Source organism: Ursus maritimus, unplaced genomic scaffold, assembly GCF_017311325.1.
Source record: "Ursus maritimus isolate PB19 unplaced genomic scaffold, ASM1731132v1 scaffold_10, whole genome shotgun sequence".
In the NCBI taxonomy this organism is placed as follows: domain Eukaryota; kingdom Metazoa; phylum Chordata; class Mammalia; order Carnivora; family Ursidae; genus Ursus; species Ursus maritimus.
The window spans coordinates 36,098,128-36,386,485 of NW_024423344.1; the positions used below are offsets into that span (position 1 = coordinate 36,098,128).

Genomic DNA, 288,358 nt, shown 5'->3' on the forward strand with positions numbered 1-288,358 from the left:
AGACTTTTTTCTATGTCTAAAACAAATAAAATAAAATAAAATACAAGTCAGAAGAGCAAAAGCTTAGGTAATATGTAACTATGGCCAATGTTAAGGGTCAATCTCAGCTTTAGGATACAAAACTCTGTAGATGACAACAGAAAGTTTAAGCACCTAACATTCTTGATTCATCATCTCTTTGTACCAATAACTTTTCTCATAACCAAGAATCAGAAACAACCTAAATGTCCATCAATGGATGAATAGATAAAGACGATGTGGTATATATACACAATGGAATACTACTCAGCATTAAAAAAGAATGAAATCTTGCCATTTGTGACAACATGGATGGACCTTGAAGGTATTATGCTGAGTGAAATAATCAGGTGGAGAAAGGCAAATATCATATGATTTCACTCATATGTGGAATGCAAACAACAACAATAATAACAACAAATGAACAAACAAAATAAAACAAAAACAAATTCACAGATACAGAGAACAGATTTCTAGTTACTGGTGGGGTGAGGGAAAGGGGGATGGGAGGTGGGCAAAGTGGATGAAGGAAATTTATTTTATGGTGATGGATAGTTACTAGACTTTAAGTGGAGATCACCTTTTAGTGCATACAGGTGTCAAATTACAGTGTTGTACATTTGAAACTTATACAATGTTATATATCAGTTTTATCTCAATAATAAAAGAAGAATAGTTTTTTCTCAGTATCTTTAATCTAGAGTCAATTTGATTCACTGATCATACCATAAGCTTATCTAATTCTTATTTTCAGGTATCATCCTTTAATATATTGTGAACCATGCGTTAACTAAGTGTAGAGAATTGTAACATGAAGATAATAGGGTAGTTAATTTGAATACAAGTTAAGTTTTAACAGTCCTACAGTGTATACAAGTATTTCTCTGAATTATCTCTTATAGCTAGACTTCTCCCATTTAATTATAACATATTTAATCTACTTTTAAATGAGCTAAGAACACCAACTTTTTAAAGTTTGTTTCAAAACTTAGGTGAATTTGTTTGAAAAGTCAAAACAGTAAAATAGAAATGATTATATTAGTCGGTCCATATGAAATGTAACTCTCCATGTTTGTACCTTACAAATGTTAATTCTGTTGAACCAATGGATTATAATTTTACTTAGCAACACTCTCTCCTTTCCATTTTCAACTTCTAAGAGAAGATAAATTTAAGCAATCACTAGTAAATTGCTCTAAACTAAACACGATGTTTGGAACATTTATCACTTATATTCACAAAAACTCATGATAAAGAAAGTTATCACTAACTTGTGTCAAATAGGTTCTTAAACATGATCTGCAATCCATCTCTTGGGCTCAAGAACCAAACGGGGAAGAACAGTGGGGGAAGGAGGGAACAAAGGCACAGAACATCCCACGGAAATAAACTATCAGGATTATTTTATTTTTTTGTAGAACCATGTGATGGAACAAGAGTTCTGATTCCCCATGGACGGATTATTGTCCTGACATATGGCTATTGTGGGGATCAACTATTTTCTTTTTTTTTTTTTTTAAAGATTTTATTCATTTATTTGACAGAGATAGAGACAGCCAGCGAGAGAGGGAACACAAGCAGGGGGAGTGGGAGAGGACGAAGCAGGCTCCCAGCAGAGGAGCCCCATGTGGGGCTCGATCCCAGGTCTCTGGGATCACGCCCTGAGCCGAAGGCAGACACTTAATGACTGAACTACCCAGGCGCCCCGGGGATCAACTATTCTTGTACTGCAGGTCTGAATGGAAAGTCTACTTGCCCTCTGTAGATGATTGAGTTGCAGCTAAAGGATGAAATCACAAATTGGGCAAATCAGTGTGGCCATTCTTGTTGTTTAGAAAAATCCTAACAACTTCATCCTCACCCGCAAGGTGGGGGGAGGTACAGGCTTCTTTCTTACCCACAAGTTCCCTCGGTTGTCACCTTGGTCATCCTCTCTGCTCTGCCTCCGGGAACTTTCCATCCTGTATGGCCTCAGGGCTGACCCGTTAATTTCCCTTCTGCTCTCTTTCTCTGCTCAGTTCTATAGACCTGTTCAACTCACCTGGGCCTCAGACCTTGACAGACACCCAGTTTAGGTTAGTAAATATTTATTCCATGAAATTTAATTTTAATAATGAGTTTTCACTTCTAAGATAATTATTTAGTGTTTATAAATTTGTTATTGATATAATCAATTTTGTTGATTATTTCTTCCTGTTATAGTAATCTTGAATTTTGTGGGTAAACCTCTTGCTTTTAGCATAATTTTTTTTACTGTGTTGTATTATCTTTAGATTTTGCTATTATCCATATATGTGCTCTCTGATTTACAAAATTCAAAAAGTGGAAACTTAGCATTTGCATTAGTTTCCTATTGCTGTTGTGACAAGTCATCACAAATTTAGTGGCTTAAAACAACACAAATTTATTATCTTACAGTTCTGCTGGTGGAAAGTCTGAAATGAGTCTCATGGGGCTAACATCAGTGTATCAGCAGATTATATTCCTTTTGGAGGCTGAGGAGAGAATCTACTCCTTGACATTTCCAGCTTCTAGAAACCGCCTTTATTCTGGTTTATGGCTACATCATTTTTACTTCACTTTTGTCTTCTTCACATCTCCTTTGACCCTTCTGCCTTCCTCATATACGGACCCTTGTGATTACATTGGGTCCACCCAAGGAACTCAGGACAGTCTTTCATTTCGAGGTCCTTAGCTTAATCACATCTGCAGAATCCCTTCTGCTCTGTAATGTAATATATTCACAGATTCCAGGGATTAAGACATGGACATCTTTGGGGAGAACTTTATTCAGGCTACCACAAAATTCATTAGTTTTATACCAGACAAGGAAAGAAATACATAAAATTGAGACCAGATTCTAAAACATTAATTAAACTTTAATACCAAAAGATTGAAGTTGTATAGAAGTAAAAATTATTAAATTATTTAATAATGAGATTATGTGACGTCTAGAGTTAATCTAATAATTAATAAATTTCAGGTTTAAGAAAAACCGTGAACAGAGCTTGATCTGAAGCCAAGCTTTAACTAATCTAGTAACTACCCAGGGATAATGTGTTTGAGAATTTAGCTCTCGATGGTATCAAACTGGATATTCAAACATACTCTTCAAGCCCTGACCACGGTATTCTTTTTAGTCATTTCTTTTTGTAGATACATACAAGGTAAAAAAAAAAATATTTAGGAAATTCCCAAAGGGTATATAGTGAAGGGTAAGTCTCCTCTCGGTCTTCTTGTCACTCATGTTCTTTTCAGAGGCAACCAAGTCACTAGTTTTCAGTTTATTCTTCCGGGAATTGCTTGATCATTTTAGTTGCTTCTTCCTTGAATCAGCGAGGCTCGAGGAAGTCAAACCATGCCTACTGCCTGTTTATAAAACTGTCTCTATACCAGTTACACAGCCATTAGAAATAATTTCTACTAGTCATCGAGACTCCTGTTTTCACAGTTTCTGGTGTTTACTACCTAATAAAGTATGTACTGCTTGATACTCTACAGTACGTCCTTTGGTACTTAGGTCCTTAATCGCACTTTAATTTTCTTTACTCCCCAAAAGGAACAACTGTCATGTGGATGTCAAAGCATGGGCTCTCAAGGCAGCCCCTCAGCTTAAAGTTTGGCTATTCCAATTTCGAGTTGTTTGATTTTGTTAGTTGAATAACTAGTTGACTTCTTTTGTTTTGCTCTCCTCATGTGTGAACGGGGTGTAATAATAGTACTTACCTGTTAGAGTTATTATTAAAGTTAAGTTAGGGGGTGCCTGGGTGGCTCAGTCAGTTAAGTGTCTACCTTGGGCTCAGGTCATGATCCCTGGGGTTCTGGGATCGAGTCCCGCCTCAGGCTCCCCGCTCGGCGGGCGGTCTGTTCCTTCCTCTCACTCTGCTTCTCCTCCTACATGTGCTCTCTTTCTCCCTATCTCTCTCTCTCTCTGTCAAATAAAGAAATAAAATCTTAAAAAAAAATAAAGTTAAGTTCAATATTTCACAAAACACCTGCCATTCACCAAGTATTAATAAACAATTGGTCTTGTGAAGAACTCCAGTAAATGTGCAAGGATAATCTTCTTGCCTTTGCTCTACTTCTCTTAGTTGCTAGTGATTAGTATTATTGTACTCTTTACTCATTTGCCCAGTATGGAAGAAAGATTACTGACCTGTAATTCTCGAAGTTAGCATTGGGATCTTCCTTATGGATAGTAACCACTGATGTTCATTGAGGATTGTTTATTGTGTACTAGACTCTATGCTCTTGTTGCATTAACTTTTTTGAGCTTCTCAAAGACCTGTGAAGTAAGTGGCCTTATCGCCATCATCCTCACTACAAGGGTGGTTACCTAAGGATTAGAGACCTTGGATCACTTCCCTGGCTAGTTAAGGACAGAGCCAGAATTTGAACTCAGTCCCAGTCCTGTGGCCATTCACTTAATTATTGAGTTATACTGTCTCCTGACTACATTGCTTTACCGTGGCGTTTCGCTAATCTTCAAACCTTCACTCCCCCATTCTTTCTTTCTTTTTTATAGAAAAATAAGCATTTATTGAATGCCTAGTATGTGCCAGGTACTCTCACGGGCAATAGGTGTGCAAAGATGATCGTGTCACATGTGACTAGCCAGAGGCTCACAGTGGCTAACAGCAGCAAGCCCCAGGTTCTGAACTACCATAACCTAACTATTACTAACTTGAACTAGTACATAAAGTTGCCAATATTTGATATAGTACCAGCTATTTTGCTCTTTCAAAAGACAATATGGAAATGAGAAGTTCCCTCATTGTCTTTCTCTGACTGAAGCAAACAACTCCTTATTCTCTGTCTATTCTTCTCTGTACATGTTGTACACTGGTTATTAAGAGCCTATCAAGCAAGATGCCTACCTTTACATATTTTAAAAACTTATCCTTGATATTTTACATTAGTGTTTTAAAATTAAAATTTTTATTTTGAAATAGGTGCAGATTCACATACAGTTGTAAAAAATAATATACAGAGATCCCGTGCACCCTTTATCGAGTTTCCCCAATAGCAACATCTTGCAAAAACAATCGTACAATATCAAAAGGATATTTACATATTAACATTGACCAGTCCATTGACTTACTCAAATTTCCCATTGTGTGTGTGTATGTGTGTGTGTGTGTGTGTGTGTGTGCGCTTCTGTACATCATTGAGACATTAAGTCAAGGTTAGCTCTGGCTATTTTTTTCCTCACATAATTTTATTTTCACCTGATCTTCCCCTTGAGCAATCTTTACATTTTAAAAGAAATGCTCTATCCCTTTCTGTGATAGCATCTTTGACATTGCATTATTTTAGACATTGCAATCAACCATGAAGAATTTTTTTCTTCCAGAAATCTGGTCTTTTTAATTCATGCCACACATTTTCTTGAGCTTCCAGTGAGTTATTTTTAAATTATCTGCAGAGAGCCTGTGGCTTATTACCTTTAAATTAATCCATGAATTTTCCCCTAATAAATGCACTTATTTTATTACATTTGTAAAATGAAGTAAATGTGCTATAGTTTTTTGGGTTTTCCCCTGAGTTGAATCATGTTGTGATAGTTCATATAATAGCGGTACACTTTCAGATTTTCTATAGATAGAACTTCCTACTCTTACTTCCAAATCTAATATAATTTATCCTTTTCTCGGCATTAACATCACCCTTTAGAATAAATCTGAGTACTACATAGAAACTAATCCTCAAAATCTCATTCACATTAGGTATTGTCGACGTAAGTGGTTTATGGCACTCTGATCTTTCTGAGTTCTCTATATGTAGCTTGGCTTATATCCACTTGGTTTTTCTCTTTCTACCCAAGCTTTTGAGATGAAAATGAAAGCAAAATTATCACCTTCAATTCCAATTCAATGCAATATAATAATTATATTACTACAAATTCTAATCTCCCCATTTTGTTTTTAGAATCTATTATTTTAAGTTGGTAGGGTTATTTTCACTGTCTGATAGAAAGACATAGGAGCCCCAGATCTCTTGATTCCTCAAACAACAACTTACTGCCACACAGAGTCACAGGGACATCAAGATCACATAACATGTGGTACAATCCTGGCAGAGACGACAAATTGTTGGCCCATAAATCATATCCTGTTTGCAGCTATTATTTGCTTGACCTGCATGGTATCCACCAGCAATGTTGTTGTTTTGTAAGTTTCAATTAATTGACAAAACCTAATAATCAGTAGATAACACATACAAAGCCAGATTTCCAATTTCCCTTGAAATCTAGGATGCCTGATGGCAATCAGCTGGAGCAGAGGGGCAGTAGCTCACTTTGGACAGGGCAAGCATTCCAATTTACCACCACTTACTCCTCTCCCCTGACCTTGAAGGTGAGTGGCATTGATCATTTATCATGGCACTTATGCTGTTATTTTCCTTAGGCATGGCCTGCCTGGCTCAGTCATGTTACCTGCCTGATACCACAGGCACTGTGATATGCAAGTCTGATGCCTGGGCTTTGGACAAAACCTTTAACTGGCCATCTACCTGGGGCAGTAGTTGGACATGAGATCCATGAGAATTCCTTCAGATTATACCGGAGAGAGATTGGGGTTGTTCCTGGGTCTTCTTTGTTCGGCTTAAAACACTGACCTTAGCTCCCTGAAACAACACCTAGGAAGCCTGGCAGAGAAAAAACAGTGCCCTGTCTTTGAGGGCTGAAGAGGAGCTTTCCTGTCTTCTTTTCCTGGCGCCACCCAGCCATCCACTAGACCTTCCAAAGTCAAGGCATCCTCAGTAAGGACTCAGTTGGTAAACAGCCCTCTGTTAGCTCTGCAATATCCCAGTACTCCAAAGGGCTACACTGTTTAAACTGGGGTAGGGTGAGGTTCCCTTACAGGAGATACCCCCAGGCTCTACCTTGACACATTAGTCAGAGTGAGGGAAGAGAGTGAAGAAAGCCAGTCCAGTGGCATAGTAAGGAAGGATGATGGTCTCATTTAAATTCTATTGACTATATCTTTGCAATTTCCACTAAATTGTCCTTTTTTGATATCAAGACCTATATTGGGTATACTTGGGACTTCACTTTGCCCTTGACTCTTTTCACTAGTTGGAGTGAATGGAGTTAGGGAAGAGCTCTGGTTTCCCATAGAAGTTAGTAACACATTGGGCTATTAACATTTTTAAGTGTCAATTTTTAAGTGTTCTCCGTTTCACATTGCTTGTGTATGCATAGCTTCAAAACCTTAGGCTTTTGGCCCATTAAGTACTGCAAACTTTGAATTTTGAACTGTCCTCAGGGTTTTAAGAACCGTTTGTTAGTCTCACTATTTTGATACCCACCAGAGAAAATCTCCAACGTGCTATGGAACAGGATCATTAACTGAAGCGTCTACCAGGAGAAGGAAAGTGCATAATGTTATAAATGAAGTCACTGCCATGAAATAATACAGATGTATTCTTTTCAGTGAATTCTGTGCAAAAACACCCAGTCAAGCTGAGACTTCCCTGATTATGTACGGGGAATGTATTTCAGAATATCACCAGCTGGGTTTTTCAGTGGTTTAAAAGCTGCTGTGCTGTAGCATTCCAGAATAAAATAAGCAAATACCACCTACCAACCAGTCAAGTTTTTGATGCAACATCCCTTTACTTCAAAGCTTATAATGAAATTGATTTTTCGCTGCTTTTTCATTTCAACTTGCAAGCCCCATGAATAACTACTCTAAAATAATTTCAATTTAGGAATGTTCAGGAACTGGTGAGAAATTGATAGTGACTGTTTTATGCTTAGCCAAAAGATATTGAATAAAAATGTAAAGGAAGAACTTGCTGTGTTTAGATGAGAAGAACCATATGATAAGGAGGCAAAGAGCCAGAACATGATTTTCCATGATAACCAGAGTAATTTAAAACTTTCTTTAATTTTCAGTGGGATTCAACCCTCAAAGAAATGAGGTCTCATTGCCTGGGGAATTCACGGAGGCTGTAAATCAGATTTGATGTGGTTTTTTTTTCCTACAATGTCAGTCATTGATTATGACTCTCTGATGAGACAGTCATTTTGATGAGAGATTTTTTTTTAATTCAGCAAATCATCTAGATATTTGGAAACTCCTGGAGAATAGCCAAAATTTTTTACTCTGCATTCAAATAGATAAAATACTATTGGTATTTATTTTGAAGGCATGTGTGGATCCAGGTTTTGCGTGTTGTGAAGCTTATACAATTTGGAAGAGAGGGGTTTTTAAGAAAAAAAAAAGTATAATATAAATATAAAATCTGGAAAGCATTTAGAAAGTAGAAATCATGACAAATTACAAATCTCAAAAGCTTGAAATGTAACAAAGATCACAAAATGCAGAAAATCAACAAAATTCAATTGATGAACTTCCTGATACATGTCTCTAATAGTTTTTTCCCTACACCTTTCGGCTGCATACTCATTGTCTCTTTATATGACAATAATTTCAGAATATAATTTTTTACTCAGAGAATAGGTAATTCAGGCATTTCGTTAGCAAGGTTAATTTAAACTTGTTTATTCTCACTGTAAGTTTAGAAAATACTCAGCTTCATAACTCTTTGTTGATAAAGTCTATGTACAATTTTAATATTCCTGCTAGATTTGGGGAAACCTCTATCAAGTTTCTTTCATACATTAGCTACAGGACTTCAGGACAGTTTCAGCATCTCTTAGGCAGTGAGCGGTCTGATAGCACTCATTAACGAGTCATCACTAGTGTCCTTGTATCACAGTGCTGGGTGGGTCTGCACCGTGGGGTGTAGGAAGGTTCCTGAAAGTCATTCCTACCTTGACACAGCTAGTGATAACAACTATCTAGGAGCTCCATCAATATATGCCACCAAACCCAAACTAAATGTGTCCCCAACTCAGTTCCCACTAGGCAAATCCCTGAAATGCCTGCAGAGTACAAAGAGACACTGGTTTTAATGGATTGCTATAGAGGCCACTTGTAGGCAAACCAGCTTGAGCCACGAAATGTAGAAAAGGGCCATTGCGACCCCCTGGCTGAATATAGAATATAGACAGGACCATCAGGCTACCCACCTCAAAGTATCCATAGGCCCTAACTACCCAATGGGCTACTTATAACCTGGCACAGTTGCCAAAAAGGGAGAATTCCATCCATACCACCTCGCCATACCTCGTCATCTTCCCCCTTTAAAGAGCCCGCACCCACTGCCGCAGGACAGACACCTCTCCTCTGCTGTCCTGCCTGTGGCTCCTTTGTGGTCTGTTGGATAAACCTCGGTCTCCTTAGTTCTGCCTCAGGGGAATGCTTTCAGCGCTTGCGGCACCGACACCGGCTTCCACCAGATCAGCTGCCCCACATTTGGGAGCCCTCATCTGATAGGGAGAGACACCCCATTTAGATTTCACAATTGTGATTAAAATATCGCCCCCTCCCTTTTTTGCAAGTTTTACAAAACAGGCACAATAAGTCCACTTCTATCCCAAGGAGCAGGAACTTGAAGCCAGAGAAGCAGATGGAGCATTTTAGTTAATTTATCTGTTCCCTGAGAAATGCCCCCCCCCCCACCCCCGCCAGCACTGCATGAGTGTGGGTCGAGCCATCGCACAGCTGATTAAGAACAAATGTTCCCTGGATTTCTATCCCATGAAGTGCCTATTTTTTTCTTAAGATATAAATTTTTGTGCCTAATTTCTTTCCTTCTTGGCCTGCACAAATTCTCTGCCTTCCTCTGTTCAAACTATAGACTTTTTGAGACTACCAACCGAGTTCTGAGAGTTCAGGAAACAACCTGGGAATTTATCTGACCCTCATGTAGGACAAGACATTCCTTATGAATCTGAGAATGGAAAGATGAAATGTTACAGAAACATACAGTTGAAAAAAGAGAAAAGGAAAATGTAACATCTTTGTCCAGTGAAAGATCAAATGTATTATTTTAGGTTATAGATCATTGAATGTAAGAAACAGACACATTAATTTATGTTGGATGGCAATTTCCTGGTGTCAGTTGATACTTAATTATTTCATGTAAATAAACCTTTGTCATCATCAAAATCCTATTCTCTTTCAAGACATATTTCACTTATGACTTAAAAAGAAGTCACTGGGATTGTTGCAATAATTTGGCAAAGTGGGAGTTTCCAGTACAATTTTGATTTGAAGGACACCAAAAGGTCGGCTTGTTCCAAAATATTTCTATATGTGATGACAAAAGGGATATTTTACTGGAGCATGTCCTTCTCCTATTATGATAATATAAATTAATTATATGAGCTATTTGTCATCTTGATTTCTGTAGAGACAGGTCTGAGGGTCAATAAAATTGAATGGAACATCGTGAAGACAGGATCTTGATGGCAGCAGCATTTTTGATCATAGATGACAGGGCTGGGGCAATGTCACAGCAACAAGCTACTGTGGAAATCTCCATTTTTCAACTTACTTTAGTAAACATAAAATATGCACATGTCTGTTTTATGCATTAATTTTCTGGAGTTTGTAAAAAGGTAGCAGATAGGGAATAAAGTAATCAGGATTCAATCTTGCTTAAATGTGACTTGATTTTTTTGTGTGTGAAATGTTGGTATTACATTTAATTTAAAAAGCAGATTGTGGCTAAAGGAATCTAAGGGAATCTGAGGAAGCATAAATATTAAAAGATAAAACTTTTATTAATTTAGTGTAAATTTTTTCTCTTTAATTTTAAGTAAGCTAAGTACTTGAAATGGCCCTAAGAGGGGAAAAAAAAAAATCCAATCCAAACTGGCTAAAAAACCTACTGGCTCATGTAATCTACTTTCTTCAGGTTTAGCTTGATCCAGGCACTGAAATCAGTTTGCCTCTTTCAGCCATGCCCTGAAACTTCCAAACATGCCCTGGTTTGGCACATAATGACATCCACTTCCAAGTGTACTCCTGCCCTTCCCAATGGGAGACAACTCGGCATGTGGTCCCGTTACTGCATCACACTCTAAATTTAAGATAACTGGATGATGGATGTTTTCAAATAGGTCTGGCTATAATGCTCATGGTCTGAGAACCTATGGATAAATGCAAAACCTAATTACTTCTGATGTATTCCTAAGGCAACTACAGATTGAAATCAGCTAATTTTGATTTAGAACTCTTACAGAGACGAGGGCAGAATAGGAAATAACTGTGGTCACTGATTCCATATCATATCTTGTAGATAAGGAACAATATAGACTCTGTGCTTGGAAGTAAAGGAAACTCTTTGGTCAGTCTGGCTGCGTCTGGATCTCCCTAGATGACTTCGTCCACAGCTGATGAGCATCGGGAGGGAGTCCTCTCCTGGTGGGTGCACGCCTTCAGCAGCCCACTCCCTACTGTGACAAAGAAGGCAGCGGTGTGAGAACCAATTGTGTATTATCTCTTCCCAACTCTGTATTCAGTGACACGGCAGTGTGAAATGGCCACGGCGGGAGTAATTATACCACAGAAATCAGTGTCATCGTCGCCCTCCCTCTAGCCAGTGTTACCATTCATCAGAATGTCACGGAAAGTCCAAGCATTAAGGACTTTCGGGTTGGCAATCACCAACTTTTTTTTACTAAATTTGAGATTTCTCTAACAATTACAGTTTAAGAATTTAGTTGACTCTGAGTTTGCAATTCCACAGGTTAATCCCCAAATCTGTTTATCTTGTTAAATTAGAGTCTGAATTCAGAAGCTGGGCAGGGAATTTGTGAGTCTTAGCGACCACCTTCGGTGTCTCCATTTGCCCAGACCTCAGTGTCAAGGCCTTTCTCGTGGCCTTTGTCTCACAGCACACTGAACATATGGTCTGCAAGTGAAGAGGCAACAACGAAGCAGCTTTCAGCCCCCGAGCTGCAAGCCCACCGAATATTTGCAATTAGGATAATTAGTCCCTTTTGCAAGAAGAGAATTCATAACAACAAATCCAGGTAAGAATCTGAGCATTAGACATTTTTAAGTGCCAGTCTCATCTCATGCTAGGTTTCCCCACTCCTGCTTGGTTTGCATTTCTCTGGTTTGATGCAGAGGATTTTGTTTTTACGATATTGCAAACCTTCAGATCACTGGCCCCTCAGGCATTTTGGATTACAGGGCATTAGTGAAGAGAACTTCCCTGAGCATGGATGTATTTTTTTTTTATATATATATCTTTCAAATGGGTCAATTTCTAGGAAGTTTTTGTCTTTCTTGCAGAAGAAAAGTTGAGAGGATAGCATCTTGCAAGCCAAGTGAAGAATGTGTATCAGGGAGGAAGAAGGGCTCAGCTGTGCTTAGGGTCAAGGCTGATAGATTAACGTACTAAATGCCGATGCTAGATAGGTCAAAAAGAGTGAGGAGGAAAGAGTGAGCACTGGATTCGGCAATGTGAAGGTCTGTGATGACCTTGACGAGAGCAGTTTCAATGGCATCATGGGGCAAAATGGAGTGGATTTATTTATTTATTTATTTATTTATTGGTTCATTTTTTTTTAATCATGATATGTTAGTCACCATACAGTACATCGTTAGTTTTTGATGTAGTGTTCCATGATTCATTGTTTGCATATAACACCCAGTGTTCCATGTAATACGTGCCCTCCTTAATACCCATCACCGGACTAGCCCATCCCCCCACGCCCCTCCCCTCTAAAACCCTCAGTTTGTTTCCCAGAGTCCATAGTCTCTCATGGTTCATTTCCCCTTCTGTTCACCCCCCCTTCATCTTTCCCTTCCTTCTTTCACTGATCTCCCTGCTATTCCTTATGTTCCACAAATGAGTGAAACCATATGATAATTGTCTTTCTCTGCCTGACTTATTTTACTATGCATAATCTCCTCCAGTCCCATCCATGTTGCTACAAATGTTGGGTAACCGTTCTTTCTGATGGCTGAGTAATAGTCCATTGTATATATGGACCACATCTTTATCCATTCGTCTGTTGAAGGGCCTCTCGGCTCCTTCCACAGTTTGGCTATTGTGGACAATGCTGCTATGAACATTGGGGTGCATATGGCCCTTCTCTTCACTACGTCTGTATCTTTGGGATAAATACCCAGTAGTGCAATTGCTGGGTCATAGGGTAGCTCTATTTTTAACTTTTTGAGGGACCTCCACACTGTTTTCCAAAGTGGCTGTGCCAACTTGCATTCCCACCAACGGTGTAAGAGGGTTCCCCTTTCTAAAATGGAGTGGATTTAGGTAAGAATGGGAGGAGAATAATTGGAGAAAATGAGTCTTTGACGGAGTTCTGCTGCCAAGAAGAGCTTTAAAAATTATTTCCACCCCCATTAAATTTTTGCTTGCATGTCCCCGAATATATTTCCTTTAATAAAAAAGGTATTTCCCTATGGGTCCTTCACATTCCAGTAACTACTCTAGTGAGCCCTCACTAATGACCACCTGATGACACCTATGGATATTACAAGAATGAGTTAAAACAAAAACAAAAACAAAACCTTCAACTTTTTTCAGTTAGTCAATAGGGTAACAAGGTTATTAGCTAGGATTACTGGTTGAGAACTTGCCATAGCTTATATATCTACTGACTTGAATGGCTCAGAATTCCTGAGTTTTCCTTTTAACTCATTCACCATTCAAATGACCAAGAGACAGTTACCTAATTTCCCATATATATGTGCATGTGTATATATAAAGTTTTTTCATAACCAACATGAAAATTAAAAGAATATTTATACAATGCTGCAATAAGAAAAAAACTACCTGTAATAAATAATTTCAGGTGTAATGAAAAAAATTATATAGATTCAAGGCATTACTAATCTATTTACATTTTTATCCATTACATTTACTTCCACTTATTAATAGTTACTGGGAAATCTCATTTTACTTTGTTAAAGTCAAAATAATCAATTTTTAAGCTATCATCTGCTGGAAGGTCTAAATTTGAGAATGAATAAACTTACTTAGGCTTTTCCAAGAGGCTTGAATTTTAAAAGCCTTACAGTTTATATATAATAAGGATCAAAACTCCCCACTATTTGTAGATATAGTGTGCGTTTTAGGGTAATATCATTCTGGCTATTTGCTTGACATTTCTGAAAAGAGCTTAAGTATAAGAAGAAATGAAGAGCAGTGATAAAGGAGGGAGATGTTGAATGGTATTATTTAGCTCAGTTTTCACCTCTTACCTCGGGCATGCTGTTTTTAAGTAGTAGGAGCTGTCCTTGATGTTATTTTGCGCTTTCATGCAGAGAGGAGGAAATGATCTTCAGTCTTTAGATGACAAAGAGGAAGGGACAAAGTTGATTTTTTTTCCCCTCTATTTCGGAAACCCTCTCCAGTTGGCCTGAGAAGGACTTCTCTGCTCTCCAGAGACATTTCCACTTTGTTCAGCTCTGAGTTCAGGACTGTAGCTTCAAGCGGTTGGCTGCTCATTATTATTACTGTCCAGGACGATGAATAAGGTTAACTTATATCCAGGCAATTATCCAGATGAAATTCATCCTCAGAGTGAGGTTGATACTGAAAAATGCCAAATGTTTCAGACTTTTGGCCCGGTAGCAAGAACATGAGCAGATTCCATACCAAGTTCACTTGCCCTCCTGCACACTGAACGTGTCGCATCTTTGATTGTGGCCTCTGCTGCGTGATTATGCTTCATGGGAGCCTGTAGCTGCCCCTTTGGAAATACTGACTTTCACATCATTTAATAGGGCTAAGCATAACGCCAATGCTATTACATAAGAAAACATGATAGAAAACTATTCCTCTGTTGTTCCTACTTCTTTTCCATTAGTCACCATTTCTAAAGATACTAAATAGTGATGTATTTTGGATATTTCATAGATAATATTTTCCATAGTGGTAATACTGAATTCATTTTCATATTTAATTTTGACAAGTTAATTTAAATGCACTTCCATATTAACAGAGATTGTGGGGAGTGAATTTGTTATAAATCGATAACTGTTAGGATGACAGTTTTGGTGATTGTTTTGTGGTTTTGAGGATGTCCAGGAACAGGTGAAGCTATTGAGTCAAATGATATCTCCATGGATTCTTTTTATAGTAATCTCCATGGATTGCAGATGTACTGAATAACATTCATAAATGCATGAAGTTCTCTTAATCCAGAAAGGACAAATGGTATCATTACACTAATTTCAGCCTACTAGTCTGATCTAACCTAGAATAAACATTTCAAGTTAATCGGATGACGGCAAACACTTACTACATTCAGTAACCCATGTTTGTTGAGGACTTGCTGTGTAACAGGTAATTTTCCCCTCATTTGATCTTTTTTTTTTTTAAGATTTTATTTATTTATTTGACAGAAAGCGACAGCAAGAGAGGGAACACAAGAAGGGGGAGTGGGAGAGGGAGAAGCAGGCTCCCTGGTAAGCAGGGAGCCTGATGCGGGGCTCAAGCCCAGGACTCTGGGATCCGGCCCCGAGCTGAAGGCAGACGCTTAAGGACTGAGCCACTCAGGGGCCCCTCCCCTCATTTAATCTTCCAAGCAATCCTGTTAGGACCGTCCGTTCAGAGATTATGAGGTCAGAAGCTAAGTAGTTCTCCCTGGATCACACTGCTAATAACAGGTGGAGCTCAGATCTAACATGGGTGTCTAACTTCCAAGTCCCTACTGTTGCCCACCAAGCTTTGTGACCATGCTGGGGAGTAACAGGGTGAAATAATGGCCCCTGCCTTTAAGCACCTCACAGTGGAAAGGGAGACGTGGGTGTATAAATATATCATTGCTATCAATGTGGTACAGTGAGGACTGTAGAAAATGGATCTACAAAATGACTTGTGAGCCTACGGGCAGAGGAGGCAGCAGTGGTACCTGGGTCAATCAGGTGAGGGTTCCTAGAAGTGGAGTCTGCGGCACAAAGGAAGGGAGGGGTATTCGAGGCTAAGAGTGCAGTTAGTAAAGAGCCACCAAAGAGGAAAAGACATTATCATATTATGGAAATCATGCAAAGTTTGGTATTGGGGTAAAGGTGCTGGTGGCAGGAGTGTTAGAATTAAATACAGCAATGCTCTGAGTTTACTCTACTGAATAACTGAATATTAAAATAGTCTGTAGGGATCAGGGAGCGTAAGTTAGAGGTTAAGTGACTAAGACAGGACTTTTGACTTGCTAAGTTTTAAGCTAGGTCTATTTTTCTAGTTATTTTAATTACTTTGTCAGCATCCTTCAGAACACATCCTTTCTGTAGATTTTTTGTTTCAGGTCAACAACTCTGTGTGCATTTCAGCTAATGCCTCATTATTATGCTAACTGTATTTTCTTTGTTGAAACTCTACATTACAGCGTGTTACTATATATGGCAGGGTATGATTTGGCCTTACCGAACTTTGGGCCATTACCAGTGGCTTCAGATTGAACAGGGTTATTTTGAGGTCATACACTGATGCTACAAAGGATTGAATTATTTATGACTTTAATATTCACCAGTGTTTCTAGCTCAAGATCCAATATACCACTGAATATTATCTGTCAACAAAAAACTGCATCTGTTCCATTTGTTGATGACCGATGAAACAAAGCAGTTTGAATTGTTGCTTTGAACTCAATATGGGTGGAATTTCTGCCCCAAGTATTTCAATAATAATAATGATATTTATAATAAATATTTAAAATATTTATAATTGATAATAATAGTCTTTGTGTCTGATACTAATTAGCATCAATCATAATGAATGCATAAAATTAATCATATATATAAATATCTATGTGTATATATATAATTTTACTATATTACAATATTTACTATTTTTCTTTTTGCATAATAGAGACTGGGGGAAATAGGTATCCTCCTGAAACACTAGCTATAAGCTCCAGCTACATTTCTGTGAACAATTGGGGTCTGATCTAAAACATATATATTTTTTTTAAATTATGAGAGTGAACACGTCTATCTCATTTGACCACTTTTTTCTTATACTTCTTACCTTCAGCAAAGCTTAAGAAAAATGGATATTAGTTATTATAAGAGAAGAGGCAGAAGAAATATTTTATAATAGAAACAGAAATTCCTCTTTCTAAAAGACATCTGAAAAATAAATATATTGTATACTTTTGCAGAATTAAGCTTTAGAGATAGAAGGCATTGTGGAGTTCACTTTTAATCATTTAAAAAATTTATTTTTTTGAACTCGACATAAAAATATTTCTCTCTGAGCATCAACCCTGAAATGGCTTTTCATTACCTCACAGTAGTTTTTCCTTTGTACAAATCAGGCAGCACAGAGCATTTCTGGGAACAGCGCTAGAAAATGGAACATCTTAAAGTATTAATTATTTTTCCCAAGGGACAACGTTATATCTGGTAGTTGCATTACCGACCAAAAACTTGGAATAAAATGAATTACAGATATGTCCGATATCATAGCATAAAAGCAAACATTGGGTCATAGTACAGACTAAAGGGTATGGGATACAATTCAGGGACCTAGCCCAGTGCCAGGCACACAATAGGCAATTCATGCATGTGTTTCTCATATCCTGGGATCTGATTGCTGTGGCTGCCTAACAGATTATCCCCAATTTAATGGCTTAAAATAATAATAGTCACTTATTCTTTCTCATGGTCCCTGTGGGTCAGGGACTAGAAATCAGACAGGACATTGCAGGTTCAACTCTTCTCTGATCCGCAGTGTCTGAGGCCTCAGTGAGAAGAGCCAAAGGCTGAAGTCTGAATCATCTGAGAATTCATTTACTCACTTGTCTGTTCATTTACTCACTTGTCTGGCAGCTGCTGGTGATTATCTGTTGGGGCCTGATGAAGGCTGTTGACTGGAACATCTACACATGGCCTCTCTGTGTGGCCTGAGCTTCCCCACAATATGGTGCTTGGGCTCCAAGGGCAAGCATAAGCTAGATGCGGCAGGGGGTTGGGAGTGGGAGGGAGAGGCTACACCGAAGTGTTGGGGTTAATGGAGAGCATGAAATCAGCCATAATACCTGTCTTGCTAAAATGTTATCACCGAGGCTACTGAGGGAAGGTTTTGGAGAAGGGCGTAGGCCGTTGGAATGCCGCAGGGAGTTCCTTCCCAAAACTTTCCTCGCCCTAACAGTTGCCCTGTGATCTAAGAGACGTAGGCATTGTCCCTTAGGCTACGTTTAGCAGAACTCGTAGAACACGCAGATTGACATATCTTTCCCGTAAACAGATCCTCCCAGTTTCAGTAAGACCCCTCGTCACACATCATGTGCTTGGGGAACAGTGATAAGGATTTGTGATTATCCTGAAGGACCAATAAAGCGGGCGCAAAGAAGAGCAAAGGGTCTTCGCCTCTGAGCGTTGACCCCCTTGCCTTCTCCTCTCTTTCACAGCTAAGTTTGGAGTAATCTTTCATCCTTTGGTACAGGGATTGCTGGCCACTCCCGGCACTGAAGCTGTTTTGTCTTTTATGATCTAGCCTCCGAAATCTAGCCTTACTTCACCCATATTGGAATGGTCAGGGAAGTTGTAGAGACTGGAAAAGAGCAAATGATCAACTCCACCTGTCAGTAGAGGCATGTGAATGTCACAGAGCGTGTGGGTTGGGATACGTATTGGTGCAGCCATCTCTGAAAATACAACTTACCAACCTACCAATAATCGGAAATAATAAAATTATACTTGAAACCATGCAAATTTGGAGGGTCTAAAGGACTCTATAATCCAATTATTCAGAAATCCAACGCTTTGGAGAAAAAACTCTGGAGTCCCTGAGAAGTAAATGGTCTGAGTGAGGCCATTCAATGGGTTATTCTAGGGTCAGGAGTCAAACTCAGGTTTGCTGAATTTTGATTCTGTAATAAGTTATTGTACAAATATCCCATTAAATGTGTCTGAGTTTGTTCATTGATTAGAAAAAGGGCTTAATGTATTTAAAACCATCCACCTGTGTAAAAGAAATACAATGCTTACATAAGAGAAATCTGAATTATGGAAACTAATATTGGGGCAGGATGTTTCCCAGCTGGGGTTAAAAAGATATAGGTGTGTCTGATAAACAGGCCAGCTTGTGACTTCCCTGACGTCTGCTTGCATAAACTAGATGTAAGGGGTGGTTTTCAGCAAGAAAGAAGAGTGGAGAGGACAGTGTAGTGTCTGTATCTCAACCCTGTTCCACGCAGTTTCCTGTTTGAGCTTGAAGAAGTCCAAGAGCTGAAGCAAAACTTTTTCAAAGGAATCTGTAAGACTCAGAGTAAGGAGGGCTACTTTGGGTCCTGGGTGATGCAGTACAGCCAGGATTGGGAGAGGGGCAGTCCCCATTTTAAGTACGGGACACGATGGAAGGAACACATTGCTATTTGACATATTGAGGTTTTGTAGGTTTGGGGTAATAATAAACATCTCCTGGATAGAGAACCAGCATTTTCAGAGAGGTTGTGGGGCAATTACAATATTGAAGTACTTTCTCTAGTGGGTTGTGAGTCAGTGGACAGGAGTAACAGGCCAGGACAGACCACAGTGAAGGACAGTTGGTGCCCATGTGTTACACAGCGTCTGAGGAATCCTTGCAAAACTAGGATCAATTATTGCAGGGGCCAGAAAGGGGATGGTCAAAGTCAAGTAATGCTTACGTCTTGTAGTTGTGTTGTGAAGAGGGACAGTAAAATTGACGGATAAGAGCTAATGTAGCCTCATGTGAACCTGCAGGCAGAGAAGGTCTCTGAAAGTTTGGATCACACTAATAAACTATCTATAATTAACATTTAATTAGCAATGATTTTATTTGACTTCTCAGAATTTTGATGGGCATCTGGAGGAATGATTTTGGATAACTTATGTCTAAAAAAAAGGAACTGTTTACTTTCTCTCCTTTTCATTCTGAGTCAAGCAGAAGCATTATAAAATTACTCCATTTATCACCCTTTTCAAAAACATTGAGTGAAGTATTTGACTCTTTGAAAACATCATTATAGGGTTTTTGTTGAAATGTAGAGATCCACAGCCTCTTCCATTTTGTTTTTATCTATTTATTTATTGTTTTGTTCTTTGCTATTTCCAGAACCTGACCTTTCTTCTCTCACTTCTAAGTCTTCTCTCACCCAAAATCCAGGGTAGTTTTGGGAGTTTGCAAAAATCACAAAAATGCAGTTGGAATGGCTTGCACAAGTGGAATGGGATTGAGTAGGTAGGGGATGATGGATAACTTGTTATCAGAAGTTTAGGCTCAAACCCCAGCTTTGCCATTGACCGACTACGAATTCAGGCCTCAGTTACCTCACCTGCAAAGTGGGGATTTTACACACACACACACACACACACACACACACACACACACACACACACTATCTCTAGTAGCTTTGTTATTAAGTGAACTAGTACAGAGAAATGTATAAAGCACATTATAAGAACTCCCATTACCTAGCTCATATGAGAGTTATGAGTCAAGTTTTCTTTTTTTTAAAGCACTAACTAGATAGAACCAGTGTGCCCAGCAACTCCCTTAATCTCTGCTCACATGCTCTTCTTCTACAAGAGATCATCTGTGTCTAAAAATCTTTCTTGAGAAGTGGAACACAGATAATAGGATAGTTTCAAATGAGCAGAGGGGTAAAACAACCAAGCTCTGGAAAGCAATAACCAACCTTTTATTTATTACTGAGACATTTTAGGCATAAAAGTGAATGTGAACCAGCTTTATTTCCCCTGGGCTTAGAAAAGTCTCCTTCTAATCCTTTACAGCAAAAATTATCAGAGGTGACTCCTGGCTGGTAATTCAGAGCTCTCAGTATTTTTAGCCCTGGAAAGCCAGTGAAGGGATTGAGATTGTGAGAGCAGTGTCACAGGTCAGTTCAACTTTCTGGCCTACTAACATTCCATTCGAGTGCGGTATGCCAGCTAGTGCTCCTACAGCCGATGAGCGGAAGGAAGGGAGGAAGGGAGGAAGGAAGGAAGGGAGGAAGGAAGGAAGGAAGGAAGGAAGGAAGGAAGGAAGGAAGGGAGGGAGGAAGGGAGGGAGGGAGGAAGGAAGGGAGGGAGGAAGGAAGGGAGGAAGGAAGGAAGGGAGGAAGGAAGGACGGAAGGAAGGACGGAAGGAAGGAAGGGAGGAAGGAAGGGAGGAAGGGAGGGAGGAAGGAAGGAAGGAAGGAAGGGAGGGAGGAAGGGAGGAAGGAAATGAAGATAGAAAGAAAAGGAGAAAAAGAAAGAAAGAAAGAAAGAAAGAAAGAAAGAAAGAAAGAAAGAAAGAAAGAAAGGAAGAAGAGAGAAAGAAAAGAAAGGAAGGGAGAAAGAGAGAGAGAAAAGAGAAGAGAAGAAAAGAAAAGAAAGAGTCAAGACAAGACCTACCGTATAAATGGCAATCACTCGGAAAGCATTGCTTGCAACAGCGCTACAGAAAGAATGATGGAAATAAATGGTGGGGGGACGGAAATAACTAACTGATCCCTGGCATCAAGGTTATGATTAAGGATTTCACAGAAAGGGAAGAGATGTTTGACATAATGCAGTTTTTCCTAATTTTAGTCATTCCACAAGCTACCCTCCCAATTTTGTCACATCCACATACTTCCTATAGTATTATTTGCTTAATATATGTTTTTAAACAAAGCCACTTTTTAAAATCTTACATGCATTTAGATAGGAAACTTTATTCATCACTGTAAATGGAAAACCAGAATAATTTGCCACGAATAGCCATTTTTTAGCTATAAAAAATAAATACCGTGAAAACAGAGCAACATTACTAAATTCTGGTTCGATGTTGTCTACAGAAGATCCTGACCTTCAGGCAGCCCTGCTACCTTTTTTGTGAAAAATGGAAGTTGGCAAATGCTGGAGGGATGTTAGAAATACTTGCTCCAAACTGACACCACTTGTTTGAGACCATTAGACAAACTGAAAGAGAATTGGAAAAGGAAGCAACTTTCTCACCATGTTATTGATTCAATAAATATTTATTGGGTCAGTGTTATTTAAATCATGTCTACAAACATGATAGAAATGTTTAGGATAGAAATAATAGGAATTTCATGATAGAAATCTAGAAACGATCTCTATCTGCACTTGTCCCATATTTTGGGAATGGTGTATTGGTTAAGAAGGTGGTCTGAGTGTTGGATCCACACGGATCTAAATCCTAGCTTTGTCATGTAATGGCACAGCGACCTTGCAAAGGCCGGTTTACCACTATAATCCTGTTTCCTCATTTGCATTTAAGAAAATACTTAGCACTTTCAATCAATTTTGTTCTGATGATAATGATGATGATGATATGTGAATATCAATGTACAGGATGAGACTATATGTATTTTGCTATTGTTTTCTTAAGGTGTTGTCTGCAGCTTGTCAAGCAAATAGATTTTAACTGAATTCGGTTTATTTGGTTTAATCATCCATCCACACGATTTACCCTTGCTTCATCCCCCTTCTTCTGGCCATCTGAGTACAGCTCTGGTTATTTCTTTGCTCCTTCCCCTTCCTTTGGCTCTTTATTGTGGTTGCGCCTTAAGCTTCAACTTTGAGCCTCTCCTCATTGTTTCTGTCATTCCTCACAACCTGTTTACTTAGAAGCCTGAACAATCTCTTGTATGAAAATGACTCCAAAAATCAGCATCTCCAGATCTGCCCTTCATCTGTTTATAGCCCCAGTTTCAATATGATATTCGGCAGGTTTCCTCATTTTAGATTTAACACACATAAAATCAGCTCGTATGTTTCATCCTCCTCTTGTCAAGGCTCCCAGTGTTTACCAGTTTCTTAGGATACTGGAGCTAAGTGTGTGTGCTTTAGGGTCAGAATACTCTAGAATCTTAGCTCTACAATTTACAAATTTCACTGAAAATTACTTGTCAGTAAGAGCTCACTAAATAAACAGATACATATATTTGGATATATATATTTTTTTGTAAATTCATATGTGTGTATATTTGGTCAAAACTTCCCAATACTTCAAGAGAAACGGAGAGTGGAAGAAATATCCATAAAGAAATGTAGCTAACATTCATTTTACGTTGAATTTTATTACCTTGCTGACCACTCTAAAGGGAGGAGTTAACATCAGTGGAAAACAAGGGGAAGGATAAAGCCTATTTATGTGTTCTTTCATGTACTTTCTCGTGAAATGTAGTTCTAAAATTGATTCACATTAGTTTAGATAAGTCTCAGCGTGCTGAAAAGGGGCTTACGTACCAAAGAGCAGGGACGGACGAATGACTGTGATTGAACTCTGGAAAAGATCAGAAGAGGGAGATGCACGTTAGGTCAGGTGTTAGTGGCAAGCTTTTAAGAGAATAAGTGATTTGTAAAATATTTATAGGGTAATTCTGTCAAAGGTGAGAAAATATGAGAGGTAATCTGGGCAAAATTCATTAAGTGTGAATATTACAGCAAAAGTCTACAAAGATTTGGGGGACAATTTCCACTGCTCTTTGAAAACAGATCACCTTGTGCACTGTTTTAGCTCATGTGTGGACACCAAATACATATGGTCTCTGTCCTGAACAGCTTAAAAGGTAAGTTTAATGGCTTTAAGGAGTATGACAGAATGTAGTGCTTGAAGCATATTGAATAGAGTAACAAAAATATATGCAGCCTAACTTCGTGACATGAAGAAAGCAAAACGGGCCAATCCCTCTTGTACGTACATAGGAAACTTGTATATGTTGTAAAGTTGGTGCAAAATGACTGTCCATGATTTTTATTTAAGTAAAAACGATTACGGGAAAATTGCACTACATCCAGAAGATCCATTAAATAGTGCAGACCGATTTTATAAGTGGATGCAACTAGCATTCTTTTAAATTGTAGGTTCTTCAAATTTTGACTTATAAACATTTAGGAGGAATACAACTGCGGTAGATAGCTTTTGGGGTGTCTGCTCACATAAATACCTCAGTTCCCTGCTTCTCTGATGTGGTGGTCCTCTGGCAGGCTCTGTGTAAAGTGGGCTCCCATCCTCTGACCATACTGACCCCCATGCTGGGCTCTCTTCTCATGCTCTGCCAGGCCAGATGCCTTCCCTGAAATTTGCATTTGGGGTCAAGAGGGAGCAAGGGTCTGGTCTCTCTCGGGGGTGGAACTATACTAGGTAAACTCTGGAGATAAGCACATACACTGTCATTCAAATTAGGAAGTAAAGAGAAAGAAGGAAGATGCGCCGAGAGCCCTAGAGAGGTAGAGATGGAATTTCGCCTTGGAGTCTGGGGGCTGTCAGCTCTTTCTTCCTGTTCTTTCTGAGCTACTACTTTTGTGCTCCTGGGTTCTATAGGACCCCCTGTATCTTTATATACTCCATTTGAAAAAAAATTTTTTTTACTTGAGTTAGGTGTAATGGAAACTGAAGAGGCCTGAACCAACATCTCCTGTATCTACTGCACTTTCAGTGGAATATCAGAACTACTTAATGTAGATTTGGAAATGTTCAGTGAAATCTAAAACACATTGGAAGTACTCAGTTACTTATAAAAAATGATTAAGTGAAAAGGATATGTAGGATACCTACGGCAAGTAAAGTATTAAATGAGTAATAGTGTTTCAAATATATAAATAGAATTTATGTCATCCATAGCAAATAACAAAGAGAAATAATATAAACAGAAATATAAAATACATCTCATGAGAAATGTTGCAGTATATTAGATGATAAAATCCCTGACAAAGGTAGAAGAATCTTCAGATTGATACAACTACCAACCATACAGCACATAGATGTGGAACATTAAGATTTCAGAGAATGAAAGATGCCACATAAATTCACTCTGCCATATTCTTATTGGACCTGTATATGTTTTTATATGAGTAGTACGTGCTAATTTTGGAAAATACACATACCTTTAAAGGGCATAAAATCATACTTCTGTTATCACCAAGATATCTACATTAGTAATATTTATGTATATGTCCTCTCAATCTTTTCATCACTTTAGAACTCATTTTGCAGTATTTATGTCCAATTATGCTCATATTTTATTATATTTTGTAATAATTGACAAAAACCACAGTGATCATTTCTAATATTTAATGTATTAAATAAAACACATGGTATCTTCCCTAAACAATTAGAATAATTTCTTGGGTGTTCAGAATGATTTGATAATTACCTAGCTGTTTTCAAGGGATGAGGCAAGGTTAGGTTTCCCTACTCCTCCGCCATCTTAACTCCTTCCCCCTAAACAGTCAGAATGAAATCTCTATGAGGACAAGGACTCCATCGGTCTTACTGCTGCCTAACCGTGCCTAGCCCCTAAGTAAATACATGTTGTTAAAATGATATTTGAATAAATAATCTAATTCAAGGACACACATATACAAAACATGGAATCAAGTTTTGTTAATAGTCATTTTAATAATAAAAATACGGATTCATAGTGTCATACATAGGATTGCAGGTTTGGTTCGAACTTCATAGCACTTACTACAATTGTAATTAATTAACTTTGAATATATAACTTAATGTTTTTATCCTCAGATAGACTAAACTCCAAAGGCAGGGCCCATGACTGCTGATATTACCTGCAGCTCCTGGCGCAATGGTTGGCTTATAGTGTGGGTTTAATAAATCCCTGTTGAATGAATAACTGGTTTATTCATCTAGCCTCAGGGTTCTTATAACTTCCTTTTATTTGTTGAATCCTTCATTCAAATTAAATCTTTCATCAAAATGCAATGTGTAAAGCAAGTTAAAGTAGTGCTATTCAGCTTTGCGTGGCCTTGGAGGTCTAGATTCCACGTTCCTCACCCTTCTCCTTGCCCTCTACTATGGTTCTTGCGGCACCAAGTGGAGCCACTAGGCCTCCTTAGAAAATCCTTTGACAAACCACTGAACCGGTCTAACCACTTGGGTTCCTTTCTATGATGTGCAGTTGTAGAGGCTTAAGCACTTCCATCCCTGGGCAACTCACTCTGTTCTGAGCTTTCCTGTTTCCTTGCTGGCCTGCCTCTAGATTAAGATTATTATATTAAGATGAAATCTTCTCTTTAGTCCTTACAACTACTCTCTGGGGCTGACAACAAATCTAAATTTTCTTGTACATGTGTCTTTCAAATTTCTGAAAGTCACTATTACAGTTTTGGCGGGTTTTTTGCCCCCCTTTCCCTTTTTTCTTCCTTGTTTTTTCATATTGCTTATATTTTGATTATATTGACAATAGAACAATATTTTACCGAAAATAAAAGTAAATTACTAGCATAAAGTATGATGTAATACAACAGTGTTACAACTTGTGTTTTTGAGATATTTAAAATGTAACAAAAATTATAAATAATAATATAAAAACATCCATATTCTTACTACTCAAGGAAGAGTAATGTATTGTCATAATTGCTTCTATTCTTTTATTAAAGAAATAAACTTTACCGGGGCTTCTGCCTTTTTTTTTTTTTTTTTTTTAAACCTGGCATTACATTGTTGAGATCTACCCAAATTTACACAGAGAGAGCTCTAGTGTATTCCTTTAGACTGGCTAGAGCATTTCATTTTATGAATATACCACTTTTTTTTTTTAAACCCATTTACTCTCAATTGAATATTGGAGTTGTTCTCATTCTTCTATTTTAAAGCAATGTGTCAATGAATCTCTCTCCCTGGAATAAGTATCTAAAAATGGAAATGTTCAACCATAGTATATGCACATTTTCAGTTTTGCTAGATATTGCCAAAATACTCTCCAAAGTGGTTGTATGAACTTCGAATCTTTGAGCAGTGTATTAAAGAATCAATTTCCCCATATTCTTGTCAACATTTAACATTCTTTACTAGCTTTTGCCACTGGGTTAGATAAAAGTGGAATTTTAATTAATTCATTCATTTTTAAGATTTATTTATTTATTTTAGAGAGAGAGGGAAGGGGGGGGCAGAGGGAGAGAGAGAATCGTCAAGCAGGCTTTGTGCTCAGCCTGATGAGGGGTTCAATCCCACAACCCTGAGATCATGACCTGAGCTGAAATCAAGAGTTAGCCGCTTAACTGACTGAGCCACCCAGGCACTCCGAAAGTGGAATTTTATTGATAGCCCATTGTTTTAATCACTATGTTGTATACCTGAAACTAATATAATATTGTATGTCAACTACATTTCAATAAAATTTTTAAAAATTCATTTTTGTGGTTATTGATATGGTTAAACATATTTACATATTTATTGATTATTTAGATTTCATTTTTGTATATTGCCTATTCAGGTACTTTGCCCATTTTTCTCATAGGATTTTTACCTTTTTCTTAATGACTTGTAGTAATTCATCATGTTACAACTTGCTTCTATTCTTACTCCACATATGTATCTGACTAATATATCTTAGTACACAGTGATCTACTTCATTTTTTTGGTAATGTCTACATGGCACCCATTATAACTTATTTAAATAGTCCCTCATTGATGGACATTTTGGTTACCTTCAGGGTTTTGTTATTACAAATAATACTGGTACCTCATTGTTGTTACAAATAATCCTGGTACCACAGTCTTTAATCTTGCTCATTGAATATTTATGCCTCTCCACCTTCTGACGCCTGGTGATTGACTTCCTGTGTTGCCATATGTTCAGTCCTGGCAGAGCATTTATTTCCTGTGTGAGATTCTCCAGAGCTTTTTACCCTTACTGCTTCAATCAGCAATGTTACTGATGGTTAATGCTCTGTCAAGATTCTGAAATGAGGATAACCATTATGATCAGAGACCTTCCTCCCCACCCTCCAAACACCTACACTGGACATATAACATGAAAGAAAAATGAACATTTTTTCTTTAGAAAAATTAACTTTTTTTTTTTTTAATTAAAAGCCACTAGTATTTTGTGGTTGTTTATTGTCATGGAAATGACCTGGTCTGTCCTGATGGCCACACCCTACTGCTTGTATTCACTAGTTAAGAAACTTAAAATAATAAAATGAGGTTCATCTGGCATGATTTAGAATCATAGAATTCTGAAGTTAATCTTTAGAGGTTAGCTATTTCAGTTACTCTTCCTCCTAAAAATTTATCTCCTAAGTCATATGTTCTAGAATCATGATTAATGGGTTAACAGCAAATTCCCTTGTCTTTAGTTTGTGAAACTCCACTCCTTTTGTTTATCTATACATCAGTTGATGGACATTTGGATTGTTTCCACTTATTGGGTATAATGAATGATGCTGCTATGAACATCAAATACAAGTTTTTGTGTGGACATTAGTTTCCATTTCTCTTGGATATATATATCCAGGAGTAGAATTGCTGAGTCATATGGAAACTCTATTTTTAACTTTTTGAGAAACTGCCAAACTGTTTTCCAAAATGGTTGCACAATTTTACATTCCCACCAGCAATGTATGAAGATTCCAATTTCTTCACATCCTCAACGTTTGTTATTGTCCATCTTTTTAACTATACCCATTCTAGTGGGTGTGAAGCATCTCATTGTGATTTTGATTTGCAATTCTCTAATGATTACTGATGTTGGGCATCTTTTCATCATTTATTGTCCATTTGTATACCTTCTTTGAAGAAATGTCTGTTTAAATGCTTTGCTCATTTTTGAGTTGTCTTTTCACTATTCAGTCAGTAGAGTTCTTTACATATTCTTGCTTCAAACCCCTATTTTCTCCCTTTCTGTAGATTCTCTTTTCATTGTCTTGGTGGTGTCCTTTGAAGCACAACAGTTTTAAATTTGATGAAGTCCACTTTATCTAATTTTTCTTTTTTAGCTTATACTTTGGATGTCATATCTATTGCCTAACCCAAGGTCATGGAGAATTTGGTTCTACTTTTTCTAGAGTTTTATATTTTTAGCTCTTATATTTAAATATATGATTTAGTTTGGGTTAATTTTTGTGTAAAATGTAAGGAACTTACTTTTTTGCATGTGGATATCCAGTTGTTCCAGCATCATTTATTTTAAAGACTCTTTTCCTGTTCTTAAAACTGGAAATAATTTTGCTTGTTTCCAGGCTTCTACCACGTTTCCTGATGAGCTCAACAGTTGTCAGGGCTCCCTGGCATTGGCTCATCTAAGTCATTCACAGGTTATTTTAGTATTCTCTGGGATGTTAATGGCTTAAGATCAAAAGATTTAATGTGCTTTAGAGTGACTAGGTATTCTTAAAATCTCACCTTTAATTGTGGTTCCTATTCCTATTTTTCCACATTCTATCCTTTTTCACTCTGAACCACTTCCTTCACTGAAATAAGGACAAAACAGAAGTGAATGGATTGTCTCTCTCTTCTGTTAACTTACACCATTGACTCCAAATAAATTTATCTCCTCCTTTTTATTCTCTTGTACCTAGCAAAGCTCTCTTTCTCTTTTAAAAATATATTTGAGAGAGAGAATGAGAGAGAGCAAGGGGAGGGGAGGGGTGGCGGAAGGAGAGGGGAAGAGGGAGCCTGATGCTGGGATCAATCCCAGGACTCTGGGCTCATGACCTGGGCGGAAGATTAACACTTAACCAGATGAGTCACTCAGATGCCCTGCTTTGCAAAGCTCTGCTATCATCCTTAGGATTTCCCCCAAATTTACGCTAATTGCAGACTTTACATTTTCTGTAAATTGATGATTTATCTTATTAAAAATGAAAATAATAATAATAATTATTATTTTTGGTTTAGTCAGCTGCTACCATTTTCCACGGCACTAACTTATCTATACAGACCTTAATTCCAATTAAAAATTTTGGATGTGAAGGAAATTAGTATAATCTATACTTTTAACTTTTTACTTTGAAAAATTTCAAAGAGAAAAGTTACAATATAATGAGCACCTCCAATTAGATTCACCCATTTTAAACATTTTGCCACATTTACCTTGTCTCCCTCTTTAATACACATACACATATATGTGTATATATTAATTTCACATATATATATTATATATCTACATATACATTTTTTCTGAATCACTTGGAAATAAGTTGTAGACACCACAACTACTCAGCCTAAAGCCATAAAAGCTTTGGTATGAAATTTCCAAGATTAAGTATTATACCACAAAATATCTTTCTTTTTTTAAGATCCAAAATTCCAATTTGTTGTTACATCTTTTGAGTCTCTTTAATATGCAGATTTTTTTTTTTTTTTTAATTATATTGGCTCAATGAACAGTCCAGGCCAGGTTTCTTACAGAATATGCCACATTCTGGGTTTATCTGCCTGTTTCTTCCTGTTTGACTTGTTCCAATATCCTCTATATCCTTTAAGTTTTTGCTTATATCTAGACCAGGGCTGCTCAACCTTGGCACTATTGACATTTTGGGCCAGATAATTCTTGTGGGGAAGCTGTCCTGTCCATTGTATAATTTTAGCAGTATCCATTAGATGCAGTAACAACCCCACTCTCCCAGGTTATGACAACTGAAAATGTCTCCAGGCATTGTCAAATGTGCCCACTTGGGTAAGGGGTGGGGATCCAGCTCCTGTTGGGAACTACTGTATAGAAGCTTTATTAGATTCAGGTTAAACAATTTTGGCAAGTATATTTCCTAGATGATGTTGTGTATTTCTAATTGCACTGCATCAGTAAGCACATAATATCAGATTGCCCCATTAGTGATTCTAGCTTTAGTCATTTGTTTAAGGCAGTGATTTTCTTTTTTAAGGTAAAGGTACATTTTTTTTTCTTTTGTAGTAATTAAGTTATGGCTTGATACCTTGAGACTGTGTGAAGATCCTGAAGATCTTTCACCAGGGGCTTTTAGCAACCTTTGATGAACTTTGCCTGAATCAATTGTGAATGATTCAGAAAATGGTGGTTTTCTAATTCTATCAATTGGTCTACATTTGTTCTCTGGTATATCTCTGAAAGAAAAGCTTTCATCCTTTCTCCTTTATTTCTTTTTAAGATTTTATTTTTAAGTAATGTCTACACTCAGTGTGGGGCTTGAATTTACAACCCCAAGATCAAGAGTCACATGCTTTACCAACTGAGCCAGCCAAGGCACCACTTGTTTTTAGTGCCATTCTGAAAACACGCATTTTACCTATTTTTTTAATTTAATAAATTATCGTCATTGTTTTTGATGGTAATATTGTCCCAAATTTTTCCAGTGGGACTCCTCAACCCATTCTTTAAAACACTTCTTAAAGTAAGGGGATATAAGTGTTTCATGGAGCATTTTATTAAAGTTATTTAAGCGTTATGCAATGGTAAATTCTTACTACACTGCACCATGAGAACAAACATGTAAGGGATTCACATTTAACCACTGAAGAATTCTGATACTAGGACAGCATAGTTAACAACTTACACTAATTGCAAAATGTAAATAATTGCTAAGAGTAGATCCTATTTAACAACCAATAAAAATTATTAGCAATTTGAGTCATCTATTTACCTTCAGAATGGCGAATCTTTTCCTGACTCCTGGATAACTGGTACCATTAAATTGAAATTTACTTGTAGCATGTGTATGGTCTAAACACAGTATACTACTGCAAATTGCAGGGAATAGGATGGAATTTCTGATTCTAAGTACCTGAAAATACCTTTCATTAAAATAAGTACCTAAGCAATGTGCTTGAAAACATATTTCGATGGCATTAGAAGCATCGCGATTTTAAAACTATGACTTGGGAAGCCCAAAAGGAGTTTCCCGACTAAAAGGAGAAGAATTTGTATTGAGTTTTAGCTCCACCCATGGTAATTATTTCCTTCCTTCTGTAACTATCAATTTCCTCCCCAATTCCAGGAGCGGCTCTGTCCAGTTCCGCAGTCTCTGCTCTAAGTCTGTGTTTGTGATGATGGTTTCAGATAAGGCGGCGGCGGGTGATGGGGCTTAAGTTCTCGGTTTCTCCCCGTGACTTGACACTGGAGGCCGGAGCCACACAGAAGCGTCTTTATTCCGTGCAGCCGCAGAGGTGGAAAACCATGGAGGGCGGAGCAAACTTTTAGGGCGTGTCTCCCCGGCCAGCAACCTCTTCCACCTGCTCCTCTCCGATTGGCTGTCGTAAGTCTCAGCTGTCCAATCGTGCTGAAGCGTCCAACGCGGCGTTCGGCGGCGCCGCCGCGCAGGCTCACTCGGGGACCCGTCCCCGCGCTTCAGCGCTCCTGAAAGCCAGAGAAGGACACCGGCGAGGCTGTGGAGCTAGCTGGTCCGGGTTATGCCGATGCCAACGTCACAGGGCCGCGCTGGGACTTTGGACGGGTCCAGTGGCAGAGCGACAGAGAAAACAAGCACTGACACAACTGCGCAATTTACCCATGTCCCCTAAGTCTAGGTTTTCTTGCGTTGACCATTTTCATTGTGCTCTAACCTCTACAAACTGATTTGCCTGTGGGGACTTGACAAAATGCTACTTTATGCTTTCCTCTGCGTCAGGGCAGATCGAAAAGCAGAGTGAATGGAGCGAGTCTTTATTAAAAAAGTAAACTTTTCTCCTATGTAGAGTGGCTGGCAACACCTCTTTGAGTTTCACTGTCCCCAAACTGGATGCACTGCCCCCCAACCGACCCATCCGTCTCAACCCTGGCATATCTTGGCCTCTGGTGAAGTGATCGCCTGTCGGCGCTGGAAACGCGGACGTTAACTTTATGCTCTACAAAAAAAAAAAAAGTCCGCATTAGTTTCCAAGGTGTGCAACTCAGAAAAGTGACCCAAAACAAAAGATAACCAGCCTTCGGTGGAAAGCAAAGTCTCACAAACTGGTCTCACAAACTGACCCGCGATATCCACGCTCCTGGGCATCACGGCCTCCAACAGGCTGCAACCTCCAAGCCCCACGCCAAGCCTGCCCCTTCGGCCGCTCGGAAAACGCGGCGAGCGGAACCCGCACGCGGAAGCGCCGGCCGCACTGAGCATGCCCAGTTGCAGAGCCGACCAGAGGAGTTTTTTTTTTTTTCTTTTCTTTTCTTTCGGTTTTTTTTTCTTTCTTTCTTTCTTTTTTTTTTTTTTTTTTGGTCTCAAGTAGGAGGCCTACACCCCCACCCCCACCCCAGCCCCCCACCACCCCCGGCCTAAGCAGCTACCATGTCTGAGGTCCCCGGCGCGGTGTTGTCCCAGGCGGGTTGGTAAGTGGCGAGTCCCGCTGGCCGCCCGGCCGCGGGTGCGGGCAGGGGCCCGGAGGAGGGTTGGGGATAGGGGCGGTGGGGTGCGTGTCGGGGTAGGCGGAGGCGGCCGCCCGCCCCCGGCCTCTCCCCAGGCCCTCCGGGCCGGCTCCGCCCCCGGCGCCACGCGGAGCCGAGCGAGTCCCCCAGCTCCCCTCGGGGCGGCGGCGGCGGCGCGGCCTGGGCCCCGGGCGGCGAGCCGGGGAGAGGCCGGGGACCGCGGGCTGAGCAGGCAGGGTGGCCGGCGGCCCAGGCCCGAGCGGATCCGCCCGGGAGGACCTGCCACGCCGTCCGCGCCGCTCCGGGGCGTGTTGCTGAGGCGGGACGAGGGGAGGCGAGGGCTGGAGGACCGAGTGCGGCGGAGAGGGGCGAGCGCGGCCGGGTCCCGCGGCCCCGCAGGAAGTTGAGGGCCGACCAGGGCAAAGCCCGTGCTGCTGCCTGGGCCGCCTCTTCTTTCTCCTAATTTCAGAGTAGTGTGTACCGACCGGTGTGAAGCTGCCTTCCGTGGCACACACACAACTTCTCAAGCTAAGAATGACCTCATTGTCAACTCGTGTGGGTGCTCCGTAGAACTTTTCTTGAAGCGATGGCAGTGTTCTGATTTTTAAAGACGTTTCATGTCAAGATTTTAGAATCTGAAAGCAGTAAAAAAAAAAAAAAATTATGCGAAATTAAGCAGTTTCTGGAACTGAGGCCATTGCAGTTGTTAACTCCAGTTTAATTCAGTAACGCTTTTGCATGCCTGCATAGCGTCTGAGAGGAGGAGTGGGAAGGAGGATGAAAAAGACTTGCCCCAGCTCTCTGGAAGTTCAGTATTTTGGTGAAAAGAGGAGGGGGGGGGCATTACACGAGCAAACACAAAAACGGGAAACAGTGGCAAACTGTGCAGAAGGGCAGGCAAATGTGCTATGGAATTCGAGGGGAAGGAGAGTTCATTTCCTAGAGAAGTAGGTTTTGAAAGACGGTGAGGAAAAGACTTTCTAGACAGCCACAGGAGAGGCGACACAGAAGTAGGGAAGTGCTTATTAGTTTGCAGTACTGACACTAGATCCTTGTGGTTCGTGGAAGTAGGAGAGTGTCCAATGAGGATTAAGACCAGAAAGGTTGGGCCAGGTTATGGAGGCTACAAGTGCCTGAAAGATATGGATTTGATTTTGTGAATAAAGTTTTTGATTGGAGTGTTATAATAACACCTGTGTTTTGAAGAAGGGGCTCCTGGCTGTGCAGGCATTTCACTTTACAGGTGAGGAGACAGGCACAGAACTGTTAAGTAACTTTCCTGACCTAGCTAGGAAGTGGTGGAGTTGAAAGGTGAGCACAGGGGGCTTGTTCCAAATCTGGTGCTTTTATCTATTATGCCTTGTTGTTCCCATAGTTGAACACCATTACAGTAACAGACTGCGGTGTTATAAACTTACCTTACTCAGTTTTATTTTTGTTCTGGAATCTCTACCTTCAGTTTCTTTACCTCACAAGGACATTTCTAATAATCTTGGATCATTCTTTTATTTGGGTTTCTCTTCATTCCTCATTTGACTGAGCCTTGGTTCTTCAACCTAGTTATGCGATTTCGTTTAGAAACTTGGCCTTTAACTTCTTTCCAACATAACCCCACCTCCAAGGGCTAGTCTCATTTATTTTGGTTGCAAACACATACTAAATTGTTCTTTTTTGGACTACAAGCTCCTTAAGGATGGGGAACTGCAACTTATTTTTCTGTGTAGTTATAGTGCCAGGGAGCCAATACAGTGTAGATTCTCAGTAAAGTCTGATAAAATTGACCTTGGAATAACCCCTGCCAATCAGAATTCTATCGCCAGGGTCTCTTCCCAAGCTTACATAGCTCCTCCCTTTATTGTTATTTTGTTATAAGTCCCTAGCAACATTATATTGTAACATTTGTCACTTTATGTTGCAAATGATCTGTTTAACGTGTTTCTTCTTCCACCAGACTTGTTGCTTTTGTGTGTCAGTGACTCATAAAGGCAATAGTAGTCTGTGGGTCTAATAAGACTTTTTCCAGGCAAATCTAATGTTTGTGCCAAAGATTAGATTTGTGCCAAAGAAGAGAAGAGGATCTTCTAGGTGTTCAGGTAGCCTGTATAGATCTTATATTTAAGTAGAGACTTACTATGTTAAAATGCAGAATCTCAAAAGTTTAGGTAGAGAAGAGCACTGGAAGAATTTAGGACCATAGAGTAGCTTTGACCAACTAATTACAGTTCTGACATTCTGAGTTTCCTCTAACTCTTGGGATTCTGTTATTGTCACTGACAAAACCATTCTTTTCCTAGTACTTAGTCTATACACTTAATTACTTGTAGGACCTGAAAAGATGTAGATGTTAAAACACCTAAACTATTATTAAATCCTTTCTTTCACCTTCACCTAAAATAATAGGTTAGGGTAATATTTTTGTCTTTAAAAAAGCTTAGGTTTTTGATATATTATTCCAGTTTATGTTTGGGTTTTGTTTTGTTTTTTTGAGAACCCCTCCCCCCCCAGTCTCTAATCTTCATTAGAACCTCCACAAAATCAATACTTTAACATACACCTCCAACAATAGCCACCCTGGCAGACATTACAATATTTTTTTTTTCTTTAGTGATGAGTAGCATAGAAAGCATCAGGTTTTGCTGATTTGAACTTAAAAGTTTCAGGGACTTCTAAAGTATGGTGGTTATGTTTAAATAATACATTAAGTAGTACATTGGTCTTTTGTAGTGTTTAGTTATATGTGTGGAATAAACTTCACTATGAGAGGAGATTTGTCTCAATTTGTCTCAGTAACAGATTTACTTAATGCCTTTTTGTTTTTTCTCTTTGGGGAGTCCCCTTAAGGGGGAATTGCATATTTCTACTATCTGAATCTTTAGAATTTTTATAGAAATATCAAGCTTTTGAAACTTTAAAAAATAGAAACATGTTAGAACATAATTAGTTGTGATTGTGTTTTTGTAAAGGTATTTTCCATAGAATTAGTGATGGTACAGCTTAACACCCTTATGTGCAGATGAGGATATTGAAGCACAGAGAGAATCAAAGATTTGCTCAGTTATAAGTGGCAGATCCAAGAATACTGCCCGAATGTGTGGAATAAAGATTCAAAACTCATTTCCATCAAACCATGGTGACCACTTCTAATTTAAATTGTTGATCAAAAATAACACATTTTAAAATAGAAAATTGGATTAAAGCATTTTGTGGTGTGTAAATTTACTTTCTTCTTTGGGAAAGATAAGGTGCTTATGCTGAGGAGTGGTGATTTTGGAAACAAAGAAAGCTTTACCTTGCAGTGGCTCATCTAAGTGCTGACTAGAGTTATCTGAAAATGGTTAATCCTGTATTTTAGAGTCTAAGAGTATCTGAAAGGTAAGGCACTATATCGTATGTCTTTGCCTTACCTAGCAGTTTTGAGTTGTAGACACCATAAGGTAGCATTAGAAATAGTGTTTCCATTTTATTCCGAAGAAACATATTTTCTTAGAAATTCCAGGTTTCTAACATGCAAGGCTTAACCAGGTTGTGCTCTGGGGGTTTTGTTTTTGTGTTTTTGGTGAGGAGGGAGAGGTTAGAGGGAAAATAGAAGGATGAACACACAAGTCTTCTTACCTTGTTCCTCTTGAACTTCCCCTTCTCTTTATGTTCTATTTCTTTGATTACTGGTTCTACCACCATACTGACCATCCTCTGGCCCAAGTGTATACCGCCAAACTCCTTTCCCTTTCTTTCACCTTTGAACAACTAAGATAGACTACAGCTTATAAAAGTCTTTATCAAAATTTAGTACTAGAGAAGAACAACTGTGAGATAAATAAAATAGGAAGCACAATGGCAGTATGGAGTATAGAGGGAATGCTCTTTTGTCTTGAGGGGCCTGCCTTATTCCACACGTTGCCTTGAGATAGCTATACCAAAGTGGTACTTCAGGACAATTTGCTGGAATTTCTAATTTCTAACTTTTGACCCGTCCACAGATGAAGAGCTTCTTTTCACATGCCATCATGTAGAAGCTTCCTCCCAAACACATTAATGATCAAGACTAAGAAAGTCAGATTCCTGGTTCTGTAGCCCACTCACCCTGCACCTTTCTTGTATGGCTTCTGTTTTCTGAGAGACACACCTCTTCCCCAGGAGATTGCTGATGAACAATGTTTTCAAATGGGAAGCAACCTTTACAGCACCATCAACATAACTTTACTTTTACATGCTACACTGTTGGTAACAGTCACATGAGAAGAGTTTATACAAAGGGGATCTGAAGTTTTGCTCCCTCATATTCCAACATAACTCTTAGGCATAAGTACATTTGTAAAGAATATTGGTAGCTGTTTATAAGTTTTTATATTAAGTGCAAGAGATTTTATTATCTAGAACTTTAAAATATTTTATCATTACCACTTTGATATAAACATACTCTTGGTACACTGTTTTGGAAAGGATCAGAACCATTAAAACACTTTTTTAGCCAAAACAATAATAGATCATGTTGAAGAACACTAGAAGAAACCAATTGCTTTATATTTGGTTATCATGGGAGCTTAGCAGAGATGTCCTGTTTTGAAACATTTCCCATTTCTTTAATGAGCATTTGTAACTATCTCTTTGGTTTACGTTGTTTGTGAAATTATGGTTCAACAGTAATAAGCCTTGTTGACCTTCTGTCTTAAAATATGTTACATATTGCTGGGCAGCTTCTACTGATACTATAAACTGCTAAAAATGCCTGGATATTCTGTTAAACTGTGCAAGTTTTAAGGTTTCAAGGTGCTGTTTGCAGTGATTTTTTGGTGAATAACCTATAAATCTAGTTTCAACTGCCTGTAGACTTGACTGCCTCAAGCATAAAGGGGGTATAAAAAGAAACTTGCTACCTCAGCAAGTTGAAAATAATTTTCTCCTCTCACACAGCAGCATTTGCTAAATCAAGTAAAAATTACATAGTAACATTTCAAGAGCCATAAAAATATAACTATGTCAACTTTTTTGGCTTATGTTTTCTCCTTTTGACAAAAGAAGGATATTGGTAGTTTGACTTACCATGTTGCAGTTAAGTCCCATCTCTCTAGAAATTCTGACTTTTTGTAATGTATAGGATCTGGAAGTAGCTAAGGAAGACTTTACCTCCAGATGATTTTTAGAAGGATCAAACTGCACTCCCAGCAGTGCAAAACAATTTATTTAAAAATTGAGAAACTTGTGTGAAGCCATAGAATGAAAGCAAAAGCAGAGAAGAGGGGGCAAAAAATGTGTGGTGATAATGTAAAATATTAACAGGGGTGTCAAATCAAAGATACTGAGAGCAGAAAAGAAGCACCCTGGTGGTATAGAGAAAGGGCAAAGAACCACATCATGTTCCAGGGCTGGACAGATCCTACGTGTACCTTAGTACTGTAATCCGTACAGGTTTCACACCCCTACTCTGTGGGTATGAGTCTGTGTGCATGTGTGAGTGCTTCTTACACTTATTACAACTTTACAGCCTTTATAGTGGAGACAAATAGCTACCCTCATCTTAGGATAGTGCTGCTGAAGGTATGGTATCTTTATAACAGTAAGTCTCTGCAATAATGCAGAGAAATATGTAACCCTGTATAGTAATGTGTGTACTGAAATACATGTAGTAAATGTTTATGCCTCTTATGCACAAGGCACGGTTTGTTTTTGTGATGATATACAAGTCAGTCAGAATTTAAACATGTTATACAGTGGTATTTTACTTGGGAAGTCTGGAAGGCTTTCCAGAACTAATGATATGTGGGGAGGGTGTGTTGTATATGCCATCTCATATGGTGTCTAGTCCTTGTCTATGGAAAAAACAAGGCAGATTCATTGATGCATTCATTCAACAAATAATTATTAAACATCTTGCTGTAGCAGATACTTTCTTTAGTAGAATCAGATATAGTCTTATGGGGGAGAAAGCCACTAACTATATATTCGAACATTGCACCTGTAAATATACTAGAGATGAAAAGGGACATGGTTCTAGAAGAGCTTATAGAAGGGAAATTCAGTGTCTTTGTGGTGGTCACAGAATGTGTCCCTGAGATCTGGAGGATGAGTGGGAATCAAATAGGTTAAGTAAGGTTAAAGAAGCATATGCAAAGTGCATAGGGCAATAGGGAGCATGGTGAGTACAAAGGTCTGAAGGCCTGGGATGAATGGAGGACAAGATAGGGACAGTATAGGGAGATGGGACTGGAAGATACTGAGGGTCTAGATCATGTAAGTTGGACCTTGCTTTTATTCTGGAGGCAATAGAAATCAGTGAAAGTTTTATCTGGGATTGGAAGGGTTGAAGTAGGGATGACATCATAGTTAAATTTTGAGAAATGCTTGCATTAAAGAAAATGGCTCAGAGCTTGGCGTGAGTAGTTGGATAGAGTGGTGGTGATGTTTGAGATGGAGAGCAGAGACTGATTTGAGCAATATTTAGGAGGTAAAATGGACAGAACTTTTAGATGGATTGTATATGGGAAAGAGAGAGAAGGAGGTGTCAAGGGGTTGATTTCTAGGTTTCTGGTTTTTATACCAGATATATATATATATATATATCGATATATGTATATATCTTTGTCTTCTNNNNATATATATATATATATATATATCGATATCTATCTATATCGATATCGATTACAATACAGTTAGATAGGAAGTATTAGAAAAGGAACACATGTTTGAAGGGTGGATCATGAATTGAAGTTGAACATTATTTGAGTGTGAGGTCCCTTTGAGTCATCTAAAATAAGATGCTAGTTAGGCATTAGGAAATACTAATCTTGCACTAGGGAGAAGACTGGATTAGAGATATAAATTTGGAGTCATTCAAGTATAGCTGATGATTGAAGCAGTGCATCGATGAGATCATCTAAGGCTGCACTGTCCAGTATGGTAGACATTAGCCACATGCGGCTGCTGGGTACCTGATATACGTCTAACTCAAATTCAGATGTGCTGTAAATGGAAAATACAGAGTGGGTTTGGAAGACAGTACAAAAAAGGATGTAAATATCTCTCATTCATTTTTATATTATTTGCATATTGAAATAATGCTGTCAATATATTGTGTTAAAAGATATTATTAATTTCACGTTTCTTTTTACTATTATGTGTGTAGTTTGCATTATATTTCTATTAGCACTGATCTATGATCTAAAAAATCAAGCTTTAAGTAAGAAGAGGCTAGGTTCAGGCACTGAGAAATTTCGGCGCTTTAAAGGAGAATTAGCCTTTTAGGAGCTGCCAGAGAGGGGGAAAAGCATTGGAATATGAAATCATTGTCTTTTCTATAAGAGAAAATGGACATATCTTTAAGAGTTCTGTGACAAGGTTATTTGCTTAGGTCAGTATTGGATTACTGACTTGCTAACATTAGAGATTCAGAGCAGTTTTTAAAACATTTTTAATAAATTTAGGTATCTGAAGGTCCCTTTTAAAAAAATTCTACCCCCATCCCCTCAAAATTCCTTTAAATATAAAATGCAGATAGGGGGCGCCTGGGTGGCTGAGTTGGTTAAGTGTCTGTCTTTGGCTCAGGTCATGATCCCAGGGTCCTGGGATTGAGCCCTGCATTGGTTTCCCTGCTCAGCGAGGAGTCTGCTTCTTCCTCTGCGCCTCCCCCTGCTCATGCTTTCTCTCTCTCTTTCTCTCAAATAAATAAATGAATAAATAAATAAAATCTTTAAAAGTAAAATAAAATTCTTTCAGAATTTCTTCTTTTCAGAAGACAGTGTCATGGATATTAAATGAAGACGTTAAGAGAAAACATTTTTATTTTTATTTTACTAAATTTCTAAGCAAGACCTTGAGAAGTTTGAAAATTAATAAAGGTGGATTTTTAAAAACACATAATATGAAACTTTAAACATAAATGTTGTTGGGAAAACTTGCTAAAAAAATAAGCCAACATTTTATAATGGCTTTTGGAATTAATTCAGTTTAAGTTTTGTTTTGAAAGAGACATAGGGATGTATGCAACTTTAAGTGTCCAGAAAGTTGGTAGATGATCATGATAAAGTGAATGAAATAATTTTTCCTTTTTCCATAAATATATTCTGATATTAAATCCAAAGAAATAAGTGACTATTCCTTTTGCCTTAAAGATATTCTAATATTATTAGATCCAAAGAAATAAGTGACTATTCCTTTTGCCATAAATATATTCTAATATTATGAGATCCAGAGAAATAAGTTTTTCTAATTAGTTAAAATAGTTTGATTGGTGTTTTGTAAGATCCTGTAGGACAAGGATCAAGTCTTCTCATACTTCTATAGCATTCCTAGTGTTTATCTGGGCATGAGGTCCACAGTAGACACAGAAATGAATGTTGCGGAATGAATGTTAGTACCATTGTAATTAGTCTCAGGGTGTCTCATCATATTGTTTTTGTGGTCTCAAGAAACATGAAACTTATTCAAGCTTTGTATAGAGTAGAAAATTGTTACTTGTGAAATGAATGTGAAATTTTAAAAATCAGTTTTATGAAAAAATGTAGTTTTTACAGAATTGCAGGAAATAGCCTGTTCAAGCTTACTCTATTTATTGACATTTCTGACTGAACACAAACATATACATTTACAGATATGTTGATAACATTTCTTTGCATGGGACAACCAACTGTTTCTGTAGGGGTTTGAGATGTTCTCTCTCAAAGCAATGTTAGTAGAAATTATTTTCAGAAGTTTGTTTTTAGTAGAAGTTTGTCCTAGGTCCTAATTATTTCTTTACTCATTTTATATTTTATGAGATGCTACTAATTTTTACTTATCTTGTTGATATTTCGGAATTGCTTATTATCTTGGGGTCCCTGGTTAGAAAGGCATAAGGATGATGAGGTTGTGATTTATTCTGTGCCTTTGATGAGGCAAAGCAGTAGGCACTTGGACACTTTCCTGTTCAGTAAGCTGGCATAGGGTTCCAGTCCATTGGGTTTTTATATGCGGACCCTGCCAAGTACAGGTTGTTCTTTTGTTAACCTGCAATTATGAACACCAGAAAAGATCATGTATATGTTGCTAGTTAGGTCACAAAACGTGTAAAATAGGCTTCTTTTTAGTGGCCTTCCTCAGTTTACTTGGATGCCATACTCAGAATGACAGATACTATTGACGCTTTTTCTCCCAGAGCTGAGAGCCTAGGTTGAAATGCAGGGGCTTCTGCTCCTGGGGGTTTGCCATGATCTTTTGTCCAGGCTGCCTACTGAGTCTCTTGGTTTGTTTCACTCTAAATTGTGAGTGATAGTGAGATTTCTTCAGGATTGTGTTGATTTACTTCTTTTGTTAGTTGTGCTTTTTTGGGAGGGGCGGTACAGGGTTAGAACCCAGGCTCTATCAGACTCTTTTTCGGACATTTTGAAGTGTTATAGGATCAGGATGTACTTTTTCTTTATTTGGATTGCTGCTGATAAATTTTTTGACTGCTTTTTCTGGTTGTGGTTATTTGCTTTGTTTTTACTTTTTTTTCCTTTAATTAATTACACATTTATTAGAAGTCTTTATAAGCATATGTTAATTGGGTGTTTCTTTGATAATTAACCATTGGTAAAAATGAATGTATTTTATATACATATATTAAAAATATGGTTGCAATATCAATACCATGAAATTTCAGTACCCATTTTTGTGTCTGTGTTTACATCATTGCTGGTGCAAAGTAACCACCCAAAATAACTTTTAACTTTGTTGGTAAACACATCTAGCTGCTCTTTGCTACACAGACACCTGCCATTGTACTCATTAAATTTTGATTTGACATCATGAAAAAGATAGTGCAGTGTGGTGGTGTAGATGTTAATGGGTACAGAGATTATAATATTTAGATGATACATGACAGAAATCATAGTGTGCATTCTGGAGTCTGATTATCTTGAAAGGGCAATAAGGCTTTGAAGTTTTTACCAGTTTATACTTATGTGAATAAGCTTTTATATCGATATTATTTTAATTAAAATGCAAAACTGGCCTTCTAAAAACACCCTTCTAATATTTACAGAACTGCTGTATATTAGTTTGGTTGAATTCTAGGCTTATGTACAAAGACCCCACATTACAAAGTTCCAAAAATCATAGCCTTTTTTTTTTCCCTCATCACAAAACAACACACAGTGATGGGGAATCTGCTTTGTGCTGTCATTTAGGACTCAGGTTCCTTCCATCTTACTGTTTTGTTGTCCCCTAACACCTGCTATTCCAAATATGGTCCTAAGGCCAGCGTCATTAGCCTTACGTGGTAGCTTGTTAGCAGTGTAGAATCTCCATCTCTGCCACAGTGCTGCTAGGTCAGCATCTGTGTTTTAACAGGATTCTCCTAGTGACTTTTTTGTACCTTAAAGTTGGAGAAGCACCACTTAGGGCATCGTCATTGTTTTCATGCATATAGCAGAGTAGCTGCCACATCTAAATTTTAGCTCACGGGAAGGGAAAGGGCCCCTGAGAGCCATCGGGTCAGTTCGCCAATGGGAAAGGTGGACACATCACTTCCTTGGTTTCCAAGAACTTAGTCTCACCTACCAGAAAGGGATTCTGGGAAATGTGGTCTAGCTCAGTGATTCTCAAGCTGTTGCCAGTTTTTAAAGTTTCCAGTTTTTCACACATCAGTACTTTTGTAAAGTATAAAATCTTGTAGCAATGTCAAATTGCTCTAAGAGATTCTCAGTGCTCACTTCAGTTTCTGTACTTACCATCATGAAGCAGTAACAAAGAGTTTGAAGACTGGCACAGATCCATGGCCCGGACTTGAAGTAGTTCCCTTCTACCTGAACACATTTTGAATTTTTCACTTACTGATACTGTTCAAATTATGGTAAATTTGCATGAATTTTGTATGAATGAATGAGGCATTGTTGATTTTTTAAAAATTTTATACTTTTAATTTACTTGTTAATATTCTACTTAAAAATTTTTTTATTATTTTTAGTGATAATCGTATGTTTGTAGAGGACTTTTTAGTTTGCAAAGCCCTCTTCCCCTAATTATACGTCACTCCATAATAATAAGTAGTAAGTAGGTATGGCTTGTAAAAGGGGATTGCAAGCCTTCTTGGTTTAATCATGTGGTTGGTGTCTAGTATGATACATTAAAGAATGGTCATGTTTGTTATGAGGTAATACCTTTCCACTGTATTTTGTAACTTTCTTATATTTTAGTTATGAGTTAATACGAACTAATATTAGTTTACAATTGGTGTTATGAGACTTGTCTGTGCTGTTGTCGTATTGGCTAACATTGCTTGACATGGTTTGAATTACTCCTGCCTAAACATGTTTTCATGGAAAATAAAATTGAATCGGACTGTTGGTGGTCTTTTAAAATGGTTTACCTTATCTCAATAACTTTCATGTGTAAATTGAATTGTTTATCGTTACTGGTAATGCTGTACTGCCTTAAGCGAAAGTATATTTAAAAAATGTATGATTATAGATTTCTGTGTATCTAAGACATGTACTTTCAAAGTGGAAAAATAGGCTGTTTGACTGAATGTTTTTGTTATATTCAGCTTGCTTGTTGCTGTTATAGCTTGCCTCATAGTGCCCCGCAGCACCAGTTTTTTTTCTTTTTCGCCTAAGTACCCAGCGTACATGAACTAAGAGGTCAGCAAGTCAGCATTGTGGAAGAGGAACAGGCTTGCGAGCTGGAATTGATTTGTGTTTGGAACTGAGATTAGTAAATTACATGATTTTGAATAGTTACTTTATATATTAGAATTATTAGTTAATTAGAATTAATTAGAATTATATCACAAAACTGGGTTACCGTGAGCAGTTACTGAGAAAAAGAAAATAGTTGTGAAAACACCACATGTATCCTTGATTTTCAGTTAAATTTATACCTACTTATTATTTTTTTTAATTTTAAGGTTTAATTGGAGTATGGTTGACCACACAAATATACCTGCCTTTTGAGAAGCAATATGGTTCATGGTTAAAAGTACGGACTCTGAAGTCCAACTCTCTTGAGCCAGGGTCAGTCCTGGTTCTGCCACTGATTAACTATAACCTTGAGTACATTAATTAACTGCTTGCTGCCTCAGTTTGCTCATTTGTTAAGTGGTGCCAATTGTAGCACCTAACCCATAGTATATTTAAGAGGATAAATAAGTCGATACACACGAAGTGTTCGGAGCACTGCTTGTCGTATGCTGAGCACCCAGTGAATATTTGCATCCTTTCTATTGCATGTTAAGCCTGGACTCTCATAACTTACTGCTGCCAATAAATAAATTCATGTAATTTGCATGTATGTGGGTTTCTGATATTGTGTTATTTTAGAAAAAAGTTGTCCTTTTAGAATATCTTGTATAGTCTTTTAAAGATTTTCTTTATTTTACAGGGAGAAAGAGAGACAGCCAGCGAGAGAGGGAACACAGGCAGGGGGAGTGGGAGAGGAAGAAGCAGGCTCCCAGCAGAGGAGCCTGATGTGGGGCTCGATCCCAGGACTCTGGGATCACACCCTGAGCCGAAGGCAGACGCTTAACGGCTGAGCCACCCAGGCGCCCCAGAATATCTTATATAGTCTTTTAAAGGATTACCTTGATAAAGAGAAAATCCTTATATCTTACAGGTTTTGAATCTCATTATAAATATGTCTTACCATTTGGTAATCTTATAAATGTTGGTGCCTCAAATTAAAGATAAGTGATACAGATAGATAGGATATTTCATATAATATTATTTCACTTGTACAGGAAAAATAGACATTTGAGAGAGAAAACTGTCAATATTCATTCTTTTATTTTAGATGTGAATTTAGTAAGTCTAAGATGCTGAAGGCAGGTAATTTAATGTTCTTGTTGAAATGTTGCATTGTTATTAAGTATTTGCCTTTTAATTTTATAAATAAGGATTTCATTTAAGGAGTAATGGGATGTCCTACTTAAAAATTAAATGTTTGGAGCCAGTTATGTAATATGTAAATTTATGGAACAATATAATTTTTTAAAGATTAAATACATTTTTTAAGAGAGACATCTTTTGAATCTATTTTATATTTTTATTTTTTTAAAAGATTTTATTTATTTATGTGACAGAGAGACAGCCAGCAAAAGAGGGAACAGAGCAGGGGGAGTGGGAGAGGAAGAAGCAGGCTCCCAGCGGAGGAGCCCGATGTGGGACTCGATCCCGGAACGCCAGGATCACGCCCTGAGCCAAAGGCAGACGCTTAACGACTGTGCTACCCAGGTGCCCCTGAGTCTATTTTTTAAAGAAAAAAGATTATCTAGCTTTGTCCTAAGTAAGGAGTTGGCAAGCTAAGGCTCAGTGTGACCTCATGCTTCCTTTTGTTAATAAAGTTTTATTCATACACAGCTATGGGCAGAGTTGAGTAGTTGTGACACAGATCCTATGGTCTGCAGAAAATGTACAATTTTTACTATCTGCCCCTTTACAGAAAAAGTTTATTGGCCTCTGTCCTAGGTAATTAGTGAGGTAGATTTATTAGTTCATTATTGCTTAGAAGAGGTTGGAATAAGTACTACATGCTGCTTTTCCAGTATTTGTCAAAAATAACTTTGCAGAACAACCACAGTCCTTGTTTATATCCTTATTTGTAATGTCTGGTATGAATGGTGCTGCCTCACAGATTAGTAAATCCTAACGATTTGATAGGAATGTGCTGCTACTTGCAGTGGGACTTTCTATCAAATACAGAATTGTCAGGTGTTTTTGAAATGGTCTACTGATTTTAATAGAACTTTTCCATTATGTCCTAGGGCAGATAGAAATCCTTCATTGCTTTCAATTGAGAATTTCTATCACACCTGGACAACTTTTGGATTTTATAGAAAACCTAGACTACAGATAGTTTTTATCAAATCAGTACTGCTTAAGGGGAGGAAACAGTGCGTGTGAGGTTGAAAAACTTGTTAAAACATATCAATCCTGAGTAAAATATAGAAGTTTGTTTTTAAATAACAAAACCTATTTGGTAGCCAATCATACTTAAATTAACCTAATTTATTTGTAATAAGCTGTTTTATTTTTTTGTTGATTTATTTTTAAATATTTTATTTATTTATTTTAGAGGGAGAGAGAAAGAGAGCACAAGCAAGGGGAGAAGCAGGCTCCCCGCAGAGCAGGGAACCCAATGCGGGCGGGGGTGGGGGGGGTGGGGGGAGCTTGATCCTAAAACCCTGGGATCATAACCTGAGCTGAAGGCGGGCACTTACCCAACTGAGCCACCCAGGCGCCCCAGTAACAAGCTGTTTTAGATTAGAAATGGACCACTACATCTAAAACTAATGATGTACTGTATGGTGATTAACATATCGTAATAAAAAAATACAAAAAATAAAAAAGAAATTGAATTCATGTAAAAATTTCATGCCTTGATTTTACAAAAATTTTAGATGAGGTTTTTTTTTTTTTAAAGATTTTATTTATTTATTTGGCAGAGAGACAGCCAGTGAGAGAGGGAACACAAGCAAGGGGAGTGGGAGAGGAAGAAGCAGGCTCCCAGCGGAGGAGCCTGATGTGGGGCTCGATCCCAGATCACCGGGATCACGCCCTGAGCCGAAGGCAGACGCGTAACGACTGCGCTACCCAGGCGCCCCTAGATGAGGTTTTTTAACAGTGTTCAGGAGACTAGGCAAAAAGGTCTAATAAAATCCAGTTTTTCAGTATCGATTCTTATACTCATTCATATTTTTCCTTTATGGATATGAGTCTTCAAACTTGTAGAGTTGCCATTCCCACCGTATAGAGATTCATATTCACTGAGATTCTATTTCACAGGTTCCATTTTTGACATTATTCTCATTATAGAATGTTTCATCAGAACTTTTACATTTCACCTAACCACTGTGGTATACTGGGGTATAACTAATATAATGATAACAAGCAAGCATGCCATTTAACAAATGTAACCAATAATAAGCAAATGACATTACTGAGAAAACCAGGCCCTGAATTTTAGCTAAATTAAATAGACCACTGCAATCTTGATAGCTCACCCACGCACTTATAGAATATAATAGTTTTGAAGAGTGTATTAGTTTTTCTGTAAAAATCATGATTAATTTTACATATCAAATTGTAAGATATATGCAAATTGAATCGCTCTTTTCTCAAATGGCCGAACATACAAAGGATGACTTGATGGATTCCCCAAGTACCACCCAGGTCCAGAGATCCATTGAAAGTTTTAAATCAGGGCCATGAAAAGATCAGATTTGCTGAGTTTACAAAGATCACTCTGGCTTCTATTTCAAGGATGGGTTGAGAGATCAATATTCAGGCAGGGACAACTTAAAGAAAAACATTCTTCAAAGATAAACTTCATCAGTGAATTTTTTCTTAAGGGAAATTGAAGAAATGGAGAATTCTGGTTTGCTCTCAGTGCCCTTGACTTGTTTCTTTCCTCCCCCACAATTTAAAAATAAAATCAGTTAATACTATTTATTCTATTAGTGTTAGTGCTGGTGGTTTTTTAATATTTTTTCTTAAGAGTTCGTAAGGTTGTTGGAGGCCTCAAAACTAAAATACCTTTTGAGAATGTATTTTTAGAATAATATAATTTATATTTATATAAAATACTTTTAAAAATAAGGTATTTTGAAGTGTAAAGATTTTTAAAGGAAGTAAAGGAAGACCTCATAATGTAGTTCTTAGATCTAGATTTCTGAAGAGAATCAGGAATGTTATTTTTTTTTTAATTAATGAAGTTTTAAGAACATATTGATGAAAAAGCAGTGATTACTGCCAGGTGAGAATACTTGCTCTCACCTTCCTCATGACTGAGCTGATAGGATCAACTACTGATTCCCTTCTTACTTTAGTACCATTTCCAAGCCAGTATGTGAAGGAAGCTATGTTTAAAACATTCATTTAATAGGTAGATATTTATTAAGCAAGACATTTTTCTCCAAAATCTGAGTCTTCTTTTTAAGAAAATATTTTACAAAGGCCTTTTCTAGTATTCTTCCTTCATTTGAAAGTTGCTGCTTTAATGTTGAGCACATGGATGATTCTATCACATACATAGCACATACATAGAATTCAGTCACCAGTCTTTGCATTATTTTCTACTTTTTCACCTATGCCTACTGTTGCCTTTGCTGTTTGCTGCAGTCTGACTTGTGTTTCTTCCACACTACTGAAATGCTTTTGCTGAAGTTATCAATGACCCGTTGGTGAGGTACATTTCAGGCCTTTCCTTACTGACCTCTTTGCTGTATTGGAGGATACTGGTCAACCCGCTTCTTGAAATTCACTGTTCCTTGTCTCCCTGAACACTGCAGAATTCGTTCTCTTTATCCTTTTCTTTCATTTGCTGTCTTTTTTTTTTTTTTTTAAGATTTTATTTATTTATTCGACAGGATAGAGACAGCCAGCGAGAGAGGGAACACAAGCAGGGGGAGTGGGAGAGGAAGAAGCAGGCTCATAGCAGAGGAGCCTGATGTGGGGCTCGATCCCACAACGCCGGGATCACGCCCTGAGCCGAAGGCAGACGCTCAACCGCTGTGCCACCCAGGCGCCCCCATTTGCTGTCTTTATATAGTATTCTTATCCCACACTTTCCTGCCTTTTCTTACTTTCCCTGTTTGTACTACCAAAATTTTACTTTTGTTCTACCTTCTCATTCTTCTTACTTTAACTGATGAATCTCATTTGATGTCATGTTTAAACTGATGTCTACATGCTGATGATTCCTAAATCTGCCTAAGCCTGTATTTCAACACGTGTGCTTGTATATGAAATACTTGCTGTACAATTTGAACTAAGTATCACAGAGCCACCTCAAACTTCCATGCTTCTAACTGTGCTTCTCTTCCCCAGTCTCCCAAATTGTTCTCTTTATATTCTGGCTTAGTCGGTGGTGCATTTATTTCACCAGTCACCTAAGAATCAGTTTTGCCTCTTACCATTCTCTTATATTTAAATTTAGAGTCAGTTCTGCCAGTTTTACCTTCTAAATATTTTCCCATTTCAGGCCTTCATTCTTGGGAGGTCATTAGGAGCCTCCTGATTGGTCTTCTTCCTCTCTCAAATCCATCTTTTCTAGGGCTGTTAGAATAAGTTATCTAAAATGGTTGTTTAAACCTTTAGATTTCTTATCGCCTACAGGATGAAGTCTGGGTTCCTTACAAAGATTTGTATGTCCTCTTGTTTGCCTCTGGCTTCCTTTCTTGCTCCTTCCTCTCTGTAGTAGCCGCTCCAGCAACATTAGCCTGCTTACTGGTCTCTCATGTATGCGGTATATTGGATCTGATTATTGTATCATTTCTCATCTTGTTCTTTCTGTCTGTAATGTTTTTCTCCATTTAATTTACTCTTATTTTAAGATTTATTTATTTATTTTAGAGAGAGAGAGCTTGCAAGTGGGGGGAGGAGCAGAGGAAGAGGGAGAGATACAGAAGCAGACTCCCCGTTGAGTGGTGAGCCCCTGCCAACGCCTATGCCAAGGGTCTCAATCCTAGACCCAGAGATCATGACCTGACCTAAAATTAAGAGTCGGTCTCTTACCCAGCTGAGCCACCCAGGCGCCCTGCCTTTCATTTTAAAACAGCCATCATCTTATATAGGAAGTCTTCTCTAACAGGAAGAAGGTATCCTTCCTTCGAGTTCCTATAACATTTTATCTCTAGCTCATTGTCCTATAATTATTCATATGACTCTGCAAGTCAGCTAAGCTTCACTGGAACTGAACTTATTTGAAGTCAATGACCATGTTCTTTTTTATCTTTGAATTCCTAGGACTAGGGTCTCAAATGTTTACTGACTAAAGAAAGTGATGGGACTTTTCTTTTTTAATTGTATTGTAATTAACATAAATTAAAATGTGTAGGTCTTAAGTGTTTAGTGGAATAGGTTTTGATAGTTGTGTGCACTTAATGGAAAAAAAATACAAAATGTTTCTGTCACTCAAGAAAGTTTTCTCATGCTTTGTCCCTTCCACTGGCCTGTTCCCTCCAGGTCATCTTTTTCTGACATTTGTCATTATGAATTAATTTTCCTGTAATTGAACATCATAAAAATGGAGTTATTTTTTTCTGACTTCTTAAAAGCTTGACATGTTTTTGAGATTCATTCATGTTCTTGCCTGTATCAGTAGTTCATTCTTTTTTTATTGTTAAGTAATATTATGTGTTAACTATGCTATAATTTGTTTAGTCGTTTTCCTGTCGATGGCCATTTTGGGTTGTTTTTTGTGTCTGGTTATTAGGAATAAGACTGAACATCTTGGGCAAGTATTTTTGTGAGCCTGTGTTTTCATTTCTCTTGAATAAATATCGAGGAGTGGAATTGGTGGATCGTAGGGCAGATTTATGTTTCTCTTTATAAGAAATAGCCACTTTATTTCCACAGATGTAACATTTTACACTCTAACAATGTGTGGGACATCTGGATTCTCTGCTTTCTCCCCAAAATTCAATGTTTTCAGTCCTTTTAATTTTAGCCATTCATGCTGATATGAAATGGTACCTCATTCTGGTTTTAATGTGTATTTTCTTGATGACTATCTATTTTCTTGATGACTATCTATTTGAGTCTTCCGCCCACTTAAAAATTGGATTGTTTGACTTTTAAATATTGATTTGTAGGAATTATTTATATGTTCTAAGTCTTTTGACAATTACATATGCTGTGAATATATTTTTCCATCTTTTTTTTGGTTTATTTTATTAGTAGTATCTTTAGATATTAGAAATGTTTAATTTTTTTTTTTAAAGATTTTATTTATTTGACAGAGATAGAGACAGCCAGTGAGAGAGGGAACACAAGCAGGGGGAGTGGGAGAGGAAGAAGCAGGCTCATAGCGGAAGAGCCTGATGTGGGGCTCGATCCCACAACGCCGAGATCACGCCCTGCCTGAGCCGAAGGCAGACGCTTAACTGCTGTGCCACCCAGGCGCCCCTTAGAAATGTTTAATTTTGGTGAAGATCAATTTTGTCAGTTTTTTTCTCTTATGATTAGTGCATTTTATGTTCTGTCTAAAAATTGTTGCCTACCTCAACTTTGTGGAAATAGTCTTTTATCATTGCTTCCAGAAGCTTTAGGGTTATATTTAGATATATGTCCTAATTAATTCTGGTGTATGGAGTGGGAAAGAGGCTGGCTTATTTATTTTTTATGCAAATATTCAGTTATTTCAGTAATATTTGTTCAAAAGATTTTTTTTCCCAATTGGATTGACTTGGCATTTTGGTTGAAGACCTATTGACCATATTCTATGTATCTATATTTAGACAGTATTCTGTTTCCTTGTTCTAGTTCACTTTCCCCATGACCATATCATACTGTTTTGATTAATGAAACGTAATAGAAGAAATGATACCAATTAGTATAAACCCTCCTCTTTTCTTCAGTGTAATTTGACTGTCCTTGATCTTTTCATTTCCATTGAATTTTAGAATCAGCTTATCTATTTACAAAGTGCACTCAGACTTCTGATAGCTAGAAAATGGTAATAGTGTCATGAACAAGCTCCCCAAATCTTCTTAACCTGTATAAATAACTGCACACATATGAAAATTCTATGTAAAAAACACACTGTCAACATTATGTGAAGACAGAGAATGCTGAAACTATCAAATAGCTGAGGGTAAAAAGAAAACATTAACAAAAACCAACATCATGGTTCCACACAACTCCAACCCTATCCTACTGTGGGGCTTTGATTCAAGCCACACCTTATAAAACTACTGGAAAAGCAGAGTAGAGATGAAAATGCAATGGCTTGAAAGTGAATAGGGATGACTACCAGCAGGATGAAATCTACCCTAAATCTGAAAATACTAAGGTAACTTGGCATATCAGGAAAGTATTTTAAAGTATGCATCTCTTAAAGGGACAGGTTCCAGTTAAGGGCCCCAGGTGGGAGATTTAAAGAGACAGATGCTGTACAGTAAGCAGGCATACAACTTAAGAAGTATTAGATGCCATATAAAGGAAAAGGAATGTGATTTAAAGGGACATTCTGTTTAAAAGATTAAGACTAATTTCAAAGAATAGGAATTAAAAGGATGATCCTTCATCTGTATTGCTTCTGGGAGAGAAAAAAGGCAAAAAGGAAGGAAAAAAGATTCCTTTGGCCATTTGGGTTGTAAAGAAGAAAAAGGGAAAAATTAGATTCTTATAAGACACAGAACCACAAAATTGGAGGATTCACATTTCCCCTACCCCCACATATTAATTTTGTATCCTGCAACTTTCCTGAATTTATATATCAGTTCTAGTAGATTTTTGGTGGCGGCTTTACGGTTTTCTATGTTGTATCATGTCATCTGCAAATAGTGAAAGTTTTCTTCCTTACCAATATGGATGCTTTTTATTTCTTTTTGTTGTCTGATTGCTGTGGCCAGGAACTTACAGTACTCTGTTGAATAGAAGTGGTGAGAGTGGAGAGAGTCCTTATCTTGTTCTGATCTAAGGAAAAGCTCTATTTTTTCCCCATTGAGTTTGATGTTAGCTGTGGCTTTTTCATATATGGTCTTTATTGTGTAGCAATATGTTTCCTCTAACCCCACTTCTTTGAGAGTTTTTGTCATGAATGGATGTTATAATTCCATCAAATGCTTTTCTGCATTTATTGAGATGGTCATATGATTTCTATCCTTCATTTTCGTAATGTGATTTGCAAATCTTGAACTACAAAAAATTGACTTGCAAATATTGAACTACCCTTGCATCCCAGGAATAAATCCCACTTGATTGTGGTGAATAATCTTTTTAATGTGTTGTTGTATGCAATTCGCTAATATTTTGTTGAGGATTTTTGCATCTATAGTCATCAGAGGTATTGGCCTGTCGTTCTCTCTCTTCTTTTGGTATCTTTATCTGGTTTTGGTAGCAGGTAATGTTGACCTTATAGAATAAATAAATTGTAGAATAGATAAAGCCTTCCTTCCTCTTCTATTTTTTGGAATAGTTTGAGAAGAATAGGTATTAACTCTTCTTTAAATGTTTGGGAGAATTCACCTGTGAAGCCATCTGGTCTCTTTTTGGAAATTTTTTGATTACTGATTCAATTTCAGTGCTAGTAATTGGTCTGTTCAAATTTTTTGTTTCTTCCTGATTCAGTTTTGGAAGGTTATATATTTCTAAGAATTTATCTATTTCTTCTAGGTTGTCCAGTTTGCTGGCATATAATTTTTCATATTATTTTCTTATAATCTTTTATGTTTTTTTGGTGTTGCTGGTTTCTCCTTTTCCATTTCTGATTTTATTTATTTGAATCCTGTCTCTCTTTTTCTCTCTCTCTCTTTATGAGTCTGCTAAAGATTTATCAATTTTGTTTATCTTTTCACAGAACCAGCTTCTGGTTTCATTTATCTGTTTTATTGTTTTTTAAGTCTCTATTTCATTTATTTCTACTCTAATCTTTATTTTTTTCTTCTTTTTACTGGCTCTGGGCTTTGTTTGTTCTTCTTTTTCTAGCTCCTTTAGGTATAAGGTTAGGTTATTTATTTGAGATTTTTCTTGCTTCTTGAAGTAGGCCTGTATTGCTGTAAACTTCCCTCTTAGAACAGCTTTTGCTGCATACCAAAGTTTTGGACCATTGTGTTTTCATTTTCATTTGTCTCCATGTACTTTTTAATTTCCTCTTTGATTTCTTGGTTGACCCATTCATTGTTTAGTAGCATGTATTTAGCCTCCATGTATTTGTGTTCTTTCTAGATTTTTTTCTTGCGGTTGATTTCTAGTTTCATACCAGTGTGATCTGAAAAGATGAACAATATTATTTCAGTCTTTTTGAGTTTACTGAGACTTGCTTTGTGGCCTAACATGTGATCTCTTCTGGAGAATGTTCTATGTGCACTTGAAGATGTCTTTTAAATATTAAAGCCATATAAAATAGTTTCCAAGATGTCATAACTTAAGGAATCCTGTACTCCTCATGCCTCTTGAGAAATCTAGAAGATGAGTGTCATCCAACCAAATGATGTTTGGGAAACTTCACCAAAAGGTTTGATGGTGAACATTTTAAAACATATATAAATATATGTATAAGACTGGAAGATAGGGATGAGGATGGAAAAATAATGTAAAAATGTTATATATTGTGAAAACATTAGAAATGATGAAACTAGAAAGCAGGAGGAGAGGGAAGGAGGAAAATAGGTAATAGGTATTACAGAATGCCAGAAGCACCTGATAAGCCAGATGCTAAAAAGTTAAATGAGGAAACTGAACTCAAGGAAATTAAAAAAGGTAAAAGTACAAAGGCACTACTAAAACAAAAATACAGAACTTTGTAAAAACAAAAAATTTTTAACAAAATTAGCAAAGAATACACATCTAATGGACAAAGAAACATGCTAAAAATAACAAAATACGCAATTTATAAAATATTATGCTAAAATTGAGACCAAATGTATCAGTTATAACAATCAATGTAAATGGGCTTTAGTCACTTAATTTTTTTTGATTGTCTCATATAACAAAAACCAACTATATTCTATTTATAAGAGAGGTACTTTAAAATAAAATGATTCAGAATGGCTAAAAGTAAAAGGATGGACAAAAGTATCAGTTGGACAAAAGGACCAGACAAATGGAAACAATATGAGAACAGACACAGTGATCTTGATATCAGATATGGTAGAATTCGAGTCCGAAAAGCTTTAAATGTGACAAAAAAGGTTAGTGCTAAAACCCATCATTGACAATTAAGATACTACATTTATGAATATTTAATATTGAATAACACAGCAACTACCTTTCTGAAACAAAACTCACAGCAGATGTAGGAGCACATAGATAGAAGCATACAAATAATGGACTTCACTACACTTCTTTCATTACTAAGTAGCTCAAGTGAACAAATAAAGGAGATAGAAGATCTAGACAATTTAATCAATGAGGTTGATCTTATGGGTGCATATTAAATGCTACACCCTGATAATAGAAAGTACACATTTCTGTTGAGTGCCTATGGCACATTGACAAAATTGATTATGTATTAGGTTATAAAGAAAGCATTAGTAACATCTATAAAGCAGAAGTATTACAAGCAACATTCTGATTACATGGCAATAAAACTAGAATTTAGTAACATAAGTGAAATGTTCTCTTCCATCTGGAAATTTAAAAAATGATCAAATAGTTCTTTGGTAAAAGGGAGATATAATTACCATCATGGAGTTGAACATAACAACAGTGAAAACACTGCATATTATAATTTGTGATACATTTAAAACAGTGATCAGAGAAAAATTCCTTGCACTAACCATTATCATCAATAAAAATGAAAAAATAAAAACAAGTGAATTAAATTTCCAGTTTAAAAAATAAAAACTAGAGGAAGAACAACAAAGCAAGGCAAAAGAAAACACAAGGAAGAAAAATAATGAAGATAAAAGCAAAAATTGATGAGGGAGAATAGAAAAACAGTAACTCTAATAAATAAACCAGATTCCTGGTATGTTTTTCTCCCTGGCCATGCAGTAACTTTTTTAAAAACTGGCAGCTTTATTGATATCATAAAATTTACCCTTTTAAAGTGTACAGTTCAGTAACTTTTAGCATATTCACGAAGTTGTACCATCATCACCACAGTCTAATTCTACAACATTTTTATTACCCAAAAAGAAGGCTTGTACCCATTACCCATTCCCCCACCCCTTTTTCTTCAAGCCCCGGGCAACCTCTAATCTGCTTTCTGTCTCAGTGGGTTTGCCTATGGATATTTCATATAAACGGAATCATACAATACATGATATTAGATATTTGGTTTCTTTCATTTAGCATAACGTTCTTATGGTTTGCTCATGTTGTAGCATGTATCAGTACTTAATTTTATGGCTGAATAGTATTCCATTTATGGGACTAACCACATTTTGTTTATATCCATTCATCACTTGATCAATAGTACTGGTGTTTTTGAAAAGTTAACAAAACAGGCAAATCATTACCTAACTTATTCAGGGAAAAAAGAAAGGACAAATATATAAAATAAGAAATAACAAGGGGAAATAACAATTGAAACAATAAAATAAAAATATCATGAGGCCACTTTGCGAATACTTTTGAAAACCTATAGAAATAAGTAATTTTCTAGGGAAATACAAATTACTAAAGTCAACCCTATTACAGCAGACCAGAGAAGCAACGGAGAAAATTATCAAGGAATAACCCCCAAAAGCACTCGGGCTCAGGTGGTTTTCCAGGGGAATTCGACCAAACCTTCACATAACATATAATCCTAAATGTTTTGTAAATGACTCCAGAAGAAAAAGACAGAAAACTTCCTAATTCCTTTTATGAAGGATGTGTAACACTGAAACTTAAACCATATAAACAGCACAAAGGAGGAAAACTACAGACAAATGCAACTGATTAATATTGATGCAAGATTTCTAAACAAATAATAGCAAACAATTCAGTACCACATTAAGAAAGAAATATACACATTTGGTTAAATATTAAGAAATCTAGTATCATAGACCACATTAAGAAATCTAAGGGGAAAAATCACATTATCTCCATTGATGCTGATTTTGAAAACCTTTGAGAAAATTCAGCATCCACTCGTGATAAAAACATTCAAGAAAATAGGAATGAAAGAATACTTCTTTAACTTGATAAAATATTATATAACTTAGTCTTAAAGCCTCTATCTTAATGGAGTAATACACAAAATCATTAACAAGGCAAGGATGTCCACTACTTTTAACTATTCAACATTATACCAGAGATATTAGCCAGTATATTATACAAGATAAATTAGGGTAAAGAAGTTGTAAAACTGTCTCAATCTGCAGATGATGTAATATACCTGGAAACCCCAGAGAATCAATGATAAAACTAAATCCAACAATAAAATAATTTAGAGAAGTAGCAGGATATAAAATTAACATACGAAAATCAATTTCTTCATACACACCAATTATAAATAGGAAAAAATGATAGCACGTGTTTACCATAGAAACAAAGAGGTTTAAGTATTTGGAATAAATTTAACAAATGTGCAAAAGCTATATGAAGAAAAATTTAAAACACCCATTAAAGACACAAAAGTAAAATTGGAAAGACGTCCTAGTTCTTAGATGGAACAACTCAACATTATAAGGATGTCAGCTCTCCCTAAGTTAATTTATAAATTCAATAAAATCACAGTAAAAACTACAAGTTACTTTATAGAATTAGGCAAGTTGGTACTAAAATTTACATTTAAAAAGCATGTGAGAATATTCAGGAAAACACTAAAAAAAGAAAAAACTATACAGGAGTACAGGGAATAGTCCTATCAAACATTAAGTTAAGCCTCTATAATTATGGCAGTGTGGTACTGTTGCATGAATAGAAAAGCAAACTAGTAAATGGAACAGAAAGTCCTGAATTAGACTCAAGCACAAATGGAAACCTAGTATGTGGCAAAGGTAATGTATCAGCCTGGTTCCAATAAGGAGAGAGGAACCCACACAGTAATTTGAACAGAAAAAATTTAGTATAAAAATTATGAAGTATAACAGGACGTTGGAGTAATGAAGGCTTGGTAAAGAGAATTCCAGAGAGTCTAGGAATAGCAGATATAAAGAGCAGCTATTACCTCCCTTGGGAGGAACTTCCCCTATCCTTAGGGTTGAGATTCAGACCATGTTTCAGAGGACGGTGAATGGAAGTGGAGTTGCTGTGGTCCTGCACTGGCAGAACTTGCTGGAAATCACTTCAAGGAAAAGCTGTTCATAAGGGATGAATCTTCCTGGAGTCACTCCACCGTGCAGCCTCCTGAGGGATGGTGCAGGGTGATACTGCTGGTCACTCTGCACCGCAGGAGCCTGGTGTACCTGCACGCTTGAATCATGAAGCAAAACCCTTTGATCTTGCAGTCCCCAGTGCCCTCTACTGACAAAGCTTAACGTGGTGCCAGCTGGCAAAGAAAAAATATGTAAAGGCTCAGATTCTTTTTCACAGTTCAGGCAACAAAATGTGAATTTGGGGCTGAAAAACAGATTACTGGCATAGGCAACATCTCAAAGCAGTACAGTGAAGACTCACTTTTGAAAGCATGTTACTTGGACAACTTGATAGCCATTTGGGGAATGATAAAATTAAATCCATGTCTTTATACCACACACAGAATAAACTCCAATTGATTACAGTCTACTTGAAACCATACATGTAGTACAAAAAAATGTGGGAAGGGCAATTCACACACAAAAAAAGAGAAAAATGGTTCTTTTTTTTTTTTTAAAGATTTTATTTATTTATTTGACAGAGATAGAGACAGCCAGCGAAACAGGGAACACAAGCAAGGGGGAGTGGGAGAGGAAGAAGCAGGCTCATAGCGGAGGAGCCTGATGTGGGGCTCGATCCCAGAACGCTGGGATCACGCCCTGAGCTGAAGGCAGACGCTTAACCGCTGTGCCACTCAGGCGCCCCAGAGAAAAATGGTTCTTAAACATATGAAAAATTGTTCACATGCAAATTAAAGTGACACTGGGATATCCTAGAACACCCGTAGGGTGGCAAAAATTTTAAAATGTATGACACATTCTGTTGGCAAGGTCGTGATGAAACAGACACTCTCCTAAGTTGCTGTTGTGAGTGCGAATTGATATAACTATTGCAGAGGGCAGTCCGGCCCTGCTCCCTCTCCTCAACCTGCGTTGAAGGCTTGGAATGCCTTCCAATGCTTTCTCCTAGTTCTCCTGGGAGCCTTAAGCCTCTGGTCGCTGAACAACATGAGCATCTCAGGGGACTTCTCTCAATTCTTTTGCCCCACTTCCTGCTTTTAGTAGTTGAAAGTCTGGAGTTAATTCATTACTTTTATATAATTACTACTGTGGCTTATTTTAGTCTCCCATTTTATTATTTGTTTTCTCTTTATCCCAGTTGTTCTTTGTGCCTCCTTTTTCTACCTTCTTTCGGTACAGCATCTATTTTTTAGTATACTGCTTTGTCTCCTATGTTGACTTTCATTACACCTCTTAGTGTCATTTCAAAAATGGTTGCTCTTCTAGAGATTACAGTATGAATCTTTACATTGTCATAGTCTACCTTCAAATAATAGTTCATGAACAATGTAAGAATTTTACAGTAGTGTGATTTAATTTATCCCTGCCTGCCCATTGCCCTTCTGATTTTTCATAGTATTTTTATTATTTCACTTTAAACAATCTGTAGTCTTAAAGAAATTTGCATATATATGCAAAGGTAGGGTTTTTTTTAAAGATTTTATTTATTTGAGATAGAGTGAGAGTAAGAGGGAGAGAGAGCACAAACAGGGGGAGCAGCAGGCAGAGGGAGAAACAGGCTGTCCACTGAGCAGGGAGCCCGATGTGGGGCTCAAGCCCAGGACTCCAGAATCATGACCTGAGCTGAAGGCAGATGCTTAACCGACTGAGCCACTCAGGCGCCCCGCCAAGGTAGCTTAAAAGATTTTCTGTATTTACCTATGTATTTACCATTTCAGATGCTGTTAATTCTTTCCTGTGGTTTCATCTTGTATTATTTTGCTTATGACTAATAACTTCTGTTAGCATTTCTTGTGCTGTGTGTCTGCTAGTGATGAATTCTCTCAGCTTTTATCTAGGATTCTTTTTATTTCATTTTCCTTTTGAAGGATATTTTTTCAGGGTATAGATTTATAGGTTGACTCTTTCCTCTTTTTTTTTTTTTTGATGTGGCTTTATTTTCCTTTTTTAAAAATTTTTTTTTCACAGGCAGGGGTTGGGGGGAGAGAGAGAGAGAGAATCTCAACCAGGCTCCATGCCCAGCACAGAGCCTGACGTAGGGCTTGATCTCACAACCCTGAGATCATGACCTGAGCTGAAATCAAGAGTCAGACACTTAACTGACTGAGCCACCCTAAGATGTGGCTTTGTTTTCTTCTGGAATGAATTGTTTCTGAAGAAAAGTTAGTGGAAATTCTTATGTTTTTCCTCAGTGTGTAATGTGTCTTTCCTCTCACTGCTATTAAAATGTTTTTTACTATTTTTTCACTATCGTTTGAATGTGATGTGACTTGCTGTGGATTTCTTGTATTTAGTCACTGTGGGGTTCATTGAGCTATTGCATCTTTGGTTTGGTATCTTTGATCAATTTCGGAAATTATGTAGACGTTATCTTTTTATATGTCTTTTCCTGCCTCATTTTTTCTCATTTCTTTTTAGAACTTTACTGACACTCCATGTTAGACTTGGTTATCTTGGATTTTCCATTCTATTCATTTTTCACCTTTTTTTTTTTAACTTAGCTACTACCTTTTTACCTGTGTTCAAATTCACTAATCCTTTACTCTTTTGTGTCTGCTATAAATCCTATTTATTGAATTCTTTCTGATCCTTTATTTTTCATTTTTAGCATTTCTATTTTTTATAGTTTACATATCCTTTGAAATTCATTATCTCTTCCTGCTTATTGTTCAGTTCTTCCGTGTCCTTTTACTTATAGTGTAGCTAGTTTCAAGTGCCTACCAGTTTTTTGTTTTTTTTTTTAAAGATTTTATTTATTTATTTATTTGACAGAAATAGAGACAGCCAGCGAGAGAGGGAACACAAGCAGGGGGAGTGGGAGAGGAAGAAGCAGGCTCACAGCAGAGGAGCCTGATGTGGGGCTCGATCCCACAATGCCGGGATCACGCCCTGAGCCGAAGGCAGACGCTTAACCGCTGTGCCACCCAGGCGCCCCCAAGTGCCTACCAGTTTTGACATTTGACTTACCTCTGTTCTGTTTCTACTGTTTGTTTCTTTTGATTGTTATATCTACTTTTGCTTTATTGTGTGCCATGTAACTTTTTATTGCATTGTTTTTGTATAAAACAACGGTAGAGAATGAAATAAATAACACTCGTTTTAAATGCCCTTCTGGATCTGGAGTAGTAGGGTTGAAGAGGGATGAGTTAATCAGCTTGGTGGTTATTGTGACCTTTTTTTTTTTTTTTTCTTTTTTCAGTGTTAGTTTGCAGCAGATCACCAGTGATTCAGATGCTGTGAGGATAGGGTCACAAGTCTCTCTTTAATGGGACCTGGAATCCAAACACTGGCAAATTCCAGGGATCTACTCCTGCTTCATAGCTAAGCTGCCAGCTTTAAAACTGTGGGAGTACTGTTTCTCTGTGTTTTGCTGTCTAACTTGTCAGACTCATGATTCATATTCTGCTTTTTATGCCTCTTTCAGCCTTGTTGTGTCTTTCCTCTGTTAAAGCCTGGAGTGGCTTGGAATGGTTACTTTCATCCCCTGCCTTATTCCTAGAGTTGAAAACTTAAGAGTACCTGGAGATTCAAGAGTGGGAAAAGTGGGGGGAGATGAGAAGTTCTTTCTTCTCTCCTGCCCTGCCCATAGTCATTTGTAGCTGAAAGCCTGTTGTGTTCAGATGGTACCTCTCAAATTCCCTGCCCTGGAATCACTCTTCTGTAGCTAAAAGTCCAGAGTAGATCTGATGGACTTCTGTCTCTACCCTGCTCTCTTTCTCCGCCCCCCTCCCCATTGCACCTTTTGGATAACAATACCTGAGCACTTGGTGAAGACCAGTGTGAGATGGCATGTAGTTGCAGACTTGCTTGTGGCTGGAAATCCTTGGGATTCTAATCTGTGAGGCCAGACTATATGTGGCTATACAGTTTGTGAAAAGTCCGGCTGATTTCTCCTTACTCAAAGTGTGTTAAATCCTCTTTACCAGGGATGGAATCACTGTGGGTCTCTTCTCTCCTATGAAGGACTAATCATTTTCTAGAGTTTAATTCATAGAAGTTTATTTGTGGCCTTAGTTCTCTAATGGGTTTAAAAACCAATGAATTTGTAGTTTTTCCAGTTTGTTTTGGTTGAACGGTTGAGGGTAATGGTTTCTTGCTGCTTTGTGGAATGTTTCTCTTCTTGATATTTCTAATTTTATAGATCTTTCTCCTTTCATAGTGAGAAAAACATGAAATTAATAACCAATGAATCATTCTTCTCTTGATTTTTAAATTGTTCTTACAATTTCCTTCAATATTACAAGTTTCTTTTTATTTTTTAAAGATTTATTATTATTTGCAAAAAACATTATTTTAGAGAGAGAGCACGCACATGGGAGGAAGGGGCAGAGGAAGAGGGAGAGAAAGTCCCAAACAGACTCTGTGCTGAGTGCAGAGCCAGACGCGGGGCTAGATCTCACAACCCTGAGATTATGACCTGAGCCGAAACCAAGATTCCAGTGCTTAACCGACTTTGTCACCCAGGTGCCCCAATATTACAAGTTTTGTACACTTGAGGTGGTATATTGACTGTGTCTACTCTTAATTTGAAATAACAAAAGGTAGCTCATTACCCTAGAATATCACCAAGCAAAGAAAGGTTCTTTTCAATGTACCTTGATAATTGTGACATAGAGATGCTGAGTTGGAGACTATGTGGTCCAACCCTGTTATTTCACCCATGGGAAAATAATGGCTGTGTTCTAGCTGGCCATAATGAGGTTGAGGGTAATTCCTGGTTATTTGAAGCTATTGCACTTTCATTTGTCTTTAGTGAAATGTTTTTATTCTTTAGATTTCCACTTTGTAATTTTTAGTCTGCTCTGGCTATCTTATTTTTTCAGATGTTAATTTGAATTTTAAAATGTTTAGAAAGACAGATTATTTCTCTTGGGTGCTAATTATTTGTATTTGTTTCTCCTGTAACATAAATGGGATTATATATATAAATGGATTTAATGCGTGTTACATTGACATTAACTAAAACTGTTGATAATACTGTGTATGTAGTGGGTTATTTAATTAAAACATAGATTAGTAGTCATGAATAATGTTTTTCTTTGAGTTATTTTATGCAGCATAAAAATTGGACTTTGATATTAATTTTTGAGATATGGGATTCCAATACAAATAAGTTTAGTTTATTTTAATTACAAAAATGAAAAGCTAACCATTTCAGATATGTAACAAATAGTTAGCAAGGAATAGCTACTTGTTTAATCAGAGAAAGATAAAAATGTAAAGTGCAGTCTTCCAGGAATAGGTGCCAGCACAAGTTTTGTTTGTTTGATATTTTTATAAATGACTAGAGAATGAAAGAGAGCAGAAAAATTTTTAGGTTGCCAGAAGGTATTAATAAGCTTTTCTAACTGGTAAAATGCTAAATGCATGGAATTAAAGTACAGGAGGGTCTCTCAGTGAGTACATATTTGCCATTAAAAACTATATTTTATTAAATATATAAAATAAACTTTTTATGTGTTTTATTTTAACAAACTATAGACCCAGTAAGCCTTTTTTCTTCCTTTTTTTTCCTTAGGAAATGTTGACCCAGTTATAAGCGGCCTTAGATAACTAGAGTCTCTTGTACCTTTTACAAAAAACATTGAAGAACTCTGTGATTTTTTTTTCTTGTATCTGCCATAAATATAGTTATGGAGTTTTAAATTTCCTTTCAGTTTTCTTCTGCTTTCACTTACCTCTCTGTTTTATTTCCTTCTGTCTCAAATCCTTTATGTTATGAAGGTGGGGTATAGTTACTGAATCATAAATCAAGACTTACATTGTTCCTAAGGTAGGTTAATAGAATAGTGGTTAGTACTTCCTCCAGCCACTTTTTACTAAGTTTGCCATTTCTCTCAAATACCGTTCCACTGTTTACTAAATGTATAATTTCAGGTAGATTAATTAATCTGAATATTCTTATTTATAAAATGGAGATAAATAATATGGGGGGTTATTATGACAAATGACATATTATATATCAAATAATTAGCGTGATATCTGGTATTTAAGACACAGTATTTGTCATCATAATTGTTATCAACATCATCATCATCATCATCAATTTATCTTCGCCTCAGCTTTCCTTCTGCCTGTTCTGGCAACTACCATCATATTCTACACATTATTTCTTATTACTTTGCATTTAAACTTGTGTGATAGAATTTATTTGCACTTTGTAGGGGCACCTGGGTGGCTCAGTCGGTGGCTAAGCACCTGCCTTCGACTCAGGTCATGATCCCAGGGTCCTGGGATCGAGCTGCGCATCGGGCTCCCTGATCACTGAGGAGCCTGCATTCTCCCCTCCTCCCTGCTCATGCTCTCTCATGCTCTCTCTCGCTATCTGTCATTATCTTGGTCCCTCTCTCTTAAATAAATAAATAAATAAATAAAATCTTGAAAAAAATTTGTTTTACTCTTCAGACTAACATACCTAAGGCAGAACTTTTATTTATTTATTTTACTTTTTTTTTTTTTTAAGATTTTATTTCTTTATTTGAGAGAGAGAGAGAGAACACAAGCAGGGGAAGTGGCAGGCAGAGGGAGAGGGAGAGAGAGAAGCAGGCTCCCTACTGAGCAAGGAGCCTGACTTGGGGCTTGATCCCAGGACCCTTTAACCGATTGAACCACCCAGGTGCCCCAAGGGAGAACTTTTAATCAGGACACTGCCCAGTTCAAGATCTCTCCATTGCTCATATGGTCAAACCTGGCTTTTATTTAACTTATTTTCAGTCAATTAATTCAAAATTAAAGTAGGTTTTTATTAAATATTTGTTGAATAAATTGAATCAGTGTCTATATAACAATTATAAAATTAGATTATAGTGAAATTTCAGTAAATGAATGGCTGATGATACCGTTCTGTTTTTATTTATGTAAAAAAAATTTCTTGTAAAAGATACTAATTGATTTTTTTTTTAATTGCTTAAAATTTCTATCAAAGTGATACATGTTTATAGCTAAAAAAAAAAACACACAAAGAAGATACTGAAGGACTTACAATGAAAAACAGTAGTTCCTGGGATGTCTGGGTGGCTGGGTTGGTTTAAGTGTTTGACTTTGGCTCAGGTTGTGGTCTTGGGGTCCTGGGATGGAGCCCCATGTCAGGCTCCTCCCTTAGTAGGGAGTCTGCTTGTCTCTCTTCCTTTGCCTACCCCCCACCACTTGTGCTCTCTTCCCTCTCTTTCTCTCTCTCTTTCATGTGAATAAATAAAGTCTTTGAATAAAACAAAACAAAACAGTAGTTCCTGCTCATCCATCTCTCTTTTCTTCCCCATCCTACTTTAACTCTTAAATGTTTCTTTTTTTTTTAATTTTTAAATTTTATTTATTTATTTATTTATTTATTTATTTATTTATTTATTTATTTATTTATTTATTTATTTATTTATTTATTTATTTATTTATTTTAAAGATTTTATTTATTTATTTGACAGAGATAGAGACAGCCAGCAAGAGAGGGAATACAAGCAGGGGGAGTGGGAGAGGAAGAAGCAGGCTCATAGCGGAGGAGCCTGATGTGGGGCTCGATCCCATAATGCCGGGATCACGCCCTGAGCCGAAGGCAGACACTTAACTGCTGTACCACCCAGGCGCCCCTAACTCTTAAATGTTTCTGATGGTTATTTTCCTCTTTCAAAATCATATGCCTTTATCAAGCTGTCTTGACTTTATAAGTTTTAATTTATTATCTGTTGATTCATGGGCTGGATGAATATTTAGCCTGTCCAACTACTTACCTGCCCTCCCTAATAAATATATTACTATTTTTAGAAGCCCATTACTTCCCTCACTTCTTACTTTTTATTTTCTCAATGTCAAGATAGAGGATATGTACATTTTGTTATGTAACTATAATCAAGTCTTCCGTATCTCTCATATTAGCTGACACTGTAGCCACATTTAAATTTATAGTGTTTCTATTATGATGACTGTAAATTTTCTGTATAGAAAATCATGTAAATAGCTCTGGTTTTATTTTCTTTCTTATATAGCTTCTAGTACTTCCTGCAATTTCTAATTGCCATTTTTTTTTTTACATTGCTTGCTTTTATTTATTTTTTAGTTCTTTTAAGATAGTGGTTCTTAATTAATGGCATTTTCCCAACACCCTTGCCTGCCCCCAGGATAGTTGGTAATGTCTGGAGACATTTTTGGTTGTCACAAATTGGGGAGCACCACTGGCATCTAGTGTGGAGAGCCTAGGAACGCTGTTAAACATCCTACACTGCACAGAGCAGTCCCCTAAAATAAAAAATCATCCAACCCAAAATGTTAATATGTAAGATTGAGGGAAAAAAATTATCACATGTGTGGAATGCTTTCTTCTCCCCCCCCCCCCACCACTGGGCAGCTCCCTTCTAAAGTGTTCCCTTTTTTCTAATCTGAAGTGATTTTTTTTTTTTTAAGTTCTGCTGTGTATCTCTCTTTTGAGATTTCAATTTATCATTTTCTTGTGTTGGATTGATTTCCTTGTTCCATTTTCTTTTTTAGTTTATTCCATTTCCTTGTTAGTTCACATCCTTATGTAGTTTAATTTCCTGTGAATGGATGGATAAAAGTAAATTTTCTTAGGCGTTCCATGTCTGATACTATATTTATTTTGCCCTCACACCTGAGTGATGTTTTGGATAGTTGTAGAATTATAAGTTGAAAGCATTTTTTTTCATAATTTTGAGGGCATTTATCACAAAAATTCTGGTGCCAGCCTCATTCTTATTTCTTTTTCCTTTTTCCTTCTTCCTTCTTATTTGCTGTTTTTTAGAGTCCTCTTTTTATATCCCTGGTATCCTGAAAATTCACAGTTAAGTATCTGGGTATTTTTTCCTCCATTTATTGTATTGGGAACTTTTCCTTTTTACTGAGTTCTTTCAGTGTCACTATTTATATGTTTAGCTTTGGGAATTTCTGTTATATTTTTTCCTTGCTAATTTCTTCTATACTCTTTTCTTTTTAGAACCTTTATTAACTGGATGTAGGACCATCTGGATTATTTCCTAGGTTCTCTTACTTTTTGGCAGTATATAAAGCACAGAGGTCAATAAAATAAATACTAGTGTTGCATATACCCAGAATTGACTGTTATTAGTTGGTAAATTGACTTTTTTTTCCCTAATAAAAACCAGAAATTTCAGATAGAAATTCCCTTTGATCCACATCTTCAGTACTCTCTCCTTTTCTTTTTCAGAAGCAGCCCTACTATAATTTTTTCATGTATTCTCTAAGATCATTAAAGAACACATTTACCTATATATGTACATAAATAATATGTAGGATTGCTTAGTGAATAATTTAAGAATTTATATAGTTAATATTTCACAGCTTACTCTTTCTATCCTCTGTCTGTGCTGGTGTATGTAGATCTATTTGTAAGCTCCCTGGAGGCAGGGACTTTGTCTTGCTCATTGTGGAATCACCAGCACCTTGATCAGTATCTGACGTATAGCTAGCACTCAATATATATTTAAGTGAATTAGTATAGTTTATTTTTAACTGCTTTGTAGTAGTAACTGTGTGAATATCCTGCATATCACATTTTATATATTCATTCCCATACAGATTGACAATTTAGATCATTCCTAATTTCCGTGCTTCTTATTATAAACAGGGTTGTGAAGCATCCTTATATAGATCTCTTTGTACTTGTGTTTCAGATTTTTATCAAGATTGCTTACCTAGAGTTGGAATTGCTGGGTTGTAGGAAATAAATTTAAAAATTTTAACTTTTAAAATCATGATTTTAAAACAAGTTCTTTTGATAAATTTTTCCATTTTGTGTTCCTTCCTTTGAGTGCTTTGCATCCTGGACCTGTAGTTTTATCCTAGTCTTTCTTTGAAATTATCAGCTTTCAAAATGATAATCTACAGCCCCAGGATCCATTCATGCCTGACACTTGAAAGAGTTAACCTTTGATTTTAAGTTATATTAGCCAGGAAACTCTTCCCTCCCAATCCGGTTTTCTGTTGTACACAGCCAGCACATTCCTAGTTTATCCACATGATAGTTAAAGAAAAGGAAGAGGTCTGAGGAAAGGACTCTTTTTGTAAAAGCGAAGCTTCTCACAATGTTATCCTGACTGTTAAAATTCAAGTTTTATGGTGGCATGATGAGGTGTTTCAGGAAAATGGTTGAAGAAACAAAGGAAAAGGATCAGCAAGCCTGGAGAGGTGGACCTATAGTTGGAAGCTAGAAAATGCCTATTATGACTTCAGAAGTCTTTAATGACTCAGACCCAGATGGGACATTAGAGATATCTCTTCCAGTTCTCTTATTTTATATATGACTGACCTGAGACACAGCACAGCTCACACAGTGAGTTAGTGCTGAAGCCAGATTGTGGACTTTGAGTATTTTTTAACTCTGGATTTAAGTGTATTTAGTCAGAGCATAGATTGGGACCAGACTCCTGGGGTTAGCATGCTAAGCTCTGTCTTTTGTAAACTGTGTGTCCGTGAGCAAGTTTAATTAAGCTTTTCATATTTGAGATTCCTCATCTGTAAAATGTGTAATACCAGTATATACCTGGTATATACCTGGTGAGGACTAAATAAGTTAATATAAACTAAGCACTTAGAACAGTGTCTAGCACTTAGTAAACAGTGTTAGTTGCTCTTGTCATATATTAATGTAAGGCATCCTGAATTTAATTATGCATGTGGCCTAATTTATATACCATGTTACTTAATATTTTTATTTTACAATGTAAGGAAATAGCCATGGTGCTTACAATATATTCTTCATGTGTACAAGGATTACAGTTTACCTCTCATATTGGTGAAGGATATGGCCTGATTCCTTGTGAATACCACTGTAGAGTACTGAAGAGCTGCCCTAAGTTGGGGATATCTGGTGGTTAGCAGAATTCTGTGACTCATTCCTGTTAAGCAGCAACTCAGCAGATGGGCTTCAAATTTGTGATTTAGCAAAATTACACATTATTATGTTGAGACTTTTAGGGTTACTTACAAATAGTGTTAAATCCTCATACTAATATGTTAATATAAAATATGTTCTGAGGATATTAAATGGCAAAGTTAGGTTCCCTTGTCTAATTAAGTCTGTATTAAAAAAATAGAAAGAAATGGGACACCTGGGTGTCTCAGTCAGTTAAGGGTCTGCCTTTAGCTCAGGTCATGATCCTGGGATTCTGTGATTGAACCCTGCCTGCATCAGGCTCCTTGCTCAGCAGGGAGCCTGCTTCTCTCTCTCTCCCCCTCTTCTTGTTCACTCTTCCTCGCTATCTCTCTCTCTGTGTCAAATAAATAAAATTTAAAAAAATGGAAAAGAAAACAGGTTGTTGATTATAGGACTCTTCAGAGCATTTAATATTTAGCTTGTCTTGTGACTTTCTTAAAGGGCAATATGGTAAGTAGCCAGACTGATCCTGAGATTGGTTGTTTTGGCAAGTGGTGATCTACTGGATTTTGTAGAATAATAATCAGCTGCCTTAGAATTGTATTAACATGCCTCAGTTATAAATAAAGTCTTTTATTAAGGTGGATGATGTAAGAAATTTCATATTTGTAAAATAAGAAAACTGCGAATGAGAAAGGTATAAAATTAACAAACAATACCTTTTTTACTTATCAAAGACTTTCTGATGCTATATACTAGTTTAACCTTGCAGTTGTGGAATGTATTACTGATGCTACAGTTTGGCGCTACTTTTGACCATACAATTTGCCTGTTTCACAACTCTGAGCTTTTTGCACTCATGCAAGATTTATCATTCACAGAAATGAGTGACGGTTGTGTTGTTTCTAATCTCAGCCCATGATACCGCTTCCTCCTCAGAACTTACCCTGATCTTTCCATGCAGACTTAACTGCCCAATTCATCTTATTCATAACAGGGTACATTACAATATTTTTGTTTCTTTTCATTATAGCTTTTCGGTTTCATGTCTGCCAGTTCACTGGACCATAGACTTTTTGAAGATGGGTCTGAACTTTAACTTTGTAGTACTTGTAGTGCCAAGCAAGTCCCAAATAAAAATTTTGTGAGGGAAGAAAAAATAATTCATGAGACTAAATTAGCTTTAAGGAAACTTAAAAAAAAATTATTTGTTAATGTTTTTTTGGTCCTGTAAAAGGCCAAATTCTTGTAACCTAATTCCTGTAACCTAATTGATATATGAGTGCTGTTACACACACTAGAAACTACATTTATTTGACATACAGTCTAGAAACTGTATTTGTGTCTATATCCGTTGGCAGTGAAGTTTCAGATTTTTTGACAAATAAAATAACAAGGTCTGAGTTTTTATTTAACATTACCTGCAGGATGAATGTACTGTCAAAATATGTGTTTCGTATTTACTAAATTATGGAAGTTAAAAAAATAAATTCACAAAATACAGTTTTGTCAATGTACAGTTTTTATATAGGCATGTTTTTAAAATAATACTTCCCCAAATAACCTGACCTCTTGCCAGTCTGACTTTTATTCATTTTAGGATTATTATTAACATATGTTTCATAGAAATGCATATATTTAGTTATTTGTGACTGTTATTTGATTAAATATCATCTTTGTTGACATGTACATCTTTAAAGTGGGAAAATGTTTTTATTGGAAAATGGTGATGGCCTTGTGCTTATAAATGTTCAGATTTTACTAATCTGTAACAGTAGAGTTTTATATGCCAGATATTATTTTAAAAATGTGTTATTGCCCTTTTAAAATTGAAAGTCCTATCAAGGCTTCTTTCATGATGAGATTAATGAAAATATAACTATTACATGAGTGGTGCTGTTTCTGGACAATCCACACACATGAGAACGAATAAGTTGATGTATAAATATAAAATCATGAGTTTATCCTGAAACTACTATTTTTAGTCCAGCACCAGATGTTTATTTCTAGCCTTCTACCATCTATATTTGTATCTCCTTTCTCCAGCAGTGAGAACCCTGATTCCTAACATCATCATTAGATTTACTCATTTGCTCAGAGAAGTTTCAGAGTTGTTACGTCTAAACCACTGTGGAAAAAGAAACCTATTAGAGTTCAAGATTTGTTTAGAGTTTTTAATGTTTAATTTAAATGTTTAATTTAATGTTTACTGGATTAGTTTTTTATTTGAGTGTGGTTATGTTATTAATTTGACATATAGATCATTTATTTCTTTCTACTTGTATTTAATTTTAGGCTCATATCTTGTTGATTAGGTTTTATATTTTGAATGTATTCATCATCATTTTCAGTAAAAAAAGCTGTAAGGCAGCTCTGTACTAAGGATTCAAAGGCTTTTGTTTTGTCCATTGTTGCCACTTTCTATGTATCATTAGTAAATTAGCTAACTTCTCTGAAATTCTGATTCCTCTCTTCTGTTTCTCTCCTTTTTTATGTTTACTAGGGTATTGTTTACATGCAATTAAATTCGCCAATTTTAAAAGTACAGTTTGATGGATTTGGTAACATACTTAGTTGTGTAAATGGATTTCTCACCCTCCAACTCCTTTGTATTTGACAGCCTTCCTCACCCCAACCCAAGGCAAACTCTGATCTACTTTCTGTCAGATAGTTTTGTTTTTTCTAAAATTTTATCTAAATGGAATCACATGCTGTGTGTAGTCTTTTGTATGTCTGCCTTCTTTCACTTGGGATCATGGTTTTGAGATTCACTCACACCATTGTGTGTATTTTTATTTTTATTTATTTATTTATTTTTAAAGATTTTATTTATTTATTTGACAGAGACAGGCAGCAAGAGAGGGAACACAGGCAGGGGGAGTGGGAGAGGAAGAAGCAGGCTCCTAGTGGAGGAGCCTGATGTGGGGCTCGATCCCATAACGCCAGGATCACGCCCTGAGCTGAAGGCAGCCACATAACGACTGCGCCACCCAGCGCTTCTGTTTTGTTTCTTCTTATTGTGGTATAAATATATTACAATTTTAAGAGTCCGTTCACCAGTTGATGGGTGGGTTACTTACAGTTATTGCAGTTATAAATACTGATGCTTTGAACATTCATGTATACATTTTTGTGTAGACATATGCTATTGTTTCTCTTTTGCATTATTTTTATAGAGGTTTTCCTAGGATTTTATTATATAATATCTTTAATTTTTCATAGTGTATTTACTGTTAATAATGTACTACTTTATATAAAATATAGAAATGTTGCAACAACTATCTTATAATTCACTTACTCTTTCCACTATGTACATCCTGCTGTTAACTTCATTTTATTTCAGAAATAATTTTCCATTCTAGAATTTTCACTTGATTTTTTAAATGTTTCTGTCTCTCAGCTGAAACATCATCTCTCTGCTAAGATTTAATGTATTGAAGACATTTTTTCTTAATTATTAATAGTTACAACATTTATTTAAATATTCTTGTCTTTTAGTTCCAACATCTGGTTCAAATTTGATTGATTTTCTTTTTTCTAGAGAATGTGTTTCATTTTTCAGTTCTTTGTCTTTTGGGTAATTTTGGATTGTATTCTCGGTATTACCAATTGTTAAGTGGTGGAGATTTTGGTTCTGTTGCTTTTCACTGATGATATTGTTTCCTAAATTGTAGATGGCACCTTTTTTTGCTGGCATGAACTGCAGAGTCTTAATTTGTGCAGCAATTTCATTCTCCTTTCAAATCTTTTGTCTTTAGCTGGATTGCTGTGAGTGTTCTGCACGTGGGTCATTCTGAAATTGTCAGAGAGGTGGGTAGACAGAGTCTGCAGATCCCCTCTTTGAGTCTTTCCCTTACCAGATTACCCCCCACTCTTCAGTGCTCTTGGTTTCTTTACTTCCTTTTTCTGTTCCCCAGAGCATAAAGATTGTCAATATGTCCTTGTGCACACCTCCTTCTGGTCTGCCATTTGGACTGTACTCTGTCCTGGACTTAAAGCACCAGATATCACAAGTAACTTGTAGCTCCTGGTCTTCCACATCCAAGTGAGCATACATTCCCCGTCAATATTTTCTGCTCACTTTGCTGTAGCTGGAGTTGATTTTTGTATTTTTTTGAGCTTTTTGGGTATTTTCTGCAGGGGGCAGAAGGTGTCATCACACATCCAGTAGGTTCTTACTCCATTATACTCAGAACTGGCACTTTAAAGAACATATATTAATTCCTGTCTTTTTAACACACACACACACACACACACACACACACACACACACCCTAATAGGTGTGGGAATCCCAGGAGTCAAGTATATAAACTTTCACACACAAGACTCTGAGACAGGTTGGGGAGGGATCATATTGTTTACCAAAATTCTTATTCATTGAGAGTGCTTTGTTAATTTTAAAACTCTTTAGGGATATTTGTTCACCAAGTAAGATTTCTTAAAATTAGGAATTATTTACAAACATTTTTATTAAAACATTTAAATATTTCCAGAAGCATAAAATATTTCATAATTTCAAAGTTTAAAGTTCTTTTTCTCTGTTCTAATAAATATAATATCATACAGCAGCACCACTTTTAGAAATATCTCTTATAAAAATATTAATATTTGTCCTCTATTGTGTATCTACAAATATACTCAAGGAAGTATTGTTTATATAAAATTAGAAACAACCTGAATAGTTAAAATAAATTTTGGTATAGCGCCTACGTGGAAGGGAATACTTTACATCTGTTGAAAAGGATGAGATGGGGAAATCCATGTGCTTGAAATGAAAGTTGGCTATTACATATTCTTAAATGAAAAGATTTACTGTAAAACACTTTTATGTACAATGATTGTTTTTATAAGCAAATATTTTCTTTTAAATTCCACTCCAATTTATGTGTATGGATATATACACAAGGATATACAAGGTCTAATATTATTAATATTGTTTATTTTTTAGAAGGAGAATTGGGGAAAAACTTTCAGCTTTTTATTAAACCTCTCTACAGTTTGTATTTTGTTATTTATAGATTTAAAAAACAATCAAGTTCACCTAAGGAATTTATTCAAGAATAGTTAATGCATCAAGGCATTGAATTTGAATAGAAAATGTACTTCTCTGTAGATTCTAATCTAAAGGATTACTTTTCAAAAAATTATTCTTATTGAATTGAATCAGTACTTCCCAAATAATTACTTAAATTCATGGTAGGTATATTAGTTTGCTGTGGCTGCTACAACAAATTACCACGAACTGGGTGACTTAAAACAACAGAAATATGTGCTTTTGCATGTCTGCAAACCAGCTCAGTTACTTGACTCTCTCCCACTTCTGCGGGTTGTTGGCGATCCTTGCTTTGAGACCTCATCGCTCCATTCTGCTTCCATCTTCTCCTGGCCTTCTCTTCTTTGTTTCTCTTCCCTTCGTGTTTCTGTCTCAGAACTCCCCTGCTTCTCTCCTATAAAGATTCTTGTTCCCGGATTTAGGGCCTACTTGGATAATCATCTCAAGATGCTTAAGTATATCTCTTAGGACCATTTTTCTAAATAAATTAACATATTCACCAGTTCCAGAGATTATCACATTTGGGAATCCCCATTCAGCCCACTATGAAGAGATATGGGGATATATTTAAATGATGTCTTCTAAGGTAAAAATTAAAATGTCTTAATTTATTTGCAGCATTTCAATTTCAAAAATTTTATCAACACAAAACATTTTGTATATAAGATGCATTTTAAAGAAATGAAAATTTAGAATCCATATTTATTAACCAAGATATATATATCTTATGGGCTAAGATATTTACATATATATATGTATATATATCTTATACACACACACACACGAGGCATATATATATATATACACACACACACACACACACACACACATATATGTATAGGGGCTGTTTCATTGTTTTGACAAATAAGTCATTTATTTGTTTAATATTAATTTGGTAGCATATTTAAGTGACTGCTCTTTTTTATTTTAGGCCTTTTTCACTTTCATTTTAATTTATGGAAGATTATTATACTATCAGATGGTAAAATATATGATTATGTATACTACAACAAGTAGGTATTTGCCATATTGCTTATGATAATTGAAGTAGATTTTCATTTTTAAAGTTTTAAATAAATGGCATTAGTTTAAATAAATTATAAGTAAATTATAAAATGTCTAATTTTAAAATTAGTTATTACAACTGTAATTCTGTGCTAAAGAATTTTAAGCTTATTACTCACCAGCTATTTCTTATCATTAATTGTTTTAAATTTTGACGTAAATGCTAGATTGGGCAAAAATGATGGCAGTGTATTTTGCATTGGAGATTCTGCTTTGGGCAGAAATAGTTGCACAGTCTCATGGAATAACTTATTTTCTTATTGTTACAAAGCGTATACATTTATCTGTATGTAAAATTGGAAGATATCCACAAATTAAATAATGAAATTCCTTCCATCTTGCTGACACTTATCTTCTATTCTCAATGAACTCCTTGTCAGTAAGAATGTTAGAAATATGTAGTTCAGGCTTCCTATAAAGAAACATACACACACACACCTGTTAGTTGTAGCTTTGAGGAAAATTCCCTTTATTGTTTGGCAATTCTTATTGTTTTTCTTTCTTCTAAGAACCCAGAAGACATCTTTGAGTATCATGTTTTGAAAATATTTTCCAGAACAAACACCAAGGGTACAATGTTTAAGAAGGAAGAAAATGAGTATTTATTTAGCATATACTTTATACCAAGCATATGCTAGGTTTTTCATGCTGTCTCATTTATTCTTGAGAATAACTATGTAGATCAATATTTTCAGTATGATCTCCGTTTTTTTTTTTCTTTAGGAAAAGAAACAGAGGTGCAAAAAGGTTAAACTGCCTGGGATTCCACATGTATTCAAGGATGAGGCTGAGATGAGCTTCTAGTTCTGCCTTACTAAACAGTAAAAATCACATGACAGTCTCTCCAAGCTTTTCATAGAAATGGCTTCTCATTTTTGCTATGATATCTTATGTTTTTAAATAAGATTTCTTATACAACCTAAGTGAGTATGCAGTCTCCAGTGGTTAATCCTGGGAGGCCCTTGACATGGACGCTGCAGGTACTCATGCCCTGTTGTGGTAGTCAGTGCACAGGGCATTAGGCCTGAAGTGAGGCTTTCCACCTGACGTATAGTTTGAGAGCTATCATCACCTTTGTGCTGAGGAAAAGATGACAGAACTATCAAATACTCTTACATTTTAAGATATGAGTTTCTAAAACATAACCTCAGCTCTGCTTCTGAATTAAAGTATGAAAATGTTGAATTAGAGGAAGGATATAAATTGTAGCCTCCAATGGAGGTAAAAATATACAGTCTTCATTTTATACTTTTAAATTTATGTGAAGGCTTGGTTAGCAAAAATGAATAATAACATAGATGGGTTCCCATTGCCACTATTCTTTGTAATATAGCTATTATGGGATTTCACAAGAATCACTTAGAAAATTTTACTTGCTTCAGCTGTTCAAATTTTTTTATACCAAATAAGCATTCTGGGTTAATATCATCATAGGTTGGTTTATGTATAAGGAAAATATTTTAATATCCGAAAATGGGTTATAAAAAAAATAGAAGTTTGTAATTTATTGTTACCTGTCTTCTTATGGTTATTATCTTAAAATTGTCATGCTTATTTATTTTGATGTCAGAGAAAAGCAACTATTGAAATAATGTTGAAAATACTCTTTGTGACTACTCCACAGCAAAAAAAAGCCTATTTCTGTAATAATTTATATGTACTTTTTATAAGTCTCTATTTCCTAAGGATGCACATAGGAGACAATACAAAAGAAAATTATCTTTTGATATTGAATTTTTTTTCTTATCAGCTTTCTCTTAAATGCTTACTAAATGAGTTTGTTTTTAAACCCTGAGTGATCTTTATAGCAAACACAAATTTTAGAATTATAATAGTCTATTGTATTTTCTTTGATATCTCTCCTATTCCTTAAAAGCCAGTAAATGTCAGATCCTTTATTTTAAAGCTAGTTTAGTACATCTTTGGAGGCTTACCTTTCAGTAATAGTATGATATTTTACTTTGTGAAGCAAGGTTGTCACCTAGTGGTGTTTTCAAGTAGTACAGCCTTCAGAATTTGCTAATCTTCAGTATTTTAAAGGAAGTGCCTAACAAAAGTAAATGTAGCTTTGTTTTGTTTTGTTAAACACTTTCACGTGTTTAAACTAGATATAACTTTTCAAAGGATTTTCCTTATAATTTTTTCTAATTTCCATCTTTCAGTGTTTAATGTTGGGTCAAAAAATTTTTGTCTGGCCACTGAAATGTTTGAGTAGTAGGGTATTGATCATGGTATGTATCAGGGCTTTTCATAATGCTTCACATATCTAGAAGTTGTCTGTTTAGGGGGAAAAATGCTTCTGTAGTACTAAGTAAATTTTCTTTTTTTAGTTTTTGCATATTCATCCCTTCAGTTTTTGTGCTAGTTAATTTTATGAAGAACTTGCATTTAAAATGTTAAGGTTTTTATGATGGCATCTTTGCTTCTGGTATTTCTATTTTGATACTATAACAATTTGAAAAATTAATGTAGAAATTACAATAGATTTTCTGAGGTGTGAGTGTGTGTAAATATGTATATGTGGAAGAAATTTAATGCCATAAATTTGCCAAATGGAAATAGCGTACATTTGTGTATGTAAAGAAATCATAAAAACTAAAAACTGAAAAATTAATGTACTTTTAAAAAAAGTTTATTTCTGGATAAGATAAATTTTGTATTAAAAATAATTTACTATATTGATTAAGATCAACAGCAAGTGATTGTACTTAGAGGTACTTTAAATAATATATAACTTTATTCGTCAGATACATTCATAGATAAACCATAGAGAAAATTAAATTTTAAGCTAGTGTTGTTTCAGCTCCTTATTGTAATTGTTGGAATAAAAATTCCAAGAATTCAGTAGTAGTTATTTTGGCATAGTAGATGGCCACTTTACTTAAAGAAACAAAATGGTAGTGATAGAAGAAATACTTGGTTGTTAATGGAAATGCAATAAAAGACCTCTTTTTTTCATTTTTATCTTTTGTGTGTCATAGTATGTCCTCTTCTGATTTATCTTTAGTAGTGTTTTGGTCCTCCTAATTACTGTGCTTAATAGGGATTTAGACAGAATCCCATGGGTTCATTCAACTTACTGTGAGCATATCAATTTGTATTCTCATCAGTGATTTTTTTACCCCAACTGTATCTATAAACTATACTGAATATATTGATTTCATCAGTACCAAATGACCTGAAGCAAGTTTTATGCCAATTTTTATTAGCTTTATTATCTTACTAATCTTGTTATTCAGTATGGTTAAATACAGGCATACCTCAGAGATATTGTGGGTTTGGTTTCATGTCACCACAGTAAAACAAATATCACAATAAAGCAATTCAAACTAATTTTTTGGTTTCCTAGTGCATATAAAAGTTGTCTTTCATTATAATCTATTAGGTGTACAATAGCATTGTATCTAAAAAATATGCATAATTTAAAAATACTTTATTGCTAAAAAAATGCTGTCATCTGACCTTAAGCGAGTTGTGATCTTTTTGCTGGTGGAGGGTCTTGCCTACATGTTGATGGCTGTTGACTGATCAAGGTGTGGTTGCTGAAGATTGGGGTGGCTGTATTAATTTTTAAAATGAGACAGCAATGAAGTTTGCCTCATTGATTGACTTTCTGTCACAATTTCTCTGTAGCATGTGATGCTGTTTGATAGCATCTTACCCATAGCAGAACTTCTTTCAAAACTGGAGTCAAAACTCTCAAACCTGCTGCTGCTTTGTCAACTAAGTTTATGTAATATTCTAAATCCTTTGTTTCAATAATCTTCACAGTATTGTTACCAGGAACAGATTCCATCTCAAGAAACCACTTTCTTTGCTCATCCATAAAAGTCAACCCATCATCTGTACAAGTTTTATCATGAAATTGCAGCAATTCAGTCCCATCTTCAGGCTCCACTGCTAATTCTATTTTTCTTGCTATTTCTACCACATCTGCAGTTACTTTTTCCACTGAAATCTTGAACCCCTCAAAGTCATCCAAGAGGGTTGGAATCAACCTCTTCCATACTCCTGTGAATGTTGGTATTTTGACCCGTTTCATGAATCAGGAATGTTTTGTTTTGTTTTTTTAAGATTTTATTTATTTGACAGAGAGAGACACAGCAAGAGAGGGCACACAAGCAGGGGGAGTGGGAGAGGGAGAAGCAGGCTTCCTGCTGAGCAGGGAGCCTGATGTGGGGCTTGATCCCAGGACCCTGGAATCATTACCTGAGCCGAAGGCAGATGCTTAACAACTGAGCCACCCAGGTGCCCCATGAATCAGGAATGTTTTTAATGGCATCTAGAATGGTGAGTCCTTTCCAGGAGGTCTTCAATTTACTTTGCCCAGATCCATCAGAGGAATCACTATCTATAGCAGCTATAGCTTTACAAATTGTATTTCTTTTTCTTTTTTTTCAAATTTATTTCTTAAATAACAAACTTGAAAGTCTAAATTATTCCGTGACTGCAGAATGTATACAGAATGGATATTATGTTAGTAGGCATGAAAACAACATTAATCTTGTTGTACATCTCCATCAGAGATCTTAGTGACCAGGTGCACTGTCAATTAGTAGTAATTTGAAAGGAATCTTTTTTACTGAGCAGTAAGTTTCAACATTGGGCTGAAAATATTCAGTAAACCGTGTTGTAAATGGGTTTGCTATCATCCAGGCTTTGTGGTTTTATTTATAGAACACATGCAGAGTAGATTTAGTGTAATTCTTAAGGGCCCTAGGATTTTCAGAATGGTAAATGAGCATTGGCTTCAAGTTAAAATCACCAGCTGCATTTGTCCCTAAAAAGAGAGTCAACCTGTCCCTTGAAACTTTGAAGCCAGTCATGGACTTCTCCTTCTAGCTATGGAAGTCCTAGATGGCATCTTCTTCCAATAGAAAGTTGTTCCATCTACATTGAAAATCTATTGCTTGGTGTAGCCACCTTTGTTAATGATTTTAGCTAGATCTTATGCTGCATCTCCTATATCAGTACGTGGTGCTTCCCCTTGCACTTTAATGTTATGGAGATGGCTTCTTTCCTTAAACCTCATGAACCAACCTCTGCTAGGTTCAGGCTAGTTCTGCAGCTTCTCACCTCTCTCAGTCTTCCTAGAATTGAATAGAGTTTGGGCCTTGCTCTGGATTAGGCTTTGGCTTAAGAGAATGTTGTGACTGGTTTGATCTTTTGTCCAAACATGAAAACTTTCTTTGTATCAGCAATAAGGCTGTGTCACTTTCTTATCATTTGTGTGTTCACTTGAATAGCACTTTTAATTTCCTTTAACAACTGTTTCTTTAAATTTACAACTTTGCTAACTGGTGCAGTGGTATAGCTTTCAGCCTGTCTCAGCTTTCTACATGCCTTCCCCACTAAGTTTAACCATGTTTAGCTTTTGATTTAAAGTGAGAGATGGGTGATTCTTCTTTTGCTTGAACACTGAGAGGCTAATGTGAGGTTATTAATTGACTTAATTTCAATATTGTGTCTCAGAGAATAGGAAGGCCTAAGGAGAGGGGAGAGAGACAAGTGAGCAGTGGTTGGTGGAGCCATCAGAACACTACACATTTATTAAGTTCACCTTCTTATACAGGTGTGATTCATGGCACCCCAAAACAATTACAATAGTAACATCAAAGATCATTGATCACATATCATCATAACGAGTATGATAATGATGAAGAAGTTTGAACTATTGGGACCCCTGGGTGGCTCAGTTGGTTAAGCGGCTGTCGTTGGCTCAGGTCATGATCCTGGGGTCCTGGGATCAAGCCCCATGTCGAGATCCCTGCTCAGCGGGGGGCCTGCTTCTCCCTCTCTGTCTGCCACTTCCCCTGCTTGTGCTCTCTCACTCGCTCACTCTCTATCTCTCAACTAAATAAATAAAATATATTTTTTAAAAAGTTTGAAATATGAGAATTACCGAAGTGTGACAACAGATATGAAGTACACAAATGCTATTGGAAAAATGACACCAATAGACTTGCTCAACACAGGGTTGCCACAAACCTTCAATTTATAAAAAGTGCAATATCTGCAAAACACAGTATGGCGAAGTACAATAAAATAAGGTATGACTGCATTGTATTTTCCCCAATTATATTCATAAATAGGAATTTATAAGTCATTTTCTCTTGCCCCAGAGGAGGGAATTAGCAAGTTATTATTTCAGTGTCTTTGGGGTATAAGAATAATAGCAAAAACTGAATTTTTTGGCAAACGTGTTACAGTCCACTTATACAATGGTGATGGAAAAAGGATAGGCTGAGAGAATAATTGAGAGATCCTTATTCAGACAATTTTGTAAAATATTTTTTAATATGTTGACGGGGCATCTAGCTGGCTCAGTTGGTAGAGCATGCAACTTGATCTTGGGGTTACGAGTTCAAACTCCGTGCTAGGTGTAGAGTTAACTTAAAAAAAATACATATATATACATTTTTTCCCCCTAATGTTTTGAGAATTTGCAGTAGGTTGCCAACTTCCATATTTGACAGGAACAAAGATACCTTTGAATATAATTGATTTTTTTATTATCTCAAGTTTTATTCTCTTCTTTCCCCATATGAGCTTGGGTAATTGGAAGTTAGTTATCTTTATTTTCTTTGTGTCTAAGCAGGAATTCATTTGTTAAAATTTCCATTTTGATAATTAGATTACATATTTGGGCCAATAAACTCAATGTGGTAGCAAATAATCATATATAGATCAGAGACCCCACAAAAACCATACGAGGCTATTTGATTTGGGTTTTATTCAGAGGCAGTTAAGACCACTGTATGCCTGTCATTGTCCAGTTATGTCCATTATTTTTTGATTTTATTCCTATCCATTTGGGAAGAATGTTTTCATATTGGCATTTTAAAGAATTTTCTTATGTCATCAATTTAATTTTTATGTGCAGTAATAGATTCTGTCTTTGATACTTCAGGAATTCAGGTCTTAGTTCAGACTGCTTGAATGGGTGAGGTGGGTGAAGGGGAAGAAAACTAATGTTTACTTTTTAGTGTTTCTGGCCAATTAATTAGAACATTCCTCTTCCCTAAAAAAAATATGTAGTCTGGAAATCTAAAGTAAGAATGAATTCCATATATGTCCAGTTTGTAAAATATTTATGCCAAATGAAATGATTTGACACTTTTTTGTCCGATATAGACAACTCTGATAAAAGCATTTGTTACCTACATAGTTGTGTTCATTGGCTCCCAAAAGTCATACAAAGTGACCCAAAAGACAGTTCTTTTACTCTTTTGCTTGAACAGGAAGTCAGCCATGAATATTATATCATTTGAGAGACACTTTGGTACAAACTTGCATTTGAAAGAGACAACTTTGAAGTATACAGGAACAAATAAGCAGATAATTTTATGAACTAATATGATTAGTAAATACAAAGGGTGTGTTCCACATGCAGGCTGAACTCTGTTTTGTTTGGCTTATATATTGCTTTATAAAAAACTAAAAGCTAAAAATGAGAAGATCTGACACTACCTGCATTGTCTGCTTTACCTCTCCTCCCATAGACAGTCTACTGGAGGTAAGTTAAGGCCGCTCCCTTTTGATCAGGCATGTAGTCTTCAGTTTGTCTTTGTCCTCCTCATTATGTGTCCATCATAGCCAGCAAATTATTAGACTCAAAGATTTTACCTGCTTTCAGAGGAATGAATGAAAGGGAAATTGGCTGTCTTTTTCCCTTATTGGTAGTAAGAGGTGTTAATGGCGATCCACTATCTCAATCAAATAAATGAGATTAAAATAATAATTTTTGTTTTATCACAGTTTTCTATCAATTGAGATTTTTGAGTTTTAGTTTGGGTGTGTTTTTTCTATTTGCCCAGGTGACTTTTGAACATGAAATGAAGATGGTTCTGGTGGTAGCACTTAGGCTGTGACCCTTCTCATTGAATATATTTGTTACTTGCAATAGGAAATCCCTCTCCCCCAAATTGGTGGATAATAATTAATTCTGGAGCTTTTACTCCTAAAGTGAAAAGAGTTGCTCAGGATTACAAATTAAGTGACTCTGAGTAAGATGGAATTTTAATATCTTCTACTTATAAAAAAGCAATTTCAAAATCTCTTTTTTAATTTGAGTACTTATTAAACTGTGATTTAAAATGGCATTATTTGAAGTTAAAATTATTGAGAAATGTTAGTCTATTCTGTATCATGAAGAAATTTAGCCCTTTAGTGCCTTGCTTGTCAATAAAATGTATTTCAATGTATTTTTAGTACAGGATAGTAATGACTGATTTTATAACATTACTGTTCCAAAATCTTCACTAGAATGGAAAAATGTGTGCTTTTGCTGTTTTAGTAAACAAGAGCTCTCTGGGGTTTGTTTCTTCTTTAAGGTCTATATGCCTTTGGGTGTTACGTGCTCAGAGATGGTACATGGGAACTGATTCTAATTCTCTTCCCTCCAGGTCCATCGTGCAGATGTGTACAGGGATCAGATCTGGCACGCTTGCTCCAATTTTTCAGTTCTTTTCTTTCCCAAAATTTCTCACATTAAGGCTGCTGAATTTTGTGTTTTGTTCTTTCAGTTACTGTATTACTGTGATGCATCTTGAAGCCAATTTGGGAATTTGACTTTTATTATTTGTTTTATTACTTTTTGTTTTATTCATTGATAGTGTTGGAGTTTTAAATGTTTACAAAAACAAAAGGATGAATTTCTAAGTCCCAAGTTAATGGTTAATTTAGATTCAGTCCTTCAGTGAAAATGGTACAGTATTTACAGAAGGATCACCAAGCTGTTACTGGGGAGAGCTATGAATGGGTCTCCTGTTCCTTGATAGGAGTATAGCTGTAAGGCTAAATCCTTTGATTTTTCAAAATGTGAAGGCTGAGTAAGGGAGACTTGTAAGATGTGGATATTGAGACTGAGCCACATTTTAGAATTTGTTATATTCAGGAGGCCTTTTAGAGGCATTATTTGAAAGAAATCACATGATATTTGACTTACACATGTATAAAGTCAAATTTCCACCCCTTTATGGCTTCTTCCTTTATAATTTTTGTTGGAGTTTCCCTTTTTATATTATGTAGTGATAGGTATTTTTATTGTTTTTATAATATTTGAATCTCTATTAATATTAGTTCTCTGATCTTTCCCTATGAAACTAGACTTTTTTTTTTCTAAGATTTATTTGGGAGAGAGAGAGCGAGCGAGCACTTGGGGGCAAGGGGCAGAGGAAGAGGGAGAGAGTATCTTAAGCAGACTCTAGGTTGAGCTTGGAGCCAGAGGCGGGACTCAATCTAATGACCATGAGATTAGGACCTGAGCTGAAACCAAGAGTCAGCTTAACCGACTGTGCCACCCAGGTGCCCCTAGATATATTCTTCTTTAATATATTGTGGAGCTCACTGATCTGAGTTTCCCTGGTTGTCCCTTTTTGTGTATGTTGATAAAATTGACTAGGGAATCCGGAAATTGATTTGCACAGATACTGGCTTATGTTTGTGAGAAGATCGTTTTTCTCACATTAGCAATTGTTGTTAAATAAAAGTTGTATGTTGTAATGAAAAGACTGATGAACTGGGAGTCAGGAGGTATTCTTGTTTTAACTTGTGTCATTTAAGTTTCTATTTTTGGGAAGCTCTGTTAACATCTTTGGGCCTTCTTTTCCTCGTCTGTAGAACTGAAGAGGTAAATTTTGATTATTTTAAAGATTTATTTCAGATCATCTCACTTCCTATGATCTTTTATATTTTAAAGACTTGCCTTTCTAGAAGAACAAAGTATTTTATTAGTCATTGCATACTATTTCCACATTGTGTAGGAATTTTGAAAGTTGTGTTTTTGTAATTACTCAATCAGCATTTAAGGTAATATCTTTTTGTGTACTGTTGCTTTCTAGAAATCCATCTCAACCTGTACTCCTATCTCATTTCTTCTCCATTTTCCAGCCAGAGTATTCCATGGTTATTACCTCTAAAATGCGCTTCACCCTTTTTACTTTTATGTTGTTGCTCATACTGTTCCCTTTTGTGCACTCTTTCCCATCCCCTAGCCACTTTGAGCCCCTGTAATGTGTCGTTTACAATTATTTTGGCCTTGCATGTTAACTGTTTATATATTTATTGTGTTGTGCTGTTTATGAGGTGGTGAACTCCTTGAAGGCAGGTATTTAATTTTCATCATTTTACTAATCTTATTACTGACTCACATAGTATTTTTCACACAAATAGGGACTTAATATTTCTAAACCTGAATTTGTAAGATGATTAATGACATATAGTCAGTGGTTAGGACCAATGAAAATTTAACAACATAATAAGGAAATTAACAGCCATTTTGAATTTAAGCAGTGTTTTAACTATCCATGCTGACTGTAGACATTTGTATTCCTTGGTCTCTTATGTACTATTATTACTGTCTCCTCTCCATTCATTCTTACTGACTCATGTACATACTTATCACTTCTATTTGTTCTCTGTAACCGGGTTAACTACTTGCCTTCTTTTATCATTGTAGTTTAGCACTGCCATGGTCTTAAACTCAATACTGTGTAATTTTTTTAAATACATTCTTGCTTTGGTCTTGTTCTTAGGCTTATCAACTTTAATCTCTTATTGTTCTTTTGCATTCTTCAATTTACATTGTATTTGCTCCTTCATTTTTGAGAAATTATTCAATCTCTGTTTCTTAAAGGCACACGTTCTTTGGTTGTTGTCTCCAGGTAGAGGTTACATTGGTAAGCGTCTTAGAATCTGTCTGATGTTGGGGATTGATGGTGGAATTGCTGGCCATCGGGAATGAGCTTGAATTAGTTCTGTCAGACCAACACTTCTGTATCTTTTAAGTGGGAGAATGTCTACAACGGCAATGCTGGCACCAGCCCTCTGGTTAAAGGAGTTGATACTGATTATAAAAGGTGTGAAATGGGGGGGTGCCTGGCTGACTCAGTTGGTAGAGTGTGGGATTCTTGATCTCAGTTGGGGTCATGAGTTTGAGCCCTACATTGGATGTAGAGATTACTTAAAATCTTTTAAAAAAGGGTAAAAGATGTGAGATGTTAATGGGCATTTGTACAGGTGGACTTTTGGGGGGATGATACCTGAATTCTAGAATTTATCAAAGAATTTAAAAATGTCTGAATTGGGCATGAATGGTGGGTAGAAATGATTCTCTCCCTGGACTCAATAATCTTTTTACTCTTAAATTAATTATTGTCTGCAACAAATGTGTGGTTGGTTTAGACTGAATAAAAGATCAAAAGGCATTACGATAATGAGTAAAAAAAAAACTGCAAAGAGAACAGGAAAAGCTAAAAAGTTGCCCATTTTTGTGTCACTTTGAGTCAGTAATATTTACTCAAGTGTTCTCAGGAATGTTACGTCCAAGAAAGGGGACTTGAGAAGATAATATGAGAAAGTAGCGGACAGAGGAAATTGTCAGAGATTAAGTTTAAATCTATGTTGTTTTTAGTTCTATTTTTATAGTACATCTCAAGTCTCTAAGAACTTCTGTATTAACAAATACTGAGTCAGATATTATATTTGCATAATAGTAAGAGTAGCTCATACATCCATTAAGAAGTATTTTGATATTTAAATAGCTTTTCTCAGAAAGCATATGGATAATTTTATTGACACAACATCCCTTTAAGGATACAAAAGAGGGAAAATATGCATCGCTCATTCTGTCCTATCAGAGATGATAAATAAACAGGGAATATCCAGAGCTCTTTCCTTAGTATTTATAGTAGAAGCTTTTTTAGTACAGAACAAAATTGCATGTTGACTTAAGAATATAATTTTGGTTAATTTTGATTTTAGGAAATATTAAGCCATTTATTTTATTTTAACAGGTATCTTTCAGATGAAGGCATTGAAGCTTGCACAAGTTCTCCTGACAAAGTCAATATAAATGACATCATCCTGATTGCTCTCAATGTAGGTTTTGTTTATTAACTTATAAACATTTTAAATCTAGAAGCTTTCATGAAAAATGTCTTACAGAATAAACTGGGTCTTAAGTAATACGGAGGACATCTTTTGTTTTTACTGTGTATTTTAAGTTGCAGTGATGTTTGTTGAATTCGGTAATCTCTTATCAGCCCAATTTTTAGAAATACATGTTTCTTATAACATCTATTATACAGAATCCAACAAAAAAGGAAAAAAAACACAATTAAAATTCCCATTTCCCCCCAGTGATTAGTTATAGAATTTCATAACATTTACAGTAGATATATAATAGCAGAAAATACTGATCATATTTATTAAAACAAATCACTTCATTAACATAGGAACTCCAGCTAGGTTATAGCTTTTTGACAGTTGTATCAAAATAACTTTTCCTGTTGATAAAAGTAATGTATATTGTGGAACACTTCACAAGACAAAAGTAAAATAAGGATATTAAGGCTGTCCATAATTATAGTTATGTTGTGTATATATTTCTTTCCAGTCTCTCTCCTTCCACCTATCTCTATAGCTGTATGTTTTCCATAATTGGGATTGGCTTTTGGATTTTATTGAAGAGTTATAAAAATTGTTTGAAATTTAGGTGTAAGTAAATGAAAATTCTTTTTTCAACCTTGCAGTTACCCCATTGGAAGTATTTTCATATTATCTTTATAGTAACACTCTATTAAATTTATTATTTAATCTATTGAATTAAATTTATACATTATGATAGGTAGTCAGCAAAACCCATAAGAGAATTACTTATTCTCTTATGAATAAGAGAATGACAGATCCATCATATCACTGCAACATAGGTATAACGTGAAGCAGAAATGGCAGCAACTGATAAGAACATTTAAAATATAAATACATAGCTGTATACTTTTTCTTTTCACATTACTTTAATTTATATATAGTTAAATGGACTTAAACAGATAAAATTTATGTTTTGAATCCTGTCATTTTTTCAGCTTCTTTGAATTTTATTTAGTAAAACTAACAAGATCATTTATCGTTTCTGAGCTAAGAATGTAGGTTTTTAATGAAACACTAAAATTTTTTAAAGTAAGCTTTGGAAATTATGCATGTTGTCTATGACTACAAATGGAAATATTCCCTATACACTTTAACTTTTTTTGACTTGCAGCCTGATAAGTGATTTCTGCTTTCAAAAAATATTGAAAGAACTCCATTAATTAAAAAAAAAATTCTAAAGTTGACGAGGAAGAGATTTTGTGACAATCTTCTGCTCTTCTTTTTCTTATTTATATACTTAGCTATAATTTGGTGCGAAGCTTTAAATAAATCAAGATGAAGTATTTGTCCTATGTACGTAAGAGGTACATAAGGACCATTATTTTATGAATTAATTTGTCTTTATAATTTTCTCTGAAATACATAGTTGAATACTCCAATCCAAGCTATCGTGCCATACAATAGGAAAAAGAAATGGTTTTAATTAGGATGAAGTCTACACCAGACAGATAATTTACTTTTCAAGGTTATCACATTTAAATAAAGTCAGACATTTGTAGTATTTCTGTTGATTTTTTTTTTAACTTTTGAAAGACTAGGGGCTATTAGTCACTAGTTGAAAATGACTTGTATTATTGATTCTTATTATATATAACTTATTACATATTGGGAGAATAATCCATGCATAAGCTTTCTTGTGTCACCCTCCTCCTGTGTGGGACACACTGAACTTATTCCTTTATCTAGCAATGAAAATGCAATAATATATGTATAGGTTTTCCCCGCTATCCAAAAGTAGAGCATTCCTAGGGCATTCCTAGGGCACCGCTATCCAAAAGTAGAGCATTCCTGGTGACTCAGTCAGTTGAACATCTGACTTGATTTCGGCGCTGGGTGTGGAGCCTGCCTAGGATTCTCTTTCTCCTTCTCCTTCAATCCCTCCATACCTTCCCCTCCAGCTCATGTGTGTGCTCTCTCTCTCTCTCTCAAAAAAGTTAAATTTAATTAAAAAAAAAAAAAGTGTAGGGTATTCCTGTGAAAACTTTTGTAAGCCAAAATGGTGTAAAATGAAGAAGTAATTACCATTAATTTATATGGAAAGATTTTAGAGCATTCCCAGGCCTAAAAAGTAACCTCTCAGGTCTTTCTGATACTTTAGGGCATATCTTGCTAAAGGATGCATGAAATAAATCAAGAGAAAGCACAGATGCTCACAACACAGTTCAAAGCTGTTGCAGCTTGATGCTGAGATGCTGAGTATAGTTCTAGGGAAGATGCTTGGCAGTGCCCTTCTCGCTGTTTGGGGTGTATTCTGTTTCTATAAAGGCTCACTGTAACACAATGGCTGAACACTATTTCTGCTTTTCTCCTTTTCCAGTAAAATGAAAATCTTCGAATTTCTTTCAGTTAGTGAAAACTCACGTAGGTTTTTTTGTAAGAGCAAAGTGGCCTAATATGAACTTTTGAAAAGCAAGGGTAACTGTACAGTGTTTCTGCCCACAGAAGTCCCCTAGAGACTAGCACCCAAGGCATTTATTGGTCTGCTTATAAAGGTACTCTCTGCCTAAATGAACAGTTCTAAGACTCCTCCCCCCAAAGCAGGTGTTCACCATAAATCACATTGTTTATACAAATCGTCTAAGCAGTGAACCACATTTACAGTTAGGAAGTGGTTCAAGTGCAAGTTCCCACATGCCAGCCTAGGGCCAACCTTGTAAAAGCAGACCCTTCTAAAAAGAGCAGCCTCTCAGCTGCTATGTAACTCATTTCTGTATAAATTTTTATGTTGAAAGGAGGGTTCTTAATTTTTTACTCTGTAGAATGGGGAGTAAGAATATTAAGAAGTGACGTTAAAAGCCAGCATGCAGTTTTGGGCCCAAATACCTGAATTATTCAGAGGTAAATTAAGTGATAGCTTGGTCTTAAATTACTGAATACCATGTATTAGTAAAAATTTAAAAGTAGATTTTTAAAAATTTCTTTTAAGATTCTGTATAATATAAAATGATTTGCCAAATAGCTATTCCATTGAACTTAATCAAATAAATAGTCAGGAATCTTTTGTATGTGTGCACATGTGCATGTGTACTTATAGATTAAATATTTCTCCTGCATAATTTTTTATGTCCGATATAAATGTATTTTTGGACCCAGTTTTACTAGTGATACTGATATAATGGCATCTGAATCATAAAATTGCCTTTGCAGAACTTATAAATTGATTTTGATTTTATGATGTTTAAGATTTGGTAAGTCATTTTCATCTTGCTAAAAGAATAATGAAATAATATTCATTATATGTGTGTATAGCACTTTGAAAGTTATGTAAACTTTGAATATATTGTCTCCCTTTAGCCTGATAACAACTTTATGAAATAGGCTTGGTGATATTTTTTCCATTTTATAGAGGAATAAATTAGCTGGATTTAGAGAATATGGGGCAGTGTCCATGGTCCTATTAGTTAATTACAGTTTGTAATGACTTAGAGTTTAGGATTTTAGTATAGTGCTTTTTTGACGTTATATTGATGCCCCATTTTTAGTTTAGTTTAGTTTAGTTTAAATTAAATTTCATAATTATTGCTAAAAACTAGAAATGAGGGACCGTGGTATATCATAAAATTTGTATATTTTCTGTTTTACATACATATTTAAATATTTCAGCCTTTGAGTGACTTCAGAATAATTCCTTTATTTTTATGAACTGTTTGTTGTATTACTGACTTGATTATTCATGTTCAGATGATAACAAAATGTATATCTTATATTCAGTAAAATAACATGATAACATTCATTAAGTGCTTATTACTCTTTGCAATTCATTGTACCAAGTACTTCATGTGTATTAACATTAGGAATAAAACAACCCTAATATACAGAAGGTCAATATAAGAAAATATTTTTTTCCCATCTGTTACTTAGTATTTTCAAAGTGAAAAGGCATGCATCTCGAGGTATGCTTTATCATTCTTTCACTGTGTTATTGGATGGAGGCTGCAAAGATGATAAAGCTAACACATTGTTACACAAGTGTTTTGGATTTGGGGCTTAGTTTGCCTGGCAGTTCCACTTGGTGAGTTTTAGCTTAGGAGTGACCCTTGCATTACATTAGGAAATAAAAAATGAATTATGGTAGTAAAAGACTGAAAAGATCTGTGGGGATTGTATAATTTATATGCTCATTTCTTAAGCTGACCACGTACTGGTATTTCAAATAAGAGGACATTCTATTATTGTAGGTGATGAAAGAAGACTATCCTACTTCTCTCCATGTCTTCCTTTTATGTTACAGTAATTTTAATCATCCAGTGTTTTCCCCTTAAGTCTAACATGAATTTTTGCCTTACAGTTTTTGTGATTAAATGCACTCTAAATCTGTTTTCTTTTATTTTGCTCTTAAGGAGATGAAAAGCTCTTGTTATATTTTAAGGAAGAACAGAACAGTATAAATTTAGTTATCAGTCTAACCTCATAGTCTCAGTCATTGAGAAAATTTCTTAGCTTAACTAATTAGGCCTTCTTCATGAGTATTGATTTTCCTCTGAGCAAATTTCTTATCGTTTCTTTAGTTTTTACTCCTAAAGAGGACAATATCCTTGAAAGTTCTGCTTTTTTGTAAATTGTATAGTTGAAGTTTTGTTTTAATATCAGAAATGCTGTAACTTTATCTTAGTTCTTAATGTTTTCCTTTTTATGTTTTGATTGCTTTGCTGAGAAATATGTACTTCTGCACTTTCATATAGTCAGTCATTTGTTCACTAACTTTGATTTCTGTAATTTCAGCAAATGATATAGATCTTTACTACAATAGTCTTCCTATCCTTGCTGCTGCAGTGGTATTATTCCCTAGGATATTTGTATGTTATATAGCTTTGTTACGGGTATCACAGCCAGTAGAATCATGTGTTTTCATGACTCTTTATATGAATGTTATGTAGGATTCAGTTATCAAAAATGTATTCTGTTTATGTACTTAAAAGTAGTCACTTGGTTTGGGTTTGGGGCATTAATTTTTTTAGTAAGGCTACAGTTTAAAATCAAGTATTAGGTTTTAATAGAGAAGATTTAGTAAGTTAAGTTATCAAAAGGAATATAACCAGAATTAAGGCCTTAAACATTACTGTTCAACTTAAGCAGCATATGTGTGGGACTATGTTATTTGAAAAGATCGATTATATGCATAGATCTCATAATCAGCTAAAAGATACTGATTTAAATTTTATTCTACAGGCCTTAAGTAATTTCATCTTTTGTTTATGAGTGAGATTAGATTTAGATTTACTTTTCTCTATAATTAGATTTTAATAATAATATTTTTATTTTAGACAGACTTAAGGACAATTGGCAAGAAATTCCTCCCCAGTGACATCAATGGTGGAAAGGTAGAAAAGGTAAAGAAAAAAATTAACTTCCTAAATTATGCTAACTACAATAAATACGAATTTACTAAATTACTGGAATTATTTTTTGTCAATAAAGACTGCAACTGCAAAATATTTTAGAAGTGAATGGATCACAGAGTTATCCTTATAGTGACTTCCTATACAAATGGAAAATTATTGACTTGAACTTTTAAACTTTTGGTGACTTTTCAACATTAAAAAAAAAATGTTGGTTTCAGGAACTATAATTATGGCACACTTACATGTGAGACTTACCAGATATTGCTGGAATACAGGACAAGGACCTTTTTGTCCCTTTTAATTTTAGTTACCTATTTCCATGTTTATTTCATGAACTTATTTATATAAAATTATAAGATTGTGAGAGGATATTAGGAGCAATTTGTCAAAGCTGTGCGTTTGGTTATTGCTTTCATTTTGTACTACATATATATATTGGAGCATAATATACATAATATGATAATATGTGTATTATATATGTCATATATATTAGATAATTTCAAGCATACATATGTATATTCATGTTATGAATTTTTTCAGTCATCTTTTTAAAATCCAGGGATATAATTTTTAGATGACAACTACTCAGTCTTTCATTTCTTTTTTTTTTATATTCAATTTCTTCTTTTTATTTGAAAATACATGTGAATTTTGTCAGCCAAGAATTTTATGTGCTATTGTTCACTTTTTGAATTATTAAAGAACATCGTTGTCTACAATTTAAATAAATACTTTCAGTGTGCATATTTTGTTTTTGGATAAATAATCTTACCATTTTAACACTTCGGTATTTAAAATAGCTATCAGATATTTTAAATTTTAGATAATTGTAAAAGGTCTATAATGTAACAACATTTCTCACATTTTCTGAATATTAATCTGTTTATGTCAATGTTGGTCATATTTTGCTAGAAAAAACCATGAGAATTTCTAATCTACTCTCGTTTTTGAGATAGATACTCAGAGAAGAGGTCCTGTAAACTCCTCAGCAATTCATTTTAATGTTTAACAACACTCTGTGTCAGCAAACTTTAATTATATTTTAATCTAAATTTCTTATGCTGCAACTTAAAGTCCATAATGTCTTCTTGATCTTCCCTCAGGGGAAATGGAGAACATCTGCTTACTTTCCCTTGGGAATCATTCTTCATATACTTGAGGACTTGTAAATGTCATTGCCACAGGTTTCTTTTTGCTAAACCTAGTTATCTTGATTCCTTTGTTTATTCTGTCTCAAATTTTTCATTCAACTTCATTGTTCTCAGAGTTCTCCCTAGTTTCTGTACATCTCTGTTGTTGGTTGTGGTAGTAGTTCTCAGACTTCATTGTACACCAGAATCACAGTGAAACTTGGGTAAAACACAGATGGCCAGCCCCTCCCCTTCTACCTCCTGACTCTCCCAGTTTCTGATTCCATTGAAGTAGGCTAGAGCCCAAGAATCTGTATTTTGGACAAGTTTCCATGGGATATTGATTCTGGTCATCTGGGAAGCACACTTAGCAAGTTTCTGGATTATAGAACCCCAAATTAGGCAGCAATCTTGGATAGGTCTGATAAGTGCAACTGTTCTTTGCAGGAAAAGTGACTAACATCAAAGCAGTAATCCCCTTTGGAGGTAGATTAAAGGAATATAGAGAGGAGTCTTCAAGTTCTCCCGAAAGAGGCCAAAAATAAATGCTCACATGGTGTGTATTATTATTATATTTACTAAGTCTTGGATAATACCATTTTTAGCATTTGGTAATTTGAGAGTGGAAAGGAAGAATGGAGAGCCGATTGATCTGTGATCAGGTAAGAAAGATTGTAGGCCTGTAGTTAGAAGACAGTTAATCCTGGATACATTGAATTTACATCTTTTTTGTTCTAAGACAAATCGGTGCCCTTGAGAAAGGCACTGTCATCTGGAGTTCGAGACTGAAGTCTTAATAATTGCTTTTAGTTATCTATTAATTTGGGAGAAATAGAATGGCAAAAAATGCAAGTAAATTAATCATTAATTAATATAGTAGTTTCGCTCGGGTTCTTTTCTCTTTCCTTCCATTCTCAGAACATTATTTTGCAGTTTCTATGTTTTCTCCCTAAGGTTGCCCTTGACCTTAATGAAAAGCTTTCAGACAAATTTTAAATATGCTAAAGGGGAGTGGGGTGCCTGGGTATCAGTTGGTTGAGTGTCTGACTCTTGATCTCAGCTCAGGTCTTGGTCTCAGGGTCGTGAGTTCAACCCCCCACTCCCAGCATACTTAAAAAAAAAAAAAGAAAAAAAAAATGTTGAGGGGGAAGATGACTTTTTTCCAGGATTCCAAGCCTAAGCCACGTCTTCCCATAGGCAGTTTATGTTTGAGGTTTAGGCCATAAAGAATGTGAGAGTGGAGGGAGGTGTGGTGGGGAAACCATCTTTTGCGACTTCTTTTCTGAGTGTTTGAGGGCAGGCTTTGCGTTTCTTAGATATTACAAGGTCTTGGAACCTGGTGGCTTATAAGCTAAAAATTGTGGAACAAAGTCATGACAAAAAAGAAGTAAAACTATTCTTTTTACAAAACTGTTTAGTATTTTTCATATTCTTTTTTAGGCTTAATATTTTCCAGTAGTTATTTTCATAGCTTAAGCCTCTGAACCAAAGTACAGAATTATAAAATATAGGTTAACATAAAAATACTTTGTTACCAGTCCAGCTATGTGATGACCTTTTGCATTACTATGGAACCTTAAAAAGGAGGGGCTTTCAGGTCTGTATTTATTTTTTCCTTCTAAGTTTTAAAAATGATAGGTTGTATATGCCTTTTTAAACGTCAAAGTGTGTTTAAACACCTAATTTTACAAATGAAAGGGACAGGCTCAAAGCTTTAGTAGTACCGACGTCAACCACAAGATGGCTTTGCTGCCTTAAAATTCACAGTGAATGCCTTTTCACCATCAGTCTAGAAAATTAGATGTTTTTGAGAAGAAAAATAATTGAAAAAAGTTTTAAGTTATAATTTAAATAAAATTATATCATGTTTTATGTATGTTAATATATTCTGTGGTAAATAATACAATTTGTCAGTGTTCCTTCTGGTGAGTTATTATGATTAAACATGCACTCTTATTTTTCAGAACAATGGATTACTCTGAAACATTGATTTTACTGTGCCTTATTTATAAGTGTTTATTGACAAATATTAATAGAACTTCTGTGGAGTTTAAAAATGACTGCACAAAACAATATGTAGTAGACAAATACTCTTCTGATAACTGAAAAACAAACTGTTGACCTTACTTTTTTTTTTTTTTTAATTCTCCCAGAGAACAAAAAGCTAAAAAGGTGAAGGATAGAGGTGTGGAAATAGGCAAATGATACCCTAGTAGAAGGGTTACTTTTGACTGGAGAGTCTCACAGTGTGTTCCTCATATTTCACTTGCTGTAATTGCTCTGAACAATTGAATAAGAGAAATTATGTTCTGTGCTATACTTTGATGTATAAATTGATGCTTTTCACAGGGTTTCTCAAATTTGGGAGAACCTATTCAAGATCATGGCTATTTTTCACTTAATAGGCTTTTATAATACCCTGTTTTTAAAACTTCTAAGGAGCAGAAACTTTTAGGTTGTCTTTTAGTAAAGGTACTACCATATTTATGATTGAGAAATTTTCTTTTTACTGCTGTTTATAAATTTTTCTTTTACATTAATTTTGTTGCTCTATGTGAATATGACTTGAAAAATTTGAGCTAGGGATGAGGGACAACCTTTGCAAAGCTGTTTTTTCCAGCGTCCCCAGTGCATTTGACTTGCTTTCCTCTTGATCCTTTTTTGGTGCAAGCTTCTGACTTACCAAGGAGAACACCGATTTCCAGCAAACTCTTCTTTTTCTTCTCCTTCTCCTCCTCTTTACTGAACATCTACTCTGCTAGATCCAATGTTAAGCAGTTTTATGCATTATCTTTGTGGTCTTCATAAAAACACTGAAAATAGAAATGATTACTGCCCTCTTTTACTACAGAGATGAAGGAACTCTAACTTTCTTAAAATCTGTCTATGCTGCCAGGCAAACTGCTATTTATTCTGCAAATCCCTACTCATATTCCACTTCTCTCCTAATTTTCTGGACCCCTTTTGAGCAGAATTAATTCTTAAGCATCAATATTTCCATTGCCATTTATACCTATATCTGCTTTTGCTATGTAACAAATTTTGTCATAGTTTTAGAATGTGTAATAGAAAGACGACAGACTTTGGTATAAGACAGATCCGGATCTGAATCCTGATTCTGCCTCTTACTAGCTGAGTGATGTTTGGCAGAGTACATTACCCTCTGCTCTCAGTTCTCATTTAAGATACACAAGTGATCCTATCACACTTTATAGATCTGGAGGTAAATTTAAATTATTGTAAAGACAAATGAAATACTGTGTTCATCAAGGAGTTTTGAATGCGTATTTATGCTAAGTTCAAGAGATGCAGCGATCAACAAGACAGCCCCTGCCTCATTGGAGCACATAACCTAATGAGAGATCAAGAAACTTACGTGTTCATATAGTAAAACAAGTATTATGTCAGAAGTACCTGTGATCAAGGGGCAGCCGTCTCAGCTTGGTGAGGTGGGGAGGTTGCTTTTCTTGCTAGACTATTACTTTTTAGAGATGTGCTTCTCAATGAGGTAGTAGTGGGCAGATTCCCATTTGGGGGCATATTTAAGATCTTAGGATGGGAGAGTGTATGTGTGTATAGGTATATATATATGTGTGGGTGTGTGTATTTGTGTGTATTTGTAGAAATACACACACACCCACACACATGGTATTCAGCATTATTATTTCTATTTGGAAAATTGCAAAAGAATTAAAAACCTACTTTATTGTATAAACTATGAAAAACGGAGCTTGACACAATCTTGGCTGATAACAATACATGGAAGATAAGTATAGTGGACGTTTGTGATTCCTAGAACCTGAGTTCTCTTCCTGTGTGTTTGAGAAGGTCCCATCTTTCGAGTCGTGGTGGTGGAGAAGAAAATGCGGAACACGCCTTTTCTCCTTTGCAGCTCTGCCATGCATATGTACCTCAGCTCTGCTGGTCAGCTGTAGCTGCTATGGACTTGGGCTAATCACTCAAATAAGCAGGAACTGTAGTGAACGCTCTCTGCTAGTAGTAGAAGCTACAGCAAGATTGAGTTTCAAGGGCAATAGCTGTAGCAGTACTGGGGTAAGTGTCCAGGGCCAGTGAGACTGATAGTACAAGCTGTACAGCTCGGTGCTTGCAGTGTGCTGGGTCCAGTTGTTACAGCTCATGAACGCTGTCACCATGTCTTCCTAGTTTAGCATTCAGTGACATCTTCTTGGGAGTTGAAATCAGCCATGGAAGTTGGCAAATGCTACAAATATTAAGGCTGCTTCTCTCCCCTCCCCAACCAAGAACTGTTTTACCAGCACACTACAGCCACTAAGCCAGTTCTATGGTTTGATTATGAGTGTTTTTTCTCTGTGTGTGGGTGGCAGACCTAGTTTTTTAATTCTCCCGACATTTCTGTGAACTACCCAATGTCTTGATTTCAAAATATCATGTAAACTATTTGAACTATTTTAATGTAATATTTGATATATACAAACATATATGTTTTAAAGCGTAGTAATGAAGTGAGCACCTGTGAAGTCTCAGCCTGATAAAAGCACTAGAACATTATAGTACCACTCTGCCTACCTACGTGTCCTACCTATTCCTCCCTCCCACACCAAGAACTGATTGTTGTGAATTTTGAGTTTAAATTTACTTTTAAAAATACTTTAGTTACATATTTAATTATTCCTAAACAATGTGTTTTTGTTTTTAAGCTTTATAAAATGTTAACATATTGTTTGCTGTAATTTGCTTTGATCATTCAGTATTCTATGTCTAATAGGTGTCCATGTGGCATATACCTGTTATTCATTTGTTTTCTCTTTTATATGATACTAAACTGTGTAAATATACCTCAGTTTACTTATTCATTCTCTTGTTGATCGATATTTAAGTGCTTTTCTTTTTCTTTTGTTTTTATAATAGATGCAATACTTCTAGGAACAAATTTGTATATTTTTCCTGATGCATGTATGTAAGAGTTTCTCTGGGGAACATAACCAGGGATTGAATTATGATGTACTAGAGCTAAGCCAGTGTTCAACTTTATAAGATTATGCCAAATTATTTTTTAAAGTAATTGTTCCAAATTTATATTACCTTTAGTAGTATATGTGAGATACCATTAATTTGTATCACTTGTGGCACCTGAAATGATCAAATTTTTCTAATCTTGTGGTTGTAAAATATGTTATTCTTCCTTAGGATATTCTCTCCTTGCCCATCCCCACACCCGTATAAATTTTAGAATCAAATGATAAGTTTCTTAAAATATGTTGGAGTTTTGATTGAAATTGCACTGAATTTGCAGATCAGCTTAAAGATAGTTGATAGCATTGTGATACCAATTTATCAGTGAAATGCTTATAAGCTGCCTCTGTGAAGAGAAGAAAAAAGCCCTGATATGTAGCATTTGCTACTTTTTGTAGCAGAAGTGTTACTTCCATGGCTGATTATAAGCTACACCATGAAATCACTGGTGCCGGAATTGGGAAGAAATGTGCATAATAGGCTTTTGTGAACTGGTATGGGCTGCCTCTAGCACACTCCTGGATGTATCTCTTCATTTATTTAGTTTTTCCATAGTTTTATAATTTATTGAAGTTATATAGGTCTTGTATCTTTTGTAAGCTTAATCCTGGAGTATTTGATTTTTGTTGCTATAAATGGTGTTTTTAAAAAATTACTTATTTTTCTCTCTGATAATTGTATATTGATCTTAAATTCTGCTAACTTGTACTTACTATTCTTAATATTATATCTGTATATTCCTTTATGCTTTCTTTATAAATTTGCCTTTTGTTGACATTTCACATGAGTGGAGTCACCATATATACTCTCTTGTATCTGGCTTCTTTAACTTTGTGTAATGTTTTTGACGTTAATATATAAGTAGTTTGTTTCTGCTTTTTTTTTATTTTTATTTTTTCCAATATAAACATATATATATATATTTATTTTTATAATAATTTTTTATTTTGTTATGTTAGTCACCATACAGTACATCCCCGGTTTCCGATGTAAGGCTCGATGATTCATTAGTTGTGTATAACACCCAGTGCACCATGCAATACGTGCCCTCCTTACTACCCATCACCGGTCTATCCCATTCCCCAACCCCCCTCCCCCCTCAGGCCCTCAGTTTGTTTCTCATAGTCCATAGTCTCTCATGTTTCATTCCCCCTTCTGATTACCCCCCCTTTCTTTATCCCTTTCTTCCCCTACCGATCATCCTAGTTCTTATGTTCCATAAATGAGTGAAACCATATGATAATTGTCTTTCTCTGCTTGACTTATTTCACTTAGCATCATCTCCTCCAGTCCCGTCCATGTTGCTGCTAATATTGGGTAATGTTCTTTCTGATGGCTGAGTAATGTTCCATTGTATATACGGACCACATCTTCTTAATCCAGTCATCTGTTGAGGGGCATGTCGGCTCCTTCCACAATTTAGCTATTGTGGACAATGCTGCTGTGAACATTGGGGTACATGTGGCCCTTCTCTTCACTACGTCTGTATCTTTGGGGTAAATACCCAGTAGTGCAATTACTGGATCATAGGGTAGCTCTATTTCTAACTTTCTAAGGGATCTCCACACTGTTTCCCGAAGTGGCAGTACCAACTTGCATTCCCACCAACAGTGTAAGAGGGATCCCCTTTCTCCACATCCTCTCCAACATTTGTTATTTCTTCTCTTGTCATTTTTTGCCATTCTAACTGGCGTAAGGTGGTATCTCAAGGTGGTTTTGATTTGAATTTCCCTGATGGCTAATGATTTTGAACATTTTTTCATGTGTCTGTTAGCCATTTGTATGTCTTCATTGGAAAAGTGTCTGTTCATATCTTCTGCCCATTTTTTGATTTTATTATTTGTTTCTCGTGTATTGAGTTTGAGAAGTTATTTGTAGATCTTGGATACCAGTCTTTTATCTGTAGTGTCATTTGCAAATATCTTCTCCCATTCCATGGGCTGCCTCTTAGTTTTTTTGACTGTTTCCTTGGCTGTGCAGAAGCTTTTGATCTTGATGAAGTCCCACAAGTTCATTTTATCTTTTGTTTCTCTTCCCTTTGGAGATGTGTCATGAAAAAAGTTCCTGTGGCCGATGTCAGAGAGGTTACAGCCTGTGTTCTCCTCTATGATTTTGATGGATCCTGTCTCACATAGAGGTCTTTCATCCATTTGGAGATTATCTTTGTGTGGTGTGAGAGAGTGGTCAAGTTTCATTCTTTTGCATGTAGCTGTCCAATTTTCCCAGCACCATTTATTGAAGAGACTGTCTTTTTTCCACTGGATGTTTTTTCCTGCTTTGTCAAAGATTAGTTGCCCAAAGAGCTGAGGGTCCATTTCTGGGTTCTCTATTCTGTTCCATTGGTCTGTGTGTCTGTTTTTGTGTCAGTACCATGCTGTCTTTGTGAACACAGCTTTGTAGTATAACTTGAAATCAGGCAATGTGATGCCCCCAGCTTTGTTTTTCCTTTCCAACAATTCCTTGGCGATTCGGGACCTTTTCTGGTTCCACACAAATTTAAGGGCTGTTTTTTCCAGTTCTTTGAAAAACGTCATTGGTATTTTGATCGGGATAGCATTGAAAATATAGATTGCTCTGGGTAGCATAGACATTTTAACTATGTTTATTCTTCTGATCCATGAGCATGGAATAATTTTCCATCTTTTTGTGTCTTCTTCAATGTCTTTCAAGAGTGATTTGTAGTTTCTAGAATATAGATCCTTTACGTCTCTGGTTAAGTTAATTCCGAGATAACGTATGAGTTTTGGTGCTATTGTAAATGGAATGGATTCCCTAATTTCTCTTTCTTCAGTCTCATTGTTTGTGTATAGAAATGCAACTGATTTCTGAACGTTGATTTTGTATCCCGCCACATTACTGAATTGCTCTATAAGTTCTAATAATTTGGGTGTGTAGTCTTTTGGATTTTCCATATAGAGTATCATGTCATTTACGAAGAGAGACAGTTTGACTTCTTCTTTGCCGATTTGATTACCTTTTATTCCTTTTTGTTGTCTGATTGCTGTTGCAAGGACTTCTAGTACTATGTTGAATTAATAATGGCGAGAGTGGGCATCCTTGTCGTGTTCCTGATCTTAAGGGAAAGGCTTTCAGCTTTTCCCCATTGAGAATGATGTTCACTGTAGGCTTTTCATAGATGGTTTTTATGAATTTAAGAAATGTACCCTCTATCCCTACACTCTGAAGGGTTTTAATCAGGAAAGGATGCTGTATTTTGTCAAATGCTTTTTCTGCATCAATTGAAAGGATCATATGGTTCCTGAGTCTTTTCTTGTTGATATGATCTATCACACTGATCGATTTGCAAATGGTGAACCACCCTTGCATCCCAGGGATGAATCCCACTTGGTCATGATGGATAATCCTTTTAACGTACTGTTGGATCCTATTAGCTAATATCTTGTTGAGAATTTTGGTGTCCATATTCATCAGGGAAATCAATCTGTAATTCTCCTTTTTGATGGGATCTTTGCCTGGTTTGGGGATCAAGGTAATACTGGCCTCATAGAATGAGTTTGGTAGTTTTCCTTCTGTTTCCATTTTTTGAAACAGCTTCAGGAGAATAGGTATTATTTCTTCTTTGAGTGTTGGGTAGAATTCTCTGGGGAATCCGTCAGGCCCTGGACTCTTGTTTTTGGGGAGGTTTTTGATCACTGCTTCAATCTCTTCATAATTAATCAGTCTGTTTAAATAATCAATTTCTTCCTGTTTCAGTCTTGGTAGTTTATAGGTTTCTAGGAAGGCATCCATTTTTTCCAGGTTGTTTAATTTATTGGCATAAAGTTGTTGATAAAAGTTTTAATGATCCTTCCTATTTCATTGGTGTTGGTCATGATCTCTCCCCTTTCATTCATAATTTTATTAATTTGGGTCCCTTCTCTGTTCCTTTGAATAAGCCTGGCCAGTGGTTTATCGATCTTATTTATTCTTTCAAAGAAGCAGCTTCTGGTTTTGTTGATCTGCTCTACTGTGCTCCTGGTTTCTAATTCATTGATCTTTTTTTTAATCTTGATCAACTGCCTTCTGGTGCGTGGGTTAGGCCTGTTCTCTGTTCCAGCTCCAGCTTCTTGAGGTGAGAGTATAAAAACTGCATTTTAGATTTTTCTATTCTTTTGAGTGAGGCTTGGATGGCTATGTATTTTCCCCTTAGGACTGCCTTTGCAGCATCCCATAGGTTTTGGACCGATGTGTTTTCATTTTCATTGGTCTTCAAAAATTGTTTAAACTGATTTTTAATTTCCTGGTTTACCCAATCATTCTTGAGCAGGATGGTTCTTAGTTTCCAAGTGTTGAGTTTCTTCCAAATTTTTCCTTGTGATTGAGTTCCACTTTCAAAGCGTTGTGGTCTGAGAATATGCAGGGAATAATCTCAGTCTTTTGGTATCGGTTGAGACCTGTTTTGTGACCCAGTATATGGTCTATTCTCGAGAACGTTCCATGTGCATTCGAAAAGAATGAGTATTCTGTTGTTCTAGGGTATAGTGTTCTGTATGTATCTATGAGGTCCATCTGGTCCAGTATATCATTCAAAGCTCTTATTTGTTGATTTTCTGCTTAGGTGATCTGTCTATTGCTGAGAGTGGAGTGTTGAGATCCCCTACTAATAACGTATTATTATCTGTATGTCTCTTTATTCTGGTTAAGAGTTGGCTTGTGTATCTAGCTCCTCCCCTGTTGGGGGCACAAGTATTTATAATTGTCATATCCATTTGTTGGATACATCCTTTAAGAATAGTATAGTGTCCTTTTGTATCTCTAACTACAGTCTTTAGTTTAAAATCTAATCTGTCTGATATGAGAATTGCTACCCCAGCTTTCTTTTGAGGTCCATTGGCATGAAAAATTGTTCTCCATCCCTTCACTTTCAGTCTGGATGTATCTTTAGGTTCAAAATGAGTCTCTTGTAGACAGCAAATGGATGGGTCATGTCTTTTTATCCAAACTGCAACCCTGTGGCGTTTATGGGAGGGTTTAGGCCGTTCACATTGAGAGTGATTATTGAGAGATATGATTTTAATGATGTCCTGTTGCCTGTGAAGTCTTTGTTTCTATAGATTGTAAATTTCTGTTCTGTATCACTCTTGGGGTCTTTTTACTTTTATAGAACCCCCCTTAATATTTCTTGTAGGGCTGGCTTGGTGGTCACATATTCCTTCAGTTTCTGCCGGTCTTGGAAGGTCCTTGTCTCTCCATCAATTCTGAATGACAGCCTTGCTGGATAAAGGATCCTTGGCTGCATGTTCTTCTCAGTTAGAGCTCTGAAAATACCTTGCCAACCTTTCCTGGTTTGCCAGGTTTCTGTAGACAGGTCTGACATTATTCTGATGTTTTTCCCTCTGTACGTAAGGATTTTCTTCACCCTGGCCGCTTTCAAGACTGTATCCTTGGATCTAATATTTGCGAATTGCACTATGATGTGACGTGGTGTAGGTCTGTTCTCATTGATCTTGGGAGGGGTCCTCTCTGCCTCTTGGACACAAGTGCTTGTTTCCTTTGCCTGATTAGGGAAGTTCTCAGCTACAATTTGTTCAAATATCTCTTCTAGACCTCTCTCTTTCTCCATCCCCTTGGGGATACCAATGATTCTGACATTGGAACGTTTCATTGAGTCAGTAATCTCCCGTAATCTACATTCTTGAGATTGGATTTTTTTGAGCCAAGTTTCCATTTTTACTTTCTCTCCTACCATCCCATCTTCTGATTCACTAATTCGTTCTGCCTCATTTACCCTGGCCATCAGAGCATCTAGTTTAGACTGCATTTGATTCATAGCATTTTTAATTTCTGCCAGATTCGCTCTCATTTCTGCCCTTAGAGAGTCTATATTCTCGTTAATATTTTCATTAATATTTTTTTCAAGCCTACACATCGTCTTGACCATTGTTACTCTGAACTCCATTTCTGACAATTTGGTTATATCCATATCCATTAGTTCTGTGGCAGAGGCCACAGACTCTGTAGCTTTTCTTTGTTGGGGGGGATTTCTCTTCCTCGTCATTCTGATAAGGAGAGGTTGCGGGGATGCCCAGAGCCCAAATTATTGACTAGGACCCAAGCAATGTGCACTTGTTTTATAGGGACCTTAGGGTTGTGGGCTTCTTGATTTTTCAGCCTGCCTTCTGGGGGAGGGGCCTGCTGCGCTGATACTCAGGCAACCCTGTTTGGGTAGAGTTGCCCCATCCTCTGCAAGGGGGGATGGGGATGGGCACAATGTGAACTGGTATTTTTGGGCTTTTGTTCTCTGGTGGCTTTCCCTGGCGGTTTTCTGTGACTCTTCTGAGAGTCAGAGCAGCAGTGGCCGTATCCTAGCCTCTGTCTCAGAACAGAGAGATCGCAGTCTGCTCTTCACTGAGCTCTCCTGGCCACTAACTCTGTTTCTGTCGGTGCTGCTAAGAACCCCGCAGCATCCTGGGATGTGCACCCCACAGCCACTCTCCCAGCCCTCGCTTCCAGGGCTGGCACGTCTCTGTCCTTTGTGCTTCTAACACCGCCAGCGCCCCAGGTTCCTGCGCGGCCTCCTGAGCTCTCTGTTTCAGTGTGGTTCGCGTGCGCTCTGAATCTCCAGTTTTCAGTCTTCCCGGTTTCACTCTAGTTCGAGTGTGCACTCCAGAGCTTCCGTTTTCAGTTTGGTCTCACGTGTGCGCTCCCAAGCTCTCAGTATCAGTCCAGTTCCAGTGAGCGCTCCGGAGCTCCGGTTTTCAGTCTGGTCGCACTCACGTTCCCAGGCTCACTGTCTCAGTCTGCTTTCTCCGCGGCTACCGGTCCGCGAGTCTGGCCTGCTCCCCAGTGCAGATGGCTACTACTTCCTGGCGCCCAAGCGGGTTGGCTTCCTCCCCCTTCCATTTATCTTCCAATATCTGTGCACGGATTCACGGCTCCCTGCTTCGTACCTCAATACTTAGCACTGGAGATGTTTGTTTGTAGAGATCCAGATGTATCTTTCTACGCCTTGGGCTGATTTCATGGGTGTTCAGGATGATCTGGTAGATGTCCAGCTCGATTCAGGGGACCAGCTGAAAAAAGGTCCCCTACTCCTCTGCCATCTTTTTCCCTAAACCTGTTTCTGTTTATTGCTGAGTAGTATTCCATTGTATGGATATACCACTTTTTTCTTTTCATTCACCAGTTGGTGGATATTTAGCCTGCTCTGCATAGTTCTTTTTTACTTTTCCACTGCTGATGAAAGTATGTTGATGTTTTTATTAATATTATCTCTTAAACCACTGATTGGCATCTTTACTCTCTGCTTCTTGATCAGTCCTGTTCAGTATCAATTTCATTAGTCTTTGCAGAGAACCAGCACTAGTCTTTGCTAAGCTTGAATTTTGTTTGCTATTTCATTAATTTCTCTTTATTATCTTCTTTCTTCTACCTTATTTGAGCTCAGTCTGTTGTTCTTTTCCTCACTTGTTAGTTTAGCTCATTAATTTTCTTCTTTTCTAATATAAGCTATTAATTTTCTCCCCCTGCTGCTTTAAATATATCCCAAAGTTTTACACATATTATTTTCATGATCATTCAGTTCTAAACACTTTCCAGTTTATATTAAGATGTATTTGTTGTCTGTTTTAATCATAAAATAATACCCTTTGTCTTTTTGTTACAGATTTCTCATTTAGTTATATTGTGACCAGAGAATTTGGACAGAATGAGAGCTGTATTTGAAATTTCATACTTACATTATAAATTTCAGGCTTACCTTATAGCTTGATATATATTTGTAAATGTTGCATATCTGTTTGAGAAGAATATTTGTTCCCTACTTATTAGGTTCACAAGTCTATATAAATTCTCTAGACCAGGCTTATTATTTTATAGTCTGTTTTTGATAATTTCAAATTCTCCAGGCCTTGGAGACTTAAATTTTTTTTATTTTATTTATTTATTTTTAATGATTCTCATGCTTTGTGGCTTGTTTCCTTATGAGTCTCTTGATACTTTCTTGTGATTTCACGTTTCTTGATCTTTCTATATGGGAATCGTGGGGACCTGAATCAGCAGTGCATTCCTCTAGAAGGAATACATGGAGCTAGTTGGGGTACTACTAACTTACAGTGAGTTGAAGTTTTGGCTAAGGTTATTATTTTTTTGCCTCTTTTCCTCTAGCCCAAAGGTGAGGCTCTCTCAATTGCAGGGTTGTTACTGCTAGAAGCACACACAGATCTTCTCTGGAGGAAAATGTCCACCAAATTGAGATTTACCATAGATGCCTGAATGGATAATGTGAGGAATGTTCTGAAATTTCTAATATTGTATAGATAGTTGTCTTTCATTCTAGTTTTCTTGAGTCTGATATTATCCTTATAATAGTATGGGGTCTGACAAATCACACTTTTTTTCCGCTGTGGTCTTTTCCTGCCCTATCCTCATGTTTATTAAAATAAAATTTTATTAAAATGATATTAAGAGTTGTTTTGAGAGGGCAAAAAAGTAGGTTAAGAAAGAGAGCATTATAAATGCTTTTTAGGGCTTGTCCTTCAGGCTTTTAAAGTAGCTAAAGCAGAACCACTATTCTTCCAAGGCAGCTTTCTGGAATCATTTGTCCAGTTGCTTGGATCCTAAGGTAGAGATGTGAATGGTCTAGTCAAAAATTTTTCTAGATATAAGTGAATGAAAAAAATGAACCCTAGGAAATTTTATTGAAGCCACTAGAAATGCTTTGAAAGTTGTGAAAAAGAATGAAATGAATTAAGATTTTAAGTACTTAAAAATACTGTGGAGGATGAAACTTTTTATTCTGTTAATTTTAACTCACTTTGCAATAATATTGGAAAATTTATCAGAACTTAATCATCCTCACTGATTCCTTCATAATTAATATACTTATAGGCCCTGGGTCTAGGGTTGATGGAGAATCTGATGCATATGTTGTTAAGTATTGATGGGGGAAATTTATTTCTCAAGAAAACTGATATTATAAAAAGAAATTGCTAGCAGATATTTCACAGTAAGTATCACAGACTATCTAAATTTAGATAGTTTCTAGGGTCCTAAAGAAAAATCTCAGTTTTCCAGGTGTGATCAGACTGTAGATAACTGGTTCCATGTTGTCCAGTCTTTGGAGAGTCTCATTGATAAACAGGAATGCTATTTAATATAATCAATAAAGTAATAAACAAATAGAGCCATTTAAATCTGGTATTCCATATCAGTTTATATGACTGGTTAGGAGTTCAGATGACAGAGATATCCATCTTTCTAAGGAAAGGAAGGAATGAAGCCTGGCCTTAGATAATATTTCTGGCAAATACTTGGTATCATTTATTATGATGAGAAATCTTTACCTGGAGAGACTATGATGAATTACTCTTACTTATTTAAACTTTTTGCAGTAATTTCTTTTACTTGTTCCTTATTACTCACGCAAAAGAGAAAATCAGACATTAAAGAAATGTTGGGTAGGGCGCCTGGGTGGCTCAGTCAGTTAAGCGTCTGACTCTTTATTTTGGCTTATGTCATGATCTCAGGGTTGTGAGATCAAGCCCCACGCTGGGCCCCACGTTGGGCTCCACGCTGGGCTTGGAGCCTGCTTAAGATTCTCTTTCTCTCTACCCCTCTGACTCTCCCCCCACAAAAAAGAAGAAGAAATCTTGGTTAAGATTAATCTTTGTTTTTTATTATTTTCATTTAAAATTTTTATCTTTTTTTACTTTGGGGTTGCCGTTGACACTAGTTGGACACAGATTTTGAGGTTAATTTTCATTCAGTATTGTGGATGCCTTTAGATGATTTTATTTTATTTTTTAAGATTTATTTATTTATTTTAGAGAGAGAGAAAAAGAGAGTGCACAAGCAGGGGAGAGGTAGAGAGAGAGGGGAAAGCAGATTCCCCACTGGGTGTGGAGCCCAAAGCTGAGCTTGAACTCATGACCCTGGGATCCTGACCTGAACCAAAATTGAGCGTTGGATGCTCAACCCACTGAGCCACCTAGTGGCCCCACCTTTAGATGATTTTAGATTCAGGGTTTAAAGTTTCTACTACTGGTGTTTTTTTTAGGTCCCATACTTCTGTATTTTGTTTACTACAGAGTATAATAAACTGAATTCTGTAAACACAATAATGAAAACATTCATTATATCTGTTGGCTTATTTACAGAACATTTCTGAATTGTGGAATCACTGTTATTACGGCTTGATGATTCACATTGAGAAGTGACTATGAAAAGATTTTAGACTCATCTTTTAAGAGTCTAATAAATAGTACCTCCTTTTCCACTTTGCTTTTGAATCAATTGAGAAGTAAAGTATGGGAGATGTGGGCCAAAATATCAACTTTATTATTGATGAAAATTACTTTGAAAGATGTGGTTTAGTGGAGGGGCAAATGGACTCCTGAACCACAAACTTATATACTCCATGGTAGTGTCAATCTAGTGAGGAGACTGAGTAAACACCTCCTCCTTCAGAGCTCCTAACTAGATCCCTAGAAAAAGAAAGGTGAGGATGCGCCCAGTGTGAGCCCAGTATATAAAGTATATTCTTCCCAATCAGATAAGTCATTCCATGAGCAGGTATATTAGTTTCCTAAGGTTCCTATAACAAATCACCACGAACTTGGTGGCATGAAACTCAGAAATTTATCCTCTCACAGTTCTGTAGGCCAGAAGTCTAAAACCAATGTGTTAGCAGGTTCAGTTCCTTTTGGAGGCTCTGAGGGAAAATCTGTTTCATGCCTCTTTCCTAACTTCTGGTAGCTATGGGCAGTCTTTGACATTCCCTGCCTTATAGATGTGAAATTCCAATTTTTGCCTCCATCTCCACGTGGCTTTTATAGCCCACATCTTTCTGTGTGTATTTATACTGTGTTTTTATTTCCCCTTACCTTGTAAGGACACTCATCATTGGATTTCCAGCCCATCCTAATTCAGGATGATCTCATCTGTAGATCCTGACTTCAGTTATATATGCAAAGTCCCTTTTCCCAAAAAATTTCCCAAAAAACTTTACAGATTCCAGGTAGATGTAGCTTTTGGAGGGGCCAATATTCGCTCCACTAAAAGGACTAGAGAAGCCAGGAGTTGGAGTAATTAATTGTTGCTTACTAGGAAATATTAGGAGCTGGGGGCAGGTCTTATTTCCTAGCATTCCCCAGCTTTTTGTTCTCATGGTCAACTAGGATGTAGGAGATGAACTCTCTATTTGTATCATTGACATTATCTTCAATTTATGTTTCTTTGGTAGAATCTTAAACCTACTTGTCTATTTTGTGAACATTAATGGTTAAAACTAGGTAATATAATCTATATATCCATTTAACCGCACACAAAAAGCAGTTACAACACATTGAAAGCAAACAAACCAGCAAAGGTGTCCTGTAAACTTTCATGGAATGTAGAACTCCCCAGTTCCATAAAAATACATTGTGATCTGTATTTCGTATGACCGAGTTAGGGTGCCCGTGTCATGCTGGATAAGAAACACCAGGAAAGTTTAATTTCTTTCTTACTAAGAATTAAACAGAAGCAAAAGTTTTCCTGTCACGATTCAATGGATATGCTCTCCCTAGGATGCATGAGTCTCACTTTGGAACACATAGATCTAGATCATCGATTATCTGATAGAACTTTTTGTAGTGATGCAGACAGCTTGTATCTGTGTTGTCCACATATAGAACATTTGAAATATGGCTAATATTACTCAAGAGATGAATTTTAAGTTTCATTTAATTTTAATTAATGTAAATATAAATTTAAGTAGTCGTATATGGTTGGTAGACCATATTGGACAGCACAAGCTGTCAATGTCTAAAGTAAAAATATTAGGAGTAGTAAAATAAAGAGAATGATAAGCATTATAATAACTATAACCTGCCTGTGGTTTAATTTAAATGTCCTTATTCTAAGGGCATTAACAAACCGAAAGGAAACGTTCATCCTGAATTCACAGCTTATCTGTACTTGTTAAAGGTTTTGGACTTGTTTTAATTTGGGATTTTTTTGGTAACTGAAAATTAGATGAAATTTTAATCTTTTTTCTAATTATATTTTTTAGGGCTAAATTTATAACAAAATTATTCCTCTATAGGCAAAATACTGGTAAATATGAATTAGAAACTTGTTAACTTGGGACAGGCTTACTCAAGAAATTAAGTGTAACTGTTTGTCAATCATTTCACATTTTTCTTATTGAAAATATAAATTACATTAATATGCACAGAAAGATTTTACTTAACACTATGTAACAAAAAAGTAGCCTTTTTTTTCCTTTGTAGGTATGATACTACTGAAAGGTATAATATTTTATAATGTAGGAAATACCACCTTGTGATAAAGTTGTTTTTCAGCCATGTAAGCAGATTTTACCAGCATTTCCCAATTATATCATAGGCATTTTATTATATAAAATTTTTAAGAGCTGGTTAGTCCATCAATTTTATTTTTGGCTTTGATTGAAATATGGCCAGAGAGAACATTTCTTCTCTTTAGTGCCAGGCATGTAATACAGCATTAGATTTAAATTTATTTAAAAAGATAATGTGAAAATAGATCAAGTACGGCTCACACTTCTTGAACTTTATATGGTTTAAATTTTGGATTATTGTATTCTTCATTAATGCCAGAAGAGGGTGTACTTTAAACTTGATGTTTTTAAACAGTAAACACTCCTTCCAGCTGGTGCTGTAAAGTTGATGTCCCTTAAAAAATTACCAAGTTCTTTTATTCCAGATCATCCCTTAATGTACATGGGAGAAGATGAGGGGGCGCATGTGAGTAATTTAGAGCACATAATACTGAAAACATCTATTAATACACCTTTAATCCAGAAATACAACTATGTTTTCCTCATTACGTTCTGAAAATACATTCAGAATTAATGAATTCAGAAGATCCTTCTGAAGTTTTATCTTTAAATCCCCAATCCCTGATGTATGTTATATAATTTCACTTTTGACCTTATTTAATTGAAATTGTTATAAATCATGAAGTGTGACCATTAAGGAAGAGAGAAACAGAATAAATGAAAAACAAACCCATGGCTAGAAAGTGATATTTATTCCTTTCTGTTTTGACAGCTTGAAGGTCCATGTGTTTTGCAAATTCAAAAAATTCGCAATGTTGCTGCACCAAAGGACAACGAAGAATCTCAGGCTGCACCAAGAATGCTGCGTTTGCAGATGACTGATGGGCATATAAGTTGCACAGCTGTGGAATTTAGTTATATGTCAAAAATAAGGTGATTGACACTTTAATTTGTATATTTGTTACAGAGCGTGAAGGTGCTATTCAAAATGGATTTTGTTTTATGAATTTTAGAAAGAAGGAATGAACTGTTATAAGTGCCTATTAAATTTTTTTCAAAAGAAATTAAAGAATTTGTATTTCTACTTTATCTATGTAGGAAAATAGGAATGGAGTTACTCTTTCCTTAAATGTTATTTTAAAAAATTCGGGGCGCCTGGGTGGCACAGCGGTTAAGCGTCTGCCTTCGGCTCAGGGCGTGATCCCGGCGTTATGGGATCGAGCCCCACATCAGGCTCTTCTGCTATGAGCCTGCTTCTTCCTCTCCCACTCCCCCTGCTTGTGTTCCCTCTCTCGCTGGCGGTCTCTCTCTCTGTCGAATAAATAAATAAAATCTTAAAAAAAAAAAAAAAATTCAAGGTGTTTTTGTATGAAAAGTAGTAATTTCCATTTTTTTCAGTAAATTTTAGGTCACTCAGAAATTTCCAAGAACAAACAATTTCTCAAATATGTTACCATTTCTTCTTTAACAACTGTGTCCATCACACTAGGAAAGTTTCCTTAGGAAATGATTGAAGCTAGAGACAAGTGCCACTCACTTTCTGAGAGGATAAGGAACTCCATAAGGAACAATTTTCCAAATTCTTCTTTTTGCTATTTTTATGAGAAGTTTTTATTTTTATTTGCATAAATTTGATGTGTAACAATGTGTAAGTTTAAATTGTACAGCATTTTACTTTGATACCCTTATATATTACGATTGCTAATGTAATAGTATTTATCACATTACATAATTTAATATAATATTGTTTTCTGTGTTTATTATACTGTGTATTAGATCTCTGTGGCTTATTTACTACCCATGACAAATTTGTACCCTTAAACACCTTTAATCTTATCCCTCCCCACCATTTCCTGGTAGCCACCATTTTATTCTCTTTTTACAGGTTTAACTTATTTGGATTCCACGTATAAATGATACCATATAGTCTTTCTCTGTCTGAATTATCTTGCTTAGCAAAATAGTTTGAGGTCCATCCATGTTGTTGCAAATGGAAGGATATTCTTTCTCATGATGAATAATATTCCATTGTGTATATGTACCACATCTTTTTTATCCATTCATTTGAGTTACTTCCATATTTTGGCTATTGTGAATAATGTTGCAGTAAACATGAGAGTATGTATTTCTGGTCAAAATCCTGTTTTCATTTCTTTTGGAGATATACCCAGAAGTGGAATCGCTGGATTGTATGGTAGATCTATTTTTAATTTTTTGAGGAATCTTCATATTGTTTCGTGTAGTGGTTGGACCAGTGTACATTTCTACCAACAATGTTTGAGTTCCCTTTTCACCACATCCTCTCCAACATCTGTTATCTTTTGTGTTCTTGATGATAACCAGTCTAAGAGGTGTAAGGTGATAGGTCATATGGTTTTGATTTGCATTTCCCTGATGACTAGTAATGTTGAGCAGCTTTCACCTGCCTTTTGGTCATTTTCCTGTCCTCTTTGGAAAAATGTCTGCTTTGTTCTTTTCATTTTTAAATCAGATTGTTTTTTATTATGTTGACAGAATTCTTCATATATTTTGGATATTAACCCCTTATCCAATATATGGTTTGCAAAAATTATCTCCCATTCCGTACATTGTCTTTTCATTTTGTTGTTTCTTTTGCTGTGCAGAAGCTTTTGAGTTTGATGTGGTTCCATTTGTTGATATTTTGCTTTTGTCGTTGTACTTTTGCGTCATGTCCAAAGAATCATTGCCAAGACCAATACTGATAAGCTTCATTCCTGTGCCTTATTCTAGAAGCTTTAGGTAGCAGGTTTTATATTTAAGTCCTTGATCCATCTCAAGTTAATTTTTGTGAGTGTTGTGAGACAGCGGTCCAATTTCACTGTTCTGCATAGAGTTGGCATTCCTGTTGGGATGGAGAAAAGCGATGAGAAGGAAGGGAAATGTTTCCTTTATCATCTATGTCCCCACTATTTCAGTTTGAGCAATTTTCCAAGGTGGGAATTTTCACTGGACATTTGTAGTGTTGTTTTATATGCTCATGTTTGCTGCTCTGGGTCCTTTGAGCTTTTTCACATAATATAAACTCCTAGACCATATTTCTCTCCTAAGCGAGCATTTAACAAGCGTTTAGCATCTGCTGTGCTCCAGTCCCTTTATCCGGTGCTAGAGGTACAAAGGTAAAAAAAAAAAAAAAAAAAAAACCTTTAGATTTTGCCCCCAAATAGCTCCTCTGCTAATGAGGTAGGCATATAGGCATATAAGTTATAATAAATATATGGGGCGCCTGGGTGGCTCAGTCGTTAAGCGTCTGCCTTCGGCTCAGGGCGTGATCCCAGGGTCCTGGGATCGAGCCCCTCATCGGGCTCCCTGCTTTGCTGGGAGCCTGCTTGTTCCTCTCCCACTCCCCCTGTTTGTGTTCCCTCTCTCGCTGGCTGTCTCTCTCTCTCTGTCAAATAAATAAATAAAAATCTTTAAAAAAAAAGTTATAATAAATATGTCAACTAAAAGGATTAGGAGTCAGGATGCCTGGGTGGCTCAGTCAGTTAAGTGTCTGCCTTCAGCTCAGGTCATGATCCCAGGGTCCTGGGATCGAATCCCGTATTAGACTCCTTGCTCAGCGGGGAGCCTGCTTCTCCCTCTGCCTGCTGCTCTCTCCCTGTCGCTCTCTCTCTTTCTTGGACAAATAAATAAATAAAATCTTTTTTAAAAAAATAGAAAAAAAAGGATTAGGAATCTAAAAAATTGACGCTATTGGGGGAGCCAGAAATAAGACTTAAAATATGAATAGGTATTTCGAGAATGGTGAGAGGGAGGAATAGCACGTGCAGGGACATTTTGTCCTGAAAACAAATGAGTGAAAAGTTCATTTGGAAGAGTTTAGGCAATTTGGGATGGTGGTATATGGGAAGAAATGTGATAGGTTGAGCCCTCCAAGCCATGCTCAATAATTTCCCTTCTTTTTTGTTCTTCCTTCAACCTGTATCTGTCTCTGGTAAAGGCACTTCCTTCCTTAGAAGATATATGTTTGTCTAAAATACTGATTTTTATATACAAAGCAGGTTTTGTTGATTTTGTGTTTTGTTGTCTTTTTTTTTTTTTTAAGTAGGCTCCACGCTTAGCATGGATCCCAGTGTAGGGCTTGAACTCACAATCCTGAGATCAAGACCTGAGCTGAGATCAGGAGCTGGACACTTAACCTACTGAGCCACCCAGGTGCCCCTGTTGTCTTTTTGAAGAGTGGGAGGGTTCCTACCTTTATGGAGAAAGACAGCCTCTCCTCCTTTGACAAATTCAATTAAACCCACTACAGAGGAGTTCACAAATGACTCAGAAAGACTTGTCATGTAATGGCCGCTTCTCTGATTTTACTGCTGTGTATTTCTCTGAGCTAAATGAAAACACAAGATCGTCCAGAGAGGAGGGTCCCTTATGTTGTTAACTGTCTTCTTTTGTTGAATTTATTGCAATTTGACAATTGAAAAAAAAAATACTACCACTTGCTCATTGGCTCGTCATTGAAGTAGCATGTCTACTTTTGTTGCTGTAAAAGCAACAGCCTACAGAACTGTTCTTACATGTGAACATTTGGGAGACTTTTATCAAAGTTGTACTGGTTAGTGGTTATCTTAGAAGCAAAGGAGAATAACTCGCTAGAGAGGATATGCCAGGAGCCGGTATGGACTGTGTTGCCTTCAGTGGACATTGCATTTCTCTGGGGTGCTTTTTTCAACTCTTCTGTCCTACTTCCTGATTGGCTTCAACTTTTAAACACCCACTTCTCGCTGTTTTTGTGTTTATTTGTCTTGTTATAGCTTTTTTTTAAATAATATTTTTTATTATATTATGTTAGTCACCATACAGTACATCCCTAGTTTTTGATGTAAAGTTCCATGATTCATTACTTGCATATAACACCCAGTGCACCATGCAATACGTGCCCTCCTTACTACCCATCACCAGCCTGTCCCATTCCCCCACCCCCCTCCCCTCTGAAGCCCTCAGTTTGTTTCCCAGAGTCCATAGTCTTTCATGTTTCATTCCCCCTTCCATTTACCCCCCTTTCTTTTTCCCTTTCTTCTCCTACTGATCTTCCTACTTCTTATGTTCCATAAATGAGTGAAACCATATGATAATTATCTTTCTCTGCTTGACTTATTTCACTTAGCATTATCTCCTCCAGTGCCGTCCATGTTGCAGCAAATGTTGAGAAATCGTTCTTTTGATGGCTGAGTAATATTCCATTGTATATATGGACCACATCTTCTTAATCCAGTCATCTGTTGAACGGCATCTCGGCTCCTTCCACGATTTAGCTATTGTGGACAATGCTGCTATGCACATTGGGGTGCATATGGCCCTTCTCTTTACTACGTCTGTATCTTTGGGGTAAATACCCAGTAGTGCAATGGCTGGATCATAGGGTAGCTCAATTTTTAACTTTTTAAGGGACCTCCACACTGTTTTCCAGAGTGGCTGTACCAACTTGCATTCCCACCAACAATGTAGGAGGGATCCCCTTTCTCCACATCCTCTCCAACAATTGTTGTTTCTTGCCTTGTCAATTTTTGCCATTCTAACTGGCGTAGGTAACTAGGTTTTTAAAAATTGCACTGAAGAGAGAGTAGAGGCACTTTGGGGTGCCAATAAAAATAGTAATTAAACCAAAATATGCTTTCTGAATAAGGGTTAGTTAGGGCCCTGAAGATATGATGTATTAAAAATTATGTTAAAATTTTATTGCCTATTTATCCTTTTGTGGGAATAGAACTATCATTTTATCTGGTGAGTGGGACTTTTTATCAATTATCCTGATGAAATTTTAAGTACATCTTCAAATAATTTGATGACTTTTTCCTCTTAACCTATTAGGGAGAATTTGAGAAAGGTATAGTCATTTTATACAAAAATTAGTTTGTCATTTGTTTTCAGATTAGCTTTTAGTTTTAAAGTTATATTATCATAACTTAAACATCCCTGTAATTTGCATCCAGTCTTTTAAGTTCTTATGTAGTTTCTTCTATTGCTAATATATGTTTCTAGATTTTCAGTGCGTTTTCCAATTTCACCAATTTGTAAGAAATTATTGGCTAAAAATGGTTTTTAAGAATAAGTTTTATGTAAATGATACAATGCAGTAATTATAGTAGTTTCTTTAAAGTAAAGAGTATAATACATCCTATAGTTGAAACTTTTTTTAATCCTTAAATGATGATACGGAGTTATGAAAACCTGGATCTGCTGATTGCCTGAAATTGGGAAAAACTTCACTTAGTATAACTGTATTCAATTGTTGCTGATACTGAAGCCTGATAAATACTGTCCTTAGTTATTCACTACCACAGAGTTCTCTCCTTAAGGGTTAGGTTGGGCACGGCTCTTTATGACTATTTGTTCTATAAGTTACATGTTATGACAAAGCTAGGGATCCTCAGAATAGTGTTTACCAGATAATGTCTTACTGTCTAAGAGATCTTTGAGGATTTAAAAATGGGTGTATTTTATTTCTTCTTGTTTATTGTTTTCAAACCATCTTTCTTCAAAATAGACCAAAGATATCAATGCTTTCACTGATTTTGCTGTTGCATATATATCAGCACATGGTGAATATCCTGAACTTTAAAAATGTGGACAAGATGAAGCCATTTCAGCCTGATTTTCTAATTTGTCCTAAGTGTTTGAGAATAGTCTTTACTCCTATTTAGAGTACTTTATCCCTTGCTGCATGTGCAAAGAGATGGGGTAGGACACGGTATCTGTGCTTTTACTTTATAATAAATCTCAATAATGAAATGGTTCCTTCCACTGTTTCTTTTACCAAGCAGCTGGTAGGGGGATAAACATTTTGTCTCTGGCTTTTGTAAAAGGGGTCATGGTGTACTGTTTGCCCTAAGTCTGATAATATTTAGCCTATCACAGACAAGTTCTTTTAAGATTAGTAAACTTTAAAGTAAATAACTCTCATTTGATCTTTAGATGGTTAACAAAAAAGAGTGTTGTTTTGTATGGATTATGGTAACTCATATAGATGTAAAATTTCTAGGATTATTACTGGTCAGATATCTTTTCGTGTATTGAAATTTAATTTTGCACATAATGTATCTTTGCGATGCATAGTCAAAACTCAGAGGGAAAAATGGCACATCTTCCATTTGTACGGCATGCCATGCACAGCATGAGAAAGTATTTTCATATCTCTTATTTGGTTTATCTTTACTGCAAATTAGTGAGGTGTGATTTTTATTGTCCACATTTTTTTTTTAATGGGGAAACTGAGGTTCATTTGTCAGTAAGGTAAAAAGTGACAGCCTTGGACCTGGTCTTCAGACCTCTTCCCTGTAGGTGATCTATTCGCACTATATAGCCAGTCTCTTGAAAAAAAAGTTTTTGTATGAGTGTGGTTTGAAGAACTTGGCCAGGTTTAGGACTGAATTCCAGTTTGCGGAAGGAGATTCAGTGTGTTTTAACTCTTTTTTGTTTGTTTGTTTTTTGCTCTGCTTTAGCCTGAATACACCACCTGGAACTAAAGTGAAGCTCTCAGGCATTGTGGATATAAAAAATGGATTCCTGCTCTTGAATGACTCTAACACCACAGTTCTTGGTGGTGAAGTAGAACACCTTATTGAGAAATGGGAGTTACAGAGAGTAAGTGTAAACTAAGAAAAAATGGCTTGAACTTTAAAAAAAACTGTACTTTTTTTAAATTGTATTCTGTGTTTTAAGGAGATCTTCCCAAAATGAACAGTAAAACTAGTCTTTTATGTCAGAGTTGAATCACATGGAACACAGTGATCTTTATAGAAAACTATCTACCTTTGTTAAAGTAGAAATATTCTTTGTCTTGAGCAGGTGTCATTTTCAGTATTCACTACATTTTAGTACATATTTTAAAGAGTAATTCTTTACTGACAAGTTTTCAAAACTCCCAAGATGCCATTTATAAACTATGTGTAATGTATCTGTGTATAATTTTGCAAAAAACTAGTGTTTGTGAATATATATGAATATAATGTATGTCTGTATCTCATGTACAATCACACATACATACAACTGAAAGCAAATTTTATATATAGAATTTCACATTAATGGAGATATTCTTATTCATTGTCTTCCCAGGCATGTTAGTTGATGTTTTCCCCATTTATAAGTGATATCTTCATCCTCTTAGTCATCTAGGTTATCTCATGATTTTGTCTCTAGTTTGCCTCCAGCAATCAATGCTCTTGATCCACTGCAGTCAGATCTTAAATCGATCCCTTGCTCTCCAGTTCCATTGTTGTTGCTATAGTTTGTCTTTTTTTTTTTAGCTTATTTTTTAAAATATTCACAACTTGATTATTTTAGTTTAAGTCTTTTGCATCTCTTGCCCGGACTATTGCAGTAGCCTTTTTACGGGTCTCTCCATATATCCTTTCTCCATATTCTAATTTATTTTATATATTTCTTCAAGATTATCTTCCTTCAGCATCACTCAGAACACATCACACCCTGCTTTTATGTCAAATGCCTTAATTCGGCATTCAAGGCTGTTCACAGTCTAGCCCTGGTTCCAGTTTTCCTTTTTAACTTTGTAAATTATTTTACATGGATTTTGTTCTAACCAAATGGAACTACTTACTCTTTCTTTGATTCTCTATGCTTTCCTCAGTTATACTTTTGGGGGAAAAAATTTTCCCACATTTATATCATTCATCTTGTTCTCTTTCTCCTGATCCCTTCATGGCCCATGCTTTTAGACCCTGGTCAAATGCTTGCTTTTTTACCAAGTGAAGTAGTTGCTTCTTATGGAATTCTTGGAACATTTTTATTTGTATCAAGAAGCATATTACTTTCTACCTAACACTAAAATTATGTTTACTTATCTCCTTTAATAGATTGCAAGCTTTTTGAGGTCAGAATTATTTGTGCGTTTGTTCAATTCCATGAATATTTGTTGAGCAGTCTGTAGTATTATGCTGGGCTCTTGCATCAGTAAACCATGTAATCCTCCTAACAGTCTTATGAGGGAGTACCATGTCCATATAGATCAGAAAATGGACTTAAAGAACTGATAAATAACTTCTTTTATGATTAGAGAGCTAGTAGGTGATAGATCTGAGACTTCCCGTATCTCTAAACCAGAGCCTGGATCCTTACATATAAAAAACATTATAACTAATGATTGTGGAATGAGTGAGTTACAAAGCACATAGAACTAATTACTCTTTGCTAAAATTGATGTTCTTGTGCTACCCTCAAATCTTGCCTGTTACCTAGAATGAGCCAAGGGGCATAGCAGTAGAAGCTTTTGCTATTTTATGATACATTATTCTTCTCTATTTTCTTAGTTTGAAAGTGCCTCTGTTTGGGAGGTAAATAGAAATAGAAATTTAGGCACTTTTTTTTATTCCTTAGTATTCATTACATATACTAATGTGCTACATTTAGGTCTGCAGTATTATGCATTATAAGATAATGTTCCATAACTGCATTGTTTAGTTAAAATGTGACAAAAGTAAGTAATTCGGAAGTGGCTTGATAAGTTTTACATAAATAGCCAAGTTTATGAACTTTGAATTTCCTAGAGAAATCCCACCCATTCCATGTAGCTCTTGCTTTTCACAAGTTAATAAATTGTTTTTTTATTATTAGAGATTTTTTTAAATGTGGTAAGATGCCCTCAAGTCAGACCAGTACCTTGTATTATTTACCCAACCCCAGCCAGAACTGCTTCACTAACTGTAAAGTGAGTCAAAACATTCCTAGAAACTTCCTCACCCCTAAAACACACACACACACACACACACACACACACACACACACACTGATTATTAGTAGTTTGATAGTTGTCCTTGTAATGTTTTATTATATTATGTTGCGTTTTGTTTCCTGAAAGCTGTGTTTTTTTTTCTTGTTAGGAGGCAATAAAAATTTACATTAAAAAGAGTTTAAAAACATCTTAATATGATTATAGTTCTCTTTGGTTTCATAGCTGTTGTTTCTGTTTTCATTTGGTAACCATAGTGATGTAGAAACCATGGAGAATTCAATTATTTAATAAGCATCTGGCAGGTGGCACACATAGAAACCATAAACCATAGAGTTAATTTTGAAAGAGGGCCCTAACCGTTTTGTAAAATAAATAGGGGACATTGGGCAGTAGTTAAATTAAATGTCCAGGTGTTGTAGCTATAACAAATTGGTAATAGATCGGTGATGAGGAAGAAAAACTCAAACCTCGAAATGTTTTGTATGTTGGATAAAGACAAATTCTAGAGAGTTCTGAACAAGATGTAATTTGCAAAGTAATGTAGTTTCTGTAACATCTTAGTGCCTCTTACCCTGTTCCCATGACAGATCTGGTTTGTTTTTTTTTCCTTTGGGATGTATGTATGGTAATGTATACATAACATAAAATTTGACATTTTAACCATTTTAAGTGTAAAATTCAGTGGCATAAATACATTTATATTGTTAATACAACCATCACATCCATCTCTAGAATTTTTGTCTTCCAAAACTTAAACTCCATACCCATGAAATAACTTCGCATCCCCCTACAGCCACTTCTAGTCCCTGGTAATCACCATTCTACTTTGTCTTTATGAACTCATCTACTTTAGGTACTTCATATAAATGGAATCATATGATATTTGTCCTCTAGTGTCTGGTTTATCTCACCTGGCATAATGTTTTCAAGGTTCATTCATGTTGTAAAATGTGTCAGAATTGCCTGACTTTTTAAGGCTGAATACTATGTCATTGTGTGTGTGGTAACATTTTCGTCATTCATCCGTTGATGGACATTAGGGTTGTTTCTACTTTTTGGCTAATTGTGAACAATGCTATTATGAACATGGTTGTGCAAGTATCTGTTCAGGTTTCTGCTTTCAGTTCTTTTGGGCGTATAACCAGAAGTAGAATTGCTGGGTCATATGGTAATTCTATGTTTAATTTTTTGAGTAACTTCCATATTGTTTTCAACAGTGATTGCACCATTTTATATTCCCACCAGCAATGCACAAGAAATCTAATTTCTGCACATCTTTGCCAATCCTTTTTATTTTACTTTATTTTATTTTTTGTAATAATCATCTTAATAGGTGTGAAGTGGAACCTCATTGTGGTTTTGATTTTCATTTCCCTAATGCTTAGTTGATACTTAGTAGCCTTTCGTAGGCCATTTGTATATCTTCTTTGGAAAAATGTTTAAGTCCTTTTTCCGTTTTTTAACTGGTTGTTTAGTTTTTTTGTCATATGAGTTCTTGGTATTTTCTGGATGTCAATTCTTTATCAAGAGGTGTGACTTACAAATATTTTTTCATATTCTGTGGGTTGCCTTTTCACTCTGTCAATAGTGTCCTTTGATGCACAAAAGTTTTTAATTTTGGTGAAGTTTAATTTCATGGTTTTTTCTTTTTTGCCTGTGCTTTTGGTGTCATATCTAAGAAATCATTGCTAAATGCAGTGTACTGAAATTTTTCTTCTGTGTTTTCTTATAAGATTTTTATGGGTTTTAATTTAGGTATTTGATCCATTTTAAATTAATGTTTGCATATGATACAAGCTAAGGGTCCAATTTCATTGTTTTGCATGTGGATACCCATTTTCCCAGCACCGTATCTTTCCTTTCCCCAAAGAATGGTCTTGTCCACCCTCATCAGAAATCATTTGACCACATGCGCAAGCAAGGCTTTATTTCTGGGTTCTTTATTCTTTTGTTCCATATGTCTGTCTTTATGCCAGTACCACACTATTTTGATTATAGTAATTTGTGGTAAGTTGTATAATTAAGAAGTGTGAGGCCTTTTTAGGATAGTTACGGCTATTCAGGGTCCCTTGAGATTCCATATGAATTGTAGGATGAATTTTTCTATATCTGCAAAAAAAACTTCTTGGGATTTTGATAGGAATTGCATTGAATCTCTAGACCACTTTGAGTAGTATTGACATCTTAACAATATTAATTCTTTCAATCCATGACCACAAGATATCTTTATATTTATTGGTATCATCTTTAATTTCTTTTAGCATTTTTTGTAGTTTTCAGTATACAGGTTTCTTTACTTTAGTTTATCCCCAAGTATTTTATTCTTTTTGATGCTATTATAAATGGAAGCTTACAACTTGCTGTTGTTTTTTGCTCATTCTGGTTCCCAGCAATGACTTCAGGGAATTCGTATGTTGGTTTCTGGGGCCTCTTTTCTCTACAGGTCCCTCTTTTACAAAACTCCGCCCTACAACTTCCAGTTGCTTCAACCAGCCTAAACCATGAAATTCATTTTCTCAACTTGACTGTCTATGCTCTCTGTCTGCATCATGCTTCTGAGCAGAAATGCAGAGCTCATCTGTTTTGTTTTTTTCTCTTTCTTTCAGGGATTATAGTCCTGCACTACTTATTGTTCTGTGTCTTAAACAGTTGTTTCTTACATGTTGTCCAGATTCCTACTTGTTTATAGATAGAGATGAAGTCTGACTTTTGTGCATTCATCAGGATGAGAAGTAGAAATCCTGTGTTTTAAATTGTATAATGTGTATTGAGAGATGGTATTATTAGCAGCTTATGTGAGCTTTTTGAGGAAGTTATACTATAAATTGAAATGATTGATGTTTGAATAATCCTTTTCTTATATCTAAACTGAAGCTGAGAAAAGGACCCCTAGATAATTGTATGGATTTGCTGTTTTTTGTTTTGTTTTGTTTTAAGATTTTATTTATTCATTTGAGAGACAGAGAGAGCACATGAGCAGGGGGAGAGGCAGAGGGAGATGGAGAAGCAGGCTCCCTGATGAGCCAGCCAAGAGCCTGATGTGGGGCTCTGATCCCAGGACTTGGAGATCATGACCTGAGCCAAAGGCAGATGCCTAACCATCTGAGCCACCCAGGCACCCCTGCTGGTTTTATTTTTTTTAATAGGTTAAAATCTCAAGAATAGCTTGTAAAGAAATATGACATTCCTATACAGTTTAAATTACTTTTGCTTAATCAACTAAACAGTATTACTGCCTTTGGTCTTAACATTCTTTTTTTAAGACTTATTTATGAGAGAGAGAGAGAGAGAGAGAGCACTCGCTCCATGAGTGTGAATGGGGGGAGTGGCAGAGGGAGAGAAACTCAAGCAGACTCCCCACTGAGCACGGAGCCTGATGTGGAGCTCCATCTCATGACCCTGAGATCATGACCTGCTGAAATCAAGAGTTAGACGCTTAACCAACTGAGCCACCCAGGTGCCCCTAGTCTTAGTATTCTTTATATAAATTACCTAAAATGCATAGTATTCTTTACATAATTTGGGAACTCTAGAAAATGTTTGAAAAGTGCACATGATGATTTTTTTAAAACTTCTTTCCACCCACTATTTAACAGCATATTTTAAACATAACATTTTCTAATGATAATTGTTAAAGATGCTCAAGAGATTTTAAAGTTGAAAAAATGTATTAAATGACAACTAGTGCTTAACAGACATATGTTAACACCTCAAAAACAAATCTTCTCTCTATAATCTTACATATGAGAGGGAGAAAATTAGTAGGGTTTGGAACCTTATTTTTATTTAGAGAACAATGGGCTGAATACTTCTTCAAAGTATAAATTGATTTGAAAAATGACTTTATTAAGGAAATTTTACTATAATTAAAAGTAACCTCCATATCATAAACTATAATAATATGACCTCTTTAAATAATTAGAAATCACTTTTATTATAAATATCCCTATGAACTGTTGCTAGTCACAACACTTTGACACCAAATGTGTGTATTTTCCACACCAAGCAATTCTCCACTTCTCTATAGACACCACATGGATGTCCTAAAATTTAATTCAATTCTGACCCTACTCAGAGTTAGTACAGACCCCATAGCTTAGGGACTCAATCTCACAAGACTGCTCCACGACTGCAGTTGCCAGTTGCAAATAATGGGTCCCCAGGTTGCCAACACTACTGTCCAGTGTGGTTACAAATTGGGGATTCTCATGACCCCCTGCTCAGGTTTGATAATTTGCTATAATGGCTCACAGAGTTCAGGGAAACGCTTTACTTACTGTTACAGGTTTGCAATAGAGGATATTATAAAAGATACAAATGAACAGCCAGATGAAGAAGTATAAGATGTGGAAGAGTCCCTAGCACAGGAGCTTCTGTCCCTGTAGAATTGGGTGTGTTCTACCTTCCCAGCACATGGATATGTTCACCAGCCTGGAAACTCTGAACCTCATTGTTTAGGGTTTCAGTGGAGGCTCATTATGTAGGCATGATTGACTAAACCACTGGACATTGGTGATTAGCTCAGACTCCTTCCTTCTAATCTAGCAACCATCCCCCCATCCTGGAGCTATCTGGGGGCCCATCAATACTTGCCTCATTATCGTAAACTCAGGTGTCCTCAAAGAAGCTTATTATGAGTAACAGAAGATGTTCCCGTCACCCCTATCACTCAGGAAATTCTGAGGGTTTTAGGAGCTCTGTTTCAGGAACTGGGGAAGAAGATCAAATATATACATTTTTTTATTTTATCACAATATAACAAGTATGTTGTTTGCTAATAGTTTTTATGTCTAAAAATTTATTTTGAAGATCATTTCTAGGTAATATTTGTCTGTCAGATTATAGTTTTAATATGTTTTAAAGTGAAATTCTTTATGTTTGTTGTCTTGAATTTACCCCTTGTTGAGAAGGGTCTTTTTTTTTTTTTCTAACTTTTCTTTTTATGGGAGCAGGTTGGTAGTTACTTCTGAAAATTGTATTTGAATGTGTAGTTTAATATGGGGAGGTGAGGGGAGAACCTTTGCCTAATTATTGCCTAATTACATAAAATATTTTATGTAGTTTGAAATAATTTATAGAAGACTTTTTTTCCTGCTCTGTATAATCTACTAAAGTAAGTGGATTCCTGGTACATTGTACATTGTAAATGGTATAATTTCTGTTTTGTGACTCACTTTTCTCACAGAGCTTGTCAAAACACAATAGAAGTAATATTGGAACTGAAGGTGGACCCCCTCCTTTTGTGCCTTTTGGACAGGTAATGACTTTCATATTGGGAGATGAATTTTAATCAGCAAAAAATTGTTTTTCATTTGTATTCAAACTGTGTTTAGTTTTGTGCTGAACTATTCATTTAGAGGTCATGGGAGTTATGTGGAAATATATTAAATACAGAAATTTAATAATTGTAGGGTTTTTCTTTAATTAAATTGTTGGTGTAGATGCTTTTCTCAAGAGCTGTTAACCCAAAGATTGAAACAATTAAGAGGCACACCTGAGCAGCAGCAACTTAGAACTAATTAAGATAGGATGGGGGGGCTTTTTTTTTTTTTTTTTGAGAGAGAAATTCAAAAGTAAGAAGACAAATGTATGCTGTAATTTCCCACTTTGTCAGTAGAAACACAAGAGGGAGAGAGAATGAAAGTGTCAACAGAAGGATGAGACATAAAGGTGAGAGCACAGGCAGGGAAGGGCGTCAGTGCACTTCAGTAGGGCCTGCCGTCTCAGCTGTCCTCTCCTGGATTCTGTTCTTCTGCCTTGATCCAAATACCCCTGTCAGGCAAGAACTTAATTTTATTTCTATTTGGTATTTATTTTTTTAACCACAGCAGCCCTGATCCTTCTCTCATAAAAGCTAAAAGTGTTCTACTTCCTATTTTTCAACCCACTCTCTGCAAAATGTTACATTGAGGTAACACCTTGGCTGGTGGGTATCTTGGGTCTTCCCGACTGTACTCAGCATTAAATTGTATTCACAAGTCTCCTGCAATCTTTCCCTCCTTTATCCCTGCTGAGTCTGAGAATATTGCCTGTGGCATCTTTCTCTTTGCTTCATGATGCCACCAGCATTTAGCTGTTGGTAATCTGCCTTGCATTTGCTCTTTAGTTTTCTTCGAGAGCTAACTCACAGTGAAGATGAGTTGGGAACACAACAGGTGGGAAACAGAGCTATAGCATAACGGCTTTTTTTTTTTTTTTGGTGTGAAAAAGATATCTGGCTGATCAGGAGATAAATGGATAGAATCCGTTGACTGGCATCAGACGAAGGCAGATGCTTAACTGAGTGAGCCACCCAGGCATCCCTGCATCATGGCTATTTTGAAAATACTTTAAAAATACACCAGTTTTACCATGTTTTGGAGCAAGGCATGGTCAAGATGAGAGGAGGCATGATGCCCGATAGTCTGATCCATGTTGTTGCTATTCTTTCTTCTACCAATGTAATAAATCTTCAGAATGGAAACTGAGCATAAACAGTCTGATAATTTGTATTTGAATCTAATAAATATATGTTTGCAAGAATTTGCTTTCTTCTTAAATATTGTAGTGATAATATTTCTTTCATGAATTGCTCAGAGAGACTTATAATCTAATTATTTCAAGATTATGAAGAATGTTTTTTAGTTTTTTAAATTAGGAAATATAATAAAAGTTATATTTCCGATAATATATTTTTTATAAAGCCCATTCTGAAAAATTCTTATTCATTTTATCTTAGCCTTGTACATGGGTTAGATAGATAATGCTGGATGTGTTCTGGTATCGACACGATATATTTATGTTGCTGAAAATCTGTATTTGTATAACATATTTGTTTGATAGCATGTTTTTCTTTTTTTATTAAGTTGAGACAAGGTTCATTTTATAGGATTTTTACTGCTAGGATTAGAAGGGAGAGCAGCACTTGGGGCTTATTTTTATGCGGTGATAGCTTTCTTAATTTATCTTATGAAACTAAAAATCAAAAACTTTGTAGCCTGATTGAGAGAACAAGTATGTTTTTAGTTTTTGGTTTATAAGTTCAGAGACAGCTCTTTATATTTAAAATAACCATACTGGGGCGCCTGGGTGGCACAGCGGTTAGGCGTCTGCCTTCGGCTCAGGGCATGATCCCGGTGTTATGGGATCAAGCCCCACATCGGGCTCCTCTGCTATGAGCCTGCTTCTTCCTCTCCCACTCCCCCTGCTTGTGTTCCCTCTCTCGCTAGCTGTCTCTATCCTGTCGAATAAATAAACAAAATCTTTTAAAAAATAATAATAAAATAAAATAAAATAACCATACTATTTAACCTTCATATGCATATTGCGGCATAATACGGAAATCAGACTTCTAATAAAAAAACTGAACTTATCTCTTCTTGTACAATAGTATTGACTGTTTGAAATTTAGAATTATTTCAAGTCATTATCCTAAAATGCAACTAAATTTCTTGGTTCAATGTATGTTTTAAATATGTGCCCTATTTTAGTTGGCCACATTTTTATGTAGCATTACATTTTATTTACCAGTTACATTTATTTAAAAGTTAATTTAATCAATTTCTACCTTTTTTTTAAATCTATGGTAAAGAATTATATTTTTATGAGCTCTCAGTTGTTGTCAGTGACACAAACATTTTTTTTTGAGGTATTTCTTATTAAAAACTTGAATTCTTTTGGAAATACTGAAGTGTTTTATTTTTATTCATTACCAGAAATGCATATCTCACGTCCAAGTGGATAGTAGAGAACTTGACCGAAGAAAGACATTGCAAGTTACGATGCCTGTTAAACCGACAAATGATAATGATGAATTCGAAAAGCAAAGAACTGCTGCTATTGCAGAAGTTGCAAAGAGCAAAGAAGTAAGAAACTAAATCATTATAAATTTCTCTTATTTGTTGTCAGTATGTTCTATTTAGGTTACTCATAATCATTATTGTCTTTTCATATAAGGTAACTAATTCAACAAACTTTTCACATCCTTCTTGCATATTTCATCGGTAGAAATGCCACGGTAACTTACAGAGTCTTAAGCTTATACATTTTGCTCATATGTTCTTTTTCTTGATCTCCTTTACAATTCTTTTTTTTGTTTTTTGTTTTTTGTTTTTATTTGAGAGAGTGAACTGGAGAGAGAGAGCATGAGTCATGGGGGTGGGGGAGCTGAGAAGGAGAGTGAGACGCAGACCCCCTGCTGAGCAGAGAGCCCATACAGGATTCAGCACTGGATCCCAGGACTCCCAGGACTCCAGGATCATGACCTGAGCTGAAGGCATACGCTTAACTGACTAAGCCACCCAGGCATCCTCTCCTTGACAATTCTTGCTAACAGACTACCCTTTTCTCCCTCTTCCTTTTCTTTTCTTTTTTTTTTTTTTAAAGATTTTATTTATTTATTCGACAGAGATAGAGACAGCCAGCGAGAGAGGAAACACAAGCAGGGGGAGTGGGAGAGGAAGAAGCAGGGTCATAGCGGAGGAGCCTGATGTGGGGCTCGATCCCATAACGCCAGGATCACGCCCTGAGCCGAAGGCAGACGCTTAACCGCTTAACCGCTATGCCACCCAGGCGCCCCTCCCTCTTCCTTTTCTTAATAGAGTAACAACCGAATGCAATACTTTGCGTTATGGCAGAGTTAGTTATGTTAGTTGGGCTAAATGCCACTTTGGAATGCAGGTAAAGATCAGAGGATAAATCAGTAGTTCAAGGATTAACATTTTTGTTAGTTTTCATTCTTCAATCTACTTAGTAAAAAATAATTTTTTTTTCTTTGGATCATATGTATTTATACACACACACACAATATCCATCGTGTTCTATTAACAGCCAGATGGTTTTCTTTTAATTATTTAAACTTTCTTGCTTATTTGAAATAGGTGTTTTCTCTAGTTATTTCTTGATTTTAGACTTTGATAAGAAATTTTTGTTCATGAATTTGTTGCTTAGACAGACTTTTCTTATCAGTGAGATTGAAAACTTTATTCATTAGAAGTTTAGCTAACCTTGAGATCATGACCTGTGCTGAAATGAAGAGTTGGATGCTCAACCAACTGAGCCATCCAGGCGCCCCCTAGGGAGTGTTTTAAATGCTTAGGTTAAATCAATGAACAAAATAGACAAAAGATCCCTGCCCATATCAAGCGTATATTTTAGTAAAGGAGACAAACTATTAACACACTGTTTAAGTTAGTTATATAGTAGGTTAGATGTTGGTTAAGTGCTATAGGAAGAAAAAAAAGTAGAGTAGGTTGGGGAGTCGGGAGTGCCAGTTGGGGATGAGGTGCACTTTAAAATGGGATGGTCAGAAATTGAAAATTCTTTTAAATTTTTGTGTAGTTTATATTCTAGTGAGGACACTAATATAAACATGCTAAATAGGTAAGTTGCAAATTTCAGTTTTAAATATAGTAATTTGATTAGGTCTCAGGATGATGAGATTTGAGCCAGGACTTGAAGGAAATAAGAGAATTAGCTATATGGTTACGTGAGGTAAAAAAAGCCCTTGCAAAGGTTCTAAAGCAGGACTATATATTCAAGGAATAGGAAGGTAGCCAGTGGAAGCAGAGAGAACAAAGGGACAAGAAGTAGAATAGAAAGTCAAGAGTGATGATGGAGGTCAGCTTATGTAGGTCTCTGTAAGTCATGTTAGAAACACTGACCTTTATTCAGAGAGAAATGAGAGCCTTTAGAGGTTTTCAGCACAGCAGTAACATCAACTTTAAAAAGCTAATTCTGGCTGCTAGGTTCAGAGTAGATTTTAGAGAAGAAAATTGAATCAGACGAGTTAGGAAATTATTAAAGTAATCCAGGGAGGGAAAAATAATGGTAGCCAGGATGATGATGGCAGCTGTATAGATGGTGCCAAGTGCTCAGATTCTGGAATTTTTAAAGTAGGGCTATCACGATTTCTGAGAGATTGAATGTGGTACATGAGAAGAAGTGTCATGAATAATTCCAAGGGTTTTGCCCTAAAAAGTTGGCAGGTAAGAGTTGCTTACTTTGAATTGGAGAAGACCATGGTGGAACGGGTTTGACGATAAAGATTTGGTATTCGGTTTTGAACATATTAATGTTGAAGTGTGCCTGTTAGACATCCATGTGGCTTCATAGGCAGGGAGACAGAAGAGTATAATTGAAAAAGTGAGCTTTGGAAGAGATACGCATTTGGAAGTTGTAGACATATATGGATGCCTTTTGAAAATCATGAGGCCAAACGAGATCACCAAATGAGTGGTGAAGGGAAGAGAAAGGGGTAACGAATGAACACTGTAGCACTAGAGGTTGTATGAAAGAGGTTGAACCAACCAAGGTGCAACCAGAAAGGTAGGATCAAAACAAAAGAATGCAGAAATTGCATCATGGAGAAAGGGGTATTGAACTCGTCAAAAGCTGTTGAAAGATCATATAAGATGTGGTCTGAGAAATAGTGTAGAGTTGAGGAATTCATTTCCTCTAGATTCCTCTAGACATTCATGGGGATGGTAGTAAGATAAAATATACAGTGCTAAGGGAAAAGTGAGTATGAAGATATCAATGGGTGGGTTGATGTGGTGAAAATCTGTTCAAGTTCTGTAATGATTATTTCAGTTTTTTCAGTGAGGAAGTAAGCAAGATCAATAGTAACAATGGAGGAGAAGATGTTGGAGGTTGAGGAGTAAGGGGAATATGTAAAGTAGTGGTCTAGAAGACTGGGAGGGTGGATGGGCTAGGGAAATATAATAAGATTGCTAGGGAGCCTTAAGGGCCCACTTGAGTTTCATGGTCATGATGATTTCACAGATTCCTAAATTGTACAGTATGGACAAGGTGGTGTCACTCATAAAGGACACCATTTATCTTATGGGTGGTGTTTAAGTTGTGTTGTTTCTAGATATTTGTATGTTTAGTGAGTGGCAACTGTTATAAAACAGTGAAAAGCAATTCTGAAAATTTATCCTATTGTTTAATCCATAAAAATGGAAAGAAAACAATAAAGAAAAGCATCCAGAAGATGGGACTGTTTCACTAGTACCAAAAGAAAAAGTACTTTTGGAGTTACGGAATTTAAATTCCAGAAATATATTTAATTTGGAACACATCAGTGTCCCGAGTTCTCAGGTAACTATATTTTAATATATTAAACAGAACAGTTAATGTTGCCATGGATTGTGAATGTTTACTATGTGCCAGTTACTAAATTGATCACTTTGTGTTGTTGATGTCATTTAATTCTTACAGTGCCCCAATTAGGTAGGTTTTCTGATCCCTGTTTTAAGAGTGAGAAACCTGTCTTGTAGGAAGTAAAAGTAACTTGCCTGAAGGCAGGAGCTAGGAAGTGGCTGAGCTAAGATATAGTCCCAGTCTTGTCAAGTTCCAAAGCCTGTTTTCTTAACTATATCACACTGTCTCCCAGTCTAATAAACTTTATATCACAATAATATAAACTTATTTTTTTCTTTATGACTTTTAAAGTGATGACCGTCAAGACATTCCAAATCTATTACATAAAACAAAAAGAAAATGAATGAATCTCGTTATACACTTTTGGTCTTTGAAAATGTGGTTTTAATTTTGGTTTAAATAAAATTTAAATATTGCGGTGCATCAACTGCTTAATCAATATTTAATACGTTGTCTGGTTAATGCTTATATCATTTTTCTATTTTTCATGTTCTGTTTCTTTATATTTTCATCTGATTCAAAATAATTTCCCAGTGTTATATAAATTTATATCTAGGTATGTGTTCTTACTGTCATAATTTTAAAACACATGTAAAACTATTATCAGTAATAAAAAGCAAGTGTTCACTTCTTCCTTTTTTATTAGATCTATTAGAACTATAAAGATATTGTATAACCAGATGTGTAATTTAATATTGTACAAGTAACAGCAATGGGTTGCTTTTCAGTCATGATTTTGTATCTTTCCAAACTAATATTCTTTACATTCTAGTCTTTTCACAATAGTTTTGATAAAAATGAGATCAAATCAGATTTTCAAATGTGATTAAACATAGTTATTCTAATAAGTCATGCAAAATAAGAAATAATGGACTTTAGAGTTTCTATACATAGTTGGTAAGATGGCATATTATGTAATTAATGTAAAAATAAATTAGTAATGAGAGTTTTAATCCAGTGTTAAAATTCATATTATTTGTTTACTTTTTAAGATCATATAATCAGGGGCACCTGGGGGGCTCAGAAGCACATGACTTCAGCTTGGTTTATGATCTCAGGATCCTGGGATTGAGCCCCGCTTCAGGCTCCCTGCTCAGCGGGGGGTCTGCTTGTCCCTCTGTCCCTCCCCTTACTCTCTCTCAGTCTCTGTCTCAAATAAATAAAATCTTAAAAAGATTATATAATCATATTACTGGATCACAGATATAATGTAACTGATTCCTAGACATGTTTAGTGCCTTGCTAAAGATAGACTTGCTATGTAACCCAGGTCTTATGATATCAGTAAAGTATCGTACCCGAGAATTATTTTAACACCTGATCTCCGTGATGCTGGTACCATTTTATTTTCTATATTGTTGTCTACTTAAGTTTATTCTGATGACTTGCCTAGAAGACTTAAAGATTTAAATTAATGTACTTTTTGTATTGCTTCACCTGGACTTGTAGAAAGAAGAGATTGTGGCCAGTAGATATTTGTTTAAAAAGGATTAGTTAACATTTCATTTTTTTCATGTAAAACATAATCAAGAAGCTTTTAGTTGCTTCAGTTTTACTAGGTGTTTTTAGTTGCAGGTTAGTCTTAAGAGCTATTTTTAAATGTTATTTACTTACATCTGTTTTGTTTTTCTCTTATCAAAAGACCAAGACATTTGGAGGAGGTGGTGGTGGTGCTAGAAGTAATCTCAACATGAGTGCTGCTGGTAACCGAAATAGAGAAATTTTACAAAAAGAAAAGTCAACCAAATCTGAGGGGAAACATGAAGGTGTCTATAGAGAACTGGTAAGGCTAAAGAATCAGCCACAAAATTAATGTGTTCTTCCTTGCCTTGATGATTTTTATGTTCTTCCTTGTAACCACTACTGGCTTTGTTCAGTGTATTATGGATAGAATTCACAATTCTAAGAAGGCTTTCGTTAAGGATTATAGTTAACTTTTGGAAAATTTGGATTAATTGAAAGATGATTTACTCAAAACCTCCATTTTACTTAAATTTCTAATGTCCAAATAGCATATTTTGGAACAGATTGGTAAAAAGCCATCAAATTAAATAGAGGACATTTAATAGAGAGTATATTCTATAAGATGATGCATCAGGAACATCTCTTCCCTTCCCCCCATTTTTCTCAAATTTTGTCTAAAGTAATTTTGTTTTCTTTTGCTTCACTCTTTGGGAAAAATATGTTAGAACAAGTACATGTGTATTATGGTCTCATTTGCAAAATATACCTGGATTTTTTAGATAAATGGTAGGAGTCAAAGTTATTTCTGATATTCTGCAGTGTCCTCAGATATAAGGGAACTGACAAGAATTCATTTTCCTCTGCCTTTAGAAATTGAATGACTTTAGATGATTTTATCTGTAGAGTACAGAATACTAAGACTGGCTTAAATAATAGGGATTTATTATTTCACATAACTAGAAACTCAGAAGTAGATGGTTACAAAGGTTGATAAATTCAGCAGTAACAATGTTGGAGCTCTGATGGGCATCTCTGTGATTTTTTGGCTTTCTTCTCAGGGTTACAGGATTCTCTGTGTATTAAATCTTCACACAAAAAGTTCAAAGGCAGGAAGGAAAGGGTGTAAGTCTATTTTATCATATATGAAAATATTTTCTGAAATCTCCAGAAAATTCCATTTATGTGTTATTGACTAGAGCTAGGTCACATGTCCCCTTCTAAATCAGTCATTGGCCAAGAAGAATGGGTTTATAACTGTGGGCCAGGCTGTCTCTCCCTTGAACATATGACCATTTCATTCTTTTAAAAAAGTCAGTTTTCAGTTTAGAGTAGATATAGTAAGCTGAAAAAATATGGTCCCTAACTAAAGAAGCCTTCAAACTTCAGTAAATTGAGAATACTTCTCTGGGAATGTCTTGCCATAGACCATCAGAGACCAGCAGTTTGGGGTTGTGGTAAGGATTAAACGCATGAAGAGAATGATATCAGAAAGATGGTGGAGTAGAGAATCCAGGAATTGGCTCTGCCACCCAAACAACTGTTGAGCTGGCAAGTACTCTTTGAAACAACTATTTTAGAAGTCAGGAGCCTGAGAGTCAGACACTTGAGCATCCAGAATAATAAGTGATGAAGAAAGAGGCTGGTTACTGGCTGACCATGGGGATAATGGAACAGAGACGTCAGTGATGCTATACCACAAGGAATATAATCCTTGCAAAGAAAGTTTGGAAAGGTCACTAAACAAACTTACAGTGGCAGCTTTCATCTAGTAACAACAGCAGTCCCTGAGGAGGAGGGAGAATCTGATTTCCAAAATTACTGCCATTATAGTTTTCGAAATGTCCAGTTCTCAACAACAAAAAAAATTACAAAGCATATCAAAAAACAGCAAAGTATGACCCATTCATAGGAAAAAAAGAAATTGACAGAAAACATCCCTGAAGAAGCCCAGACATTGGACTTACTAAACAAAGACTTAAACTATCTTAAATATGCTCAAAGGTCTGAAGGGAACCATTCCAAAGAACTAGAAGAAATCAAGAAAACAGTATATGAACAACTAGGGAATATGAGCACTGGTTGTTATATGCAACTAATGAATCATTGAACACTACCTCAAAAACTAATGATGTACTATATGTTGGCTAACTGAACATAATAAGAAAAAAAAAGAAATTATAAAAAAGAAGCCAAATAGGATTTCTGAAGCAGAAAAATACAGTACCTGATATAAAACATTTAATTAGCAGATTCAACATCAGACTGGAACAGGCAAGGGAAAGAATTGGTGCACTTTAATGTAGGGCATTGAAATTATCAGGTCTAAGATGCAGAAGGAGAGAAGAGTGAAGAAAAATAGAGGATAAGGGACTTATGGGGTACCATCAAACATACCAACATGCACATTGTGTATGGGAATCCCAATAAGAAAAGAGACAGGAACAGAAAAATTACCTGAAGTAACAACGACCCCAAATTCCCAAATTTGATGAAATTATGAATCTGTAAATCCAAGAAGTTAAGTGAACTCCAGTAGGATAAACTTACAGAGAGAGACACACCAAGACGCATTATAATCAAGTTGTTGAAAGCTAAAGACAGAGAAATCTTGAAAGCTGTGAGAGAGGAACACCTCATCAAATTCAAGGGATCCTGAGTAAGATATATGACCAATATCTGATCAGAAACTATGAAAGTAAGAAATCAGTGAGGTGATACCTTGAAAGTACTGAAAGGAAAAACAAAAACAAAAAACCTGTTAACCAAGAATTATATGTCCAGCAAAGCTATTATTCAAAACTGAAGGAGACCATCAAAAGGACAATTTGAAATACCAGTGTAAATATGAATGTACATCAATTGTTCTAATGACTAAGTACCAAATTTTTTTGCATGTTGGACAGTTTTCAGTTCCTTACTTCCAGCAATTTAAGGAAGACTTGATTGGAATGTCAGGCAATAGGTCCTTAAAATAATTTTTAATAATAGATAGTATTATAGGTTGAATTGTACCTTCCCAGATGTGTTGAAGTCCTAACCACCAGTACCTTAAAATGTGACTTCATTTGGAAATAGGGTCTTTACAGAGGTATCAAGTAAAGAAGGTGGGCCCTAATTCAATATGACTATTCTTATAAAGAGGGGAAATGTAGACAGAGAGACTGATATAAACAGAGGGCAGGTGAGCAGCAGATATGCAGTGAGAAGATGGCCATGTGACTAGAGTACATCTACAAGCCAAGAAATGCCAAGGGTTGCCAGCAAACAACAGAAGTTAGAAGAGGCAAACAGAGTTCTTCCCTAGAGCTCCCAGAGAGAGCATGGCCCTGCCAATACCTTGATTGAGAGTTTGGTTCACTGCAAATCACATCTTCAAGGAAGGTAGAATAAATTATACCAAGATCAGGTATTAATTGATTTTTTATATTTTTTTATCAAGTTCTATGTATGGAACAATATTCTTCATTAGGTATTTATTTGAGAGATAATTGGGGAAGAGAAAAGTTTTAGAAAGTTTGATTATATTTTTTTACATTCATTTAAGTTTTTGAATAGGAAAGATGCATTTTAGTTTTGATGTCCAGTCCTTTCTGTGTTGACTTTAGCAATTGCATAGTAGAGATCTAGATTTTCTCTTACATGTCAACTCTGATCTACTGGTAATAGCTACTGTGTTTAGAAAGGTTTTTGTGTTTGGAAGGATGCAGTCATGATTTGGAGAAAAGTATTGTGCTTTTATCATTGTCTACACAGGTATCAGAGTGGCTGTCTGCAACATGCAGACGATGTATATGCTATCTTAAAGCCTATCAATCTTCACTCTTAGACGTACACGTTAGTTATATATTCCTCAGCTGGCAGTGGTTCAAGAAATTTCTTTATGGGATATGTTTGTATTACTTAAAAGGTTTTTGAATTCTACTCAACTCTAGATTTTTCAAGGAGATTTTGGGTTCTGGTGTTTATGAAGTAGATTTTCCTGTTTGAGGTACACCAAAGCACCGTAGATAGTGGTGCTAATGAGTATAGAAAGAATACTGAACAGAGTTAAAAAAAAATAAAGCTACTAAGATAGTACCATTTTGTTAACTTCATTTTATACTTTGCAGTTTTGGAGAAGTGCTATATTTATAATTACATTGACTTTTGAGGATATATAGTCTTCACTGTATTATTTTCAGAAGCTTTATTCTGACACTTAAAATTTCCTTCCCTCCTTCCTTCCTTCTCTCTCTTTCTTTTTCTTTTCTTTTCTTCTTTTCTGCTTTCTTTCTTTCTTTCTTTCTTGCATTTGTAATGGTAGTTGTGAAGTCAGAGTATTAGAGGCACAACCCCGCGTATCATACAGATTTTTTCTTGACTGTTGGTATGAAAAAGCAGCAAGTGAATGTTGTATTAGTATGACATTTTTTCCATAAGCAGGAGGTGTAATCTTTAGTTAAAAAACAGTGTGTAGTTAAAAACTTATGCCTTGCTTATTATGGCCATCAGCACAGCTTTGCTCTTAATTTCTTACAGGTTGATGAGAAGGCTCTGAAACATATAACAGAAATGGGCTTCAGTAAAGAAGCATCAAGGCAAGCTCTTATGGATAATGGCAACAACTTAGAAGCAGCACTGAATGTACTTCTTAACAGCAATAAACACAAACCTGTTACAGGACCACCTCTGAGAGGTAGACTTCATTAAGCAAAGTGCCAGATAGTATTGTTTGCTTTTCGGGCTGGGGTTTTGTTGCGGGGGAGGGGGGGGCTATAAATTCATTTCTATTTGTGGTAAGTGGATGGAGCACCAATTTTGGAACCATGGAGACTTGTTCAAGTTACTCCAAGTCTGTTTATCTTCATCTTTTTGTAAAGTAGGTCTAGTAATACCTTATTTAACCAGGTTGTTACAAGCAGTAGAGAAAATATGATATGAAGTGAGTACTTCTAGTCATTATTTCTAGAACCGTGCCCCTTGTATAAATGACTAGTCTGCAAACTTTTTTAAATTAACAAGCACATGACTTTTACTTAGTGTTATTCTTTAGTCATTCAAGCCTTAATCCTATGTTCTTTTAAAGGATAAGTGGTTAAAGAAAAATTTTATAAAAATGATTTTTTTCTCTCAAAAGATAATTTACATGAACAAATTCAAATTTCCAAGTAGATCATTTAGAGGACTAAAGGTGCTAGTTAATATAATCATTTAAAAACTTTTTTATTGGGGCGCCTGGGTGGCACAGCGGTTAAGCGTCTGCCTTCGGCTCAGGGCATGATCCCGGCGTTCTGGGATCGAGCCCCACATCAGGCTCCTCCGCTATGAGCCTGCTTCTTCCTCTCCCACTCGCCCTGCTTGTGTTCCCTCTCTCGCTGGCTGTCTCTGTCTCTGTCAAATAAATAAATAAAATATTTTAAAAAAATAAAATAAAATAAATAAAATAAAATAAAAACTTTTTTATTTAAAAGATGTAGAATATATGGAAAAATATGAAAAGAAATACAAAATCAAACTTAAGGTGACAGGATTATATTTTAGTGTGTTTTCTCCTTTTGTTTTGCATGTACAATAAATATGTCTTGCTTTATTTCTTAAGGTAAAGGAAAAGGCAGGGGGAGAATAAGATCTGAAGAAGAAGAGGAACTGGGAAATGCAAGGCCATCAGCACCAAGCACACTATTTGATTTCCTGGAGTCTAAAATGGGGACACTGAGTGTGGAAGGTAAGTTAACTTTTTTTTTTTAAATATTTTATTTATTTATTTGACAGAGAGAGAGAGACAGCGAGAGAGGGAACACAAGCAGGGGGAGTGGGAGAGGGAGAAGCAGGTTTCCTGCTTGAGCAGGGAGCCTGATGCGGGGCTCGGTCCCAGGACCCTTGGGATCATGACCTGAGCCGAAGGCAGACGCTTAATGACTGAGCCACCCAGGCACCACTGAAGGTAGGTTAACTTAAAGTAGATTTCTTTTTAAAAGACCAAACTTTATTTGGAATTGTACAAAAAAAGGTTAATAAAGCAACTGACAGTAGAAACCTCTATTCTGGGTGTTAAAAATTTTAGTTACAAATTTCCTGTTTGACAGAAGCACAGAACAAAATTTGAATTGTTACATTCTGAAAATACTAAAAGGTAGCTTATTTTGCCCTCTAACTGTATGATGGGAGATCTCACCAAACTCTTACCCCCAGCTTCACTAGATGACAGATTTAGCTATGAAAACAGATCATTATGGTGGAGAATTTATTATTATATAATCTTATAGGACGTTTTCCCTGTGAATCATCTCTCTCTTTTTTCTCCACATATTATATATCACGTGAAAATATTCACACAGTGAGTCAATATGCTCTCACAATATGATTTATTCCTTAACATGATATATTTTAGGATTAACGTAAATACTGAAAAGATAAATAAGTATGTTAAATGTATAACTTTTTTCCAAGCCTAGGATATAGTAAATATTTTCTAAAATAGTATGTTTTTAAAATATGATTCCAGGGGCACATGGGTGGCTCAGTCAGTTAAGCATCCAACTCTTGATTTTGGCTCAGGTCATGTGCTGGGCATGAAGCCTGCTTAAGATCCTCTGTCTCCCTCTCCCTCTGCCCCTTCCTCCACCACCACCCCCCCCACACACACAAAAATAAAATAAAATATGGTTCCCAAAAGTTAGGGAAATACACTTTTAAATTCAGTTTTCTCTTTTCAGACATATTTTTAATTAAATGAAAGCTTGGAGATAAAAATGCTTTGATAACAAATTTGAAGTGTCCAGATTTCATAAAAATGGAAGCTCATTGTTAGATTATATAGAAAAGGCAGTGTGTTTTGAAAAAAAAATGTTTGATATAGATGAGACTTGTAAGCAGACACATATAACAGCAATATTTTCTTGGTTATAAAGCATAATGTGTTGGTTTTCCATGCTGTTTAATAAATTACCACAAAGTTAGTGGCTTAAAACAATGCAAATTTATTATCTCATAGTTCCTGTGGGTCAGGAGTCTAGGCAAACTTAGTTGGGGCCTTTGCTTGAGATTTCAGCCGGGGCTATGATCTTAGCTGAGGCTTGAGGTCCTCTCGTACACTCACTGGCTGTTAGCAAAATTTAGTTCGTTGTGGATTAAGATCAAAGTCCACATTTTCTTGCTTGATGTTGCCTGCGAAGTGCTTTGAGCTCCTGGAAGTTGTTGAGTTCTTGCCACCTGACCCCCTCCATAGGCAGGTCACAACATGTTTGTTTGCTTCTATAAAGCAAGCAAGAGAATCTCTACTGCTTCTTCAAATCTCTGACTTCCTGATATTTTTGTCACAACTTCCTTTATACTCTCCCAGTCCGAACTTCTGTGATTTTCTTTTATCCTTCTGCTTCCGTACATTTGGTTTTGACTCTTGCATAATGAGGTTGAGACTAAGAATGGTAATTTTATGGTGATCTGTGTACCTATAATGCTTCAGTTCTCACGGAACATACTCTATTCCAACAAAATTAAATAGTATTAGCATTCCATTTGGAAAAAGGTGTCAAAGTTAAGATACATGACATAAATACTACACTAAATAACAAATATCAGTGTTAGAGAGATATGCTTCTGAGGAGACAGAAATTTCTGAACACGTATGGTAATACAGGCCATTGTTTTAGTAGATATGATTTGTTTATGTCACTCTTACAGACATGACGTGGGATCTGCTAGAATGTGAGAAAAATATGGACATTATGTAATATATGTAATAATATTCCAGATCCCTGGTTTTTACAGGGATTACAGGGAATATAATCTATGACCTTCATAAATTACTAAATTCAAGAAATTAGATATTTCTAATATTTGTACAGTACAGCCTCTTAAATTTGATCCCAAATCACATGTTTCTGCAATCATCCTAACATCAGAAATCATCCCCTCCAACTTATATTAGTTTTTGTTTTTTTTTGAAGAGAGAAAGAGCACAAGTAGGGAAGGGGGCAGAGGAAGAGGGAGAAATCTCAAGCAGGCTTCACACCCACTGCAGAGCCCTATTACGGCTCGGTCTCACGACCCTGAGATCATGACTTGAGCCAAAATCAAGGGTCGCACGCTTAGCCAACAAGGCCACCCAGGTGCCCTTTTTAAGTTTTCTATCATATTTGGTGACCACTATTCTCAGAGGAGCAAAATTTTCTTTCTTTCCTAGAAGTACTGTGAGGGCAAGCCAGCTAGAAAAGATGGGAGATGGGCAGAACGCTTCTTGGAGGACGTAGCATTTTAGACAGGTCCGCGGAGCAATGTTGGATCAAGGGCAGTCCAAGTAGAGGGAGCTCCGGGTGCCCAGGCTTGGAGGCAGCAGAACAGCAGTTCCCGGTCTTTGGGACAGTGTGGGAGAGGTGGGGATAGAAGGCCGGAGATAGAAGTGGTAAGCTGGGGACAGATAAAGAGAATTTTGTCCTAAGGGATTTTTATTTTATCTAGATGGCAGTGCAAAGCCGTAAAAGGGTTTTTGGCATGAAAGCGATGAAGTTTGGTGCTTTCATGAAAAACAAATGTTTTTTTCTCTGTCTGCAAGGTGGAAAATGGGATGAGACTGAAGCGAAACTGCATTCTATGGGTTACGAGGAATTCTTCATTCTGTAAATGTCTTTTACGTAGTATTTATTTGTACCAGGTCTATGGCTAGTGGTGGGGATACAGGATATAATAAAATAGCTCTTTCTAAACATTCAGGGAAATATAGGGATCTTGTAGCTCTTGCCCCAAAGAAGCTTACTGTCTAGTTTGTGAGACAGAAGAAACCACAAATTAAAGGGAATAGAAATACTTATTAAAAAGGATTTTGTCATTTACTAAGTGTAAACAACATTGAACAAAATATAAAGACTAAGCAGAAGCAGTTTCGAATACAGCAATCAGACATGGTATATATTTCTCCAGGCATTCCTTGGAGACATCACAGGTTCAATTCCAGACTGCCACTGTAAAGCTTATAGTGCAATAAAGTGGGTCAAAATTTTTTTTGGTTTTTCAATGCATACAAAAGTTATGTTTACACTATACTGTAGACTATGAAATGTGCAATTGCTTGTCTAAAAAACAGTGTGCATACCTTGATTAAAAAATAACATTATTGCTAAAAAATGCTAACCATTATCTGAGCTTTCAAAAAGTCATAATCACTGATCACAGATCACTGTAACAAATATAATAATAATGAATAAATTTGAAATATTGTGAGAATTACCAAAATGTGAGACAGAGACATGAAGTGAGCAAATGCTGTTGGAAAAATGGTGCTGGTGGACTTGCTGGTCAGAAGGTTGCCACAAACCTACAATTTAAAAAAAAAAAAAGTAATACCTGTGAAGTGCAATGAAATAATGTATGCCTGTAATCTTTAATAATATTTAATCCTTTATTTCAAAGTTTTATTGCCAAAATAAGACCAAAAAATTATTTTGAATGGCTAGGTAATACTTTAACCAGACTTGAAAATACTGGTTGGTTTAACATTTCATTGCTTTAAATGTTTGACCAAAAGCTGATTCTGTGAGTAGCAGCTCTTTAGACCCTAAACTTTTTCTTTGATGATGTTGACATCACTCATAAGAGATTGATGATAACACACATGACCACAAACACCTGGACAATAAATTGATACGTATATATACTGAAGATTATTGTGCTTATAGATGTTTCTTATATTGCCGGGGCCCTGCCTTCATGTAATCAGTCCTGTTACAATGAAGGTGACAGGAAAGATGTGAATGCTTGCCTGTGGCTGCCAACCTCACTGTTCTCTTTCTCTTATAACCCACTCAATCCTACTGCAGCTTTCGTAGGTGAGCTGGGGTTCATAGCAAATAAATGGATGAGTCAAGCAACTGAATTGTTTTTCTGCTCATTTTATGATTTTATGTGTTTTCTAAATTGGAAATAAAGCCTAAAATAACTTTTTACTTTCATAAAATTGAATCTGCACTTTGGTCTTCTCTCAGAATTTGGTCGCTGTTCTATAAATCTTGAGTTCTAAGATTAACTCTTCCTTGATGGTAGAAAATGTTGACCATTTTTCTAAGGAAAATTTAGGAGGCTTTTCAGGATGGAGTCTCCATACTATTTAATGGGTAAATGCTTCATGGACAGCTAATGAAAAAATGTAGGATCTTATAATTTTAATGTTCATAACGTTGGTGTCGTTGTGTGGGTCTGTTACGTCTCAGATTGATTATAAAGAAATAGTCATGATTCAGTGATACATATATTTGGGTTTTTGCATTTTTGTTTCTAATTTAGTTGAATAATCAAATCTTTCTTGCTTCTAAGTTTTGTATCGTATGAGCTGTCTCAGGATTTTGTTTAATTTGAGTACCCTGAAAATCATCTTTTAGCTGAGTAAATGTAGGCCTCGATGGACTTGTTATTATCATATCAGATTCTATGTAATGTGTCAGGCTTCTTGGGAAAAAAAAATGCATCCTTTAAGAATATACTTCTGACATGGGGAGCCTGGGTGGCTTAGTCGTTGGGCGTCTGCCTTCGGCTCAGGGCGTGATCCCGGCGTTCTGGGATCGGGCCCCACATCAGGCTCCTCTGCTGGGAGCCTGCTTCTTCCTCTCCCACTCCCCCTGCTTGTGTTCCCTCTCTCGCTGGCTGTCTCTCTCTCTGTCAAATAAATAAATAAAATCTTTAAAAAAAAAAAAAGAATATACTTCTGACAAATTTAAGGTAGGTTAGTAACACATTTACCTTCACATTATATCATATAATTTTCTCTAAAAGGGTGCTATCATTTCTTTATTCTAATTTTTTAAAATTTCTATCAGAGATCATTGATCATCACATAGAGATTTTCTCTTAACATTAATTTTTTTGTTGTATCTTTAAATTGGAATCAAACATAATTCTAGTTGACATTTTTATCAGTATTCTGAAAAAAAATGAGGTTGGATTACATTATTCTCTGAGAGTAATCACTAATTAAAGTGTTTCTTTGTGATATGTAATGACTTGATGTCAACTTGGGAAGATTTAATTGGTCAGCATGTGATAGGGTTGTGTTCCAAAAGGCTCTTGTATATAGATTTTTCTTTTTGAATTTGGTTTTACAGACTAGATATTATAATTGGTGGCTAGATTATTAAGCCAACTTTCAAAAATCAATTTTTATTCCATCATATGCTTTATCAGTATATCACGTCAGTGATACATATCTACCACTTAAAACAATGTCCACTGGGAATATGTATTTTAAATTTCAACTTGAGGCAGAAAGAGTAGGTTTGATTGTTTCTGTTAGTATGGAAGATAGTTAGGTTGTCTAGGGATGGGGATAGGAATGCCGTGAGACAGTAACTTTACTGTTTTAACTTTCTAAATCTAAATAAGAACAGGATAACCTTAATTTGTTCTGAATGGGGAACAAGGGGCCTTGTGAGACTAGTGGACAGAGTAACTCTCTTACATTTATATTTATCTACCATTCCTTTTTCTGTGTAGTTTATTCTGTAAATTATATGTTATCAGTTTTATATGTTTCTTCATATTTTGCATCAACATTTTAGAAAGCAGAATAAAGAATATAACCTAGTTATATGCAGAGTAAACAGAAAAATATGAAGAGAATTCAAAGAGACATTTTTATGAGAAGAATAAGATTTAAATTAAATAAATATGGGAACTAAGAACTCATCCAACATATATAAATGTTGGACATGGTCATAGGTGATCAAGCTTCCTCTTTCCAGGACCACTCTTATCTCCCTTTCCCTCCTTTGTTTCATGGTTCATAGAGTTCTGTAATTCCTCAAGAAGCCCGATTATTTGATTCTGTCTTTTTGGCTTGTTGGTGATAATTGAGAGGAGCACCTCTTACCTAGTTGTATCTGTGTCCCTTCTACTTTCAAACTTGCCAACTTGTCTCTTTCTTGTAGGGTGTACTGAAGGCATAAGAAGTAGCCAGAACCTTCTTTTCGTACCACGTTCTCTTAAAGCATCAGGCTCCTTAGTTAGGTGGTCTCAGGTTCAAGACAGTAGGCTACAGTGTAAATGCACAGTAAGGAGTTCCAGCTTCCGGTTAGGGGATGAGGAGACGTTCACTACCCTGCACTCTTTCTTTGCTAAAAAGTTTTACATTTGAGATTCTGTCACTTGTGTCACCGTTTTCTGGCACCAACTTCTAAATTAGTTTGCTTTAAGTTATAAGCCACAGAAATGCAAATAAGCAAAAAAGGAATTTTTTGGCTCAATAACTGGAAAGTCTTTTTGTCTCTGCATTCCGCTATTTTTATTTGTTGACAGAGTGTCTCCACTTGGTAGCAATGATTGACCTAGGTAGCTCCAGGTGTAGCATAAGGCCAACATATAATGACATATAAAGATATGCAGGTAAAAAGACTCAGTTTTGCAAGAAAATTTTTGGGGGGCAAAGATAAATACCTTTCATCATATAATTATTGGTTACCCAAGCTCAACAGAATCCTAATAGGGATTTTGGCATTCATGTATGTGGAGTGGCTAGAACAGAAGCCCAAAGAGACTTGGAGAAATGAGCACTCTAGCTGTTGGTGTGTCAAATCTCCATTCATAATATGAGATAAAAGGTAATAAAAAAATATTTGTCAGAAATAAGGAAATGGTCCTCATACCTGGAAAGTCAGACAGGAAAAGGCCTTCTTCGTCAGGAAAAGCCCTTGGTCAGGAAAGCACAGGACATCTTTATTGATTAATTGATTTAATTGATTTCATCAGTATTATATGTAAGGAGGAAAGAGTAATTCCCACAGCTACCTTCCCCCTCAAAGCAGGATTCTATTACCAAAAGGAGAGAATTGAACAGGATTCTGGGACAGATAAATAGACAAACTATTCTATTACTAGCTTAACTCACAACTTTTTTTTTTTTTAAGATTTACTTGTTTATTTTAGAGAAAAAAGGGGAGCACTCACACATGGGGGGAGGGGCAGAGGGAGAGAATCTTCAAGCAGACACCCTGCTGAATATGGAGCCCAACACGGGCTTGATCTCATGACCCCGAGATCATGACCTGAGCTGAAAACAAGAGTCAGACGTTCAACCGACTGAGCCACCCAGGCACAGCTTTTGTATTTACCAGTTGTATGTCTTTGGGCAAGTTACATAACCTCTTAAACTGTAATATCTTCATTGGGAAATGGGAAAATAGTAACAGCACCTAAGTTGTAGGGTTGTTGAGAAGATCAAATTAGATAATGCACATAAAGTGCACAGTGCTTGGCACATAAGCCTCCGTATAATGGTTGTTCTACCACCACCACCACCACCATCATGATTAGCAATAGCAGCAACAGCCTCTTCCACTCATCATCTCCTCATCTCCACCCCTACTACCCTCCCTACTCCAGGCGCTCATCAATGCTCCACTGACTCTTTGCAGAACTTTATCATCCCATTCTCTATATCGTGGTCTGCTTCTCCCTCTACCCTTCCCCCTGCTTGTGATCTCTCTTGCTCTCAAATAAATAAAATCTTTAAAAAACGAAATGAAACAAAAACATGAATTTGATCCCACTACCCCCTTGCCTAAAATGGTCCATTATCTCTTCAATGGCAGAAAAACATTCAGACTATACTACATGCACTATTTTTGTAGTGTTCTATTATTCTATTTCCTGTGAATTTTGTGAGAAGTAGCATTTACTTGATTAACATGACTGCATAACTTCAAATTCTGCATAACATTCAGATGTAAATAATATAATTAGATGTTAGCAGATATAATATTGGTGGTTTGATGGGTAATTGACATGAAGTTGCAGGCTTTTGATTGTTGGTAGGTGTCTTTTTTGTTTTTGTTTTATTATCTTTTAATCAAGTTTCAAGTCAGCTTAAATAGTTTGGCTTATAGATTAATAGCTCAGATTTTGAAGACCGAAGAAGAGGGGGCTGTAGGAAGGAAATGTGATATAATGGTAATGGCTTAATTGGAAAGGCAGGAAATGAAGTTAGGAAAAGAGAATATGGATGTTTTAGGCCAGATGTTCTTGTGAAGGGTTTCCTCAAGAAAGGATCACCCAAGTACAGATCTTCCTTCACTTAAGAGGGTTACATAAACCTATTGTAAGTTGGAAATGCCATAAGTCAAAATACATTTAATACACCTTAGCCTAGCCTAACTTAAATGTGCTCAGAACACTTACATTAGCTTAGAGTTGAGCAAAATTATCTAATACAAAGGTTATTCTATAACAAAGTGTTGAATATCTCATATAATCTATGGAATACTGACATAAAAATATTCCACAGTGCTGCACATGTAATGTCCTGATTATGAATGTAAATTTAGTAGTGATTTGAATTTAATTAATATATAATTAATGATTATATATATAATATTATATATGGATTTAGGGATAATCTTAGTGAAAATTTTTAAAGAAAATATATAGAAAATTGATTAAAATCAGCTTACCATAAATTTGAAATGCACTTTTTAAAGCATGTCTTAGAAAGGCATTTTAAGAATAGGAAACTAAGAATTGAGGTTAATAAATGTCTTGATCAGGTATCACAAAAGTGTATTGTTTCCTGTTCTATTGGTGTTAATTGATAAATTTAGAAAAAATTAAAAGTATAGGTAACAAAAGAAAAGGAAAATGACCCATGATCTCATCACCATATTCTGGTTTTGTTTCTGTTTGAGATCATACTTATATACAGCTGCTTTTTTGTCCTAACAATACAATATAACCATATTTCTATGTAATTATATATTCCTGCTAGCACAATTTTTAATGGCTCCATAGTTATTGTTATAATTCCATTAATGTTGCTAGTAATTTAAAAGTTTCCATACTTTGCTATAACAATAACCTTCCAAAATAATATATTAGTTTAATTATTTACATAGCGATGGTTATTTTTTTCAGGCAAATGTATGGAAATCAAATTATTTGGCATACATATTTTTAAGATTTGTTAACCGTGTTATCAGTTGTGATATATAATTAATTTTCTTTGGTCCTTAGATCTCTAGAAGATAGATATAGCTTTTCTCAGAATGCTGGGACACATGAGCCTCTTTTTCATTTTTGCCATTCTTCTATTTTCCTCCTCCTCAATTAATGGTCCATTCATTTAAGCATTTATTGACCATATAAATAGAATAATAAGTAGCCATTATTGAGCATCTGCTATATGCTAAGAACTGTTCTAGGTGCTTTGCATACTATTAATTTGTTTAATCATCTGCAAATTCAAAATAGCATTTGCATGTTGTTATTTCCATTTGACAGATAAGTAATAGGCTTGAAGGGATAAAACATTTTACTCTTAAGAAGTATAGAACTGGAACATGGCCCCCTGTCTATCTGATTCCCAACTCAGAACTCTTTCTATGATGTTGTTTCTAAGCACCTGTTGGTTTTAGGGGGAAAGAGCAATCGAGTTTAATTTTAAGATATGTTAATTTTTATAAATCAAGGAGAGACATCAAGCAGGCTGTCAAATTTAGAGATCAAGTAGAGGTGGAGGAACGAGTAAAGGAAACTGAGAAAGCCGCTGCCAAAGAAGTAGGAATATGAGAAAAAGTGAGAGATAAGGATGGAAAGTGTCCATTGAGTTTACGTAGCATCAACAGTGTGCAGGTGAATGTTCAACAGCAGGCTTTGGGAGAAGAAATGGGGGTGGGGGAATGCCCTTGTGTTTTAGCTTTTCCTGATTTCTGTGTAAATATTTCCACTGTGGCCAATTTCAGACTATCAGTAGTTTATTCCGGAGTTTTCTGAAAATTTAATGTCAGTTCTAGTACAATGTTCAAGTTGGCTCCAGCATACCACTCATTGAAGACCTTGACAAAAATAGTGCCAGTGAAGTGGTGGAGTTAGAAGACAAGCTGAAGGATATCCAGCAGATAAATGTTACATGGACATTAAAATGATTATTTTGAGAGGTTGGTAAGAAAGAGAATATTTAATATAGCATGAAAAAGTTAAGCTATATGCTTGGGATGATGGGTGATTTCTCTTCCTGCCTATCACATTATATTTTTAACAGATTACATTTTATTTTTATAAACATGGATAACATAGTCATTTAATAACTACTTGTGTTTATATATACCTGCAAGGCATGGGACATAATCCCTGGTCTTATATTTTATAATCTAAGTCAGAATTCATACAGAATATATTTGTAGAGGAAATAATTTTTTATTGAGGAAACAAGTATATAAATGTTGAGCTGATAGACAGATTTTCAGAGCCAAAGAATTCTGTGGTCATTACAGAATATACACAACATTTAGAGATATTTTATACAAACAGCCCTGATTTGTATCATTGAAATTTTTGAGGTAAAAAAAATTAAGTATAAAATGGTGAAATGTAGACATAGAAATATTAGAGAGTGTTATACTTCAGATGTGATGTGAATTCATGTACTAGTCAGTTGAGACCAGCTTTTTGTAACAAATACCTTTAATGATTTATTTCTGTTTTGTTTTACTTGTTGGAGGATTAATCTGCAGTAGTTTCAGCTATTCACCTTGAATCATTTTAGACATCAGTAGGTAACCTGTTGTACCGTGGTACTATGGCTTTTTAAAAATCGTATTCTAGCCATAAGTGGACATTCCTTTGCTTTTTCTTTATAAAAATCCTCTTTACTTTAACTTTGTTGTACCTGAAAATAAAGTAGCTTTAAATTTCACTAGTATATTTTGGCTTCAAGTTGTAAGAGTTCTCATTTTTGTTTTGCTGTAGTTTTCTGTGAAATTTGCAAGAAATGTGTTACAAAGATAATATGGAGTCTAAAATTATCATGTTCATGATCCTGGAAAATATTAATCAGCTTGGAAGAAAAGATCACACAAGTTAAGTTTAGTTTCTTACATTTGACTGATGTTTCCTGTGTGAGAGTTTTAGTTGTTTTGACACATCATCCTTTCAGTTTTTACAAGTTTGATAATAAGTGACATTTTTGTTGGTATTTCCATTATATTTTCTGCAGTAAACATTGATATTTAAGTTAAAGCAAAGATAATATAAATTGTTATTTCTAAATGGTTTCTGACTCACAAGTTTAGCACCTCCTGTATAAATGCCCAGCTTATTAACCAGGGAGTGTTACCTGACTTAACCAAGTCCACTAGTGCACAATTGAACTAAAGGCATTAATGGCAGGGAGTAATATGGGGATGATAGTAAGACTGCAGTACCTCATTTGATTAAAAATTCTTGTGTTCTTATATGTCCAGGATGGGCTAGGAAGACGAAATAATCCAGTTTGAGAGGAGTTTTATAAGAAACACAGAAGTATGACTGACAGTGCTTATTTTGGTATCAGAGTTGGTTGCATGGAAAGAAATAAGGAATGGTTCTTTATAGTTTAGGGTTAATGCATTGGGATTAAGAGCTCTGATGACTCAGGTAAAATGGAGCAACTGCAGGGAACATGTTAGGCTCCACGAAACAATGTCACCATACCCCATTACCTCATCTTCTTTAATGCTCCTTCATTAGAGGAAAAAAGCATTATACCCATAGGGGGTGACCCAGAAAATGTTTTTTCTTCTTGAAGTTGTTAGAAAATACAGATTACAAGAGATTATGTTACCATGGTGGTATGAATAGACAGTAGTAATTACCAAAAAAAAAAAAACCCTTTATTTTTTTAAAATGGTTTTTTCTTCATAAGAGTGCATATTCAGTCTGGGAAATAGTGAATAATCATTTATTCATTCCACAATATTAACTTGAGGCTTACCATGTGGCAGGTACTATGCTAGAAGGGATATATTGGTAAAAGAACACAGTTCAGAGATCTTAAAGTCTAGCATAGGAGAGAGATTCTGGCAGTTCTGTGCCAGTGTGTACATTGCTGTGCACAGATCGAGGGTGCTTGGCTCAGTCTCTGTGGGGTTGGGGGAGAAGGATCTCCCAGAAAAAGTGAAATCCAAGCTGAGAACCGAAGAGAGGCTAAAGGGAACACTCCTGGGACATGTCAGGCACTGTACAGGGATGGACGCGTGTGTGATCATAATACACTGAAAACACTCAGAACAAGACTTCTCATTTACCAGGAAGCGAAACTCTGTTTTCAAGTGTCTGTTAGTTACTGATGGAGAAAAGGCGAAATTGTGGCTAGAAATGCCCTCTGGAGAGGACGTTACAAAATTTGTGTTTAATGTGTTGAGAGGTAGAAGAAAAATTAAATTAATCCAGTGGCATATTTGACATATGAAATGTGTGATGTAGCCATATTCCTGCAATTTGTTTATAAAGAAAAGAAGGAAAATCAGCCAAGTTAAACAAAATGTATTCTCACTTAATGAATTGATTTGTACAGATAGTGCTTTTTTTTAACCTGGCAAAAATATTTTTATGGTAATCCTAACCTGTGTTCCATGAGGAAATACTGAAAATGACTCACGATTATTAATGATTTAATGCTACTAGCACAATGGTATCTTTGTTGAGGAGAGGTAGCAGGGAAGTTAATAGTGGAGTCTGGAACCTGACTGCTTGGTTAATCCCAGCTCTACCCTAGTTAGTTGTACGACCTTGGTCAAGCTTCTCCAACTTCCTTATTTGTAAAATGGGAATGTTATTATAGTTGTACCCTGAGCTAAGTTCATTTGGTCTTTTAACTATACGAGGAATTTTATGTACTCCCTGAACTAAACTTTTTTTTTTCTTTTGCATTCGTAAGGGCTGGCTTAGACTTGCATGCCTTTTTGAGTATGACTGGAGAAGGGGCATCTTTGCAACTGTATCACTAATGCACGTTGTGTGTTTTCTCAGCATTCTCACATTTGTTAATTTATAGCAGCAATGATTTTATGCTTCACGCCCTCCATTTTTGCATTGACTTTTGTCTCTGTTTTTAAAGGGGTTTTGAGATACAAAAGGATTAATTCTGTGAACATTGAGTATCATAAATTGGTTTATTTGTGAGCTTAGCCTTAAGCTTAATGTGTGTCACAATTATGAAATAATATCATGAGAATAACAAAATTATATCTTTGAGTCACAAAAGAAAAATGCCATGTCAGATTACTAATGTTCATTTTTGTGTCCTTTTATTCTGGGATTTGCTGGGGGTTTTGTTTTTATTTTTTGTTTGTGTTTTTTTTTTAGATTTTACTTATTTATTTCACAGAGAGATAGGGAAAGCCAGAGAGCATAAGCGGGGGGAATGGCAGAGGGAGAAGGAGAAGCAGGGAGCCCAACGCTGGGGCTTGATTCCAGGACCCTGGGATCATGACCTGAGCCGAAGGCAGACACCCAACTGACGGAGCCACCCAGGCACTGCTGGGATTTGCTGTTTTTACATAGCATAATGAACATCAATTTTGGGATATTAGTATATATAACCTTTTCCCCCCTTGAAATTAATAATTAGTGGTGATTGTGTTTTTACCTAAAATTGTACCTGCAAGGGTTTTTTCAGGAACACGTCTTCATGAAGCAAGTTTCCAGCCCAGGACTTTTGTGTGTACTGTTCCTTCTTGGTTACTCTTCCTGACTTTGTATTGCTTCTCATTCTTTAGCGCACAGCCAAAGCACACAGAGAACTTTTCCTCCTAAACTGGTATACTCCCACTCCTCCCAGTTTTATATAAAAGTCTATGTATTTCCCTCTTAGTCATTATCACAATTTTAAACTGTGTTATTAGTTTATTTACTTATTTGTTGTCTGCTTCTTCCCATTTTACCTAAAGCAACACAGGATAGAGAGAGCATGAGTCTTACTACTGCTTTGTATATAATGACGCTTATCCAGTGTTGACACTTGTCCAGAGTCCGTGCTCACTTAACTATAGTATAACTGAATAACTGAATGAAGAAAATGGGTAGGTAGCACACAGCTGCTCGATGGTAGGACTGGGATTTAATTCCAATTGTCGGTCTAATTCCAAAGACCTCATCCGGGCCATGAGAAAAGCATTTTCACAACTATTTTCTAATTGATTCTTCACCATAATCTTGTAATAAATATAATTATCCACACTTTACAGATGAAGAAACTGGAGGTCTTTGTGACTTTGTCAAAGACACATCACTCAGAAGTGGGAGAATGAATTTATTTGGCTTGAGCTCAGTGTTTTCTATGCTGTGCAATATCACTTGAACTCAGTCTAACTCTGTCCCAGTGTGCTTGAATGCAAACCTTTCTGAAGGAAAGTAAGGCAGAAAGTGTACTTTCCATTTCAGTGTTGCGCCCTTCGGTGAGCCCAGGTGACAGTGTTAAACAGGTAATGATTTTGAACTTAGAAGCTTGTTCCATTCCCACTGTTTTTAGTAACTACATCTTTCTTTCAGTAAATACTTACTGAATACCATTTGTTTGACCGTATTATACCTAGGCACTGGAAAAAACAATGCTGAGTAAGACTTACACTCCACCCTCAATTTGATTAATACATAATAATATTTAAAGTACACCACTTTAAAAAAAAAAAAGAACATGGAGTATCAAAATGAGTGAGATACCTCTGGGCATGGAAAGATGGCCTTGATACATAGTTGATTTAAAAAGTATACAGCAGCTGTTGAGATGTGCATGAGTCTGCTTTTTTGTTTAAAAATATATAGAATATGCATAGATATGTCTATATGAATTATATAAAAAGGAAGAATAACCTCTGAAAATGTTAATAGTGGCTATCCCTAGAGGTGGGCTTGGGTAGGCAGAAGGTAGTACTTTCATTCTATTTGTATTACTTATGATAGGATTATGAGTGATTTTTACTTTTTAAAGTAATTCTTAGTATTTTTTAATATAGAAAAATTTTAAAGGGTATATAAGAGAATTTTATCTAGAGAATGTTTATAATATTTTAAGTGAAAAACAGTAAGATTTTGATTTTCTGATCTATCTGAATTTTCTCTATAATATGATTTTTATAATTTGACAGTGAAGTTTTTACTAAAGCATTCTTTCTGCCCTATTTTCAACAACAACAGCAAAAACAAACGCAAACAAACAAATAAATAAATAAAAATAAAGCAAGGTAAGGATCCTAACTAAAGGTAGGGGTTGGTGATAGGGGAGATATGTAAATAGGAGCAGCTTATCATTCAAGTATTGTTTAAATTTGTTTGCATTATTATAATGCCAGTAATAATCATAATCATAACAATGACAGCTCACATTTACTGTGTGCTTATTAAAGCCAAATATTGTTCTAAGTATTCTGCATGTATTAACTTAGTTAATCCTCTGAGGTAGACTCTGTTGTTATCCCTATCTTGAAGATGAGGCTCAGAAAAGTTATTATCTTGTTGAAAATTACAAAACCACTAAGTGTCAGAGCTGTGGTACAACCTATGCAGCCCTTCTCCAGAGGCTGTACCCTACACACTACTATCTCTGTCGTTTGTGAGATTCCAAATACCAGTCCAACTCTCAATAAGGGTTTTAGTTTTTTCCTGTATTAATGAAAGAGACTGTTAATTTTAGGTCAGGATTCTGGTAGTATCCAAATTTTCCTGGTATCCAAATTTATTTTTTTGGCCCATCAGGGATTGGGAAAAAGCCTTTGTGATTTCTGCATCTCACCAGAAATGAACAGATGTAGGCAATAAAGTTGTGGCTAACATGTTGTTGATTGCATTCTGTTTTGTTTTCTCTGGGCAGGCAGCTTGGCATAGTGGAAAATAGTGGCTTCAGTTAGATTTGAGTATAAATTCTGGCGTCAACGTTCTCTAGCTTCTAGCCTTTGTTTCTTTATTTGTAAAATAAAGACAATATGGCTCTTCAGGGTGCTTGTGAGAATTACATGAAATAATGTAGGCAAAAGACCTTCAGAGTAGAGTCAGGCACATAGTAAAATCTTAATAAATATTATGTCACTTCTTCTGGTAGATAACCCAGAATTTATTGAAGAATCATCTTAGGAAACAAAATGTACCTGATTTTTTACTATAAAATACAGGTACAACTATGACTGGAAAATGTATATTCAATGAAGAAATATTAATATTTTAAGATGCTTGATTAATTCAGGACATTCCTATATACAAACCCAAATAATTTGTGGCAATTAATAAATTCATTTTTAATGACCCTTGCATTTCAAATCGTGGGAATGTAAAACATTGTAATCAATTATCTTATAAGCATATATTTGAAACTCATGATCTGGGATGATAGGAACATTTTATCACAAGTCAGACTGAATTCATACAGCAGTCTTTTATTAGTTTCTCCATATGAGCTTTTATGACTTTGATCTTTTAGGGGCTCCTGACTGGTTCAGTCAGTGGAGCATGCAACTCTCAACCTCAGGGTCGTGAGTTCAAGCCTCACAGTGGGCGTGGAGCCTACTTTTAAAAAGGGGGGGGGGCTTTGATCTTTTAGATGTTTTCACATTTTTATACATTTTTTGATGAATTTTTCTATTATTTTTGCTAATCTCCCCTTTTTTTCTCCTATTTAATATTAAATGTTACCAATTTCTATATGTTTTTGTTTCATGTTTCTTCTTCAGGTCATTAAAAGAAAAAACAACTCTGCCTTTTACTACACTGCCTATATAGAAAAATATCTTAGTATATTTATTACTAGACCTGGCCTGTAGTGTTGAGTAGTATTTTGGGTGGTTTGAAAACATCATGCCTTCTGAAGTGTGGCAGAGAGCAACTAGATTCTGAGTGGAGAACAGAGGAGATTTCTATTTGATTTTTGGGCTATTTCTTAATTTGTTTAAAATCACATTTTCTACTTTTAGTCATTAGGCATATTCTGTTATTTATTTAATAGGTTAGCTCACTTTCAAAATACTTAACTTTGTACCTCACTTCATTACTTTTTTTTTTTTTTAAAGATTTTATTTATTTATTTGACAGTGAGAGACAACCAGCGAGAGAGGGAACACAAGCAGGGGGAGTGGGAGAGGAAGAAGCAGGCTCATAGCAGAGGAGCCTGATGTGGGGCTCGATCCCAGAATACCAGGATCACGCCCTGAGCCGAAGGCAGACGCTTAACCGCTGTGCCACCCAGGTGCCCCCCTCACTTCATTACTTAACAACCTAAGAAAAGATACTGGATTTAAGGACATTCAAGAATGATGAAACATTTAAGGACCTTCCCTTCTTGGCTTACTGTTATTTAATTTTTGAAAAAAATGGATGTATCTGAAAACTATGTTCTTTTAAAAGCACAATTGTATTTTCTGCCTTATTAAGTTTAATTTATTTCTAAGAGCAATTTTTATTTTAAAAAATAATTTTCTTTATGGGTTCTTCTCACTATTATTATGTCAGCATAATAATAGAGATGAAGTATATTCAAAATTAGTAAATTCTTTTATTCTGTAATCTAATGTACATCATCAAACAAATATGGAAATGTCCTTTTATTTCTTTTAGAAGAACTGAAATCAAATTCTCCCACACCTGCATTCTGTATACGTGGTTATCCAGATCCCTATCTGTAGTCCAGGATACTCAGTTACTCTTGTGATGACCTAAGTTATTTGTACTTCCTGACTGTCATAGATATTGGTGGCCCTAACTGGAATAGCTTAAAAAGTGATTCCTAAACATAGCAGATCTAAAATGCTTATTACTTCTCAAATATCTATTCAAACCTAAATGACAGCAAATAAAATACCTTCATATTTGACTTGTTTGGGAGGCTGAAAATTTTCTTCAATGCACTGTACAAGGGACCTCTCTCTATTACATAAATCTTATAGCATCTGTATCTTGAGACTACTGTGGGGACTATTGATAATGTGTATAAGGTGCTGGTGCATGGTGCCTGATACATAGCAGATAGTCAGCAAAAGGCAACTGCTGTTTTTATTCTTTAAGAATGACTGGAACAAATGCCAGTACATGCTTTCTGCTGAAAATGCTCGTTTGTGTCCTGCTTATGTTCACTATTTTTGTTTCCCTAAATTACTACTCCTGGACAATAGTGCCAGCAGAAACTAAAGGTGACCATTTTTCTTCTCTCTAAAGAAAAATTATAATATTGACTACAGTTGTTAAAAATAAGGTATTTGTGTTGTATTTATAAAGCAAATCTTGGGAAAGGGTGATTTTTAAAAAATAACTCTGTAAATTGTCTTGGCTACTGTTTGAGATCTTGCATATTTCAAAAAATGTGTATTCTTTGTCAAAATTAATGGATGATTTGGCTGGGTATAGAATTGTACTTAGGAAATAATTTTCCTTTAATTTCAAAGACATGTAAAGCCTATTAGGTTGGCTTTAGCTTCCAGTGGTTCTAATGAGAAGTTTCTTGCCATTTTGAGTCTTGATCTTCAGTCTGTGACTTGTTTTGTCACTCGGGAACTTTTAGAGTTCTTTTCTTTATCTTTGTTGTTTGAGACATCTTAGCTGGTAAGCTTTGCCTCCAGTGGGTGTTTGAAAATGTATGGAAACAGTTTTGGTCATCACAGTGACTAGGGAGGATGCTTTGGCATTTAGTGCCTGGATGTCAGAAAGGTTAATTTTCTTACAAAGCAGGAAAGCATCCCACCCAAAGTGTCAGTAGTGCCACTGTTGAGAAATATTGTGACCCTTGTGTATGACAAGAGAAACAAGACATGTACACCAAAGACCAGTCAATATGCTTAGTAGTAAGGTTGTAGACATGCTGTATGAAACAACGGAAGAAGAAAGTGTAAATGACAAGTTACAGATTGAAATAGAATAAAAATCACTACATGAAATACAGCCATTAAATTATCTATGAGTATATATTTACCATGTTACTGCTTTGGGTTACTAGTTGGACATTATCTGCACTATTAAGCTTAATCACATTTTGGACATTTTTTTTCTGTATTTCCAAGTAGTACCTGCTCTTAATTACTTCAATAAGTCAAAAAATTTATTTATTCTTTTCTGTGGTAGGGTATCTATTCGTAATCTAAACACTTAGCAATTCCAGTTCCAGACGGATTTGAGGAGTAACATTTTTGCCAAGGCTAGAACTTGACTGACCCTGATAGCATATGGATTTAAATTGAAGTGGAATTCAGGAAGGAGTTGAGCAAGGGATGTACTTGTGCAGTTTCATAGCAGCTTCTTAGCAGTTTGCAATTCTGTTTCATTAGTGTCTTGGGAAATGAATTACCAGAATAGCACATATAGATAGCTATATTATAAGAATGTAAACATTCAAGGACAAAGCCAAATTCCTTTTGGATTATCCACCATTTTCTCATGGTTCATATCATTGCTTTCCTTCACTAATGTGGCTGACCAGGAAAACTGTACTTTAGAAACACAGAACTCTAAGGAAGCAGAGAGGGATTATGATAATGAGGTGGGAAGATAGTGGAAGATGTTAGAATAAGTAGTTTGATAATTTGTATTAATATAATAATTTTTAGGTATTTTTAAATAATTCAGTACTAATGCAGAGTCTTCATTTAATATGTATACAATAAACTTTTACTTTTCAGAACCTAAATCACAGCCGCAGCAGTTTCATCAGGGACAACACAGATTGTCACATACTGAGCAAAATGGAGTCAAAGATAATAATCAACCAAGATATCTTCCTCGAAATGATACCAGACAGCCAAGAAATGAGAAACCTCCTCGTTTTCAAAGAGACACCCAAAATCCAAAGTCAATTTTAGAAGGCAGTGGATTACCTAGAAACAGAGGTTCTGAAAGACCAAGTACTTCTTCAGGATCTGAAGTATGGGCTGAAGAGAGAATCAAGTGTGATAGACCCTATTCTAGATATGACAGAACTAAAGATACTTCATACCCTTTAAGTTCTCAGCACAATGATGGTGCTTTTAAAAAAAAGGATAACTCCATGCAAAGCAGATCAGGAAAAGGTCCGTCCTATGCAGAGGCAAAAGAAAATCCACTTCCTCAAGAATCCACTGATTATAATAATCAAAAACGTGGGAAAAGAGAAAACCAAACAGCAAATCCTGATCATTTTTATGACAGGAAACCACGAACAATAAATAACGAAGCTTTCAGTGGTGTAAAAATTGAAAAACATTTTAATGTAAATACTGATTTCCAGAATCCTGTCCGAACTAATAGTTTCATTGGTGTTCCAAATGGAGAGACAGACATGCCACTGAAGGGCAGGCGAGTAGGACCTATTAAGCCAGCAGGACCCATCACAGCTACACCCTATGATGATAAAGTATTTTACAATAGTGGGCCCAAAAGAAGATCTGGGCCAATTAAACCAGAAAAAGTACTAGAATCATCTATTCCTATGGAGTATACAAAATTGTGGAAACCTGGAGATGAATGTTTTGCACTTTATTGGGAAGACAACAAGGTATGCATGCTCTAAAGTTATCATATACTAATATTATTAAATGTCACCTTCTAGTGAGACTGTAGAAGACCATTACTTTGGGACTGTGAGTTTCATTCTATAGCCGTAACTGTTTAACAGACTTATAGATATGTAATTTATAAAAGAGGAAAAATAAAATATTTAATATTCTTTATGGATGCTTAGGGAGGTTTGATTTTTAGATTGTATTCAGAACAGTATTTAAAAGTAACTAAGTGAAGTTGATCAGTTACTTCATTTATCATCAACTGAACTGTCAATGTTTGCTTTTCTTTCTATTCAAGTTACACTGATTCACAAGGAAGAAAATGAGTTGAGTGGCACAGAGTTAAATTCTGCAGATTTCATTTAACTTAAAGAAAATATGCAATTGGCCTACTTAAAAAAATAAGAACAGAAAGGTTAATTATTTAGCTAACAATAAATGATAATTATTAAGCCAATAATTTAAACATTCTTTAGTTCTACGTTATATGCTGGCTACAGTAGAAAGCAAGAAATCATAGAGAAAAGGGAAGGGAAAGATAGATAAGGTCATGAAGGAATATAGTGGATCAGGTAAAAGAATCTGGCTGAGAGGGAGAAGACCAACAGAGAACAGGAGGAGGAAGAGGAAAAAGGTACCCTCAGAGAGAAGGACCTTTGCACGTATTTTCCCTTCTGCCCAACATGCTCTTCTACCAACTGTTCTCGTCCTTGAGGGCTTGGCTCCAACATCAATTCCTGGAGAAGTCTTCTTTGCCCTGCCCCCTCCTCCCTCCTTCACTATTGTCTTTTTCAATCAGTGCCTTGTTCACTTTCTAAAACTTACCACAGTTTGTAAGTACTTTTAGTTTTGATTCTTAGATTGATATCTCCTTCCCCTACCAAAATTTTCAGTTTCTTGAAGGTAGGGCTATGTCTGTCTAGTTTTCCTTGCAGCGCTGCTTCTCCCACAATGGAGGGATTTCATAATTACTTGTTGACCCTGTTAATTGGTTAATTCTGAAGGGGGCACTTATACTGGAAAAAAAGAGTAGTAGGGGACTGGAGATATCAGCAAGATCATAGTAAAAAAAGAGGAGTTATAGTGTGGAGACATGGGTGGATGTGAGGATCAAGTTAAAGAAAAAAATACTCGAAATAAATATTTCATAGGTAGAGTAGTTTCAGTTGATAAAGTAAGGCTGTGCCCATGAGAGTTTGTGTTGGGCTAAAAGGAGTAGTGGAGGCAAAGTTAACTGTAGTTTTCAGGGAACTAGAATTCAGGCTAGCGAATGTGGTTGGATCTTTTAAAAGGATGCAGTAGGGCCAGGGATCAGGAACTGGGCCCTTTTGTGTTCGGTGAATGATGAGGCGTAAGAAGGGTGTTAGATATTTCCTGATGATAGCAGGGAGAGGGGTACAGGGCGGTATAACTAGATGGCGTAGTCTTACAAGGTTTTTGTATGAATGTGGGATAGCATCTGTCTAGAAGCAGCATCTCTACTGTTGAGTTTTTATTCAAGGCTAGAAGGAGGGGAGGAGACAGCACTAGCTGTGTCTTTTTTTTTTTTTTTTTTTTCTTCTAGAAAAGCAAAAGCCTTTCCAGAAATACCACCAGATAATCTCACTGGTCGGAACTATTTCACATGGCTCTTGCCTGATTAGGAAGGCTTGGAAAGCAAGTACAGGTGTTCTTCACCACCCAGACTCCTACTGTTATAACTTAGACCGCTTGCTTTCCAACATACAGGAACTATTTGATTTAGGTAGTGGGAGGCTAATGTTTAGCTGTTTCTCCCTCATGGTAAAGGCAAGTAAAAGGGAAGTAGTTGGAAATCAGCTTGGTTTGTAGAGCTAACAGTCTCTATCTTAGAGGAAGTGGCTACTTGTGTCAGCTGCTTCTGTGAAAGTTTGATAAAGCTGAGAATGGAAAATGTGTTTTGGTATTGGACAATGTAAGATTATTGGTGATCTTGATGAGCAGAGGAAGTAAATGGAGTTCCAAGCTCAATAACTTTCGAAAGGCTTAGTATATGATTCATGCTTTATATTGAAATCCCACAAGGATCATGCCCTAGTAGTAAGTGCAAAACTAATACAAATGAGCCATTACAAAGCCTAAAACCAACCATTTACAGGCTCAAGGATATCTGTTTGTACTCTTATCTGCTGCCAAAAGAACATATAATCCTCTTTTTGTGAAAAATAACATTTTCTAAAACCCCTTCTGTATTTCATCTGCTATGTCTGGTATCCTGTAAAAAATTAGGAGGCATGATTAAAAATACGGAGAGAGAAAATGAATGAGATACAAATAAGCAACAGAGAATAATAACAGACCTACATATATTCAGATATTAGACTTAACAGATAAGTTCTTCAACAAATACTGAGCAAACCGTAATTGAGTAGCTGATAAGTATCAGATGCTTGGGATATATCAGATAGTTCTGGCTATGCTATTACCCTAATTTCTTCAAACACCTGGTGAAATTATTAATGAAGCTTTACTTTTAACTAATTATCTCAAGAAAATCAATAATACTAAATTCATCTGTTACCTTTTCTGAATATATTTAATATAATGTACAGTTTGTGAAAGAGTACCTAACAATTCCCAAAATGTTTTGAGTTTTTAGAGTATGCTTAGAATAATTGGATGATCTTCTAAGGTGACTATTTTGATTTTAATTGGATGTGTACTTTCATTTTAGAGTGAGGGACTGTGGGCTCTCTGAAATTACACCATTAATTACACCATTAAACAAACAATATTCACCCTCTGAAAGAGATAGGATTAGTTGTCTTCTGAAAACAACTAATTTAAGAGATAGCTTTTAAATGTTTTGTCAAGAATAGTCAACTTTCCGGGGCGCCTGGGTGGCACAGCGGTTAAGCGTCTGCCTTCGGCTCAGGGCGTGATCCTGGCGTTATGGGATCGAGCCCCACATCAGGCTCCTCCGCTGTGAGCCTGCTTCTTCCTGTCCCACTCCCCCTGACTGTGTTCCCTCTCTCTCTCTGGCTGTCTCTATCTCTGTCGAATAAATAAATAAAATCTTAAAAAAAAAAAAAAAAAAGAATAGTCAACTTTCCAATTTTCTAACCAGAGACCAACCAAGATAAAGATTTAAGAAAAACATGAGTTATAACTGTCGTTAAGAAACTGTAATCTTAATTGCATTATGGTGCTGTAATGAAGATAATCAGCTAATTTGTATAATTTTATCATTTAAAAAACTCTTCACACTATCTTGCCTTCTCTCAACCTTTATTTCCCTAGAAGGATTTGGGAATTTGGGACAATTCTCCTTCTCCCTCTAGACTGCCATAATTACTTCAGTTCTTTCTGCCCTCTCAACTGGAATACTTCAACAACCTCCAAATGGTTTTCTTGCTTTAAACCTTATTCCTCTTAAATTTGTCATTGAAACTACTATCACTGATCCGGGGCTTATATCATGTCATTCTTCCTAGTTAAAATCTTTCACCTGTGGAACAAATACAGCCTGTAGCATGCATATAGAGCCTCTGTCTGCTGGCCCTTACCTTCTTGTCCCATCTGATTTCCTATTGGTTGGCCCTTCTCACGTCATGCCATAATTAACTCTAAACTTTTTCCAGTTTCCTGCACTCATCTCCATATTTTATGTCTCATAAAATATGTCTGTGGAACACCCTCCTCAGTTTTTTTACTGAGCTAACCCTTCTTCATCCTTGAAGACTGTATCTGCTCCAGCAAGTTCTTCCCAAACTCCTCAGCCTTATTAAGTGCATGGCACTGCACCATTAGTACACTCCACATTATATAGGAGGCATTTTTTTACACAGGTTGTTTTTATTAGACTCTAAGCTTCTAAAAGGATGTCAACTTATTTGTTTTCCTAGGGTATATTTTGACTCTTATTTGTTGAACTTACCAGAACTGACATAATTATCTGAGAAGCTTACAATTGAAGCATAGGTCCAGAAATACAGCAATTCACAGATCACGGAAGTATGAGGTTAAGAAATAAAGGAGGAAGGGGCGCCTGGGTGGCGCAGTCGTTAAGCGTCTGCCTTCGGCTCAGGGTGTGATCCCAGCGTTCTGGAATCGAGCTCCACATCAGGCTCCTCTGGCTCCTCCGCTGGGAGCCTGCTTCTTCCTCTCCCACTCCCCCTGCTTGTGTTCCTTCTCTTGCTGGCTGTCTCTGTCAAATAAATAAATAAAATCTTTTTTAAAAAAGAAAAGAAAAAAAGAAATAAAGGAGGAAGAGACAGATGTGAACGTATATCAAGAACTCTAATATAAGAAGAATTCCCCAAAAAAAGAAAGAAAGAAAAGAAAAATTCCAGCATGGTATCTCTAAACTTGCCAGCATGCAGACCTAGGAAAGAAACACTATAGATTAACTTAATAACCTTTGTGATGTTAATCAGTAAAAACAGATTTTTTTCTTTTTCTGGTATACTCAGGATAACATATTTTAAAAGATGTAGACAATAAGAATTTTTGTTGCCTTTAGCATTTTCTGATTCTGGTGAGCTTATGAAGAGATACTGTTGGAGTAGATAGTGTTATAATAAGAGCATCCAGCTACCGTAGTCTGAAGGAAGTATTGCGTAAGAGTAAATAGTTTTTCGTTTTCATTTCATCTTCACTAAGCAACATTCAGACCTATAATTTCGGTCCTGAGTGGGTTGACCTATCGTAGAGAAGTACTCCAATTAGTTGACCTACTTCTAGTTTCCTTAACAGAAAAAAATTGTTATTGTTATGTTAATCAGTTCCTTGTGAGTTTGTTACTGTGAATTAGTTCCCAGGGCCAAATTACACTAGGTAAACTGATAAAATAAATGTGTCTGGTCTTGCAGTGTGTCAAATCGTATAAATCCTGGATATAAGTAATGTGTTTACTCCTTATCTGATATCCCTACTTCACCCCAGCTGCCTGTGGTGACTGTGGCAGTGAGCCTTCTTCTTTGAGATTTATTTTTGTCATATATTTCTGTTTGTTACATAAATTGCTCCATAGTTATATTTTCTGACTATGTCCTGCTAATGTTGTCAGAGGGCTTGAGTGGCTAACAACAAAACATAACACTAGTTCTTTATACACCCATTAACATGTGAATATTCTCTACTGACACTCTTCGTTCTGTCCTGAAATCAGTGTATGTCAGAACTCATACGGATGAGAGAATTTCTCTTTTTTTAGCCGATTTGTGATTATCTAAAGGTAAGTTTTCTTTCTTAAAAATATTATTCCCTTAAAAATTTTCTTTCAAATATTGTATATTTGAAAGTTGCTTAGAGAGCAGATCTTAAAAGTTTTCAGCACAAGAAAAAAAGTTTTGTAACTATGTGTGGTGATGGACATTAACTAAACTTACGATGGTAATCATTTCACATATATACGTATTTCACTAAAATTAATCTTAAAAAAATGAGCTTTCAAAAAAATGTACATTGTGACACCTTGAGCATTTACGTTTCCATCAAATATTGCCCTTTGTAGACAATCGTCATATTTAAAAGTTGTTTTTGTCTCCTCAGTTTTACCGAGCAGAAGTTGAAGCTCTCCATTCTTCAGGTATGACAGCGGTTGTTAAATTCATTGATTATGGAAACTATGAAGAGGTGCTACTAAGCAACATCAGGCCCATTCAGACAGAGGCATGGGTACGTGATCCAAATTCTGTACGGAGGCATAAGCTATTTTGAAGAAAATACATAGCTCTAAAAGATTAGTCATAGCAATACAAAATTTGCCAGTGGAAAAAAATATTTTGAATTTGCTTAAAACTGGCTAGTCCCAAAGTAAGATTCTAATTAATTGCATTGACCTACAATAAAAATGAATGCATTGGAATTAACTTTTCTTGTGTAATGCTTTGTTATAGTATGCTTTGGAAATAGGTGCCCTTTTTTACGTTTGCAAGTTTTTATGCATATTTTGTTCCTTTCCAGTTTGTTCCTTTAAATTTGACTAAATTACATCCAGCAGTTGTCAAATTTAAATCTCTGTTGGATACATGTATATTCTTTATTATTTTAGTTACACATCAAATTAAGAAAAACACTTTATATATGAATTCATGCTGCATTTACTACATATATATTTACATATGTATATGTACAGATTAACTGTAATATCTCTGTCTAATAATTATTTGATTTTGTTGCCAAATGTATGTCAAAGCTCTGTGATAATTTTGATGATGTAATTTAGAACTATTGGCCTCATGGGAATCCATTTTATATAAGGACTTATATGACTATATAGATAGATTCTCAGCTACATTTCAGGAAAAACAGGAGGGCAAGGCATATTAAAATTAGTTTCAGATAGTTATTTTTTTATTTCCTTTCTCCAATTTATAGGTAGCTAATAATAAACATATTATTTTTAAGTCTAATTTATTTCTATTTCTCTAAAATACCAAAATATACTATGAAATTGTATTATCCAGACATTAGCCTTATCATTGAAGTACAGTGTTTTCTCGTTTGCTGACTTTAGTTTAGTTTAGTTTTGGTCTTTGATGTTTTTCTGTCACCTCCTCAGTGTCACCTACCCCCCATCCCTCCTCCCCAAAAGAAATAAAACTACAACAAAAAGCCTAGTACCAGTAATTATGCTTTGGGCCATGGAACTTTATTCTTTACCTTTTTATTTAAAAAAAACTATCATTTTCTAGATAATTTATCATTTCATATTTTATAGTATATTACTAATGGCTCATATGTTTAATTAAGAGATCTTATCCCTCACTCTCATTGTCTAAAGTTTAGCCACTTTTTCTCTAAAAGACTGAAATACCATCGATATCTACTTTATGTCTTTTCTTGGAGAAACCTGATGTAATCATATCTTTGCCCTTCTGATTCTCATATGACTGCTATTTTCATTCTCTTTTTTCCATTAATACCTCTTAATCTTACTTTGATGGTAAGAGTAATTATTTAGTAAGTCTGTGTTTTGAGAAGATGAGTCCTGGTTTGCTGTTCATACTATGCTCTCAAGTGTGTTTAACTATTACAGTCAAAGAGTCAAAATAGAGTTTTTAGCTTTAGGGTTTTTATATTTTTTAGAGGATTTGATAAGAGATTGATTTTATTCTTTTCTCCCTAGAGAAATATTTAGTTTCCTTACTTCACCTCTTTTCTACTTCCTTTTTCTGTTTCAGGGTGGCCATAACTGATGAGCACATTTGTCATTCCTCACTGTAGCTCTTCCATTGAAAGGTGTTTGGTACTGAGTGATCATTTTCTTTCTACAGTCAGTGACTTTTCCTTTCCCCCCTTAATAGTCCTCGTTGTTTTATCATTGATTTTAAGTCCATGTAAATTTAGCTGGACAATAACTTTATCAGATGTCACAGCCCATGTAGCGATTCTGAACCACAACAATATTTTCATATTCTTCCTACCCATTTGTGAATATTCATCTATGTTTTATTCTGTTTTTTTACCTATTTACTTTTTTGCAGTCAACTTAAAAATCTTTTATAAGATCCCTCAACTATTTTACAGAAAGAAGCAGGATAGAATCACTAAGTATTTTGGATATTTTCTCCTGTGATTATTGATATTTTATGATTTTACATAAATTAATATAACAGATATTTTTGGATCATTAACATTGTTATTGGGGACAAGATCATTCTTCTTTATCTGCCTGAATAACTGACTGAGTTTGTAGAAGCATCTCCTTGACATGCAGAAGCCACCAGCTTAACAGATCTTCATTCATCTCCATTTTAAAAAAATACATACGTGCCTTTATCCATAAAAAGCCCCTGAAGAAAAAGATTGCATGCAGTTGTCAATACATTTAATGTAGAGTTAGTGTTGAGTTCTCTTGGCCTCCAAGAGTATTAATGTTGGGGTCTATGGGTACTTTTTCTTTTTGTAACTGGAATTGTGCCAAGTTTTAATTTAATCAAAAGCAAACATTCACTAGATCAATAAGAAGATAATTCTAATTGGTAAGTCCCACTAGAAAAATTAAAGGGCTGCAAAGGTACAGTGAAGTTTCTAGAAGCTTTAGCATAGTTGTTCAATCACACCATGGATTGTGTAATTTTTAATTTTTAACTCTTGCACTATTTTTAATTGTGAAATTATATTGTATCTTTTATTAAGGTGTTTGTTATTGGTGTAAGATTTTGGAAGAACCTCGTTTTCCTAAATGTAGCAATTATCGTTCATTGAAGAGTTTTCTAATAGTTTGCAGGGAAAACAACCCAAAAACCTGCATATAAACCAAAAGCTTTTGAAGAAATCAGTTGCCTGTATTGTCTCTTAAAGGCATAAGGATAAATCATTAAATAAAAAGCATGAAATATGAAGAGACCCAGTGACTAAGTTAATAGTCTCTTGTATGGAAAATTAAAATAAAAATCAATTTAATACTTTAAGGGTTAATGTTTTTTTCGTGAGGTTTAGGAATTATTCACCTTTGCTCTGTAGACTAAATACTTATTTTCCCTTTCCATTTGGACTCATCATTTTACTTCCAGAACATACTGAGTGATGGTATTTTAGACGGTGAAAATATATGCTCTGGTTATGATTAAATACTTTATTTCCTCCAAAATGATTCAGTAAACTTTTTGGTAAGTCATCCTGATTTTTTTTTGTGTTCTAGCTAGATTTCACCTGGTTCTTTTAGCTGTTGTTAAATATTCTCTTTTAATTTAGTGTCTTTATTATAGTGAACTCTCTAACTATCCCACATAGTGTGGGGTTCATAACTTATTCTTAACTGCATAAATGCTCTCACTTTTCCCCCCCAATGTTCTTTAAACATTGTATGATTTTCCTTAATTTTCCAAAGTAAATGAAGCATTAGGGAGTTTCTTATTATGTGTAAAATTATATAGGAAGAAAAGTGTAATATTATTTTCTATTGCTGATGACTGTATGAGAAAACATTAGGACCAGAGCAAACTGCTATTTGTGTTTCCTGCAGGCCCTTTCCAAATTGGTTCCTTTTAACTCTAAAACTAATACCGGGAAACCAGTAAAAAGATGCCACAGGCAATTTGGAATTACTCTAAAATACCCTGGCGCTGCTGCTGAGACAAACCTTTTGTGTTTTTAGAGTAGTTGCTTCTGAATCGCTTTCCTAAGCCTGGAGAGACACTTGTCAAGTCTTGATTTTCCAGGTATTTTTATGACCTGGATTCTATGGAGGCTTTTATATCCCAAGAAATGTTTTAGAACTTGTTGGTTTCTAAACTTCTTTTTTTTAATAAATTCATAGTACTTGTTTCTTAAAATCAGGAAAAGATCTGGTTCAGTTGTTGTTCCGATGAAAATAATTGTGATTATGTAGATAATGCTTAGTTCTAAGGCCTTAGCATACACACCATCTTGGGCATTAATTCTGGACAGATGGATTGTTATTATCTTTTAGATGATCATCCTGTTTTAAATGTTTTTCTGTATTCATCTATTCAACAAATATTCATTATATGTCTATTAGGAGTCAGGCACTGCTGAAGGTGAGGGGTATAGGTTAGTGCACAAAACACACAAAAATCCCTGTGCACTGCACGAAGTTAGAAGAAAGTTATAGTTCCAGTTATGTGAAACAAACTTAAAGATCTCATGAGGGTCTTTTTTCTTTCTTCTTGAAGCTTTAAGATAAAATACAAGTGGAAAAAATCTTGTTTACTGAAGTTGTAATTTAAGTAATGTTTAGGTCTTTATTCCACCTTAGTTTGAAGATAAAATTAATGTGGAAGAAAAAAGTATGACTAAATGAATTTTATCTATTTTAAAAGTTATTATCTATTTAAAAAGTAAAATTTGTTTTTAGGAGGGTTTGGGTTCTTTTTTTAATAATTATGATATATTTTTTTTCAGTTTTAGTATACTTTCCAAAAAAAACAATCTCAAGTTTTACTTTTGAAGTAACTTTGCACAATATTTTATAATGACATCCTTGGAGCACATTTGAAAGTTATCTTTTCAAATTCAAATGATGTTCACAAAAAAACTATAAATTATTCTATCACTAATAAAAATATTAAAAAGAAACATATAACCAAAAAAGCCCTAAACTATTTAATGAGGAAGGAGATTGAGAGTTATGATACATAAATTAATGAGTTAAAATGGATTCTAAACGTATTAGAACAAGGTCATGTTAGTAATTTTAATGATGTAGTGATAAAGTTAGGCTATAACTAGTTTGTATTTGATATCAAAAGATCATAATAGATATTAAAAAGAGGACAATTGTTATAGAAATCATTAACTTCAAAGGAAAATTAGAATTATGTAACAGTGAGGTTCTGCCAATTAGTATCCAATAAAAAGTACAAGCACGTATTTGGTCATAGTCCAGAGGTTTTTCATTCTTGCTGATAAATTCTTAAACAAATTAGTGGGTATAATTTACCATACTTAAATTTCTGCACTAAAAGCGTAAGTTGATTAAGGTCACTGAAATACTGAAATACATTTTCTTCCACGAGACATATTTCGGGAAAGTTTCCTTTCAAACATTGTCATATGAGCAGTGCTTATTGTGTTTTGTTTTATTTTGTTGCGTTGTAAACAGTTAATCAGAATGAAACTGTACAGCTAGCTTAGCCCCATTTAAGAACATAATTTTCAATCACAAGTGATGGAATTTGGAGATTCCATGCAATATCTTCAAGCTTTGATTTAATAAAGTTTGGTTGTATTTGATATTCTTTATTTCTTCATCAATTACCCAGCCTTTCATAATTCCCACCAGAGGTTGTAGAACATACAAGTCTTTACTGGAGATATGAAAGCTGTTCACACAGAGCCTTGTTTTCTTCCAAGGGTCAGTTTTTGTTTTTTCATTTACTTTACTTACCAGGACTTTTAAAACTGCAATTTCAAACCTCACTGAATTTTACCATTCCTTCGCATATAATGCAAAAGATTTACTAATTTACTCACTTCACAGGAAATTAACTAGTAAAATAAATGAATCTGAGGAATATTTTCGTTTGGTTTTATTTCTCTGTTCCCAAAGATGTTACTCATATTGGGCATGTGCCTTGACTAGACACTCATGTCAGTACATTTTAAAGATTGTTATAAATCTGAAGAGGCATTCTTGAATTTAAAAAATGCACACAGTTCTATTTTAGTTTCTAATAAATTTCTGTCCCTCTTCCATCTGCACCTAAAAAAGCAGAAAAAGAATGTTGCTCATTGCACCACAGACTTTATTCGCTTTCAGATGGAGCCCCCGCAGCACATCTTTGAAGTCAGTGATTGTGAACCTTGATGGTGATGGGCTACACGGGGAATTGGGAGACATATTTGATTGCATACCATAGTCAGATGTCAGTTGTCCATTCTCTTTTTTAATTTTACATGGTCATCTTGTGTTTCTACTTAATACTGTTTTTCTGTATTCTTTCTTTGGTCATCTCATTTATTAGTCATCTCTCTCTGTTTTCACTCTATTTCCAAAACGGCCTTGTATCCTCTTGGCTTTTTTTTTTTTTTTTACCTTTAGAAGGTGGTATCTCTTGATACCACTTTGATGTATGTGGATTACCCTTCCTACTGATCTTAATTTCTGAACTTTACTGGACCTGTACTGTTTATTCTAGAATTATGAGCAGTAGGCTTCACTGTCACATCTCTAGGAAAGAGTGGAGTTGGTATGTCTCCTTGTGAGAAATACTCTGGTGTTATAGAGTTTCCCATTCCATAAACTTGAGAACTACTAGCAAGAGTTTTACACATTGACTTGAAATAACTCCCTTAGCAACTGTCATTGACTGAGAGCTCCATTCAGAAGGGAAAGGAAGTACTACAACAGTGAGTACATTTTATTTGCCTTAAAAAAGAAAACTCATGTAGTTTATTAAGAGTAAACATAATTGAAGAGGCTCTAGGTAAGCAACTTAGACCACCATTAGAATACAGAAGTCACTAATTTTCTGTGTATATTTTTTAACGTCTAGTCCATCTAGCTCAGGGTTTTCTGAAGTGTGTTCTGAGAACATTAGTTCCACTTTCCAAATAAATTTGGAAAATCCTGAGTTAAAAAATCACGTGTGCTTTTTTATTATGGGACTTATCAAGACAATATGTATTTTATTTTGTTTTGTTTTTTTCCATTTGTTCAAGTCTTCTGTAATTTACTTCATCAGTGATTTGTAGTTATCCTGCAACCTTGCTAAATCACTTATTAGATCTATGAGCTTATGTTCATTTGCTTAAAGTGCTTTATTTTTTATTATTTTTATTTAGAAATTACAGTTGAACATTCACATCAGTGCTGTATTTTAATCTCTAAGAGAGAGAAAATAGTGTGTATTGCTTCACAAACCTATTTGCTCGTGGAATTCTTTCTTTTTTTTTTTTTTAACCTGTTATAGAAAGTCTGTGGGATATATTTTGGAAAAGATCTTAGCTATCTTGTTACCTTCTTTCTAGTAAATTTCCCAGCTTTAAAGTAGGATGAAGATTTATGTTTAAATATATTGTTTTAGATGTTCCAAACTTATTAGTAGCATAATTCAATTTTTATGTTACAAATAGAGACTAAATATATAAAAGACAATTTTCTCCTCAAACGTGTTTTAAGATTCTTAACCTTTCTTTAAATAGAGGACAGAATATATTCCTGAAATTTTAGGTCCCTTCTAAGTACTTATGTCATTAGTAATAGTGTTTTATTACATAAAAATAAAATTAAGATCTTATTTTACATATAATTATACATAATTCACTGGTCTTTTAATTTTATTTTAACTTAACTCTAATTCTGAAAACTTCTATGTATTAACTTTTAGAAATTGTCATTTGTGAAGACTACCATTATAGCTTTTATAATATTGCTATCCTTCTCTGTAATTCTCACCTAATAACCCACATGATATTTACATGTTCCAACAGTAAGGCATTTTCACCATTTATTTGGGTTTTGTATTTGTTATTCTCCAATAAACTAGTCTAAGGCAAAATGTGAAATCCCTTTTTTTGTTAAGATGACATTTCAAAAGAAAGTGTCAAAGCAAGTTAATTCCACTGGGTAAATGAACATTCTTAAGTGAAGGAGAATCCTAAAAGACCAAAAATTCTATTTTGTTTCAACATTTATATTGATTTTTTACTAATATGCTGGTATGTTCTAAATCTTCTGAATAATATTGTTTTAATTAGTTAAAAGCTTGTTTAAAACCTCCTAGAAAATAAGCAAGCTCTTATACTTAACTGCTCTTGAGCTCCTGTTCTTGTTTTCCTGGTAACAGCGGTTAAGTGAGATGAATTGGTAATCTTGGATATAATTCCAGAGCTCACTTGAGTGATCTGGAGGGGGAAAATTCTTATTTTAAGAAACCTGCCCTTTCCAGACACTTATAATTATAAACAAGGGCAGAATTTATGGTTGGATAATAGCTAGTGGAAGAGCATAGGAACTCTATAAATAAGCGGTAGATACATACTCTAAGTACCAGTCCTTTTAGAGCTTGAAGGGATTAGAATTTTAAGTGAGCACATGAACTGGCTTGATAACTAAAACAGTGGAAGGAGGTCAGAAATTATGTGTTGAATTATTTATGTATTTCTGGTGGTCACCTTTATTACTGAAGAGTCCTTTGTCAGACATCAAGCCTGAGCATAACAGTTTAATAGGATAGTTTTTCAATAAATATTATTTGAATGTTTTTTGTAGCAAAGCTACTTCAGAAAATAGATTGTCCTATATACCCAAGGGATTAAAAGGATAGAAGTAGAAGATATATTTCTTTCCTTCCAGGAGCCACCTAATAAATATTAATAAGGCCTCCATCAGACTGAGATGGGTCCAGTCTGGGAACCATTGTTGGCATGGTTCTTGATTACAATTTTGTTATACATGTTAAACGAATAGGATAGCGGGAAGAAAGTAAGTGGGGAAGGCTAACATTGGCTTTTCGAAACTAGTATTAACTTTTTAACAACTTTTATTGGCATTTTTATCTTGCCTGAGGTATGCTCATTTTTTCCCAGATCATGTGGTTAAGAAATTAGGGGAAGCCCTCTTGATCATGCTTAACCAAGAGCTTATTATACAAAGTAAGATATTAGGAGTCAGTTTTATTCTGTTTCTGTATGGTTCAAATTTTAAAATGTATAGACTTGTGTTCTTTTTTTTTAATATTGGCAGCCATTTTTGGTACTATTTAGTGAATGATTTAGGAGAATATAATGATCCTTTTATCTTGAAGAGACTTATGTAAATAAGGCTGGAAATAACATGGAAAAAAGTACACTAATTTTTTTTTACCTCACAAAGTGATCAGAGAATATAAATATTATTATTATTATTAGGAATTCCTGAATTTTACCATGTGTATGCAAAACAATTAGATTTTTAAAATATGGAATTGAAGTCTTAAAGCAAAGGGAAAAGAGAGGCATATCGAGAACTTGAGAGTGTTAGTACTTACTTGAAGTTTTTTGTTTATTCTAGGTAAACATTTCTTTCTCCTCTATTTTGTTCCCCTTCTCTCCTTTTCCTCTTCCTCCTTATCCAGACTCCTCCTCCTTGTCCCCTTCCTCTTTTGTTTTTATGTTTGAATATTTGCCTTTTTATTCATCTTAAAGGTTTCACGTGGCTTTTAACTATTAGATTGGGTATGTTCCATATCAGACAAGGCTGATCCTCAAATGAAGTCTGGTTAAATAGGGCATCTTTTCAAGGTCAAAAAGCCTCTAAAAGCTTTGGGCACAAATAAATTGATATTCCTGGCTGATCTTTTATAATCCCTGATTATAACTGATGCTTATTTAACACCTAGCCCTACTGATAGTAGTTCTCATAAATGCAAAGACTGTTAGAGACTGAAATGTACTATAGCTGAGTACAAAAAGATCTAGAAATGGTAAAAAGTTGGTTATATGCCTAGTTGATTTAAATCATATCCTTGCATTCTTAGGAAATAAGCAAAGAAGATAAAAATTTCTCACTGAATGTGTTTAAAACTTACTAGAAATGGAAGTAATCGAGATCAGAAAATAAAATATATAATACCCTAAGAAAAATTAAGGAACTATTCAAGAAACTAGAGACTGGAAACTCTAAATTTTGTCCTAGAAAATTAATTATAAAAGGCTACATTAGAAGCATTTTGGATATAATTTAGAAGTGAACATAAGATTTACATCTCAAGAAGAAGGTACGCTTTCCTATTAATTTGTTGAAAATACTTAAAATTGGCTATAAAAAGACTGAATATTCTGTCCATTTTAATGATTATAATTGCTTTAGTGAAAATAATCGCTGAGGGAAGATCATTAAGATAGAAAAAAAAAGGGGGGCCATAGAGTAGGTTAAATGTAGAATTGGTATCTTGGTTCTTAGGTATTTTTCAAAATAATTTTTATAATGGTATAATTTGAAAGGTTTGACTGAAACTGCTAAACAAAAAATTTCAAACAAATTCTTTTAATAATTTCACATACAAAAATAAGTTTTGCTCTCTGAAATGAGATTTAGTATACTTCGAGATTCCAGTAAATTTCACATCAGTGGCAAAGTACTGCCAAAATTACTTCTGACATCATTTACTACTTACAGCCATTCTTGAGCCCAAAGCTGAGACACATTTTCAGATTCTGTGTGCTGTATCCTGAGAGAATTTGATGAAAGGGGGTCACTGCAAGAGTTAAATGTTTGCTGTGCTTGGCCCTTAAAAGAAGGGGAGAGGGCAAGGCTGGTCTTGGGCAAATTACTTCCACCTCCCTTTTTGCCCCTGCTTCAGCTCCAGGGGAGCTGGAAATGCACAGGAGGAATCAGAAGACCTGGGTCGAGTCCCGGCTCTGCCACTTACTACCTGTGTGACTTTGGGTAAGTTACTTAATATCTCGGGGTCTCAGTTTCAGCACAGGGTTGTTCTGAGGATTAAGTAATATAATCAACAGAAATGGGCTTTGTAAACTCCCAAGGTGTATAGAAACATACCTTTTTATTATCAAAAGCTTGGCCTTCCTCCCCATTCTATAGTATAGTGTCCTCAGCTATGTTATTTTTAAAGCAACTCAAAGTGACTTAATTCCTTTTGCTTCTCCCTGTGTCCTCTCCATATGGGAATTCGTATTCCTATCCTCTGCATGCTTCAGAGTTAAGTATTCCAAGAATATAAAACCAGTCTAGTTAAATTAATTTCACAGTGAAGTGTGGATTACTGTTACCCCTATGTGCTTAGTAATGTCAAGAGTCTAGTGCGTGGACATTCAGACAGTGCTGGGGAGAAAGGTTTTTGGCAGAGGGAAGTCCTTTAAATCCTGTTACCCAGATCACATCTGCATGAGTTAATAAGGTTGACTGGGAAAATGGGAATACTTTGAGCCTCTAGTCCTTTCTTTTTCTCTATGGGGAAGGAGATGGAAATAGTTCAGAATTTAAAAGTTCTTCAGAAATCTTATTGAAAACCTGGGTGCTTAGCTTGAGGAATCATCATAGAGAGAAGAAGCAAGGGATTTAATAGGCATTTCTTTGGTCAGCTCTTTGAGTTATATCTGACTGGGCCTCATCTTTGCTTCTCAGTAAATTAGGTTCTAGCCCACCCTAAGCCAAACTGTTTATAATGCCTATGATCTCTACCGGGTGCTTGGTTTATAGAGGCTTTGTAGAGCTAAGGAAGAAAGAGAACTTGCCTTCTGGATCACATCTGGTTCCAGATCAAGGGATCTTTACGAGGGCCTAAAAAGACATTATACCTCTACTTGGTCCAGCCCTCCCCATAATCTAAGGATGCTTGATCTGGCTATGTGTAAATAATAGTAATAATAGCCACTTATGTGAACTGCTTGCCATTAATGCCTAATTATCATGGAGCACAGTAACAGTTAATCATGCCATGATTAGATTAACTTAAAGATTTCATTTTGTTTTATTTTTATAGCCTTGAACTGTTGACTTACGCTCAATATGGTTTCTTGCTGAAGTAGCAGTGTCATCTTTCATAACTAAAAATTAGAGAGAAATATTGAACTCTAGTAGTATTCAAATGCAAATTGAAACAATTAACCACAGTGTTAAATGTATGAGTGAATGGGGTAAAATTAGGTAATGCTCATGCTGGCAAGGATGCAGTGATGTGAGTACCTCATACATTGGTGCTGGCAGTGTAGATTGATGTGATCCTTCTGACTTTTTTTTTTTTCCCAAACCTTAAAAGTGTTCATACCTTTAAACCAGTAATTCCAGTTGTTAAAGAACAAAAGAAATAAGCTAATTGCTGAGAGATGACCATTGCAGCATTACAATAGTAAAAACTAGAAGTTACCTAAATGCCTAACAATAAGAGAATGGTAAAATAAGCGATCTTCCATCTGTTGGATGAAATATTTTACAGCTCAGATGAAAGATCTTGATGAAGGCTGAAATATCAATGGAAATATTTATGATGAGTAAATAATAGCAATGTATAGATTTGAATGAGAATAAACTCAAGGTAAAGTGGTTTAGTGTAGTAGAATTATATCTATTCTAAGTGTGTGTATACATACATTTTTTTCAATTTTATAAACTTTCTGTAATTGTATATTACATTTTTTATTTGAAAAAGTAAAAGCAAGCAAAATAAAATTAGCAAGAAGAAAGTTGATCATAATTAGGGAATTTTAGTTTTTAAAAAATCCCAAAATTTGCCAAAAGGATCTGAAAATATAGGAGGAAATACATAAGAGTAAACAAAACATCACCTTTCAACTTTTAATTTTGCCTTTGCCTTGAGTGAGGTTAACAGCGACATGATTATGGTTTTTCATGATAAAATACCATCAGCCTTAAACTTGTTCCTTTCTATCATTAGTAAATGAAATACTCCCACAACTAAACGAATAGAGTTACCTATACACTCTTATCACCTACTTTCACTCTATCCACACAACCTGTTTCCCAATTCCTTGCAAAATTCTCCCTTAATTATACTGTTCCCAAAATGCTTACACACCTTCAAAATTTAGTCTCTTCTAAGTGCTTTCAAATACAGCGCAAAATACATTTCTCCTATGAAATATTTCTTTAATTTGTACTTTCCTACCATACATAATTTCAGGAATATGTTACTATGTAGTAGTTATAATATTTTGTTTGACTCTTTGTTCCTGCTTTAGTATTGATATATTATTAAAATATTAAGTATAAAGTGAAATTTTTATATTTGAGGTTTTCCTGTTATCATTGAAAATATGTATCAGTCTATTCCAAAAATCCTTTTTTTTTTTTTTTGAGCACTTAATATGTGGCTTTACCTTTCCACCCAGAACAGTGCTGGGCACATATCCTTAGAATGATTATGTGCCAGACAATGGAAATGCATAGATGAGCAGCAGAGGAGCCCAGCAAGTAAGCCAGCATCTGTCTATCATGAGCAGAGCACCAAGTACTTAACTCATTTAGGAACTGGCTCATGGAGGAATCAAGGCCTTCCCAGACTATCCGATTATAAAACAGCAGTGTGCCATCACACAAATTCTCTAGCCCTTTTGCCCTGCTTTATTTCCTGCATATCTTTCTCCTGCTTCCAACCCCTAAGTGAAATCAGTGTGAGAACAGGGACTTTGTTTCAGCTAATACTTAAGCATTCAGAACAGTACTTGGAAAATAAAGCGCCCTCAATAAATATTTGTTAAATCTGGATGACTGAAGTTTAATGTGAGTCTTGAAAGTGTTGAAGGTCAGTTAGGACTTAGCTTGGGAAAAAAAATGTCAGAAAAGAGAGAAGTCTGGGAAATTCTAGAGGGCATGGTAGAGCGAGGTATATTGGCAAGAGTATGGGTGGGTGTAGTAAATGTCAGTAGATGAAGCTGAACAGGCAGCAGGGTCAAAGGATGAAGAGTAAGGTGGGTTATGGTAAGAAGTTTGAATTTTATCCCTCAGAATAGGGACTACTGAAAGATTTTAGGCAGGAGAGTGTCATAATATGATCTTTGCTTTAATAGATTATTGCCCTGGGGCACCTGGGTGGCTCAGTCAGTTAGGCATCTGCCTTCAGCTCAGGTCATCATCTCAAAGTTCTGGGAGAGAGCCCTGTATCGCATTAGGTCCCCCTGCTCAGCGGGGAGTCTGCTTCTCCCTGACCCTTTGCTCCCTCCCACCCACTGCTTTTGTGCTTACTGTCTCTCTCTCTCTCTCAAATAAATAAAATCTTAAAGTGAGAGAGATTATTGCTCTAGTATAGAAAATGGGTTTCAGTGAAAGCAGAGAGCATGGAGACCAATTATTACAATAGTTAAGGCAAGAGGTGAGGACCTTGGAGTCATCAGAATTTAGGCAAAAATAAAGAGTATGGGTGAGATTGCCTAGAGAAAATGTGCGAAAAGAGAAAGACAAGAACTGGAGTCAGACTTCTGGGGAATTTTCAAAGTTAAGGGGTGGGGAGGGGCACTGAGAAGGTGTAGCCAGGGAGCACAGCAGGAATGGGTGCTGAATCCATAATATATAATGCTGGAAACAACAAAAAAGATAAGAACTGGAAAGTACCCATTGGATTTGGCTATCTGTAGGTGACTGGTAACTAGAATGCATTTCCCGCGGAATGTTGCATGTGTATCACAACTTACGGTTTCTTGAGAATGAGTGGGAAATAAGAAAATGAAATGTAGGCTATTTTGAAGATCTTGGTTGTGAAGATAAAAAGCATAGAGGATGAAAATAAAGAGTAAAAGAACTTAGGGTAAAAACCCAAGTCTGTTTACATCAAAGGCACAGTGAAGCAAATAGAGAAGGAGAGGTTGTAAAAATAGGAGTGAAGATTTTTAAAAACCCAGGCTATGATAAGAAAGTGGGGCACAATCACATGTGACTTTGGGGATTTGAGGAACACTAGGGAGAGGAGGAGAGAGAAGTAAATATTGGTGTGGTGAGGTTAAATTGTTGGGTTTCAGGGAAGGAAGCTGAATAATTCTAATGAACTCTCTTCTCTGTGAAGTAAAAGCAATGAGGTCAAGAACAGGAGAGGAATTTTGAAGAGCAAAATAAAGATTTAGAAACTGCCCAGGAACATGGCAGAGGAAGTTAACCAAGAATGTATTTTCACAGCAAAAGTTTTCAACCCTTAGTAAAAAAAAATCCTGTGTAGGGGCGCCTGGGTGGCACAGCGGTTAAGCGTCTGCCTTCGGCTCAGGGCGTGATCCCGGCGTTGTGGGATCGAGCCCCACATCAGGCTCTTCCGCTATGAGCCTGCTTCTTCCTCTCCCACCCCCCCTGCTTGTGTTCCCTCTCTCGCTGGCTGTCTGTATCTCTGTCGAATAAATAAATAAAATCTTTAAAAAAAAAAAAATCCTGTGTAAAAAAGCATACTGTGACAGTTCACCCTGTTCCTAGTCTTTTAGTAGCTACTAGAAGAGGTTAAGTGGATATACAGATAAGAACTTTCCATGTTTATTAAGCAGAAGCTAATAGTTAACCCCAGTTTTTGGTAGAGGTTCTCACTAGGAACCTGATATTTGGAAGTCTGTATAAATATAATGACTATATTATTGCCCTATGACTTCAGCAAAATTCAGTATTGGAAAATCCTCTGTGAAGGTGGGCATTTATGCCTAAACCATTAATATTAATATAATCCTAGCACCATTAACGAAGCTTTGGGGCTTCTTGAACTCATCTTCATGCCAGATAGTGATGTATTAAATAGATAAAAATGTTAATTAGGTACTTGAACATTCTAAGACTCTGTGTGTGTGTGTGTGTGTGTGTACACGCATGGAAGCACATGAAAGATACTAGTGTTTAAAAATTGTGATAGTTACTCAATTGTTCATTTAGAGAACAAAATAAGGTAGGAAATTAAAGAAAAAAGCCTTTAATCTCATGAGACCTCATCTATCTGTTGACCTATGCATATATTCATGACCTATTCATGGAGAGAGATTTTCCCAACACCAACACAGTTTTAAATGAGGAAATTTTTTTTAATGCTCTTCATACTTTTTGCATGACACTTATAAAGAATTGTCCCCTACTAGCTATGGAAGTATAAAACAAAATCTAAATAAGAAACTAGGTAATCCTCTTAAGAACATATGCTCTTCACCATCATACAGTTTATTTACCAACTACCATGGAATGTTCTTGTTCTGGCATTGAAGGGAATAGCCCACCATGGACATACCACTCCACAATATTGAGAAGGTTTCTAAAAAGAGCCTAAACAATATATAGTCTCTCACTGAGACCAGAGAGAACTTAGAAAAATAGTCTCTCTCAAAGTTTATGCTGCTGAATATGATAACACTCAAACAGAGAAGCATATTACTACTATGAGGTTTATCAAATTATGAAATTAAAGAACATCCCTTGTTTAAAATGTACTATAGTCCTAAGTTCTTTGGTAAACTTAGGACATTGACAAATATACAACAGAATTATTTGTGTTAACCTAAGCCTCTGAGGATAAATATCTTGGAACATGTAAACGTTTGTATTGGTACATTTTACTGCTTTATTATACTTTCCTTCTCAGTAGTCGTGTTCTCTGGGGAGTTAATTCTCCTTGTCTGTAGATAGCAAGATGGGGAACATTCACTTGGATGAATTTTATAAAGACAGTTATTGTATTTGGTAAGCTGGTAAGATTTTCCCCAGTAAAGAAGATTGCCTCTGGGTTCCTTTCTTCATTGGAAGAAAAGTGAACATGTTGCTAATTGACCAGATTTCTTAGCCTCTCTTTTATATCACATTGGTTATTAACACCAAAAATTTAAGAATCAGTTTGGAAATGTAAAGTGCCACCTAAAGGCTCATTTGCATTGTGTGTTAGGTTTTCAGCCTCTCTCATTCACTAGGATAATATAGTCAAATCGCTTGACTCAAACCAGTGAAAGAAAAACTGTTTATGTTTTACGTGACATTATAAAGAATAGAACTTTACATTTGTGAAGTAGTAATAATAGCGCACTTTATTGAACACTTAATTTTGCATCAGATGTTATTCTAAGCTCTTTACTTAAATTAATTCATTTCAAGTGTAGTAGCTGTTTATGGAGAGTGTAGCCATCTCAGGGCTGTTTGTTCCCTCAGTTGAGCCCTTCAGAGTAGCTAGCATTGTGGATAATTTGTTTTACAGTAAGAACGGTAGCACCTAAATGTTATTATACCTACTTTATAAATTTCATGATGTGTTTAAAATGCAAGTGAGGTGGAACACTTGATTTTGATCTATTTCTATAAACCTCTAAAAGTTTCACAAGTTCAATCTAATTCTCTCCGTCAGCCTCTGCGTCCATTGGGATGTGCGGAAACAGCAACATAACCTGAGCAAGATATATAATCCTTTTTCAACCTTACTTTTGTTTTTTCCTCTGAAAAATAGTGATAAAAATATGCAATTTGAGAGTTGTTGAAAAGATCATGGTAGCTGCTCAATAAATGTTTTATTCAGTCATTGAAAAATTGAAATGCCTGGCACATAGATTCTTAATTACTGTTGGTTCCACTTCTTCAGTTTTCTTTCAAGGCTTTGGAAAGAGCAGCTTCCTTTATTGTCCATCTTTTCAGAGTGATGTTTGCTGACCCTGGACTGCAACATCAGCAGCTGCTGACTGGAACTTTCTGATCAACAGTCGGGTATCCACCTCACATTCTCTCTCTTGGAAGGAAACCCAAACTGCTTTTTGCACCATCTTTTTCTTCAAATTAATTCCTTTTTCTTTCATATTTCTTTTTAAATTTTTCTTTTCTATTACAATGTTACTAGTATAATGAACTTCTGTATTAGGACTCTTAAAATGCAGGCCTAAAATAAAAATCCATAAATCTTTTTAAAGTACACTAGTTTTTCCCACAAAATGAAAGAACTGTGTTCCTTTAAGCTAATAGTATTGCCTGCAAAGTTGTAAAAATTTCCATCATTTTCTTTATGCAAAACCATTTTTCTTCACACTTTTGAAGTCCTATGTTTGTAACAGCCTTCATAAATTGGTGACTTCCGTCCTAGCTCTGACACAAAGCTGTTCAGCCCATCCTGCTGTCAGTGTACCTGCTGCTTGACATTGACAGGATTCTTGTCAAAACCGGGGATTGCATAAATTAGTGTTTAACCCTGGGCAGGCTTTTCTCCTCATTTCAATTCAGCTTTTAAAAGACTGTCATGTCCTTATTCATAGATCATGAAAGTGGAATTTGACTATCATCATACACTTTATAACTTTCAGAGTTTATAAACTGTTCAGAATACCATAAACTTTCCTAGTCTTACTGATTTTTCATTAATCCTTAATTAGTAATCCTCAGTTTTAGAAATTCCTGTACAATAATGGCATCATCACTGATTGTCTACTGTCCTTTTCTTCTAGTCCAGAGGATCTACTTGCCTTACTTTTTATTTTAATAAGCAGCTTACATTGTGTGTGTGGTGGGGTGGGGAAGAGAAGAGGGAAGGAGTTTTAAGTTGCATAAAGTCGTTAAACTTTAAATAATCTTTCAGATGAATTTAGAATTTAAAAAAAGTTGATTGTTTTACTTTAATACTTTTCAGAAAAGTACATATTAAGTGTGAAAAACCTAAGAAAATCTCTTGATTCTGTAATACCTCCTAACTCGTCCCTGCTGTCATTGTTCCACTGTGGCTATATGGACAAGGAGAAATAGTTTCATTCATGAACAAGCAGAACAAAACACATATTTAACAGGAACAAACATTTATTATGTTCTCCCTTTGTATAAGATGATGAGGAAATTACTCTCAAGAGTATATTACCAGTTCGCGTAGCCTGTGTTGAACATCTGAAACAGGGTTCTTGAATTTTAGTAAACCTAGAAATTGTTACGGAAAATATAATATGTTTAATAGCCTTAATTAAATCAGGTGATATATACGTATAATTTTCCTTTACCTAAGTTGACAGAGGTAAGTTCCTCACCCTTATTATTCTTGGAGAAAATCTTTGTGATACCTTTCGTTTTCTTCAACCATCTAACCGTCAAAAATGATTGAGAAGGTCTCCTAAACTTGGAAAGAGAATGATTTTTTTTTTTTTTAGAAAAAGCTAACTCCTCATATACTGAACATTTTGAAATCTCAACATGAGGAAAAGAAATCCATAAATTTAAGCATACTGAGAGTAATTTCTATTTCGGTAACAGCAAGGTGATATGTTATTTCTCTACTAACATATTGAGGTAAAGGGGACTAAATGGTTGAGAATGTGAAGATTAGAGTCCTTCTCTTTAGAACCTGATTTTAATTGGAACACTTACACACCAGGCACCTTGTATAACTCTTGACCTGCATTAATTGATTTAATATCTGCAGGAACCCTCTGAAATAATGACTAGTATTCCCATTTTACACACAAGGAAAACTACAAATATAGCTTCAGAGTCATGAAGTATGTTGCCTAAAAACATTGAGCTAGTAAATTGCAGAGCTGATATTCAAGTTTCAGACTCATTGACACCATAGCACGTGATCCTACATTTTACATGTAAATGAAGATAAATGATACCGAACTATTTGAGGTTTTTTGGAGTAGCGTAAATAAAAATATTCAGCATTGCAGTAAGTTTGTGCTCAATATGTGATATACAATTTTAATTAAGGTATCTTTCAAACATTTAGTTCACTCAATCTTAATTCTCATCAGTTTAGAGAATTTTAAATAAAAAAATGAAGATGTATGTGGGTAGAAGTATCAGCTCATATTTCTCAAGAGGCTAGACAGCAATTTACATGGGGCAGGAAAAAATCAACCTATTCTTTTAAGCTACTATTCTGTTGCTAAGAGAGTTTAATCTCAAACTGAGACACTCTTTTCATCTTCTAAATTTCCCTGGAATCTAGTTTCAAGATTAAACGACATTTTAGCCATCTATTTAGGTGTTGCCCTTTTAGATGGTAGTCCTCTAATTTTCATTATGCAAGAGAATAAATAAATAAATCAAAATAACTTGTCAGAAGAGCTGACTTAGTATTATAGTTATTCAGAATACACCAATGATAATACTGTGCCAAAAATAATATCTTTCTTTAGTATGTGGAATTCAACTGTGGTTAAATTTAAGGTTTAGATTTAGATTGGGAAATTAATTGTTTTCAAAAACAGAATGACATAGACCTATATGTTCCAAGCAGATCCTACCTGGAATATTATTCTGAAAAGTAAATAGAAAAGTAAATATTAAAATGCACAAAGGAAAAGATGGTCAAGATGATGGAAGATTCTGGAAATAATGATATTTGATAGGTGATTCCAAGAGTTGAGTCTTTTGCGTCTAGAAAATAGAAGACTAATACTTGCTTTAAAATAGCTTGAGGTCTTTCATGTGGCAAAGGAAACAGGCTCAGTGAGAAAATGTAGGTGGAAATGCAGGTCTGTCCTTTGTCGCACAGGACACAGAGCAGTGGAGTTGGCTGCCTGAGGAAGCCTGAGTTCTCTCACCAGAGCTCTCTGAAGGTGGTGGGTAGATCTTGAACCACAAACATCAGATCACTGACTCCTGGGTTACTTCACATTTTTCTAAAACTGTGGCTTTGCTAACTATCCTGTTAATTGGTAAGGGTTTCTAAACATCTGTTATCATTATGTTTCACTAAAGAGAAATATTTTTAGTTCTTTATGCAGACTTTGTTAGTATGGGTTTTTAGGTGTGAATGGAATTTAAATGCAGAAATGATGTTTGTCATACTGGGTGCTATCTGCTTTAAGATTTAAATGTTTAACTCTTTTTCCTTTTAGTCTTATGTTCCTTTACTTTCACTAAGTGGGTGAAAACATCAGCAGTGATTTTATTTCTGCTATTAGGCATGGCAATTTTTTCTGATAGTTATATAAAACGTGTCAAGTCACGTGTCCCATCCGCACTCCAACCCTCTGTACTTTTTAATGGCAAAGATCTGGCCTATATTTCATCAATTTGACATGGAGTTTTTTTCCTATCTCTGTTTCTTACATCTATATTAAAGGTCACTGTAGTATACCATAACTGTCTCAAGTGGTCAGTTACATAATGTACATTGGGCTGACTTTTAGAGTAAGAAGTAGTCTGGCATGATGGTTCAGTAATTATTACTTTCAGAGAAAGATTGGGTTAACCTATCTTAAATTATGTTATATTAGCCTTCACATTTAAGATGTAAAAGTGATATAAATTATGAGAGTGAAGTGATTAACCATTTGTGATTAGTGCTCAAATGTCTTAACCATAAAATATTCTAAAACATATTTGTTCAGTTAGCATATTTGAGAAAGCAGTTGCTTGTACTCATTGACCTGAAAACATAGCAACATAGATAGGCATTTTCTATTATTAATCATCATTGCTGTACTTCCACTCTTTAAGTAGTCTTTCTAACTGGTTCCTTTTTATAGCATTTACCAAAATTTCAAGGCAAGATATTCGAAGAGGTTGATCATGTTAACTTATTTTTGGCTTCCTCTTAAAATATTCAGATTTTATGCAAATAGTGTCTATAACTTGATTGATTTCAAGAACACTTCTTTGCTAATTTCCTCCCTTTTTTTTGTTCTAGTTGCCCTTTCTATCTGTAATTTTTTTTAAAAAAAAAAGACCTCCTCCAAAAAACAGAACTAGTGGTAACAGAGTGATTTAGAATATTAAGTTATTAGTTTTAGTGTATAGATAGTTTTTTTTAATTTCCTTAGAAATAAAAAGAGAGCAGGTGGCAAGAATCCTTCTCCTTGCATTGGCTCTTTCATTTTTTTTTCAGTGGCTTTTCTACTTTCCTTATCTGCCCAAAGCAATTTGAGGATACTTTAGCAACAAACTTCTGAATTTTAGCAAAGTCTGTGGGTCTAGATAATAGTTGGACTGACGTAGGCATGTATATTGTATTGTCAAAGAGTTACTTATTTCAGAATAATAGACAACATTGAAGGCTTATTTCATAAACCCTTTATAGGTATTACCTCCTATAGTTTCCCATGTAACCCTGTGAATTCATTACTGCTTTCTGTGTGAGAAAACTGAGACCAAGAGAAGTTGAGTAAGATGCTTAGAAGTGGTAGAGTCTAAACTCAGACTTAGATCTGACTGAAAAGACTGAAGTCTCAAATACCAATGTCATGAAGTATCTCTCAAGGAAATCTTTGAGTAGATTGGCACATTTGGGAGCAGGATATGCTCTCTGCCTTGATTTCCAGGCAAGCTTTTGGAATCTATTTAACCTTTAGCTAAAACAGCCAGTGAGTTTTAGAGAGGTATATGTTTTTATAAAACATGTATTAATTCTTTGGACTTTAGTATTTCAACAAAGATTATGACCAGTAAATGATGTTTATGTTGGGACAGAGGCCTCAGGGCAGAGGCCTTCCTTTTACTTGAAAATAATCTTTAGCTAGCTATTACTAAAAATTAAGCAAAACTGTCTGAAGCAAGATATGTAAATATGCACTATGTGATGCAGTGGAAAGAACTTTGGAGCAGACAGCCCAGGGGTCTTACTCAGGCAGGACCACTTACATAACTTTGGGTAAATTACCGTGAGCCTTAATTTCTTCATCTGTAGAATGGTGAGCTGAAGTAATTCAAAGCATTGTTGGAAGGATTAAATGAGATATAATGCAAAATGTCAGGCACATAGTGGAATAAACATTCATTCCATTTTTCTCTGTTCCAAGTTGTAAGTAAACTCAGGTGTGTTTTTGAATGAAAGAGTGTCTATACTTTTATCATTTGCAATTTGATATAAGGGTAACATATTTACTAGTCTCTTTTTCATATTACATGCTCATAGTTAAAATATGGATGCAGCCTTTTGAAGTTCAGTTCAATTTCCTTGAGTGCCTAAGCTGCCAAAAATAGCTTGTTTACTCTGTGTGAAAGGGTAGGTGGTCTTAATGATATTAGAGGAAGGACTGTGATGAATAGTACTATGCATTGGTTGGCAGAACATAGAGTAGACTCCTTGAACTAGGTATTCAGATGATTTCCTCATGTCTTCTGGAATCATCAACAGTTTCAATTTTTATGTAACTCTAGAAAATGTAGTCTTCTCTGCAAGAAGATCAGAACCACAGTGACGTGTCTCACAGTTCTGAAATACTGCATGATACAGGAACGAAAACATTGTGTTCTGTCAGCCATGCAGTTTGGAATAGTTTTTTAGTAGTTAGATTTTGAATCAGATTTTTTGGGGGGTTCCTGAATCCGTGTTTTTCTTTTCTGCTATAAAATATGTGGTTTAAATAAAGTATTCCTGGACATGGTATATATTAAAGAGATGATCTTAGATCTGTTCTGAAGGGGAGGGAGGCTATAATTCCCTGTTTTGTTTTATTCTCAAATGGTATCCTATTTTACTCAAAGTTTCAAAAACAAAGAAATTAGCCTATTATAAAATTTACTTATTTTGGCTATATATAATGACTTTCTCATATGTTAATGAAACCTGAGATTTTTTTTTTCCTCCTGGGTATGTTTTTATTATCAAATAAGACACTTAGTTCATAGAAGTCAAAAGAAGAGTTTAGATTTTCTCTGTGATAGAAGGCAAAGGTGAAAGGGCTCTGAACTCAGAGTCAGAGGCCTGCGTTTCAGTTCCTATTCTTCCATCAGCTCGCTTTCTTATGTTACTCAGGTCAGTCAACGCAGCCAGTTCCTAGTGTATGGCAGAGGTTGAAGTAGGTGAGGCTTTTAATTTTTGTCCCTTAGGGAGTTACAGAGCGTTGAGGGACTGAGAAAGGGAAAGCCAAGAAGATACTGCTTGCGTACACTCATTCGAACCTGGGCCCATCTATTTTATATTGAAATTCTATATAAAATTTCATTTGAAAGAAGAGTGTCACATTTACCCAAAATAATAATAATAATAATATTTTTAAAAATTTAATCTGCTCAGATTATCTCCGATTTCCCCTTCCAATTCTGAAATTCGTTATAACTGTATTCCTTACCCTCATTACTTGGGAGCAGAGCGAAGGGCAGACAGGACTATGAATCAGAGGACCTGTGTTCTAGCTCAGGTTATGGTACTACTTACTTGAACAAATAATCGCTTCTTGGTTATTTGGATTATTCTTCTTTACAGAAACTTCCTGTTTTATAGTTTGTGGTTCCAGACTACCACAAGCCTGGTTTATTTTGTGATAAAGCTATAAATATTTATTTGGAATATATTTCTTAAACAAGAATGATTGGTAAACTAAAGTTAGTGTTGATCATAATACATTATTTTTGTGGACACAGATGTTATCCATAACCTTCACAAAAAATAAAAGCCAATCCAGCTTTGACTTTCAATTTTAAGTTACTCTAATATAGTAGAATATTAGTATAATTAATCTAAAATAGATTACTTAAAAATATTCTAACTTCTACTTTTAGGGTCCATTATGTGATTTTTTTCTTTTTGTTTTTGAATGGGACAGAGATACTTTATTTCACTGTTTGGACTGAAACATAAAATCAAAGGTCAAAGTTTTTCAGTGGGGACAAAAAAATGAATCTGTCAGATTTTTAAAAATGTGTTCGTGAACTATAACACTAAAAATTTTTTTTTTTAGTTTTAAGTATGTTACAGAGGAGCGATACCTAAAGAAGTTAGAAGGAAGAACTAGGTATAAATGTCATTCAAAGATGACTCCAAATAAACTCCTCTATTAAATTGAGCTGTTTATTGTATAAAATGGAAAGAGGTACTCATTCAGTGCTAACAGTTACTAGCTGTGGACTGTAGGAAGTAGTTCCAAGGGTGACCAGTTTTGCCCCCAACTATCCTGTAAGAGAAATACTTAAAAAAGCAGGATTGTGCCTTTGACAGTAACTGAAAACCAAGCTGTCAGAATCATTTTTATTTTTTGCTTCTACTTTGTATAAAAAGATTGTGAAGACATCAAATAATGTGAAAGAAATCTCATGGTCGGTCATCTTTATAAAACCATTTAATTGGCTCTGGCTAGTAGGGTCTATGAATCTTTTAAACACAGTAGAGACAGCCTTTCAAATAGCAACGCTATGTTGTATAAATCCAGCTCACTCCCTCAGCACATGCAGTCTCCTACCCTTAACAGTGGTTGTTATTGATCAAGTATAGATTTTTAGGTGTCCTCTAGCCAGTTCTGCAGCTGAGTGTGGAGGAAAAAAGGCATTCGATTCTAACCCCTGAAATAATTACTTCATCTACTACAGGGCAAATATACTTTCATTCTTCTCGGTTGATATGCAAAGCTTCAAATGTTGTCATATGTCATGAAATTAAATAGCTCCTTTTCAAATTTAGCTATAATATTTGACAATCATCATTCAGAACAGTGACCAGAATAATAAAAAATAATTTTCTCCTTTCCCGAACACTTTTTAATTTTTCTTCCTGCATTTAATTGCTTTACTAAATTATAGACATAATATCTGACACTTCTAACCACTTTGAGATTGATTGTTAATGACAGGGGCATAGAGAAAGGAGAGCTAATCTGGAAGTTTGTCTCTAAAATGCAGTTGTTGAGTGATGTCGATAGATTGTCAAATTTCTCCATTCTCTTATTTAGGTGATGATGGCCCCTTAAGGATGATCATTAATTATTGGCTATTGGTTTATTTCTTTGACATGCAGACTGAGATGTAAAGATTTAAGCAGTTGCATTTGAATCAAAACCCATGTTTGCCTTAGAAGTATCAGGGCAAGGTCACAGTTTTCCTGGGCTTCAGTGTCCTTTGTATAAAAATGGAAATAATGGTTCTTTCTTAAGAATACCATGGAGGATGCCTAATAATGAGAGTTATGTTTGTGCCAAATATTAACTATCATTTCTAAATGATAGGATTTGATCAAATTATCTTAGCATCTTTCTGCTCTCAGGTAAAATTGCATTATTTGGATCTGTAAAATTTGAAGAGTAGAACTGAGTCTCTCATAAAACTTGTTATGGTATTAGTAGGGTCAAAGGAAAGCAATCTTTTGGGGAAGAAGATTCAGAGATAATGTGAGGAGGAGGAAGAAGTGGGATACATTTCCAAAATCATTTAAATTATTGTGCTCTGATAATTCAGTTGGAATTTAAACCCTACTTTTGAAATAGATGCTATTTCTTTCATAAACAAAACCGAGAGCCAATTTTTTTTCTGTCTTTAAAAGGGAACATAGTTCATAGCTGCATTAATTTAAAAATACTAAAATAACAGGGTGGCAGCACTCAGTAAGAAACCAGTGTGGCTTTGGCTACATTTCTGTTGCTTCTAAGTTCTTTTCAAATATTATAATTAACTGTATTCTTTCTGCTGTTTAATCTGCTTATCCTAATTTTCCATGCTATTCCTTGAGCTGATAGATCTATCCCCTCAGTAAGAAAGAAAATGAGAAGAAAATAGTTTGTGTCTTACTGTGGCGATTGCTATGTCTTGCATGAAGCTTTCTTTGTATGTAAATTGTATTTCCTCCTCATTCCAATCCATTATTTTTTCCTATCTCTAGATATAAGGTTCTTAACGAAGTTGGAGATTTCATCAGATGAGGACAGACAGCTGGTGAACGTTCTCTGGCTCTTCATCCCCTTTTCCATATCTTACCAAAATCCCTTTCCATGACAAATACCTAGAAATATTTAGAAGCCCAGATATTCAGGAAAATTTTTATTATAATGCTTGCTTTTCTGTGATTTCACCCCCTTGTGTCAAGTCATTTGGTGAGTTAATCATGCTATTATGTGGAAATAGTTTCCTCTTCTAGAATTAAATTTGATTCTGATCTTACCACTGTCAATTTCATTCTTCTATTGTCAAGGACCAAAAGAGTTTTAACGATGTCCCTGCTTTTTTTTTTTTTCCTTCCCCTTGCTTCCCTCTTGTTATAAAAGTTAACAGATGTGAATCCCAGGGCAGCTTAAGAGGGCATATCAAAATCGGCACCATAAAGTATTTAACTTAGGAAACTTGGAGCTATTTTGAGCATGTTTAAATCACTACTCTTTACAAATAGGAGGAAGAAGGCACCTATGACCAAACGCTTGAGTTCCGTAGAGGGGGCGATGGCCAGCCAAGAAGATCCACTCGGCCCACCCAGCAGTTTTACCAACCTCCCCGGGCCCGGAACTAATATGAGAAGGTAAAATTGGCATTGTGAGATGGTTCCCATATAAAGAAAGATGCTGTTTATGTTGAATATGTAAATCCAATTGTTAATATTTCATAATAATATAATAGAAAAAACTGATGTTTCAAACCTTTCAGTTATAAAGTATATAAGATATACCATAGTTACAAGCTACTTTTCCACCAAACCTTTCCCCACAAATGCTACCTCTAACCCCCTTTTTTCTATACCCTCTCTCTTCTATTGGAAGTGATGCCAATCAGTGAAATGTCTTTAAGTTTGAAAGCAGGAAAAAAAAAAGAAACAAAGGACCAGATAATCACCAACTTGGATAATTGAGTTTTTTATTGTTTAATTAATTTCAATCCTCTTTAAGAAAGAGGAAATGTTTCATAGTGTATCTTCAAGACTTTGATGAAGATAACGTGATTGCTTACAGAGATAGGATTTCGGGGCCCTATGCTATCGATCCAGAAACTTTCATCTTAGAGTCTCAGAGAGTTATTCTCTGAAAATCATCTTCAATAGGAAGGATGAGAAATATAACAAAGAAGTCAGGAAATTATGGGACCAATCTAAGGCATCTCATTTTGATCAACAAAGACTTTATTTTTTAATGTGTTATCAGAAGGAAATACTTTTGTCATCTTTGGTAGCATTTCTGTTTTTTCATTATGCCAAGGCTTTTGAATATTTTCAGTTTTTCCTTTACAGTTTTTGTTATATATCACTCTAAAGACCATGAGACTATTTTAGACTTAACTATATCTTTTTTTCTCAGTCTCTTCTCAGTAACAAGACCATTGAGAATTTTTAAGAAATTGTTCTCAACTTCTCATTTCAGCTATTCATTTTGCTAAGGCTGTTATCCACATTGTATTTTCCACCTGCTAAGTGACCCTCTCAATTTTTCAAACCAACTGTGGCTTTTTAGCACTAGAAATGCAGCTAGTCTGAATTGAGATGTGCTATAAATGAAAAATACATATCAGATTTTAAAGACTTAGGTAAAAAAAAAGTAAAATGTCAGTAATTTGTATTGTTTATATATTGAAATGAGAATATTTCTGGTAGATTGGATTAAATAAAATATGTTACTAAAGTTAATTTTTTTTAATATGACTAGTGGAAAATTTAAAATTGCATGTGGGCCTCACGTTGTATTTGCACTGGGCAGCACTGTCCCAGAGTCTTAGATCTCTTTAAGCTTCCCAAAGCTCCTTCACTGGTTACAAATTAGCTCTGTCATCCTAAGGGAAGGAATGTTTTCTTCTATGTTCTCGTCCTTAGCTCCTTACGTAGTAGTCTTCCTGGAGTGGAAGTCTCGTGCTACCTGACTTCTGATTTACCTGAGCGGGCCAGAATAGCGTCTTTTTTGTCTTATCACTGGCTTTTCTTTGTGCTTAATACAAGGCTACTGAGTAAACAGATGGGACCTACTGTCCATATTATCACAGAAAGACTACCTCACAACTTGGGCGTTTTTCTGTAGCAAGCACTGACCAGAGCAGGCTCAATTATATGCAAGGACTTCCACAACTTTACATTGTGCGAGGTTGAACATCCGCTTCGAACATAAGTTCAGTGTGCTTACAATTAAATCACCAAGGTGAATGAAAACTGAGAATTCCCTTGTAGCTTCCTGAGGGCTTCTAAGTTGGTTAAACCAAGGTTTTAAAATAAGGCTGAAGGTTCTCAACTCCGTGATTGCTCTAGGTTGCCTCACAGCGGCTGCAGGTCTAACTAGGGCTTTTCAGCGGTATCCTGAGGCTGCAGAATAGAAGGTGGGTAGGTTCTGGCAGGGCTGGAAGTAGAGAGGAGGTCGTGAGCGTCAGAAAGGCTGCAGCCAGAAGGCTCGAACTCTCATCCTCTCGGCCCTTTTTCAGTTTCTTTCATATGTTTTCTAGATTAGGCTCCCACGGAAAATTTCCTCTGAAAAAGAACAAACTGCTTAAAGTAAATCAGAAGCCATAGCTCCACGGTAATTGTAGCTCATCGATACCAAATACTCCGATGCAGGCTGCTTCCCGTCAACTGAGACACCACAATGGTAGTGGTTTGCTGTGTTCCCTAAGTTAAAACGCCTATTTTCCCCAGATGCTTGCTTTGGACTATACTGTTGATGCGGGAAATGTGTGACACAGAGATTCTGGATTCCTGACATTGATAAGAAGATTAATTTTGCTGCCTGGGGGAGGAAGGGGGGACAGTCTCATGATGGTATCACTAAAAAACCTCTCACTACAAAATTTACTCAGAAAAGTAAATAAATAAGCAAAACACATGTGCTCTTGGTTGAAAAAATTATTAATTTTTTATTTAAATTCAAACATAAAAGATTATGAAGTAAAATTATCTTTTTGATATACTACTTTTGAATGGGAGGCTCACCAACAATAAGAATTATACTTCTTGTTCTTATCACACAACCAATATGTTATTTTCTTCTTGAGAGAAAAGATATTTTTGTTTCCTCATTCCTGGTTTCCATTAAAGTAAGCATTTAAAAAGAAAATATACATTGTAGCCCGCCATTTGACTTCCAACAAATTTAAGTGTGAATTCTAATATATGCTGAAATTTTTCTCAGGTTTTGTTATCTAAAATTATTCAAGATAGTAAGAAACACTTAAGGCACTTTCTATTCTCACTTAAAAACCATAATTTCATAGTCATACTTTTTTTATGTTTTGGGTACTTTGCTAGGTGATGAATGACACATAGTACCTGTTCAGTAAGTGTTTGTTAAATAAGTATATTTTGATAAAGTTTTTGGTGTGTAGTCTACACATTCTTTGTCCTAAAAAGTTTTCTTTACAAGCCCTCTAGCCCACCACCAACTCCTCGCATGCACATGTATACTTCACCCGACATGGAGAGGGAATTGGATTCTACTTGGTCTTGGTACTAAGCACACATCAATGACTAGCAAAAGCAGGAGATACCTGGGAGTCCAGGCTAAGTGAGAGAAGGAGGTGTTGGGGGGCAATGTGGGGAAATAGGCCCAAGTCTGAGACAAAATGCTGGCAAGTCAGCGCTGAGCCATGATGGGAGAGAGGGCCCAAACTCCAAACTTCTAGTTCCTGAACTTGTCATAATTGTCCCACTTAACTCAGAAATATGAGTAGATATGGATAGAGGAATTATACATAGTTCTTCAATCCGTGAAAGTGGCCAAAACTAAGGGCATTTGAAGAGGTTTCCGACAGGAGTGGAGTCCTGGGAACTGGATACCAATTAGTAGAGGCGGGCCTCAGGAAAACATTTGGAGCTTCATTTTCATGGTGGAGTAGAGTCCTCTGAAGACATTCTACAGGCCAAGGAACGCTCAAAGGGGGGAAGAAGCAGAGTTCACAGCAAGCGGCTTTCAGTGGCAACAGTTGAGTATGTGGACCCCAACAATAGATGTTAAACGTGTGTTGGTGGTGACACAAGAGTGTGGCTTTAGCTGCACTGGTGGCAGTGAACTTCTGTGTAAGAGTGAAATGATCAAAATTAAGCTTGGGCTGTATTGCTGTTGGATATCGGGGGGATTACAGCACCAGGAGGGGAAGAAGCGAAGGAGCTTTTGCAGTAGTCAGTCGAGGAGTGGTTAGAGTGTCACGTCCTGCTGTGAAAAGACAGAAATGACCTGTGTGGGGAGACTCCGGAGCCCCCCAGGGCCACCGCAGTGAAGACTCCACGTGGAAAGTAGTTTAATAAATGTTGAGTCGCTTTGAGTGTTCACTTGAGTTCTTACTTGATGTTTGATGAAGAACCATCCTCACAAGTTCACCTCTCAACCAGAAACCAGAAACCCGAGAGCTAAGCATCGACTACTACATAAATGTCATGACTTTACTCTCTAAAGTCCAGGTTTTAACACCATTTTCAGCTGGCTTTTTTTTTTTTTTTTTTTAAACAGTCTGGTCCAGCATCCCTTTGTAGAACTTTTGAAATGAAGATCAGGGAAATGGTTGCTGTAAAGACAGCTGTCGCAGAACCCCTGGTGCCAGCAGGATAGGCATCGCGTGAGGATAGCAGTCCCCAGGCTCTTCATTTTCTGGGTGGGAGGCTGTTTACTTGGGAGACGTGGGAGCTGTTGGTATGCAGTGGGGGTGCTCTGCCCTCCCTGCCCGAGCGCTCTTGCCTGCACACAGCCGGAATACGACCCTGGCACACAGACTTCCCTCCCGGCCTTTCTCGGCTCTTTCGGTTGTCACCACCCAAAGTGCTTCAGCTAGAGCGGTGCTGGTACAGGCTGGGTACAGGCTGGGAGGAGCAGGCAGGAGCGGGTGACAGACTCACAGAAATTACCTGCAGGGCCGGAACCAATGCAGAGGCGTTCAGAGGGGAGGTGGAGGTGGGGAGGAGGGGGTAGAAGTGGCCCACTGGCCCACTGCTGCTTTTCCAGGTCGTCCTCTGCTAAATACCATGTAGTTAGCCCAAATTCCGGAAATCGACGTGCCAGCAATAATGGGGCTCACAATGACAGAGAAGCACTCTAAGAATTTCGAGAAGAAAAATTATTTTGATTTTGCTTTTTGTTTATATACTGATTTATAGAAATCATGTTTATAAATTAGACAGCAGTGTGCAACTTACTCTACTTGAGATCTATTAATATTTATACAAGCACTTCACATTTACATATGTTTCAGCAGAAGTGTATCTTGAGTACAGAAAAGTCAATTTGAGGATCCAGTCTCACTTTCCTCCTCTCTTTTTGAATAGAGCCTTTGTGAAGAAAGGAGCCATTGACTGAAACATCCTGGTCGAGACCTGTTGATAGTCTTCCTACTTTCCCTTCAGAATAAGCTGCAGCCGTGATGAATATTATTACTGGAGAATGGAAGAGCAGATTTTAGACAGGAAACAATCCAGCTCACACTAAGAATGGGGAAAAATACTAAGTTAACTAGAGCAAGTACCTTTTACAAGTGAAAGAGAATTTTTTCTTCTGCCATCAATAAAACCAATGAGCTGTTACATACACTGTTTTACTGTATGTTTTATTTGCTGGATAGCATCTTTCTTGTTCATCTGGTGTTAATCCCACAGTACAGAATCGAATAGCAATCACAGGATACTGGAGTCCCCCCCCACCACAATTACAGAATAAACTGACTGACACAGTTTGCCACATTTCCTGCAAAAACAACGTGCAACCAGATAGCAGTTCTTCGTAAGGTAATAGCTGCTAAATATGATAGCAGAAAGTGTTCAAAGTTTGAATATATTGTTTTTAGCACTCAGCTAGCTTTTTCAAGTGTAATTCAATTCAAAACCAGGCATTCCCTTCCTTGTAAAATTTGCAACGGATCTTTCAAAATGTGTCTGGTTGCTGATAACAGAAAACCCCACTCAAACTGGCTTAAATACTAAAGGGAACGTACTGGCTCGCTGAACTACCAGAAGCTCAATAGGTCTCAGCTGATTTAATTCGGGGCGCAGAGTTGTCACGAAAGACCCTGATTCCTTGCATCTTTCATTTCTGCTTTCTCTGGCATCGGCTACATTCTACAGCAAGTGCCCCATGGGATCATGAGATGGCTTCAACTCCCAGAGCTATTGAATCCAGGGATGGGCTTGGGGTCACTTCCAGAAGGGCCCTCAGAAGAGAAAAGAAGCCTTTCTCCAGAGGCTGCGTTTACTCATACTGTGCTACTTTCCTGCCTGTGAACCAGTGACTTCAGCAGGGAGTCTGTGGATTAGTTTAGGCCCGACCCAAATGCCCCGACATTACAAGTGGGGGCGGAAGCATGTTTCGAGAGAAGATTTGTGTCTGCAAGCCAAGGTTCTTGCCAAAAGGAGAGGGAGACCAGAATGTCCATTACAGAGAAGGACTATGTCTTAACTATAAATTTTGTGTAATACGACAATCTTCCCATAGTCTCAGTTTGTGAAACCAGAAGAGAACAGTTGTAAAGAAAGTGTAAGAGAGAAAGGAGAGGGGGGGCAAAAAAGGAAGGAAGGAAGAAGAAAACAAAATCCTCTGGCCAAAGTAATTGACAGAATGTCATACTTGGCTTTGAAGGAGAGGGCTCTAGGCTCTCGCTCAGGGCCTATGAATTCTACATTGTCTTTATTAACCCGCAGTTGGCTGTTTCTACAGCATCGTAATAAGTGAAAGGGCATGGCTAGCAGGGTGAGTTTTTTGGTTTTTCTTCTTTACCATTGCTGTGCCTCATAATCAACTAGGAAGCGGATGGCTTGGGCATGGTATTTTTTAGAAGATCTCCAAGTAAGCTAAGGTGTATCCTGGGTTGAGAACCGGAGGAAGCCCCATGGTAGTTTTCATGAATTTGACAGCTGATAGGTCCATGAGGGAGGAGGCAGAAGAGCTTCAACGGAGGTACTGGTTCTCCACGCTTCCTTGGTTAACCGATGGGAACGGTAATACCTAGGAATACCCAGTGTTACCTAGACCAGACTCAGTGGATGGCACTGGCGTTGGCTGGCGGTTATCTGATAGCTCAACAATCCCCGAGAACAGTTTTGAATGATAATATGAGCTATATCAGATTTGACCTGAAGATCTCAGGAACAGTTTAAGTTGGACAGCAAGTGGGCCAGCCTACCTGTCATCCTGGCTGCTGGTGGCTGCTGGAGCACTGAGGGGGAGGAGCCCGATGCTGACAGAGCAAGATACCCCAGGCTAATACACCGAAAGCTAAGCTTCACTGTGACTTTCTGTTCTTAAAGGCCAGCTGCAGGCCAGGATGTGAGGACGGCACGTATAGTTATAAAAGAATCATTACTCTTTCATTACTCTTTGCAAGGTTTTCCTGGGTGCCAGCGCTGGGTTGAGCACTTTTCGTTCATTACCTTTTGTAATCTTTACCACAACTCTGTGAGGTTTGCATTTCTGTCTCCATTCTGCGGCTCTGGTAGCTCCTTCAGAGAGGTCCTCACTCGAGGACACAAAGTACAAGTGTTCGAGTCAGGATTCAAAGTAGACAGTACCCCCAAGGAATTGGGTTAGAAACCCGCATTAGGGGAGTGTCTTTCTCTCCCCTCTTTCCCCCTCTTATCGTCTGTTTTGGTGTTTAGCTTTTATTGTGGGTCTATTTCTGTCGTGTGAATTAGCCCTTCAGGTTTGCTGTACAGTTTGATATCGCAGTAAAGGATCATGTTCATCTTGCGCTTTTCCTCCCAGTTCTGTGGCCCATCCTTCTCTCCGCCGCTCACCCTCCCTCTCCTTTCTTCCGGCTCTCCCTCTTGGGTCAAACCCTCCTTTTCCTTTGACTTTCCATATGCATATTCTTAGCTCAAATTCTTTTTTCTCCTTTCAGAGAAAAAAATGGCTTTAATTACAGTTTGAAAATTACTGTTTATGTATTTGTTCAGTAACTATTTACTGAGTACTCACAGTGTCCTGGGCACCGTGCTGTAAACAAGGCCAGCACGATCTCCAGTCTCCTAGCACTCACGGTCTAGCTCCCTTTATCAGTTTGCTTTGCTGTCTGCATATTATCCTTTTCCACATTCCTTTTATTTATTATAAACTTCATCTCTTAAATTTTTTCATTGACTTATTTTTGCCTAAACTTCTAAAAATTATCCAGTTATAGTTTTGATATGTTACCATCTGTTCTCTATCATTTTTAAATGTTGTTAATTTTAAAATAGTTTCCTCCTCTGGGCCATGGGTATTAGTTTTTTGAAAAAAGTCTTCAAAGTTTGGGGGAAGCACCTGAGGCTGCTTCTAAACTTCCACCACTTCTCTGGGTGGACCTGACATGTGACATGAGGGGTGGTCAGTGCTGCCAACCGTGTCTTTCCCACCATGCCCCTTCATTTAGTAAGATACTGTAGAAACAACTATTGGCTAAAACATGAAGAAAACTAAGAGTTGGTAGGCCCTACAGGAATTTGTCAGGCCCTCTCCTTCAAAGCAGAGTACGAAATTTTGTCACTTATTTTGGCCAGAAGAGAATTCCCTTGAGCCCTCTCCCATCTTCTTTTCCCTCCCTCCAACCCTCTCCCTATTTCTTCCTCTCTCCCTCTTTCTTTCCTTCCCTATTTCTCTCTCCTTAATTATTCACTTTGAGCTTTTTAGGACTAACCGTATGGGGAGACTGTCTCTGTCCCATTAAATAAAGAGTTTGTAGCTTACCTGACCTTCCAGGCTTGGGCCATAAGGGCAACACCCCCAGGCTCATATTTTTCTAGTGTTTCTATAGTTACATCTCCTGTGGGCCTTTCTTTGTAACTCTTAGCTAACACACCGTCCCTAACGCCGTGTCTGGTTCAGCTGACTGCAAGGAGTAACCACAAGGAACAGAGGAGGAAAATGCCTGATGGCGGTGGGAGAGGCGCTGCCCCTGTGACTAGCCCTGCCACTGACTGGCACACGCAGGAGAACAAGATCCCGTCCCTCCTTTCCCGTGTGTGAGCAACTTAGAGCAGCTTGGCCTGGAGAACCTGTCGTTGGCCCTGTCTCTTGTCCCTGTTGGGGGTGAATATTTTATGCAGTTTTTCCAAAGTAAGACGTGCCGGAGTGTTTATCATTGTGCTCTATCTCGTATTCCAGGATTACTTGCTGCAGATAAAAAATTCTTGTAGGCAATATGTGTGCATAAGGAAAAAGACAAGGCCACAGACATTAAAAAAAAAATGGCTTAATAGAAAGAGGAAAGAGAACAGGGCCAGCTCAAGTGTTTTGACTCTAGCAAGAAAATCGAGTTTGGTGTCCCATACTTTACATGCACCGGAAGGAGGAAGTGCAGTTGTGAGGGTGTCCAGCTGGAGGAAGACATTGCACACACAGCTGGGCCAGGCCCTCACTGGGGCTCAGTGCCAGTGCACACCTAGCAAGGGCTGGGTGGAGGTCAGGGCTGGCTCCAGGAGGGTGCCGGATAGGCAGGGGGGTCCCAGAACCCCCTCAGGATCCAACACAGGGAGAAACGCAGGGCACAGGGTGCAGGCTCGGTGGGTCATGCACCAGAGCCCTGTCCTCTAGGTTGCCCTTTCGTCAGGTTTGTCAACAAGTGTGGGGAGTGCGCCTGGCACATTACTCAAAATAGGGTCACACTGAACTGCTTCAGTAAAAGAGGCCTCTGAAAGGGGTATTTGGGCCCCCACTCTGGAGGCACAGCTAACTAATAACTGCTTTCAAATCTGAGGAATGACAAGGCTGATAAAGAGACAAATTTGGCAAACATTTATTTTTCTCTCCTTTATTTTCTTTCCTTTGGGAAGACAGGCATGAAACACACCAGTAGCACAGTGCCTGCTACAAGACTTGGGATCCCTCTGGGCTACAGAAATACCAAGAAAACCTGGGTTTGCTGCCTGGAGACCATGGGGCTTAAAAAGGTGCTTACTATAAATATTAGAGATTGTGCTCACAAGAAGGTGAATCTCCCTTGACAAAGCCTAGTGGGCGCCAGGAACACAGTGGTTAAAGGGGAAGTGGAAAGTCAAAATAAGGATATTATATGAAGGAAAGAGCTCTTAGAGAAATACCTGAAAACAAAGAGCAGACTCTTGCAGCTCTCATTCTCCAAGGGAGGAGGCCATCTGCATATCGGAGAATTCCCACCCCCACCCAGGATGTAAAACTCCTAGCATTATTACCTCTTACGTTAAGAGTTTGCTAAATGATCCAAGGGTGGTAACTCCTTTCTCTTTTCTTTGCTGATTTTTCCATCTGCCTTCCTTCCAGATAGCACAGTTTATGACCATGGTTAGACTGATGACGTAGGTTAAAATCTCAAGACACCGCTTGCTAGTTTTGTCAGGTGCATATTATATAATCCAGGGTAGTGAACATTATCACTTAAGAGAACTATAGTGGCATCATATTTTGTTTAATATTAAGGTGGCCTTAACTGAAGTAACATAATGATTCAGTTCAGAGACTGCTGGAGCACCCTCCTTGAGTCATAGAAGGCTTTAAGAGACTAGCTTTCCATCTTGTGGGGTCTCAGTAGGGTTTGTTGGCGTTTTTTTTGTTTTTTGTTTTTTTTTTTAAGATTTTATTTATTCGACAGAGGTAGAGACAGCCAGCGAGAGAGGGAACACAAGCAGGGGGAGTGGGAGAGGAAGAAGCAGGCTCATAGCGGAGAAGCCTGATGTGGGGCTCGATCCCATAACGCCGGGATCACGCCCTGAGCCGAAGGCAGACGCCTAACCGCTGCACCTCCCAGGCGCCCCTTGTTTTTTTTTTTTAATGATAATAAATTTACAGCAGCTGTAGTTAGGAGCAATACCAACAGGAAAGGGCAGACAAGACTTTTTTTTTTTTTTTGATACGTGTTTTTATGTTGACTAGTTGGAGGAGTGCAGAAATAGCCATAATTATCACAGACTAAGTTCTTTGGGGGTTTTATAGCAATTCTGTTAAAGTTCAAGAGTTCTAGGACTTCTGCTTTTGGTCAGGATGGAGAAACAGAGGATGGATTTACCTTCCTGCCTGAAACACTTAAAGAACTAGACAAAATATAACTGGAACTGAAGACATTGGACACATGGCAGCAAGATACAGTGAGCCTTGAGAGACGGGAAGCAACCAGGTGAGGCCTGTAATTGCTCCAGATTGCTGCCTAGAGAAAGTTTCAAGACCATGATGGAGGGAGGGGAAACCCAGGCAGTGCCTGTTGTTCGCTGTGAGTTGAGAGATGGAGGAGGGAGTTTAGGAAAGACAAGGGAGTTGGATTTTGCAGGGCAGAATATCGGAGAAATGGCTTATTGACCTAAATACAATACCTAAAACTATAGAATGTCTGGGAGAAAATATAGGAAATCTTTATGACTTTATGACTTTATAGAACTCTGTCTATAACACTAAAAACATGACCCATAAAAGAACAAATTGATAAATGGTACTTTATCAAATTAAGAACTTCTGCTTTTCAAAGACACTGTTAAGAAAATGAAAAGAAAAGACACAGACTAGGAAAAAAAATTTGCAAATCACACATCTGATAAAGGACTTCTATATAGAATGAGTAAAGAATTCTCAAAACCCCGTAAGAAAACGAACAACCCAATAAAAAATGGGCCAAAGACTTGAACATAGAGGTGACCAAAGAAGATAAACAGATGTCAAGAAAGCACATGAAAGGATTCTCAACATCATTAGTCATTAAGGAATTGCAAATTAAAACCATAATGAGGTAACTACTACACACATATTAATATGACCAAAATTGAGATGTCCCTCCATACCAAGATGTGGAGGAACTGGAACCCTCATAGCCTGCTGGTAAGAATGTAAAATGGTACAAACTATTTGGGAAACAGTTTGGCAGATTCTTAAAAAATACCTATGACATTACCCAGTCATTTTACTCCCAGTAATTTACCCGTGATAATGAAAGCGTATGTTCATACTTAGACTTGTACATGAATGTTCATAGTGTCTTTATTTGTAGTAGCCCCAAACTGGAAACAACCCAAATTCTATTAACACTTAGGGGACCAAAGCTTGTCACCCCAAAATGTGTTTCTTTGGCATGTGGATTATTTTAGGCTGATTATTTTTAAGAAACAGAAGGCTCAGGAAGAATCTTTGACCTTCTATCTAATTGTTTATAAGAGTTTAGATGGAGGACCTGCTCCAGGAAGGGAACCATCACCATAGAAGATTACAATGTGATATGAACTAGGGGTGGTGGAGAGGGAGAACTTGGTAACATCTGTTTGTTAAAATTCCTCTCTTGTTTCTCTATGGCTCAGCAAACATTTGTTTATCAAACATTTAGGCTTTTTCATTTTCCTGTAAATTGTCTCCCTTCCCTTTGACATCCCAGGCCAAACCCCCTTCTCCTTAGCTCTGGATGGCATAAAAGCCTCAATTGCTTGACTGCCTGTGGGCCTCATATTCTTATAGAGCCCTTGTACGTAATTAAATTAGATTTTCTCCTGTTAACCTGTTTCATGTCAGTTTAATTCTTAGACCAGCCAAGAGGATTTTGAAGGGTAAAGGAAAATTTTTCCTCCCCAACGAACATGTGAGGGCATTAATAAATTGTAGGATATCCATAAATGAAATACTACTTAGCAATAAAAAGAAATAAAAAGCATCAACGTGTATAAATCTCAGAATAATTATGCTGAGCAAAAGAGGCTAGACCCCTCTCCCCTTCCTGAGATAAAGAGAACAAGAGAGCAAACATACTGTATGATTACATTTGTAGAAAACTATAGAAAATGCAAAGTAATCCATAGTGACAGAAAGCAGATCAATGAGTGTTTGCCAAGGCTTGGGAGGAGTGGTGGGGAGTTGGGGGAGGGAGGAATTACCAAAGGACATGAGGGAACTTTCTGGGGCAATGGATGTGTTCATTCTCTTGATTGTGGTGATGGTTTCATGATGGTTTCACATGTATGTGAAACTTTATCAAATGGTACCACTAATTATATGCACTTTTCTGTATTCCAGTTATACCTCAATAAAAGCAATTGTGAACCAAATGTGCGTATTTTCTTCCTCCTTACCTAACTCACTGAAATAATAGTGGACATTACGGCCGCGTTCAATGAAACACTCATAACTTTTCACTCTTCATTGGGTTTTGCTAACAATATGTTGACAGTTATAATTGTCTTTGTTAGGAATTATTTCACATGAAAACAATAATTCTTTATGATTATTTTAGAGACTCTTTAAATTGTTGCTGTTAACTTGTAAAGCTCTTGATTCTCAGAGGACAGATAGGTTGTTATAATTGTTGATATTTCCGTTGTGTTACTACTGCTTAGACTAACTCTTCTGTGGCCTTTGGTTTTATATATATGTATGTAAGCCTAAGTTTTCTGTTGTTAAACTTTCATCTGTCAGAAACCCCAGTCATTTCTTTAAAAGGACTGGGGATTTGGATAAACATTTGCCTGTCGGAGCCCTTTCGGTGCTTTTTCTTTGTATTTACTCTATGGTTTTCAAGTGCTGACAGAAGTAACTCTAGTACATGAGGCTTAATTTGCTACTTAATAGGTACTTGTTTTAATTTTATAAATCTTTTAGATCTCTTGGGAAAAGACAGCTCATAGATGAATAACTTTGGCATTTTTACAGTGCTTTGAATTCTTCTAAGCTTTACACAGCGGTTTTTTTCAAACATGCAGTAATTTCTCCCCCACTGATTTCACATTCGGTCTGTATGGACAATTACACACTAAAACAAATGGTTCTAGAGAAGTATTTACATGCTTACTGTAACTCTTCCATTCTTCGCGCTCACATTTATGTGCACTGAATAAATAACTCACCACATTTTGTCTTAACCTGTTGCTTTGGATTTATAACCCGCTAACACTCAGAAACTCAAGGGAGGAATCCAAATACATGTGATAATCACAAGGTTGGAGATTTTCATAACCATTTTATACCAAACATTCCATTTTGAGATGAACCATAGTCATTTTTCCATGTCTTCATGGTATGCACGAAACAATAATCCCTTTGTATATACAACCGCTTCCATCTAAGTTTTTCTTTGTATCCCTTAAAAAAGCTTTGAGAAGTCATTTCTTATTTTTTGTCCTGCTGAGGAACAAGGCCCAGGCAAGTAAGGCCATTTGCTACATCCTCACTCCCGGACAACATGGGTAGAAACATCTTGGCCTGGTCAGATTACAGTTTCGTTATCTCCTAAAATTATTTCTTCCCTGAATTAATCACCTTTGCCAAAAATTGCGCCATATGCTGTAAGTAAGCTGCTTATAGCAAACCAGCTTATTCCGATAGGAATGGTTCCTTCCAACTGCCATTCATACCACTTCCTGGAACTCGGTTCTTAGATTCATCGTGGCAAATAGTTCCTACTTAGCAAGTTCATGTCCATTACTGAGTTAGGACTTCTCTGGGTTCAAATGTTTCAACTTTAAGCCCTGAATCTGATTCTTTACTTAGATTTAAGACACTAATAAAAGAAGGTGACTTGTATTATCAGAGTAACACTATGACACACCAATGGAATTATTTACTAATTCACTTAAACACATTTGCAGAACAGTGGACATCTTTTTTATTGTTCATCCAGACCCAAACCCCTCTTCTCTTGGTATTGCTTTTCCCTCTCTCTTCAGCACGTAGTTTGAGAAAGAACCACTACATTTGCACAGTTATTTACAGTAGGGAGGAAGTAGAATCATGAGGTAGCTGGAAACAAAGGTTCTTTAGCTTCTTGACTTTGTGACTTCAGTAAATAAGCTTAACCTCCCTAAGTCTGTTTCCCCATCTGGGAAATGGGGATAATAGTAGTACAGTTGATCCTTGAACAACATGGGTTTGAACTGCACCGGAGCAATTACATGCAGATTCTTTTGGGTAAGCACAGTACAGTACTGTAAATGTATTTCTCTTCCTTACGATGTTCTTAATAACATTCTCCTTGGTCTAGCTTGCTTTATTGTAAGAATACTGCATATAATGCATATAACATACAAAATATGTGTTAACCAACTGTCTATGTTATTGGCGAGGCTTCTGGTCAACAGTGGTCTATTAGTAGTTGAGTTTTTTGGGGGGCAAAATGTATATGTGGATTTGTGACTACACATGGAGGTTGGCGCCCCTAACTCCTGCCTTGTCCAATGGTCAACTGACTTATCTTATAGGATTATCATGAGAGAGACAGGCCCGCCTGGCACTCAACTCTCTCATTGCCCATAAGCGATTTCACAGAATACCAACATCAGACGTCACTGTGACCATGCTGTAGCAAGAAAAGAGAAAAGCACTCCTTAATCATGTCTGAATATCAAAAATCGACAATAGAAAAAAGAAAAAAAACCCAAAACCAAGACCAAAATAAGAATATTGTCCAAATCACGAAAAGGATGAAACATCCCCTTTTTCTGGCTATACCTCAAATGCCCGCAGCTGCTTTCCCAGTTACAGCCTTAGTTCTACCTCATTCGTCCCACCATCTAGATAAAAATTATACAGATATCCAATCACAAACGTTTTTTGCTTCTTGACAGCATCCAGGGCTGAGCAAAGCCCACTTTTCTTGTACCATCCCTAAAGTTCCCTAACACCAGGCCAGAGCTTACTGTATTAATCACATTTTCCAGGTTCTGTATCCATCCAATGCTTTGACATCTGGGGCATTGCTGCCTTGATCCCCTCTTTCATATGCAAACGAACCAATCCAGAGCCCACTTACACTGGTGAGACACTAACCCCCTGTCCTAATCTTCCCAGCACCAGGCATCAGACAACTAAGGGCAGCCCCTAAACCCCACAACCCAGTGAAATTATTCAAACTGTCCTAAACCTGGTCTATCCCTTCCCGGGAAAACCACAATGAAGGCTTTTCCCATCCCCTTGCTCTCTGCTTGCCATCAGTCACGGTGCTCTTTCCTGTGGCATGGCCCCTACTCTGGGAAACTGTACATAATAAACTATCTTTTCAATGGCAATTGTCTTCTGATCTGTTGTCCTCACCAGACTTGAACAAAAGCAAAATTGCATGACATTTTAAAATGCCTGTAAGTTTTTTCCAGCCTCCTCTTACTAAGACATCCTGCAGTTCTCCAAGGCATATGTGGTCTCTTTCAGCTCAGTGAGCCGGTAAACCAAGTTCATTCATTGGCAGGTACGTTTTTTGTGGTCTTTGGCTGGAGGACATTAATATGAGGTTAAATGAAGGAATGATTATAAAGCCCAGTGACTGAAAATCTTGAACGATTCAATGACATTATTTAAAATGTGATCTAGTTCCTTTGCCCATGGCTCATGGGCCCAGGAGAGGACCTTGGTGGGCCAGTGAGGTTACTCATTAGACAAATAGACCTGCAACAAGTGAAATTTAGAAGTTACTGAACCTGTTATCATTTTCTTTGTTTAGGGACTAGAGCTGATCTACTGTGATAGAGTAGAAAGCAATTTTTAAAAAAGAATTATTTATTCATTTGAGAGAGACAGAGAGTGTGGGGGGAGCAGCAGAGGGAGAGAATCTTCAAGCAGACTCCCTGCTGAGCACAGAGCCCAATGGGGGCTTGATGGGGGCCTCGATCTCACAAACAGAAGGGAAGGACTAAGAGAATTTCCTGCGTTCCTCACCAATACCTGATTTAGGCCCATTTCTTGAGTCTGGGGCTATCTCTTCTGTGAGATACCCCAAGATTCTAATCCCAATACAGTTTGTTTAAGGGAAACTAAGGTTGTTACTTTCAGCCAAAATAAATCCTAATAGATATAATTAACATGATAATCATAACAAAGTAGTAAATGTTAAATAGATAAGTTCATAAGCACCTTTCATATATCAAGGAATTGGTAATATTTTCTAGCTATGAGAAAATTTTCATTGGCATGTCTTTTTCTAATTATTGTACGCTTCCACTTTTGTTCTTTTCTAAGTTCCTACTCAGCATCATATAGGCTTCCTATCAGGAATTTTTGCAAGTTTTTTTATTAGGCCCCTTCAAGACCTTGTTACACTTACCACAAAAATAGAGCTGTCTTGTGATCACAAAGACAGCATGGTACTGGCACAAAAACAGACACATAGACCAATGGAACAGAATAGAGAGCCCAGAAATGGACCCTCGGCTCTTTGGGCAACTAATATTTGATAAAGCAGGAAAAAACATCCGGTGGGAAAAAGACAGTCTCTTCAATAAATGGTTCTGGGAAAATTGGACAGCTACATGCAAAAGAATGAAACTTGACCACTCTCTCACACCATACACAAAAATAAACTCCAAATGGATGAAAGACCTCGATGTGAGACAGGAATCCATCAAAATCCTAGAGGAGAACATAGGCAACAACCTCTACGACATCGGCCAAAGCAACCTTTTTCATGACACATCCCCAAAGGCAAGAGAAACAAAAGATAAAATGAATTTATGGGACTTCATCAAGATTAAAAGTTTCTGCACAGCCAAGGAAACAGTCAAAAAAACTAAGAGGCAGCCCACGGAATGGGAGAATATATTTGCAAATGACACTACAGATAAAGGACTGGTATCCAAGATCTACAAAGAACTTCTCAAACTCAATACACGAGAAACAAATAAACAAATCAAAAAATGGGCAGAAGATATGAACAGACACTTTTCCAATGAAGACATACAAATGGCTAACAGACACATGAAAAAATGTTCAAAATCATTAGCCATCAAGGAAATTCAAATCAAAACCACACTGAGATACCACCTTACGCCAGTTAGAATGGCAAAAATAGACAAGGCAAGAAACAACAATTGTTGGAGAGGATGTGGAGAAAGGGGATCCCTCCTACATTGTTGGTGGGAATGCAAGTTGGTACAGCCACTCTGGAAAACAGTGTGGAGGTCCCTTAAAAAGTTAAAAATTGAGCTACCCTATGATCCAGCCATTGCACTACTGGGTATTTACCCCAAAGATACAGACGTAGTGAAGAGAAGGGCCATATGCACCCCAATGTTCATAGCAGCAATGTCCACAATAGCTAAATCGTGGAAGGAGCCGAGATGCCCTTCAACAGATGACTGGATTAAGAAGTTGTGGTCCATATATACAATGGAATATTACTCAGCTATCAGAAAGAACAAGTTCTCAACATTTGCTACAACATGGACAGCACTGGAGGAGATAATGCTAAGTGAAATAAGTCAAGCAGAGAAAGACAACTATCATATGATTTCTCTCATCTATGGAACATAAGAACTAGGATGATCAGTAGGGGAAGAAAGGGATAAAGAAAGGGGGGTAATCAGAAGGGGGAATGAAACATGAGAGACTATGGACTATGAGAAACAAACTGAGGACTTCAGAGGGGAGGAGGGTGGGGGAATGGGATAAGCTGGGGATGGGTAGTAAGGAGGGCACGTATTGCATGGTGCACTGGGTGTTATACACAAGCTCCCTTCTTCTGGTGTCTGCTTATTCTGGGCTGCGTAGTCCAGAATGAGGTGTTTGCTTAAGGTCTCAAGCATCCCAGTCTTTTAAGGCTATGCTTTTTACACATTCTTTTTCCACATAATCCCTAAACATTATAATATAAAACAAAACCAACCATATAACTTGTAGCATACTTTTAAGGTGATATAAAAATTTTATGAAGGGGCGCCTGGGTGGCCCAGTCAGTTAAATGTCTGCCTTCGGCTCTGAACATGATCCCAGGGTGCTGGGATTGAGCTCTGCATCGGGCTCCCCGCTCCGCAGTGAGTCTGTTTCTCCCTCTCCCTCTGCCCCTCTGCCTGCTTGTGCTCAGTCTCTCTCTCCAATAAATAAATAAAATCTTTAAAAAGAGAGAGAGAGAGTCTGTTTCTTTGTTTGCCTCTCTCAAAAAAAATTTTTTGTGAGAATTTTATAAGTTGTGAAGATATAATTCCTACCATGTTGTTCATGTGCTTTTAATATATTTATGTATTTTCTTCAAAGCCTTGGAGCTGCACGTTTAACTCATTCAGTTTTTGGACAGTGTTCTCCATTTTCCATAGGTTATCCAAAGCCAGTCCTCATGTCAGACCAGTCAGGCAAATGAAAGCATGGGTTTGGGGGTCAGAAAATGTCTAATTTATTTTCCCCCCAAATCAACAAACACAGTATAATACCTTTCTTTTATTTTTTTTTAATTTAAAAAATATTTTATTTATTTGAGAGAGAAAGAGAGCACGAGTGAGAATGAGGGGAGGGGCAGAGGGGGAGGAAGAGGGAGAGAGAGAATCTCAAGCAGACTCCCCGCTGAGTGCGGAGCCCAAAGTGAGGCTTGATCCCAAGACCCTGAGATCATGACCTGAGCTGAAATCAAGAGTCAGGCGTTTAACTGACTGAGCCACCCAGGCGCCCCAATACCTTCCTTTTAAACGTTCATCCCACTCCTGAATTCCCAGATAGATGGAGCCTTGCTGTGTGTTTGTCACAGTGAAAGAACATGCCTTCAGTACTTCTTGGCCACGCTCTCTTCTCAGCTGCCCCCGGACTCCCCCTCAGGAGTTCTTTCTTCGTGAATTGTCTCCAGTGCAACCCCTTCTCCGCACCCAACCAGGAAGAAAACATCATTTTAAGACTCATGGAAGTTAAGAGGTATGCCTTTCTCCTCCTCCTTCCCCTCTGCACCTCTTACTTCTCCTCCTTCTAAATGTACAAGGAGGTATCCTTCTATGGAAAGCACAGCAGATCGGGGCAGGGTGTTGGACAACCACAAATGCACAGCCCTCCTTTTTATGCCTTTCCTTTGCTGAAAGAGAGAGAGAAAAATGACCCTGAACAGATGCGAGGAAGAGAAAGAAGTGGCAGAGGAGACACAGGCCATATGCCCAGAAAGATCAGTTTGGGGAAGAATAAAAATGAAAATTTGAGGATCTAGAAAATGATTCCTTCAACTACTCAAGTCTGTGCGGCCTGTGGAAATCATCAGGTCTCTCTAGATATAGGTATCCCCTTGGGAAAATCAGCGCTATCGCCTAAGGAAGCATGCCCCAACTTTAGAGACCAGCAAAATCCTCCAGAAGCCTGGCTTACAGCTGCTGGCTGCACCCTCCAGATTCTGCGGCTGTGGCTCTTGGCTTTTGCCCTGGGAATATGCATTTCAGGCTGTTTCCTCGGGATGCTCCCCGCCGGCTGCAATGCTTGGCAGTTGTGAACTGATTAGCAGAATCGCCTGCAGAGCTTTAGAAATGCAGATGGCGGCCTCCGAATCAGAAGACTTGGGGATGGGGGGGTGTAATAAGGAAAAAGAAAAATTAAAAGTAAGAGGTGTAATTCTCCCTGTTGAAAATGAGGGAAGAGATTCCTCTCCCTCCTCTTTCTCAGACTTTTACTTCAGAAAACGCGTAATTGTATATAGTTTCTTCTCTCTTCGAAATGTATATAAATCCTTTGAAAACTAGATAGGCCTTTGTCAGCCTGATGATGCATGAATGCCATTCTCAAGGACCTGGGAGGCATCGTTTTGAAATGTAAACAAGGGATATAGCCCCCATCTCCCAGTTTCTTTGGGAGGCAAAGTGCCCTATTGCAAAGTTGCAAATAACCTCGTGTCATAAAGATACGAGAATTTGTTTCTCCACTGGATAAAGCTAATAAGCTAATACATTCACCCTGTAAACAGGGTTAGGGGTCCCCAGAAAAAGAAAGACAACACATAGCTTTCTCGACAAGAAAAATCATTTGAGCCCCGCCCCCACCCCACCATCTTGTGAAAGAGTGTGAAAGCAAACAGCCACTATTGAGTAAGGAAAGGGTTAAGGTCTAGGCAGGAAGAGATGGGGGGCCCTTGACTAGGCTCTGAAAGAATGAACAAGAGCTAAGGGAATAGAACTGAGCACCTGGCCCCAGATGTTAGGGGGTATTTTTCTTGTGGCGGCTACAGTGTAATCACAGAAAACAACCAGACCTCAAAGAAGTTAAGTCATTAAGGGTGTTATCAATTGTCCTTGCTCAGACCAAGAGAATCTCAAGGCCACAGCTCCCTGGTGCAGTTTTCAATAAAAGACTGGCCCTAAGAACCCTCAGTGGCAACCCATTCGGGACCCCTCTCACTCTAGAGAGCTTTTCCTTTCCTTTCTGTTCTCACCGTCACTTAATAAACTTTCACTTCACTTCACTTCACCCTCCGTGTCTGCAAGATTCATTTTTTGACTCCCTGAGACAAGAAGCCTGCAATCCTGTAATGCTATGAGGCCAGGAGATAGCCTGACCACATTCAGAAGTGAAGACTGACCTCACGCACACTCTTGAGTTCTCTTTGCAGGAGAAACCCTAACACTGGACCACCTGAAGCCAGAGAAGTAATGATGCTGATCCTTGCAGGTCCTCATGATGTTGACCTGCACTCAGTCACAGGAAGGTGACTTTTGCCCCAGTTGCATGCTGTATTCCCCATTACACAAGCCCCTTCATGAATATGTACACAACCTTATCTTAAAATTTCCCCAGTTTGGTTGTTGGGGAGACTCTACTTTGGGAAATAGCCCCGGTGTTCTCCTTTACTTGTTGCAAGTAAAACCCTTCCTTTTCCTATTCTTTGACTTGGTTGTGTCTTTTGGCTTGACATCCACTAAGAGGCAAGCCCAGTTTCTGGTAACACCCGGCTTACCACGAACTATGTAACAAATGATGCTATCGCCTTACTTGAGGACGAGTTATTGTCTATCCTGAGAACACGTTTGTAATGGGTTCTATCTGCTTGGCTAGATAAGGAGTGAGATTTCTTCCTCTTTTGGCCATCTCTCGGCAGACTGCCTGTGGTGGGCATCGCTTAACGCTCCTTCAGTAATGATGTCAGCAGGCTGGGTCCGGGGTTCAAGAGAAGACCTGGTCCAGTGAACTCTCTGCACAACCTGGAGGAAAACCCAGTGTTCAGTAGTGCAGTGGTTCTTTGTAGGAGACTTCATGGTACAGTGGAACTGGGTGTAGCAGAACTTTGTGGAATACACGTCAGTGGTAGAGTGCAGCCTTGGAGCTGCCAGTTGGAGGTTTGAATGTCACATTCACCACTCCCTGGTGAGATGCGAGTCATGTAACTGCTGTGAGCCTCTGTTCACAGAGCATAGCAATGATAGTACTGTAGGGGAGGGAGACTTGCTCCTTCCCTTCTAAGTTCTTTGGCTGGCCTAATAATTAAGTCAACATTAGATTAACAGGAGAAAAACAATTTAATTACGTACATAGGGGAGCCCCACGTGAGAGGCTCCCTGACGACAGTCAGGCATTGAGGCTTATATTATATTCGATTGTGAGCTAAGGGGGAGGGAGTAGGAGCATAGGGCTTCAGAGGGAAGGAAGACAAGTCACAGGAAGATGACAAGAGCAAATGTTTGACAAACAGATGTGTGTCATGCCAGGCAGAGACAGCGAGACCCAGAGAGGAAGCTGACCCCCGGGCCTGGCTGAGCTCCCTGCAGCTTACCACACCCAGCCCACCCTCCACAGTTTCTGCTGGTGATCGCTGTCTTCCTGCACAGGTCTTCTGTTCAAATTCTTAGGAGTTAAGGAGGAGGTCAAAAGCTCATCCTGAATCTTTGGGCCTTTTTTTGTCCTCAGCTCAAAATAATCCACATGCCAAAGTGACGCACTGTGAAGAGGCTCGTTCTGAACCCCTTTGGTTCCCATCCAAGAGGGCAGCTGTGAGGTTTAGACGAGACAGACACACGTCAGATGGGAGTTGCTCTTGCAAGAGCCAAGACTAATCAGCCAGGACCCAGCATCCTTTTTTTTCCTTTTAACTGAGGCATAACTGACATATAACATATTAGTTCCAAATGTACAATGTGACAGATCCATATTGGTATACATTGTGGAATGATCCCCACGATAAGTCCGGTTAACATTCATCACCATACATTATTAAGAATTATGTTTTCTTGTGATGAAAACTTTTAAGATCTGTTCTCTTAACAACTTCGAAGTATATAATATTGTGGTTTTTTTTTTTTAAGATTTTATTTATTTATTCGACAGAGATAGAGACAGCCAGCGAGAGAGGGAACACAAGCAGGGGGAGTGGGAGAGGAAGAAGCAGGCTCATAGCGGAAGAGCCTGATGTGGGGCTCGATCCCATAACGCTGGGATCATGCCCTGAGCCGAAGGCAGACGCCCAACCGCTGTGCCACCCAGGCGCCCCCAAAGTATATAATATTGTTAAGTGCAGTCACCATGTTGCACATTAGATCCCAGAAGTTAATCATCTTATAACTGGAAGTTCGTACCTTTGGATCCTCTTCACCCATTTTGCCTGCCGCTACCCCCTACCTCTGGCAACAACCAATCTGTTCTCTATCTGTGAGTTTGGGGTTTTCTGGTTTTGTTTTTGTTTTTTGAATCCACATATAAGTGAGAGCATACCCAGTCAGTGCCCAGCATTCCTGGCTTGAAGCTGGACCCTCTCATATGTCCAATATCAGTGGCGTCCCCTGTGGGACAACTGTCCCATACTGAAGGACCACAGGCTTAACTGCCCACCCCTGAGACCCATCGTCTGTCGTACTTCCTGTGTCGGGGAACCCCATGTTGCCGCTTACGCCCAGGGCTGTGTTGTCTGAATGATCAACTTGTTTTTGATTGTCAATGTCCGTTTCCGGTTCAGTGTCTTCACCCGCTGAGTGCTCTTTATCGTCTCCCCAGTGAGGGGCAGAGAAAGACCTACGAGAGTCACTGAACAAATTCCAGGAGAAAAATCTTAATACTGCTTTACAAGCCAAAATTAAAATTCTCAAAGTGTATTGTATATCCTGAAGTACAATTTAATGAAGAGCAGGGCGGAAGTCGCCAGGTTTTTTGAGTACTAAATAGCGACTTATTGTCTTTTGAGAATTCATTTAACATAGCACTTTCTAACACAATATATGAAGAATTTGGGTTTTATTATTAAACTCAGTTGCAATTTCATTTAAAATTATGACATGTTACATATACTGTTTAAAGTGGCTAATATGCAATTTATATGTCTTATAAACTCTAATTACATTTTAAGGAGTACACAGGCAAAAATAAATTTTAGCTTCCAGGCTTACTATAAAATCAATTAAAGAAATTCAAAAATACTAATGAAAATCTTGGAGATATTACACTTGTGCAAATGGAGACCAAAATCCTACTCTACAGCTAAATGTTTAATTCTTACAACAGTGTTGTATTATTAGTAGGGCTAGGAGAGGTGTTAATGAATCCATCCATCCATCCATCCATCCATCTATCCATCCTGCAATTCATTCAGTAAATCAGTCACTAATTGAGGTTTACATCACCTGCTTTTGAGATTCTGCTAGATTCTAAAAGGATTAACATTAGGAGACTGTCCTTATGAAGTCTGAGACAGAAGATGAGACTTGATGCAACAGAGGAAGAAGAGATTTCTTCAAACTCGGAGGTAACATTTGGGAAGATAGAGATCATCTTTAAAGAGATAGAAGGACAGACAGAAAAAGCATGGGCTTTGAAACCAGAAAACCTGGGTTGATTTCTAGTGCTACTCTTTCCTAGTTCTGTGACCCTGGGCAACCTGCTTAAACTTCGTAAGCTTTAATTAGCTCACCTATAAAATGAGAGATGTTATAGCATTATCACACACTGTGTTCTGAGGATTAATTGAGTTAAAATCCACAAATCACACTACTTTGCATATAGTAGGTCTCAATAAATTCCAGTTCCACTCCATTCATCTGATTTCTCTTAGTTTCGATCTATTTATTTAAATATCTAAACCTCTGGATTAATTCATTTATTTAGTCACCTAAATACTCATTGAACACCTACGATATGTTTGGCACTGTGATGGGTGCTGGGGACCCAAAGATGAATACTTCAAAATCCCTGCTGGGTATAATCATTTACTAGAAGAGAAAGACCAATAAATAAATTGATACAGTGGAGCATAATAGAAGAGGAGAATGGCCCCGGAGTCCACAAGAGAACACAGTGCCTCTGCCCTCAAAGGCAGGAGAGGAGGGTTCAGATTTGTGGCTGACTTAGCAACAGGTAATCCATAATGTCTCTAAATGGAGACTTTTTCCAAGCAAGTAGTCCTGGCAATTCTTTAAAAAAATCCTCCCATTTATCAGACACTAGTGGAAAGGGGTAAAGAAGGCCAAATGGTTGCCAACAGAGGGAGGCAGAAATGCGAAGTCCAAGTGCCTGCGGGGTCTGTGTCTGTGCTCTATCCTTTACGCACTGTCCACAGGCCACTTCGCCTCTCTGAGCACCCAGCACCTCCCGTGAGCATAATAATTGCACCTATCTCATTGACAACGACATGAAAGCAAAATTTACATAAAACATGGAATTCTATGGTTGGGACATGTTAAATATTTAATATTAGCTGTTATTATTACTTGCCTACTATTCTTACAAACATTAAATAGTTGTTTTGGGGACGCCTGGGTGACTCAGTTGGGTAAGCCTCCAACTCTTGATTTCCGCTCAGGTTGTGATCTCTGGGTGGTGAGATAGAGCCTGCCTTGGGCTTCCTGCTCAGAAGGGAGTTTGCTTCTCTCTCCCTCTCCCTCTGCTCCTCCCCATCACCCCCCCGCCCCCCCCCACACACACTGGAGCTCTCCCTCTCAAATTTAAAAAAAAAAAAGTGTTTTTCTTTTTAAAGGAACATGCTCCAATTATAATGGCAAAAGTAAAAAGGCCTATTCAATCCTATGATGTAGGAGCTTGCGGTTACCCATTGTCCCTGGTGCATTGCTACTTTGGGGAGGTGTATCTGCTGGGGCTCCAAGAGGAACCAGCAGGAAGGCACTACTGTCCCCTCTCATCATGACTTCACACATGCAGAAACAGCCACTCCTCTATAAGGTGGGGACACTGTCCGTACTCAGGGATGTCCCAAGGGTGGAGGCCACGATCTCTATGAAGGTGCCCCTTTGAAGGAAATAACTGTTTTCATTCCAAGTTCAATTATAACCGTTTTGAGAACAAAGTGATTTCCCAGGATTCTCTATAACATAAGCTCTTTTGAGCTTAAACATATTTACTTTTTACCCTCTCCTTCCACCTGGCACCATGCCTGATACATAAAACATGTCCTCGAATGATGGTTAAGTTGAAAAAATGAAATTATACGTACCAAATGCAACCTGCACTGAAGCTGTGTTCATGAATAGTTTATTTAAAAACATTTTTTAAATCGCTTTGTAAGTTGAACTACCTAGATGCAAACGTTTCAGTGTTTGGGGCCAGCTGGATGTTTGCTTCCGTGGCTTAGTTTTCCCATTTCCAGTAACCTGGAAATGGACACCCATGCGCACATACTTGCTCTTTGTTATTCTAACAGCACCTGGCGCTCCGGGTTGACGTTTGGCTTTGGGTTTTGAGGCCAGGCGGTGGGCTCGGGGATTGCAGGGTGACTCTCCCAGCTCAAAGGCAATAGGGAAAGGGGCCAAAGTCTTAACTGGCGCATAATCCTTCGCTTCCTCCTCTTGGGAGCACACCTAATTCCGGGATTTAGAGAAGCCCGCCACACCTTTCCGCTGTATTAGGCTTCCATTCATCTTTGGAGCAAAGGGATTCCACACGTAAAGGTCAGAGCACTCGGAAGCTGCCTTGGCATAGGGGCCGCGGGATTCGGTATCCCCGGGGCATCTACCCCCCACCAGGGCCCTCCCGGCGCGGGATCCGGATCGCTCCCCGACTGCGCCGGCTTTTGCTGTCACCGACAGCCCCGGCTCCGGGGCGTTTCCATTAGTCACTTGCCAAAAGGCTGCAGCCGGGGTGCCGTCCAAGTGCCTGGCTTGAAAGCGCTCCCGCGCAGTGTGCCGCGGGCCTGAGGTCTGCCCCCACTCGCCCTCGCCGTGTGCGGCAGCCCCCCTGGGAGAGGGGGCGACGGCTCCGCGCCCGGCTCAGCAAAGCCCCGGGGCCGTGCGGCGCCGGGAACGCGGCCAGGCTCGTTGAGGAGGCTTGCAACTCGCCAGTTGTTTTCCAGGGCACCTCGGTGGGCGGCTTTCTTCCTGTGCTCCGGCCTGAACCTAGCAAGTTGCTTTTTCTCATTCTTGTCCATCTCCTTTTTCTTTCCCTTTCTTTTTTTTTTTTTTAAGCCACAGAATTGTTAAGTTCCAATTTTGTATTTCCTGATGACGTTCTCTTTGTAAGATTTGCAAATACAACCTTTCAATCTGGCGGCGTCAATTGCTTGTTCTCTTACTCCATTCCCCACTCCCCTCCCTGTTCTGGGTTTTACTGCTGCTTAGCATCTAGGTGATAATGTCTTTTATTAAGATCAGAAATTTTATTACGTGTATATTTGAAACCTGAACCCGTTAAGTCTATGAGTCCCTTGAAAATGCTGTCTGCCAGGTGTGCAATCCCAGTGAATGTGCAGAAATGCTGCCCAATTACTTCCTAAAGCTTAACTTAAAACAGGCCGAGGGACTAGCTTTTTAAATAGAGAAAAATGGCTCCCTAGACATTAGAGGAAATAAAGAAAATGCATGAAAATGAGCGAGAAATAAAATTATGAGGATTGTATCCACAGGAAGGATACTGGGGGAGAGACACTAAAAGGAAAGAAGAAAATGAAGACTTTACACCGTAATCAGTAGCAAGTTCCCCTGGCGGAGGAAGGCCGAGGCTGCTCAGCGGACCCTGGCCATGCAGCCCCCTGGGTTCTCCTGGTCCTGAGTCAGTCACCCCCTCCCCTCTGTGTCTGTACACAGCCACCTCCTCCTTGTGTGTCTGTAGACCTTCATGTGTATGATCTTATGCTTCACATTGTCATCATGATTTATTAACTGTCTTCTCCCACCAGACTACAAGCTCCTGAGGCGCAGGAATCCTGACAAGTGTCTGACAGTAAAGGTTAGTCATGGGAGGGAGAAATAGTGTCTGATGGACATGAACCCCTTCCAGGGGCTCAGGGATGTGTTATCCTGGCTGCCGGAAGTGCTCTCAGGTGCCGGGGCCTTCAGCTCTGAGCCTTTCCGGGCCGCCTCAGCTGCGGACGGACAGGTGTTACCCCAGGTCACACCCTTTTGGGGTGGCCCAGCTCCAGTGACTGGGGCCCCCCATCCCAGCCTAGCGTGGGGCGATCGTGAAGGGCTGCTCTAGCTCCGGGGCCTCTCCATGGCTTGGCCAGGCTCTCAGTGGCCTGCATTGCCGATGGACTTTTCTCTCTGTCCACTCCTGTTTCTGCCCTCGCTTCCACGGGTGTCTGGCCAAGGGCACTGGCTGATGAATGCTCTGTACACTAAATCCCATCCCATCTGAGACTGCTTCTTGCTGAACCCTACCTGCAGCACTTTATTATCCTTTAGCTGAGGTTAATAAATCATTAGGGAGTGGGGTAGAGAATTTAGACGGAAGTATTTTAATATCGGAAATGGTGCGGAGTTCTAGAGGAGAATAAACAGCTATAAAACCCAATGAAACATAGTAGTCTGGTGGGAAGAATAATTGCTGGGAATTCCCAGATCTGGTGCTCAATGTGGGCTCTGCTAAGAGCTGGATGCGAGACCTTGGGACAGTCCCGGCAACCTGTGGGCCCCCCTCCTCTTTTACAAAGGGAAGGGAGTTGGAACAGGATATCCCCCAAAGGACCTCCCCGCTCTGTCCCTCCATCAGACTGGATTAGAAGCTCTAAGAACTTTTAGCAAAATTTGACGGTGAGCCAAAGGTTTCCACAGATGACCTCAAAACTGTAAAATCCAGGAGACAAACCTGAAGGTTTGAAGAAAAAGGAAATGTGCTGTTCAGCCTCGGAGGCTGTGATGTAACATCCCTCAGTCTGTCATTCTGACAACTCTCGGACGCGTGAGGAAGACATTCCTTTGGGGCTGCTCGTCTAGAGATAACTGTGCCTTTCAAGGGAGCGAGGTGAGGGAATGAGGAGGGCATGGGCTTGGCAGACAGTGGAAATTAGATGGAAACACCATGGGGAGTAAATCAGACAGAAAAAAAACACCATCATGGACAGTTAAGATGAAGAGACTGACAAAGAGGAACACTTTGTCGCCGCAAAAGTGAAACTTACTGCAAATCAAGAAGTTTGGCCCAAATGAAAAGTTAGAATCTTATTTAGTTTTATTTTCTCACTTTGTTTCCAGGATCCTCCAGTTTATAGTTTGCTTTTAGTTAAATAATGAAAGGCCTCCTTTTCTCAGGTAGGTTTATTTGATGAGAGCAAAAAGAGAACAAAACAACAACAACAACAACAAAAGAAGGCAAAGCTGAACAAGCCAGTTCCCAAGCCGGAGCCAGGAAGGTGCCAGGGCTCGGATGACAGGAGCAGGAGAGCGGTTTTCCCAGCTTCCATGCCTCCCAACCTTTGCACCCTGTGAAGTCTTAACTTTCCAGGAGAGAAGGTGAAGTGATGAACTTGTGTCACGTCCCGTGCTTTGGTTGGAAGGATCGGAAGGACCCCTTGACTGACAGTTGGAGAGGGGCCATTCCCCAAAGAAATATCAAGTTTCTGTAGCCAAAAAGAAGGGACAAAGGGTGGATGCTGGGCCAGCAAAACTTTTAGAAAGCCCCCCACCCCCTAACATGACGATAGTGATGGCAGATGTCAGTGAGAAGCACAGACCTGAGCCCTGCTCACAGGGAGCACGTGGCTTAGTAAGAAAACACGACCTACAAGTAAGAAAACTTGTAGGTTAGCCATGTATAGCCACCCCCTGCCTTGTTTTGTTCTTGCCCTCCTCTACTACAGACTTCGGCACAGTGAAGTACTCACTTTCCCAGACTTCCTTGCAGCTAGGAATGGCTAAGTGAAACTGTTTGGGTCAGTATGTATAAGCAGAAGCCTGCAGGAGGGTTGAGGCAAAATGCTTTGCTGTTATCTGGTCCTGTCCTCTCCCCTTTTTTCCTGCTCGAGACATCACGTCTGGTGCTACAGCAGCTGTCTTGTATCCATGAGGATGAAACACCAATGAAAATAGTGGAGGAGAAGAAATGGACAAGCCTAAGGCCTAAATTTCATAATTAAGTGACTTCCCTGTTATTTGTAAGCCCCTTTGCTATTTGTAGCTGAGTGTGTTTCTAACTGATGTGTAGGGAAGCTTATTTAAACTACGGAGTCTGCTGTGATGGAATCTCTGAGGGAGTGAAGGAGATCTAAAAAGGGGCTATCTCGGTGTGGACTGGAGGGAAGGATGAGCCCCCCACGGGTTCTAGGAGTAAGAACATCTCAGCCCACTTCCTACACGATCCATAGAGCCTGGGTCAGGCTCACTTTTAGAGCCCAGTCTCATCACTCAGGAAGCCACCTTCACCAACCTTCCTCCACCTGGGAGAATACGGTCTTTTTTTTTACTCAGGGAAAACCCCTCAACTGTGGTCTGATGCAATTGTCTCCCAGGAATTTATGGATGATTATTATTCTTTCTGTTTTAGCATCTCTCCCTCTCTCCTGGCTCCATCCCCACAGACCGCCTGTGTTCTCAAGACTCTCACATTAAAAAAAAATAAAAAAAGTCCTCTTCCAGCTACTGCATTGTTTCTCTTTTTCCCTTGCATGTTTTATTCTTTTTGTATTTACCTCCTCACTTCCCCGTAACTCCCTCCCTTAGTGCTCTTAGACAGCCACGCTCTACCACCATGTGAAACTGTTCTGAGAAAGGTCACAGTGTCACCAGAAGGTAATTTATATGAATGCAGGGATTTCTGTTTTGTTCACCACTGGGTATCCTGACTCCAGAGTAGGGCCAGGAACATAATACTTGCTCAAGAAATAAATAAATGTTTCCCTAACCATTAAAGCAAATGAGCTCTGCCCGTTTTCTCTCACATGACTTCTCAGTAGCTTTGTCATTTTTGACCATTGCCATGGTGAGACTCACTCATCTTAGTTTTTGTAACTTAATTATTTTTCCTTTTCTTTGAACTGTTTATTATGGAAAAAAATCATAAATGGATATAAAAGTAAGAAAAAGAAAATAATGAAGGCCCAGTTACCCATCACTCAGCTTCAACTCATGGCCAATCTTGTCTCATCTAGGCCTTCACTCCTCTCTCACATTAATTTGAAGCAATATCAGACAGTATTCCGTTTCACCCATAAATATTTCAGTTTCTGTTGCCAAAAGAAATGAAACCTTTTATGAAGCATCATCTTGATTCTGTCATTACACACAAAAAAAGAACAGTTCCTTAATATCAACTTCATGCTTTCTTGATTTTTTTTTTTTAAACTCTTTCGATTATTTTCTGGAGGCTGGGATGTCTTTCTGTTTTTGTTTCTTCTACCGGCATGTTATCTTATTGGTAAATCGGGGACTCAGAGCAAGGTCTGGTCAGGCTCTTCTGAGCTCTTTCTAGAAGCAACCAGGTTGCAGGAGTCCCACACCTCTGCCCTCCCCGTAAGAGTAGCTGCCAGGGTCATACTCTGCAGTTTGTCTACCTCCGCCCTGGGTAGGTCAGTTAAATTCAGATGAACTCTTAAGAGCCCATCTGCTTTTCTCGATAATCTGGCTGATATTTTATCTTTAGCCGTCTGACTTCCATACCGGCCTCCTGATCAGTTCTGAACTCAGGAGGAAAAATGTCAAACCCAGTCAACAGAATGAGAATATTATTTAGAAACACTGAGGTAAATACCAGAAAAAAGAGCTAAAACACTGAAAGTGTTTGCTTCCCGGGGTGAAGGGGGGCAGGAAAGAAGATGTAGGTGGTGTGTGTTGGGGGGGAATGAACTTTTTGATTTAAGTCTCTTACTAACATATGACTGTTGAATGTGTATACATATGACATCATATTGATAAATATAAAAATCAAAGAAAACATATCATATCAAAACATACACAAACTTAACTCAAAATCATCTCCTCTTACCTGGCCCTTCCTCTTTCGGGGAACACTGGCATCCACCAAAAATCTGGGAGTACTCCTGCCTCCTCTTGCTCTGTCTCCCAGATCTCGGTGGTGCCCAGGCCTTCCATAATGTGTCCTGTGTCTGTCAGCACCTTGTGCTCCCACAGCTCTCGTCCTGCTTCCTGCCCTTCACTGTCCCTCTGCCGGACAGTTACAGCAGCCCCTGCCTCACCCAGCAGCTATGGGCTGAACTGGGTCCCCCTGAAATTCCTATGTTGAAGTTCTAACCTTAAGTACCTCAGAGTGTGACTGTATTTGGAGATGGGGCTTTTAGGAGGCGATTAAGGTAAACTGGGGCCATATTTGTGGGTTTTAACCCAATATTGCTGTGTCCTTTTAGAAGGGGGGGAGAACAGAGAAAGACATAAGGGAAAGTTCTTGTGAAAACAAACAGAAGACCATCATCTACAAGCCAAAGAGAGAGGCCTTGAAAGATACAATCCTACTAAACCTTGGTCTTGAACTTTCATCCTTCAGAACTCTGAGAAAATTAATTTCTGTTGTTTAAGCCACCGAGTCTGTGGTGCTCTGTTACGGCAGCCATGACAAGCTAGTATACCATCCCCCCGGCCTTCCACGGCCATGATCTGGTTCATCTTCCAAAATGGTGTTGGAGGGAGCTTTCAATAATGCACATCTCATCCAGGTATCCTCCTTCTTAAAAGCCTTAAGTGACTCTCCTAGGTGCTAGATAAAACCTATTTCCTTAGCATGACCTGGAACGTCCTCTCTTCTCTTCCCTCCTGACGTCTCAGTCCCAGCTTTCGTGAAGGACCTGCGCGGCGGAAGAGGCCAGCCTAGTTGACGCTCTGCTGTCTTTGCAGTTGTATCTCCTTACTCAGATTACCTTCACCCTTCTCACCATTTTCGTCTCAGATCAAACCCCACTTCCCCTGGGAAACCTTTCTTAGCTCCTCCGTCTAAATAGTATCGATTTCTTTCCTTATGTCCACTTTGGACCCTACATAGACTTCTACCTGACATTCGCAGTTTTGTTATTGCCATTACTTTATCTTATTCACCTGATCCTTAAAAGCAGAGGCTATGGTGTAACTTTGCATACACAAGACCTAGCATAATACCAGGTACATAGTAGGTGCTCAAAAGATGCTGACCAACCAGCTGATCAAATGAATGAATCTGTAAAACTGGAATAATTATGTGAGTTTAGAATACCTCAAAAAGCTATTGTCCAGTAATAGATGCAGAAATTTTAATCAATGCATACAAATAAGTAATTTAAAAATTTTTAAAGATGAGTTGCAATTGCAATTTACTGCTTGATCTTGAGTTTGAATGTACTCTAACAGCACGTCACTTCCAACTCTTAACATTGTGTTGCTTCTTCTTAAGACATGGAATCATGAAAATATATTGCTGGAGAAGGTATTAGAGATGATCTGATCCAACCATTGTATTTATCAACAAGGAAGCTAAGAAATAGCAGCTGTGCCCATGATCACGGGGCCACTGTTACCCGAGCCACGATGCTTGATTCCAGGTGCGAGGCATTTACGCTGCCTCCGGCGAAAACAGGAACACTGCAGTTAGATTGGTTTGAGGAGAAGGGAACTTACATGTAATTCAACAAAGAAAAAAAGCCACCAAATTTACACTTATAAAAGTAATAGAAAGACTTTGATTCTTAAATTGTTTCTAAATAAAATATTGTGAATGAACTTCATCCAATATTGATATATCCTTTGGCACTGGGGCCGTTTAGAGTATTTGTTATTGTGAAAAATTGCGTTTGAATAATGTATAACAAGATGTGTATTCAAATTGCCTCTGAATAATATATAACAAGAACATTTATTCATTTAGTGCCTTTTTTTCAAGGAACTACAAGTACCTTGCGTACTTTAAATTAGGTATGGCTGGTTGGCTACACGCTTTTTCACTTAACCTTAACATTTTGGTTGCCACAGCAATGGCTAGAACCTATAGCAACAGCACTCAACAACCCGAGAGCATCTTGACAAAGGAAAACATTTACACTGTCCACTTCATCCATCAGCACAACTTGGAAGCACTATCTCGGGCGTGAAGAACTTGACGCTGTGTCTGTTGGTAGACCGCAGGCATTTCTGCCCTGTCCGAGTCTGTGTGTAAGCTCGTTGTGGTGCCTCAGGGACAATGCATGCACATGAGAAAGGTGAGTGCTCTCTCTGCTGCCTCCAGAACACAATATTCAGCTGAGCAAGGGCTGCAGGAAATGCAGAGCAGCTTTGCTGCTTTGGAGCGTCTAGAGACTTCGTTTTGTTTTGTTTTTTTTTGTTTTTTTAAAGATTTTATTTATTTATTTGACAGAGAGAGAGAGGCAGCAAGAGAGGGAACACAGGCAGGGGGAATGGGAGAGGAAGAAGCAGGCTCCCAGCGGAGGAGCCTGATGTGGGGCTCGATCCCAGAACGCGGGGATCACGCCCTGAGCCGAAGGCAGATGGTTAACGACTGCGCTACCCAGGCGCCCCCAAGAGGCTTCGTTCTTGACGCAGGTATGGGCTGGTGATGGTGGTTGTGGGGCTGGCCGCAGGTGTGGGCGGGGGATGGGGTTCCCTCAAGAATCAATGTCAGAGCAAAGAGCAGAGAGAGCTACTCATGAACTTACTGGAGACACTCCCGGAGATTCCCCCACAGTCCTGGGCAGGACTTTGGGGTCCCCCACTGGGTAGGACTTTGGGGGATGCAGGAGGCCCTCTATCGGTACAGCGCGAGCATAGAACTCATTCAGTCATTAGCAAACCTGTGCGAGGCGGGCTTCTTGGCACTGGAGACACAGCAGTGGACAAAACGGATTCTGTTCTGGGGCGCCTGGGTGGCACAGCGGTTAAGTGTCTGCCTTTGGCTCAGGGCGTGATCCTGGCGTTATCGGATCGAGCCCCACATCAGGCTCCTCCGCTGTGAGCCTGCTTCTTCCTCTCCCACTCCCCCTGCTTGTGTTCCCTCTCTCGCTGGCTGTCTCTATCTCTGTCGAATAAATAAATAAAATCTTTAAAAAAAACAGATTCTGTTCTTGTGGAGTTTACACAAGGAGAGGAAGGGGGGATGCCGCATGCATGAACTGAATTGTTGACCCCTAACATGTATCTGTTGAAGCCTTACCCCCAGTGTGATGATATTTGGAGATAATTGGGAGATAATGAGGTTCAGATGAGGGGGCGTGGGGCCCTCGTGATGGTGGTGGGTGCCCTTTAAGAAGAGACACGAGAGAGCGCGCTTCCTTTCTTTCTACCACGTGAGGACGCAGTGACTGTCTGCAAGTCAGGAAGAAAACCCTCACCAGGAAATCATGTCAACCAGCATCTTGATCTTGCAATCCTCAGTCTCCAGAACTGTGAGAACTAAATTCCTGTTGCTTTGGTCCCCCAGTGTCTGGAATATTTTGTTACCGCAGCCTAAGCTGACGATACAATAAAGAACACGTAAGCAACCTGGTGTGTTAGGAAGTGATACACACTCTAGTTTGGTAAGTGGCTCGATTTTCAGCACTGGGCAATGACATCTCTTTGTAGAAGGATCTGAATGCTTCCAGGCGAAACTATTTTGGATCCTTCTTTTTTTTTTTAATGAAAGCAATTATTTCTTTATGTGCTTGCTTCTCCCATTTGATGATGAGTTCCTTGAAGGCAGCACTTTCTATTTCAAGCAGTCGGCAACCTGGAGTGCAGATGCAATAAATGCTTACTGAGTGAATAAAGTTTTGTCTCTATCAACATCAACTAATCATTGTGCACTGGTAAACTATTTTTAAATACTTAAAGTTATCTATCTCCCATTTAATGTTCAAAATCTGTTTTTATAAAACAAGGCATAAAGTTAAAAAAAAAAAAGCAAAATATGATTACTACAATGCCAACGTGTTGTGGGTAAACACAATGTATTTTTCATCTCCTAATGAGGTGTGTCTCAGGAGTCTCTCACCTGTATATTATGCACCTGATACAATGGCTGCTGTCTGCTACTGAAGGTGTTGTCCTCAGACCAGTAGCATCACCTGAAAGCCAGTTAGAAATGCAGACTCTCAGGGCACCTGGGTGGCTCAGTCCGTTAAACCATCTGCCTTTGGCTCAGGTCATGATCCCGGGGTCCTGGGATCGAGCCTCGCATCAGGCTCCCTGCTCAGTGGGGAGCCTGCTTCTCCCTCTGCCTGCTGCTCCCCCTACTCATGCTCTTTCTCTCTCTCTGTCAAATAAGTCTTTTGAAAAATATAGACTCTCAGGGTCCACTTACTAACCGGTCTTTTAAGAATTCGTTTGCAAGACTCTCCTCCAGTGTTGTTCTGGATATGCTTTCCTGAGAGGCCCCATGCCATGTGTGGATGGTGTGCTCTTAGGTACAAATGTAAACATTTTTTTCTATTTTTTTTAATTGGGAAAAATTGTTCAAATATTTGGAATGCATTTATGAATTCTTCTAAGGGAGTACTATAAGATTGGGTAATGTGAAGCCCATTCATGTTCCAAAAATTTTTTTTTAAAGAAGTTTCTTTTTCTGATTATAAAAACGTGTTCATTATTGGAATTTTGAAAAGCACAGAAAGGATGAACAAGAAAAAAATACTACCTAGGTTTTAATACACTTTTAATATACCTTTAAATTGGAACAGTACTATATTTGTATTTTGTATTCTGATTTTCCCCAATCCTATTGCAAGTCTTTCCCCAAGATATGAAGAATTACGTTGAAGTATCACGCTTAGCGGTGGCCAATCTTCCATCACAGGGAACTGTTTCATTTATTAACGACTCTCCGATGGTTGATTATTCAGATCAATAACCGTCTAAGAGTGAAAATTAGTGCTTATTATAAAAGTGACTAGCAAATGATGTGCTCCAACCCTTCTAAGAGGGACAGGAAAACAGAGGATGAAATTCCAAATTAGCCTCTTACTATCGATGTACCTTTGTATATATAGGAGAAAAAAAATGATTTAGGAGACTTATAACTGATTGAACATGATAGAAAATAAAGATACAAATTGTAATCCCTTAATGAAAAAGTGTGATCTGTGAAAAATAGAGAAAGCATAACAAACACAATGCAGTGAGGACAGTTTTGACACAACACAAATGAAAGGACATTAAGCCCCAAATTGTGAAATAAAAAGCGAGGCTAGACTACTGACAGGCAATTAAAACATCATCTTCCAAACAACATGGCATCTGTAGGCCTAAGGTGCTATTTCTTTTTTTTTTTTTTTTAATGATTTTTTATTATATTATGTTAGTCACCATACAGTACATCCCCGGTTTCCGATGTAAGGCTCGATGATTCATTAGTTGTGTATAACACCCAGTGCACCATGCAATACGTGCCCTCCTTACTACCCATCACCGGTCTATCCCATTCCCCCACCCCCCTCCCCTCTGAAGTCCTCAGTTTGTTTCTCATAGTCCATAGTCTCTCATGTTTCATTCCCCCTTCTGATTACCCCCCCTTTCTTTATCCCTTTCTTCCCCTACCGATCATCCTAGTTCTTATGTTCCATAGATGAGAGAAATCATATGATAGTTGTCTTTCTCTGCTTGACTTATTTCACTTAGCATTATCTCCTCCAGTGCCGTCCATGTTGTAGCAAATGTTAAGAACTCGTTCTTTCTGATAGCTGAGTAATATTCCATTGTATATATGGACCACAACTTCTTAATCCAGTCATCTGTTGAAGGGCATCTCGGCTCCTTCCACGATTTAGCTATTGTGGACATTGCTGCTATGAACATTGGGGTGCATATGGCCCTTCTCTTCACTACGTCTGTATCTTTGGGGTAAATACCCAGTAGTGCAATGGCTGGATCATAGGGTAGCTCAATTTTTAACTTTTTAAGGGACCTCCACACTGTTTTCCAGAGTGGCTGTACCAACTTGCATTCCCACCAACAATGTAGGAGGGATCCCCTTTCTCCACATCCTCTCCAACAATTGTTGTTTCTTGCCTTGTCTATTTTTGCCATTCTAACTGGTGTAAGGTGGTATCTCAGTGTGGTTTTGATTTGAATTTCCTTGATGGCTAATGATTTTGAACATTTTTTCATGTGTCTGTTAGCCATTTGTATGTCTTCATTGGAAAAGTGTCTGTTCATATCTTCTGCCCATTTTTTGATTTGTTTATTTGTTTCTCGTGTATTGAGTTTGAGAAGTTCTTTGTAGATCTTGGATACCAGTCCTTTATCTGTAGTGTCATTTGCAAATATATTCTCCCATTCCGTGGGCTGCCTCTTAGTTTTTCTGACTGTTTCCTTGGCTGTGCAGAAACTTTTAATCTTGATGAAGTCCCATAAATTCATTTTATCTTTTGTTTCTCTTGCCTTTGGGGATGTGTCATGAAAAAGGTTGCTTTGGCCGATGTCGTAGAGGTTGCTGCCTATGTTCTCCTCTAGAATTTTGATGGATTCCTGTCTCACATCGAGGTCTTTCATCCATTTGGAGTTTATTTTTGTGTATGGTGTGAGAGAGTGGTCAAGTTTCATTCTTTTGCATGTAGCTGTCCAATTTTCCCAGCACCATTTATTGAAGAGACTGTCTTTTTCCCACCGGATGTTTTTTCCTGCTTTATCAAATATTAGTTGCCCAAAGAGCCGAGGGTCCATTTCTGGGCTCTCTATTCTGTTCCATTGGTCTATGTGTCTGTTTTTGTGCCAGTACCATGCTGTCTTTGTGATCACAGCTTTGTAGTACAGCTCGAAATCCGGCATTGTGATGCCCCCAGCTTTGTTTTTCCTTTTCAACAGTTCCTTGGAGATTCGGGGCCTTTTCTGTTTCCATACAAATTTAAGGACTATTTGTTCCAGTTCTTTGAAAAATGTCCTCGGTATTTTGATCGGGATAGCATTGAAAGTGTAGATTGCTCTGGGTAGCATGGACATTTTAACTATGTTAATTCTTCCAATCCATGAGCATGGAATATCTTTCCATCTTTTTATGTCTTCCTCAATGTCTTTCAAGAGTGATTTATAGTTTCTAGAATATAGGTCCTTTACGTCTCTGGTTAAGTTAATTCCAAGGTAACGTATGGTTTTTGGTGCTATTGTAAATGGGATGGATTCCCTAATTTCTCTTTCTTCGGTCTCGTTATTCGTGTATAGAAATGCAACTGATTTCTGAGCATTGATTTTGTATCCCGCCACGTTACTGAATTGCTCTATAACTTCTAATAGTTTGGGAGTGGCTTCTTTTGGGTTTTCCATATAGAGTATCATGTCATCTGCAAAGAGAGACATTTTGACTTCTTCTTTGCCAATTTGAATACCTTTGATCCCTTTTTGTCGTCTGATTGCTGTTGCAAGGACTTCTAGTACTATGTTGAATAATAGTGGCGAGAGTGGGCATCCTTGTCGAGTTCCTGATCTTAAGGGAAAGGCTTCCAGCTTTTCCCCATTGAGAATAATATTTGCAGTAGGCTTTTCATAGATGGCTTTTATGAGATTGAGAAATGTACCTTCTATTCCTACACTCTGAAGGGTTTTAATCAGGAAAGGATGCTGTATTTTGTCAAATGCTTTTTCGGCATCGATTGAGAGGATCATATGGTTCCTGAGTCTTTTCTTGTTGATATGATGTATCACGCTGATTGATTTGCGAATATTGAACCACGCTTGCATCCCAGGTATGAATCCCACTTGATCGTGATGGATAATCCTTTTAATGTACTGTTGGATTCTATTAGCAAGTATCTTGTTGAGGATTTTGGCGTCCATATTCATTAGGGAAATCGGTCTGTAATTCTCCTTTTTGAGGGGGTCTTTGCCTGGTTTGGGGATCAAGGTAATATTGGCCTCATAGAATGAGTTTGGTAGCTTTCCTTCTGTTTCTATTTTTTGAAATAGCTTTAGGAGAATAGGTATTATTTCTTCTTTGAATGTTTGGTAGAATTCCCCAGGAAAACCGTCCGGGCCTGGAGTTTTGTTATTTGGAAGGTTGTTTATCACTGACTCAATTTCTTCATAATTAATTGGCCTGTTTAAGGAATCAATTTCTTCCGGTTTCAATCTTGGTAGTTTATAGGTTTCCAGGAAGGATTCCATCTCTTCCAGATTGCTTAGTTTATTGGCATATAGCTGTTGATAAAAATTTCTAATAATCCTTCCAATTTCAATGGTGTTCGTCGTGACCTCTCCTTTTTCATTCATAATTTTAATAATCTGGGTCCTTTCTCTTTTCTTTTGGATAAGTCTTGCCAGTGGTCTGTCAATTTTATTGATTCTCTCAAAGAACCAGCTTCTAGTCCTGTTGATCTGCTCTACTGTACTTCTGGTTTCTGCTTGATTGATTTCAGCTCTAATTTTGGTCAACTGCTTCCTCGTGCGTGGATTAGGCCTGTCCCTCTGTTGCTGTTCCAGCTTCTTGAGGTGAGAATATAAAAACTGCATTTTAGATTTTTCTATTCTTTTGAGTGAGGCTTGGATGGCTATGTATTTCCCCCTTAGGACTGCCTTTGCAGTATCCCATAGGTTTTGGACTGTTGTATTTTCATTCTCATTGGTCTCCATAAATTGTTTAATTTGATTTTTGATTTCCTGGTTTATCGAGTCATTCCTGAGCAGGATGGTTCTTAGTCTCCAAGTGTTTGAGTTTCTTCCAAATTTTTCCTTGTGGTTGAGTTCCAATTTCAGAGCGTTGTGGTCTGAGAATATGCAGGGGATAATTTCAATCTTTTGGTATCGGTTGAGACCTGTTTTGTGTCCCAGAACATGGTCTATTCTTGAGAATGTTCCATGGGCATTAGAATAGAATGAGTATTCTTTGGTTCTGGGGTGTAGTGTTCTATATATATCTATGAGGTCCAACTCGTCGAGTATGGCATTCAAAGCCTTTGATTCTTTGCTTAGTTTTTGCCAGGGTGTTCTGTCTATTTCTGAGAGTGGAGTGTTGAGGTCCCCTACTATTAATGTATTTTTATTTATATGTCTCTTTATTCTGGTTAAGAGTTGGCTTGTGTATCTTGCTGCTCCCCTGTTGGGGGCATATATATTTATAATTGTCATATCCACTTGTTGAATACTTCCCTTAAGAATAATATAGTGCCCTTCTGCATCTCTAACTATAGTCTGTAGTTTAAAATCCAATTTATCTGATATGAGAATTGCTACCCCAGCTTTCTTTTGAGGTCCATTTGCGTGAAAGATGGTACTCCATCCCCTTACTCTCAGTCTGAATGCATCTTTGGGTTCGAAATGAGTCTCTTGTAGACAGCAAATGGATGGGTCATTTCTTTTTATCCAATCTGCAACCCTGTGGCGTTTTATGGGATGGTTCAAACCATTTACATTAAGACTGATTACTGAGAGATATGATTTTAATGTTGCCATGTTGCCAGTAAAGTCTTTGTTTGTATTGGCTGTGACTTTCTGTTCTGTATCACTCTTGGGGCCTTTTTACTTTTATAGAACCCCCCGTAATATCTCCTGTAGGGCTGGTTTCGTGGTTACAAAATTGGTTAGTGACTGGCGATTCTGAAATGTCTTTATTTCTCCATCAATTCTGAATGACAGCCTTGCTGGATAAAGGATCCTTGGCTGCATGTTTTTCTCTGAAAGAGCTTTAAATATGCTCCCCCAACCCTTTCTCTCATTCCAGGTCTGTGTAGACAGGTCTGACGTAATTCTGATGCTTTTGCCTTGGTACGTGAGAAATTTCTTTGCCCTGGCCGCTTTCAATACTGTATCCTTGCATCTAATATTTGCGAATTGCACTATGACGTGACGTGGCGTAGGTTTGTCGTGGTTGAGCTTGGGAGGGGTCCTCTCTGCCTCTTGGACACGAATGTTTGTTTCCCTTGCTAGATTAGGGAAGTTTTCAGCTACAATTTGTTCAAATATCTCTTCTAGACCTCTGTTTTTCTCCACCCCCTCGGGGATGCCGATGATTCTAACATTGGATCGTTTCATTGAGTCAGTAATCTCCCGTAACCTACATTCGTGGGCGTGGATTTTTTTAAGACCATCTTCTATTTTCATTTTTTCCTCTATTAACCCATCCTCCAATTCACTAACCCGTTCCTCTGCTTCTGCGACCCTGGCCGTCAGAGCCTCTAGTTTTGCCTGCATTTGGCTCATAGAATTTTTAATTTCTGTCAGATTCGCTCTCATTTCTGTCCTTAGGGATTCTATATTCTCAGTAACCTTTTCGTTAATAGTTTTTTCAATTCTACTCATCATTTTGACCATCGTTACTCTGAATTCCATTTCTGATAATTTGGTTACATCCATATCCATTATTTCTGTGGCAGAGGCCACAGAATCACTGTCTTTTCTTTGCTGGGGGGGGCTTCTCCTTCTTGTCATTCTGATGAAGAGAGGTTGCGGGGTTTCCAGAGCCCAAATTATTGACTGGGTCCCAGGCCGTGCCCCTTGTTTTATAGGGATCTTAGGGATGTGGGCTTCTTCTTTAAAGATTTTATTTATTTATTTATGTGGCAGCCAACCAGCGAGAGAGGGAACAGAAGCAGGGGAGTGGGAGAGGAAGAAGCAGGCTCCCAGCGGAGGAGCCCGATGAGGGACTCCTTTCCGGAACGCCGGGATCACGCCCTAAGCCGAAGGCAGGCGCTCAATGACTGCGCCACCCAGGCGCCCGGGTTGTGGGCTTCTTGATTTTTCAGCCTGCCTTCTGTGTTCTGGGGGAGGGGCCTGCCGCGCCGATACTCAGGCAACCCTGTTTGGGTAGAGTCTCGGCGTCCCCTGCGAGGGGGGATGGGGATGGGCACTCTCTGAGCCGGTATTTCCAGGCTTTTGTTCTCTGGCGGCTTTCCCTGGCGGTTTGCTGTGCCTCTTCTGAGAGTCAGAGCAGCAGCGGCCAAATTTCAGCCTCTGTCACGGAACAGAGGGATTGCGGCCCGTTCTCTACTAATGTTCTGGCCACTTTAACTCTGTTTCTGTTGGTGCTGCTCAACCCTGCAGCGTCCCGGGATGTGCGCCCCACACCCGGCGTCCCAGCCCTCACTTCAGGGCCGGCGCGTCTCTGTCCTTTGTGTTTCTAATGCCGCCAGCCGCCAGCCGCCCGCGCGCTCCGGATCTCCCGGTCTCAGTCTGGATCCAGTGGCGCCCGGGATTCGGTGTTCGCGAGATGCCTGGTGGCGCGCGCACCCGGCTCACGGTCTCAGTCTGCTGTTTTGCGGGTGCCAACCACGAGCCGCCCGCTCCCCGTGCAAGTGGCTCCGCTTCCCGGTGCCCAAGCGGCGGCTCCCTCCCCCTTCCGTTTATCCTTCCCGATATCTGTGCACAGTTTCATGGCTCCCCGCTTCGTACCTCAATACTCAGCGCTGGAGATGTTCATTTGTAGAGATCCAGATGCATCTTCCTGCGTCTCAGGCTGGTTCCGTGGTTGTTTAGGCTGGTCTGGTACCTATCCAGCTCGACTCGGAGGACCGGCTGAAAACGGTGTCTCCTACTCCTCCGCCATCTTAACTCCCTAAGGTGCTATTTCTTACTATTGACAACACAGCATTTTTTTTGGTTAGAGAATCTCCAGGCTGTGGTTTAGGTACTCCACTCAAGTAGATAAGCTCATCTCACCTTGATTGGCCTGAGTGTTCTCAAAGGTAGCACTGAGAGGAGGCACCACATGCCGGAAGCCCAGCCGTGGTTGTGCCCCTTGGGCCTCCCCATCGCTGCCTGGCCTTGCCAAAGCACACCTACTCTCAGCCTTGACCTACGAGATCCATTTCTGCAGAGAGCAGCTGATCTCTGTCCTAGAATAAATTATTGTCCTCCATTCTAAATAAGTAATAAGTAAATAAGGATTTACTTATTTGTTCTGAGCCCAAGACTATACTCCCATCCCTGTTTCTGGAATGATCTTTTGGCTCATGCCCTTCTGTTTGGATTTTAACCCCAGCTGGTTTACCTGGAATCTTCTCCCTGTTAGCTGCTCAGAACTCTCACTTTTGACCTTAGCTTGCTCTTTGTGATATGTAGTGCTTACCTGCCTTCCTCGGAGAACCCAGTTTTCTAATGGGATCGTGACTTGCACAGCACTTGACCATCTAGAAAACCTGTAGTCCTGTGTCCACCTGAACTAACCGGTAATGAATTGTTTGTGACCTGCTGACTGATGCTATCAGAATGATTTCTGCAGTCTGCTGTGTCATCATTAAATACATGGTGAAAGAAGGAAGTCTTTATCCAAAGAGACAAATGCAGAACTTGAGTAAGGGGTTTTGTGGTGTCCTCTCCCATCTCTGTTACTCAGAAACGTTCTGCATTGGAAGTTGGAGGGTCTGGTCCTACAGGGGTTAGGAAGTTTGCCAGGGTGGTTGTAACAAAGTACCACAGTCTGGAGGGCTTTAAACAGAGGGAATTTATTCTTCCACAGTTCTAGAGGCTAAAAACATATAATCAAGGTGTTGCCAGTCCGTGTTCTCTCTGAAGCCTCCAGAAGAGTCCTTCCCTGCTCCTTCCAGCTTCTGGTAGCCCCAGGCATTCAATGACCTATGGTGGCATGGATTCAGTCTCAGCCTCCATGGTCACAAGGCCTTCTGTCTTTGGTTTTCTTCTTTTTTTTTAAAGATGTATTTACTTGAGGGGGAGCAGGGACCGAGGGAGAAAGAATCCTAAGCAGACTCCACACTGAGCATGGAGCCCGACACAGGGCTCCATCTCACAACCCTAAGATCATGACCTGAGCCAAACCGAGGGTGGGATGCTTAACCAACTGAGCCACCCAGGCGCCCTCTTGTTTTCCTTTTAAGGAGACCGGTCATATTGGATTAGGACTCACCCTATTCCAGGATGATCTGATCTTAACTAATCACCTCTGCAATGACCCTATTTCCAAATAAGGTCGCATTCTGCAGTAGAGGGAGTTAGGACTTCAACAAATATTTTGGGGGACACAATTCAAACAGAAAGGTAAAGCAAGTGAGGGTGCAAGAAATATGCTTTGTTTGCAGACTAAATTCATAGGTATATTCTTCACTTCTGTGATGAAATACAATATTTGTTCCATTTTCCTTGAAACATTCAGTTCTCTTGTTTTTTTTACTTAATATGTATAAAGAGATATTTATTTTTACATCTACTCTTTAAAATATTATACTATGAAAAATTGCAAAAACTATATCCTAAAAAATGTAATCATTAATGGCAACTAATACTGGTCTCAGTGTCAGACAGATGTTAGGGTGTAGTGAAAATTATAGCAAATTCGAGTGTGCATACATATTTAAAGGAGTCATTACTACTTGACTCCTGCAGATTTCTGCTAAAAATAAATGTGGTTCCAGTGTTGTTCCCTCCTGTAAGTGGACTATATAATCTAATTCTGACGTACTAAGACAGGATATGTGTCTGTATCTTCTCTTTTTCCTTCCTTTCAAATCATGGGAATGTGTTTTGGGATAGACTCCGTCAGTTTTCTTGAGTGGAGCCTAAGACCCAATTCCAGTGTGTGTGAGAGGGTTTCCCCGCACCACCAAGCCATTCTCTGACACCAGCTGGGTATCCTACAATTCAACTCAATTCTGACACCATCCTGCCAGAGGTAGAATCAGATTCACAGCTTGCTGGCTCAGTCCCGTAAGATGGCCCTTCCCTTCAGAAGCCAGTGGCAAATCCAAGTTGTTACCTGTACTTCTGACTGACTGTAAGTCAGAGGTTCCCATGATCCCCTCCTTGAATGGGAAATTTTCCTGCATTAGCTCTTTGATCATAATGTCCCCACTGTTTTTATTTTGTTTCTGGAATGTATATTGACAGAATGTGGAGTCTCCTGGACTGATTCTCTGATTTTCTCATTGTTTCTTTCCTGTTGTCCATCTCAATATCTTTTTGTTCTTCTTTCATAGAGATTTCCTGGCTTCATTTTCCATCTCTTCTATAGACTTAAAAAAAATCAGCTGTCTTTCTCTGTTTCTTTAAAGTTTTCTTCTACTCCTTTATTGAGTTTGGTTTTTGGAGTTCTTTTTTTATTTTATATTTTTGTTTTGGTCTCTTGAATGTTGAAGGATTTCCTCAAATACTTGGCACTCCTAGGCTGTCTTTTGATACTTCAAGTAAAGTACTAAGTAAAGTACTTCAAGTAAAGTACTAAGACACTGTATGCTCCGTATGCAAGGGCAGGGTTGACTGGCTGGTGGATTTGCCATGGGGTTATTGGGCACATCTGAGTTTTTCTTTGGAGTTCTAAAATATCAGTATCTGTAGGTATTTCTTTTGGAGTTCAGGTTTTCAGGGAAGACTCCTAGTTGTGTGAGTCTGGCTGCTGGTACTCTAGGGCTGGGCAGGAGAAGAGAAGAGGGCCTTGGGCTTCTCAGTAATTCTGTATGGAGTCTTTCAGTGAATCACTCTGCCTCAGCCCTCCACTGTATGAGGTGTCCTTGAGTCTAAGATGGCTCCGATTCAGTTCCTCTGAAGAGTAAGCATTTGGTCTCCTCAGAAGTGAGCATGAGAGGAATGCCTAACCACACAGACTGGAAAACGGGAACTTGAAGGTCTGCCTGCTTCTTAAAGAGGTTTTTCACCCATCCCAGTATTTAGCTTTGAAGTGCACTCTGAATTCTGTTACTTCTTTTTTCTTTTTAAGATTTATTTATTTTAGAGAAAGAGAGAGAGAGAGTGCATGCAGGGGGAGGGGCAGAAAGAGAGAATCTTTAAGCAGACTCCTTGCTGAGCATGGAGCCCAATGTGGAGCTTAATCTCACAACCCATGAGATCATGACCTGAGCCAAAAGCAAGAGCGGGTTGGGTAACTGACTGAGCCACCCAGGGGCTCCTGAATTCTGTGTTACTTCTGATTTCTTGGACTGTGCAGACTTCCGAAGGGCAGATTGCATGGCTTCCAGTTACCTCTGCCCTCTGAAGGTGCTTGAGTTTCAGCCATTTCTGTGCTAAGTTACGGATCAGATCCTACAGCAACAGATGCTTTCATGTTGAAAATTCCCATACACCTAAGTGATTAACAAGGCTTAGCTAGTGCCCGTCTTATTTCTGCATTGGTGGGAGTTCACATGAACGGAATCTGACGTTAATGAATTACGCTTTGTGGCTAGGTGCCTGCCTTTCGTCTTAAACACTAAAGTCAGACTCACAGCTCCGTACATCGTCAAGCAGATGCTTGGCCTCACCACTTGTTTTTCAGTTGCAGAAAATATGTTTCATTGCAAAATTAAATCAGTATGGTTGTCTAATTAACTGTGAGTATTGGGGCAAATTCTTTCCCTCTCTTCTTCTTTTATTCCATAATCCTATTGAAAACCAGACCCCAGAAGGAGAAACATGTTCTCACCAGCTCAGCAAGTTTCTCATGAGGCCACGCTTCTTCCATTCAGCTCTGCTGCAGTAACAAAGAGGCAAGAATGTGAATGGTGACTCTTCAGTGGCCGAGGGAGTCCCGTTGGCTCTCACACCCCAACACATAAGCCCCAAGGATCCCCCTTGATCAGGATTCTGTCTGAGCAGAGGTCTTTGAACACAGCGTGTTGGGTGGTATGACCAGCCATGCCAGTTTTCCTGGGACAGAGGCGTTTCTCAGACAAATCTTGAGTGCTACAACCAGCGGATGGGAGGGGAGTCAGCAGAACTGTGTCGGGCCGAGGATCATGGGAAACATCGTCGGCTGAAGACGTCTGTGAGCTGTCCGCGCAAATGGAGATGCTGCTCAGTAACAAGAAAGACCCGTGTCGCGAAGCCGGAGACCAAGCGGCCACTGTCCAGCTCATCATCCGACTGGGACAGCTGGGCAGCCCTGGATTATTATTGCATAACTAAATAAGGAGAGACACACAGAGAGATTGATTTGAGGAGTCACAAGCAAAGAAAAGATGATTGCTGTATTAGTTAGGGATCTCCAGAGAAACAGAACAAATAGTAAAGGAAGACCCAGTCATTGAGCTGACTTACTCCATTTTCCTTCAACGTGTACCCCCCCCCTCTTTTTTAACATTAGCTTTTTAATATGTTTTATTTTTTAAAGTAAGCTCTATGCCTAAGGTGGGCTTGAACTCCAGCCCCCGAGGTCAAGAGTTGCATGCTCTGCTCACTGAGCCAGCCAGGCATCCCCAACCTGTTCCTCATAATGGCTTTGTTTTTCCCTCCAGCTTCTCTGTTTACTCAGGAAGGGGACAGGGCTGGCAAATATCCCATGGTGGGAACCAAAACCACCCCGTAGGCAATGACGACTGCCCTGATGTCCCCAGGATCCCACGTGACTGACCTCAGGACAGCGATCAACCTGACCTTTGTTGCTCAGCTGCACATGCCCACCAATCTTTGTCCTGCACTTTCCCTAAATAAACTTAGAAGTATTCTCAGCAGTTCTTGGGACACTAGTCTGCTGTCTTCCTGGCGTTGGCCTCAATTAGGTAAAACCCTTTCTTGTTTCACACCCCTCCTCCCTTCATCTCTCTGTCTACATTTTGTTAGCAGTGAGAGGCACAACCTGGTCTGTTTGGGACCCCCAGGCCAGGTGTTCTTGTACCCCTGGGCTCTGGTAACAATAGGGTATAGCTATACCTTATATCTATATCTAATCTTTCTCTTTTATTGATGTTTGAGATTTTTCTATATATTATTCAAAGTTAAGCCCCCCAGACTGATCCGAATCCTGACTAAACCGTGGATATTCATGTCTTTAAATTCCTTTATATTTATTTAGTCCTTTCTCTTGTGTATCTTGAGTTTTGAGGTTTGCTCACTTTCCTCTGTGTTGAGCTACTAGTTGGTACAGGGAGTTTGAGCTTTCCCTAGAATCCCTGAGAAACTCTCTCTCTCTTTTTAATAGAAATCAACTAGTATTTTAATTTTATTACCTCGTTTAACAGTGAATTCTGCTCCGACTCACATTTAAGAGCATTCTCTTCCCACGAAGGACCCTATTAATGCATCCTGTTTTGATCATAGGGTCTTTTTCAATGTATTCTTTTTTTTTTTCCTGGATTTAAAGTTAGACTCTGGTTGCCCTTTCATATTTTGTTTTATTTTTACTTTTTAGGTAGGCTTCACAACCAACGTGGGGCTTCAACTCATGACCCTGAAATCAAGAGTCTCATGATCTGACTGAGGCATCCAGGGGCTCCTACCCTTTCATATTTTAGTGTTGGTTACTATGCAGTTTTCATTTTAGTATTTTCTCTTTTCTAGTGTATGCTTATTCCCTAAGTATATTACTTTATAAACTTGAGATCTGGATGTTATTTTATTGTTTAGATCCATATGACTACCATTTGTAATTTTTCTTCTGATTGATTGATTGATTGATTGATTGATTTTTGAGGCCTTTGCATATTCTCCCAGTTTAGTATCCTCTAAACATTTCATCTGGTGTGTTCTATTTTCCTTTTCTGTTATTAGTGTTCAATGTTTATGGATCCTTGAGAGGCACAGGCCAGGAAAATCCCGGGGGAAGGCATAATGCATGTGTTCAGCAGGACTTGTTGAAAATGATCCCACATCAGCAGGATAGTTTTAAAAAGAGTTACCACCTCCTTGTGTGATTTCACTCCCTTAGCTCTGTTGTCAAGGAAACATATCAAGACTTATCACTTTTATGATTTTTGGCCAATTTTAGTACATATGTAACAAGTGTCAAAGTCTCCAACTTCAAGGGGCAGCTTCCTCAATATATTTGGAAAAGAAGGTATTTATCATGTGTTTGTCAGGGAGTTGTCTACTTGGCAGCTGATTCTTTGAATTCCAAGTTCTCTGCAGTGAACCACACTCTGCGGCTGGTTGCTGCCTTGATTTCTTGGGCTCTGTCCTGTTCAGTGCAGTGCTGCCAGTTCCTTACTCTCATACCCACTAGACTATAAGCTCTGGGAGGGCAGGGCTGAGTTCCCAGTTCCGGAGCATCAAATTCCAGGCACTCAGCATGATGTCTGTCCATGGTATTTTGTAAGAGATATGTTTTGGGTGGATGAGTTTGTTAATTGTCTGTTATTTGTAACGCAAAATGATGCTAAGCGCTGGGGATCCAATGGCGATTAAGAAGCCCCTGCTTCTTAGAGGCTATAGTTTCACAAAGAAGATAAAGTATTGAATAGGCAATTTGAATGGAATATGATAAGTGATGTGCCAGGTTGGTGAGGCTGAACGGATGGGAAATGAAGTTGATGGGAAATGAAGTAAGGGAAGACGCTGGTGAGGGTTGAAGTAAGGATCTAAGGATTGTCGCAGGATAGGGAAACCCTGAAGATAGAGCGTGGTAGTGGGGGTGGGGTGTATTGTCTGGAGGAAGCACTAAGTGAATGAATTAGGAATGAAATTGTGCTCAGAGATGGGGTGTTTGGCTCATTTTTTTAAAGGTACAGAAGTACCAAGTAAAATCTAAGTTCATGATGTACTATGTCAAAGGATGGCCTGATGGAGAAAATTGCTATCTAGGAGTAGCTCAACCGAGAGGTCAGAGGCTGGGACAACTCATTGACATGCTGATATTATTTACAATAATCAGAGTCTACACTAAAAATTCAACCAAAGAGCTCAAACTCTTCTTCCTCTGGGACACAGATCACCTCTCTTGGGTGAGGTTGCTGTTCTAGGTGCACCCAGCCATATCTCAGCACCTGTCACACTGGTTGGTCATTGCCCTTCTACATGTGATTGAAATCCAGAACTACATCGTATCTCTGGCTATAGCAGAGGGCAGTGCACATAGAAGGGCTTCACAGATATTTTTCAATGAAAACCTGAATGAAGAATTCAGTTATTGCAAGTAGGCTTGGTTTCAGGTTTATCTTGGTGAAGGGACTCTACTTCACCAGAATCTTTTTTTTTTAAGGGGGGGGTCTTTCTCTCCTCTAGTTCTGGACTCAGCTTCCTTTGTTTTGGCCCTATTCTTAGATATCTCACTCTTTGTGCTAGAGAAATGGAACCACACCTCATTTTTTTTAAAGATTTTATTTATTTATTTGACACAGAGACAGCCAGTGAGAGAGAGACAAGCAGGGGGAGTGGGAGAGGAAGAAGCAGGCTCCCAGCAGAGGAGCCTGATGTGGGGCTCAATCCCAGAATGCCGGGATCACGCCCTGAGCCGAAGGCAGACGCTTAACTACTGAGCCACCTAGGCGCCCCGGAACCACACCTCGTATTGCTCAGTCCATTGTCTCCACAGTTGGGCGCATGCACTCTACAGCGTGCAAAAATGTTACCCAAAGCATATGGGCTGAGGGGAGGGAAGGCATGGTTACTTGGAGGGCAATCAAGGCATGTATAGATATAGATACATCTCACAAGAAGAGCGAATGGAATCTGGACAGCAGGAACAACAATGATAACAGCAGTTATTTTTCTTATGACAACAACAACTTTAAGAAGCAAAGAAATTGAATCTTGTTTGCTCTTTATGGCACAGAATCCTCACCCAGATGATTTTGAGTAAAGATCATCTGCCTGTGTTCCTGATGAGAGGCTCGCTTTGACTTATTGGAATCTCAGGGCAACTGAACTGCAGAGTGTGGAGGTTGCTGGCTGTGGGTCACACTCCACACATTCCAGGAGCCCTTTTGAGCCTTGTAGACAGGAGCACTGTGGCTACCATAGACCGATTCCTTTTGGGGAGTCCCTTTGACATACACTGATGGAGAGCTGACAGTGACTTCCATTTGAAGTGAGAGCCACAAGGCTTCCAGTAAATAGCCTCACTGCTGAAAACAACTCTTGTCTTGGAGGCGAGAGGAAGATAAAGGCATAAGGAGCCGGGGAGAACTGTGTGTGTGAGAGTTAAACTGAGAACCACTGAAAGCTATAGGTGAAGACAAAGGTCTACAATAGATTTCAAGATGACAGGAAAAAGAGAGGCATCGATGGTCAGTGTTACATCTTGGAAGCCAAGAGGCTAAATCCGTTCATGGCATTTAGCCACACATAGTGATCTAATAATCAGAATCTCTTACAAAATACAAAAGCCTCAGTAGCAGGGTAAGTAACAAAATCCATTTTAGAAGAACTTAAGCAAATCTTAGAAAGAGAAAAACACAGAGTGATAGACAAGTTATTATATGGAACATTCAAGAGAACATTATCTTAATCTCCTGGCCAGTATTCTCCCAGGCTTTGGGCCATTTTAATTCCCTTTCAATTTACAAATTACTTTAACATTTCTAAGGGACACAGATGTGTCTTAAATTGATAAGTGGAGTGTCAAGCATCACTTCCAGTAACAGAAAAAGAATCCACAGTCTTTAATTTTTACATCTAATTGACTTCAGTTGAGGTGTAGTCAAATGTATATTATTTCTTAATTTGACACCTTCCATTTAAGGGGTCTTATTTTATATGCATCAGAGTCACAGGTGTGAAATTAGTCACTGGGAAGGCTAACTGTTCCAGATTCTTTTGACCTTATGGCTGGAAGGAATTTAATTGTAACCTCATAAAAAAGAAAGGAATTCTGGCCACTAGGGAAGATGATTACACGGTCATTGACAATGTGAACTTGAATGGCTACATTAGCTCTTTAATTATAATGAATCAAGAAGAAACCTTCAAGGTTGGAAAGGAGGCACTTGATAGGGGATAATGACAGGTACTTATGCAAATGGTATCAACACTGACAGAATGAAGAGGCTGGAGCCAGAAGGGAGAAGTGCAACACCTACCAAAGATTCAGCATCTGTCATTAAAACTACCATGTAAAGTGACACGTTTCTATTCACTAAATCTCATGGTGGAGATTTTCTTTGTTAGGTTAGTGCTTCTGTTGTCTTTTCCCTCCTGAATTTTTTGTGCCATTTTAGTGTGAATTCCCCTAAATGCAAATGGAGGGAGAAGGAAAAAAATAGCTGAGACCAACATGTTACAACTCCCAGGAACTAAATGTTCTTTATATAGGTTCTTGTTCATTTAAAACAAAATCAGTTTTGTTTTTTTAATTCCCAGCTATGACTTCAACATCTGTCCTCTCAAAGCACCCAGGGCAGTTCTTAATGCATAGAACATACTTATTCGGACTTGATGAATAAATTAATGAATGAATGGATGATTATGGGGACATGATGTTGTAAAAGAGAAATGAAAGAAACTAAAAACCGAACTGAGGGAAACAGCTTCAGTATTAGATCTCAACTGTGAAGCTGAACGAAGGAAACCTCATTTCAAATGGAGTTGAGAGGCCAAAAGGGGGAAACTCTCACAGACATACCGCTGGTTGGAGCTCTTTGCAGATCCCAGCAGGAAGAAGCCTACTCTACTCCCCCAGCAGGAGGAAGATTTTCTCCTTGCCCAGCAACAACCCAGCCAATGAGAGACTGTCACAAATCAGCCAATGAAGAAACACTGCATCTCCAACTCCCAGTTTACTCCAAGGAATTTTTTATTTATTACAGTCTTTCCCAACTCCCCCCTTTCCTTTATAAAGGAGGGTTCCTCTCCTTTGCTCTTTGGGCTTGCCTATGGTTCACCATAGCTTGCTTGTCCTGAATTGCAATTCCTCTGCTATTCAGGAATAAACCCATTTTGCTGTTAAAAAAACTGGCTATTTTATTTTCAAGGTTGACACAATTTCTATACCTTTTACAACGCTGAAAATAGATGTATTTCTTGGAATTCTTTAAAGAAACTCTGTTGAGAACACTTATGAGATAATCATTTGTAGTCAGAGATTACTTAATTAAGGTAAGGATATATAAACAGCTTGTACCACCCACAGGCAAAGTACTGTTGTTTTTCAGGGTAATGAAACTAGTTGCTGCTTAGAGAAAACCAGGCCTTCCTCACTGGAGCTTTTTCTTCTCAATGACAAGCACAACAACAACAACATTTCACAGTATTCTATTAGTCATACAATTCAGCTGTATTCACTGTGGGAGAGGGCTTTATAAGGACATGAGTGTCAGGTGGCAGGGGTCATTGGGGGCCATCTTGGAGGCTGACTACCATAGTCTCTCTAAATCAGAAAGGAAACATCGGCAATGTAAGTTTCCCAAATGTCAACCTAAATAAAGAGGTAAACTGAGACAAACTAAAATTACCAGAAATTAAGTTTTCTTGGGAATAGCTGAGGAATTGCAATTCGGGAAACCCATGCTGCAACAAGCCACAGATGAATCTGTGGAGGGTTTCGGGTAGGCTGTATTTATGGGCAAGGAATGCAAAGAGGAGGAAGTCTAGCCAGAATCTAAGCAGTAAGTTCATTGGCTTGAGGATGTAGAGTCTTGGCAGATGTTCACAGATCAAGAGATCAGTCTTGGTCTTCTGTAAATCAGACACTTAATGCAAATCAGTCTCTTGGTTATTTTTTTGAAGATTTTATTTATTTGAGAGAGAGAGCATGCATGCATGCACATGTCAGCTGGGGGGAGGGCTAGAGGGAGAGGGAGAAACAGACTTCCCACTGAGCAGGGAGCCCTGATGTGTGGCTCAGCGTGGGCTGGAGGCAGGACCCTGGGATCATGACCTGAGCTGAAGGCAGACGCTTAACCAACTGAGCCACCTTGGTGCCCCCAGTCTCCTGGTTCTTAAGTTCTGTTTTCCTGAAGGCACCTGTTTGAGATTCTCCGTTTTATATCCTCTGGTTCCATTTTAGGTTGAAATCCTTTCACACAAGCATGGCATATATCTATACTCAAAGGTGATATTTTGCTTCTGTTTGCTCATGCCCATGTTTCATTTGATTGCCAGCTTGGATGGGGAAAAGCAATGTTATTGACCCTCTCAAAACCCAACATGTAATCAATTGTAAATCATGGTAATCTCTCCCATGCTTTACTGATTAATTGCCTACGATACATCTCTGTCTGGATGCCCCACAGCCCCTCAAAATTAAACCCCTGGTATACCTCTCTAAACCTGTTTTCTTTTGTTTCCTTCTTATAGTCAGTAACACCACCATCCATCCACCTGCCCAAGTCAGGAATCTGGGGGTCCCTTTTAAGCCTGCCTCCTTCATCCCCCAAAGCCTGGTAATCATCAAATCCTACTGACTTTACCTCCCAAATAGCTCTTGAACTGCTCCACCTCCTTTCTTTACCCCCACAATGCTTTTCTTTCAACAGCACTGATGTTACAAGTACCAGCGGGTCTCCCTACTTTCCCTGGGGAATAGTTTAGAGGTGGAACAGAGGGGAGCCAGGGAGACCAGGTAGAGGTTGTAGTGTCAGTCCTATTGAGAGAAAAGTGGTGGTGGCGAAGAAAAGTGAACCAATTTGAGTGATTTTTCTTTTCTTTTCTTTTCTTTTCTTTTCTTTTTTAAGATTTTATTTATTCATTTGACAGAGAGAGAGACAGCCAGCAAGAGAGGGAACACAAGCAGGGGGAATGGGAGAGGAAGAAGCAGGCTCCCAGTGGAGGAGCCTGATGTGGGGCTCGATCCCATAACGCCAGGATCATGCCCTGAGCCGAAGGCAGACGCTTAACGACTGAGCCACCCAGGTGCCCCTTGAGTGATTTTTCTAAAGCATTCTCTTCCTTAGACCCCCCTAAGTAACTCCCCTTTGCCCTTAAAGTCCCAATTCCAAGTATGCCTGCAAGGTCTTCGTGACCTGGTGTGCTGTCTATCTCCAGTTTGCTCTCTTGCACACTATACTCAGCCAGGCTGAACTTCCTTCAGACTCATGATTGCCTATTTCTATTCACCACCATACCCATTTCGTTCATTTTCCCCTCCATCTGAAATGTCTTTTGCTTCACCCTATTCACTTGTGAAGCTTTTATGTGTTCTCAGGGCTTGCTTTATATGTTCCCTTTCTGGGAGGTCTTTTCTGACTCCCACATTTGGGGTAGAAGCTTTTCTATGGTCTCCCTCAGCACCCTATGGTTAATCACAGCATGTACCAATATTGAGATGATGATTTGAGTCTCTCTTCCACTAAATTGCACAGCACCCGAGGCAGGGACCATGTCCTCCTAACTGTTGTATGCACAGCCCTGTCCCAGGTTCGGCACTTGATATGATTTGTTTAATAAACGCCTTTTCTATTTATCAGCTAACATAACTTTTGCTTATACTCTCAGTGGAGGATTGTCTCCTTCGATCGATGGCTCGTTATTTCCTTTTACATTTTCCATCCTCCTTTTTTCCCTCTTGCCCCTGTACCTCCACCACTTTCCCACTTCCTTTCTTCTCTTCACCCTCTCTGAGATACTTACTGAGCCTCTGCTGTATTCCAATGAGTGTTCTAATAAATTCGACCATTTCTTCTCACCTTCTGCACCAGAGTTCTCTGTTTGCTACTTTTCTATTTTTACCAAGAATGTGGCTGATTTTGGGAATCCTTCTTACCTATGTCTGCCCCTGTACTAAGCACAGCAGAAAGCAAGGCTTTGTGTAGAATCAGAGATGTGCTGCATTTGACCCATGCTGATGCACGTGTCTTGCTTTATTTTTTTTCCTCAAACATATAAACATATCCGAGTGAACGGATCTACTAGGCACCTTCTTGAGGACCGAACTTGTGAGGAAAAGGATACTAAGGCTCTCTGCAGAGCTTCACAGTGTGAGAGTAGATATTAATGAGGCTGTCTCCAACATCACAAATTATGGAGGCTTAGGTGACAGTGTGGTGCTGGTAAAGGGACTCTGAAAAAGTATTCTCTGCTCTATAGCATTTGCCAGTCTGTGCAGTATAAATACTCCCACCGTGGTTGATTTCAAGCTACGCATATGACCTCATTAAACATGGAGTTGGGAAGTGATGGGTAGACTCGGCTCTCACTGATGGGTACAAGCTGGTCCAGAGCATCACTGCTGTGTCAGGGGGCATAGGCTTCTGGAAGGGGGTGCTGGACAGCTACTAGTAGTTTGACCAGCACCTTGCTCTCTTTTCTGAAACTTGCCCTACCCCCCTGGTGGAGTTGTCAGCTGGATTATCATGATGGGATTGGAAGTGCTCAACTCCAGCTGGGCCAAGCAAAGTACTTTCTAATGAACTTGGCTGATTTCATGGACAGAGATGTAGATCAGGAGTTACAGTGGCCATTCCCTTTCCATGGACTTAGAATAGAAAAACCCATCTGCAGCAAGAGAGAAGCAGCAACAGGACATATGAAGAAGAGAGTGACTGGGTTTCTATAGCTCTTTAGTATCTGAGATGAGGAGCACCTCTGTGTATGGATGTGAGAGACTGCGGACCCTACCTTACTTCTGCTTAAGCTAGCTAGCGCCATGTTGTTTGAAGATAGAGATGTTAATAGTACAAAGGATCTGGCTGAAAAACAACTATTAAGCCTTTCTTTTCTGTGTTCATCCTCCTAACTATTTGTTTAGAAATTAACATCCAAAATACTAAATTTTTGATTATAGGGTTTTTTTTGAAATTTATATATTTATTTTTAGAACCCCCCCCCAAACATTGGAGTGTGTTTCACCTAGAAACAATTTACAGGACTAATAACTCTAATAATGAATAAGCGATACAATTCATATCCATGGAGCAGCTGTGTTGTAAAGTTTCAAGTAATCAAAAAAAATAGTTTCAAATAGTTTATAAATTTGTTGCTTTTACTTTTATAAAAATATTCATTTACTCCATGATATGAGTTGCAAAATTATTTCCAGATCTCTATAGATTATAGATTGTAATTGAGTTTCAGTTACATAGCAGGTGAAAGTTATAACTGAACCATTACTTCAAAATACAGTGTGTTAAAATTAATTGTTACAGTATAAGCAGAAATGAAGAGAAATTTCTTGGCAGAGGACACAACTGCAACTTATTCGAGTGCCTGTGTTATTACAGAAAAAGAGGAGGTAATGGCCCTTTGATGAAAAGCTGTATTCTTTACTTGAAGAACATCTTTCTTCTGACATTTGACAATTATTCATATTTTTAAAAATGACTTCTGTGCAAAGACAAAACTGTGCAGATCCAAATAATAAAACATTAACTATCAAAACTACTGAATATCAATAATTCTACAACTACTGAAATACAGGCCCAGTTCGGGACTTAGGCTGGCATAATATATATACTGGGATTAAAAGAGAAAAGGTATTGCTCACATAACAATACCATAACTGAAAATTAACTGTACGGTCTAACTTTGTATGGGCAGAGATCAGCCTGTACTGTGGTTCTTTTCATATGAACTAGAAAATGTTTATTTAAATATCCTTTCAAAGATGAACACATGATGCTTATGTACTGGATGATTATGAAGAACAAAAATGTATAAGTAGTTTATAGGATATTTTAGTCCCATGACAAAAATATGCTGGTGTGAGTTACATGTCGATCAGGTATTTAATTACATGATTATCAGCTTTTTTTAAGCTCCCCAAACCCAAGCATACAATATGCAATATGAGTTGAAGACTTTAAAAATGAAGCCTGGTTAATTCCCCTGGTATTGTCAAAACCCCGTCCATGGCTAATTAGCATTGCTTTAAATTTCCAACATGTCCAATAGGGTTAGTTGCCTCTTCTAAAAGAGAAGGTAAATACTACCTCTGTTGCCTATAAATATTTCCAACACACAGCTCTCAGATGTGATCATCACTGAGCTGCCTAAAAGATCACCCCAACCTGGTAAAAGAGTCACTATTTTTCCAGGTTTCATTTCCAAGAGCTTATGAGAAACCTCTGTTTTAAGAAGACACGACTTGCTTCTACCTCCCCCTGATAGTCACCTGTAGTGTATGTTGTTAAACAAAAGTGTTTCGCAGGTTGATGATTTACCAAAGTTGAATTTAGGATGACTTGGAAAGACCTGTACATTTCGTGAGTGTTCATTCAACTAAAGATCAAAACATGAAAGGAATTCATCCCAGTAACTTAGGTAATAATGACACCTGAAAGCAAAACTAGATCTCAACATTTAGTAGAATGTAGGTGAAACTATAGTATGAAAAGTTCTTCCATAAAGTAATCTCTTTAAATATAAAATGATAAACACCATCACAAAATAGTTGAATAGCTTCTTCCAAATCTTCAATGCTGCAAAGATCCCAAAGGCACATAAAGCTCATGAGTGAAGCATTGTTAAGCTCGAAGTAACTTCGGTGGGTTTCTCTGGTTCATATGCAATAGAAGCCAATAATAAGTTCCTTCGGGGGATTCATCTGCTAAACACTTACAAAAATTTTCAGTTAATTTCTTCACTATTTTATCTGTGACACCAGGACAGGCAGCTTCTGCCACAGCAATACGTTTCTCGAGTTCTTCAATTGCCTGATTCCTGCTAGCATTATCCTCACCCCGCTGTCGAGGCTGAGCAAACGCAGGTGTGATTATCGTAGACAAACAGCTCAGGGTTTGCACAAGATCTTGCTTCGCCCCATTCTGTGGTTTCTTTGGATTGGGCTTTCTTTCACACGATGGTAAAGCTCCATTTAGGATGAGTGTGATTTTCTCTGCTGGTGGATTCTGAATCAGAGCCCTCAGAATCAATTCCATCATCACTGTCTCCTTCTGCCTTCCATCTCTTACATTGAACTATCAGTTCAGTCAGATAAGAAGTCTCCTTTGAGGGGTGCCTGGGTGGTTCAGTCGTTAAGCCTCTGCTCTCAGCTCAGGTCATGATCCCAAGGTCCTAAATAGAACCTCACAGCCCGCTCCACTGGGGAGCCTGCTTCTCTCTCTCCACCCTGCTCCTGCTCTCTCTATCTCTCTCACTATCTCTGTCTCTCTTTCTCAAATAAGTAAATAAAAATCTTAGAAAAAGAAAAAAAGAAGTCGTCTTTGAATCTTTTAAATGAATTTGTGTTTCAGAAATTCTTTAGCTGTAGGAGGAAATGATGGATCTGTGTTCAGGCAAGCATCAATAAACTCCTTAAAGGACTTAGTAAAATCTACAACAAGATTTGGAGGATTGGTTTTTGGAATAAGGTACAGAACCCTCATTGGATGCATTTCAGAGTTAGGTGGCCTTCCCTTGGCTGGTTTAATAGCAGTAATTCCCAATGACCAAATGTCAGCTTTTGAGTCATGAGCCCCCTGTTGAAGAACTTCAGGAGCCATCCAAAATGGTGTTCCCAAAAAGCTAGTTCTTTTAATTTGTGTATCTCTCAGCCGGCCAGTAACTCCAAAGCCAGCCAAGTTTTAACATCTCTTTGTTCTGACAGCAAGATGTTGGCAGCTTTCATGTGTCAGTGAATTTTCTTTTTTTGAATGCAGATAGTCCAGACCTTTCAACATTTCCTTGAGCATGGTAGCAATCTGGAACTCCTCACATGGACCAGCTCCAAGAAGACCCAGTGCTGAACCACCGCCACCAGGTATTCCATTATTATCTGTAATTTTGAACGCTTTAGATATGATCCATAGTATTTAGTTACACACAAGCTGTCACACTGACTCAAAACGGTTACTTCTTGCTGAATGTCTTCAGTTTCATCTTCGACTTCCTCAAGGTCTGTGATTTTAATAGCAACCACTTGCTGGGTACGGTTATCGATTGCATTGAAAACGTCTCCAAAGGGGCCTTTCCCAATGTGTTCTAATGTTGTCAACAGTGCTTCTGGGTCGGCTGTGTTATGCTGCATCCCGGGAACGTGGACAGCCGCCCGGGAGTGGGCCGCGAAGGCGACCGCTGCGCTCTGCTCCTGTGGTGGTGGCGCCCGGGGCTCGGACTCTCTCGTCCTCCAGGGGTAGCTCAGCCACCTCCCGGGCTTTTCCACTGGGGCTCAGAAGGACGTTATGAAGTGGGATGCGTGCTTCACCATGCGGCTGTCTGGGACTCAGTTTACCTTGCTGCGGTCGCTGCTCCTCCTGCAGGCGGGGCGCTGCAGGTGACCGTGGCCGGGCACCGGGCTCGAATGATGCCACGCCTCTGTGCCTCCCCGCTGTATAATTACAGGTTTAAAGGAAGGAATGGTTCTTTTTTTTTTTTTTTTTTAAATATTACACTTGACCACTTAGTGAAAGATTATACATTTTTTTTAAAGATTTTATTTATTTATTTGACAGAGAGGCAGCCAGCAGAGAGAGGGAACACAAGTGGGGGGAGTGGGAGAGGAAGAAGCAGGCTCCCAGCGGAGGAGCCTGATGTGGGACTCGATCCCAGGACTCTGGGATCACGCCCTGGGCTGAAGGCAGACACTTAACGACTGAGCCACCCAGGCGCCCCAGGAAGGAATGGTTCTTATATCAGAGATGATCTTTCACTATACCAACTTCTAACGGGCTAGTGGTTTTGCAAGCATCAGGAACGGAAGGACAAGTACAGTGGGCGGAGTTCCAGGTTCCAACTAACATCAATCAGAGCAGCTCTGGGCTTATCTGTTTCAAATGTTTTTTTGTTCCATGTATGATTTCATTAAACACGTTTGCCCTGCTGACGCCTGTAAAATTGTGGAGAGATCAGCTCGTCTTCAGTGCTCCTTCTCTCCCCGCTGGGCATTTCTGTCCTCTCGCACTCTTTATTCGATCTTTTCACCAACTGCAGCTCTGGAGAGAGGAACAGCTAACTTAGAACTCAGGAGCACATGAGGTCGAAGCATTCCATTTCTAAGACTATCTGCATCCAAGTGGAGGATAGCAAGCGAAAACCACAAATGCAGCTCTAAAAATAATAATTTCAACCATCATCCAAGAGGTGGTGCCTTTTCGGTAGATGTGGGTATGTGATGTGGTTGGGATGGGGATAATTTTCTGGAATTTTTGGAATTTACCATCTAAGTGATTATATGCTTTGAAGAGTCATGAGATCTGTTCTGAAGTCAAGGGCATGATTCCCCACCCTTATCTGGGAACTGAGTTTGACGTGAGCTATCTCCAGTTTCTGTGCTGGTTTCACTCAAAGTACTTGTGTTTTCAGTACTAACATTTGCTCTTTTAAAGTTTCATTTTTCAATAGAAAATATGGAGAACTGTGCTCTGCTGGCTGTGTGTGTCTCTGACTTTCTTCGAGACAACAGTCCTTAATGATGTTTAGCTAGTGCTTGTCTTTTTCAGCTCAAGATTTGAGAATGTTTTTTAATAGACCTCCCAGGTCTCTAGATGGCGGTGGCTTATCAAAGTTATAGCATTAATAAGATCATCAACAGGAAGATGGGCATGTGAATTTAAAAAAAAGAAAATGAAAACAGAAGACTCCCGTGAGCATAGCCATTTATATAGGTGCATAAGGAACCATGCTCCACGCGCAGGGGAGACAGAGGTGTAGATTACACATTGGCTGAGAAGTTCTAACAAGCCATAGGCTTCAAATGGAATAAAATGCATTCCTCAGAAACCTCCAGGAGAGGAGATAGTGTGACATTTTCCACATGCGTATAAAATCTGGAAATTACCTTTGTTCCCATGGGCTTTCTTTCTGGCCTTAGAAATGTAATCACATGTACTGGATTTTGTACTGAGCACATTGACTTTGAATGTATTCACCGTAGCCCCTAGATTTTATTGTGTATAACTCAATTAACAAAGTATTGAATAGATTTTCAGCTAGTACATTTAAAGAGCAATTTCTCCTTGAATACTTGAGAGTTACAGGGAGATATAGAAAAAGGTGATTTCATTGCTAAATAGATATGTAATGTAAAGTATTTCACACTCTTTTCTTGTTTTGTCTTGCTTCTTGTTTTTGGTTTGCCATATAATCATTTAGCTCTGATGTTTGTAGGTTTTCTTACTCAATGGGACGATTATATATGACTTTAATTTTAATAAAAATTTCTCTCTGAGGAAGATATCTTGTTTGCTTATCTTAAATTTATAGCCTACATTTTATTCAATTAATAGTCATTATTTCCTTTTTCTCACTTTTTCCTTAGGTAAGTTTTTCTTTCAGATTTTCTTTTATAGTTATTTTAAGGTCACTGATTTACTAGAGTGCCTGCTATCTGCTGCTATGATTTGATATTTTCTTATGAAGGTTTTTTGCAGTGATGGGACTTCCTGTCCTCGCTTTGTTTTTATCATTTCCTCTTTCCCTGCCACTGAGTGTAATTTGATTGTACATGGACAACTATATTTTTTAGAACTTGACACCTCCTTGCATAAGATTGTGGAAGGCTATGAGAGCTAAGATTGCCTAACATATAAACTGTTTGCCATGGTCAGAGCTTTCTTTTTTTTACAAGTTCAACAAACACAGACACTGACCAAGCATTTGCTACCTTCCTTCCCGCACCTCTGGGATGAAAATCGCTACCCAGATAAGCTGGAATGGAACATTTACTAAATATCTATACGTGTTAACTTAGTACTTTAGCCAGGATAAGAAACATATATACCACTTCTATTACTCTTTGTAGCAAACCTATGTTTGAAGTAGTAATATCTTCAATTCACCCATGAGACAGCTTAAGTGTGAATCAGGTGAATCACATGGATTTTATGGGACTGGGCATTTCTTATGTTTCTATACACATTTTTTAAGACTGCCATGGGGAGATGTGAGTTCTAGGCAGTATCAAACAGCATTTCTGATATCCTGATGTCCTTGCTGCTGCACTATTTCTGAGATTCCATCTAAATATTGGTGTTGCTTGATTTGTTCTTTTCTCCTTGTGAGAAGGGGCTGGAAAAAATCCAGCTAAGAGGAGTATAGATAGCTGTCACTTCTTAGTATTTCTACATCTGATTTTTCTAATAGAAGAGATTTCTAGAATTCAACATCGAGGATCCATTGGGGTTGACTGGCTTATAGGAAGGTCAACCATTTACTATTTCCTAAATATTTAGAGAGAACTGACTGCATGTGTGAAGTTATTTATTTGTTACTTCTAACTCTCTGCCAGTCATCTAAAGGATTGGATCCCAATTGGAAAAGCCAAGAGACCAGTAAATCTCTCTGAAAAAAAAAGGGGGGGATATAGAAAGTTGAGGGTATGGATGGTAAGATGAAGGTTGGAAGGGTGCATGGGGGAAATGGTCTAGAGAGGAGACCTGCTGGCTGGAGTTGCTAGGGGCTTTTGAAGGAAGATAGGTGTTCATCTTCGTGGAAACCTAGAAGGTGTTATTAATCCCCTTTTATAAGCAAGCCAAGGAAGATGAGGCTGCCTGAGGCATATGATTATATCCGTGTAAAGCACTATTCCAGAACAGCAGGATGTGTGTTTGTGTGTTGGGGGTGGGGGACACAAAGGCGAACATCGTAAAGAGGTGTCCTTTTCCAAACCACAATAAGGTATGTGGATTTATAATGTTTTATTGTATGAACCACAACATAAACCCTTTTTATGTGTTTGACCACAAAATCAATAGTGAAATATTTCATTGTTTTGAATGAGAAAAGCTCTTCTATGGAATATATGTATATACTTCTTGTTAATGATTTAAAGTTGGGACTAGTTGGGGATTGGTCAGAGTTACAAGTCTTGCTTTAGGCTCGTACTGGACAAGAAATGAGCTTTGAAAAGTAAATGTTAGCAAGGGCTTGAACTCTGGTCTACCGACCCTGAAGCTGATATTCTTAATGACTGGGTCTTACTCAGAGTACATTAGTAGGGTTACCCACAGGTGTCTCATCAGAAGCATCCCAATTACTGTGTCATTCCCAAGGATGTTATGGCCCCACATGAGGGGGTCCATTGCTAATAGAAGAAATGGTGAGAGGGGCGTACTGTCATCTTATTTGTTTTAAATCATTGATTAACCAGCTAATGTTTCTTTGTGTTATTCATAAGAAATTCAACTATAATTTGTAGGTGTTTTCTTGTTGAGATGTCCTACCTATCAACAAATCAATCTGCAAAGATTCACTGAGTGAGAAAGGAATGACTTTAGACAGCCTTGTTAGGATAATGAGACACCTTTTTTTTTTTTAAAGAAATGAAATACGTGGTGAAATGTAATTTACCAAGCTACATGCACAAAATTATAGCTAAAAAACCCACACTTATTTGGAATAACGAGGTCCTTGCTTTTCAGCGTGTGATGCTCTCCTTGGCAGCCTTGGTATCCCAGGCAGCTTGTTAGAAATTCAGGGTCTCAGGCCCACCCAGACCTTCTGTTAGACTCTGCTTTCTAACAAGGTTTATAGGTGATTCGTAAGTACGCGACAGTTACAGAAGGTCTGCTCTAAGGCAAATTTAGGCTCTCAGGTGGATTAAAAATATCAAGAATCGTCTTTATCCTGCCTGAGCTTGCTTGTAATGGCAATGAGAGCACATGAGCTGGCAATTAACAAAAGGCGGCAAGAGTTAAGTGCTAAGCCGGTGGTACCAACAGAAGAGGCTCTAAGTGTTCAGAGCAAAGAGCAATCACAGCCAATTAGGTCCACCAGGGGATTTCAAGCTTACTGCCTTCTGGCGTTTCAAGTTTTTTATTTTTTCCCCCGTCCTGTGCTTGCCAGTAACTCCGGCAGCCCTAGGGGGCGGTGTGGTATAGTAAAAATCAGGAGGGATCTCCTCCCCAGCGTTCCTCTCCGCAGCCCTGTGACCTTGAGAAATCACTTAATAATCCCGCTGAACCTCAGTTTCCTCATTGGAGGGCTAAAATAAAATAATGCCTTCCTCAGAGGGTTGTTGTAAGCATTAAGAGCAAAATAAATAAAATGTCCAACACATACTAGATACTCCATGTCTCTGCTTGGCGCCTCTCCTTGCCTAATTCATACCTAGCCAATTCATACTTAGAGTGAAGAAAACGGTAACTCTGTATTGATGCTCAGAGTGTGACCATGTTGTATCAAAGCAAATAAATCTGAAAGAAGTTGTCAGCAGTGGCTAGTTTGGCAGACAGCTACGTTTCCCAGAGGGCGCTGCTGGTAAGCAGTTTCTCCAAATGCCAGTTCAGGCAGGGGTGCGAGAGGTCTAACCACGGTGCTTGCTCGTCGTGGCTGTGGGAATTCGGAAGATGCCACTAGCTTCGTGCTGACTTTCTTCCCTTCCACAGCACTGAGAAGCCCAAGAGCGTGGCTCCGTTGTAGCCACGAGAATGCCCACAGGCGTGGGTCCCAGGAAGGGCTTCTCAAGCTTTGGCTGTACATTAGGCTCTCCCAGGGATTTGTAAACTATTGGTTCCCAGGGCCAACCTGAGAACCGCTAAAGAGAATCTTTGGGGGGACAGTGTGCAGAAAGCACCCCGGGTGATTTTCCTGTAGAGCCGAGGTCGAGAACCACTCTAAACCGTTCGTTACAGGCTTAGTCCTTAAATGCAGGTGAGACACTTTCACCCCAAAGGCGGTGTCTCCCCTGGCTGTCAACACACTTGCGTGGATTTTACAGCTTCTGAGAAAGATTTCTGTTTTATCTGTTTTACAGTGTGACAGTTGAGAAGAAACAAAACAAAACAAAACTGAAATAAAAGTAAGTTTTATACATCCAGATGTTGGATTGTTTTTCCCCCCGTCTTAAGTGGGATTTTTGGATCCTGTCTGGTTTTCTTCTACATACTTTGGAACATTTGGGATACTTGTTAATAAAGAGTTTATTTCCTTGAAATTTGCTTGCATCTCTTTATCTCCTTGTGATGGAGAAATCACTTTTTCCCCCCAGTCTTGATCAGGTGAGAGATTGATTCGTTATCCCAATATCAGTGTGTTTCCTACGTTTTTCATTGGCTATTTTCACCAAAATTCTTCAGCAAAGACATTTAAGAGTCAAGTGTCATTTGAGCAGTTTAAGACACACTCTTTGGTGTCAACGTCACAGCTCTAAGCCCTAAAGTTTCAGAAACAGTGAACATGTTGGAATTCACATACAGTGAATAGGAATAAGAAGAGTGACTTTCTCTCAGGGCTGCAGTGAGGATTAAACCTGTTAATATTTCCAAGTGTTATGAGCGGTGCCTGGTGCCTAGGAAGCTCTCAGGAAGCATTAGTCTATTTTATTATTCCAGGCAGTAGGGTCAGGTTGTCACGCATGTGTTTGGAAACAGGGGCACAGATTAGCTGGCTGTGGTAGTGAGAGGCTTCAAATAGTCTACCTTCATGAAAATTTGAGACCGGAGAATAAACAAAATAATGACATGTTATTTAAACGTCTATGGTTTTATATATATCTGTGGATGATTGAAAGGGTTTGTGACGTTCTGACATGTTTGTGATAGTTCCGTGTGTTTTTCCCCTGGGAGAAGCTGTGCGCCTTCCATCGGCATGGGCAGTGCTGTCAAATGCTATGAGTCATCTAGAGGTTTTTGTTTTTAGTTTTTTAACTTCTGTCAAAGAACACAGAAATCCATGCACCCTTAGCAAATGAGAACTATGTACATTTTGACCTATCACTGTTTTATATCATTTTTCCACATCTAATTTATCAACATATCTTATTAATTCCGTTTGTAAAATATACCTTGACTCTGTTCACTTGATTTCTTTTTTTTAAATTTTTTTATTTTTTAAAGATTTTATTTATTTAGTAGAGAGAGAAAGAACACAAGCAGGGGAGCAGCAGAGGGAGAGGGAAAAGCAGGCCCTCCGCTGAGCAGGGAGCCTGATGTGGGGCTCAATTCCACGACCCTGGGATCATGACCTGAGCCGAAGGCAGATGCTTTACTGACTGAGCCTACCCAGGCGCCCCTGTTCACTGGATTTCTGCTAACACTGCTACAATTCCTGTTCAACTCTCTAATTCGCTTCCAATCTACTATTACCACAGTAATTGTCTCCCAGTTTCTACTATTCACTAACTAGCAGTCAAAGTCATCTTTGAAAGCAGAAATTGAATCATGGCTTCTACACTATAACCCTTTCCATTTCTTTCTATGGACTTGTGAAAAAAGAATCAGACTCCCTTGGCATGGCCTTCAAATTTCCAGCCTACTTTTCCAACCCCACTTTTGGCCTTCTCAACAGTCCACCATTCAGCTCCTACATTCCTAGAGACCAAAATCTCTATTGGGTGTTTTTACAAAGAGTAAATTTTCCCACATAATTTTATTTTTTATTTTAATTTTTATTGTTTGTATTAAAATCTGAGTTAGGTTTATTAAGCCACAGATGACACTCATGGAAAGTATTGTCAAAGTACAAAGTACTTGTTTTCAGATGGTCTCTATTTTTGTTTTATTTTGGAGAAATAGGTCAGACATACAGTGAAATATTTGACATGTCTGTATGGCCTAAAAAATAACAAAATGAACAATAAGATACATTAATAAATGGAGCAAAACAATTATTTTGAATGCCCTTATGTGTCTCTCCATGATCTCATCTCCTTCCCCTCCTCTCCAAAAGGGAATGAGAATTCAGTTTTTTGTTTTATTATTGGCTTGCTTTTTAAAATGCTTTTTACCACAGAGGTATGTTTCCCTGAGAAATTTATTATTTTTGATCTTTGTATAAATGGGGTTATACCACATATGTTCTTACATGTCTAGCTTTCTTCTTTCAACGTAACTCTTGAGATCCAGCTGTATTGGTGAATGTAGGTTTAGTTCATCTATTTTTACTGTTGTATAGTATTTCGTCGCAGTGTCCATGACACATCATTTTTTCCTCACTCTATTCTACTTGGACAATTGGATTATTTTCAGTTTTTTGATAACACAAGTAATACTCCTATGAAAATTTTTAGATATATGTGTTGGTGGACATCTGAGAACTTCCCTAAGATGTAAACTCACACAGAATTGCAAGGTTATGAAGAATACATATGTTCAATTTTACAAGATAATGCCTAATTATTTCTCAAATTGCACCAATTGAAACTCACTAACAATGTCTCAGAATTGCTTTTGGTTTATATCTTAGTCAATACTTTCAGATTTTTACCAATCTCATGAGAATAAAACGGTATATCATTGCGGGGCTTTTTTGCTTTCTCTTAATACTGAGTTTGAATATCTTGCAATGGCCACTTGTATTTCCTTTTCTGTGAAATGTCTGTTGATGTACTTTGACCATTTTTATAAAAGATTGTCTTTTTCTTATTGTTTTGTAGGAGTTTCTTATATACTCTGGATTTTAACCTTTTAACAGTTACACATGTTGCAAATATCTTCTCACAGAATGTAACTTCTCTTTTACCATCTTTATTGTGTGTGTGTGTTTTCCTGAATAAAAGTCCTTTAAGTATAGTTGAATTCATTTATCTTCTCTTTATAGTTTGCACTTTTCGAGTTGTTTAAAAGAAATTCTTTCTTATGCTGAAGACATAAAGGCATTTCCTATTTTTTTTTTTCCTAAAAGTTGTTCCTTTCATATTTAAGTCTTTGATCCACCCAGGATAGATTTTTTATCAATGGCAAAGTGGGTATTTGAATCCATTCTCCCCCATATAAGTAACAATTGTTCCAGCTTAACTTTTCGGTCTTTTTTTTTTTTTTTTTTTTGGCCTATTTAGCTGTGTTACAGCTCTATCTTATAGTAGGTTTTTATATATGCATGGTCTGTTTCTGAGCTCTCTGTTCTGTTTCCTTGGTTTGTCTATCCATGTGCTGCCTAAATTATTTTAGCTTTATAATAAACCAATATTCATAAGAAAAAGTACCTCCAAGCTAATTTTTTCCTTCAGGAGTGTTTCAGTTCTTCTCAGCCCATTGATCTGCTATATACATTTTAGAATCAGGTTGGCGAGTTCCAGAAAATACACTCTTAAAATTTTTCTGGCAATTGTATTGAATCTATAGAACATTTTGGAAATATTGATATCTTTATAATAGTGTTTATTTCTGTCCATGAACACAGTATATCTCTTTATTTACATCTTTAATATTTTAAACATTAAAAAAGTATTTTCTGAATAAAGGTCTTGTACAACCTTTGTTAGGTTTATTACTGAACATCCTACTTTTTGTTGCTATTTTAAATAATATTGTTTTAAAAGTAGACTTTTCTAACTTTTACTGATATATTGAAATACAATGGGATTTTATATATTGATTTTATTTCCATCAATCTTGCTAAACTCTTAATATTTCAAATATGTAATCTCTACATTCTTTGCGGTTTACTATGTAGACAATTATAATTTGACACTGTCAGTTTTATTTCTTCCTTTACAATCCTTGTTTTAAATTTCCTCTTTCTATTTTGCTGGCTGGGAAAGAATAGCGTGGTGGTTAAGAGCATAGATTCTGATGTCAGAGTGTCTGGGTCAACCACCTCTGCTATTAACTTGCTATATAATTGTGGACAAGCTATATAACCTGAGTTTTCTCATCTGCAAAAATGGGTAACAGTAAACCTACCTCATAGGACTTTGTGTGGATTAAATAAATTAATTCATGTAACATGCTTGGAACCGTGCCTGGCACATGGTATGCCTAGTAAGTGTTAAATGTTATTATTAGATGTTCCAATATGATATTGAAATGACATGTACTGAATTTTCTTTTTATTTAATTGAGTTTGAAAGTATTTCTCTTTTAGTATTTAAATACTTTCTTTTGTTTGTTTGTTTGTTTATTCCTGTGTCAATACGTTAGTGCCTAAATTCTCTAGCTTTATTTTATAACAAGTCAATATTCAGAAGGACAAATACCTCCAATCTTTTTTTCCCCCTTCAGGAGTATTTTAGTTATTGTTAGACCACTGATCCTAATATAAATTATTTCAAAGTTTTAAAAATACTCCATGAGGTGAGGAAGTTACATATTGCATTTCTCTTCCTTTAGTGGTTTCACTAAAAATTGTACAGTTCCTTTTTAATTTAGCAAAATCTAATATTAACATCATTGCTTTTCTCCTAAAAAGCACTCATGTTAATAATCTGCTAGTGTTATGCCATTGTAGTGTTTTAGGTTTATTTTGCTTTTTTAAAAGCCTTAAAAAGTAGACATTTTTTCCTGATTATTAAAATATAAGGTTGATGTTTATTTACATTTACTCCCTGTTTATCATTTTCGAAGCTCACAATTCCTTCCTGCATCTTAGACCTCTCTTCTGAGATAATTTTTCTTCTTACTGGTGTTCCTCCTTCGGAAATTTCTTTGGAGTTTCTGATGGTAGTAAATACTCGGTTTTCTGTTTTTCTTTTCTCCTCTGATTTTTTTGAGGTACAGTTTTCTTTTTTTTTTTTATTTTAATGATCTGTTATTATATTATGTTAGTCACCATACAGTACATCCCCGGTTTCCGATGTAAGGCTCGAGGATTCATTAGTTGTGTATAACACCCAGTGCACCATGCAATACGTGCCCTCCTTACTACCCATCACCAGTCTATCCCATTCCCCCACCCCCCTCCCCTCTGAAGTCCTCAGTTTGTTTCTCATAGTCCATAGTCTCTCATGTTTCATTCCCCCTTCTGATTACCCCCCTTTCTTTATCCCTTTCTTCCCCTACTGATCATCCTAGTTCTTATGTTCCATAGATGAGAGAAATCATATGATAGTTGTCTTTCTCTGCTTGACTTATTTCACTTAGCATTATCTCCTCCAGTCCTGTCCATGTTGTAGCAAATGCTGAGAACTCGTTCTTTCTGATAGCTGAGTAATATTCCATTGTATATATGGACCACAACTTCTTCTTTTTTTTTTTTTTTTAAAGATTTTATTTATTTATTCGACAGAGACAGAGACAGCCAGCGAGAGAGGGAACACAAGCAGGGGGAGTGGGAGAGGAAGAAGCAGGCTCATAGCGGAGGAGCCTGATGTGGGGCTCGATCCCATAACGCCGGGATCATGCCCTGAGCCGAAGGCAGACGCTTAACCGCTGTGCCACCCAGGCGCCCCTGGACCACAACTTCTTAATCCAGTCATCTGTTGAAGGGCATCTCAGCTCCTTCCACTGAGGTACAGTTTTCTTGTTTTTGTAATTATTTGCTATTTTTTCTGGGTATTTTGAAAATACAATGCTGTAATCCTCTGGCTTCCATTGTGACTGTTAAGTTATCTTTCATTGTTTTTATAATTTCCTTTTATCTCATTGGTCGTTTTTCCCCCTGCCTATTTTTAAGATAGTCTCTGTTTCTGGTGACCAGCAGCTACAATATCATGTGGGTTTATTTTCATGTGTTCTTGCATAAGACATGTTGCTGCTGAATCTAAGGACCAGTCTTATCAATTCTGGAAAATTTTCAGTTATTTCTCTTTAAATAGTTCCTCTCTTCTATTCTTTTTTCTCTTGCCATACGATATTCTATACTTTCTACCCTTTTGACTGTTTATACTAAGTTCTGGGTAATTTCTTCAGATCTATATTCCAGTTCATTAAATAATTTTTATGCTGTGTCCTATCCTATTTAATCTCTAATTGAATTTTTAATTTAATTTAATTGTTTTACTTCTAGAGATCACAATTTGGCCTTCGGAAGTGTCTTATTCCATTGCCATACTTTTAATAACCTCTTTTATTTACTTTTAAAATGTCTTAAACCCATTTTAACAAGCACATGGTTTTGTGAATCTCCTTCTGTACTTTGTTGTTTAGGTCAACTTTCCTCGTGTTACTTTGGTCCTCATGTATTCCACGATTTTTGATTCTGAGTTCATGTCCCTGGGTTGTTCTGTCTAGGAATTCTTTGAAGTGTGGGCTTAAAGTACCATCTCTCATGTAGGATTGTGTTTGTTTCTGCCAGGTGCTAGAAGATACTAGCAATGTGAGTCCACTTTCAAATAAAATTTAGCTTGCAGTTTTTGGACTCCCCAGGGATATAACTTCTATTTCTAAACGTGTGTGAGTGTGGGCTCCATTCAGAACTAAGCATGTAACTTCCCCATCTCCCTTTGTCCAACGGGGCTTTCCTGGAGACCACTTACTGCTGTCGTTGCCTTATGGAAGCCCTAACTTCATTCACTTGTCTCTGATACAAACTCTTGCATTGTGCAAGCCCCAGGCTTTGCCTCCTGTTCCCCAGTCATGGGACCATTAAAGCGCAGTATTAAAACCACCAGCGGTAAGCATATTCCCTCAGAGCACTGCCTGCTTTAGAGCTTGCTTACCTCTTTGGAAACTTTCTACATTTTTTTTCTGACATCTGCAGATTTCCCTTAGCTTGCTATTAGCTTAGCCATGTGGTTAAAATGCTGGGTAAAGATTTTTAAACATATTTTAGAAGGACTTTCTGGACATCTAGTCTGTTCTATTCATTCTTTTTGGCAATTTCTTTTTGTTTCTGGTTTCTACATCTTAACTAACCATTTCATAGAAGTACTACTTTAAAATAAAATACTAGTAGCTAATATTTATTTTACTTAAGTGTTAGGACTCAGCTAAGTGCTTGACATGTATAACCCAATTTAATGCTCATAATAGCCCATTCTGCTATGTATGATGATTATTTTCATTTTAGGGATGAGAAAACTGAGGTCTGGAGAGGTTAGTAACTTTTCCCAGTTCATGCTGCTGGACTATTTGGAGCCAGACCTCGACTCATGGTGATCTGATTCCAATAAAGGTTTTGTTCTTTTTTTTAAATAAAGATTTTATTTATTTATTTATTTATTTATTTATTTATTTATTTATTTTAAAGATTTCATTATATTTATTTATTTATTTAAAGAGAGAGAGGAGAGACAGAGCACAGGCAGGGGGAGGGGCAGAAGGAGAGGGAGAAGCAGTCTTCCCATTGAGCAGGGAGCCCAATGTGGGGCTCGATCCCAGGACCCTGTGATCATGACCTGAGCCACCCAGACATCCCAGGTTTTGTTCTTTGTAGCTCCTACTTTTTATCAAAATATTCTGAATATACGAAAAAACTGAAATAATAATATTATGAACTTGCACCCTCAATATTCAACTGTTTTGAACATTTGGTTGTATTTGCACATGCTCTCTCTCTGTACACATGTATTTTTTTGCTGTAATATTCGAAGGTAAGTGTTAGATACCATGACACTATGCCTCTCAATATTGAGACTTCATCTCAAAGTGAGGTTTTAGCTATCTTCAAAGTGGTCCCTTTGGTAAATTCTTATTGCTTTTTCCAGTAGTGGGGAAAATACTTGAGAAGAGGATTCTGTTTTCTCTGAAATTGAGGGTTTAGCAAAGTGCCTGGGACCTTGCAGGTGCATCGATGAATAGTTTGTAAAGAGGACCTAGGTAAATAGAAGAGGAAAAAAGTTACCTCAGATAAGACATTTGTTCCAGAAAATGGCAGGAGAAAAGAAATACTTTGAAGGGGCTAGCTATTTTTCCCTGAGGATCATGGTATAGCATTTCACCCTGAGAAGGAAAGCAGAAAACATCCTTGTATATCTATGTGTCTGAGCAGTTTTCCCCGTCGTGCACTATTTTGTCCCCCAGCTAGATGGCGACTCCCTGGGCAGCGACTCTGTGTTTCTAGCCAATTGTGTGGTTCCTGGTACAATTGAATGAATGAATGAATGAATGAATGAATGAATGAATAAATGAATTCCACTGTACTGTTTATATAGTAAATGTAGTTTCTACCTTCTTATTGTCACTCTTCTTGCTACAGAAGCCAATTCTGACACTGTTACTGCTACTGAAACTATTGCTATTTCTGCTGTCCATCTCTCTGCTGAAAGCAGGGCCAAGCAGGGGATATTACTCCCATAGGATAGCTGAGGAATATTGGAAGGGTATTAGTCCAAACTTGAATCTAGATATTCTAGCTCCAAGTCCAGTTGTTCCTCTACGCCATTCCTTTTGATTTCGTATCTGTCAAGGTCTCACTACATACTGGGAACGACTGCACAGATTAAAGCAGCCAAGAAACTAGGAGCAGAAGCTGTATGTTTGCAGAACTGCTGATTTTGCTAACACCTGATATCCGTAATAGGACATGACTGGTATTAGCTGCTTTTTAAAACTCAAGCTATTATAAATAATTATGCAGTACTAATAGAATACCAAAATATACTTTGAGGTGAACATATATTTAGATATTTATAGGCATCACTTGTGAAATGTAAGTATTATTTATTAAAATATATTTTGTATGTAGATATATGCAAAATGTGTGTGTCTGTGTATATACAGCAGTGACCTGTACCTAACTTTGCCTGCACCCAGGTGTGGGAAAGCAAGAGGAGAGGAAACTGATGGATCAGGGAAGGTCTAAGGTTCCTTGGGACCGAGAGGAGAGATGAGGGTTAAGAAGGATTGAGGGGATTGCCTTTAATGTCAGCTCGAGTCAGGCTCCGAGTTTTGGGGCCAGTAGGTACCTGATGTGGGAGTTGGTTGTCAGACTATCGATGCAGGGATTGTTTGCACACTTTTTCCCCCTGTGCACGCCAGCTGCTGGGGGCCTGCTCGCAGGGCGGCATGGATGGGACCTTTGCTGGAGATGGGCGTGAAGCCGCAGAGGAGCCAGAGAGCTTGGTATGGATTGGCTTCAACGAGCTGCTTTTATACTAATCCTAAATCTCTTCCTACATTTATATCGTCTTTCCTTTCGAAAAGCCTCCTGCCAATGCACAGATTGCTACTAGATTGTTCTACGCTGACCTCTAAATTGACGTTCAAGTTTTTATAGGAAGGCAAACATTGTGCAGTTCAGAGTGAATCTCCGAGACAAATCGGTGCTTAGTGGTGGTGATCTGCAATGTTGATTCATTGGATCTGTTCCTGGATCTTTATACTCACACTCGAACATGAATCTATTACCGCTCTGGTATTCAGTACTTCTTTGTCTGATGTTTACCTCCTCTGTCATCATCATCTATACAGCTAACACACACTTGCAAAGGAACACATATTTAGTATCAGGGATCAAATGTAGGAACACGGCATAACTGCTGAAAATCAACTGCAAATTGGCAGTTTTATTTCATGCCACATTCAACCTTTTGGCAGTAACTACCTCTGTGTAATCTCCCGATTCTCCTCATTATATGGAGCTTTCCTGGCAAAAATATTGTGAATAATATAAATGCAATCTTTAAAAAAAAACTCGGTGATGTCTGTAATTCTTTCTATGATAGACCTCCAATTTCTTAGAGGAATATCAAATACGGTTGCAGCCACCAGTGTATTCTCAATGGCATTCTTATTTCATTTTTAAGCAAAATGGAAGGAAATAAAAACATTGGCTCAAGTTCAGACCTTAAATGCATTAAGATAGGAATAACACAGGGCATTCGAGATACTGTGCAAACAAATCGAACAGTAAAACACCATTTTCAAACAGTGAGGAAACAAGATGCGTTGAGAAATCTTGTATTTAGACTTTATCCATTTAGGAACCTATGGGCTCCATGGAAGGCATACTCCATGCAAGGTAAGAGGAATTACATGTTTTTTTGGGGGAGGAATCAGGTGGCCCTCTGGTGCAAAGTGGCTTCTTGGAACCCCAGTTTCCTATTTAACAGAGTCAGACCAGTGGCCCACCTGCCTGCCACTTTGCATAACAGCTGGCTGGGTAGGGAGTTAAGATGGAAGGTGGACTTATACCGAAGCCTTGATTCTCACTGAATGCAGAGCAGAGACGAAAGGATGCTGGAGAGGGAGGGAGAGAAAATAGAAACAAATCACTGACTTTTAGATTTTGAATGTTTGAAGTGAAAGCTGGGAGTGGGGAGAGGCTAGGAATGTGGGCCTTCATAGAAGAACTTCATACGACTCTGTTACTTCTTTCTCAAGAACTTGCAGACTATTTCACACTATGGAGTTGAAGGCAGAAAGCTCAGTTTTGAATATTTGCTCTGCCACTGAGTTCTGCGCTCTAGCTGGAAACAGCTCTCTATCTCCCACATTCACCATCTCCCCAGGTATATGGAGAGAGCTCACCCACATGGACCTCTTCCCAAAGGAAATCAGCTCAGGAGAAAAGACAAACACCCTGGCCCCCTGCCTGCCAACTGCAGGGTGGAAACAAGCTGCAAGCCAAGCTCCTTTGAGCCCAGGGCCGTGGTATTCTCACTCAGAACACCTTCTCTTCTTTATTGTTCAATCCTTGACCAAAATGGCCTTATTTGTTAGTTGTTTGTTTTCTATCTGTGTACTTAGGCTCTAAGCACCCTGAAGGCAAAGACCATGTTTTTGATTGTTTTGTTTTTGTGTGTATGTGTATGTGTGTATAAAATAAATGATATATACAATATAAATGTTACATAAATATATACATAAAAATTTCACCATGCTATTCCTAATGCTAAGTATAGCCTCTAATATATCAAAGTTGGGATGAACAAGGGAGTGGATTTTTTTCTGTTATCTGTGCTTCATTTGGGCAACTTACTGACTTATTGTCACTTCCTTTTTCAATCCAGAGGAGCTATGCTCCCTGCAGAACTGGGGCTCTGTCACACTTACCCCAGCCATCCCCCAGCCCTGATCAACGTCCTCCCACCTGCGCTTTTTTGAGCTGTGCCAGCATCGCTGTAAGACGTGTGAGGGCACCGAGGCCGAGGTGGGCCGAGGTGAGTCAGTGCCATGTCTGTGGCCTGAGATGCTCTTCCCTTCCTGCGAATCGAGTAGCTAGCGTGCTACAGGGGCTTCTCTCATCTTGGCTGGGGAATGGAATCAGCTATTTCCTGGGTCAATTCTAGCTCCATGTTCCATGTTTGTATTAAGAGGTTAATTGCTTTACACCTGTACATCCCCAGCCCGGCTTCTCCCAGGAAGGAAAACAGTGCAATGAGAGCTGCATTTCTACTCTCATATCATCCGCTGCGTCGGGTGCACAGAATCTCTTTATTGGAGGCCAAATGCACAATCCCATTTGAGAGACAGTTGCTGTTGGCGGCGAGTAGCAACTGCTTGTTCGGAAACCCTTGAAGATATTGCTCCGTCTTTCTGTTTACCGTGGGCTGCTAGAGGATGATTCCTTATTTTCGAAGGGCAGTCTTTAATGAGCAGTGGTGGCTTTTTGATGTTGCCCTCCCACAGACTGTGGGTAAAGGCAGAGCTAGGAATCATACATTTTCAATTGTAGAAGTATTTTGTATCGAACCCTGTCAAAAATAACACTGCCTTTGGGACACAGAAAATCCAGTTTGATAGCAATGTTGCTGCTCTTTTCTCTTGGACACATTGTATCAGTTAGGGTATCCGTCTTTGCACCTCAGCTATTTTTCACCTGGAAAGTGATTTGGGATCGGGCTCGGGCTCTGTGCTGTTGGTAATGACTTGAAAATCTATATTTATAAGCGGTCGTGTCCTAAAGTTACCCAACTTAATACCTAGCGGTTTAAAGGGTAGGGAGAAGAAAGGAGGAAAGTAGTGCATACGCTTTTCTTGGGAACTCTCCATGTGTGTAAGGTACTCACTTATTTCATGAGGGCACTCCTCTGTCAGTTGCTCTACACCCAAAACATCCTTGGCGAAAGAGAAAAAGGGTTTGGGGGGCTGACAGGGGAGGGTCTGGTACTTGGAATGTCTACACTCTAAACTGGAGACAAATGATGGATGAGGGATTGTTTTCCCAGATAGAGATCTCATCGTGAGTTTGTAAATAGTCATTCATATGGTTTGTCCATTAATGTATTCAATACGTATCTAAGTGTCTACTGTATGTCGGGCAGGACTAAAAAGAATAAGATCTGGATCTTGTCCTCAAGATCTTATAATCTAGTAGGGGAGAGTGACAATAAAGCATTAGAAGGACTGAAATTCAGATATGTACAGATACAATGTCACCTTGGGGCAGTGTTTCCTACCCTTTTTTTTTTTTCCATCTCTTCCCCCCGCCACCCCGCCCAAAGAGCCTTTCTAGACATTTTTATCTCAATCACTTCTTCCCACATTAAATTTAAATTACCGCAGACATGTTGTATATCTGTTTAAGAACTGTATGTATATTTGTGCTTTATACAAAAAAGGGCAGGTTTTTTTTTTTGCTCCTTAAAACCAGTGTTTACCCACTTGGGTGTGATGTTACCCCACTGAGAATGTCTGTCCTAAAGAAAAGAGAAGTCTTTTCTCTCTCAGGAGAGGCCAGTAGGACCTTGTAGAAGAGAGATGTGTTACCTAAAGTTTTAAGAGATGAGTAGGCATTCTTTCGAGTAGAAAAAGGATTAGCAGTGTAAAAATGGGAGCAAATGTGCAAAAGTAGAGAAACATGAAGGGGATAGGTTGGCATGTAGCATCGCTCTCAGATGAAGAACGAGGAGGACGATGCTGGCTCAGGCTTACCAGAGCGTGTTGCTGATGCCCCCTTCTCCCCCTGTCCCCCCACGGCCTGCCTGCTGAGCCCCTGCCCTTGTCTGCTCGCCCTCAGCTATGCAGGGAGCAGGTTCTTGTTGGCCAGGAAGTGGCTGAAGGGACAGCAGTGTCAGTATGGAATGTGGACATGCTCTGAGAGCAGTGCTGGGTGAGGGCCCCCGGCTGCCTCAGCAGAGCGACTTAGCTGCAGGCCGCTGCCACGTCCTTGGGCACGTTTTGGGTCCCATTTTGTTGTTTTGTTTTTTGTTCATTAACATGATCTTGAGGACATCAGTGACAGGGAAAATATGCACTGTGATACTAAATTAGAAATAATTTGCTAGAATCAGATGTCATGAAAGGATAAGAAATTCATTGACACCTCCCTGCCTGCAGAACAAGGGAGGAGGTGAGACCATAGGGCAGTCTTCTGTGCCAGTCCTGGGACAGCAGCAAGAATTCAGCCTGAGAGGCAGGCTACAGTCAGCCCTTGTGATGTTTCTGGAAATAACTTTTTGCGCTGTTTTCCCCCAAGAACTGAGTGGTCGGCCAAGTTGGCCAAGAGCCAAGTTCAAAGCGGGACTGAAGGTAGAAAGCCTTCTGCTCTGCAGTGGCTATCCTGCTGCTGGGGTCTGCCGGGGGCCCTGCAGCTCTGCAGTCAGAAAACTTCAAGGCCCACAGCATGTGTCTGAGTGAGTCCACTCAGGTGTCTTCCACTTACAGACACATGAAGGTCCCCTGGACACCAGGGTGGCGTGAAGAGGGTCAGATCTGGAAGTTTGTCGAATCCAGTCTCCTGCAGAATTTGTCAAAGCTAAATAAATCATGCCAGTGACGTTAATAATTGCTCAAGGCCCAGGGACCCCAGGATCCAGACGGGGGGCGGGGTGCTAGAACTTCCCCCGCTTGGCCCCGAAGGCCTTTCCACTTGGTGATTCAGAAGCAGAGCCCCTTCCGAAGTCTGTTACATTCACTGTCAGCCTTGATTGCATTTCCCTTTTTCTTGAGTGATCTGTGTATTTCCCTGGTGAGCAGAGCTGCTGAGTCTGGAGGGGCACCCTCTTCACTGGCCACGTGGGGGCGACCCTGTGCCTGCCGTGCAGCAGTGGGAGCGCCTGGGCCCTCACTCTAGGACTGCCCGGTGCTGAGGCCACGTGTGGCCAGGGATGCTGGGGGGGTGGGGGGTGGGCAGGCTGAAGCACAGCCTGTTTCACAAAGCACGGGGCTTGCCCTGAGAGGCACCCCGATGAGCCAGTGCCCTCAGGGGCCAGGCAGCGCTGACCACTTGTGGCTGGCGGGAAGGAAGCACGAGAGAGACCTGCAGGGTGTCTAAGGGTGGCTGCTGGCATGTATAGTTCTTCTCCTGCTCAGTGACGTGGTCTTCTCTTGCCTTCCTTTTGGCTTTACTCTATTTTCAAGCTGCCTTAGATATCACTGCTCAGTGTGTGAGCCTTCCTATTCCCTGGTTAGTCAGTGCAGTGGGCACCCTCAGAGACCCAGCAGAGGAAGAAGCTGGAGTGTGCTGTGGTTACAGTAGGTGGCATTTCCACACTGTTGGCCACCAGGCGTGACTACGAGACTCCTGCTCTGTGAAAGGCCCTTTCAGGACTATTGTCAAATGTTCTAACTGCAGATGGGCTGTTCAGGTGAGTTCATGCTGGAGAAGTGCCCACTGGTGCAGCTGGAGGTCTGGGGAGACGCGTGGCCTCCTGGCACCTGGCTTTGGGGTGAGACTGCCAGCAAGTGGGGTGGGTGCTGGCACTCAGGCTCGCACTAGAGGGACCAGGCAACACACAGGCGGAGCGTGGGGGCCCTGCCTGACCTTCCTGGGCTCTCAGCATATCTCCCCAGAGAGACAGATGTCAGAGTATTTCTCAACATGTGGATCTGTGAGCCCATGTGACACAGAACCACCGTGTTTGCTTTTTGTTATTTTGGATGTGAATTCTCCTGTGGAATTGGCAAAAGCTACGTTTGTACTGTCCTTACAAGCACAGGTGGCATTGTCTGTGCTGTAGGTGTGGGCCGTGGGTGTATCCCTGTGTGTACATATGTGTTTATGTGTACACCACACGGCAGGTATGACTGCTGCTGTCCAGCGGCAAGCAAGTATACAGTAAAAGTTGGCTCAAAAAGAAAAAAAAAAACCCGAAACAAGCAAGCAAACTCTTTTAGGGGGCATTCTGTTCAAAGTGCTGCTTACCTGATTTGCCTATCATGTGCGCCAAGACACTGATTATAATAGGCAGGTTCTGCCTAGTTCAGGTAAATGTCTTAATAGTATCTGAAACTATTCTTATTCATGTGATTTTTTTTGACAAAAAAGAATTTGTCAAGAATATTTGAGCTTGAAATCTGGGATGAAAGCTATGTTTATTTCATAAATATCCACCAAAAAGTGTGCATAGGGGGAAGGGCTGATGAATAGGTAGAGCACGGAGGATTTTTCGGCCAGTGACACTACCTGTACATGGATACATGTTATGGGCAGGCTACTAAAATTGTACTTGATTCAAATAAGCGAAGAGCTCTGGATCTTGCAAACGGTAGTCTTGACTTCAGTCACCAGGGAAGAAGAGTGTTGCAGTACTTCAGTTGTTTCCTGGATGGAGCCAGTTCACAGATCGAGAGCTCCTGAAATGTAGGGGAGACTGAGTCCCTTTGAGGAAAAGTTCTGCTACAGTGCCAAAAATTTTAGTGTGAATCTTTCTCCTAGCCTTCCTTAAAGGAACCATGGTTATTTACCTGGTGTCTGTGTGGAAGGAGAACTAACTAGACTTTATGGTTCGGAACTGACACTAATTCTTGGAGACTCAAAACACCTCCATGGTCCACCTATAAGATAAAGGGCTTGAGGAGTTCAGGTATTGGAATCTTGGCTTGTGTCCATCTCAGAGTGGTCCACTAGCATGGCAAACTAGCATGGGCTAGTAGAGTGGCAAACTAGCATGGGCTGATGCACCTATCCATAGGAAGAGATTTTTTTTCTTCATTAGGAAACCCTCAGTTTTGTTCGTAAAGTCTTTCAACTGATTGAATCAGGCCTACCCAGGTTATTGAGCATAGTGTCTCTTACTGAAAATCAACTGGATATCTAATCATATCTACAAAATACCTTCACAGAAACACCTACATTAGGGTTTGGGTGGACGACTAGGAACCACAGCCTACCCAAGTTGCAGATTAGATGCCAAGAGGTATTGATTTTCTCCAGCAAAGGAAACATATCTGGAACAGCAGTTGGAATTTGATTCACCACTTTATTAAGTTTATAAAAATCCCATTGTCATTCTCTAAGATCCAAGATCCATCCACCCTCTGCAAAGGCCAAATAGGTGAGTTGAATCAGGATGTGGTAGTTTGCCCTTCCTTACAGGCTATGTTATGGATTTTCGACTTGCCTAGCCAGCCTCTATAATCACGTCAGCCAATTGCTTGCTATCAATCTCTCAACATATATCTCTTACTGGTTCTGTTTCTCTGGTTCAACCTTGACTGATACAGCAATTAATGTGGTAAATGCTCTTTCACTGTATGTGTTAATAAATATTATCAGAAGCAGTTTGCTTTCAATACACAAAGCCAGCAATACTTCTTCAGTGTGCTACCTCAGGATTAAAATTCTTCAATTCTCTGTGATAGTCTTGTCCATGGGGACCTTGATTACTTCTTTATTCCATAGGACACCATGCTGCTGCACTAATTTGATGATATTGTGCTAATTAATTGTATTAGTCAGCAGAAAGTAGCAACAACTCTAGACATCTTGGTAAAACACATGCAAAGCATAGGGTAGGAAATATATTGTATATAGGAAATATATATATAGGAAATATATATAGGAAATATATATATATTCATATATATTATATATAATATATATTATATTATTATATATATTATATATATAGGCTGGAGAAGAGTATATATGGAATGCTGAAGACCCATGGGGTCACCTTTCAGTAGTCCCATGTTTTGTAATAGAAGTAATGGGAAACCACCCCAAACTGAAATGAAAGACTCTGTCACTCCACAGGCAAGGATCCATGACCAGTGCAAGTACTTGGTGAGGACAAAGTCAACATGGAATAGGTAGTAGAGGGAGGACACAGCAAATACCAGTATGACTGTGGGGCCAGTTTTAGAATTAATAGAGTTATGTGTTTTTCTTACTTGCTTCTATATAAATATATTTGTATATACAATTAACCAATTAAAACATTTCTTTTTCCCTCTTCTCTTCTCCTACTTGGTGTCAGGTTGATTACTGTAGCAACTTGTCTTTCCACTAACTAATATAAAATTAATAGCGGTTAATTTTGTATCTCAGTATTTAAGTTGCAAGATATCAAACAAAACAGGAGTGTGACTCAGATAGAAGAGGAATGAATTTCACCTAGAGATGGATTAAGTATACTTTTTCTCTTTGGGGGAGAGGGTTGGCAGTTTCTGATTGTGTGACAGTTGCATTGTATTCAGTAGAAGCAACATTTGCCACCATCTTTATTTGAAAGTTAAGCATGGCTAAAAGAGTTGTATGTGGATGCTAAGATGAAAAGAGTAAAAAGTCCTGGATTGTGCTATTATCAACGTAAGAACTACATTTTCTAGAGTCCCTTGCGTGGCTAGATTAGAAGTGGCCAAAAGGGGAACTTGCACAAGATGTAGGAGGCGGAAGTGAATCAGTGGCCATTGCTTTTGGAAGGTTGTAGTGCTCAAATACGGTGATCATCAGATATGGAGGTGTCTAGTGGGTCTCAGCTGGTCTTCACTCTCCTCTTCCACATCTAGCTCATCTTCCTAACTGCTGGCCTTGCTGACCAGCAGTGGCCCCAGGCCAACCACCAGATGCTTGGCTGTGAACCCACACAGGTGGTAGCTACACAGAAACAATGACTTTCCGTAGATCTCTCCATGAGCTCCTCTTTTGTGGTCCCAATTTGGCAGCTAGAAATATTGGTTTCTTGGATTTTCCCACAAGCTTCAAACTATCAACCCATGCCATCTAGGCAGGCTGACTAGTAACTCTTTCTCTGGCCCTACAAATGTCCCTTGAAGACCTTCCTCTCCTCAGCATCTCCTATGTAAGTATAAATTCTAATTTCTATAATAATTTTTTTCTTCCCATATTATTCATCATGTCTCAGCTTGACTGAATTCTGAACAACTAACTTCCTTAAGGACATTGACATTGCAATTGTCTCCTCTTTCTTCTGTATCATAAATTATCTCCTCTTGAGTAGGTCATTCCCACAAGGCAAACAAGATATAGTTCTCTTCCATTAAACAACAAACACTCTTAACTCTACATAATTTTTCAGCCACTAGTATATTTATTTGCTTCAAGTAAACTCTAGTTACAGTAAAACTCTAGTTACAGTAAAACTTTAAATTTGCCTATCATCAATGTGTCTAGTTCCTATACTTTCCTTTCTTTTTGGAATTCATTTCAGTCAGGTTTCTCCCTAGCACTTTCTCCTGAAATTTATTTCTCAAGTTCCCCAGTGGCTCTCCCAATGCTAATTTCAACAGGAAGTTCTAATTCCTCATATTATTTCACCTGTCAATTGACCATTTATTCCTTCTTGCAACCCTTTCTTCACTTGGCCAAGCTCTCTCTGTCTCTGCCTTTCTCTTTCTGTAAAGCAGATTGCTTCTTCTCAATCTCTTTTTCTGTTTATTCTGTATCTTCCCAAACTTTATTGGTGGAGTGTCCCAGGGTTCAGTTGCTGAACTTTTTTCTTCCCTTTTTACTGCTACTTCTTAGGTAAGTACATTTACTCTCATGGCCTTTTTTAACTTTCTGTGTGCTGATGATGCCAAAATTTAATCCTCTACCTCAGGCCTCAGTCTTGGATTGGGTTCTTCATCTGGATGTCTACCAAGAACTTAATATGTCCAAAACCAAATTCCTAATCTTCCTACCTATCCCCATTCTGTTCCTCCCACAGCTTTCCCTCTTCAGTAAATGACCACTTCAGACTACTAAATGTTTAGACCAAAAACTTGGAGTCATCTTGACTTCTCTCTTTCATAGCTCATCTCAAAGACACCAGCAAATCTGCCAAATCTACCTTTGAAATGCATGTAGAATCCCATTTCGTCTCACCACTGCTGCCATGGTGGTCTAAATTGCCATCATACCTTGCCTGAATAATTGCCATCAACTCATAATTATAATTATTCTTCCTGGTTCTGCCTTTTCTCTCCTCCTGATCTATTCTCAAGGCAGCAGCTAGAAACAGCCTGTTAAAATGTAAGATTCATCATGCCATTCTTCTGCTCTGGATTTTTCAGTGGCTTCTTATCTCATTCAGGGTAATGTCTCAAATCCTTACAAAATCCTTTAATTACTGGAACAGTCTACTTTTATCTACTTCTCTGTCCTAAAACCTCTAACTCATTTCATTCTAGGAACTCTGGACTTTGTGTCATTTTTTTGAACATGTTAACATACTTTTGCCTCAGAAACTTCATACTCAGGTCCTTCTTGAAATGCTTTTTCCCGAGTATCAACAGTACTTAGGTTTCTGTCCAAATGTCCCTGAATGAATGAGGCCTTCCATGATTACTTTCTTTAATGGCCACTTTATTTAAAGAGCAACCTTACCCTCCCTGCATTTCCTAAACCCTTTTCCTACTATGTTTTTCCTCCACAGAATGTGGGTGTGTGCGCAGAGAATGACATATATAGGAAATAATATATCCAGTATGATATATTATATCCATTATTTTTGATCACAGAACATGGGAGTACTAAAAGGTGCACTCTGAGGATCTCCTGCATTCCACACATACTCTTCTCCGACCCGGTTGTGTAATAGTTATTCCCTTGATAGTCCAGTACAGAAACAACTTCTCCTCTCCTCCTTCTTTTTCTTCTTTGCCCTTAAGTTTATTGGCAATCGGACAATGATTTGTCTTTGTTTTTTTCTTCTAGAATATAAGCTTCCCCTCCTAGAATGTGTGTAGCTCCCCTCTTCTCCCGGAGGACATAGTTTTTATAAAATAGGCTTTATTTTTTAGAGCAGTTTTAGGTTAACAGAAAAATTGAGAGGGAGATTTCCCATATACAATCTGTCCCCTCACATGCAGAGCCTCCTCCATTATCCACATCCATTTGCTATAATTGATGAACCCACATTGACACATCATTATCATAAAAAGTCCATAGTTTACATCAGGGTTCACTCTTGATGTTGTACATTCTACAGGTTTTGACAAATGTAAGATGGCATATATCCACCATTATAGTATCAAAGACGGTAGTGTCACTGCCCTAAAAATTGTGTGTGCTCACCTACTCATGCCTCCCTCCATCCAAATTCCTGGCAACCACTGGTCTTTTTACTGTCTCTATAGTTTTGCCTTTTTCAGAATGTGATTTGGTTGGAATCATACAGTATATAGCCTTTTCAGATTGGCTTCTTTCACTTAATAATATACATTGATATTTCTTCCATGTCTTCAAGTCTTGCTAGCTCATTTCTTTTTAGGGCTGAATAATATTCCATTGCCTGGATATACCACAGTTTATTTATCCATTTGCCTACTGAGGAGCAGTGTTGTTCATCATGGTGGTACTAGCTCCCAAAACACACCTAGCACATGGTAGGTGTTCAATACATGTCCCTTATCCTCATCACACATTATTCTTTCGGTGATGGCATCATTCTCCAGTAAGTCGTCCAATCTTAGAGTATAAATGGATGCCAAATTTCCAGGAAATTGAGATTCTCTCACCTGTCCTTTCACTCCCACCTCTCAGATCTACCTCTTGACTATCCCTTGAATTCATCCTTTCCTCTCCATCCCCAATGTCAATGATATGACTCACTCTTCATCAACTTTTCCCCAAATAGCACATTAACCTCCTGCCTTTTCTTTCTGATTTTTTTGCATAATCTATGCTCCTAAAACACACACCTTATTACATTGATCTCTTGATTAAAATACCCAGCAGATTAAAGTTTAAACTCATTTACATGTGTTTCCAGTTTCCCAAGATCTGATCTTTACGGTGAGCATAGCCTCCCGTTCAGCTTCTCTTTTCCAAAACTTCCACCATCTACTCTGTGAGTCGCACGTTATTTGGAGTACTTAAGTCAACGTGTGGCTGTTTGTAAAATTCCAGCACATTTGTATGAATCCTAAACTGCTTCCTACTTTCTTGGAAGGTTTCCCCTGCCTTACTCTCGCTGTTTTTGAAATAATCCATTTAATTCCATTATCAGTTCCATATTTAGGAAATGAATTTCACATGAATCATGGCGAATGACGTGGCATTTTTGAGACCTGGTGCTGATGGTGTTGGCTTTTGTAGTTCTGCAGATAGCATTGAGTGGTTATTTCACTAGGTCACATGCTAGAAGTTAAAATCCCTATGAACTCATGGAAGCTTTGTGGCTGCACAGAATTGTACAAGGAAGGACTCTAGATTCTGCAGTGAAATAACAGCAAACATTTAGAGACTGGGCTGACCAGTCCTTTAAATGGATCTCTGCTTTAAAGCACTTGTGAATTGTTCACCTTCCATTTTTATAATACCCATTATCCTGATATTGGATTTTTATTTTTTTTAAAGTGAAGCTGAAAAAAACCTTTTGAAAAAAATATTTGAAAGGTCTGGGGAAATGGAATTCTTTCTGTGAGAAGAAGAAAGAGCTAGTTTTTCAGATTCTGTGAGCGCCCACTTTGCTTTGAACATTGTGCACTCTCTTTCTCACATACACATACACATGCACATGCACACACACCTATAATTAAATCTAAGAAGGTTTGGAATAATGTTAAGAGCCAAATGTATGAGGTAATGCACAGTGAAGAGAAGAATGTCAGCCTATCTTCTGAACAGACAGGGTAATTTTTTTTTCTTTTTCTGTAATAGTTGCAAAGTCTAGTAACTAAAGGATCTGATGTAATGAGATACAGCTGAGCTTTGGGAAATTTCATCAACCATTTGATTTCAAGTGATTTCATTCTGTCCTTAACTCGCAGCATTGGGCTTTGATATTGAAATCGGAATAGAACATTGAATCAGATATTTTTCCTTCTAGTACTTGCCATTTCAAAGAACTTTACATTATTATTGCATCCCCAAGAAGCAGGTAGGATTAATATCCTTATAAAGTGCTTTGGTTTTCTATTGTTAGAGTATGAGAAATCCTAAAATGATAAATGACTTGGACGTTAGCATAGAGCAAATCAGGGCCAGAACCATGTTTAACATTCAGATTTATTAGTTTCCAGGATTATAGTCACTCAACTGATCTATTTTCCTCTTCAGTTTCCTGGGGTATTACACTTTGGATTCTGTGTGGTTGAAGTTAAAGTCTGGTGAAGCTATTTTACCCAGAGAGAAATTTCAAGTTCTAATCCCCGTTACAACTCTTACTTTCCAATAATGCTAACATTTCTGGAATTCACTTCATAATCTGTAAAATGAAACAATTAAAATTTGACTAAAGTTAGGGGACTGTTTTGTATGACTTTTTTTTTTTTTTAAAGATTTTATTTATTTATTCGACAGAGAGAGAGACATCCAGCAATAGAGGGAACACAAGCAGGGGGAGTGGGAGAGGAAGAAGCAGGCTCATAGCGGAGGAGCCTGATGTGGGGCTCGATCCCATAACGCCAGGATCACGCCCTGAGCCGAAGGCAGACGCTTAACTGCTGTGCCACCCAGGCGCCCCTGTTTTGGATGATTTCTTAACCTTAGGGTTTTTTTTTTTTTTTTTAAATCAATGTTGTTTATTCAGGTGGAAAAGAACATGCTCCAGAGATGGCACCTCCCATGGACATGAAATTGGCAGAATATTGATGTTCATATTCTTCTCAACAGCACCTTTTTACTTAAATAGGCAAAGTATTGAATTCCTTTTACAAGGAAGACACAAAGCCACTGAATGGATCCTTTATTCCTATATTCCTACTTCTCTGGCACCAAGGGGGCGGGTGAAGAGGGGCAGAGGGAGAGGGAGAGAGAAAATCCCAAGCAGACTCTCTGCTCAGCATGGAGCCTGATGTGGGGCTCAATTTCACAACCCCGAGATCATGACCTGAGCTGAAATCAAGAGTTAGATGCTTAACTGACTGAACCTCCCAGGCGCCCTAAGAGTTGATAAAAGTTTTACGTTCATTCCTGATTGCTTAAAGAAAATTGAAATTCCAAGAACTGTAAAGTCAGTATTTTGCCCCATTTTCTTCAAGAGCCAACTACTTTACACACATCAAATTCCAGCTGAATAGAGAAGCAACATCTAGTTTCAATAACTGGCCTCTGTGGAAAACAAAGAACTATAACTGGAATCATCTAACTATTGCTCTTTAGGAATCATATCCTTGGGGAAGCCTTCCAGGATTCTTCAAGGCTGAACTAGATGTCCCTCCCTCATGCTGACTCATGCTGGACTCGACACAGTGTTTCGTAATTGTCTATGAGCTTGTGTGTTTACTTCATTGGTCTGACAGACCTGTGAGAGCAGGAGTTGTGTCTTTATCTTTGTAGTCATCTGCCTAGTAGATACTTTGTCCATAACAGGCATTTAATGAATGTTTATTCAAATAAAATAAAGGTGTGTTAAAACTAGTTTGGAAAATCCTGGAAAGATTATGCATTATTTCCTTATTCTAACCATGCCTAATTTTTACTGTTTCTATTGAATATCTACTTTATGCAGGCAAATATTTACCTACCTTGCGTATTTGTATATAGTAGATATTTAATATGTGTTGTTAATTGAATTATAGTGGGATAGGTTCTTCAGATGTGTTAAAGAATTGGAAATAGTTTAGTCAGTTTAAGCTAGGGTATGTTGTAGTAACAAACACGCCTTTAAATGTTGGTGACTTAACACACAAAGGTTTATTTCTCAGTCATGCAAAATGCACCACAGATCTGGTAACTCTGTAGAGCTGCACCTTTTCAAATGGTGCCTCCAAGGTCCAGGCCCTTAACGTCTTGTAGCTCTGCCATCTAAAACAGGAGGCTTCCAGGTCCCCATTGCAGGAATAGAGAGCCATGCACTGGTTCCCAAATACTTTGGTCTAGAACTGACACACCTACTTCCGCTCCCAGTCTTTTGGCTAGAACAAGTGACCTGCAAGAGGACAGGAAAATGTTGAAGAGCACAGCAGGAAATGCCTCTGCCATAGAGGGAGAGATCCAATGATCAATATTTACATTTAGTTTTCAGTCTGATGTGTTCATTAAAAAAAAAAAAGGAAATTCGTTAATTTTTTTTTTTTTTTAATGGTAAAGCATTTCAAAAAGAATTCATGACCTAAAAATCAGGGAATTGCCTGCAGATGAATCCCACAGTGTGGGCTACGGAACTCGGGGTGGGGGGGGGAGGTAGAAGTAAGCGTAGTTGCTGAGGGAGGAGCAGGGAAAGTATGGACTGGAACAGGCTGTGCATCAGGGGCGGTTCAGAGAATGGCCGAATCAGGCAGGAGGCAACGTGGCAGGTGGCCCAGAGCACACTTCCCAGAGGAAGCCTAATCTCGCGGGATCTCAGGAGTTCCCGCTGGGAACTAGCAGGAGAGTGCTGAGATGAGAAAACCCTGGATGCCCCAGGTGCTGGAAGGCCCTCCTGTCAGACTTGTCCCGAAGGAATGTGGCTCATGCCTCCTCTTACGCAAACCCCAATCCTCGTGGCCGCCTTGCCCCCTCACCTCCCTCAGAGTCACACTGCAGCGGTGACTCGCCCCACAGGCCAGGAAAGGTGCGTGGGAACTATTCTGGCCCAAAGGCTGAGCGGGGGAGGTGTGACTGACGCCGGAACTGCAGCGTGAACTGCGCATGCGTGGCCCGCAAATCTCTAGCCTTCTGGGAGCTAGAAAAACCCCGGCAGCTGTAGGCTCTGGCGGGGATTCCTGTGGGCCCCAGACCGCGCGGTCTTCAACTGCAGCAGGTTCAAAGCGCCACTCCGTTTCACATCCCTGGTGCCAGTTGTTTCTCCAGGCAGCTGTAAGGTGTCTAAAATTAATCTCAGGAGACCATTGCTGCCTGTTCCTTGAACCTTTCTCCGAACGTCATGTCTCAGAGTCTGACCCAGCTCATCTCTCAGCATCCTGCGATGGGGAAGATGGCTTCTTCACCCAATCCCCTTCATCAGGGGATTGAACAGTGAAATTGTCGGTGAGAAGCGGCCCTTTGCAGTATAAAAACAGGTATGATTTGCTCATTTTGTAACTGGACATTTTGAAAGTCATGAGTATGTAATGTCCAGCATGGTGACTATAGTTAATAATACTGTATTGCATGCCTGAATGTACCTAGGAGAGTGGATCTTGAAAATTTTCACCACAAGGAAAAAAATTTGTAACTGTGTATGGTGAGAGTTGTTAACTGGACTTGCTGTGGTGATCATTTAACAATATATGCACATATTGAATCATTGCATTGTACACCTGAAACTAATATAATGTTATGTCAATTATACCTCATTAAAAAGTGTATATGTTATAATTCACAGAATCCAATTAATTGCCCTTTAATTGTCAGTTATTCTTTAATACTCCTTTAATTGATAGTATCCAAATTAATACTTTTAAATTTAATACTTTTTAAAAATGAGTTAACAAATGAAAGAGTCCAAAAGTCTTGAGTCACCTTGTGGAGGAGCTGTAGGAAGTAGGATCTCCTGTTCCCTGTCAGACTGTGATGTTAATGAGAAATAAACATCTGATGTGTTAAGACTGAGATCTCAGGGCTAATTGACCACAGCATAGTATAGGCTAGCCTGCTAATTCAGACATGATATATCCATATTGGACATGCTGATGCACAACATTCAAGAGATCTGAAAGGCCTGACCATCTCCTTTGTCAGAGGCAAACACTATTACTGGTTTCTTATCTATCTTTCAGAGTTATGTGCTAATAACAAAAACAGTATAATTATGATAATGGCAGCAAACAGTAAGAGCTTGCTGTAACAACTGAGCCTAAAAGTTATTATTCAGACCCAACGGAAAGTGATCTAAGTCAGCAATATGGGTGTATGTGGGGAAGGAAGTCTTTGCTCCAGTCAGTCATTAAGGGACCTCAACTGTGAGAGGCCCTACAATCTTTAATATGTGTCTTTGAGACTGACCTGGCCAGTAATATCTGCCTGGCAAAAGGGCAAAGAGCATAAAGGATGGGATATGAAAGGCTTTTATAGGCCAGGTCTGCCAATCATTGACTAGAATTCAGTCACATCCTCACATCTTAATGCAAAAGAGAATTGCAAGTGTAGTTGAGTGTGCACAGGGAAAAAGAGGAACCGTGTTTGGTGATCAGCAAGCAGTCTTTGCCTTATGTGTTGATTCATACAACAGTTCTAGGATCGATAAACTAAGGAACTGAAAAGTTAATTCATTTACTGAAGATCAGCTAGTAAGTGGCAGAACCTAGAAATGTCTGGCACCAGAGCTGAGCTGAACCACTGTACTCTGTCCTTTCTTTATACAAAGTAGTGTACTATACACACTGTTTTCTATTTTGTTACTATTTTTTCCCCTTAAGGATATTTAGTTGAGATTATTCAATCTTAGTGCATGTAAGCCTGTTTATTTCTTTTTGATAGCTAATACTATTCTATGACGTGAGTCAATTTAAGTACAGTTATAATGATGATTGTATCCATTTTTTCCCTATTTCAAGTAGTGTTGCAGTATATATCTTCAGAAGTTTGTGTTTGCACACATGTGCATGTATATGGAGAATAATTTCTGGAAGTAAAATTGCTCAGCTAAAATGGTATATGTATATTTACTCTTACGGATGTCTTCAAATATTTTTTAAACAAAAAGTACAATTTACATTTCCATCAACAAAGTATGAAAATATATATTTCTCCATAGTTACATGGCACAAAAGTTTTCTACTTTTTGCTATTTGGTCAATTATAAGTAAAAATGGTATTTGATAATATTTGTTAAGAATACAATGGGTGAAAATGAACAGATTCTTTAGATTTGGGATCAGCAGAACACTCTTCTACGAGAAAACCAGATAGAGATATAAGTGGTATGGTTTAGCCAACATTCAGTTATTTTGTGCTATATTGTAACATCTCATTTTTAGAGAAAACAATTTTAAGAGAAATGTCAGTAATTTTCTATGAAAATGATTAAGCCAACCAATAATTTAGAATTGTCTGTCACTTTGGGGATGGCCCCATCCCTTAGTGCCTTAAGAACTTTTCAGATAGCAAATTGATTTGCTAAATACATTTTCATTTCACTTCCTCTTTGCTGGGTTGCCTGAGCTTAACACAGGTAGAATTCTATTTATGATATGCAGTGAGGTATCATGAAGCCACACAGTATTTCCTGCTGCATAGGGACTGGGATGTTGTGAGATTAAAGAGTGCCTCTTCCTGTGCCAGTATTTTTTTTTTTTTAATCAACATAACATATTTACTGAGTTTTACCATGTCAAAGAAACTTGTGCTTGGTTCTGTGGTGGATGCAAAGATAAGCAGGCATGCCATGACCGATGTCCAAATTAAGTTGACCACCTAATATCTTGACCATATAATACAGAGTGTGATAAATACCACAAAAAATGCATAGACATATAGGCAGCATATAAATCAGCAGCACTTCTTCTGTATGAGTGTGTTCTTCTGATTATTTGTCATTATTTGTTTTTGAAGGAATCCCAGCATTAAAAAGTCTTTGGTAATAGTATAAAGAATATTCAACATTAATTTTTGGCAAAGGGATCATTTAAATTTCATTTTAGAATGGAAATATTATTGACATCTGAATATCTTTAGTTTTAATAATGTTTTGATTTCTTAAGCAGATATCAAGAATAAAACAGGATAATTTAATTAGATCATCTTTAGATTTTATATATGCATATATTATAATTTTTATTGAAGTACAATTGACATACAATATGCTGTTAGTTTCAGATGTACATCATGACAGTTTGATATTTTTGTACATAAAGAAATGATCCCCACAGTAAGTGTAGTTACTTTCTATCACTCTACAATGTTATTACAATATTATTCACTGTATTCCCTATGCTGTACATTATATCCCTGTGACTTGTTTATTTTATAACTGAAAGTTTGTACCTCTTAATCCCTTTCTCCTATTTCACCCATCCCCATAAGCCCTCCCCCCTTTGGTAACCAACAGTTTGTTTCCTCTATCTGTGCGTCTCTTTCTGTTTTATTTTGTTTATTCATTTTTTTTGTTTTTTAGAGTCCACATATGAGTAATATTATATGATATTTGTCTTTCTCTGTCTGACTTACTTCACCTAGCGTAATACCCTCTAGGTCCATCTGTCTTGCTGCAAATAGCAAGATTTCATTGTTTTTTTTTTTTTTTTTACAGCTGGATAATATTCCATTGTGTGTATGTATATATACGTGCATATATACATATATATGTGTGTTTTCCCATTTATCTATGGATGGACACTTAGGTTGCTTTCATATCTTGACTGTGTATATAATGCTGCGATGAACATAGGGATGCAAATATGTCTTTAAATTGTTGGCTTTGTTTTCTTCGGATAAATACCTAGAGGTGGAATTGTCAGATCATATGGTAGCTATATATATATATTAAAGATTTTATTTATTTGTATGAGAGAGAGCATGCAAGCTTGAGCAGAGGAAGGGGCAGAGGGAGAGGAAGAGGCAGACTCCCTGCTGAGTCATATAACAATGATTGTTATTAAGAGGCTGTGAGTATAATGGGTAAGATCTCATGGGTCAGTGCCAGAGGGCCTGGCATTTGAACCCCAGCTCTACCACTTACTGGCTGTTATTATGAGAATTACAGATAATCCATGAAAAATGCTTAAAATAGTACTTACCCAGTTTAACCATTATTCTTAATCAGATATTGGTATAGAAGTTAGCTTGCTTCTGGAGAAGAATTTTGATGCTTTCTTGTTTCTATACTTAGGAAAAGTTTAAGATGAATAGGATACATTTTCTTCCCTGCTGGGGTACTCTATTTTCATTTGCCAATTCATTTGGTCCTTCAACTCTCCTTTGATAGAATAATAATTATACTAATTTCATAAATGTGAAATTTTACTCAGAGTGGTTAAAAAAGTATCTGAACCAAAATGTAAATCCAGGTTTCCCTACTCTAAAGCCAAAATCAAGATTCAAACGTGCTAATATAGTAAAAGAAAAGATTTATTTGAAAATATATGCCTTTTTAGTCACAAAATTTGTTCTTACACTTCCACATTCATTGATTCATGAAATGTTTTTCTGTAACATCTTTAATATAAAATGTGCTTTAATTACACAAGTTCAGTTTGTGGGAAGCTCTTAACTATGGCTTCAAAGAAAAAGTAAAAATAGTACTACCCGTCTGACCCACTTTAAAAAAATCTTTTCTTCTTTTGTATCTTTCCCACCCTCTCTATCCCTATTCCTAGTCATTGTAGCCCATATAATACCTGACCTGGGTTACTACAACAGCCTGAAAAATGGTTTCTTCATCTCTAATCTTGTCCTCCGTAGAGCATTCTCTGCACTGTCACCAGAGTGGTATATTGCCGGTAGTAAGAACATTTCTCCCTCTGCCCAAGTTAGAGCTCATTAGGGTAGCTTCAAGGCTCTCCCTGCTTGCATCTCTTACCTCTCCAGCCTGGAATCTCACTAGAATGCTCAAGCAATAGCAAATGCTCAAAGTTCTCTTGAGCACACAGAAGTGCCTTTTCATCTTTGCGAAATGGACCCCTCATTGCCCTACTACTTTCTTTTCCCCCCAGTAATGAGCACTGTGCTTCATATACCAGAAGTTCTTAGTAGATGTGTTTCCTGAAAAAATAAACAAATGTTTCTGCTCTTTTTAAAAAATCTTTTATGGAAGCAGTTTTTATTGTGGAAAATCTTGAGAAGTTCAGTTACATACCAGGAGTCCTGGCTTTTAGTTCTGATTCTGTCCTTGGCTCACTGTGGGAGCCTGGACATGGGTTTGTAGGTTTGGGCATATAAGTGTCCGAGCAGATATTGGCATTGAGACAGCTCACTCTTGGGGTAAAATTAGGAGAGCATTGAAGGGGCAGGAAAGCTTTGCATATTATTTATTTCAAGTCTTATAACTACCAATGGAGTAGGAATTAATATTCTCATAATACCAATGGAGAACGGTGACACACATAAGTTAAATGGTGTCCAAAGGGAAGAAGGAAAATGCTTCTGATGCAGGGGCCCTGAGGAAGGAAGTGGAGAAAAGCCAAAAGTGAGACTGTCTTCATTCCTGAATCTATCTCCCTCCACTCCCTCCACAATTGAATCTTTGGGAAGGAGGCAAAGGGTAGGGAGGGCTGGAGAGAGTTGAAGAATCTGGAACAAGGGGGGCTTCCTTATTTCTCAGGGCATGGCCTGGGGAGGCTGCACCTCCTTTAATGAAGTTGAACATTCAGTATATTCAGTGTGCAGGGCTGCCCGCCACGGTTGCTTCGAAATGTCTGAAGAAGAGGTCTACGCAAATCAGGTTATGCTAGCACTTCTGGTTCCCATGGTATATGTGTGTCATCTGGGGAGTCGACATTTCTCATGGTACTTGTGGGGGTTGCCCAAACGCTAAGAGGACTGGAAGAGGCATAGGGTCAGGACAAGGAGGTTGCAGAACGTGGGGACTGTGTGACTGGAGTCTGTAGGAGGGCTTACTGCTTTCAACACTGGTGCTGGTTGGAAATAGGCAGGACCAATCTCACTTCAGCAGGATGCCGAGCCGGCTGGGACAAAGCTAGACCAGAGCACATTATTACCAAAACTTCTCTGCCTCAAATTGTTAAGTATTTAGAAAGTCTCTGGGGAGGAGGTCATCAGAAAGAAAGAGGAAAAAGATGTAATTTACTGAGATTGAATCCTGAAGCAACTGAGATAATACCTGAAAAGTATTGGCTATAACTGGAAGAGACTGAGTTATAATCATTGATGAGTCAAGATGGTTGTTTCTATTCAATGGGCTCAAAAGCAAGATGAGATTCCTTGCAGAAAATAGTGACTTTTTTTTTTTTGCACATTTGAATTGTGGCATGTGTCATCAGTATATTTTTAATAATTCAGTCATTCAACAACTATTTATTGGTCATCTGCTATATACAGGAATCCTCCTCATAACTCTTGCTGATGTTTCAAAGCCCTTTTTGAAACAACTCTTTCTGTGACCATATGTTCTCTTGGAGACTCATGGAGGCCTTTAGAGCCCAGCTTCTGAAACCCAACCCTACCTTTTCTTACAACAGAATTGCCTTACTCTTCATAATTCCCCCTTTAGTAATGTTTTCCTGGGGATTTCCATTATTATTATTGTTATTTTTTAAAGATCTTATTTATTCATTTGAGAGAGAGAGACAGAGAGAGCACACAAGCAGGGGGAAAGGCAGAGGGAGAGGGAGAAGCAGACTCCACACTGAGCCAGCTGGGAGCCTGATGGGCTCAATCCTAGGACCTGGAGATCACAACCTCAGCTGAAGGCAGACGCCTAACCATCTGAGCCACCCAGGCACCCCTGGATTTCCATTATTTTTTAAGCAATAGTCTACACAGAAGGTGTGTTAGGCCTGTATATGTAAGTGTATATGATATAAATTTGAAAATTTATTAAGCTGTAAACACACTGATTCCCCTTTCATTAGCTCTGTGGTGACCCCACCTTTTTTCCTGGATGTTAAGGGTAAAGCAGTGGATGGAAGTTTTTAATAACATAACTCAAAGCTGGAAAAGGAAAAGCTTCTGCTTTAGCAGAATAAGGTTGACGAGGTATGCCAACAGGAAGTGATCTTTCCTGCTCCAGGAATGCCTGGTTGTCTTTTGGATAGCCTACTTGAAGATCAAACCAACATGGAGAATAAGAAGCATCATTTCTTTTTTCTTTTTTTTTTAATTTTTAGAAATTTATTCTAATGAAAATAAACAAACCACTGCTTAAAGA

General features: G+C 37.7%; 1 protein-coding gene and 1 pseudogene across 4 annotated transcripts; one reads left to right on the forward strand and one right to left on the reverse strand.

Annotated features, from left to right (window-relative positions):
* Positions 1-32,729: 32,729 nt before the first annotated feature.
* TDRD3 (tudor domain containing 3) lies at positions 32,730-196,564 on the forward strand. 4 transcript variants are annotated; one of them, XM_040623391.1, is made up of 15 exons: positions 32,730-32,842; positions 87,266-87,350; positions 92,666-92,731; positions 111,882-112,042; positions 118,570-118,711; positions 126,001-126,072; positions 128,510-128,659; positions 133,600-133,740; positions 137,940-138,096; positions 139,000-139,125; positions 158,786-159,636; positions 165,155-165,280; positions 175,357-175,442; positions 191,479-191,604; positions 196,306-196,564. In XM_040623391.1, the coding sequence occupies exons 1-15, from the start codon at positions 32,802-32,804 to the stop codon at positions 196,334-196,336; spliced, it is 2,361 nt and encodes a 786-aa protein (XP_040479325.1). In that variant the 5' UTR covers positions 32,730-32,801; the 3' UTR covers positions 196,337-196,564. The 4 variants fall into 4 exon arrangements, with proteins under 4 accessions (XP_040479325.1, XP_040479327.1, XP_040479331.1 ...); XM_040623393.1 differs by lacking the exon at positions 92,666-92,731; XM_040623395.1 differs by lacking the exon at positions 175,357-175,442 and having other exon boundaries at positions 32,731-32,842.
* Positions 196,565-249,608: 53,044 nt separating this feature from the next.
* LOC103677665 lies at positions 249,609-251,398 on the reverse strand (annotated as a pseudogene).
* Positions 251,399-288,358: the final 36,960 nt, after the last annotated feature.

What these genes read in the sequence shown, in the direction of transcription:
- TDRD3 (XM_040623391.1), top strand. Translation starts at nt 32,802, where the DNA reads ATGTCTGAGGTCCCCGGCGCGGTGTTGTCCCAGGCGGGTTG. An exon ending in GTGTTGTCCCAGGCGGGTTG is followed by an intron (nt 32,843 to 87,265) that starts GTAAGTGGCGAG and finishes TTATTTTAACAG; the next exon opens with GTATCTTTCAGATGAAGGCA. An exon ending in GGGGACACTGAGTGTGGAAG is followed by an intron (nt 139,126 to 158,785) that starts GTAAGTTAACTT and finishes TTTACTTTTCAG; the next exon opens with AACCTAAATCACAGCCGCAG.